The sequence below is a fragment of the Takifugu flavidus genome, chromosome 17 (genome assembly GCF_003711565.1).
Source record: "Takifugu flavidus isolate HTHZ2018 chromosome 17, ASM371156v2, whole genome shotgun sequence".
Lineage (NCBI taxonomy): Eukaryota > Metazoa > Chordata > Actinopteri > Tetraodontiformes > Tetraodontidae > Takifugu > Takifugu flavidus.
Window position 1 is genome coordinate 3,610,073 of NC_079536.1, and position 261,015 is coordinate 3,871,087.

Genomic DNA, 261,015 nt, shown 5'->3' on the forward strand with positions numbered 1-261,015 from the left:
CAGTGGGGTTAGCGGCTCCCGAAAGTATTTCATCAAAGAGGGGCAGGATCCTGGGGATTGAGATTCTGCCTGGAGGCAAGTAACCAATGGTCTCCCAAGAACATATTCCAGAGTCGGGTTTGCAGAGCCAAAGCACACATCAAACGCACCTCTGCAGCCAAAGCGATTCTGGTGGGGTAGGGGTGGAAAAAAAAACAGGGGGTTTGGGTCCTTTGGCGCCCCCTTTGAGCCCCAGGTCTCACCCCAATTAAGTAGGAACAGTTGTTTGTTGCCTGAGATCTACAGGCGGGGAGGTGTGATCACACATCAGCAGGAGCAGGAAAAGGAAAATGCCGAGCTCCCGTCCTCAACATCTGCATCTGCAACGAGAGAGAAAGGGCGAGCGTGATCTCACCCGGCGAACACGCGGACCTCAGCGTGGCCACGTATGTTACACGAGCAGTAGCAGTAAATCAATACTTGGCAGAATGTTGCGGAGGCATTTGGAATTTTGCCTTTAATTCTTCGCCGCTGGACAGATGTCACTGTGAAATGGATACGGCAGAATAAGCAGATTATATTCACACAGATGTGAGCGCTGGACCGGCTGCAGGACCGACACAAGGGTTCGCTCCACTTTAGAGCCACGAGGAGACTCAACTATAGTCTCCACATGAGTCCTCGCCTGTTGGTTTTGTCATATTCTGTAAACCTACTGTTATTATCACTTCTCTCCCCCCCTTATCTCCCCAGATCACCAGCAGATGGTGGACCCAAGTCCCTGTTCCAGGAGGAGGCTCTCCTCCTTCCTTCCTCAGTCCCTCCTGAGGCCTCAGTTGAGGACGGGTCTTCAGGCAGGTTACCCCACACCTACTTCTGTTTTCATGGGGCGGTTGATGACCACACTGTCCCTGGGCCTTCACCCAGGACCAATTTGAGACCCTACTCTCGGTTCCATTGGGGAACTCAACAAGGCACCATCTTAGGATCCCCTATGTTGTAACTATGATGTGGATGTACTTGTACATTCCCAACACTGACAGACCCCCCCCCCCCACCCCCACCCTATCCTTCCTCTGCCGGAGGTTGGGATGGCTTTAGTGCGTGAACAAGCGATAAGGCTCTCAATAGTTAGGAAAGTATATTTGCGCTTATTCTGACCCCGTCAGAAATAATAAACCCCAAACTACACTATATCCACTTGGCCTATTCAAACAATTTTCCCCATGACAGCATCCCGTTTCAGGGGTGGAGGGGTGGGGGTCATGTTGAATCCAAATGACGACATAATAAAACCAACGATGCCAGAACCCCCTTATCAGGCGGGATTAAAAGGGAATAATGAAACGGAGAGGGTTTAGAGCCTTGTGTGGTATGAAAATGATTATCTAATGGACTCCAACAGAAAGGCATGTTAATGCCGCTTTAAGGCGAGACCTTTCCCAGACTGTCTCCTGCCCCTGGCTCCTCCAAAGACTCCCTCCATCCCCACCACCCCCACCAGCTCTCCCCGTTCCTCTGTCTCCTCTTCCCTTAAGTTCAAACAATCGTTCAGCGCAGAAGTCATTATGCGGGCCGTCTATCTGAACGTGAGCATGGGACGGCGATAAATCCTCTCGTATTTCACACTTCTTCCCCGGTCTGATTGGAGCGTTTTGGCCTCTTAAATTTCCCACAAAAGCACTGGAGGCAGTTATCAATATTCATTTCTTCCCTCCATTGCAAAGAGATCATCGTTGGGTGGAGAATGTGGGTCACTCAAACAAAGTCAAAGTTTCTGAGTTTCCAGTTGGAACCATATCACCCCGGCTTATACTGGGCCTCTGGCGACTCCTCAATGCTGGAATTGTGCGCCTCGTCCCCCCGGTGGCTCTCCAAGACGTTCCAACAAGAGGACGGAGCAAATCTCTGACCTCAAACGAGTCCGGTCTGACCCCGCGCGAAATAAAGATTTCAGTCATGTGTGGACTTTGCTGTCAAACGCATGTTGTCAGTCATTTGTGCGTGTTGAAATGTATTGATTAACAATACCTCCGCTTCCGATCGATTGGAAAACTAAAACCATGGACCCTCCCCGGCCCAACCCTGAGTAGAGGGTCATCCCCAGCAGGTCCACTAGGACCTGAAAGAGCGTCTGACCAACGTCCATCCTCATGTGTGGAGAATTGTGGTTCCGAGCACACATCGCGAGCTCCCACAGGACACAGTTAAGAAAGAAAAACCAAAAGAAAAGCATCAATATTTCATCAAACTACTCTCTGCTGCTGGTCCAGATCAAAGCCTCCACTCCCACAGTCCTACAGGTAGAGATTGCTCTTTTGTTTCGACTCCTCAGGTAGAGCAGCGAGTCAGAGTCGGCCCATCCATCTCACTTTTTTCTCTGTCTGAAATGGAGGGGGGGGGGGTCATGTGGGGGTGGGAACATGTTCCAAAAAAGGCCGCAAATTGAACTTCTTGACCTCGCAGTTTGATTTATTTTTTTTGTCAGGTTGGTAGTGCCTTACCTGGTTAAAGACACACGAATAGCAAACGCCTTTGGTTAGCTTTAGCTAGAACATTATATAATCAGACTAATAACGTTATCGATGAGCTAACAGAAGCTAACATCAGGTGCCGTTCTAAGATATTACTAATTCCACAAATGAGGCTAGTCTTTAGGCTAACAGTGCTTGCAAACAAAGAATCTCATCAGCCTACGTTAGCAACTACCAGCTATTAAGAGCAGTTTTCTTAGAAACTGCATCAATCTTGAAGCACACGTCACCGGAAAGGAACTTCCTGGACAAAACAGTATAATAAATCCTGTCAAAATAAAACACCAATTCAATTTAAACCCTCCGTTGTCCTACAAAGGCCTTGACCTTTGACCTTTAGAAGACCAAAATAGAAATAATTAATATTCAGTGCGATTTACACGGAGCGATACCTCCAGGCTCACGGCGATCTATCATGGCTCCGTATTTTCCCATAACAGCGGCTGAAAATGTCCTCTTTTCAGCCCCCTGTTGTCGCCCTACATGCGTAAGCGCGTTCATCATCCTCGCCTCTCCGCTTACACTCTTTCCCCAACACGCTCATCATCAGCGTCAATCTGCCGCTGTCACTCGCAGCCGGACAGTGACTAACGACGCCCGCAGTCAGTCAAACACTTATCACCGCACAGGTAACAGGAAATGACTGACGTGAAATGGAAACGTCTCTCATTCTGTTGGGGCTGGGAGCTGAAGTGAAATATTAGCTGTGGGAGAGATGGCGGACGATAAGGGGATCCCAGTTTGGGCTGAAATTGTGGAGGTCCGAGTTCCATTACGTGTCTTTTTACGTGGGGGGAGGTGTAAAGATCTTCTTTTTCTCCTTTGAGAAAGGCTCACAGTCCCTTCAGACCGGTGTTTCCTATTGTACTTGTATTATCCTTAACATCGTTTCTGGGCGTTTATATTCTAATGATTTTATTTGTTGTCATACAAGTGTTGGAAGCTGAAAAGTCCAAAGAAGCGAACCAGGAACCCGACTGTTGATGTCAGCGGGTCACACGTGCTTTCTCCGCCTCCCCTATTACTCAGGCGCTCCCTGCCCTCCCGGCATCCCTCTCTTCCTTCCCTCACGCACATGTAGATAATTCCCCCTGTGCACAAAGATGGATGGGATGTCCCCAAACCACAGGTGCTGCTCTACTTGTGGTTCTTGAGCATTCTTCACCACACATTCCAGAGCTTTTCTTTGTTGTTTGGGGTTTTTTTTGGGGGGGGGGGGGGTTGTTAATCAATAAGATTTCTCTCCGGTGCTGATTAGTGTGCTGGGATAGCGACGGAATATTAGTGGTGCGCTCCATCCGCCTGTCCGCCCGCAGCTCTTGGGAATGGGACAACCTTCAGGAAGTGGAGACGGTTGCATCCGGGGGAGTTCCTGGAGATGAGCTGTCCCCCGCTCACGTTAACGGGGTCACTAGATGGCGCCAACATGTGTGTTTTGCTGCCAGCCTGCGCCACTGGCGAAAAACCGGGGAAGCTACGCCACCGTGTGGTAGCTGCTGGTAAGCAACCACAGTTCCACTGAAAGTTGCGCTGTAAAAAAGTACCCACAACAGTCAACACTTCTGGCTTTTTTTGGATTTCTTTTTATTAAAATAAAATATAATAATGATGATGGACACATTATTCAATTGTTTTCTCCATTTTCCCTTCACGATTAAAAGAAAAAGAAAATACAATCGCCTCTTCATCTTCCTTAATGTTCTGATTATCACAAATTCTACTTTTCTGCTTTCAATGGTATCAAATATGATATTTGTGTATAACAGCACCCTGAGGTGACTGCACAGGATAAACAGGTTTCCTATTTCTCACCCTGAAACAGCAACAAACACTTATGAAACCATTAACACCCCCCCCTCCCTCCTCAGAAGGACCACCTGTGGACCATTTATATCTTTCACACATCTCTGAATCGTCAGTTACACCAGAGAACCATTTCCTCCCTAAAATTTCTTAGTTTCAATGTGATTTTATAGAAAGAAAATTAGATGAAATTATAGAAAAATCACACAATTTCTCACAAAAATGAGGAGCCAAAAGAATTCTTTCATCGGCCGGTGATGTTCTATGTAGAGAGCAAAGGGATTCTGAGACCCTGCGGAGAAAGCAGAAGGTCGTTTCAGCAGCATTCTTTTGGGGATTGAATTGAATCCTGATTCATTTTCATCACAGAATGAGGTCAAAACATGCCAGCGGGAGGAACCACTTCATCTCCTGTGTATGTGACAGTCAGCTGCTGGAGATGGTTTAATCACATGTCGACACCTACTGCTGTTCCGAAAGTTAAACAGCATTTTGCAACAGTCACATTTCTTTCAGTTTCTCCTTTTTTAAAGGGGCATGACAAGATCTTCCTGCCACACTCGGCCTGAACTCGCGACATTAAACCCACTGGCCAGAACAATGGCCGCGTTGTTGGGAAAATACAATCCTCATGTCATTTATTCCATTTCAGCAGGCCTAGCTGTGGAATGTTTGATGTAAAATATTAAAATAAAGCATGCTGTCATTCAATTTCTCCATAATGAGGATGTTTTTATGCCCAGGCCCAGGTTGAATATGCCACCTTCAGACTGGTGAGAGATGTTGTGCACAGAAGTGGAAGTAAACGTGCAGGCAAACGCACATTCAACGCGTGCGCTGTGGCGCAGTGTATATCTGCACCCTTATGGGCACGACTCAGCCCATCTGTGCACGTTTGGATCCCCAAGGAAATCCTGAGCGAGGCCTCAGCAGAAGTGCGTTCTTCATCGCTTGGCTCAGGGTTTCCTGTCGTGAGAGAAGCGAGGGGAAATGAAAGAGTGTGGTCTCACCTGAATTCTGCAGGTAGGGTTCATTCGTCTGGGGCCGACCTCAGACGCCACAATAACATTCCAGGTTTACGCTTCAGTGGGCTAGATCTACTTCCTGCATCTGTTGTTTACACTGTTCTTTCTACGTCAGTCGACATAAGCTAGCAGGGGACATAAAATCCACTTTTCTGCTTTGATCTCCACTATGTTTGACCTGTGATGTGCTTTGATTTCCGCATTAGCTTTGCAGACCTTCTCTCTTCCTTCATCCTAATATTGAAACAATTTCGTTCGATCCCAGAAGCTTTCAGAGAAACTCTCACACAACCTTCCAGAGACCGGAAGTTCTCCTAATGGCCCCCGGTTGCTCGTGACTTTAGAATAATGGCTGTGATTCCTTGATGGTAAATGTCGTATCACTGTCATTAGTTCCACTGTTGAGATTTAGTAGCTCTTTAATGGAGATCGTGATTTTGCCCTTTGCATCTGTCATCGATTGCCAACTCAGAATGTGAGCTCAAAACAACCACAAGTCAAAGTTGTCGCCAACAGCAACTAAAGTGACACTGTTGTGTTTGCTTTCCGGGCCTGATTCACACGTATCTACAACTGCACGAGGGCACTGCACTGAGGATGAAAAGCAGGGTTTTAACAATGTAATGAACACAGTATGAGGACGGGGTCACGGTCATTCTCTTTTCGTGATTCCCATTCTCAGATTTTCTGATTTGTGTCAGGATATTTGTAGTGGTTTCTGTGTGTGATGAAACCATAATAATTACAAGCAAGACACCAGGCACCGTCCCACCAGTTTTAGTTTTGTATTGTGTCGCTTCCAACGGTAGCCTTCCCACTGCCGGCTCGTCTGCCACCTTGTCTCAACCGCAGCCGTCGTAAAGCCATTGCGGTGACTCTCTTTCACATCAGTCTCAATGGGCATCCGTTACCACTCACAGCGAAACCAATGAGTCAGCGTCAGAGCTCAACAGTCGCCGGTGTCGATGCCAACCTCAGACTGCCTCGTCAGACCGAAAAAACCTCCTTTGAATGTCGAGGCCAGACTTAAGCTGGCTTCCTACCACAAGATGCACGTTAGGCCGTTAACAACACTTCAATCACGCATCGATGGTTGCCCTGAAAAGCACCCGAAACTGTATTGATATGCACTGATATCCCCAGATCCTGTTGTGAGTGCATGTATAAAGAGAATTGCAACACTTGAACACTAATAAAACCATGTTTAATTGTTCTAATACTTATCAAAAAAGAAAAAACCCACACAATACAACATTAGCATACATAATCAAACAACAGAAAAATATAGTATTTACAGAACTCCACAGTTTATACAATGTCAGGGAAGTGTCAAATTCATTAAACTGTGACTGCTAAGAGTTTGTTGTTGTTGCTCTATGAGTTAAAAGTGAAAAGCATGAGGCGAAGCATGAGGATTCTGGGAAAATGGGCGTCTATATGGAAAGGGCGGGGGTAGTGTCCGTGTCCGACATGACTGAGGGACGTTTTGGGACAACTGGAGGCTTACTGTGCCCACCGTAGCCCAGCCTGCCGGCGCACCCCTTGGCTATCCTCAGGAGGTCCTGCCGGAACCGAACACCGATGAAGACATAGAGGAACGGGTTGAGGCAGGCGTGGGTGTACGCCAAGCTCTTGGCAACCTGCTCGACCACATTAAAGCCGCTGATGGTTTGGCAGTTGGTCAGCGTGGTGTTGGCTGCCTGCGTGGCCTCGAATATCAGCAGAGCGTTGAAGGGAAGCTGAGACAGGATGAACGCCAACACCACGGCGAAGATGACGCGCAGCGCCTTGTGCTTCTGGAAGCTCCTGGCCTGCAGCAGCGTGCGGATGATGAAGGAGTAGCAGAAGAACATGAACAACAATGGAAGACAGAAGCCCATGCAGATCTGAATGGATAGGACCAAGATCTTAGTCCGGTTGTCTTCGTTGTTCCAGTAGACCAGAGTGCAGAAGGACTGGTCTTTCAGGTCAGTCTTCACCTTGGCGAAGATGAACTCCGGCAGGGCCAGGAGGGCGGAGACCATCCAGACACCCAGGCAGATGAGTTTACTGCAGAACAACCTCTGCTTCTTCGTGTTTTGAGCCTTGGTCACCTGCACGATAGAGATGTAGCGGTCCACGCTGATGCAGGTGAGCAGCAGCATGCTGCTGAAGAAGTTGATCCTGTAGACGGCAGACACCATTTTACAGAGGGCCACGCCAAAGTCCCAGCCGCTGACGGCGTCCATGGCCCAGAAGGGCAGCGTGCTCAGGAAGAGGAGGTCGGCCACGGCCAGGTTCAGCAGGTACACGTCCGTCATGGTTTTTAGGCGGTTGCGCTCGGTGCTGTAGATCCAGACCACCAGCAGGTTCCCGACGGCGCCGAGGATGAAGATGATCCAGAAGAGAGGGGGTTCGTAATGGCTGCGAAAGGACCTGACCCAGCTCTTGTCACACATGCCCGAGTTCTCCGTCGGCCCAATATCATAGTCTTCGTCATAGTCAGACAGGTTCTGCGAGGAGATATGGAAAAAAGCACAATATGAAAAAAGACATTCAAAGAACAAAATGCTTTATTGGTGTCTTCACACTGGCAACCATTTAGGGAAAACCCTCCTTCGTAGCAGGAAGAAACCTTGAGCAGGGCCAGGGACAGAAATGGGATGGTTTGAAGGAGCAAATGTAAACACTGTGATTCAAACGAGGACACGGTTTCATGACATCAAATGCAGGTGGTGACGAGAAAGTTACCCAGAGAATGTTCAAAAAAAAATGGGGAGGTTTCAGGTGCAGGTGTTGTGTCTGCGCAAGCGAAAACCACAATACTGCACAACTTCCTGCAGTAACACGAGCCTGGATCGGGGGTGAGGAACCCAATCTGCGATCCTTAGGGGGGCCGCGAAAGGGGGGCCCGCAGCAGACCTCAGCACCCCAGACGCATCGGGTTTAGATGTAGGGTAGAGATAGGCGGTTGGGTGAGCCGTGCATGGAAAATGTGATGCTGTGCACAAAGCAGATGTTGGCTTTAGATAACGCGGCTGTACCTGGAGCGTTACGAACAACATCAGGTTTAACAAAGGTGGAGAGAGTAGCGGCTGTCTGGTTTTAACTTTCATTCTCACAATATCACGCGTGCATTAGCAGGGTTTTTTTTTTTTAACACGAGCAGTTTGTAGGTTTCAGATAATAACCCCCAATAATACTCACAGTTAAAGAATAATCCAGACTTGTTGTTGTCATAAAGGCTGCAAACGGCTCAACCATGATCGCTGAAAGACAAGAATGAATCAGTCACAGTTGAACTCGACAGCAAGCGAAACTTAAAGTGTGTTCCCCACAGTGCAGCTCTCACTTGCTGAGATGCAGAGACAGAGAATCACAACCTGGAGGTGCTTTACCAGCGCTAACCTGAATGCACTCATCTTTGCAGATTATATAGTTTCCCCCAAACCACACATCACGTGAAACTGCGCACGCAGCCCAAGTGCTGCACATGACCTGTTGAGCCACACTCCGCTCTGCCCGGCCGTCTGAAGCACAGGGGCGATGAATATTTCTTTTAGGGTGAACTAGAAGAAGTGAATCTTGTTGTCGAAATCCTCAGAAGTGTACTCAGCCAGGCACGACCGAAGTTCACCACAACTTGAGACCAGACGTCAAAGTTCCTTTTCTACCTTGGCCAAGGGGAGTCCCGCTCCGTTACAGCCACGCTTGCCTTCGCGCTGTCCTGGAGACTCACGCTCTCCCCCAGCATTGTCTCCTTTTATTACAATACAGGGAAGGTTACATAGCAGGAAGCGTATCTTAGTTACTTAGTTACATTTCTCACACAGGCGGGGGCGCGTTGCTCTTGTTTTAACTACACATTTTTACCACGGTACCATATCACACACACATCAGTGCTATTGGCCTGTAGTCACTCGGTGCCACAGGATGGGTCTTCTTCGGCACCGGGACCAGGCAGGATGTCTTCCAAAGCACTGGGATCCTCTGAAGATGAAGGCTCTGGTTGAACAGGTGCTGCAGTATTCCACACAGCTGCCTGGAGCAGCTCCTCAGCACTCGTGGGCTGATGCCGTCCGGTCCGGCAGCCTTTCTCTGGTTGAGCCTCTCCAGCTCTCTCCTCACCTGGCCAGACGTGAAGGATAGTCCTGTCGGGGGGATGGGTGACATGCTGGGATCCATGTAGGGTGTCAGCAGGGGGGAGGGGGAAGAAGTTGGCAGAGGTGTTAGGGGCTCTGGGAGGTGTGAAGGGGACCCCTTGTTATCCAGAGGAATATTGGGACAGCTGGGGGAGGGGGAGCTGGAATCAAACCTGTTGAAAAACTGGTTCAACTCATTAGCTTGGTCCACGTTCCCATCAGCTGAGCGTATTCCTTTCTTCTGGAAGCCAGGGATTGTCCTCATCCCACTCCAAACATCCCTGGTCTGGTTCCTCTCCAGTCTCTCCTCCAGCTTCTTCCTGTAGGCGTCCTTGCTCTCCTTCAGACTGCGTTTCAGTTCCTTCTGTACTCTCCTGAGCTCAGCCGGGTCCCCAGCAGTGAAGGCCGTCTTCTTCTTGTTCAAAAGGACCTTCAGGTCACTTGTCACCCATGGTTTGTGGTCTCCAGGGCATCCACCAACTGGTCTGCTGTCTGTGAACCACATGGTGGGTCTAAACTTGATTCCACTTCTTGTTTTGGTGGAGAAACAAGAACTTTCCGTGTTAAGAGGGAATACCAGAGTTCACTGGCACTGCCAGCAAAAGGGGAAATGGGTGGAATGACACAACGATCACATAGTTCACCAGGACAGCATAACAAAAACCCCCGCTGAGAAGAGCGGCTGGGTTTTAGACAACTGTGGTTGTACTGTAGGAATGTTGGGCCTCCGCTCTCTTCTCGCGGTCTCATTGCTCGATCTGATGCAACATTTTCCGTCTCGAGCACACGGCTCTGGACCTGCAGCCCACACAATGCCGGCTGTGTTTCTCAGTTTTAATCACAGTCGGTGCGATCGCATCTGTGTTCTTCTCCTGGGAACAGGCTGACGTAGAAAGTGTGAGAGCAAAAGGTTTCACTCGCAACGCTGACCACCAAATGTTGCTTCCTGACACCCGTGCAGCCGAGTCTCGGGTCGGCCACTCCCATGACAACCATCATCACACTAGGAACCCGGATAAGGATCACAAAAGAACCATGAACAGGGTGAGCAGAATAAATGCAAGAATTAACCACCCCCCCTTCAAGGGTGTCACTTTGAACACAACTACATCCAGTATTTCCAGGACGACAGTTGGTTGTAAATGTATCCAAAAATTAGCGCTAGAATTTAAACATTAAACTGAAAAAGTTGCAAACGTCACAGATGTCAGAAGGTTTAGTGAAGGCTAAAGGACCAGTCGGGGGAGGGGTGTCTTACGACACTGCTGAGCTGTGATTACTAAGGGTCGGCTGGCCTTTGACCTTACAACCCTCCAACTGTTAAAAATTGGTCTGCTTTCAGTCACCTAATCCACCAAAAGTACAGAAATTACATTTGTTGCCTCACTCAAATCTCATGCTTCACAGATAAAAGCCCAGATATGGTGAGACAGCGTAGCTAAAGTGGCTGTAATGTGCAAATCTGTTGATCTGAACACCAAGATGATGCATAATGAAAGAAACAAGTGCTTATGTTGGCCAAACATCTACTCAAGATCCAAGATATCTGCTGCATGCTAGCAAATCATTTTGACTGAAAAAAACACTTCACTGTGTGTACGTGATCAAAAATGTGATAATGAACATTCTACAGCAGTCTGACGATTCTTAAGCTAACTGCTCATCTCTATGAGAATACAATGCAAAAGGATTTTATCCAATTTTAAAACACATCAACAGGAGATTTTTTTTGTTGCTATGACAAATTTTAGCAAATCTTTAAGAGAAAGTCCACCAGGATTCTGGAAAAAATGTAACCACAACAAGTTGCTGTCGTGAAACTGAGAAAACCCCTTTGATGGCCCGTCATTTCACAGGAAAGTCATCTTTGATGTTGTTGAATTTATTAGCACTTTTTGTATCTCTCTTCCTCTAAGGTTCTTTGTAGCACTGACAGACACAAGTTACCACTTTCTGTTGGCTGTGATTTATTACTGCTCTGACATGTTACCCATCAGCATCCTCTTTGAAACAAGTTTTCCCACAATTGTGCACATTCTTTGTTTTGTTTTCACCTTGGGCATGTAAAGCACAGCAGGTCTTAAGTCAGGATGGTTTGTGGTCTCCAAGAGTTTCGCTGAAAACAACAGTGGTTGACGGTTGACTGGCTGGTGATCAGGGCAGAAGAAGAAAAACAAGCAGCGCTGCAGCCGAGCAAGTGATGAAAACGCCGGGACTCAGAACACGACCTCATTGGGCCATTTCTGTCCTGCTGAGAGTCAGGGTTCCTAGTTCTGCTGATTCTGGTGTTAAAACATACACTTATTGACCCTAATCCTCACTTAAGTACGTTCTCACATCGGGTCCCTAAACCATATTAAAGTATAAAGGTGAGTTTGGCGTCCCCTTGCGGCGCTCACTGAGAATGATTTAAATGTTTCACGTCCGTGCGTCTCTACAGTATATGAATAATGATCACCCCTTTTTTGTTCAAACCATTTATTACCTGATATTCGGCACAAAAACAAACAAAAGCACGTCTAGCTACAATTGTAGTACAGGACAGAAGTATCAGTACTCTACAAGAGCATCACGTCATCGCTGTGACCTTTATATTCAAATTTCAAGACAGAAATGTTCTAGAGCTTTATGGCGTCACACTAAAGCAAACTTTGCGCCACCTGATATGCAGCAGAAAGGATGAAATCTGGGTGGGAAACGCTGATTTGAATATTAAATTAAAACGGCGATGGATGGAAGCAAAGCTACGTAGCGAAACATCACACCTGGCGGATCGGACCGCGGGGCTTCGGGGACACGTGTCAACCAAAGAAATGAACAAGGCCTCTTCGAACCGGAGCGTGACAGTATTTGCATAGAACATGGAGTGAAGTATGACGGCGACTGCGCGTGAGTCCAGATGAGGAGAACAAAAGTATGTGTGAAGGTCGTCCTCCGTTAGCGTTGGCGTAATCTTCCCGCCCGATCGTCCTGCCGTCTTTGGCTCCCGCTCATTCATTCGGCTCGTATCTGAAACGCAAATGATATTTCTCTGTTAAAGAGCCGTTGACGATGGAGACGCCAAAGGTGAGGCCACCTCTGCAGCTGTTTCCTCAGTTCCTTGATCTGCTCGTTCTTCTTGGTCAGGATCTCCTTCATGTTGCGGTACGCCGCGGTCTGCTGGAACTTCTTCTCCAGCTCCTGGAGATGTGAACACATGAGGTGTGACTGGACAGCTGAAGTACCGGAGGAGGCTGATTCACGTGCCGGACCTTCTCTGCCAGCGCGAGCTGCTCCTGCACTCGCAGGAACTGGTGCTTGGATGAGACCAGGTTCTCCTGCAGGTCCTTCTGAGAAGCGGCGCTGGCGCTGAGACACCTTTCGTAATCTTCCTTCAGAGCTGCCACCGTGTTCTCCAGGCTGCTGATATCCTGAGCTTTAACGGACAACTGGAGGAGCCAACAAACCCAAAGAGGAGTCAGCTCCTCCATCATTACACTGCAGCTCAGGGATGGAAAATATATCTGCCAGCTTTCACATTACCGTATCTTCACCTTGGCCCTTCTGGAGGTCCTTCAGAGCTCTCTCAGCTCTGGTTTTCTCATCCAGTGCACTCATCGCCTACGAGAATCAGTCAGGCAAAGATTACCAGGGTATATAAGATGCTGTGTGCTTAAACAACTGGAGCCATTAGCCCTACCTGGGATTCTAAAGACCGTAGCCTGGCCTTCAGTTTATCATTTTCCTCCTGCAGTCTTGAGATCTCCTGCAGGAAGATGAAGACAAGGGTGTGAAGAGGGAGCAACCTTCCCTAATTAACCTCCATATGATTTAAAACGGCAGGTTTACCCTGTTAAGAAGTTCAGCCACTCCGGATTCATTCAGAGGGGCTAGTTTGGATTTGTTTGTCTCCTGGTTTATCTGGGAAAACATCACAGACCATAAATACCGGTTGAACCATAATTACTAGCATCCAGGTATAAATCCAGGAGAAAGAAGCACACTCTCACACATTTCAGCACCGTGAGCACCAGAAAGTGGTTTTCCACACAACACAGCAACACCTGCGTAGCTCACTGAGAAACCTGATGGATGGTGAATGACCCAACCCAAGCACAATTTAAGTTTCAGCTTGATTTGTTTTTTCTTCAACTGTGACCGTGCCGCGTACACCTTGAACCGCAGAGCCACGTGTGGAAACTCCTCACAACAGCGCTGCTGTCGTTGCACAGGCTGAGTGTGAAGGCGCTCGACATCTACACTCACCTTATCGGCGCTTTTAAAATCAGTCTTCTCAAATTCGGCCACTTGTTCCAGCAGTTCCCTGTAGAGTTGAAATAAAACAAGTAATTTTATTTCACGACTACATCGGATTTACTTTTTTTTTTTTATTAACAAAACCTCAGCATTAGAAATGAGAAAATAGCAGGTTAAAATGAAGGGAAGGTCAATATTTGTGAGGAGCGGTAAAGCGGATGTAGCCCGCTCATCTTTGCACATCATGTTGCTGTTTTTGCCATTTCAGTCAGGCAGCTAGGCGTCTGTAGCATGTGAAAATAACATGTGTTGTTCTGAATGGCAGTTTAGCACCAGCACTGATTAAAGCCTTGTGGTGAGCAGAACAGCTCCCCAGAAGGTTCAAATGTGGTTTTCAAAAGGCAGCAGAACACACGTAGGCTCAAACACGGGGCGTATTCCTCCCCTTTAAACGCCGCATCAGTCACGTACGTAGAGCGATGCAGAAGCGATATTTAGGGATCGCAGAACCACCCACTACATATGTGCAACAACAAACCCAAGAGCGCTGTATTCCGCCAAAGCGAAATGGCCCAGAGGTCAGGTGTTAACTGGAGTTCATGTGAAAACCAGAGAGACACGGTCTAAACCTGCTTTAGCACGTCACGCATCAAAAATGCAGAATTGTGCAAGTATTATTAGCCCTAAAGTCATGAAGGGAGGGTGTTGCTCAGCTTTCACTACTCTGTGTGACAATCGTCCCCTGAATATGTGGTTTGCAACTTGGTTGACGAGTGAAACCCTGGTTTCTAGAAGCCTCTGCAATTCTTTACATTCGCATAGTAGGCCATGGTTCTGCAATAACCTTTCTGACTGGTCGTTGACTGTCATATGGAGGAAGTGGAACAAAGTGGGGGTTTTTCTCCCCAATAAAACGAGGGTGTCTTCAGAGGTAGCAAGAGATAACCTGGTCATGTCTGTACCTGTATGTTCTAATCATGAATTATTAGGTAGTAATCTCGGTTGTTCTCACCTGTTCTCCAGCTCTGAAATGTCACTCTGCAGTCGAAGGTAAAACTTCTCCGCCTGAGAAAACAGCTGCCTGAGCAGGAGCACGTTGGTGTGGGCTGTGTTGATGAGCTCCATCTCCACCTCGTCGCGCACCACCGTCTGCAGCCCGTCCAACATTTCCCTCACTTCGTCCACAGTGAAAGTGTCCTCCACCAACCTTCAGAGAAAGGTGACACTGGTTGATCAAACGAAAGAGCCTCATTCTTCCCATTTAAATGAAGCTAAAACACACACACACACACACACACACACACACACACACACACACACACACACTCCAGTTACCTGCTTTCTTTGAGTTCCTCAAAACATGAATCAATAGTTTTTAGTCTCAAAATCCTCTTTGAACGAGCAAATCGCATGTAGTTGATGACTTCATTCTGGTGGTGTTCATTAAAGCCAAACTCAGCCTGCACAGAGACAATAAGACAAAGACTGTCAACAGCTTTGAAAGACGGAGGTGGAGATTGTTGGTGTAAATCTCCCTCGGGTGAGCTTAAAGGCTAACTTCAGGGCAATATTTAGCGGTATTATACCACAAGGCCTTTTTCAAAGCATAACAGACGTGCTACATGAAGCACAGGGATGCTAATAGCGCCACGTCCTCGCCTTGAGTGAAATGTTTAGGAAGCTAATGGTAAAGCAAACATGTAATGTTGTTCAACATCAACAGCAAGCGATAAGAACTTCTTACCATGACGGCTGTGTAGCTGCCGGTTATATCAATAACTTGGCTTCAAGACTGAGATCTTGGATAGGACAAAAACGGCTTATTCGGCCTGTTATTCACGCCACGCTGCGGAATGGCTACGGGATTAAGTGGGTAAAACTGCTGGAGTCGATGACAACGTTGATATCTAACCACCGTCAAATAGCTAAACACCGCTTGTATTAACGCTGTGAGATTATCTGACTGGTTAGCCTAGCTAGTAGCTAATGTTTGCCTCGCGAGTGCCTTGGTAACAGAGGAAAGCGTCATTGCCTTGGTTACCAGGGGTGCGTTCAAAGACGCATGTACGTGCATGAAGTACGTAAAATGGAACGTCAGGATTTGGCTTTGCACTTTCTCGCTTGTTTGGTTACCTTTTTAAAAATAATATATTTTTCCATGTACTTATAAATCTGTTTATTTGTTCGGTTACGTTTAGTTTTTACCGCGGTTTTAAAAAAAATGTTCTTTCATTTCCGGGTTTTATCTCGTTCAAGTCTTATCGTATGAGAAGAAACTAATTCGTAATATTTTTAAAGATATAAATCCAGATGAGGCAGTTTAAATCCTTCTGCAAACTGAGTGAATAAACGTTTAGCATCGTCACACGGGATGATAAAGTAGTTTGTAACAGAAGGCTTTTCTAAACTGTTCAGCTGTAGATGGCAGCAGTGTGTAAAAAATCACCAGAGAGATCTAAGTCAAAGTAGTATAAGGAAGGAGACAATGAGGGCCCCATTATCTTTATTTTCTTTGTTTTTTCCCCCACACTGAAAAGGTTCCATATTTTAACCAACAATAATGATGTTCACAACACTTTGCATTGCTTAAGCCACTGTGCAATCTAGTGATTCTTACTCCACAGTCTTTTCCATTCAGTTTCTTTGGAGTCAGTTGGTTTGTTTAACCTTATATGGATAAAATCAAGACCTCACAGAGATAATGAGACATTGTCTCCCTCTTCTTTATCTTTGTGTGACTCCATTTTCAAGATCTTTCTAAGTGAAGAGAAGGAAACTTATTTTCCTTGTCTGTGAGACTCTTGCTGTAATTAAATTAGACTAACTAGCAGCGCATGATTGGTCACCTAAATCAGATGCCTCATAACGTGACCATTCTGTCCCTTCTCTCCATCACCCTGTCCCGCTCAAACTCTCTGGGCAACTTCGGTCAGTCACCACAGCCAAGATGTTTCCTCTCTACCTTCAGTCACGGTGAGTCACTCACAATTAGATGCAAATACTTCACATTATACATTCTGACAGGTTTATGTGGTGGATTTATGTGAGAGACTACACTCATGTTGGACCTGTTGCTCTGCAATTGCCAGCGATTCCATGTATGTTAGTGTCACAGGTGTGTTGGTCCACAGGCAGGCCTTCTACACCTCTTTAGGTGGTACATCACAACTAACTACTTGTAAATTAATTTATAATCAGTATTTGGTTCACGTTGCAGCAATAAAGGTCATGGGAATCTCTTATTTGATTTGCATGGAGATGTATTGTGTTTGTACATGTGTCGGAAGGCTGTTTATATCCCCTCTACAACTGGAGTTTGAGTATTTGGTTTTGGGTTTAACAAATGCTGATTAGAAACTGAAGATTTTTGAGGCATGGGTGAAACGTTGAAAGATAGTATTGAGAAGGCTGCAAGATTATTTTTATTCTTTCAACCATGTGAGCTGTTTAAGCTTTAGCCCGGGTAGCTGTTGTGTTGAGGGACACTGACCCTAGAGGGCAGAATCGTCCTTCAACTGAACAAGGAGCCAGTTTTCACCAGAGATCAAATACATTCGCAGTTGCCTTTTTGACTCCTTTATCTGAAGTTTTAATTGAGAATGTGTGTTATTTTGTCATTTACATTTGCTCTTTCTAAACAATCTATCCCATTCAGGAAACTAAGGCTAAAAAAGGACCAACTAATAGATATTTAAAATAAATAGGTTGAATGTAAAGTCTTGATGTCAGTATCAACCAAGCCTTTCACAAATCACATATTTTGATCACTTTTTGTACAACCCTGCGTTTTAACAGTAACGAGGAATCTAAAATTGAAGTTTAGATTGACGTTTCGATCCTGCTGATATACAATAAACTGTTCCGGCGTCGGCTTCTACTTTATGCGTCAGTAAAAATGACAGAGCAGTGTGAGGAAACAACTGATCTGAGATCAGGTCCATGGGCGCTTCCGCTTCGGAACAAACCAATCAGCTGACAGCCGCATGACAGGCAGGGCTCACGCATGCGCAGTGGGTCATTTTTGGTTGCAGGAATATGGCTGCGTCCTGATCCCTGTTGGGGGACTACGGAGTAACTGAGCAGCTTCAGCACCAGAGTGGGGATAAACGTAAAGGTACCGACCGCACTCAGAGGAGTGTGGGGGCCGAGGAACGGCTAACAATAACACCCCGTAACGATTTCACAGGTAAATGCACCCGCTGCCGAATGCCACTGTCTTTAATGCATCCTCCCCGTGTTTGCTTGATTGAACCCCGCTGCTAACAAGCTAGCTGTCCCGTTAAACCACAGTGATAGGCTAGCTCGCTGGTGGCTAGCTCGCAGCTAATCTAGTATTAGCCTACCGCAGCCCCTTTTTTTCTCCATGCGATAACAGAAGTTGATAACAACATACGTTTAGGCGGTGTGCCGTTCTGTGAAAGAGGAACAGTTGCGTCGACGTTGCTAGCCGAGCTGTCCTGCTTATTTTTAGCCGTTTGCCGTGCAGGCCTGGTGCAATGAAGCCGTTTGGCTCAACGCTTTAAGGGCAGGTAACTTTAATGCCGCTTGGCGTGGGTTTATTTGCCAGCGAGGAGTCGGTGTCATAGTTAAACATTTGAAGTATGTTCGGTGGCTGCAGGCTGCAGTGCCTCTGTTCACAGGTAACGGTAGCTTGTTACATCTTGCAGGCAAGTAGCTCTTGAAATCCTCCATCTCCGCAGACCAAGTTCGGTGTGTTCCGGTGGGATTGCTTCATATAATAATTGACTAATAAAGGCAGTTGATTGCAACACGGTTTTACTCAAAATTCTCCCGAAGAGACACAAGACACAAGACTGACATTTGCCTACAGGCCAAAGCTGTATGATGATTTTGTTGGGGTGGTGTTTTTTTACTGTTGTTGATTTTGTTTTAACTATCTAATACTGTGTAATTCTGCTGTCCACGTATAATGCATGAATGGAAGTTATACAATAACCTGAGGTACCTGACTATGCAGATTTTAGTGTGGTCATGACATACAGTACTGCGCCCTGCATTCACAACTATGCAGCAGTTTTGCTGCTCTTCATTGTCTCAGAAAGAAACAGGCAATCCTGCTCTTTATCCAAACAGCCGTTCAAAACCAGGGTGAAAAAACCAATAGAAGAAGAGATGTTTGCACATTAGTCTTGTCACCTGTGGCTGGAGTCGTGTTGGTCGGCATCTCCTCTGGGTAACCTTTCAGCTGTGGCTCATTCGCTAACAGCTCTAAGGCAGCCCTATTGGTATGTTTTAAAGCATCACGGTACAGAAAATGCCCAGTAAGGTTGAGTTTTGTTAGCAATGAGTAGCTATGCTTTTTAAAAGTTATTTTTTATAGTCAGGACATCTGCCTGAAGCATGTGTGGTTTGCTCTGGGCCCAGGCTCCATTTACTCTGCTGCTCTTGTGTACCGGTATGTTTTCTTTCCTTCCAACACTGTCCAAAATAGACCATGAATAATTTGCTATTGATCTGCATACATACAGCCAGGAAGAAGTGCTGGGAGGGGTAATCACATGATGTGCTCCCAAAGTCTCCTTGGCCCCTTTTTTTGTTACACTCATTAAAGTATAAAATTCAGTGTAATGTAGCAAAAGTGCAGTCTTCTGCTGCATGGAAGACCACGTGTGCTACAGTTCCTGTAGCATTTGTGTGCCTTCTCTCAGATTTGACACATAAGTGAGGTTGCGTTGACTTCCTGAGATAGCCGGAACTGCATTCAGTGTTCAGTGTTATGAAACAATGTTGAATATTGCATTCCGCCATTATTGCTCAGGAGGAAGGAAAACTGGAGGCATGGTGTTTCTTTTTTCAGGATCCTGCCAGAATGCTGACACAGGTTTCTCAAGGCATTGTGCAGCTGCTTGTAAATTACTGCAATATGGTTGCAAGTCGTTTCTGTCAGTGACTCTTTTTTTTTTTACTACATTGTTTCTGTTCTGAATGCCTTTTTATGTTTGAACCAGCATCATCCTTGAATAATCCCACCCTGGCTGTGAGATCTGCCCCAAATGGACAACAAAGCCTTCAGATACAGTAAATCTGTTGTCCAGATTCTAAAGCTTTTAACTTTTTTTTTGTATTTCAATCATGTACTGGGCAACAACAAGTATTCCTGTTTATCTAAAGCAATCAATAGGCTGCCGGTTATGTGCCTGACCTTATTGACAGATGTCCGGCTGCAGTTTTTTCTCCGCGTTCAAACAGGAGAAATAATGATTTTTACGTTCCAAGTTAAACTGGAGGGCAGTAGACAGGAAGGTGTGTGTGTGCGCGTGTGTGCGTGTGTGAGAATATTGGAAGGCAGTTGTAATAAACAGGTCATGTGAGACTTTTATGCTGTATCTCACCGCTGATGTAATACTGACGTTGAAGAATCAGTCAGACATGGAGAGAGAGATAAGCTGCGCTTGGGCGTTGGGTGATTGTAAAGGTGTCACACTTTGAGCGTCAGAATGTTGAACGGTGGTGCGAAGTGTGCGTAGCACTACATTAGTGTGTGTGTTACATAAATTTTTACTTTTATTTTTTGTTCAGGTCCTGTGAAAAGATGAATGTCGTCAAAGAGAACAAAGACCTGGCCTGTTTCTACACGACCAAACACTCCTGGAGGGGAAAGTAAGACCCGCCTTATAGTTCTAAAGCTCCGTGCTAATATTCCAGAATTGGTGCTATTGTCTGTGGCTGGTCAGTGCGACAATAACCTCATTTTCCCTATCTTTCACAAGTCAGTCTGGGAACACTTCAGATTCCTGACTCATAACTTCCATTGTGCTGACTTCCTTATCTTGGCTTGGGATAACATGGAGGGGTCAGCATTTACTGGTCAGCTGTGTGTTACTGCTCTGTCATGTGATGTGTAGGAAATGTGAACATACACTGAAGTGTATGGTACCTGTAATGTGTCTACATGGTTGCTTTACATTCATTATGAATACTGGTGATCAGCAGCTCTCAAAGCTAAAAGATGGACACATGTTTGAACAGAGGCCAGCAGCATCATATTACCAGTACCTACTCTCTAATTCTATCTGACCCATTAAGGCCTGCCACAGGCTTGGTAACCTAAGTAGGCCTATACGGCATTAGCCACCATCACTGTCCACATCATCCTTCATCCTGGAAATGCTGCCTAAAGTATTCTGAATCAGATCTGAGGGCCGATGCATCTGTGGGTCCCTTCTGGGTGACAGAGTGTTCCGAGAGACTTCTCACTTCATCCTGTGCTTAACGTTACATCAGATTTAATTAATAAATATGGCTGCCTGAAGGCGATGTGTCTGTCTCTCCAGAGAATGACACAATCTGAGGTCATGAGACAGGTCGCATTTTATGTAACTGGTCTGCGATTGAGTCGCCCTGACACTGTGTCTCCTGGCACTTCACTCCGCACTAAAACACGCTCTAATTCAGCATCAGTGAATCCTCTTGAGCTGCCACGACAAGCGATCTTCATTATCAGTTCAACTGCTGATTAGGCAACAACAAATCCAGTTAACAAACTGGAACCAGTAAACATGTTTGGATTTGGAAATCTGACTGATCCCTCTCAATCAAACTCAGTGTGGAAGCTGCCAGCCTTCTGCTCCTCCTGTGCAATCACAGCTAATTGTCTCATTGGTTATTGAACGGACCGGCTTAGAAGCATCTGTTCAGACTGTGTACTCTGAATTGCTAATCACACCCCCAGGGTCTGATTCATATCACACTTTGAACTGTGTATCGTGATATAAATCCTGTCAACCCAAAGCTTAAAGAAACTCAGCTGTGAAGGAAGCCCCCCTGTAGACTTTAATCAGACCCATCTGTGATTAACCCCGTCATTTGAGCAAATAGGAAAAGCACTTCTGTCAGCGTGAGTGTTCAGGATGCACGTCTGACTCTTTTTTTAGGGTCATATTAGCTCTGTTCTCAGGAACAAAGAATATTCATGCAGCATACGTCAATAAATCAGGCATTTGGCAATTTGCCTCATTTTATAGTTCAAGAACTCATAGCAAGTGATGGGAAAGCTTAGAATGTACGCCAGAAGTTATTTTTTTAATTAAAATTGAAATGAGATACTCATTTCCAAGGGTTAATATGCAGAGGAGGTGTTTAATTAAATGCTATTCATTGTTCATCTTCCAATAGCATCTTTCCAGGAGAAAGTTTACTAACGGCTGTGCGAGAAAATGAATTAATTCCGTTTTGTTCGAGCCCAGTTAGGCCACAGCTATTATCACTAAGATCTCACAAAATGAAATGAATACAATTGCACAGTCTTGTAGTGGGTGAAGTCCGCACTAATAATGCAGCATTACTATAATTATGCTGGAGGATGGAGGCAGACGATGGTGCTTTGGGACAATCCTTTATTTCAGTCCTGCCTCAGGCTGCTGTCCATCCTGTCTCTTTGTGTTAGTGATGCCTTTTCTCAGTTTTCCTCCCTCGTTAGGACTCGCTGTAACTATCCACATCTAACGAGCACGTTCGAGAAGGACACGGGCCGAGTCAGCAGTTCAGCGTGTCGGATAGTGTTAAAAGAACATGCTGTTCACAGATGAACCCTCACACGTGTGTTTTTAATAGATATCACAACAATTGTGCAACCTTGTCTCTTAAATGTCCCATTTTGACTTAAAAAGCGAGACAAGAAATGCAAACCGCAACTGTCGGGGGGGGGGGGGACACAAGCTCCTCAGCTCAGCATAGCAAGGAAGTGGTTTGGCTTAGCAGAATTGTACATGCCTTTACTTCTACATGAGACATCCTCCATCTCATAGCAAAAACAGTGTCACACCTTCTTGTGGGTCTTGCTGACAGAGGGCCTTACGTCTGTTCCAGGTACAAGCGAGTCTTCTCAGTGGGGACGCACGGCATCACCACCTACAATCCTACCACACTAGAAGTAACAAATCAGGTCAGTAAGTGCACAGCTTTGCATTCATAAAGCTTTTCTACACTGTGGCTTAGAAAATGCTTGAAAGATCGCTGGGCTGCGTTCGCATCTTCATTTCATCAACGTTTTGTTTTCCAGTGGCCTTATGGAGACATCTGTGGAATCAGTCCAGTAGGAAAAGGTCAGGGAACAGAGTTCAACCTCACATTCCGCAGGGGCACGGGCAAGAGGTCGGAAACACTGAAATTCTCCACAGAGCATCGGACAGAGCTGCTCACAGAAGCACTGGTGAGACCAAAGCTGCCTCGTTTCACATTAAATTGGTCTTCTTATTAGAGTTGCTGTCAGACGCACTTTTATAGTTCTGTCATAGAAGCAGAAAAATATAAGGGATTATTATCTAATGTGTAATTTGACTTCTCTTTTTATTGTAAATATCAATATGATACTTTTTTTAAGCTAGTGTCCTCTATCTGCAGAGATTCAGAACAGAGTTTTCAGAAGGAAAGATAACAGGCAGAGTAAGTATGACCGTCCATCCAAGCTAAAATTCCAGTTTAGTGGGATTTCAATGTCATGTGACTAAAATGCTTTAACCTGTGTGTGCTGAACAGCGCTACAACTGCTTTAAGCACCACTGGAGTGACACGAGGAAGTCTGTGAGTTTGGAGGTGACGCCTGGTGGAATCGACCAGATCGACCCGCACACGAACCGGGTAGTTTGTTCCTACGACTATCGTAATGTCGAGGGATTCGTCGAGGTCTCCGATTACCAGGGAGGCTTCTGCATCCTCTATGGTGGCTTCAGCAGGCTGGTGTGCATTCACAACATTTTGTGTGTTTCTTTATGAGCAATATTCAAGTTTTTGTAACCTGTTGTCTCTCTCAGCATTTGTTTGCATCAGAGCACCGGGAGGAAATCATCCGCAGCGCCATTGAGCACGCCGGGAACTTCATTGGCATCACGCTACGGCTGAGGAAGGATCCCCTGACTTTTGAGGATTTTATGACCAACCGGTTGGGGAAGTACAGCGCAGACGAGAGCATCACATCACTGGCTGAGTTCGTGGTGCAGAAGATCACGCCTCGGCACCGGGTGAGAACTTACATTTTTAAAATATGCTGGTTTCAGAGGTTGAAAAAGTAAAAATATATGACTTTTCCTTGGTGACGGGTCTTTAGGAGCCCGTTAAACGTATACTGGCACTGACAGAGACGTGTCTAGTGGAGAGAGACCCGGCGTCCTACAATATCGTCACCCTCAAACCCTTTGGAGAGGTAAGCAACATCAGACTGTTAAACTACAGACTGAAAACCTCAGAAGCATTTTGTTCTCATTGTGTTTGGGTCTTTCACAGATTAAATGTTAATTGAACTGCTTGCCTCTGTTTTATTATGTATGAGCGACATTACTGCTCTGTGTAAAAGCTCTTTAGTATGTGTTACACGAATACACCCATCCCTTCTTGGTGCCGCCGGCAGGTTTTTGCTCTCATCTGTGATGCCGAGAACCCTCAAGTGTTTACGATTGAATTCATCAGAGGGCAAATCAGAAAGTTTTGCTCCACGGAAAGGTAAACAGCCTGATTTTACCGCCCTTCCAGATGTTTGCCTGTTTGGACCTGCTCTAATTTAAGAGTTGATTTACACCGGGTGCCTTTGTGTGTGCAGAGACTCACTCTTAGCCAGCCTTCTCGATGGAGTGCGTGCATCAGGGAACAGGGACGTGTGCGTCAAGATGGCCCCCACGCAGCGAGGTCAGAGATGGGGCCTGTTGAGCATGCCGGTGGATGAGGAGGTGGAAAGTTTACATCTCAAATTCCTCGCAGCGCCACCAAGTGAGTGCAAGATATTACTGTTTTGGTATCCACAATTTGATATTTGTTATTCCCAGAACAATCTTCAGATATCTAACAAGGGATTATTTAATAGCTGTAGATCTATTTTGTGTTTGCAAATCAGCATTTCAATCTGGGTGATATTGCAGGTGCATATCTGTGTCAGACTGGGACTGTAGGGTTGTAATATTTAACGGTGCCATCTTTTCTTAAACTCAGATGGAAATTTTGCCGATGCTGTCTTCAGATTCAATGCCAACATATCCTACAGTGGAGTGCTTCATGCAGTGACACAAGATGTGAGTGTGTCTGAGTCTTGTGTGATTTCCCATCCATCTGTTTTCCCGACTAGGTCTCACACTTATCCTCCCTCTTTCTCATTCTTCTCTCCAGGGTCTTTTTTCTGAGAACAAAGAGAAGCTCATCAACAATGCCATTCTGGCACTTTTGTCCCAGGAAGCTGAACTGCCTGCGCTTAATGCTGAGCTGGAGAGTCATTTCCAGGCTATTCGACGGTTGGTGGCCTCAAAGGCCGGCTTCCAGGCTTTTACCCAGCTACCCAAGTAAGAAGGCAGCAGTTATCTGTGTTCGTCTGATTTTCTCAAGGGTGAGCTGCTGGTTAACAGGCATGCTCTGTCATTCCAAGGTCTGGTCAAGGGCCTGGAGGCACAGATGCAACGTAAATATGAATCCATACATCTCAGTGTCCTCTCTTGCCTGTTTTTCATCCTTCAACTGCTAGCTTTTTCCCAGATTTATTCTTAGCTGTCTGTCGATCGTCCGTCTCCCTTCCGTTTTCATCGCAGGCTCTTCAAAATGCACTTAAGATAGTGGAGCTGTCTGCCTCGATTTGTCTTGACCTCCCTCTCCCTCTTATTTCTGTGCCTCCCTCTCTGTCCTGCTTTAGCTGCTTTGTCCATTCTACACTTAAGAGTATAAAACGAGTAATCTCTTGGGTCACTGAGATGTATGAGAGGAATTGTATTTACTGTTAAATATTTGTTTCTTTTAAGAAATGAGCCATAATTGGTTTATCTGTAAGATTCATTGCTTGTGTTGCTTGGTGTTTCCCTCACATACTCACCAGACACAAAGCACTATAAACACAAATGGCCCGTTTTTATTTGGTTTTTTTTAGATGGAAGCCTCTTTTATATTTCTTCTTTACAAAAACATCAGTGAAAGAAACAACAAGTCAATTCTGATGCAATGAATTCTTTGTGTATCCAAACCCAGACCTATTTTAAGTAATATGGTGTTTGTTTGCTTTATCTTGTCATGTTTTGTGCTTTCAAGTGGTGTCTTAAATGTCTGAATGTATCATTTTGTGTGCCAGGTTCAGGGAAAAGTTGGGAGTAAAGACGGTAAAAGCTTTAAAACGAAACAACAATGGTGTGACACATGCTGCTGTAGATATGCTCTGTGCCCTAATGTGTGTAAGTATGTCGAAATCAACCGAATGCACAAATCTGAATTTAAAATGCTTCTCTTTATGTGTTTTTATGTACTCTTATTGTTCCTTTGCAGCCAATGCACGACGATTATGACCTGAGGCAGGAGCAGCTGAACAAGGCCTCTCTGCTGTCGTCAAAGAAGTTCCTGGAAAACCTCCTTGAAAAATTCATCACCAATGTGGTAGATATATTTTTATATGTGTGTGTGTGTGTGTGTGTGGTGTGTGTGTGTGTGTTGTGTGTGTGTGTGTGTGTGTGTGTGTGTGTGTGTGTGTGTTGCAGTCTTCTGACTTCTAAATATGCGTTGAAAAGGTAATTTGTTAAATGAGTTATGTTCACGTGTAGAGTCTCACTTGTAGTTTTGTCTGTGTTTTAGGACCATGGAACAGGAGCTTTAGTCATCAGTTCTTTACTGGACTTCTTGACATTTGCACTGTGCGCCCCTTATAGTGAGACCACAGAGGGGCAGCAGTTCGACATGCTGCTGGAAATGGTTGCATCGAACGGCCGAACACTGTTCAAACTCTTCCAGGTGATTCATTACAGCCCTCCAGTGTGGTTGTGATAGTAACATCACATCAAGGTGTGAGTTCAGTAAACAGAAGTGTATTAAATTGTCCTTTTCTTTAGCATCCATCAATGGCAATAGTGAAGGGGGCAGGCTTGGTGATGAAGGCCATTATTGAGGTAAACTATAAACAATCATTGGTTTACAATCATTACATTAGTATTAACCTATTTCTCTGACTTCAGGAGGGAGACAAGGAAATCGCCACTAAAATGCAGGAGCTGGCTTTGAGTGAAGGGGCTCTTCCACGACACCTGCACACCTCTCTGTTCACCATCAGTGCTGACCAGCGGATGCTTACTAACAGGTCAAAGCCCCAAAAAAGTCACACACCACTACAGTTCTGCCTATACATCAGGAGTTATTGGCTTTACATTTGTCACGTGACTGGTTAATTATATGTTAGTTGTACGTAAATTAAAGAAGCCGCAGAACAAAATGCTCAATTACCAGGATTTCCATTTTCAGGCAGTTGAGTCGGCATCTTGTGGGTCTGTGGACAGCAGAGAACCCTGTTGCTATGAACCTCCTGAAGAGGATACTGGTAGGGTTAACAATGAGTTTGCTTTCAGACTTTCATACACATATTCGATGCCTGCTTAGAGCATCAGAGATGGAGCACTTGGTTACGAAGTGCAAAGCGAGGAAAAGGCTTCCCATTTTAATGTGTTTTGTGCCCTTTTAGCCAACAGGTCTGCTGGCCTATCTGGACAGCACTGACGCAGTCCCAGAGAAAGACATGGACAGAATGCACATTCGCGACAACTTGAAAATTGCCACGGTACCTGGTTAAACTTACATCACATCTGAGACAATGAGAACCCCCGCAAACAGCAGAACTCATGTAATAGTTGGGTTTGTTCTTGCTTTTTGCTTGTAAAAGGACCAGCTGAATCGAAATAAGGTGCCTGAGTGGCAACGGATCGCAGGCAAAGCAGCAAAAGAGGTGGAAAAGTTTGCCAAGGAGAAGGCTGATTTGGTGCTGATGCACTGGAGAGATAAAATGGGAATAGCTCAGAAAGAGGTGAGCGTTCTTGCTGACAGGAAGCTGGTATTTGAAATGATCTGCTGCTGCTCCTGCTGCTGCTGCTGCTTTAGTGCCCGTGTTTTTTATGCTGAACCGGGCAGTGCTGCAGAACCCCATCAGACAGAACAGCAGCCTACAGGGTCTTTACTTTTGCATTAAGCCGAGCAACAGATTTGATGCCAGAACTGGAATAAAAAACATTTAAAGATGCAAATGCTTGCGCTTTCTCTTCAGTACTTTCTCTATCCTCAATTTTGGTTTACGTAACCAAAACAAGCAATTTTCCATCAAAAATGCTTTTGTCTGGATGACAAGGTTGCACTCTGTGATGATGGACCCTGGGGGTATACTGGCTTACATATGTTCATGTTTGTGCCTAACCTTTAAAATGAAATTTATTTCAACGTCTACGTGCTCTTTTTTCTTTTCTGTCCTTTAACACTGAGTAATTCAAAACGCCTGCAATAACTATATTTTGATTGGCTTGCTTTTTGTGAATGTTCCCTTTTTAGATGCTCCAGCAATCCAGTAATAATAGATCAGAGTTTAGTCATAGTTCCAGTTAGTTTTATTGTTGTAGCAGTAGTAATGCATTTTAGTCCTATTCTCTTCTGTTGAATCTGAGGAACAATAATCTGTGTTGTTTCTGTCCCACCCTCCCCATGTCTTGTGTGATTTCTCTGCTGTGAAACAATGCAGCAGGACAGAAATAACCTGGTAAGTAGATTTGACCAGTGGGATCCATGCCTTCATTTCTTCCCGTACCCTGTCTCTTCACCTCGCCATCAGATGACATTGAATGAGTTTTTTGTTTGTTTATTCAGCCATATTATGGACAAGTAGACGGACAATGTAGAAAACTTGTACTACTCCAGATACTCATTTAATGCATTAGTAGGTATCACACTGTAATAATCGTCATGTGAGAACTTGAGCTCAGCCAAAATGCAGCGGTAGCTTCATATTTTCAGGTCAGAACACAATCTAATTCACACACAGCCAGAATCAAAGAACTCATTTAATGTCGGGATCCCATGTTGGTTTTGGGAAATCATACCTTTTCTGGTTTTTCCATGATGTTTTTTTTTATCTTCTTTTCATATTTGATATTCTTTGTTGCATTATTATACATACAAACTGCTTTCATTTTATTCCTTTATTGCCTCATCATTCATTCATCATTGACTTCATGCGTTCAGATGCTGCAAATACACTGTAGCTAATTGTCAGTGATGATGCTCTGATCTGAAAGCTTGCATTTGTTTTCAGAATCCAAACCAAAAGCCAGTCATCCTGAGGAAGAGGCGGCAAAGAATAAAGATTGAAGTCAACTGGGAGCTTTTTTATCATAAGTAAGTAATAAAAAATCCTTAGTTTAACAGCATCTTTTCATTCTGCATTCCTAATATGTCCTCCCATCTTCTCCAGATTCCAGCTGGACCACGCTCGGTCCAATCTCATCTGGAACCTGAAGACAAGGGAGGAACTGCGGGACGGCCTTGAAGGAGAGATGCGTGCCTTCAATGTGGATCGCGAGCTTGGCAGTGGAAACGTCATCTCCTGGAACCACCAGGAGTTTGAGGTTTATTTCACTGTCGGATATCTGCCTTACGGTTATCAGTTTATCAAGACGGTTTAAAAAGTAGCTTTGTGTTTATGCTGATGTTTGCAGGTGAGATACGAGTGCCTTTCGGATGAGATAAAGATCGGGGATTATTACCTGCGTCTGCTTCTGGAGGAGGATGAAAACGAAGAAACAAACGCCATCAAGAGATCGTGAGACTTACGCTACATCCATCATCTAAGTGCAGCTAATTTATCCTTCTGCACTCAAACCAAAATGTTCTTTGCCATTTCCCAGATATGAATTCTTCAATGAACTTTACCATCGTTTTCTGCTAACCCCCAAAGTTCACATGAAGTGCCTGTGCCTGCAGGCACTCACTATAGTTTATGGCAAATGCTTTGAAGAGATCGGCCCCTTTACAGACACTAAATATATAGTGGGAATGCTGGACAGAGTGAGTACCAAATGAACTTATATCATTATAGAAGGGTGAAGTAGTTTCATCATTTCATTAATCGTGACATCCAAACTCCTCCTCCATGATTAAAGTGCACAGACAAACTGGAACGAGACAGACTCATCCTCTTCCTCAACAAACTCATTCTGCACAAGGTAATTCTTTAAAATAATAATAATAATAATGCAGCAAAACCGCCTTTCCATCATTTTTTGGTGTCATCAATATTTTTACATCATTTACTTTCTAGAAAAATGTGAAGGAGATGATGGACTCTAACGGAGTACGCATATTGGTGGATCTGCTCACCTTAGCCCATCTGCATACTTCAAGAGCTACCGTGCCACTGCAGGTAAAGACGTCTCCATAGTAACAATAGTTAATCTGCTGATGATGTTGTTCACCTTTGTTCAACCTTGAACTGGCTGAAACCCGTAATGAATCTCCTGGGAGTGTCGACCTGAATGTTTGCATATTTCTGCAGAGTAATGTCCTGGAAGCATCTCCGGACATGAAAAGAGAAAGTGAAAAAGAGTGGTACTTTGGAAATGCTGATAAAGAAAGAAGAGGACCTTTTAGCTATGAGGAAGTACGCAATGAAGATCAGTCTTTCATGTTTACAGAAAATTGTTGTTTCAGCTCTCTAGATGACTCACGTCTTTGTTTCTGTCTTTAGATGCAGGAGTTTTGGAGCACAGGCGTCGTGACGGCGAAGACACGTTGCTGGGCTCAGGGTATGGATGGTTGGCGTCCTCTACAGGCCATCCCACAGCTAAAATGGTGCTTTTTGGCCACTGGACAAGCAGTAATGAACGAGTCAGACCTGGCTACACTCATCCTTAACATGCTCATCACCATGTGTTCCTACTACCCAAGCAGGTGGGCTGTCTGTCTGGAAAAAAATGTTAATTTATTTGTTTGAATGTGTGTGATGATGAATTTTGTCTGTTTTTTCAGGGATCCAGACAACGCAATTATCCGCCCTTTACCGAAGATCAAGAGGATGATCAGTGACAATGCTTGTCTCCCACATATTGTCCAGGTTATTGTGCTATTCTGGTGGTCTTTGTTGTAAACATTTATGCCGTTCTCACATTCAAACATTAACTAAATTTGTTTTGTTTTTTACCCATTGAAGCTACTGTTGACCTTTGACCCTATCCTGGTGGAAAAGGTAGCTAACCTGCTCTACCTGGTGATGCAGGACAACCCTAATCTGCAGCGCTTGTATTTAACAGGAGTATTCTTCTTCATCATGATGTACACAGGCTCCAACGTGCTGCCTGTTGCAAGGTGAAAGGGCATTTTGATCTGGAACTAACTCAAAAACTCAATCTAATAATACAGTAAATTAATGTGATCTCTGGTTTCTGTAGGTTCCTGAAGTACACACATCTCAAACAAGCCTTTAAGTCAGAGGAGGTAAAAAAGTTTTTTCTTTTCTTTTCTTTTCTTTTGTTTTTTTTTTTTTTATAAATGACGTGGTTGTATTTTACGAGCTTCTGTGAAAATACCACTTTACCTTTGTACCTCCTCTCCAGGCCAAAGGTCAGGACATTGTTCAGCGTAGTGTTCTCGGTCCAGTGTTGCCTGAAGCAATGGTGTGTTACTTGGAAAACTACGATGCTGAACGCATCTCTGAGATATTTCTTGGGGAGTTTGACACACCCGAGGCCATCTGGAGCAGTGAAATGAGGTACACGCGACCAGTTCTGCTCATTGTTCTACGAAATGGTCTGAAATTCAAAATGAAATTAATTATTTGTTCTGTTTTAGGCGGCTTATGATTGAAAAGATAGCTGCTCACGTTGCTGATTTTAGCCCCAGGCTGCAGAGCAACACACGGGCGCTCTACCAGTACTGCCCCATTCCTGTGATCAACTTCCCACAGCTGGACAATGAGCTGTTCTGCAACATCTACTACCTCAGACATCTGTGTGATGTCAGTCATTTCCCTGACTGGCCCATTAAAGACCCTGTACGTCTAATTTAAACAAATGCAAAGATTTATACCTGTTATAAAGTCTCCATTGTTTAAAATCGTCCTACACCTCTCCTGCAGGTGAAGCTGCTAAGAGACACTTTAGAAGCCTGGAAAAAGGAGGTTGAGAAAAAGCCTCCTTCAATGTCTGTAGATGATGCTTATGACGTCCTGAACCTTCCTAAAGGACAGGGGCAGTGAGTGCTCTTTATATTACATTCTTTTTGTGACTTTAATTATGTTTATTGATTTATTATTGATAATTGTATTTAAAATGAATGGACTGCAATTAATGGGCTTTCTTTTTTTTTTTCTTTTTTTTTTTAGACATGAGGAAAGTAAAATCAGGAAGGCTTATTTCAGACTGGCACAGAAATATCATCCTGACAAGAACCCCGAGGGCAGGGTAGGCTTGAGGATCCTCACTGGAACATTGCTACTGTCCATAAGGATTACACAGCCTGACATGTGAATTTATTGTGGATCTTTCAGGACATGTTTGAGAAAGTCAACAAGGCCTATGAGTTCCTTTGTACAAAGTCGACCAAAATCCTGGATGGTCCCGACCCAGAAAACATCATCCTTATCCTTAAAACTCAAAGCATCCTGTTCAATCGTCACAAACAAGGTAATCTTCATGGAGTTAACATGCTGTTCCCACACACTTATGACCAATATTACATTCCCAACCTCTTGTTTATCTTCAATCAGAACTGGAACCATACAAATACGCCGGTTATCCTATGCTAATCAAAACCATCACAATGGAAACGGAGGACAATCAGCTCTTCTCCAAAGCCTCCCCTCTTCTCCCAGCTGCTGTAGAATTAGCATTCCACACCGTCAACTGCTCGGCTCTGAATGCCGAGGAGCTGCGTCGGGACAATGGCATTGAGGTATGCCCGTGGCAGATTTAGAAAGAAATGACCCAAACTACACAAAACATTAACGATCCTTATGTGTTTCTTGATACATTCGATTGCGATCGATTGCTATTTTTTGTTCACTCAGGTGCTGTTGGAGGCTCTGTCTCGGTGTGTTGGCGTCTTAACTGCATCCAGCAAACCAGATGACATGGCTGTCCAGGTAATTATCAAAATCTGAGCAGTCTTCATATACAGATATTTTCTGTGCTACTTGTAGACGATTCCTTCTGTTTTTTTATAGGTGTGCGGGCACATCTGTAAATGCTACAGCGTAGCAGCGCAGTTTGAGGAGTGTAGAGAAAAGATCATTGAACTGCCTAATATCATCAGGGATCTTTGTCACATCCTGGTCTATGGAAAGGTGAGAATCATAATGTGTTAAACTGATTTAAACTTGTCTTTCGTCAGTAATTGTAAAGACATATATTAATGTTTATCTGCCGTAGATCTTTGTGCTATACTGTCCTCTTCTTCCTCTTAGGGTCTCCCGAAAACGGCCTCCGTGGCAGTCCAGTGTGTGAGCTCCTTCGCGGTGGATTTCTTCCTGCAGACCCATCTGTATCATGCCGGCGTGCTGTGGCACCTGCTCGCCAACCTCTTCAACTACGACTACACCCTGGAGGAGAGCGGCGTGCAGACAAGTCAGGACACAAATCAGCAAGAAGTGGCGAACCATCTGGCCAAACTCAGCTTATTAGCTCTCAGCCGTCTAGGAGGTTACAATCAGTCGCTGCCCAGTGCCGGCGGGAATAATCCCACATCAGAAATTAACGGTGTTGAGGAAACACTTCCAGAAAACCCAGCCATTCGCAAGAGCTTAGCAGCCATGCTGACTCCTTACATCGCAAGAAAGCTCGGAATGGCACCTCCCGCTGAGGTATGTTGTGCATGTGAATGCAAATTCACTGTGACACAAATAATCCCAGATTCCTAAGGAGAGTAAACACACTCTGCTCTGCATTTAGGTCTTGAAGCTGCTGAATTCCAACTCTGAGAACCCCTACTTGATCTGGAACAACAAAACAAGAACTGAGCTGCAGGAGTATCTGGAGACTCAGCAGGAGGGAAAGAACAGGGTAGGAATATCTTCTTCTGGGTGAAAACTACCTGCAGTTTATTGCTTTGCTGCCCAGGTCAATTGGAATTGGTATATCCTGTGTAAATTATAATTTAATCAAATGAATTAAACATGGATGCTTTTCTTGTTTTTTTTGTCTGTTAATAGGGAGAATCTGATAGCAGCTTTGGGGCAGAGTTTGTGTTCACTGATCACAGTAAAGAGCTGATCGTGGGTGAAATCTTTGTCAGAGTTTACAATGAGCAACCAACTTTTCCTCTTGAGGTGAGTCAAACATGACAGGCATTCCTGCCATTTTCCATATATTTTATTTGGAATGAATGAAGATTATATTCGAGATTTTTCTTGTCAAAAAGTCTTTTTCAACCTGCTTTCAGTTTCAAATAGTAAATGTTTTGTCATCCTATGTTCTTCCGTTCTTGCTTTTAGTATCCAAAAGCTTTTGCAGCTAGCCTTCTTGACTATGTGGGCTCGCAGGCCCAGTACCTCCACACTCTGCTGGCCATGAATCAAACCAACAAAGTGGAGTCCCAGGCACACGCCGAGAGGCTCCGTTTTGCTGAAATGGCTTTAGAGGCTCTCCGCAACGTCATCAAGAACAACCCCGGTGAGATTCTAACACTTCCTCCAGCTCTGCTCACCTTCTGGGAAGGTATTCGATTTTAACATGTTTATTTTAGAACGTTTGTTCTAAGTGATTTTTCCTTTCAGGTTCTGAGTCGGAGTGTATTGGCCATTTCAAACTGCTCTTCTCTTTGTTGCGGGTTCATGGAGCTGGCAGGGTTCAGCAGCTGGTGTTGGAGGTACATACATTTGATCTCCCATGTCATAACATAATTTTTATGCCCACGTATGCAGGTTATTGTTATTTTGATGTCCTCGCCAGGTTGTAAATACTGTGACTTCAAACCAAGAATGCGTCGGCAACATTGCTGATTCCCTGGTGTTGTCCAACCTGCTGTTACTGCTGCACTCACTCCCATCCAGTAAGACCACAACAGAAAATGTAAGCATTTCTGAAAAGATTCCAGTTGACTAATACCCTTTTTATTTAATGTAGGTCGTCAGTTGGTGCTGGAAACCTTGCACGCTTTGACTTCCAACACTAAGTTAGTCAAAGAGGCTATGGCCAAAGGTTCGTGCAGTTCTGTCGACATGTTTTTTTTTGTAAGATAAGGTCCCGTTTTTCTCAGAATTCTGAACAGAAGAATATCTTTGTTCCCCAGGTGCTCTGATCTATTTGCTAGATCTCTTCTGTAACTGCACCCATCCCCAGGTTCGCACACAGACAGCAGAGCTCTTCTCTAAGATGACATCAGACAAGCTAGTTGGACCAAAGGTCAGCAAAGATAAGGAGAAAAAAGGAGGTTTCCTCTCTTTGTTTCATCTTTCATCAGTTGTTTTCCCCAATAGGTACGTTTGACGCTGATGCGTTTCCTCCCCGGCGTGTTCATGGATGCCATGAGAGACAATGCAGAGGCAGCAGTGCACATATTTGAAGGGACGCACGAGAACCCAGAACTAATCTGGAATGACAACTCGAGGGAAAAAGTCTCCACTACTGTCCGAGAGATGATGCTCGAGTACGACCCAGTTTGATGCTCTGTTTTAAATCAGCTTATCAATATGAGCTTCAAGTGTCACTCTAAAAATACCTAAAATGGTGTTTTGGATTTTTTGATTTTCAGGCACTTTAAACAGCAGAAAGATAATCCTGATGTGAACTGGAGAGTAAGTGATTATTTACACAGCTTTGCATCAGAGCTCAGCATGTTATAGTTGACTCATTGTAATGATTACTTTTGGTTCAGGTTCCAGAGAACTTCACAGTAGCTTACGGTGCTGGACAGGATGAGCTTGAAGTCGGTGGAGTCTTCCTTCGCATCTTCATTGCTCAGCCTGGCTGGGTGCTGCGTAAACCTCGAGAGTTCCTGGTTTCCCTCCTGGAGACCGTGACTGAGCTGCTTGAGAAAAATAACCCCAATGTGAGCGTCCTGTTTGAGTTTGTTGTCACATTCCTCGCTCTTTTGTCTCACACCAATATTTTCCTCTTCCATCCTTTCCACTCTCCTGCAGGGTGAGGCTCTGGAGACGGTCACCACAGCAGCAGTTTGTCTGTTCAGCACCCAGAGCCAGTTGGCCGACCAGGTCCCTCCTCTTGGTCACCTGCCTCGGATCTTGGCAGCACTCAACCACAAGAACAACACTGTGCCCAAGAACTCCATCCGCCTGCTCCACGTGCTGTCAGACAATGAGGTGAGGAGCAGAACGTATGAGCAGGAAAAGGGTGTCTTGTCATTTTTCTTAAAAACAATTTTCAAAATCGTATTTTCTGTAGCTGTGTGTACGTTCCATGGCGTCTCTGGAGACCATTGGGCCCCTCATGGCGGGGATGAAATCTCGACCTGACATGGCTGGATTGGCCTGTGAAGCACTCAATCGCATGTTCCAAAAGGAGCAAACTGAACTTGTTGCTCAGGTAAAACCACACCCTTTAGCTTTAATGTTAGGTACACGTTCAAACAGTGATTGGTAATGTGCTAAACAGGCTCTGAAAGTGGACCTGGTTCCATACCTGCTGAAGCTTCTGGAAGGGGTCGGTCTGGAGACACAAGAAAACCCCTCAGCTATAAAGGCCCAGATCGTGAAAGCTCTGAAATCCATGACTCGCAGTTTACAGTTTGGAGAACAGGTTTGTGTGGTGTGAAAATACAGCAAGCAGAATGTTGAAGGCATTTATGAGATCACTGAATCATCTATTTGCAGGTGAATGAGATTCTAGCGAGGTCCTCGGTATGGAGTGCCTTCAAAGACCAGAAACACGACCTTTTCATCTCAGAGTCGCAGACTGCAGGCTACCTGACAGGTGAAGTTTTTAAGTGGTGTCACCTTGCTGAGACATTTTTCTATCACACAAAACTGTTGATTTTCTTCTGTAAGCATTAAACTGGTAAGTATTGACTGTCCTCCTCTGACTTGTTGTTCCTAACCTTTAATGCTATGGTTTGTCCTTTAAAAAACCTTGTGGCTGATGCCTCACTTGTACTCAAACCCAGTGATCCTCTCTTTCTACACGTCCTACCATTTCCTGGCTGTGCCCTTCCCTTTCTGTTTGCCCTCACATGTTCTCCTTAGGGGTTTCCACTCCTTCTCTCCTGGCTGCCAGCAGCCCCCTGCGAGGTGGTCTTTAGACTCCTAAGCTGGGCCCTCACAGCCCTCCTCTCACTTGCTCTGATGCAGGTAGACTCCCACCTGTTGTTTGACCTCTCTTTACTCCCATCTACTGTTCCATTCCCAGTGCTGCATCACCACTGTGCTGAAAGTAATGTTCTAACATCTTCATTTGCTCATCTATTTCTTCCTTTTTTTACATAGAGAGGATTAGGTTTACCGGTTTCAAATCCAAAAATGAGAAAACATAAATTATACATGGATATTTATGTAAAATAGAGTGATCCTCCATTACAACATTACTTTTTCCTATCATCCATCTTTGAACATTTTAAGCCATAACTGGGTCAAAACCAGTACCAATCACATCCATTCTTCTAGTGTCGAGCATCATTAACAGTCCAGTTTTCCCAGCACACCACAGATTTACAGAGTCGTCTCTTTCCTCCTGTCGCCTGTAGGTCCAGGAGTCGCAGGTTACCTTACAGCAGGAACTGGCACCACGGTAATCCCCAGCGTCCCTCCCCCCGTGGACGACAGCGGAGACCAAGGCTGACGGACACGCTCGCGCAAACACACAACTCAGGCACCCAGACTGCCCTGCAGCCCGACAGCCGCAGCTCAGAGAGGGATCTGTTCAGCTCCCAGTCAAGGGGAATGGAGAGAGAAAGACTGAGTAGGAAAAAAAGCAGGCTGTCATCCACCAAAATCTGTTCAACATCTCTTCCTGTATTCTCCTTCCTCTTAGAAACAACACTTGAGTCTTCATAAATGCTTTGAAATTGTTTTTTTTTAACAGATTTCTTTTGTTTCTGTGCTACTTTTCATGTTCCTTCCAGCAACACAGAAAATTTAACTTTTGTATGAATATATTTTTTACTTTACATTTTCTTTTTATAAGAAAGACATCAGAAGGCTTCGGCGCTGATTTGGTTTACGGTGTCTTCTGTTTTGTCTTGTTCCTGTTTTTTCCAAATCATAATAGGCTGCATTGTCCACTAAAACCTTCACAGAGGCCACATTTGTGCACTTGAACTATCCGTCTCACATTTACTACTCGGAGAAATTGATTCTCAAATCTGAAAGGAAAACATGTTGAAATAGGAAATCAGAAAATGTATTTTTCTGATCTTTCTGATTTGCTTGATCCACTCTTACATAGTTGTGCAATTGCTTTTCCAGTCTCTTATTCCAATCTTTTTATCTCAGAGTTCATTGTTTGCTCTCTTTGAAGGCTACCCTTTCTGCCTCACATTTTAAAACAGATTACCCTCCACCCCGCCCCCAGAATGCAAAAAGCACTAGAATATTTATAAGTGAATAATAACCAGTGGAAATGAGCTTTTGCTAAGACATGACGAATGACTCTGATTATGGATCTATGTGACAGACTAGTGCAATTTGTGAAATGTTCAATGTAATATTGCATATATAAACTTTCTATATTGAATGTACATTAAAAAATAAATCATTCGCACTTGTACATAAAGTTTTAAGAATAAAAGGGAACCCACAGTGTTCTTTTGTATCTGCATTTGTGTTTGGGGAGCAATTCATAATTTAAAAGGTAAAGACAAAACCAAAATATTTACATTTGCCGGCTATGTTATGTAACTTTATTTGTTAGAAGCTTTACATATTAAAAAGGTACTGGTGGGGAGGCTTTGTGCATATATTTTTTTAGTTTTGGAAAGCTGTTTAGCTTTGGAAAGCTTCTGGCTATTACTACTGAGTACTTTCAATCTTCTTTTGTCAAGCCAAGAAAACTCAAATGCTATATAGATACCACCTTTTATGAGTACCGATCTATATTTGCTGGATAAATTAAGACACAGAAAGATTAACAAAATTATAATTGAATAGTTGGACAAAGTATACCCCATTTAAAAAGGTTAATCAATCCACTTAAGTAATATATTAGTTACCTATTAATGCAATTTAAACGCTAATTAGATCATATATGAAGATTTAATGCATGATGAAAATGTATTTACTGCCGACGCTATATGTATACTTGCCGTATATATTTTTCTTTATTCCGGAACGTTTCGACTCTACAGATTCCACACGGATGCATTAGCCGGTAACACACGGAAGATACCTTCATATCAATGTTGGCGCGAATGAAAACAAAGCTGGTTTCGTCAACATATTTTAAATGTAAAGTTAAATGTGCATTTCTATATCAAAACTGTGTAGATTATAGTCTTCCTTGCAATAGGATCACTGACTGTCGTTAATTAATATCTTCTTGTTCCCGTTTTAGCTCATGTCAGCCAATCATACAGTTTATTTTAGGTATGTTTACGCCGAAGTCTGCGTAAAACATTTGGTTGTAAACCTTAATGTCTTTGGAATTTCTCGTGGGTATTGTGTTGTTTTTTGAGGTTATAATCCTTTTCGGAACTACGTACTCGACTGTAGCTTTTCAGTTATCTAACAGCCTGACTCAAAAGGAGGTAAGTAGCTATTTCAATATTTAGGGTAAATGGGTCTATTTTCGTGTGACAACGTATTATTGGACAAGCGTTTTAGCACTGAAGTTGTGACGATCACTGATAGTTGATAATGATCATTATTTTGCGCTGAGAGGGAAACAAATCCCATCATGGAAAACGAATCGCTTTTCCCTGGATCTTGTGCAACTGCAGGTTGATAATGCCCAGAGAAGACAGGGAAGGCTTCATTGTGAAGTTTGTCGAGAGCAAAGGACAAAAAACGGAGTATTCAGTCAAGGCTTATGAGGTATATCCTTAGCTACCGTGAAACATTGATGATGACAGTGTGTACAGGTTGTCTTATGTGTGTAATGTTTACACAGGCCATTTTGGAGCTACAGTCTGAAAAATACGTAAAAACTGTGGATGAGGATGCCATTTTACAGATGGACCAGAAGGACAAGGCTTTATATGTCTTCAGCAGCTTCACCAGCCCCGGATATCTGCACTGCAAAATGGTCTGACTCATTGAGCCCAATCAAAATTTTAGGGCCATTCAGAAAAGTAATTTCTCACTTTTTCCATATGATGTAGCTTGGTTGCCGAGTGGTCGGTCCGCTGGTGGTAGTGTTCTGCCTTCAGCAGCAGCATTGTGTTCCCAAAGCAGAGAAGCCTGTCTACAACATGGCCATGGCTGACGTCACAATTTCCTGCACAAGCTTGGATAAAGCAGCACGGGTTAGTGTGCACATACCCGTTCCTTTACAGATTTATTTATTTTTTTCAAATAGGTCAATAGGTAAGTAATCTTAGCCAAAACATGTAAACTCTGATGTCCGTGTCTCTGCAGGCAGAGGTGATGGATCTGGTGCAACTGATGGGGGGACGCGTCTATCTTGACCTAAATGTATCTGTTACACACCTAATAGCAGGAGAAGTCGGTAGCAAGAAATATCTAGTAGCTGCTAGCCTTGGAAAACCCATTCTGCTGCCTTCATGGGTGAAAGCCTGCTGGGAGAAATCTCAAGACAGGTAAACACTGTCACTCCATACTTGTGTACACTGAGAATATACTTTTTGTTACTTCCTATTAAAAACCTTTCTCTCTTCAGCCTTTTCAGGTACACTGATTTACCCGTTGAGGAATATCTGTGCCCTGTGTTGCGTGGCTGTACTGTTTGCGTGACAGGTCTCACCAGCACAGAGCGTAAAGATGTTCAGCGGCTCTGTGAGCAGCATGGCGCAAGCTACAGCGGTCAGCTCAAAATGAACGAGTGTACTCACCTCATCGTTAGTGACCCCACAGGCAAGGCACCAACTTTCAACATGTTGACAAAAATAATGTACCTAAAAACCACGTTTGAGCTATTGTTATTTAAAGTACTTATTTGTTTACAGGTCAGAAGTATGAGTGTGCCAAGAAGTGGAATGTGTACTGTGTATCTCTGCACTGGTTGTTTGACAGCATAGAGAAGGGATTTTGCCAAGATGAAAGCAGGTATACTGTGGAGCGTAATGCATCGAAATCCACCCGGCCACACACTTCCACGCCTACCGGTACCAACAAGGAAGGTGAGCTACAGAGCGTCAGCGCACTTGTATATCGCAGTTTTGATTTCTTCTTAATTCATTATTAGTTTGCGTATATTATAACAAAGAATTTACATTTCTATAAGGTCCGTCTCTTTTGGGCCTGAGCCACATCTCTGTTAATGCCAGCATGACAATCAACGACACAGCTCTCACGAACGGAACCATCAGCCGCCTCGAGATTCCCGATCCCATTGATAGTCTTGACCTTACTGTGTGCCCAGGTGATGATATCCTGGATGGCTGCAAGGTCAGTAAAGGAAAAGTCAATATCATGAAATGTAGAGTTTTCTTCCAGGAGTTGATTTACATTTGTTTTGTAGCTGTATCTGTGTGGCCTGCCCACAAAGAAGCTGGAGAAGCTGCGCCGCCTGGTGAACACCACAGGGGGACTTCGCTTTAACCAACCCAGTGAAGAGCTCACACACGTGGTCATGGGAGACCTGGATGAAGATATTAAGAACTTTGTCTCCAAAACAACACACAGGTCTGCTTTGCACAATGTCTTGATTCCTAATTAATCTAGTTTTTAGTTTTCCTCAGGATCCTTAAAGCAATTCTGCTTTATAATCTCAACAACTGGAACTTAAGTTATCTGTTTCATTTTGTCTTGATAAAGATTTTTCTTGAGGTTTTTTAATGATATTATGTCTGTATATTCTCTGCCAGACCCCATGTTGTAACAGTGCAGTGGCTTGTGGACTGTTTCACCAAAGGCTGTGTGCTCCCTGAAGATGGTTACCTCCACCCCGACTGCCTTCCACCTGCTCCAACTGCTTTGTCTGTTCCTGACCATCGTGCTTCAACCTCCAGACTCTCGGCTGCACCCCCAATGGCCAGCCTAAACACTCCGACGTATAACAAAGCAGAAGAGGACCTGCTATCTCAATACATGGATGATGAAACAACAGTAGGTAAGTGTCTGTTTACTCTGATTTGTGCAGGTAAATGTATTGTATATGCTGTTACCAGCCACAGCTATTCTTATTTAAATTTTCGCCTGCAGTTGACGCAGCGCCACCAGCAGGGGGCACTAACAGCCCAGGTCTCCAACCTGAGTCTGGACATAATCAGTCAGGAGGACCAGAACCAAATTCAACCTTGCCAGAGGGGAGCGAGGCAGGGCTGTTTTTTGGAAAACGCTTCCTTCTTGTGGGCTTTGGTGCTGAGGCCGATGCCCAGCTGTCTCTCCTGGTGATAGAAAATGGAGGCAGGGTGCTGACGGGCCAGACCCGAATGGTTGCAGACTATGCAGTGGTGCCCCTGTTGGGCTGCTCTGTGGAGGCCACAGTGGACGAGGTTGTCACTGACACCTGGCTGGTAAGAACATGAATGATAAACATTTATTTGAATAACTGCTAAGTATATTTCATGTATTTCCATTGTTAAAATAAGGATCTTGGAATAGAAATTAGGGATCGAGAAACTTCTAATACCTTTTTCAGGCCATGTGTGTTGAGAAGGAGAGTGTCCTGCAGTTGTCTTCCAACCCTTTGTTCACTCCGGTTCCTGTGATGGACGGGCGTTTTCCTCTCAAAAATTGCGTGCTGTCTGTCAGCCAGTTTACCGGAGCAGAGAGGGAATCCTTGGTGGAGCTAGCCAAATACCTCGGAGCTGAGTGTGTTTACGTTCCTATATTCTTTTCTTGTCACATACTCCCTCAAGTCCTGCCCTGTATAGTTATAAATCTTGTCCTCATCTCTTCTGACCTTTGTTTTCCTCTCTAACACAGGGTGCAGGATTACTTTGTGCGTTTGGCCAATCACAAGAAAGGCATGCTGGCCAGCACCCATCTGGTGTTGCAAAGCCCCGAAGGCACCAAGTACCAGGCTGCAAAGAAATGGGGCCTCCCTGCTGTCACCATGAGATGGATATTGGAGTCTGCTCGATCAGGCCAGAGGGCAACGGAGGAGCGTTTTCTGATTGACCTGCCACCATCACCAGGTTCCTGTAACATGTAATTAGTGATCCTTTTGAACATTTTAGGTCTTTTTTTCACCCTCTTTTTTTACTGTCAACAGAGAGGGAGGATGAGAGTTTTGTCGGTGGTTCTCAAAAGCCCCCCCTGTCTCCACCAGCGCGGGTGTCACCTGAGATCCCTCTTCTGGGTCCACAGAGTGGAAAAGCTGTCACTCCGCTGGATTTAGGCCGCTTCCAGAGCAAAGTGTTCCGTTCAGTGTTGGATGAGATGAAGCCAAAAGACAACATTGGAACCCTCCAGGAAACTGGTCGGAGGAACTCTCAACAGAAGGAAGCGTCGGTGCCGCTGGACACTCCCTCCCGTTTCCTCAGCAGAGACCAGCTTTTCAGACCCTCCTTTAATGTCAAGGTTTTGACCTAATGAGCGTCCACAGACTTGATTCATTTACTTTTTTTTTCTATAAATATAAGCAAAAGACTAATAGTGAACATATTAAACTGTGTAGGATGCACTTGGAGAACTGGACACTCCAGGAGGTGGATCAAAAACAGGACAGATGGTGGGGACGCCGCTGACTGACGTCATTCAGAGGAATCTAAAGGTGGCTTTGGCCAACAGCACAAGAAATACATCGGAAATGGAGGCCGTCTCTGCCAGCCCCCAACTACCCAAGACATCTGAGACTAAGGTGAGGTCAATTGTGGTACACCTCTTAATTATGGCAATCTTGACTTTTGATCTTAATCATCACTTTTTTTTAAGGAATTCTCCATTACCGCCACGCAACAGTGATTGAAACTGTCCATATTTTTGTTATTCAGGTCCCAGAAAAAGAATCTGGACCCTTGAAGGGCGTTGTGATCTGTGTTGGAAAGAAGCTGACCAAGATGCAGAGTGAGCTCAACGCTGTCGCTGCTTCACTCGGAGCCGACTTCAGGCAGGACTTTTGAGTCTATAACAAGAATATTCCGGTCAGCTCTGCCTTGAGAAACACAAACATGAGATTGACCCTATCTGCTTGGCTTTAGGTGGGTGTGTGATGATTCAGTGACCCACTACATCTACCAAGGACGAGCAGGGGACAACAGCCGGGAATACAAAGGAGTGAAGGAGAGAGGACTTCACGTGGTCTCTCAGTACTGGCTGCACGCTGTATGTGTCCATGTTATTGTGCAGATGGTGGAAGTGTTCAAGTTTGGAGCTAAGAGACGACATGTGTCTTGTTGTGCAGTGTGCTGAGGAACAGAGACACGTTCCAGAGTCTCTGTATCCATTTAACTACAATCCAAAAATGAGCCTGAACCTCAGCCAGGTACCCTGCAGCTCTCAGAAGTCTCCACCGTTGACCCGAACACAACGGAGGGAGACGGCCGAACGAAAGGCCAAGACGGTGGGTCCAGAGTGACGTGACTAAGCCTTTGCCACTCATCACTGAAGCTTGACTTCTTCTCATGTTTCAGTTGAATAATGGATAACAAAATGCTTTCTCGGGAACGCTGTGATGTTTTCATGTTTTTTATTAGTTTGAACCCGTGACCGCGGAGGATGGAGCAGCTGTACGCCGAGCAAGTGATGGAAGCAAAGAGGAGACGAGTGATGCTCAGGATAGAAGTGGTAGTTGTCGACCTCCATCATACACTAAACACTTGTCACGAGAGATGACAGCAGGTTATTTATGAACGTATTTATCCTCTCTCCTGACGATATGTCAGAGTCTCTAGCCATGAGAGAGAACCTGCAAAGGCAGCTCCAGGAGATCATGTCTGCCACCAAGCTGACGACAGGGAGGCGAGCCTCTGCCAGGCTCAGCAGGATGGGATCTGGAGGCGTTGACTCGGCCCCACACACACCCGACGTGAGCCGGGTCGGGCGGAATGGGAACAGGCGTACGCTGGAAGCTCTCAGGTATGGACTCATCATGAAGAAATGTGGCTACATCAGAATAAATCCACTAAATGTTAAGAATTTATAGCAAACAAGCTGCATTTTGGGATTAAACCCCACACCGTCCTGTCCACAGAGTTTCCAGAGAAGCAGCCATGGACATAAATACAGAGCCGTCCCAGAGTGAGCAAATAGTCTGGGATGATCCAACAGCGAGGGAGGAGCGGGCCAAGCTGGCTGATAACTTACAATGGCCTTCGAGCCCCTCGCAGAACTCTGAGCCCCTTCCACCTCCTCCCACCACGGAAACCTGCCCTCAGTTCAGGGACTCCATGACTGACTCAGAGCTGGTTGAGATGGGTAAGAGAGCCAGAACCTCGCACATCCGTCTTTAGTCCCACTTTATGCAGTTTTCCTTTAAAGCAGAGGTGCCCAAATCCTCAAGGGTCACCCAGTCCAGCTGGGATTTCTGTCTTACCAGGCAGAAAATGCTTTCCCGCAGAAAAATCTGATCCTAGTAGAGAGCCACATCAACCTGGTAGGACAGAAATGACCGATGGAGAATGAGAGACTGGATTTGGGTACCCCAGCTTTAAAGGCTCAAGTCGTAAATCTTCAGTGACCTTGTGTTTTTTCTCCAGCTGCTTGTGATGTTATTGACCAGCACATGGGCCAGAAATTCACAACACCCCCGACAAAAGAACAGGAAAATGACCTCCTCACTCCTGAGGCCCCCAGTATTGCCTTCCCCCTTGCAAATCCTCCAGTTGCCCCAGAGCCAGAGGTGAGGAGCAAAGACTTAAGAGACAATTGCCAGCATTTTCACACGTGCATTGTTTTTTATCTCCTAAAAGGAAGAAAAGCAGCCGCCCAGATTTCAGTTGTCCTCCCTCAGTCCTCAGGAACGCATCGATTACAGTCACCTCATAGAGCAGCTCGGTGAGTTGTCCACTTTTTTTTAAGGCAGTAATTTTGCTGCAGTGTAAAATAACATCCAAGGCCTGAAGTCGGTGCAGACGATCCCCGATGTCGGGAACTGAAGGGTTCTCTATTGTTTCCTCCTCTTCGATGCTGCCTCTCATAAAAAGATCTTAATGTTCTCAAACATAGATCTGGTTGTTGTGAAGCAACGCTGTCAGAGAGTCGTACTACGGATCCCTCACAATAAACCCTGCGTTAGTAAACATTTGCTCTCCTTGCTGTCGTCCTTTGTTGCTTTCCTTCCCCTCTAGGTGGCGTGGTTCTAGACAAGCAGTCTTTCGACCCGAGCTGCACCCACATTGTTGTCGGGACCCCGCTGCGAAACGAAAAGTATCTGGCAGCGATGGCAGCAGGAAAGTGGATCCTGCACCGCTCCTACCTGGAGGCCTGCCGCTCCGTGGGCCACTTCATTCAGGTTGGCCTCCGCACATCTGCTCGCAAAGGGACGGAACATTTCACGTCGAGCCGTGCGCGTATTCTGCGTTCGTGTTGCAGGAGGATGAATACGAGTGGGGCAGCAGCTCCATCCTCGATGCCCTGCCCTCCATCACCTCCCAGCAGAGAAGACTGGCGTCGGCTGCCATGCGCTGGCGGAGAACGCTGCGGGGAAGCAGCTCCGAGGACGAGGTAGGCGCAGACAAATGCCCAGATTACCCTTTCATCTCTGCGCTTGGCTGAGCTCCGGGTGTTGTCTGTTGTTTAGGGAGCGTTCAGTGGGTGGACAGTCATGCTGAACATCGACCACAGCAGGGAATCTGGATTCAGGCGCTTGCTGCAGTCGGGCGGGGCAAAGGTTCCAGCTGTTTTACCTATTGTGTCAGGTGGGGAACAGATATGCTGACAAATTCCAAGTTGTTACCTGGAATCTCTCCCCCCAGGTGCTGCCGAGTCCCTCCCCGTCGTTGTACAGGGAGGCCACTCACCTGTTTGCGGACTTCAGCCGGCTGAAGCCCGGAGACTTCAGAGTTGACGTGTCTGAGGCCGCCTCGCAAGGAGTCACGTGTTTGAAGCCAGAATACATCGCAGACTACCTCATGCAGGTCAGTGGAGCATCGCCGGGTCGAGGCGTTGAAAATATTCAGCCAGACTGCAGTCATTGACCTTTTGACCTTTGCGTGTCCGTTGGCCCAGGAGCCGACCCCGTCGATTCAGCTGTATTACCTGAGTGAAGCTCCCTCCGAAGAAAACCCAAACACGCCCTCGCGTAAGCGCAAAGCAGAGACGGACGACGCCAAACTCAAAAAGACACGTCGGAACTGAACTACATGAAATATTTAACATTCTCATTCTCGCAGCTGTGTAAATAAACAATAAATGATTTATTTTATCTCTTCAAAATGAAATAAATGCCACGCTTGTTTTGTCACTGTTCTGAAGGGGCTTTATAGTTGGCTGCTCTCTGGAGAGCTGTGATGGATGACATAATTAAGGTCGGCGAAAATGTCGAGTCACGGTTTGTAATTGAAGGCAGTTGCGCACTCTGACCTCTGGGGGGCAGCATAGTGTCACAGGTTTGGGTTGCACAAAGCACGGATTAAACTTGTGTTATTTCATTGACGTAACAGCGATTTGAATGTTTTGTGTTCTGAAAATTAAATGTATAACAGTTTCTGGCATGACTCGTCAATACACAGATGGTTCAGCCAAGAAATACATATAGTTCGATTTAAAATGGCTTGACTTTAATGCTTGGCTGGGTTTGAGACGTTTTTGGAAACGTTGGGAAGAACCACGTAAGTCCAGACTTTGTTTATCCCGTCCCGTCCATATGGACAGATAAGTGGTTTAAGCTGACGGCAGAGGGACCAGCTGACAGCGTCTCTACAGACGCACTCCTGACCTGCTGCAGAGACATGCGGGATTAGAGGAGGGCCGAGGGGGCCCCTAAGAGAGAACCCAAAAAACATGAATTGAGATTGCACAAGTTAGAATGATCATCTCTAAAGTCTGGTTTTAATATAGTCACAACCGGTGTGTCTGTGACGGTTCTCTCCCACTTTACAGGTGACGGTGACCTGGGTTACGACGTCACCTTCTGCCGTCATCCCGCCTCCTCCCCTCGTGCGGGCAAACTTAAATGTTTGACGGCAGCACAGTGCAATTATCCACAGGGAACGATCACGACGGCTCCCCGGGCTGGGAGGAAACTGCAGCAGGGCTCATTAAAATTCCCTGCCCGTGCCGTCTTTGGTGGGTGGCACCGGCGTCCTGCGCGCATCTTTAATTGCGCAGCGCGGAGCCGATCCACGAGTTTTAGCACCGGCGGACGCGCATCGCGCAGCTCACGGGCGGGGAGTTCGCGTCTGGTCGAAGCTGTCAGAGGAGGGAAGGTGGGCACAGAGTCCCGACGGTCCGGAAAAGGGAGTCGCCCCGAGTTGTCCCTCCTTCGCGGTCCTCTCTCGCGGTCTCCTCCCGGTTCCCGCGGTTGAGACATTTCTCCGTGGAGGCGGACGGCACGTGCGTCTGGACGGTGTGAAGTGTGACGCGGCAGCGGTGGGATTCCTCCTCTCTCGGATACGACAAGTACCCGACGTTGCGGCGCACCTGGTATAGGTGAGTGCACCGACCCCCCCCCCCCCACCTCGAACCAAACGTGCAATTTGTTGCCGTTGTGTTGTGTTGTGTTGTCAGCTCTGCAACCCATCCCGAGCATCTCTCGCGGGTGTCATGGAAAAGTTCTGGCAAACCGGAAGGTTCTACATCTAATTCGGGAATTGTTGGTAAAATCCCTTGTTATTTGTGCCAGCAGGAAAGTTTCAACAAATATTTGAGAAGCCGTAAATCTTTCAGTTTGAAGATCTCACCTGAGTGTCCTGTCGTGGTTTATTTTCTGGGGGGGGGGGACACTGCAGTTAGTTATAGAAACGCACTTCAAACCAAACACTCTATTCAAATGCGGAGCTGCGGCTTTGTCTCCGGGCTCAGCGGCTTCATGTATAACACAGTTTAAAGTGTCCCAATTGAACCTGCCGGCCGCTCTCTCCATTGTAAGAGGAATGTTTGCTTGCCGGTTCTCCACAGTAACCCCCATTCCTTTGTTCTAGGGGGACAATCCTCCAGTGCCATGTGGGTGCAGGGCTTGGGGGAGGGAGCGGGGTCACGGGGCGTACTGACATGTGTAGCTGACAGCTTCCTTGGGGCGAGCTGACACGCTGGGGTACCCTGAATGGGTCTCAGCGAGCCTATGAGACACTCATGAGGACATTCATTTGTTGGACTCGCCCGTCCAGCCCTCCAACAGGAATCGAGGCCCAAACATGTTGCGGTGCAGGTTCAGTTTGTCCCGTTTATTCTGAACCGCGTTGTACCGAACGTCCACCCCACTGCTGGAGTTTGTTGGGTTTGGATGTCCCATTTCAAATATTTTTACAGTGGCGCCAGCAGATGATGTCCACAGCTGCTCTCTTATCAGGAAGAGGTCCTCGCGGGGACATGAAACGCAGAGGGGAAGTATCGCTTCTCCTGTCCAGATCAACAGACCTCCCTTAAACAATCAAAGGGAGAAAATTCCAGGAAACGGGAAAAATCTGGCTCCCGATCTTCTCGGGGAGCCGATGGGAAAGCAGCGACGCGAGCGAGTGGGTTTGATGATTGTGAGTAAGCGTCCCTCATGACCGGTGGAGAGTGGTACGCTGGGAGCTGGAATGCAGCCCCCACGGGCCCCTCGTGGTGCACGAAACGTGCTCCGGACGGACTTTTGCACCTTGTTCCAGTAAGCGGCCGAAACAGGATTTCGTTTAAGCCAAGGGAGGGAAAAGCCAGAGTGCCCGGCTGCTTTTTTTAAAAATTATTTTATTATTTTCTGAACGCCGCGAAGGTTTACCGGAGGCCCTCGGCTGCATTCAGAATCACTTTAATTAAATCAGCAGGCGGGCTCATATTCAGGGACCACAGGGGAGCACACAGGTCGGAAAGCAAGCGAAAGCTGCTCTGTTTAGCGAAGGATAAATAAATAAATAAATACCCCCCCCCCCTCCACCCTCCACCCTTTTGAGTCACTTATGATCTTATCAGCTCAAGAGTGTCCCATAGGAGCAGAGGGAGGCGCAGCAGCAAGAAACACACCTCTCCCTTTCAGGTTGACATTTGAAAGCCATTGTGCTGAGTACAGGCCGATCAGAGGGGGCTCTGTTTGCCCACCAGGGGGGTAACAAAGTTAATAACAAACCATGTGGCGCTGCAGGTAACAGGAAGTCCTCAACCCCAACCTGCACTGACCCGCCCAGAGGCCACAGGAAAAGCAAACGGAGCAGGACGCGGGGGCACTGGTAATGAATGACCAACCATTATGATGATTAAAGGGGGGGGGGGGGGGGGGGGCGATAGGCACGGGGAGATAAGAGTTGTGGTGGCCATCGAAGCATGAGGTGTTTACAGGGGGAATTCCTGGCATTCCTCAGCTGCAGCCATGCCACTCTGATCTGCACCTCAGCCCTCTGATGGTCACCCTGTCCCTGAGGTAGCCTTCATTTCTTACGTAAGGTTATGTAAGGCGTGGACGCTAATCTCTTTAGCTTTTCCCGAGGGGCGGCGGCGTCCTGCAGTGGACCGTCACCTTTGAGCAGGTGCTCCGGGCTCCTCTCCTCGTCCAGAAAGGGGCACATGAGATTGGTTGGAGGCCCCAAATTCCCCACAGCAACAAAATGAACCGATTTTATGCAAAGCTAGGCGATACCGCGACTAAAAAGTGAAGCAAAAAACATGTTTTCCCCCCTATTGGTGTGTTTTTAGCTTCCAAATTCCACATTTAGACACAAATATAACGGCAGGTTGCGGAAAGTGAAACACGGGGACTCCTTGAGACGCACGTGATTTGTCTCTCGGGGCCACTCGTCACATTTTCTTAACTAGTGCAGATGACTGGGTCTAATAGGATTATGAGAAGGTCTGATGGAGGGAGAAACCTGGGGGGGGGGGGTCACAAGTTGCGCCGGTAAACCCTTCCTCGATTGACCCCCGGGGGGCAGGACAATGCCAGCAGGTGTGGGCCTGATGATTACGGGGGTTTTCAAGGCTGGGATCACCTACAGGGATTAATCAGAGTCTCTAATGGAAGGAAGGTTGTGACCCCAGCAGGAAAGAAATCACCACGGGCTCGCCCAGAAGTGCTGCTCTATCAAAGGAGCAGAGCCGCTCTCTAGTTTCCTTGGCAACAAGTTCAGTCTAGATGTCCTTTAGGTAGTTGACAACAAAAATCACAACTGGTGTGGCGATGAATACGCAGCATTTGCTTGTTTTTGTTGATCTCTGAGCTTTGGGGTGCATGTTTACCCCCCTGACTCTCACCATATGTCGGGGGGGCGTTGAACCCCCCCACGGTCGGTGCTGCACAGCCATTTAGTGTCCAGCATGTTCTTGGAGGGCTCTGAAGGGCCTGGAGAAAGACTCTGGAGCCTTCCTGTTGGGAGAAAACACCACTCGCCAACAACTGAAGACAAGTTCCTGTTTCCAGGCTGTTTGTGCATTTGCCAGCAGAGGAAATCTGGAGCTCTCGATTGCACGAAACCGCTGTTTACACTCTGGGTGCCGCCGCTGGTGCACATGGCTCATTTCATGGCTGCCGGCGAAGCCTTATTGATGGGCTGAGGAGAGTTCTCAGGAGGGTCACATGAGGTAAACGGGAGAATTTCCTTAGGCTGCGTGGGATCCCTGCCAGTTAGCGCCTAGCTTAGAAGAGCTACCAGTTCAGAATGGCACAAAATTTGGCATTTTATTTCAATTATCCTGTGGGAGAACTCCTTAAAATTTTAAACCATCATCCCTCATCAATCCTAATAACAGCAGCTTAGGCGGGTGTGCTTCCATCCTCCTCCAGTCTAAGAGATCGGTGCCCTCGGGGGGGCTCTCTTGTAATCTGAGACGTCGTAAATGCTGAACAGGATGCAGCGAGGCCACGGAAATTAATTTCCATACTCAGAGCGGCTCTTAAAATAAGGCAAAGATGACACAGCAGATTTTTGCCTAGCGTGAGTGTATCAATGTTGGCAGGAACGGTGCTAGCTTCGTCACCATGGAGACGATATGGGGAGGACACTGAGGGGAGAAGCATGACCACAAACCAGGCAGGCTGCAGTGATTTGTTACAACTTCATGGAACAGAAAAGCCGCCTTTAAAACGGACACAGCCCCAGTTTTGTCATCCACGGTTCGGAAGTCACCTCCGGAATCACCTCGGCAACTCGGCTAATCCCGGCATTTTAACCAGCACCCGGGAGTGATGCAGCGACGGACACCTGCGCATTCTCTCCCCTCAAGTTACCCGTTTGACATTTAACTGTGAGAGCTGTAAACACGCTCCTGGAATGCCATTGACATTCACTTTTGTCTGCTTTCGGAACACTCGGAACTCTCGGAAACTATGTGAGAAGCGTTAACAGGAAGCCGCTCAGCGAATTTGGCATTTCGCAGGTGAAAGAATCAGCAAATTTCAGCAACATTCATCCCAGTTGAAAGAAGAGACGCGACCTGTGGAAGTCTCCGTTGTGATTATAGTGGGTGGAGACCAAGATTCCCCGATGGCTCCCTGGAACGTCCTGATGAAATCATGTTTTCCATGTTGTGTTTTTTTCGGGAAGGGCGTCCCTGGTGCGGTTTATCGCTCAATCATCGCCTCCACGAAGCCCGCATGCTTCATCCCCAGCCAACCATTACCCGACGCAGCCCCGACAGTTGGCGTGAACGCGGGCGCCGTTGACGTCCTCATCGTAACCACGCTGTTTACCTACTCATTAATTCCGCCTTGAGTGACGGCGCAGGCTAACCAAAGCTTTCCACCCTCTGGTGATTAAGCACACGTTGAGACCCCCCCCCCCCCCCAGATAGCATTTTAAAAGTGCTCTGAGTTGCTGTCAGGGGGCGTCGTGAGCTAGCATTGATAATTAGCATGTTGAGTGGCTTCGCTGATTGCTTCATTATTCCTCCAAAAAGCACCAGTGAGGGCTGCCTGATGGATGTCGCACGAAGGTGCAGCAGCATCTACAAAACACCCCCCCACAGGGGAATTCGCACCCCCTTCACACAAACCTCTGGATGATCAATAACTGAGCATAAACTCATGAATCCTCTTCTGAGTTATGAAAGAGGTTTTTGTGTGATAGCAGGGCCGAATCACAGCCATTATCCTGTTTGGCTCGCAGCCGTTCGGCCCGAAGCGCCGCGCAATTATTTACTGAGGGATTGTTTTGGGATGCGTCGAGATATTAATGGCTGTTCCTCATTAATTGTTTATTTATCGGCGGTGATTAATCTGCGCCCTTGAAGTAGGAATTGTTTCCAATGTGGCGTTGTTATTCATTAAGAGCTTTCTAGTCTAACGATCATTGCTGTACAGTAAATGCAAATATCTATAGTGCAGGGAAACAATTGTTTTTATACAGGTGAAACTGAAAAGCTAGCTAGTAAATATATTAGATAAATATAATGAATCAATATATGATAGTGACTTCTGGAATTTTGTGGAGAGAAAATTAATCTAGCGCAGAATGCTAATATATATGTAACGCAGACCTAAATGCAGATTAATATATAAAATTACCTTTTTGTTACTAGGTAGCATGCTAAATGCTAAGGTGAACATGGTGAGCTCAAGTAACTTGATGGTTTTTGGTTTTTACCATTAGCATTTAATGCTAATTGTGTCCATCATGCTTCCTCAACGCCGGTTACTTGTGAACGTTTATCGGTGCTTCTAATCTGATGAAAATACGGGGACCTGCTGTGTTCTGGCTGCAGAATCTAATGGACGTCTAGCACCGAGCGGGACTCCCACCGGACTCTGTGAAATCTCACTTTGAAATGTCAACCCTGTCGGGTCCCCACATCCTCATATTTAGGTTAGCGCCAGCTTCCAACACTTCCGGAGCCAAAATCACCTCTTCTTCTCCACTTGTTGCTCTTCGATCTCCTCTGCAAAGAAGCCGCATCACCCAAAATCCTCTTTTGTGCTTTGTGCACCAATTTAGCCTCGATGTAATTGGCCTATTAGTGTGTTTAGAGAAACGAGCGACCTGTCTGCGTGGAAACTCCAGTTCTGTCCATATTTGCAGAGTGTCTCTGTCCTTGCCCCCCCTGCCTGAGTCTGACAAAGACGCCCTAATTGATGAGTGTCTGCGTACATCCAGACACACTCCCAGGACAAGCGGCTCTCCGAGTTAATCCGTCTCACAAATAGTGGGGGTAAGGTGGGGGAGGGAGGAGAGGAGAACAATACCGCGTCTCTCCCTCAGCCTCCGGACACGTGGTTATCAGCCGGCGGGAAATCTTTGGACCTTTTTGACGTTCTGTACGGATGTTGCTTCCCTGGTCCCTGGTCCCATCTGGCTCTTGGCTGCCTCTGTTGCACCACTCAAGGAAACGAGGTACAATACGCTCCCCCCACCTCCAGAAAAACATCCTTCCCCCACTACTCTCGGTTCCTGCCATTGTTGCTGTACAAGAGGCTGCGTCAGGAGGTATAATTAGGAATGTGTTGGGAACTTCCTGGACTGTAGAAAGTAAGTTTCTGGTCCATTGAGACAGACAGGAAGTCTACGGAGAGGCGCTGTAGCCGAGGCTTGCTGTGTCTTCCTCGTGGACATTCCTGGACGTGCTGAAGGGCCGTGTTTCCTGCGTTGCTCCCTTTGGGTTCACAGACGCCCTCCGCAACATTATCACATTGAATGTCTTCAGGAAAGACGATCTTGTCGTGGGGGGAAAAAACCCCCGTCAAAATGGCCGTGGAATTCAGCAGCAGCAGTTTGGGAACAAAAGTATTTCCCGTCATTATATTGAAACCCGACATTTCCTTTTTTGGAGGTTTCTTTCTTCGTGTGCCTTCGTTTCGCCCTGCAGGTCACCTGAAACGTGAGGGCGGGGCCATATTTGATCTGTCACCAGCAGACGTCTCACGTTCGCTAAGCTACGTTCAGACAGCAGGAGTCTGTGTCAGACCCGATACAATTGAATTTAAAGAGATAAGATCAAATTTGTGCGTCAAAACACAACCGGACAGTCTCCGTGGTTACCGTAGCAGCCATGCAGGCAAACGCGAAGCTGGAAGTGCGTGATTGTGCATTGTTGAGGACACATCATTTCACATTAACACAGCTGCTAAAATTCTCTTTGATCCTCATTGAATCGAATTAAATGCAGCTAGTTAGCATCTTAGCATCCTTCCTCTGATTGGATGTATTTAGTGCTGATTCAGCTAAGTCCCACCCTAGAACGGCCACTGACCAATCACATGCTAGCAACGGTAACAGAGATAGAAACACCTGCCAAGCTCTCACTTCAGGTTGTAACTATCACCCTCCCAAAACCAAAAAACACGACTGGAGAGATGTTGAATATGGATTAAACGATACGGAAGAACTCACTCGTCGGAATATTTCTCACCGAAAACGCTGAGACGTCCACGTTTACAGGAGTGAACCAGCGAAGAAAGCTTGCCAGGCCTAGCAACTGTAACCATGGGGGGGACTTAGCGAAGGGTCAATTAGCTTTTAGCAACACGCTACCGCGGTGCTTGAACATCTTTTTCTCCTTTCATCACATTTAAGCTCTTCAACCTGAACACAAATATAAATTTACGCCCTCGATTAGACTTTATTAGGACGCATCGATCACCAACGGTGTCGCTCAGCTGCGCCCGTGGATCAGGATCCCTCGCCGGCGCTCGTCTGGCGGTGCAGTTAACCATCACTGATGCCTGAGTCACTGTTTCCTCTGAGGACTGCGGCTGTGCTTAAGGACCGCCGGCTCCTCGCCGTCACAGGAGCTGCGGTGTGAAAGCACGCAGACAAATGGCTCTTCGCCGTTTAATGTTGCGGCGCTGCACATAAAGTCCCCCCCTCTTAGAGTTCGGGGCTCTTCTTTTCCCTGCTGGCCCTGAGAGGAGGTGCATGCCGGGAGGCCTGGTGTTAACAGAGATGCCCGGCGGACCGCGGGAGGATCGATGGCGGCTGACAGCAGCCGCGCCGCTGCTGCGTCATGCTATTTTTCTGTGGCGTCGGCTTGTCTGTTTGTCTCAATTTGAAACTTCTGGACAGGTGTCTGCTTTTATTGAATATATGGAGCTAAAAATAGCCCCCGCTTCACCAATCAGAGCGCAGAGGGCTGTGAGTGGCCAGGCCGCCCCGAGGGGACAGCTCGCCGTTTTAACCATAATTACACAGGATGGAGATCAAAATTCGTGTTGGAGAAAATCTCTTTGAATCTGTTATTATGAAAATGTCAGGATGTATTTTATCAGGAAGTTGTTTTCTTTTGACATTAATGCTTCACTCAAATTAGTCACCCAACCCTTAAGATGAGTAACGAATGTATAAATATATCTGGACTCATCATTAGCGTTTTTAAAAGTGCTGCGTGTCCAGGTGAGTCATTCAAACGCACCTCTCCCCAAAGGGCCAGTTGGGGGGGGCTCAGAGTCATTTTTGTGTAATTTCCCTCATTTTCCTAGTGGAGAAATGTTACTCTTGAGTCGCAGTATTTGCCTTTTTCCTTTCTCACCTTAAATTCGCTTGACAATGGAGACGACGTCCAAATTCCCCCCGGAGGGACGCGTCTCTTAGATCTTTGTTTATTGCTTCTTGGGACGTTTTGGAGGCAGCAGAGTCCTGATGTGTCGTCGCGGGACAGTGACATTGTATCGAACTGGCTTCAATTCCCAGTTTCCATAAGGAAATGTTCCCCTAGCTAGAGAGGCTTGCTGTTATTTGCTTACTGTATGAAAGTCGGGACATTCTTGTTTACTTTTTAGCTGAATTATTTTCCATATTTTTCCGTTTTTTTTAATTTCTCGTCTGCGAGACAGACGTCCTGGCACAGGCTGCTTCTTAGCTTCAAGGGAACGGCATAAAGGCGGCACAAAGACGGCGCCTGAAGCGGAGACGTGAGGAAGGGAGGAGGGAGATTCTGATCCGGATGAAAGCGTGAGGTGACATTAAAGAAGTGGGGAGCAAAGAGAGCCGGGAGACGGAGGAGAGGGCGGCCCCTGCAGCTCGGCGCCGCGTCGGGCCCCGCGTTTGAACTGCACGGTTCTTCCATCATCGCCAGCGGTCCTCGACAACCTGGCTGAAAATGTGAAGCAAAAAAATCAAATAAAAAAGGAACTCATTGAGTTGCTGTGGGAGTATCTGTCCAACAAGCCCTGATTAAGGAGGTCCGTTACTTCATCAAAGGCTTCCCAGCCCATTTTCCAGGTGTAAATTTAGCTTTTCGACAGCTCTTATGTGATTATGTGCTTGTTAGCCGCTGCGGTGGCCTCACGGAGCGGCGCCGGTTCGATAATCAATGTGACCGAGCTGTAGAGGCGGACTTTACATATCAATCTGTCTCTGGGCCCGACAGCTTCCAGGCGCACGCAGAGATGTAACGTTCTAGCTGCCAGATAGAAGCCAGAGATTGCTCCCTGATCAAAGGCGTGCTCCCCGGGGGCTTTCTGCATCGGAAAATTAGTATTTCGTGACCACCGGTCATCGTTTTGGCTAAATTTAGCCGAACTTCGCTTCTTGTGGAGGCTGCTGATCAGACAGCTCGTTTGGGACTCGTCCATCCTGTTCTGAGGTTTACTCAGCGGTTTAGATGCCACGAAGCGTCATCTGTTGCTCTCCGTCTCTCTCGGGAGGGAAAGAACGCTAATTTATCCGTCTCTGGCGCGTTACGCAAGTGTTTTGGAGCAGGTATGCAGGGATTGTGCGTTAGCATCCACCTCGTCGAGGGTGGGATCGATCGGAGCCAGGAATATCCTTGGGCCTGTTCTGAAAGACGCTGCTCGTGCTCAACACCCCCTTTTTGCTGTGTCTCTTCCTGCTTTGGTGTGAGTCCTGCGTGAAGAGGCCTCTGACGCTGTTCCGCCTCCTCCTCAGTCGTCCCTGAGTGCCGCTCTTTGGGAGTGGGTGTTATTCCGTCACTCGGCCTGAGAGCAACAGTGGGTTTTCGCTGTTGTCGGTGTGAGAGAGTGACGCTGAGATCTTCGAGGGGTTCTGGTTCTCAGAGCTCACCTGACGGACATCTCAATTCCTCCCCAATTTACAGCACTCTTACTTAGGAATTCCAACATTTTCCCCAGATTTGCAGGGAGGAATTGCAGGAATTTGTCCTCAGCAGCGACTCTAGCTGCTTTCCTGCCACCTTACAGGCGCTAAGTTGAATGTGCTCAAACATTTTTGAGATAAATCGCCTCCTGCTTCGAGGACGGAGCGCCAGCAGCCATCTGGAGCCACAGCTGGATGGAAAGCCTTAAAAACAATCTCCCTGGAAACCTTTTGTCGTGCTGCCATCACAAATTTATTCTGGTTGCGGCGTCTAATCAGGACCGGCTCTGACGCGCATCGTGACTGCACAATTAAGTCATCACAGCCTCCGAGTCCGTCCTGCGCCGCTGGAACTGGATCCCCCTCCCACTGAGGGGCAGAACGGTTTCGTAACGGAACAACCGCTAGCTGTAATCGCTAATCAGCTTCTCGGTTGCGCAAGAAGCCGCTGAGGCCCGGGCCGCTTTGCAAACGAGTCGATACAACGTCTGCAAGAGGTGCAGAGCTGCGGCTTCGCCGGCGTAGCGCACGTGGGCCCCAAATGTGCTGCCGCAGCACTCTCTGGGGGTGTTTGCTGATCGCCATCAGGAGGTAAATCCGCATCAGGGGTTGAAGCGGACGCCCTCTGTGTCGCCTTGTCCACTGGGTCACCCAGGGAGGGCGGAGCCTGTGGGCGGGGAACCGCTCACAGAGTCACAAGCTGCAGCCAGAATCTTCAGTTTTACTGGAACGACCAGAACCGCGAACCCACAGGCAGGAGTAACTGTGACCTTGGCACCGACGCAGAGTTTTAGAGGGGATCTCTTTTAGATGTCCCCCTCCCCACAACTTCTGGATCCATAGCCGTATTTGGAACCACGAAGCACCGTTCCTTTTATACAGTCCATTACGACACACGTCTCCGTGATGGAAGCTTACACACAGATTCAGAGTCCCAAGTCGTTTTAGCCCCAAGGTCCAGAAGTTCTATGGAAAGCCATTTGCTGTTCCCCGTTAGCGGGTGGAAGAACTCATGCTCGCTTAAACTATCGTGTTCCCCCAGCGGTTCATTGTCTTACTGGGAGGACTGGTGTGGTGAGGCGGTGGCGAGCGCTGCACGGCTGGTGTCAGCAGGTCGTTGAGATCTGCGCCCCTCCTTCCAGGAGCGTGAGAGCGCGCGGATGAAAACAAGCGTCGGTTGTGATTGCAGGTCCAGTTATCAGCTAATGGTGAGGACACAACAGTGTAGTTCAGTGTTGTTGTCAGCTCCCACCTCCACCCCTCCTTCCCCTCCACCTCCTCCTGCTCTATCATCATGGAAAAGCTCTCGGCAGCCACAGCTGCTGTACAGAACCGCAGAATAGAGGGAAGTCCAGAATTAAGGCCATTGTTGTGGTGACGGGGACCGCGGAGAGGGGGGGGGGGGTGGAGTGACGCCTTTATTTCTTCACGGCTGCTGTTGCCATGAAGGACCCTGCCTCGAGGGCCCGGCCCGGCCAAACACACCGAGACCTCAAACGGATTAATACAGGAGCTCTCCAGGTGCTTTTGTTCCTCCAAATCCAAATGTCAAAATTCTCCTCTGTTGGAGCCCCCCCAAAAAAATGTCTGTCTGAATCAATTCTAATGTAATTTTCTATTAGGGTTGCCATGGCGACGGCTGCCATCTGTGTGCCTTTCGGTTGCCATGCAGGTTTTTTTTTTTTCTTCTCCCTTTCCTCACCGCTGGGGAGCAAAGCTGCTACGTGCTTGAGTATTGTAGAAGAGAAGTAGGAGGCATCTGCTTGGAAGTAAAGAAAAGCATCGGAAAAGCTGTTTCGCTTCGGCTTTTGTGCCCACTGAAAAAAGACCCGAGGCTGTTAAGTGGCAACAGCAAGCAGAAGCTGCTTATCGTGTCTTTGTAGCTGTGCTTAGACGCCGCGGGTGCCTTATCTTTTACCTGCGCGTGAGTACACGGAGGACCTCGGCAGCCGTTTGTCGTGCGTCTCGGTGGTGACAAATACAAATTAAATAAGCCCCGCGACTGTCCCAGCCCCTCCACAAACCTTCCCTGAGCCTCACCTATCGGGCCCCGCAAATTAAGCAGCGTGTCCGCGAGGCCGTGTTGGTCTGGCAACGCTGACGAGGTGTAATTACCGCGGAGAGACTCCGCTGCTCTTCTCACGCCCGGTCGCTGAGCTCATTAGGCCAGGAACATGATGTAGGGTGAAAAGAGAGCAAAGCTGCCGTCGTACTGAGCCGCTCTCTCTCTCTCTGGCATCCCAGCGTTGCTATAGGATGGATGGAAGAAGGTTTTAGAGGTTAAAGGTCAATTTAACCCCGTAACTATTGAAACAGAGTCCACTTGATGGGCTCAGCAGCCCTCATGCTAATGCTCTGTACTTGCTAGTTGTCCAGATGAACAGATTCCCATTTGGACCTCAAATGTCAAGGTCGCTGTGACCTCAGCAGCAGTGGTGACTGGTTAAGTGTGTGTGTGTTCGGGCCCAGTGACACACACCACACGGCTCCGGGGCATTCCTACAAAAGAATCCAGACCCACAAATTTGCCTTTGTGGCCTTTTGTCGGCGAACATGAGGACACGAGTGACTCAGTCGTCCTAGCAGCTGCCTCTCAGCAGCCGCCATCTCAGAGCAGGCCATACTGGTCAGTGTCTGCTCTGTAACTGGTTTTACTGGCCAGCCAAGTGTTGATCATTTCTTGGTTATTGTTGAAGATTTGCGGCCTTTACTGGAATTACTGCGTGAGCGATGTGCTTCTCTAATTCTACCCAGGCGACAGAATGACGGTTGATCCAGCCTGGAACTCGACTCCGTAGGGGATTTTGACACCCCGGCATTGAGTTTAATCTCAACTCGCTTTCTCTCTTGTCTTCTCTCTCTCGACTAGAGAACCATGAGCACTGTGGAGGAGGAGCCGGACCACATGATACCATGAAGACAAGCCTGCAGGTCCTGCGCTGCCAGCTGCTGAGTGAGTAGACCCACAGCGGGAACGGGCGTATTAACAGGAAGTCCCGGGTGCACAGGAAGAGGGTATAAATTGTAGATGCAGAGTGAAACCAGACAGCAACTACAGTCTGATTACAAAAGATTGCAACATAAATATTAATCCCACTACCACTCTGACTACTAATTAGATATGAGCCACAGCCAGGCTGAAGCTAGCTCACCTGTAGCTTAGCATCAAGCCTGCAAATGGGGGGGATAAACAAGCTAGTTATGACTGTGCCTTAGTTAAAGCAGCCAATCGGGAACAGTGGAGGAGACTAAATAAAGGTGCGTGTTCTTATTATTGGGTCTAATCTGGGATAAGTGCCAGATTAACATCAGCACTAGCCACCTCCTTTTCTGTCTCACTTGCTGTGTGCTAGCATCCATGGCTAACTGGTTCCATTGTCAACTGGAATGATCTCTGATTGGCCAATTGTTGTACACCACTAAAAAAAGACAATCATATGCGCACACAAACCCGCACAGCAAATATTGTGCAGATATTGCTGAGTCATACCTCGGTTAACCAGCCTCCCTGTACTCTTGTACATGCATTTCTGGACTTCTTCTTCCTGTCGGATGCTCCACTGCTTGAAATTCAGGTGATGTATTAAAGCTCGTACAAACCTCTGGCAGGCCACCAGAATAGAGAATGTCACGTTAATACGGTACACGGGGGTCAGACGGGGACCCACCAGGCTCTTTGGCAGCTAGCTTAGCGGCACGATGGTATCTGGTTCTCGCCTCATCGGCGGCTCCCTCAGCAGCGATGAACTGGGTCTGAACCTGAAGTGTTTGAGGCTGAAGCAGAGGTGGAACAAGGTCGGGCTGCAGCGAGTTAAAGCTGCACGCTGGGTTTTATTTAGCCAGGTCTTGTTCTCAGTGCAGGCCTGACAGTGAGGACGGACACTTCTCTCCTTTATTTATTTATTTATTTTATTTTTTACAGTTTGCACAGATGAATAGCGCACTTGAAATCTCTGTCCCTGGGCAGAACCATTTCTCAGTTTTCTCTCCGGACCACCTAACAGATGTGCCTCGCTGTCCTCTAGCTGCAGGCAGAAAAATGACGCTGCTGGAAGAGGAGATGAACAGAGATGGATGATCCGGAGAAAATGAAGCACTTTCTTCTCGTTAGAGCTCCTTCTGAGCTGTTCTGAAAACCTGTGTAGAAAACCTGTTGCTCCTGTGGTTGGTCCACTCCCTCCGTCCTAGTTTGTGTTTTGAAATCATCCCGTTGTGGCTCAGTAGTGCTGATGGTTTAAGTCCTCCTTCCTTATTTTATTATCTTTGCTTAACAAAAGTTGTGGTTGCATCAGGTTTAAACCCTTAAAAGCTGTGTAGGTGTTGGAATTCTCCAGCCACCCGTTCCAGATTCCAGACAACTTCCTGTTTAGCGTTTCCCCTTCCTCTCAGATCCTGCGCCGCTGTCACAGTGGCTGCAGCTAACTCGTTATCCAAGTAAACACCATGGGAACACTTTGGCGCTCTCCTTTCAGAAATCAACCCCACTGGATTTTTCCGATAAACACGGCTGCGTTCAAAGCCGCTGAAACCCCACAAACAGTTGGAGGAGCATTCAAACAGGAAGCCATTATCCTGTTACGAAAGCGTTCCCTCTTATCTCGTGGCTCGCATCTGCCTATGCAACCCCTCCGCCCATGTAGGAGTCCTCCTGCCCCAGGAGGGTTCCAGCGGGCCACAGGACGTGCCCTATCTGTCTGTGGAACACACACTCTTCTCAGAACGCTACACAAACACACCCAGTGCCTGACAGAAGGAATTTATCTGGACACAATATTCAGTCGTTCCCTGTATATAAACAAACTTCTTTGCAGATGACTGTGTTCTATTTTGGGGAGCTGTAGCTGTGTAGCATTCCTTGGTACTATACAGGTAACACAGGTAACACGTTACTGGTACCGTTTGACCATTGTGGTCATTATAGTGGGTCCATTAAACATAAATCTGGATTATCGCAGCGCCGTCCAGGCCTGATAATTCAGCCTTACCAGCAACTTTTGGAGTCCTGCTTATTTTGTCTCTTTATATATTGATGGATTTGTTCATTTCAGACTGTAATTTGCCCATTTGAGGGATTATGTGTTCTCCAATTTGTGTCTGTCAGCGTTTATCCTCAAAAGCAGGATATGCATTCATGTCGGCATTAGATGGCAGCCAGCCGATCATCGGCTGATTAAAGGATTTGTCGGCATCCTGATAAGAATGTTGATAACGTCTTCTGCTTTTTGTCCGGGGAGATTTCATGGGAGCCCTCGGAGGTTTCGATCATTACTGCGGTTTGGCTGAGATTAGCATACCTAAAGCTAAGTATATGATATATGAGGTTAGCTGGGTTGTGAAATGATTGTCCATAATTACTGCTTCTGCATCAGTTGCTCGTGGCTTCTAAATGATAACGCGTGTTGATTATATTAGATTATGCAACAGCCATGCATCCGTTTCCGTGCTCGTTCATTTGCATCTCCAGCTCAGTATTTTTACCAGAGCGGGACAATATATTAAATTCGGACATATTTATCTGTCCACTTTGATTTCCTTTCCTTTTCAAACTAAACCCTCTTTTAAAGGTCCAGTGTGTGGTTATTTTTTTATTATTAGTTAGAAGATGAATATAACGTACAGATAATATAATATAATATAATTCTGTTTAATCGCCGACATATATATTTTGTTGCGGGTCCCCCTCTACGGCATGTTGCCCGAATGAGGAATAAGAAATGCAGAATGAGGAATAAACGTCTCAGGTTAAACACCTGTCAGTCCAGCTGAGGCTTGACTGAGGGATGACTTTGCAGGATGCATCTCAGGCCGTGTTTAATTTTGAAAAGTGTCGCTGCCCAGTGATGATGGGACGCCTGGATCCAACTTAGCCTCACAGGCAAATTATGGAAAGAGAGGATAACTATCCCTCCCTGCACGGTGGACCCTGTCAGTGTGACCAGGATGCTGGAATCAGGAGTGCTCAGTTCCCAGGACCCCCGGCGGTATCAGCGCAGGGCTTCAGTGATTGTTCCCGGTGCTCCGCACCTTTAAAAAAGATCCGCTTCAGCATGTTTTCAGCATTTGAATTGCTAACTTCCAGCACACAGTGTGAAATCTGCTAATGGAAAACAGGTTGACATCATTTATCAAGTGAACTGAATTCGGGCTGGTTTCACCGTGGGGGCGTTCATCTTCGTGATGTTAGCATGTCGGGGTGACAGGAAGGTGTGTGACACCAGTGCCAGCTTTATTTATAGTGTTTTCTATAGTCTTTTGGCTCTTTGGGGGATTTATTGTTTTTTTTAGGTAGGATGGGGAAAATGATCCAGCGTGTAACACCTTTCTTCAACCTGGCCCTTCTTCCTCTTACCTTTCCCATTTCCTCGTGTTCCTCCCAGCTCGCCGACTCAATAATGTATGTTCATAATGCTCGGTTCTCTTCGTGCACCTTTTCCATCATTTTCCCAGTTAATTCGCTCGCCGCCACCATTTCTCTGCTGCACGTTTCTGCAGGGGGGGGGGGGGGGGGCTCCATCTGCGTTCACTCTGCTCATGCAGTCACTCCATCAGCAAGACACCCGACCGCTGTGACAAATTACCCCCATTTACCTCGGTGTGCACGTGTAAAATACTCAGGTGTGGCCATACATGCAGCAGTATTACAGTAGCACCGCTGACCTCCTGCTTTTTACCTTCCCTTTGTTTCCTTTAAAATCAAAAGAATCTCGCAAAAGTTAGATCATTGTTGGCTCTTATTAGGCTGCAGCCACGTTAGCGCCGATCCCAAACTGCCTTTTTTTTATTTTATTATTATTATTTTAGATTTTTATAGACAATATACAAAAGAAGAAGACCTGAAGGCTGTCTCAATATGTCCAGGGACGCTCCGAGGAAGCACCAACGCTGATTTGTCCCGTTAACCCATCAATAAAATATGATTTGCCTAAACTGCAGCATCTGTGATGAATATTAATGTGCCAGAACATGTTTTTCATCACCAGGATGAATTGGGCTGTGTGGCGTTTTGTAAAGGTAGCTGTGGCGTCATGTTTTATTCAGAGGTGTCGGGTTGCCTGGTGACGACAGCTCGGTCTGATGCGGAGTTTTAGGTCGGATAGAAGTTGTAAACATGCCCACAGTTTTCCTTTTAAAACCAAATATGCAAATACGATACTGGATAATTTATGTGTTGATAAGTAGTTATGCTGAAGGCCTCTATTTTCTGCTTCAGCGTAGAAACGTTTGTAAATGACGACATTCTGGGTGGTTTTCAAACGGTTTTATCTCAGGTATTTAAGCTTTGACAGGCTGAGTTTGTCTGACTAACGTTTCTGTTGTAAACCAGGCGTGCCCGTGTCCGTAAGATTTGAGCCTGGAGTCTCGGGATTAGAGACGTGACGGGCTTGGTTACTGGCGGGACGAGCGTGGAGCATCTGTCCCGCCAGCCTGTGTGATTGAGACGGGAGCGAGATGATGAATGATTCAGAGGCCCACTTTAAACAGACTCTGCTCCCAGGTTCAACTTCAAGTCTTCAGTTGAGCGCAGACCACGAAGATTTCTGTGGCAAGAACCTCAATGTCGCCCTTTTCACCCATCTCTGACCTTCCAACGGGGTTTCAGCTAATCGGTGGTGTTTCACTCACTTTTTGACTTATTTTATGGGGGGGGCGCACACTGCTCTTCATTTAAAATATAATTGAGCGAAATCTGGCGACATCTAGTGGTTATAAATTGAATGAATGGCAGTTCGAGCCCCCTTATTCAGGAGTCTCAGAGAATCTATGGTGGCTGTGTTTTTTCCGCAACTGCCTCAAAAACTAGTTCAACTTCAGTGTGTTCAGAAACACTTTAATTCTCAGGAATTTCCGACCCTTTTGTACAACAGCTTTGAAATGACTGGTTTATGCTGGAATTACAGCCAGGGACACATATGTGCTGAATACATAAAAGCTGCCCAGTGGGAGCTCGGCTAATGTGCCGCTTTAGCTTTGTTTAACCGTGTCGATCAGGGGCGGAGGGAGGCAGCAAATTAATAACCCTCTTCACGTCCCTCCCCCGACGACGTTCCCGATGTCTGGATGTCATAATAGGAGCGCTACTCCCAGCAGGCGGCTGCCAGTGATTTGTCACTACCCAGACTCCTTCAGGGATTGTGGAGGAGAACGTGGACCTGTCAGGCTCTCCGAGAAGGATTTATCGCACTCTGATTCCACGACAGATATCTAATTTATTTGAGCCTGGAACGGGCGACGTTCGCCCGTAAATACTGGATGATCTGTCACAGAAAATGTCTAATTTCATTAAATTTAAAGTTAGCCGCCAGATTAAAGGAATCAGGGAATATCTCAGCTCTCCGGCTGCTCCACTAAGGCCCAATTACATTATTTGCATTTGTGGTTAGTTTAAGTTTTGCTGTTGCCATTAAAGTGTCACGATTGACACCTGAGTTCTCGGTGGCTCTATAGGACACTGGACACTGTGGGTCTGTTTCCTGCTCCTGCAGATTTTTGCTCCCACTAAAGCATCGTGGTGGAAGCCGGGTTGATCACAAATACATAATTACATTCCATATATTTTGGAGAGCCAGTTGTGTAAATTATCACATCAAAATTCAGTCCTGCCACCTAAAGTCATTATCTCTCTGCAGGTGTCCTAGCTTTCCTCGCACTGTCAGGACTGGTGACGTCAGCACAGGAGCTGCACATCAGCCAGACATCCCAGCATCCCGTCTCCATGGCAATCACCCAGAAGTCCACACCTCCCCCGAAGGACTGGCATCAGGAAGGCTCCAGCAGCGGGGAATGGTCTCCCAAAGGACGCGTTCTACCCCCGGATATCATCCTTCCGACCGTTGCCCTCCACCCTCGGGCTTTGCTTCACGGGCTCCAGACTTCCCGTTGGGGTAAAACACCGCAAGGGCTTAACTCGGCAACCGTCGCCACGAACCAGGCGTTCGTATCTGCCAGCACATTTCTCCCAAATAATGTGGAATCTAATACTAGAGGCGCCCTGGACTTGGGTGGATCTGGATCAGAGAGAGGAGAGGAGCTCTCAGGCCCTCACATAGAGCCTCAGATTATTGGCTCAGAGGACCCCCCCTCACGGAGCCAGCGAAAAGTTGATGATCCTCAGACTTCGTCTCTGTTCCACGATGCTGCACGGGGCCTGAGAGTCGGAGAGCGTGCCCACGGCACCGCACAACACGCCATCACTTTGAGGGAGGTGCGCAACGAACCCCCCACCGATGAACTGGTGACAGAGCAAAAGCAAGAGAGCTCGCCCACCGAGTCCAGCCTCAGCACACAGAACACAACGGCCATCAACGACTATTCCACACCAAATGACACCACCACCCCGGAGTTCCAGGTTGTCAAGGGTAACGCCACCGACGGGCTGGGGAGCGTGACTGCAGTCGGGGGTCTGCTGTCCAACAGCTCAATGGGGGAGGCTGATTTTCCCGGGAACAGCTCAGAACCGTCTTCAACAGCCAGCGGGAGCTTCCTGAACAGGCAGGTGCCCGCCACCACCCAGGACCCCTGGACGGCCGACAACAGTTCTGGCCACGCCATCGACCCCCCTCCTTCACGCATGACCATTTGTTTGAGCCGGATGGACATCGTATGGATCGTGCTGGCCATCAGTGTGCCCGTGTCCTCATGCTGTAAGTCAAATTCGAATATTGTTTCATCCGTCGGCCGGTTACAGCCTAACCCCCGTCTTCCTCTTCCTCTCTGCCTCCTTCAGCCGTGCTTTTGACGGTGTGCTGCATGAGGCGGAGGAAGAAGTCATCGAGCCAGGAGAACAACCTGAGCTACTGGAACAACGCCATCACCATGGACTATTTCAGCAGGCACGCCGTGGAGCTGCCCAGACAGATACACACCCTGGAGAGCGAGGTTGAGTAGATGTTTCAGCATCAGTCGTTGCTCTCGCCACTATTTACTATCAGGCTCCTGCATCTAGTCAATGGAAATGTCGATAGTACCAGATATAAACCTTTAATATACTCAGTAATAAAAAAGGTCCATTATTATGTTCAACTCCTGACAATTAATCCGGGAACATCATTCTAGCTCTGGAAAGAAAAAGTTTTATTCTCTGTATTCTCTGGCAGCCCGGTTCGTGCACTACACTGCCCTCTGGTGGACATCTGAATATTTAAAATTATTTTCGATATTTCTTAGGTCATTTTTCCTGTTCCTTTCTGTTTTTTGTGCTTTGATCAGAAACCCTCAATCACCATTTTACCATCTTCTTTCTTTCACTCCTCCCACTGCTCATGTTCCCTTTTCCTGCTGACTGGTGGGGGGGTGCAGCAGCATCAGGACAGGGACACTGAGGTTGGCTCATGTCTGGGATGCCCCTGGTGATTCCCAGGTGTTGTTTTTCCTTGATTTCTCCCTAGCGCAGTGCCCTTGTAGCTCCCTGGTACTCTCCATGAAGGAGAAACGATCCTGAACCTAAACTTGTAGTCTGATCTGATTTGCTCCCACTGAGGAAACACTTACAACACCTCCCTGTTCCAGCTGACCTTGTTGCCTGTATTTGTTCATGTGTCACCCTTTGCTTTGGCATCTTCCCCAGCATGTTCTACATCACCATCTTGCAGTTATAGATAATGATTTACAAACAGTAGAAGTAGGAATCCTCAGTCAGGCTCCTGCACTCATGTTTCGTGTGTGTGTTTTCGTTCTAGGACCAAGACACATGTCTACCCCCTAATGGCGACTACAGCAGCAGTAGCGTCGTCCTGGTTAACCCTTTCTGCCAGGAAACCCTGTTCATCAATAGAGACAAAGCTTCCATCTGAAGTTAGAGAAGTGCCGTTTCTTCTTACTTTACATGTGGTAAATCCTCAGAGACCCCGACTTTCCACCGAAGATAAAAAACAGCGAGTCAACAGAGAGACCAGTAACGCAAACAGACACTATTTACTATGAGGACGCTCCTGCATATTTTTATGATGTAGATTTTCTACAAATGGCTTGATTGTGATTTTAAAAAAAAGAAAAAAAAGAAAGGTTTTTATCGTCTTTATAAAACACAAATTCTATGTGGTTCTGTTCCTCTTTTCAGTGAGGTCACTGTGAAATCTGTTTCAGAGACACAAACATGCTATAAAAAATATCTGCTTTTATCCGTCAGTCTGCTTTTCCTTTAAAATAAACTCTAATATATTTTCAGCCTGTTGAACTTGAATATAGCGCCTATGAACTGGGGGAGGGGTGCAGAAAACCACGAGAGATCAGGGCTCATGTTTCGAAAGAAAGAAAGAAAGAAATTAAAAGTACTAAACCGGTTTTAACTCCCACTCATTAAATTGAATTCTGTATGATCAAATTGTGGGTATACACATTAGTTATTGAGCATGTGACACCCTGACACCTAACTGACAGATGTTTGCCTCAAAAACAAATGCATAATTCTGACAAGTTAAAACATTTGATCCTGTTACTGTTGATAGGAGAGGAAAGTGACAAAACTGCTCATTTCAGTCACGATGAAGACAATTTTATTACCTTTTAGATTTTAAGGTAATACAAGCCCAGATTTGAGTTTGGATGGACTCCCTCCCTCATGTGTCACCAGCTTCTTTGCAGAGGAACCACACAGTTGTCTTAATTCCTCATGTCAGCAGTTTACGTATGGCTGCTTGAAGGATGGATGGATGAATTCTAACACAAAAACTGAACCAAAAGTAACAACAACAAAAAAAAAACAAGGATTTGCACCAACATCAGCGGATTTTTCCCTGTTTTTGTGTCTGGCTGGCTGTGGTCACCAGTTATGTCCCAGATAATGGATTGTCTGCACTGTATCTTAGTCCGTGCAAATGACTTCCATTAGATTTGGACAGAAACGGTGACTGAGATGAGTAATGAACATTGACTGTGAGCACATAAATAGGTGATTTACTCCTTTTGTTCAAAGAATGAGTTTAATATTTTGGTAATTGATTCCGCGCCCCCTCTGTCGTATGCTTTCTGTTGTGCCGCTGCAGATTTCTCTATTAATTGTTGCCGCCTGTCTTGTTAAAAACTTCCTGCGATGTGAAATGTTCTGAAATTGCTGGTTCATCAGGAGGCGACGAGTTAATGCTCACAGGCGGGCTTCTCATTTTGCACGCTGAAAAGTGGATTAGCATTCAGTGGCACAGTGGAGCAATGTTCTATATGATGTATATTTTGTATTGTAGTACACACTGTAATTTTTACTGCTGAACAATAAAACAAAGGGGGGAAAAGAGTGACTGATTTATTTTCTGTATTTAGTTGTTTACGGTCATTTCTGTCTCCTAGTGCTCTCTGGATTGCACATTTCACATCAGTTTGTGTTTAATGTGTGACAGCAAAACATGTCATCAAAGATTTTTGATTAAATATTGAGGGTGTTTTTTGTAAATTTGCCACAGTTGATTGAACACAGTCAGGACAATTAGTTAAGAGACTAAAACATACACAAAGACACAAAAAACTATTACAAATAGTGCTAATAGTGTTAAACTGATAGGGGGAAACGAGATTGACAAGCACCTAAATCAGGGACTATGGATTGGTTTTTTTTAAAAATTGTAATGAAGTGTGTAATTTTTGTAACATCTTCCCAAAATATAATGCAAAGATAATTACGATGCCTGAAAACCCGGGAAGAATGAAATAAAGGTATGCATTATATTAACTTTTGGAATATGTAACGCTAAGAGAAAAATATATAAATTTAAGATATATGTCAAAATGACAGGTTTGCTGTTCTATTCTGGTGTATTTAATGTGTTTATTTTCATAATCACAAAATTTAGGGGAAAATGCTCGCTAATGGTCACGTGACACAATACTTCCGGTTCAGACCGGAACTTCCGGTTTATGGTGCAGATTCGTCAAGTAGCCTGTGCATGGCATGGTTGACAGGGTAGCTAAGGCTTCAGCCGGGGACCTTGGGTTGGCATCGCTATCAACCCGTAACAAAAGTAAAAACTGTCCGATTTAACGCGAACTCGACCGTTTCTGACAGTTGTTGTCGCTGTTCTTCTCCGCGATCGGATTTACACACTTGTCAGCGCCCGATTAAGCTAGCTAAACTTGTTAACGTCGCTTTTTGAAAATGGCGGATGTACCGACAGAGAAGTGTCTGGACGATTTCTTTGCCAAGCGGGATAAAAAGAAGAAGAAGGAAAAAGGAAAGGGCAAGGAGCCCGTCACCGGGCCCACGGTCCTTGTGAAAAAGAACAAGAAAGAGAAGGAAAAAACCACGAAAAGTGATAATCAGGACGCACAGTTAGAAAAGGTGAGGGCAGCGACGTTGTACGGTAACTTTTCCCCGTCGGTGTTGCTGAGACACCGTTGCCGTCAAACTGACCTCTTGTCATCGCCGATTTCCTTCACTAAAATCGCCCGCTTGTGTTTAAACTACTTAAACTTGAATATTTTCGCATGCAGACAAATCACACCGACTGCTAGCTAAATAGCATATGGTTCATTCTGGCACAGATTGTAACGGTTAGCCCAATTTTGACACGACACGCTTAAATTTAAATATCTGTGGCGTCATAATGGGATTGACACTAAAAGTGTGCGACGAATTTCATGTGCTCCCAAACTGACAGCGACCGATTTCGGCCTCCTAGAAGCTGTCATGTTTCTTTGAATCGTGGCTGACTAGGCCGAGCCGCCATTTGTCACCACTTATTATGAGCCGGTATCACGATGGTAAATCTGGTGGATGCAGTTTCATTCTTCTTTTATTAATTCTTCTTTTATTAACACTGTTAAATCAGAAAAATGACGTTTGGACCAATTTGTTGAGATACGTTTCTGCAGTCTTTTTTTTTTTTTTTTTTTAAGAAACCAGAAAATGTCCACCTGTGGTGCTCATGATTTTTGGTTTGGTTTATTTTACGCTGTTTATTTGTGCAAGGAGGATGAGGAGTGGAAAGAGTTTGAGCAAAGAGAAGTGGACTACAGCGGACTCCGACTACAGGCTTTGCAGATGAGGTGAGGAAAAAAGAGCTTTATCATTACGTGGCAGGAAAAACTAAAACCCTGCTGCAGATGTTGATGCCTTAATGTGCTGACTGGTCACACGTTTCTAGTGTCATTTCGTATTTTACAATAATTTCAGCAATCTGAAATTTAAATTCCACTGCAGGACATGTTTAAAACAGAGCAAATGTCAGTGATGCTGTTTAATTCTTGGAACTTTTTATATCTTCCATTGTGGTAGTTTTTGTAGATATGGAACCCACAACATGATTTGTGTTCACCTAAACTCTGCTGATGTCACGAAAACACACGAGAGAAGCTATTATTTTAATTGGAGTTTTATTCTTTATGGATGTTAGATTGATAAGAACCTGGTCATTTGAATTTGTGCTCCCAGTGACGACAAAGAGGAAGAGGAATATGAAAAGGAGGAAGTTGGTGAAGATGGAGAAATTGTTTTGGTCAGCGGAGACAAAGTTTTCAGCCCATGGAGCAAATCTGGGGCAGCGCCCCCTCCTGCTGCCCCTGTGGGTGAGTAAAATCAGCCTGAGCGCCTAACCATCGTTGACACTGACAAATGACAGCGAAAGGTACTTGTCGCATGTTTGGGTAGAGCTGATATTTTTGGTGTCCTTCCAGAGGAAGTTGAAGTGCCAGAGGCGAAAACTTCGGGCGTGTATCGCCCTCCAGGGGCTCGGCTGACCACGACCAAACGAGTCCACAACCAGGCACCTCCAGAGATCTTCAGTGACGCACAATTCCCGTCTCTGTCAGCCACCGCCAAACACGTGGAGACGCGCAAGTGAGTTCAGTGGGGATGCTAACCCGTGGTCAGGATGCTAACCCGTGGTCAGGATGCTAACCCGTGGTCAGGATGCTAACGCGTTGCTGGAGTTTAGCCTGATCGTGTCTGTGTTTTCAGGGACAGAGAAATGGAGAAAACCTTCGAGGTGGTAAAACACAGGAACCGTGGCAGAGAAGACACTAGTGGAGGATCTATGCAGCATTTGCAGCTCGACAACCAGTACGCCATCCTGGGGGACAAGTAGAGGCGCTCTTGTCCGTCCCCTGGCCCCTTCAGTACAGTCCGGCCCCTCAAAGAAAGCTGAATCTCAGCTGTGTTGACTGCAGTCCTGATCGAGCCCATGCTGCCACCATTAACAACATTAACACACACATACACGCCTCATACAGCAACACAGCCTCTGAATTGATCACATGACAAACATTTGGTCGGCGAAACTGAAGGACTGCACCTGAAAGAGGGATGTGTGGCGAAGGAAGAAGCAAAACACCCAAAAGTACAAATCTGCAGAAGTGGGCGGCGGCGGCTTGAACTCTGAGCGGCAGTTTTGTGGCGACTCTTTTCTCTGGACTTCAACTTGCTTTGGTAAAAGCCACCGAGGGTCAAAGACAACGAGATGCTTCTACAGACGTTTGTCTCAATATCTTTTTTTTTTTTTTTTTTTTTTTTGCAAGATCATTTGAACCCAGTCGCACTTGTTCTTTTTTTTTTTTTTAAAAAATAAAAAATTCCAAGCTGCGGTTGGAGGCTTTTGAGAGCTGGGCATTCTACCTCGGCAGTAGAGATGGTGAGGACGACGTGGACTTCCTGTTTGGTTTTTGCATTGTGGTGAACGGGCTGAACAGTGACCCTCCTCTCCCCTCACAAGCTGGCCATCGGGCTGTGTAATCCAGAACATCTGTTCTTCATCTCGCACGTCGATGATGCAACGCTCTGGAGGCAAAACGCTTGCTTGCGGTCCTCGTTTAGTTCTTTACAAAGTGGCCTTAATGATAGAAACTGCTGCGTCATCACCTGAACTCGTGCTTGTTTTCTCCCAGGCTGCTGCCTCTGGATCTCAAGACAAATGGGGAAAAAAACCAAAACCACAATAAAAGCATTTTCTGTCTGAGGTTGCATTGCCATGACTTAACCCCTTTCTCATTTAAAGTTTATTTTAATCCAATTTGTTGGCCACCAACTGTAGTTGGTAAAGTTGTCTGGTTCACCAAACATGAGGAATTGCTCACCTGCTTGCCCCAATCCAGATGGTGTCCTAAACAGTAACTCAAGTGTCACCCTGCAACTATTTCATGATGGTGAGTGAATCCACAGTTTTGTGTGAACTGCCCCTTTAGCTCCCAGAAAGTTACACCAACTGGATGAAACTTGTGCATGCAGATTGGATCAGATGTCTTTTATTACAGGTTATGTTTGGGGGGGTGAGAGCTGTCCCGTGGTTTGGGGGCAGTGATCCTGCCTGGGCTATCTGTGTAATGAGAGGAACCTAACAAATAAAGTGATCCTTGTGAATTGTTCTGTGGGTCTCCTTATCTCCATTGACCCCATGTGTTGGGCGGCCTGCCTGGGGGTTTGATCTGGCGGTTGTTGGGGCTGTGGTGCTACCCGCTGCGCCATGACACCAACCCACCCACCAGCCAGGGACACATCAAACCTTTTTCAGACACGCACCAGCACGGTTGTAATTTTTTTTTTTTAAAAAGACGTAAATACTCCAGTTAACGCGTTCCAAGTTGTTTCGCAGAACAGTTTTAAATGTGAAGTTTAGAGCACGTGAAGTAAAATTCCGGCAGTTCTTGTTGAGAACAAAACAAATATTAGTGACATACAAAGAAAACGCAGCAAAGACCAGCCGCAGTCTCTTTGATCGTGTCTTTGAGGGTGTCTTAATTGGTTATGAGGAAAAATAAAAAGGGTTTGCAGTGGATGTCCCAACTTCAAAATCCTTGCAGAACACAGTCGCCTGAACACCTGTAAACAATATATTTTTACGAAAGAAGTCCACATAGATGACACGAGAAACCGACAATGGGTAAATGATTACCGACTTCATCAAACCGACTGGTCCTGAGGATGGTTTGCACATACCTTCCCTTCTAAAGTGGGACTGAGGAGACCTAAAAGGCAGCTGTGTGCTTGATCCCGGTGACTGAATGAATGCACTCGATGACCTGTATTCAAAAAGGTTGCAGCTTAATAAGCCAACACTCGGGAAATTGCGTGTTGTCCACCTTTACATGAGGGATTCCCTACTTTCACATATAACTACACCCACTCGTCCCTTAAAATAGCGTATTGTCCCGTATTAAGACACTAAAAGATGCGTCCACAGTTGAACGGATAAGGAACGCACTTTGTTCTTTTGTTGTTTTTTTAGTAAATCCGTTTTGTGTGACTTTTACTATAATGAAACTGGCAGTTCTGACCGCTGCCGCTGACCAATGAGACACCGGTATGTTGCTGCGTCATCACTGTAGCCGCGAGAGTGCCGATGTGTCGACCAATAGAAAGCGCTGGTAGTGTTGCTAAGATACGCCTGTGACGCTACTTTCAGACACGCGGCTGACGCTTGACGTTTTTTTTAAAGCTTTACTTGAACAGAACTGTATTGTACGTTTTATTTAGAGCCATGTTAAAATGTTTTCCAGTACAAATAACGTTATACCGTCATACAACGACAACCTCTCGGACTCCATGACAAAAAAAAGCTCCGCGTTATTATTAAGGTTAAACTCACTTGAAATCGATCTAGAGAGCAAATAAAGAGGCTTCTTTGACCACACTCGTAGGGAACTGTAAACACTGTCAAAACGTGGTGATACTGACCTTTGGCTCTGGTGCAGTGGCTGGGCCCCGCACGGTTCGGAATGATCTTTTTACGAGGAGCAATGTGGAGGCAAACGTGGCTGTGTTGGCCCTCGTTACTGAAGCAGTCCTAACCCTAACGTAGCCAGTACGTTCCCGTTAAAAATGAAACGCAACCACGGTCTCTTCTGTTCTAGAGCTGGGACAGAATATCGGCACCTGTGTTTAATTCTTACCAACCAACAACGGAGCAATTTGCGTGTCCGGTTCTGGCCGACATTGCAAAACCGCCGCTGTTATAACATCAAAACACGCCCCCCCCTAAAATAGTAAAACTTAGACGAAAACCATAAGATATTATTTTTATCGTGCAGCATTAGCGAGAATAGATGGAGACATATATTGGCAAAAGTGGCGAGGTGACGTAAAAGGTCAACCGTAAAATGAGGCCGTATTAAGACACTGTTAAGACACGTATCGCCACCTAGTGTTGAGTACACGAGCCTGTCAGTTATTCGATTTACTCCGTTGCACGTAAACTGGGACATTACCAAATTTTGACGAGACGCCAAAAATTTTGAGTGTACGTACGTACTTACATACATTTATACATAACATACATACAACCGATTTTTTACTGCTGAATTACCCGAACTTCGCCACGATTAAGCCCCGCCTCTCGGGTGTCATAGGGGGCGGGGCTCCGCGAAGAGGAGGCCGGGTTATGCAAATTAACCCCGTCGTTACGTCACTACAGGAGCCGATTTATTCGTTTGCTTCCTCGTGTGAGCTGAAGGCTCAGGGACAGACAGACCAGAAAAATATGGGACTTTTAAATGAAAAGTAAAATTTATTATTCCTGAACCACAAAATAGACTTCTTTGGTTGTACAAATTCACTAGTTACAGTCTTGAATGAGCTCTAACCTTTGACCCTTCCCAACAACCTAACTGCGAGTAAAATCCCCTGAAAAGATTTGGAGACACGGTAATAAAACATAAAAACACACAGCAATAATGATGTAGTGAAACCCATCTGGAAAAATTACCTAATGCAAGATTTTCTTTAAAAAAAAGGAAATAAACTGCTGCAAAAGTTCAAACAAACTGAATTTCAGTCAGTGAGAATGTCATGAAAGCCCTACATTGAATTAGCCACTGCTACCATGTTCGGATTCTGCAAAGAAAAAAAACAACAGCAAATGCTTTTCAAACACGTTGCACTCCTCTTGGCTCTCCCCTTATTGAATTCACACATGCAGAGTGTGGCGACACGAAGCCCCCACACACCGACGACTCAGCTCCAACATTTCCTTTTCGGTATTTGTACATTATTCACACAATTCACAGAAATTAGTGATTTTCAATGCCGTCAGACTTAAATTAACCAGACAGAAAATACAACAAACAGGAAAAAAACACCCACTACCTTCACGTCGTGTGGAACGCAGCCAGGAAACCTTCGGATATAAAAACGATTCACATTGATTAAGTAATATAAACACCCTCAGCTGGGTATTTTAAGTACCGCCAAACCTGTGTGTGCTCGATATGGTCGACTGTTCCCAGTGTAATCATTGTCCACAAAGGGAATGTCCTGGAGCCATTAATGCCATTGATATGCACCTCCAATATCAAACTGATAATATAAAATGATATCCAGTTAATTAGGTCAAACTTTTATAAATCTAAACTGGATCAGTTAAAAGTGATAAAAGATATTCTTGAATTTGAGATATATCATTTTTTAAAGGAAATAAATTACTTAAAATTAGCTAACAATGAGTGGCAGTGCAAAAAAATGATATGGCAGAGAAAAAATATGTAATTTGTGACAGTGAAGGTAGCAGGCGTTCCCTCTTCCAATCAATATATACACTGGTCATGACATTTTACATTCTATTCACTGAAATCCTAAAAAATATCATTAGTAGAACTATGACCCCATGTTCTTTTCTTTATGCATGTTTCTTTAACAGCAAATTCTTTAGAGACGTAAGAATAAAATCATCCACCAACTTTTTTTTGTTTCTCTTTTTAAAAAATAGATTAGCTTCTGCTAAAACAAATGAAATTAGCATTCCTAGCTAACAGTGCTAGCTCTTCCTCACCCTTCACTGTCCAGCTGGCCGATACACAGACTAAAAAGGCTTGCAAGCCACAAAGAGTGTGTACACCATGACCCTCTGCAGTGGTTACATACGGGAGAGGAAACCTCGCTCTATTGACACTGTAGTGTTTGTGACTGTGGACCACCTGTGGATGCACCCGCAGATGTTGCACAGTGGCTTAAAAATGTGGTTTTTTTTCTATCCATTCTTTGGATTTCTTCTCCCAAGGTGAGGTGTTACGTGGGTACGGCGGTTTCCAGGCTGCGGCGGCCCTGCCTCAGTTTGCGCTTGTTGCTGTACAGTGCCATTTCCTCCAGGGCGGAGGTAGCAGGCGGTGCCGTCTGCATCTCGGCCTCTGGACTCGCAGCGCGCCCTGGGAATAATAATTCCAGTTAGAGGAAGACAACTTGTAACCATTGTGATTGGTTTAGTAAAAAGTAACAGTAGCATTTGGCTGACAAGAAAGAAGGTGGAGCCTCATTCACCAATATCTTCTTTTCATTGATCATACTAGTGAACAAAAAGAAACGTGCAAAAACCTAGAAATGCAGCATTGTAATGGGATGTTTTATTTCATCCACGACTCGCAGGATCGGTCTGCTGATGGACAAATGCGATATGTTGACCGTTTCCCCACAGAAATGTGAGGAATATTAAAAATAAAAAAATCAAGGGAATGAGAAACTCTTATTTCTTCGTTTTCTTTTGGTGAATGAGGCCACTGAAACCTGCGAGAGAAGCCCCCAACGAGCTGCTGCAGAGAAGCAGAAACCTGAAGCTGGCCGGGGCCAAGCGCTCACGGCGACGTCGCGTTTGGTTTCATGAGCAAACCAACAGCTTAGACGCTCACAGGAAACCTGGATAAATAGATCACGCTGATGCTGGCATGTCGACGGAATCACACGTTTCACACGTAAACGGATCGAAGTTAGTGCGAGATCACACAGACCATCCATCCTCCCCCTCAGCTAATGTTTCATGTGTTGGGCAACAGCAGGCAAAGCAGTGAGAAACAGTCAGTGGAACCCACAACAGTTTCCTACAGAAGAGGCAGGTTAGCTAACACACACACACACACACACACACACACACACACACACACACGGAATCCTACCAATTACAGCTGCTTATCCCAGGAAGTCACCTGAATCAAAGGGGATAAAATCCATTGAAGGAGTCACTTTCTCCTGCATTCAACTGGAGATTTTAAGCCACGTGCGGCTCATAGCGAGCATTTAGAGGGGGTGTAATATTCTGTTATCTGTTTTCAGTCTCCCATCACTCATAAACTGTTGATTGTGTGGCGCTCCGGTACTTACCCTGGCTGCTGGAGCCGTCGTCAATGAACTTCATGTCGTCGATTGTGTCAGGTGTCTGGAAAAAAGGCAGAGATGTTTAATAACTGAGCGGCAGAGTTCTTCCAGTATCCTGAATCGCACTGGAAGCCATCACCAGCGTGGCAGGCTGTGAGAGGACGTGCCAGCAGCCTAAACTGGTTTAGCAGACGCCACCAGAAAGGAACGTTTTTGTCCCAGCCACTACAGCCAGAGCGAATCTACCTCATTACTGCCCCAGGAGGTGTTAGGAAGGTTAGGTCAGGCCAGCTCCAGGGGTTTGTGTAAGAATGACCACAGGTAAAGAGAAGACGAGCAGCAGTTCATTTAGTCACCCTGATGCCAGCGTCACAGAGCCATTTCACCATCTTCTTGTCAGAATTTACCATATAGTTTTAACTACAGGTTCCTCGGGTCACATGACTTTACCTGTCATCAACTTGTCCCTTAAATATTAAACTTTACAGTTCACAGACAAGACAGTGAACGTAATTCAAGCACTCATAAACTTTAATAATACAAAACACGTTTCCACTGAAGACGGACGGCGATGCAAACTGCCATGAAGTCATTAAAGTCCGCTTAATAAAAGCTCTGATCAGTCCAGCACCATCTCCAGGGTTCCCCTGTGCCCCCACCGGGAGCTTCTAGAATCATAAAACCATAAGGCGACACATTTTTCTCCGCCTGTGACCCACCCAAAATGCAGATGAAGGTGAAGGCGAGAGTGTGTGACATCCCCCCCCCCGGAACAATTCTGGTTAGTGGGTTCACAAACACATTACTCTCTGAGATGTTAGCAGAGAGATCAATGGGTGTGAGTGGTGACCGTTTATGGAAAGCATGTTATTGACGTGGATAGATGCAGCCTGCATTCACTGGGCATGTGAGAGTTAGTGATGCGGACCAATGAAGAGAAGAGCAGGAAGTTCTGATCCATTATTGAGCCAAATCACATCTCCAGATGCACCGACGCCTCTTATTGACCGAGAAACTAGAGGGGAGAGGCAGCAGGGAAAGACAGGGGGAGGAGAAGGCCTGGGTCCGAGGAGCCGAGCATGCAGCCAATACCTGGATGTCGTATACTGGTTTGGAAGAAGGAATGGCTGCAAACTGTCGGTAGTCAAACTTCTTTGACGACAGGGACTAGAAGTATAGCAAACAGGGTTGAGCAGAAGTCAAGGAGGAGAAAAGAGGGTGGAGATACTACAGGAGAGGGAGAGGGGAAAGAAGGATGAGGGGATAGAAATAAAGAGGTGGGAAGCAGAGAGGCTGATGGTTGATTTAACAGCCGGCTGCGGCTGACAGGCCAGAGTGATGATGGGTAATATGGTGGATTAATGCCAGTGTGCTGTGAAGCAAATCCATTTTCTCCTCATCTTCCAGCATGTAAACCAGCAATCTTACTGGCTGCAGTTCTCAAATAAACCTCCCTGGATTAAGACCGTGTCAGTGTCAGCAGGATGCTTTAAATATTGATCAGAGCAAACACATCCTGAGTCCTGACAACAAAGGACAAGAGGAGAATCAGCCACACAAAATGGCTTTAAGATAGAGAGGAAACGTGCTTACCAGCCTCCCAGGAGAGGTGAGTCCTCGGGGACTGAGCTCTGTCGGAGCGACACAAGACATTTTGTTAAAACCTCACTAATGTTGGGGTGAAAAAGCGTTTCCATTAGGCAGATAGGGCTAGTAGGAAGGTAGCTGTGGAAACAATCATTTCAGGTTTGCCAGCGCGAATCCTCCTACCTTCCATTGGTGTAGGTGAGGGTGTGGGGGCAGGTGAGGGCGACTCCGTCAGCTGGTCGAGCGTGCCGCGTTTCTTGCCGTCCCGAGACTTTGCGATGACCATCTGAGCTTTCAGAGCGTCCTGCTCCAGAGACTTCATTCTACGAGAGGAGCAACGGCATCACATAACAGAGAACAACAGGGAGGCTAGAGTACGAAGACTAGCAGAGGCACTAAAGTGCTTTCACTACTGGTTTGGGTGCTCCTTGTCCTGGTTTGCTGTGACGACTGGTTTAAATTCCTTCAACAATTACGGTAAATGCATTCCAGGAAAAGGATTACCTACAGCGAGTAGGTTTACCCTCAACTCACAAATGATTTGCGAAGTGTGTTAGTACAAAGAAGAGTATGAAATCAAGGTGCAAGAAAGGACTGCAGAGAGGGGGAGACAAGGCAGAGAAGAGAGAAAGGGAGGAGCAGAAACAGCTGAAAACGGCAAAGACGTGCAGAAGCAAGACAGCAAAGGTGGTGGAAGCACTGTCACAACACTGCTGCAAGTGCTTGTTTGGACCTTTCTGAACTTTTAGCAAAGAAATATTCAATGCCAAAGCACCCTAGCACACCCCCATGATGCATTGCGTCTGGCCCTAGTTGCCGGGGCCGAGAAGCAGACCTGAGCTGGGAGGCTGCGGAGGAGGCAGAGGAGGTGGGGGCCTCGGACGTGCCCTGAGAAGCCCTCACCCGGGCCTGGTAGAGCCTCTTAGCCAGGTCCTGCTCATACTGTCTAACATCGTCCTCTAAGCCACAGGGCCTGAGCCCCATGAGGCCAGGGAGGGAGCGAAAGAGAGGAGCAGGGGCAGTGGTGATTGGTACAGCAGGATGAATGATGAGAGGAGGAGTGAAAATCAAATAGAGACAGAAAGAAGAGGAGAAAACCAAAAACACCAACACATTTAGGACATCCAGGAGCAAGAAGATACCATTTATAGACAGATTAATCACACACCCACGCATACAAGATGTTTTTATGGCATCAAAGTATGATTATTTTTTTAATCAGTCAGTCACTCTTTCAGTAAAGTGATGTCACGTTCACCTTGCCGCCCGCCACATGGCTCTCTTCTCAGCCTCTAGGGCTCGTTTCTCAGCGGGGGACAGGTCTTTGTCGGGGGCCACGGCCAGCTCGGGGCTCTGCATGCGGAGCCTTTCCTGGTGTCTTCGCTCCGCTTTGGCTGTGCGGATGGGAGCCGTTTCCCCGGAATACGCTGGGATCAGACTGGGGTAGAAAACAGAGAGCAGTGAGTTAAGTGAGAGTTACGCACACGAAAGGTAGCGAATTAAGGTTAATTACCCAGTCATGGAGTTGGGCCTCTGCTCCTGCCTGAAACTGTCCTCCAGTGAATTCCTCTGAGAGTCCCCTTTACTATCAACTGGAGAAGGCCTTTACAAACACACACATATATTAGCAGGAATAACAATAATAAAATAGTAAACTCAATTTAACTTCTTACCCAGAGCTGCCGCTGTATCTTTGTGGCGTTACATTATAGTGCTGAGATGGGGAGGAAATGGGCTCCACCTTGTACTCGACGCCATCCAGTAAGACTTTCCCAGAGGCCTTCATGTGTGCCACCTGCTTAGCCAGATCCTCCTCATCATCCTCCTCATCGTCTTCATCCAATAGGTACTCCCGCGCCCGCTGCTCAAACTTCCTCTCTGAGGGGAGATCAACGGACAGGTCTGGTTAGTGGAAAATGATATTCAGGGGGGAAAAAAAGATAAGGAAGACAGACCTTCTTCCTCTCTCATTTTCTTGAGGTCATCTTCGCCAACGAGGGACACTCGAGGTTTGGGTTTGTCGGGAGTCTGTTGCTTCACGTCAATCTCAAAGTACTTCTGACGGTCCTTGAAAGATCGCTGCTCTGGGCCGTCTTTCCCACTAGGAGAAGGACTCTGGACGATTCAAGGGCAGAACACAATCAGAAATTACACAGGGAGACTCAAACGAGATCAATATTTGTTGCTGAAAGCCAATTTTTCATTTGCCCAGAAGGAAATTTCATTGCAAAAACTACTAGAAGAGAAATGACTATGACACAACTGATTAAGAAGAAAAAAACAACAACTATCAGCCAAAAAACCCAAGCACCACTTAAAAGTAATGAAGCGACAATCACTTTATTATGGCAGCCTCCCACCACCGTTGCTCAAGCCAAGCACACAACCCAGACAGTAAAGGGCTGCTCTAAATGTGGTGGAGGCTACCTGTAGCTCCATGGAGGGCCTGGAGAATCGAGGCACTGCTGCAAGGTTCATGTATTCCTGACGAGGGGAAACCTTGCCAGGCAGTCCCTTACTGACATCTAAGTCCTCGTCAAAGACCTCGTTGTCAGGCTGAAAAGGCCACATTTGTTAGTCGCCATACCAGCCGTTGTGGTTTTTTTAAGGTTTTCAAGGACGCAATTAGAATGGCTTTAGACATCCAGAAATGTCAAAACTCACTGAATACCCTTTAATAACTGCATGATCTATGAAAGGGTAAGTTCTTGTGTGAAGGTTTGATCTTTAGCTTGACATTCTGTTATCTCTCTTTTTGTTTTGGTAGAAGCTTGTCTTACTTTAGCAAAACAAGCTAGAAATAAAAGGACTACCTTTGATATTACAATAAATACAATGCACAGCAGTGCTTAAATCCTTCAATATAATAATTTGTCATTAGTCTGATGATGTCACGGAAGTGGAACTCGTGGTCATGGCTGATACGTGGGCTTACCTCTGGGCTTGACTGCCTGTGGTGGAAGTTGTTCCTCACACCATAGAGATCCTGTAGATGATGGAGAACGTCAGAAAATGAGCACAGTCAGATATAGAACAAACACAAAGTTACAGACCAGGCAGGATATAAAAGTAATGCATAAGGGAGATGAAAATTAGTTCACGATGTTCACCATGGACAGAAGAATGACTCAACACCAAAGGGCCAAGATGGCACTTGAGGACAGGTTTAAAAATAAATAAATAAATAAATAAAAATAAAGAAAGAAAAGAAAAGAAAAGAAAGATGAGCGCATTCCACACGTCACAGCACATCACAAGCCCCCTCCGACATGGCGCTGCGAGCTCCAGTGAGGAAGGGGCAGGGTGAGACCATCCAATCATCACAGCATGCGTTTCAGGTTGTGACCCGGACACGGTCCAGGCATCACATCCTACCTGCGAAGGCTCCAGCACTGCCAGCGAGCGAGGCACGGCGGCAAACGCCTTGTATGCCTGCTTGACATTCATGGGGAACTCGACAGGCGAAGTGGGGGAAGGGGCGCGAGGCTGTAGGGAGGAGGGGGCGGGGTGGGGCATGGAGGGCGGGGTAGGTTCATGTGGTAAGTCGAGGAGGTGGGAAGAGTACAGACAGACAGTGAGTCGGACAGACAGAGAGAGAAATGGAGGAGAGGGTCGACTATGATAAAAACAGTATTGTTGAAGACTGGAGGAGAACAGGTGAGCAACATGGCGGCTGGTTTGGAGTGGCAGGAGTGGGATGAATGCCAAGAACAAACGGTAACAGCTGGAAGACCCGCGGCGATGACAGACCCGCCTAAGCTCCAGGGACCACATAGAATGAGATTATAGTTTCTTCGTTAAAGTTAAAAGTTGTCAAAGGATGGACTCCAGACAGCATTTCAGAAAACCGCAAATGTGACAAATAATGTCCAACTCAGGAGCTCTACGGGGTGGCTGCACGCTCCATTTACAGTTAACCAGCGTGCTGGAAGCCGATAGCAACAGCATGCTGATCAGCACTGATCATTTTAAAAACACCCCTCTTTATATCTTTGGCTCTCTTAAATAATTGTGCTCAATCTGCATCCCTGTTGAACTGCTCAGAGACATCTCCTGTGTGTTTTAGGGGGGCTGGTCGCTGACAGCCGGAGGCACGGAAACAAGAGTGGACGGAAAACAACACTATGTGGTGGTGAGGGGTCTTACAGAGGTCTGGGAGTTGAAGGGGGAGGGGCCATGCTGGAAAGGGTTGGGGCTGTGGCCGTCCGGGGTGGAGGGGGACGTTCCCTGACGCACACGTCCCACTGGCTGGATGGCCCCCGGTCGAGTCTGTGAGGGAGCAATGCAGTATTTTACAAAAATGACTTTCATCATTACTCCCTGCTAGCTTTAGAAAGAATGAGGACTCAAAATAAAGGAATGACAGTGGTGAAAAGGGATTTGCTCTCCCAGTGGGTGGATTTCAATAATTAAACCTATTGAGTTATTTTATGGACAGTGTGTTTAACATCCAAACACTCACTGATGAAAGTGTGTCATCCTTGGTAGTGGGGGTGGAAGTGTAATGAATGTTTGCCTGCAAAAGAAAGTGAAAACAAAAAGAATGAAAACTGAACAGAATGTGTTTATCTGCAGGATCTGCTGGAGTTGCAACCAGCCACAAATGTCAGCAGAGCTTTTCTGAGATGATGCCAGGCTGAACAAACAAATCCAACACCACCAGGAGCCTGTCTGATCACCAGCAGCCCCTCATAAAATAACATCTACGTTGTCCCATTATTGTCCTGAGCGAGAGTTCAAAGCCACCTCTTGTGAGTCGCATCATCATGAGCAATATATCAAAACCGACTTTATCTTTTAATGCACGTCCGGGTTTTACAGGGCAAAGCTCAGATACCCAGCGCGCTATGAAGAAGCAGTCACATGCTGGTCGGATTGCTGCAGACATGGCAGCTGCACCAGTTATTCATGATCAAATTTTACAGAGCTCAGAGCAGACAACACAGGTGCTTTGGAAAAACAGTCCAGGCCAAAGAAGAGGGCCAAAGGACCCACTTACGAAGCGGGTTTCCCTGGCTGCACACAGGGAGCTGTTGGAAGACTGATGACTGGGCTATGGGTGGGAGGACAGGATCAAAGGTCAAACTAAAAAATTAAGCCCAAGTGCCTCATGGACAAGGTGAATCAGAGTGAAAATATAGCATATATAAAGAGCGGATGTATAGGAGAAGAGTGCTGTGTGTAAAGGCTGCTCACCGGTTGGATTATGGGAGAGTAAGGCGCTTCCCTGATTGGGCTATCTGTCCTGGGGGAATCAGTGGAAGGTGCCTAAAAATGAGGACAAACAACAAAAAGACACATTGAATACAAAATAAATCAAACTGAGGGTTTCTCTGTTTCCTGGTGCGCTCTACAGGTCATTGATCCCTCGTGACTAATGGCTTGCTCTGCAGCTGTTGGAGTAAACATTCCGATCGATCCTCCTTGTGGAACACCACAAGCAAACTGCTCACAGCAAAAACATGCGCCAGCTTAGCTGGTTGTCACGCTGAAATTAATATGGGCAAACTGAACATATTTATAGCAAAGTAATTTCAACAGGCCAAAATCTGTTCAAATTATATCACAAGTCCCAGCATCCAAAGGTGACGTCACAAAACTTCTGTTCATGGATTGGGGCCAGAAAAGGAGGTAATATAAGGACAGAATATTGATATATTTGTTTGATGCAACAGAACTGGTATAAGGATGTAAATAACAGAGCCCTTTGAAGCGAGTCAAACATCAAACGCTTGTGCTCAGACACGCCATGCTGCCACCAAACCACACTCGGCCAGGCTGCTTGCCTTGCTGTACAACCAGGGCTGCAGCTGGCCTTGCTTCCCGTAGCCCACAGGAGGCCCGGACAGGATCTGCTCCCCAGACGGCCGACCCTTCCCTTTACGATTGGCCACCAAAAAAGGGTTCTCTTTGAAGCAGATGGGCTGAGAGTCTACCAGGCATTCTTCTTCCTCTTGAGCTGATGAATTAATGGTCGTTGATGAGCCAGCACTGTTTGTGAGGGAGTTCCAACTAGGGGAGAACTGGGTTCCTTGAAGATAATCTCCTTGATCGTTTGTGCGGGATTCGAGGTCCATGTGGCCGAGGGACTCTGTGCCATGTCCTACACTGAAGCCGAGAGGCTCTAAAGGAGGTCCATACTGGGGCTGTAAGGGAGCCTCCATGTGAGCAGCAGGACTTATGATTGTAGAAAACTGGACAGGATCAAAGAGGAGGACAGACAGTAAAGTTCCAAAATGACCACAGAGAGGACAACTTAAATACAATTCGAGTCTATTTCTATCAGCTTTGGAATTAATTCAGTTAACTGAGTTAATAAAACCTGTCCCCTGAATAATGTGCTATAAATGTTAGTCTTAGTCTGGGAAATATCATGTTTTAAGATAGTAAAATACCTGACAAACAAATGTGTAGTTGCTTGGGAAAAAAGAAATCAATACATTTCTTAAATGTGCCTGAATTTATAAAGGGCTATTGACTGCTGCTGGGCTCTCGACTGCCGCCCGAAATAACCACATTATCAGACCAGTGAGACACTGGACTTTAAATACAACATGGCTAAAAGTGACTGCACGTGGGCAAATATGCAATTATCTTTAAATGTACCCATGTAGCAAAAACCCAATACTGTAAAAGCAACCTTACAATTGTGAATTTACTGACGTGACCTTGACACGTCATCAAAAATACTCGGCCTAAGTATTAGTGAGTAGTAACTCTGCCCTCTTCGCGGTGACCAGGAGAGCTGGTAGTGCGATGAGGGTCAGTGGGATGGAATGTGAACGAGTGCCCTCTTGGCTCTGACACAGACTGTGAGGGACAGCTGGGCCTCTGGTGTGAGGCTGGTCTATCAGCACGCCAGCACACGACTAATGAAGCAGGGAAAAGGCTGCATGTTAAAATAAAAAGAACTGAATCGTTTCGAACAAAAGATTCTTACAAAGAATATAGTGGACCAGAAGAATTTAAATTTTTTTCCTGTGATCTTAGTTAACTCTCTACAGGTTAAAATATTCAAAGCTGAATCTTACGACGCCATTAAAGAACCAAATGAAAACAAGGTGTAAATAACTGCATTACTCCGGTGTCAAAAAAGTCTATACAGTTCTGAGACAATATGAATCGTGTCCCACATGCCAAGTGGCAAAGTGATCTTAACACTTAGCCGGAACAATTGCACGTCAATTCTGAGCCTCCGATGCAGTGAAGTAAGACTAAATGAAAACAGATGTAGCGACAAATCAAAGATAAAAGCAATAAAGCCAATACCTGAGGGGTGTTACACGACCGTGCTCTATGTCCAGTTAAACTTACTCTTCTGTGGTCTTTGGCAACTGAAATACATGCCTGCTACTCTCAGATGATGCCCTCCTCTCTGACACCCCACCCACCCCAGAGACTTCCCCCGATTCTGGGCCAGATGCAGGTTTAAAATATCTCAGAGGGTTTGAGGCAGGCAGCTGTTAGCACGCTCTGCGAGGACAGTGCCGGCTCTCTTTCAGTGTGTACACTTCTTTTTCAAGTCCCTTTTCATCTTCCTCTCCACTCTTCATCTCCATTGCTCTTTTCCCAAACATCTTGATTGATCCATTATCATATCTTTGTTTTCCACTGATCCAGATTATGTTCCATGGCCTCAGCTCACCACCGCCCGTGTCGTGTTTGGGATTACACACACGGAAGGAGGTCAACATTCTTGCTCCTGGAGGTCAATGCTGGGTAACAGGCTCCCAGGACATAAAAACAAGGGATTCCACGAGGAGATAATCTGAGCCACGAAGGCCATTTCCAAAAAGAACTGCATGTATTTACAACCATTTTGAAACAGGGTAAACAGAGGGAGGACCGATTTACCAAAAGACTTTTCCCTATTCTTTAGTAACAAAGAAAAAACCTCTTACCCTGTTAATTTTCTGCAGACTGCTGGTGGGCAGTGCCGCCAGTGTTTTGTAGTCAAGTTTTAGGGGTCCAGTGCTTATGTTCTGCACAGAAACGGACAAATAAATGGTTGGTTTATTGAAGGAGAGCAAAAAAAAACATTTTACAAAATGATTTTCAAAACATCATGTTCTGTCCTACTGCACTCTATAAAGCGGTTGTAGCTTGGTAATATTCACCCCCCACTGCTGCTGTAAATACAAATTAACTTATTCATGCTTTAAACTCCAAGATATAAATGCAGAAAAAGATTTAAATACAAAAAGAATTCAGAGTATATCCGTGTCGTGTTCTCAAACATACTGTACAGCTGTCAGCTGTTGATTTGAAAAGACAAGGGTGAAGGAACATGCTAATTGCTTATTTTTTACCTATTGTAGTCAAGTCAAAACAAGATTTGAAAAAAGGCTGTTCAACATTCGAGGGGATATTATGTTCCAAAAACACTGTCGATTAAGACGGAGTAACAGCTATGAGTAAGTGAGCTTCAGCTTCAAACAGCTTTAATTACTGCATTGAGAAAGAAGGAAGACGTTACTGATGTGTTTTGTGACCCATTTGCAGGCAGGAATGTCGTCAGGACACCTCCCTGGAAGAAGTATCTCACCTCGGTCTCCTCTTCTAGCTGGCGAGTGGCTTCCTCTCGCTCCAAACGCATACGCTCCTTCACCAAGAAAGGAAGGGGAGGAGGAAAGAGCAGGGAAGACACCCGACCACACAGCCACACAGTAATGTGATGAACAGTAGAGAGGGGAGGTACACAGAAGCAGAAATGAGTGTTTCAGGGGGTGCGATGTGGTGTAGAGGTGGAAAGATTTGATGATTTTTTTGTGTGTATCACACCAAACACATCAAAGATAATAAAAAAAAGATGAGAGAAAATGGGAAGAGAGAAAGAATAGAATCCACACAAGTTAAAAAGCAATCTATTCATTAGCTATGGGAGCAGAAAATGCATGCGAGGTAGGAATCCTGTCAAACACAATACTGACGCAGGCTGCAGAGGAGAAGCTCCATTCATTCCAGCACAGACCCACATGAGCCTGATGATTTCAAGGCTCAACTTTGAATCTTGTTTGGGGTTTTACTCAACGACTAACACCTGCAGTCCTTTACTGAGGTATAACCATCTTCCTCATAATCTGATAAGGCAACATTTTTTTCTTTCACTTACCACTTTCTCCATCTCTTCACGTTCCCACTGTGATGTTTCTCTCACCATTTCAGACTCCTGAAAAACATTTAGGATCCTTACAATTCGAGGCAATTCAGTTTCTATACGGTGAATTCGGGTTGGAATGTAATTTGCAGTCCGGTAACAATGGCGTTCCCCCAAAAGCTCATCTAGATTAAAAGAAAAACAACTGTGCTGGTGCTGTGGTGAAAAGATAGGCATGTGTAGTGTGTGGGGTTGGCATGAGTCAATCTCCATAGTTGTTGGAAACTCCACCTGCTGACACCAAACTGCTGTGGAAGCAGTGTTGCCAGCATGGAATTGCTGAACACACGCGTGATTCTCACCCGGACTTGACAACAAAGTCGCCGAACCGATCCCTGGTATGTGACTGAACTGCGTGTGGCGCTCCTGCTGTCATACATACCAACGCAATTCTCTTCCATTATTCATGGATTTTGCACTTTATCTGGGCCACTGAGTTCACACTATGCAAAGAATGAGTCATCATCTGATCCCACCTTCACTGACGAGTACTATAATTATTATTTTTAGAGTCTCATCCCATACCTTCTGCATAATGTCGATCTCTTCTGGACTCAGGTCACGGTCTATAGATGAGATACTCTCCATGCTGTTCTTACGGACGATGCCTGCTGCGAATGGGTTGGCAATGATGCCGGGAGAGGCCTGAACAACAAAAAGGGTTCTAATTCAAAAGAGATTCCAAACTGAGAGGAAAGAAAATCCTACCTCGGGCACTATTTTGAATTGAACCACCTATTATATAGAGTTACTGTAGGCACATATTGACTAGCTGCTTTTAAAAAGGTCTCCAGACCTCTATTACTGTGAATAAAACAGGTTTTGGACAAATTGAAGCTGCTGGCAATCTCTTACCTCTACAGAAGTGACCTTCTGTGGGTCAAAGCCATCACACACGAGCATGCTGAGAGAGTCTCCCACAGCCCGCAGCACTCGTACAGCCTCTGTGTGCGTCATTCCCAGCAGGCTGTGGTTATTCACCTCGAGGATCCGCATGCCCACCTGCAGACGGCCATCTCGTGCTGCTGCACCAGTTGAACTCACCTGTTTGAATATGGACAAAGTACATGTTATTGACAAAATGTGACATGATAATAATGTCTCCAGTTGCAAAGCTGCGTTAGACTGTTTAACTACCTTGGAGACGAAGACACCCTCATCTGTGGCATCAAAGGGGTTTCCTGCATGACCCTTTGCCCCACCACGAATACTAATGCCAAGTTTCTCCCCTGGCTGCTTCTGGATTACAACTTCCTGCAACAATACATGCACAGTTTGTCAATGTGACGCTACCTTTTGCATACTGTAACAACTGTAGAAGCCTGCTGCTGTTAGGGGTCTCACCTGCATGCCGGGTGGCGAAGGGTCCCTCCGTACTAGCATACGGATCTCCTGCTTATTAGCCAAAAGAGAGCGGACAGCTTCCTGATGGGTGGCATGACGCAGATCGATGGAATTTACTTCCAGTATTCGATCTCCGACACGCAGCCCACTTTGACTCGCAAGACCATGAGGAATCACCTGATGGTGAGATAAATCCTGAACAGTGAGATACAGGACAGGGCGAAAAGAAACAACTGAAAATAAGGAGTTCAAGAAGTTTTACCTTGGAGATGAAGACACCGGGCTCATTGACTCCAAATGGGTGACTGGCATGATCGCTGCCTCCCACAATACTCAGGCCTAGAGGGCCACCGGACTTTAGTAGCGTGACCTCCTGTTGGGGGTTCGAGGTAAAGAATGAATTGTGGTGAGAGAGTTTGAACAGTAGAATACTTGCACCTCAAGCCACAAGTTAATTATTAGCTCTCAATTAAAAAAAACCCAACATACTTCACGTACACAACCGGTATCTTTTTGACTGCTGATATTTGCACTACAGCACTTTCTTAACTGGACAGGACTAGAACTAACACAGCTAAACTCCATCCTTTAGCTCCTCTTTTTCTTTACTGGGGTCAATGGGTAAACTAGAAACTACAGAACTCTAAATTAGACTGAGCCTTCATACCATGCACCATCTTCTCTGGAACTGGACAGTATTAAAGCCAGAGAGGACAGAAATTGAGCAAGAATCAACAAAAATACCATAATTTTAGCACAGGTTAATAAAATGATGCAAGGCTCTTACCTCAATGGGATACTGATCCTCCATCTGGCCCAAGTGGTTTCCTTGAAGACCTTCTTCGTCCTGGTCTGGTGAATCGGAGGGTTCTGGGGGTGGAGGGGAATGGGCTCGCGCCCGAGATTGGCCAGGAGAGCCCATTGATGCTTTCGGATCTCGCTCCACCACGAGGGAGATGGTGGGGGAGGTGCCAGTAAGGAGTGCTACTGCCTGGTCATGCCTGGCCTCTGTCATGTCAACACCATTGATCTGGATTGACAGTAAAACCAACCATGGAAGGTATCAGCCTACCAGGACAGTCCCAATAATAACGGGAAACACTTCCCACCAGAACAATAAACATTTCAAAGTCACTCTTTTTCTCCTGATGTCACATCTCATCACTTGAAAAATAGAGGGTTTTGCAATGTAATTCACTAACGATTTCACTAACGCACCAACGTGAATACTGTTATTTGACAAAGAGCCCAACACCTTTTTTGGAGCAACAAGAAAAAGAAGAGGGAAAATGGGAGCAGAGGATAAAAGAAGGCTGCTGCAGGTACTTGAGATATGGAAGAGCTTCTCAGAGGGCTTCAAGCGAGCAAAGCCATTTCCAAATTTAGTGATTCACTGACTCAGACAAACCTTTTTGTTTTAACCCTTCTTGCCTTTGTTTCATTAAAACCAGAAGAAGAAGCCTTCAAATAAGTTGGATCTCAAGGGCACAAAGGCAAAAAGGATAGTCCAGGCAGGAATACCTCAAAAAGTATGATTTTTGATCAGTTTGCACAAACCTAACAATTGTTCAAGCTAAAGTGACAAGCAGAGGTCAGCACTGACCTAACAGTAACAGCTTTTACTGCTGGCTGATGTGCTGCTGCACCTGCTGTCATGGTAACACAGATATGCTGACCATGCCAGTAGGGAAGCAGTCACAGCCAACTCTACCCCAACACCATACCCACCTCCAAGCAGGTGAGAAGATGCAATTAAAGCATTACAGAACGTGCAGATGGAGAGAGCGTGAGAGGTTATGAATAGGAACAAAGGTCAAAAGAAACAGCCAGTATAAAGAGAAATACACAAAGAAAGGTTGGTTGATTCAGGGAGTTTTCAATCTGCATGAGTTGCAGTTCTTGGAAACTTTCACAGTGGTTATCAAACTTCCAGCTGGACTAAAATGAATTATTTTGTGAGGAAAAAGGTAAAAATTAGAAAAGACAGAAATATGTAACTCAGAACTAAAAAAAGAAAGGAAAGGAAAGCAAAGGCAAGCATGCAGTGGTAGGCCAGAAGATCGTGCAAAGATTATGTAGAAGCAATCCTGTACTCAACCTCTACAGAGGAGAAGCTCTGCATCAGAATTACTAGAGTTAGAACTTTAATTCTACGAGCAGCTTTTGTTTTTGGTGCATTTGGTGAGATGCTGGTTAATTACTTGCAGCCAGTACAGGAATTTAAATGCAAGTTTAAGTTAGTAAATCAATCTTAAATCAATACAGTGACGCTATAATTGAGTGATAGAGCAGACATAGGTAGATTTACAATAGAAGGCATTCACTCATAATGAAATACAAGTAGGGTTTCCTTTAAGATGAAGGAGGACCTGTCCTTTAGGTGCCAAAAAAATGGCAGAAATATCTGTTCCGGCAGTAAAACCTATTTAATGATTAAAACTTTACACCAAGAGAGTACCTCTGAAAATAAAAATGGCAAAAGTAATGAAGGTTTTCCCCTTCTCCCATCCAACCATCTTAAAGGAAACTGGTTAGCAGACTGGAAACTACAGATATGGGGTGGATGTAAAGTACTCACAGAAATCACCCTGTCCCCTACGCACAGTACACTGTCTCTGTGAGCTGCTCCACCTTCAGCAATACGTGAAATATAGATTCCCTAAAAGACAAGGATAAAAACATGGTTAATAGTTTCTATGATAATGTTTTGTTTTACCAATAACATTCTTTACTAAAGAGTAACATCTGATTTTAAACAGATACACCAACATACAATAAATACCCACAAGTTTCACACAATCTGTTTAAATACAGAGTGACTGCCTGCCTTACCAGAACTCTGCACTTCCTTCTCGAATAATTGACAAGATATCATGTCTGGTTCCACTTCAACAACCACAGTCTGACACACCGAAGGTTTAACCCCCTTTTTTTGCACTTGTGGAGCTGTGTGAGCTGCAATGCGTTACTCCGCTGACCCTAATATATGCCTCTTCCCATTTAGTTACAGCAGGCCTATCAGGTATCGGGTCTGGCTATTCATATCTCTGTCTCCTTGGAGATGACGGAACGCTGTGGCTGGAATGAGCCGAGCCTGATGCAGTTAATGGCCAACCTTCACGATGCCACTACCTACTCCGAAACTGTAGTCTGAATACCGGTAATTACATTTCCATTTTAGATTATCTCTCACCCTGCATTCTGGCAAAAGAATCCAATTACCACATGTGTACTGAGTGGAAACTGCCCACAACAGCAAAATTGTGTAAATTATCTGGGGATATTTTCCCAAAAAACATGTTGCAACTCAGTTTGTTGCACTAAGGCACAATTAGTTTGATTTTCTTTATAATTTTTGAAATAACTGCTCTATAATGACAGTGTTAGAAGTCTAACATACACACAAACACACAAAATAATATGAATTATTTGAAGATGGACTACGAAAAAACAGTCTGCTGAACATGAATCCTGAAATATTTGTTTTCCATGAGGTAATAAAATGGTGTTGCTGTCTCACCGTGTCTCCTGTACGGTAAGGTGTGGAGCCTTTGCCACCGGCGATGCTGAATCCAAGCCCCTTGTCATTTCGGATCAGGCAGGTGGTGAGTCGCTGCTGAGGTCCGCTGGTGGTTGGCTCCAGGTTGAAGGCGATGCCGCTGCTGCGCCTCTCCCGTGGGAAGTAGTCGTCTTCCGGCCTCAGCGGCGTGGTGGTGATGGCGTTCTCTGGTTCCACCATATGTTCACGTAGCACCGTCATAGAAACTGTCGCCCCGGAGCTTCGCAACGCTTCAACAGCTGTGTGGTGTTCTGCCTCATGGAGGTCCACACCATTCACCTGAGAAACAAACAAAATGTAACTGACCTTTAGAAACACTACTACCAAGCAGAAGTAATGGGGGGAAAAAAGGGTTAAGCAAAGGTTTACCTCCAGGAGTTTGTCTCCTACTTTCACCCCAGCTCTGGCTGCAGGACCCTCTGCAGATACCCTAGAGATGAAGATTCCCTGAACAAAGAAACACAAGAGTCCATGTGTCATCGGTCACTTCTAATCTCAAAACTGCCCAGTCAGCAGGTCTCACCTCATCATCTCCCTTGTAAGGTGTAGATCCTTTCCCACCAGCAATGCTGATGCCCAGGCCGCCTGTTTGTCGCTGAATGGTGATTGTGTGCTGCAAGATGGGGAGTGGGGATCAGGTCAGGTGGAGCGGGAGGCGGCCCCCAAAAGTTCATATTAACTTATTCTTATTTGATTTTAATGTAATAGTTTAATTTCTAGGTGACCTCCCTCTTTTATATAGACGATAGTGTCCCACTTCTCACAACAGCATTATGCTAAAATATGAATAAACAGCGGCTCAACTATAAAAAAAACATCTTTGTTCTTGGCATTTAAGACGTGCAAAACAGAGGAAAGATAACCGAAGGTTTTAAAATAAAAAGCCCAGCATTTGTTGTCTTTATAAAACAAAGCAGACTTACACTGGCAGAGACATATTATTAGCATCCTTAGCACAGTCAGCGTATGATTGTTTATGTTTAAATTTACGAATGAAATGGAAATTTCTTCATCCATTTTTCTGGTAAAATAAAAAATGGCAGCAAAGCATTGGTGGAAGATTGAACGGTGACTTGTTTTGTTAAAGTGTAAGATAATTTACTGCAGGACCACCCAGCAGAGAAAAAAAGGACCAAAACTACAGAAACGGAATAAGCACAGATGCAGTGTGGCAGAACAGAACAGTGCAAGTTTTGGCCAGAACTTTAGAAAAGCAATGTAGAATTTTACATATACTACAAAAAATAAATGAATCATAATTTCAACCTGTTGCAAACAAAGTTGAACATGTAACAATGGAGGAGATTCTCTAATTAGCGAGAAGATAGACTACAGAATTAAACTTGATTAACAGCTCCCACCTTTTCCTTGGAGAAATAAGTCAGTGCTGTACAACATAGAAAAGAAATGCTGCAGATGGAACCCTGAAGTTAAGAATAACAGCTCAAAACACCAGCAGAGCTTCGACAAGTGCACCACTGTTCATTTGAAGGAGGAAAAAGAAGAGTGCCTAATTTCTGCTAGTTGTTCTGCCACACTGGCCATTCCATGAATAAGATGTGGCTACAGGGTCCTTTATGACAGGATACAGGAAGTTTTGTGGGGGTATACTTCTTTGGCAAATCAGTGAATGAGTGAGACACAGAAGAGAAATAGGCCGACTGGGGAAAAAGTATGTACAGACCTCTTCCTCCTCAATTCGAGCAGGTTCAATCAGCAGATTATTGACTTGATCAAATGACACCCCCTGTTAGGACAGGAACCAGCGAGAAGCATGCAGATTAGTCAGGCCAAAAAAAAAAAACACAAGTATGCACACACACTCCACATCACCAACCAACCAAACCCAACACTTCAATGTCTGTTTCAGCATTCCGTGGAACACTGAAGTCGATGCCACACTCACACCCCAGCCACCAGAAGCAAATACAGGCAGAGACAGAAGAACAGGACCAAGGAGCTGAGCTTCAGCATAAAATACAGAGTGGAGACAGAGCGGACAGGACAAGGCAAAAGCTCCCAATGCAGAATAAGCCCAGCCTCCGCAACACAGAAATTCTGGGTCAAGATTAAAAACTAATATTATAATGAGGTCAAGATAACAAGCGATGTCTTTGTCTTTATGGGAAATTTAAAAATTGTCTGTCGTGCTGAGCTGCAATCTCTGTAAGCACAGAAACATCCTGAAAAATATCTTTATTTTGCACAAAAAAAGGCTCCTTGGCTCTCCAGCTCTGCCAGTATATGTTCTGCATGGTCCGAGATCATCAACAATCATACCCACATTCATTAACAGTTGATGTAGCTTTGGTGAGACGATGACAGTGATCATAGTGTTAAGAAGCTTCGTAAAATCATCAGGAGAAATCAACATTTTTCATTCACACTCCCCAAATTTGACACCCTTTTCTGATTCTAACAAGCGCTCGTGTGACATGTTACAAAAGCAGGATGCGAAAAATTATTATGCACTATTCATTTTGATCAAGAGAGAATAAGAGGTTAAAAGCTAAAATGGCCATGACTGCCCGAGGCAGGTGGGTACTGCAGCTGTTTGCGTGGATCAGATATTATTCTGATGCATTATTTATGTAAAAACACATTATTGATACCAGAACTGTGTCAGCATTTACAATAAAATCTGTGTTGTCTCCTATATCCGGCCTTTACCTTATAGATATAGTTCAACATGTGTACATGGTAATATTTTAGCCATTCTCCTTTTACCTTCACTTGACTGGAGTTAACCTGGAGCCTGCTGTCCCCAAGCTCCTCCATTCTGGGATGATGCAGTGGGGTGCTCTGATCATCGTCCTCCTCATCCTCTTCTTCACCAGCCCGTGTTGGGGAATTCAGGCCATCAGGACTGAATCCCTGCAGAAGAGCAGCCACGGTCTCGGGCTTAGGCAGCTTGGTAATCTTGAAGTGCTTCTTGTAGTGTGGTGTATCTTTTCTGATCAACCGTTGCTTCTCCATAGGAAAGGGCGGCTTCTCGTCCTCTTCGTCAGTCCTATCGCCATTTTCCCCACCCTCTTCTTCATCCTCGTCTCCTCCTCGAATGATTGGCTCTTCTGCAAAGTGCACAGTTGGCTGGAGAGGAGAGCTTAAGTTTATTAATGACAAAATTAACCTAAATTAAGCCGTTTGGAAATGCGAGCGGGCTGTTCTTTACAATCAAGTCAAAGTAACAATCACCTCAATGTATTCCACCTCCATCTCATCCAACTCTTCCTCATCCTGAGGAGAGTGGCCATCTACAAGGTCTTCCCTCTGAGTGTTTGGGGCAGCATTGAGCCTGTCCTCGTGCGAGGCGGCTGACAGTGTGCTATTGGAGACCTGGGAGTCGTGGCTCTGATTGGACAGGTCACTGAGCCGCTTCTCCTGGAGGGAAATGACAATGAAAAAGGGATCGCTGTTTAATCTCTGCGGGAACACATGTTTGTTATCACCACTAACTTAATAATGTACCTGTTGGTCTTCATTCTCATCTGCGCCATCAGCTCTGGATGTGTAAGCTTCATTTCTCCTCTCCTCAATGACCTTCTTCATCACTTTCAGTTCACTCGGATGTGGCGTGGCTCTTCGCTGAAGGCCCTGAAACAGAAAAAGGCAAATTAAAACCTTTAACCCAAACACAGTACACTACCAATGCCGATTAAATAATACAAGGAAATCTCACTCTGCGTTCTGCTGCTGCCTCGTCGTCCTCGTCCTCTCCTTTGGTCTCCTCCTGGAACTGAATCACTGACACTCTGTTCAGGTTACTGTCTGTCCAGCTGTCATCCACACTGCTCTGCAACAAGTTCTCTGTGGTAAACAGAAAAGAGAAATTACACCATAGTGAACTCTTATTTGTATTATCAAAGAATTAGCTACTGATGATGTCAACAGAGCTGCAGCAGAGTTTAAGACGCATGTATCCTGACCTAGACTTGGAGAGGGCTGCTGAGGAAGCAGATAGCAGGTCAACACTTTCTCTCCCGTACGTTCATCATCCTCTGTCTGGAATTTGAGCATTGGCTGTGACTGGTTCTCTGCCAGCCACATAGCCTTCAGGTTGAGGTTTGTCAGTGAAAAGGGCAGATTTTGTAATCTAGACAAATGAAGCAATTGGAGAATAATGTCAGCAATGTAACCGCAAAATATTGTTCAAACTTATACTACTTTAATGCTAACAAAGATTTACACTTAAATTGAGATATTTTCACGGAACAAGAAAGATTGTTTTGCCTTTTTATAAAATATGGATTACTTATATTAACGCTACCTGCAAAAAACGAAATGTTGCCAAGCCATAACAGACGTTACCTGTTTCCGGCCACATCCAGCACGTGTAGCTCAGTGGCATCTGCAAGCTCAGCGGGAAGTTTGCCCAAGCGGTTGTCTCTCAGTGAGAGGACATTGAGGCTGGAGCAGCCACCCAGCTCTTTGGGTACGCTGCTCAAACGGTTGCGGTCTACATTCAGATTGGTCAGTTTCTTTAGCTTGCCCAGCGATTGAGGAAGTGACTATCAGGAATAATGACAGAAAACCAAGTTTAACACAACAGCAGAATACCAATGGACAAAGTGATGTGTTTTTCATTCTTACCTGTAATAGGTTTTCTGTTAGGACAAGCTCTGTTAGGTTTTCACATTCTCCTATTGAATCAGTCAGATTAGTCATCCTGTTCTGGTCCACCTTCAAGATGGATAGCTGTTTCAGGGAGCCTGAACAGAGACACAAACACACAAACATGAGTTATACGCACTGAGAGCCAAAGCACAAACACGAGGCACTTGAAATAAAATACATTTATTTAAAATGTGAAGCGTTAAAACAGTCCAGGAAGGTCCAGGCTTTATTTTTCACTGTTGTTAAAATTCCAGTAGGGGGCAGTGCTGTTATTTGTTGGCAATTTCTAATACCTTACTTGCATCTGTCAGGGGTCTCACTTGAGCAAGTTCAACCCATTTAAATACATTTAAACACACAAAATATACAAGTTTAATCTATGAAAACACAATAAAAGTTTTTCTGGTCTGCTACAAACTACACTGATGTGGTGCTGTAACATTAGAGAACTGGAAGCATCAGCCTCGTAAACGCGTTCACGTTCTGGTTATTTTTATTCTGGCCCCGACTGTAGGTCTTACCTATGCTGTCTGGAACAAACTCCAGAAGGTTCTGTGTGAGCAGCAGGTCAGTGAGAGCCAAAAGGCCATTTAGCTCCGAGGGAAGCTCCTCCAGACGGTTTTCAGACACGTCCAGACACACCAGTCTCCGCAGGTTCCCTAGCTCCTACACACACACACACACACATACAGTTACAACTTAATTCTCTGACTTTAAGATTATGATTAATTTATATTTTTTTTTAAAAAACAAGTAGGAAGAAGTTAATTATTTGGTCTTACTTCTGGTAATGTAGATAACTGATTTCGGTCAAGCCAGAGTTCCCTCAGATTGGGGAGAGCACCAAGGGTGTCCGGCTGGGAAATTAAAATATAGGGTTTTTTTGTTATGACTGGGACATTAATAAGGAGAAACTGTTTTGACTTACCAAATCTTCCAGTTCATTACTGCCCAGATCCAGCTGTTCCAGTTTTACCAGGAAAGAGAGCGAGCTGAAATAAAAAGGAAGTGCAGGAGGTCACACAACTACGCACCGTAAAACAGCATAGAAGTGACAAATCATTCGTGCACGTGTGGCAACATATGCAAGGAATGCTCTTAAACCTGCGCCGCTGCACCCATTATTCCTTCCTTTTTTTACCCAACGACATAATTTGCAAGTAAGGAGCACAATCAAACCCTCAAACCTGACATTTCAAAATAAGAAAAATCAGTGGCATTTTGCAGTGGAGAGAGAGGAAACTCACGTGGGCAGAGACTTCAGCAGGTTCTCCCTGAGCTCCAACGTCACCAGGTTAGCTAAACTGCAAAAGGAGGGGTTCGAGTGAAAAGAGGGGTCGGAGTTGGCAGATTTCAACGGCAGAGTGGGGGAGGAAGGAGACACAGACACAGGTTGTTTTGTCAGATGGCAAGTCTGTTCATCTGCAGTCCCTGGCATGGTGAGGGGTCTCTTCCATCTGTCTGAGCAGAGCAATGGCCCAGAGCCCACAGGCCTCTCTCAGCCCACTGGGCAGTATTATTATTATATACTATGACTACAATCCTCTGAAAACCCGAGTATAAATACTCTTCATTATGTATAAGAATAATGTTTAGTCAGTAATCTCTGAAAATATTTCGGGGAGCAAAGCTGTCAAATGAAATTATGTCGTAAGCTGTTTTAATGCATACGTACTTTCCAATGTCATTGGGTAACGTCTGCAATGACACATCGTTGAGTGCCAAGTGAGCCAGCGTTCTGAGTTGAGTGAAGCCATCTGGCAATCTAAGCAAAACACAGGAGAAAAATTATGAACAGAGATTCTTGTTACACGATTAATAGGATCACTCCAGTCTCACACACTAATAAGGAACAGCTATTCAGTCGGGAGATCCTTATTTGATCAAAAATCACATGGACACCCGGGAATATGTTCATGATCTGTGCGTAACCGTGGCCTAAATAAACTGACTCAGTCAAGATGAAATGATTTTGTGTGCTGGGCAACTCACTGCCACCGTCATATGAGAAAGTAATAGAATTAGAAGACTTACTGATGCGCTATGTTTTAATTTCTCACTGCTCCATTAATGATGAACAGTTATGGTTTGTTTTTCTGGCACTTACCTGGATAGGGGGTTTCCACTGAAATCTGCAATCTCCAAAGCTCTGCAAAATTTAATGCTCTCGGGGATCTCAGGAATGTCTATGAGAGAAAAAAAGAAGGTGGGGGAGATGAGAATCAGCGCCATGGACACAGAGCACAGGAGCGTGGGTCACATTGCAGAAATGAATCATTTTAAGTTGTGTGCAATGGCAGCCAGATGGTCAGGAGTGGACCAGGAAAAACAAGAGACAAAGCAGAAACGGGGTTAAAGGGTAGCATTAAAGTCGTTCTTTTAAGCCAAGTAATAACAGAGATGAACATATTACAGCATCAAAGCACCAAGCGGAATTCATTTTCTCTTCAAGCTGAAATATGTACAGGATTGCGCAACTTATGGAATGTTATTATTAAAACACTGATATATATTTTTCAAACGGCTCATTATGGTGTGCATAGCAGACGAAATGTAACCAGCTGGCCTGACCAGGTAAATAACTCCTCCTGCTTGTTCCCACAGGTGCAGGTTAAGAAATCCCTACTGAGCTGAGCACGCTGTGACGCATATCTGGCTCAGCATCGTGCAGAAGGAGCTGGCCATGAGACGGATGAGGGGGCCTTTAAAGGCCACTGCACACAAAGTGCAACATAAGCCGCAGTGCTCCAGTGCAAAAGCACGTCAATCTCAGGGAAAGCACAGATTCAGCCAACAAAATCTTGCCATCATTTCAAGCAACACCTCACATTAAAGGGGATGTTCCATATTGTCATTGGTGTCCTGTGGGTAACGTGTGTGTCTGGGTACCATTTCTGGAGATGTCCAGCTCCACCAGCTGCATGAAATTGGCCACCTCGGGTGGGAGTCTCTGGATCTCATTGTCACTAAGGCCGAGCTTCCGGAGGTTCAGTAGTCTGAAGAAAGGCTGTAAAGACAGAAGATACAGAGTGTACAAAAGTCAATTCTCATTGCTACTGTCACAAAAGTTTTTAAGCACCTATTGAAATGTCAGAAATGAGTACAAGTGAGTTTAGACGCTGAGTATATTTCTCTTCTTGCTGAAACATCTGTAAAGTGATTAGCCAGCACATCCTGCATATTCAAGCGCTTCCCAAGAACAGGTTGTTAAAAGCATCCCATCATCAGATTCCTGAGCACTCTTCCTTAATACGCCAATGCAAAGCTAATAGCAAGGTTGTTGATAGCCAGACTGAGGAGAGTACTGTGGCAGCCGCTTTGCCAAATGCTTTCACAAGAGCCGGTTTGTTGGACATGACAGCATTCACAAACATTCCTCTGTGTATGCACTTGAGTATCTCTTAGTGTTAGAATGGACTGACAAGACAGGCTGGCAGGGAACAGCATGACTATCGGACCAAAAGCACTTATTAAAGCCTGAAATGGCGGATAGTTGTACAGGCCATAAAACGTTAATGTAGCGTTTTTAAATGCTCTCCCAAGAGGCCTTACTTAAAAGGCCTTTGTCAAAGAAATATAAAATCAAGTTCCAATGCCTCTGATTTGTAGACCATAAAACTGACAAACTTTATACGAGAGTGAGATGACTACAGTGCAGAATAATGCCCGATGAAGAAAAGCTGGTGTTTGTCTGGGTAGCAGGTGAAATGTATCAGATGACAGGAACAGGAAACAGGAGCTGCGCAGACATGTGACTAAAAGCAAAGCTGCTCAATGGGAGACAGCACTGCTGGTGGGAAGGGTGACAATAGATGAGTAGGAAGCAGATTAAAGAACAAGAACCTTCAATCAACCTATATTAAGCATTCTGTCCATTTTCTTAGACAAGAATTTTTTTCCTGCATGTTATATGAAGCACTCCATTGCATTCCTGTCTCAATGTCACACAGAGCTGGATCAATTGAGAGTGTAACGTAGGAGCAGTGGACTCCAGATCTGTCTCCCGAGCAGCACAACAAGTATCTTGCTGTATGTAAATAAAACAATGGAGACGCAGGAGTGTCGTGCAGGTCAAAAGGCCATTTGGAACAAGTGGGAGCCGTGGGATTTACTGAACTCCAAAAGTCTTTTCACTGTGAGCCACAGCAATCTGCTCAGTCTTTCATGCAGCTTTACGAAAATTGCTCTTCTGTGTGTGTGTGTGTGTGTGTGTGTGTGTGTGTGTGTGTGTGGAGTGTAATTAATGACACAGAGGTGGTATTGGGCAGTACTGCCAACAGGGGGCAGTGTGGCGTATACAGAGCACTAAGACAGAACACCTGTCTGGACACGTTTACAGCCCAATCTGATGATGAAAAAATCGTTTGGTTTTTGCATGATAGAGGTGGATAAAATTTGTATCCTCAAGCGGCTCTTTTCATTCTAAAAAATTGGAAACTTGGGCAGTTTTGGGTCTCATTTGACCAGTTAGATAGCTTGGCGGCATAGCCTCCAGAACATGATTCATTCTTAGATGTCATGCAGTCTTTGGTCAATGCCGTTAGTCAGCGTGTGTACAAACGCGCAAGTAAGCTTGTCTTCAGAGCCTGTCGAGAGCTTTTCCTATGGACGTTACCATGCATGTGTCAGGTCTTTCAACTATTAGGTTAACAAGCGTGGATATTTGTGCGACGTGCGTATTACCAAGGTTGGGTGTTTGTTTAAGAGTGTTTAAGATTATGTTTATGTGTGCAGAAAGAGGTTGTAAATTTACAGGGTGGAATGTTGATGTTTGGAGAGCATTCCTCACAGGAAGCACTAAAACATGACTGTGTGCATGCAGTGGAGTGCACGTTGCTGGTAGCAGTAATGCTCCGTGGTAGGTACAGTCTGGAGGGGTTTCACAGGGACAGCAGTGTTCCAGTCAAGTGACTCCATTTAGCTGGTAGGCTCCTTCCAATAATGCCATCAGACTACAGACAGTTTAGTGTGCATCAGACCAGAGAATTGTCGAGATTTGTCAAATACAAGTTTTTTTTAAAAATAGTTCATTTGCACACCACGGAAAGATTAAACTCTTAATCAATTCTTCCATCTTTAGCTAAAAATGCAGATTCAAACTTCAATAAACATCCATTCTTCCTATAAGCCCTGTTTTTATGTTTTACTCTGACATACTTCCTTTCCTCTTGGAGTGGAATTCCTATTCACACATTCCAAAGCCTCTTAATCTTGTGCCAAATCTACCCGGTCGGCCTAGCCTGCATGTCCCCTCCATTCCCAATATCAATTCCCTCACAATGAGTGCGCAGGGACACACACACACACACACAGGGTTAGGGGCTCACAAAGAGGGGAGAGAGGAGCACATGCTTTTGTGCTGGTCTGCACTATTCCAGCATCCGGGGGAAGAAAAAACAGGGGATTTGGTCGGCTGAGTATCTTGGTCTTTCAAGCCTGATTATTGCCTGTTCATTTCCATACACACTCATTGCTTTCATATAACCTCAATGGTATCAGTAAACTTCACGAAAAAATTCCCTTTTGCTTCCAAGGCAATATGTATAAACTCAAAATGATCAAACCTTATGCACAAGAATGACCCCCCTTCCTTTGCTCTACCTCTCTGGGTTCCCTCCTTTTTCCTCGGCAGAAGGACAAAGGCCAAGCAGGCAACCCCACATAGTGCTGTCCGTCAAAGGGCAGCTCTCACTGCAGCCCCCTGTGCGGACCAGCCTGGGATTCCTCTTTGTCTGAGAGGACACTTCGAAGGAGAGAGAGGGAGACAGCTAGAAATTGAAGGATGAACATTTGAAAGAGGGACAACAAAAGACAGGATTTACTGAGAAAGACAAGAAAGATGAGTGGGGAGAACACCGTGGAGAAGAAAGGCAAGGGTTTGAAAAGTAAAGAGCTGAGAGAAAGGAACTAGGGGAGGATTATTAATGAAGAATAAAGGCTAAAGAAGGGATTCCCACATTTGGAGGCTCTGCTAATGGATAAAGTGACCTCAGTCACTCACCATTCTAATCATTTTAACAAAGAGTAAATGTTGATATTTCCCCCCACTGACGATACAGTATGTACTGCAACCTCTGAGTCCCACCCAGATGTGTGGCAGCTGTGACATGATGCTCTGATGCCTTTAATTTACAGCAAGCTGTCAACACCTCCAGACTTAAATGCATAGGGATGATGTCCAGTGGACACAGCCCCCAGTGGGAATTTTACAAACAATTATTTAGATAGATTAGGTAACCAATTTTTAAAAAGAGAAAGAAGAAAAACACATTAGCTCAACAACGCAACCATCCACCCACAAGCTAATAAGCAACATCCCATTTCCTGTGGCATAACCCACCGTCTCCCACACACTGAGCAAAGGCAGCGTCCTTTTGTGAGGCGGAAACAGAGCTCAGAGACAGGAGGCTTTAATTGCTGCAGGGACTGAAAGCTCCAAAAAAAAGTCTGTTTTCCCGTTGTCACGCTGAGGTGTTGACAGTAGATTGATGAGAGATATTCAAATATAATTTACCAATATAAAAGGACAAAATAAAGGTGTCTGACTGGGCTGCGCCCATATCTGTGTGCATGTTAGCGTTTAAGTGGCTTCTTTAGTGGTAAGTTCATTATCTGGGGCCGAGACCTGCACAGGCCACACAGACAGCAAGGCGTGGCGAGCGGCTGGCGGCGAGCTAACTCCCATGTGCGTGCACCTGTGCTCGTGACTTTGATGTGTGCCGAGAGCAAACACAAAGAGCCGGCCTCGGAAACGTCTCTTCACCACTGCATATTACCAGTTTAACCACAGCAGCCATCCCAGTTCTGTCAATTAGAGGGTACGAGGAAATAAATGCTGTACATAACCACCGAAAACAAGATATTTTGGAATAATTCTGCCCTTATCAGTGCAGGCAAAGCTCCCATCGTGACAGATAAGAACAGTCAGGCCGTGTTTGATGAGTAAATGATGGTTGTCGAGTAGCTGAATGAGCACGACTCGTTGATGACTAAATGATGATATCCTGAAAAACAAGGAATATTATGCAGAGATAACAAGAACTGATGAGGAAAGGGAATAACTGAAAATAGATAGTCACTCACAGCATTTCTGAACCACCAGATGGTTAATCATCAACCATAATGGCAACAAACTTTGTCTCCATTTTGCAAACTGTGGCACTTCAGCGGAGCTCTGAAATGTGCGACTTGGATTTTTCAGTGTACCGATTCCTCTTTGACAACTTAATCATAATTTTCATGAGATTCTCTAACTCCCGAATACACACGACACGGGTTTGCAGTTGCGAAACACTATATTCCCCCCGTAAAATGGATAGTGCCGTTAATGCTTTGATGTGTGGTTAAGCACTCTGGAAAGAGGAAGGGCGACTGCTCGCTGCTGTAAAGCATTTTATAAATAGAACGCTAATCCCTCCGCTGTTTCCATATTGGTGGGCTAATCACTGCTTTGGTTACTAAAACTAAGTCAGTAATAACACACCACTAGTCCAGGGACACCATGTGCACCACTTTGTAAATATAAACAATGAAGGCGAGTTATTGAGGGAGTTAGCGCTCTGTTGTAGGCGAGATTTGCAACTCAAATCAGATTCAAAAGAGCTGATCTTCCCAGAACTCCGACTGACTAAACTCAAAGAAAACCAGGATGGACGGAATGATGAAGAGGAGCGTGCACACCTGTCTGGACACGTTTACAGCCCAATCTGATTATGAAAAAATCGTGGAGCGTGCTGCAGCCCTGCGAACGAAGGGTCCCGCTCGAAAGCAGGTGTAAATGCAACCTCCAACACCAAATCATTTCCATGGGGAGTTATCTTCGATGAACAAACGGCCTGAGATTGAGATTTTTCCATGACAGTCTCACAGAGAAGGAATGAATGACTTCAGAATCAGATCAAAAACTTTAAGGGAGGCTCTCCACCTCCCCGTTATTGCACGCTCTCCCACAAACATGACACAAATCCAGTAGCTCTATTGTTTATAGTCACAGAGGACGTTCCACTCTTTCCTGGATGGGATGGATCCGGTATGTGCTGCTTTTGGATGAACGGAGACGAACTAGTGCCGCAGACATAAACAAAAGTGGTGTTCAAAAGTCAGGTTATGTTGTTGAAAAAGGCCGTTTAATAAGGATTTCAAATGCCATCTTTACAGGTAAATAGAGCCTCATGGCTTGAAAATGTATTGAAAGTTGTGTATATCACAAGCCCACAAACACACTTGGTACAATCCGTGCATTGTGTGCACCGGGGCTGCGGCCCCCCTCCCAGGATCATGTGGCCCAGTGTCTATCGTTTTCCAGCAACGGTCAGGCATTCTCCTGCTGCTGCCAGCTCCACCGTCCTCTTTACATTTCTCTCTCAGGAATGTTCCCTGACCGCTTGAAACCGACGTGGAAAAGTACAACTAGGGACAGGCCATAGCCTGACTCCTTTCCCATGGAATTTTAAAGTCTGACTGACCAACAGAGGTTAATTTGTAGCGAGAGAGAGAAAAACATTTAGGAGGACATATTTAGAGGTGTATACGATTCCTCTGGAGTATAAAGGCAACAACTCAGTCATAACGTTCAAATTCGATTTTATTTCTCAGACCATGGTCACTTTTAAGGCTGGAAGACGAGACCAGATAATATTTGGCATTAATGGACTTTATGAATGGAGCTTATCTGAATCTGAAACTATCAGCTTCATTTGGATCCAACAAACCTGGACTGCATTAAAGCCCCCGATGTTATAAAAAGTATAAATTCCTATTTTAAAGCCCAAACTTTCAACTTTGCTTCTTTGTAATATATTTGGAGGCCAATAAAGGTACATTTGGATCAATGGATCAAGCACACTGTGTGTGTGTGTGTGTGTGTGTGTGTGTGTGTGTGTGTGTGTGTGGTGTGTGTGTGTGTGTGTGTGTGTGTGTGTTGTGTGTGTGTGTGTGGACCCCAGTGACAGGGAAGTCCCAGCTCATCTGGCATCTCTCCTTGACAACCCGGAGTAAATGCAACCACCTCCCAGCTCTGACGGTTCCATAACCTTGGAGACGAGTTCATTAATGTGCCCTTGGAACAAGGAAGCAGGAACCTCCTGGGTGGTATTTAGTCTGCTAGGAAAGTAAAAACTACATTTGTTGACTTCATACATGGCTGCATCTTTCCGACCCCCCCATTGCTTTATTCATTATTTCTTTTCCTTGTTGTGATTTTATACACATTGGTCCAGAAGTGTGCCCAGTGGTTAGCCTTAAGGCTAATCTTCTATGATGCTGCTACCTTAGATTACAAGACCCCGATAGTTTGTCATGGAGACACTATAATTACCTTCTGCACACCGTTCCCACATGACTCCAGAAGAGATTAACATCAGGAAGAACTCAAACACCAGCCCTAAGCCCACTGACAAACACGTGCTAATCCTTTATGGATATCTGTAAAATCCCTTTTCTAACATCATGGAGGTGCTTTGTGATCTCATAACTAATAATACACTAGAATATCTAAAAAAACACTGCTTTTTCAAGCACAGATAGCCCATTTTGTAATTTCTGCCTGTGTCCTTGATCATGATTATGCAGTCTGATTGGCAGCAAATGTCAGACACTATCATAGTTCACAGAGACCTGAAGACAGCTGTAAACCTGTCCATCAGTCCTGCTGCCGCCTGCAGACGTTTGTCCCCAGACACGCAAATGGCAGAGCTGATGCGAGTGAAATATGATCCTGGGGTCCAGGTGAATAATAGAAAATAAAAAAAGATTGTCCTGCGTTTGCAGAATTCGAGTCATGTGACGGAGCCCAAAGTTTATTTAGAGCAGTTCCAGAGTCAAAGTCAAGGTTTGGAACAAGAGCATGCTGATAATGGACACAGATAACAGCACATGTGGGAGTTATTCTCATGAAAACTGACAAATCTGACAAACGTCAAAGCTCCGTCAGCCTGTTTCTGCTAAATGCAGCTTATTCACTGGTACTGACGTGGAACCAACGCTCTCCGGGCCCTCTCGGCACTCCCATTTGTCCTTACAGTCTCAAAACGTCCTTTCCCTCTCTAAAATGATGTTTAACTGTCTTGAGAATTTAACTGAATTCAGAGAATTCAGTAGTCAGCATCTACTGTTTGAATAACTGAAAGGCCTGTGTGGGTTTCACCTAGAGGAATGTGAAATGACTTCAAGAGTGCGTGTGTGTGTGTGTGTGTGTGTGTGTGTGTGTGTGCAGGCAGTGCCTATCGGGAGGTAATGCAAACTCCTGGAGATTCCAGGCATGCCTGTGTTTCCTCTGAAGTCATGTGATGGAGAGCAAACACAGCTACGATGTGTTAATTACACAGTGCACAGAGGCTTCACACGAGATGAACTGCACCATTAGAGAGCTGGGCTCCGTATTTCAGCATTTTAGGGTGCTTGAGCCATTTTAAATCCACGGCCGCCCGGGCCTGCACCAGTTATTCCACTGGCATATCATTCCAGCTCAATGCAGGTTCCCATGTACAAAACACTATTTTCCCTCTAATTCCCGAGACTCTTCCTGTCCACAGTGCTCAAACTTGATCCTGTTGGGAATTCAGTTATAATTTATACCTAATAACAGGTAATGGCCATGAATTACAGCTGTCCATTTTCTCCAGGCCGTTACTGATTCTCTGGTTGCCCATCATCAGCGTGAGAATGTCAATTTCATGTGTGCACGCTGCTCTGCTGCTTGCAAAAGGCTCATGCTGTGTTAGAACGTTCACGCTTGTTGACAGAAAGACTGGCCTTCCGCAGCCCTATTAGGAACCTCAGTCATGTGGGACGGCGAATCCTGCACCATATTGTGTTTGCTTAGGAACCAGTTAATCAGCAGTTTGAGTCATTTAAAATCTTGTGTTTTCAATTCTGAAGAACGGTAAAATATTTCCACACAGGAGGTCCTGACCTACTTATATTTTTAGTGACAGAAACAATGTGTTGCCCTGGAGAATTCTTCCTACAATACCAGGCATACGGCCCCAGTGTTCTTTCTTCTGTTACGTAATCGTGTGGGTTGAAAGAACCAGTTCCAATGATTAATTCTTTCTGTCAGGACTTTTACCGTTGACCATCTCAACATCTTACTCATGCAGGAATTCATAAATACCACCGAGGAAGGCTTCTCTTTTTATACAAAATACGATGTCATGTAGTAAAATGACGACATGATGTGACTCTGCTTCTGTCCAACAAGAATGGGGTTGTTGGGCTAACACGGAGGTAAAGGCAGTGACCCGTTGCCTCACCGTGGGTCTTATTAGGGCCTGGCAGGGGTCCAGTTTCTGTGTGTGAGGGAGGTGTTTAACGGCGAAGAGTAGTCGACATCAACACACGTTTGACTTCGCCACAAGAAAGATGCCATTTTAGAGAAATCCCTGCCTTCACTCCCACATACTGTTTAGACTGTCCGATTTATTTTTGTCCACGCAAGTATAAAAGCATGTTTGCAAATGACGTTCGTCTGTTCCGAGTCACACTTTATAAACACTCTTTCCTGAAAGTTATTCCGCACGGCGCGAGAAGCGGCCAGGCCGACAGAGACAGTCCCGATAAGGAAGCCAGCAGAGATGCTCCACGCGCCGGCGCTCCGGCCACCGTCTCTCTCACTTTTTTGTTGACACCAAAGTCGAGATAAATAACGGGAAAGGCTGATAAGAAGTAGAACTGCGATGTAACAGGAAATCAGATCGCTGAAACAAAACATACAGATTTCTCTTAAAACAGGTTGTGACTGGACATCAAGTAGACTAAATAATTAACTAATGATTAACGAAAACAGGGCGTTCCACGGCTCGCCTGATTATCCCCACGTCCTCTTGGCGCTCCCAACTAACAGGAATCAACAAGAACAACACGGAGGACCACAAATCAGACCCGGTGTCTCCTCACCATCGGTTACAAATCACCAGAATGAATGGAACCCCCCCGATAATGATGTGAACAACCCAGAATATCGGCGATGTCTGAATGACCCGGCCTGGGCTGGCCGCGTGTGGCCTGCAGATAAAGGGCAATATTTATTCGTGGTCGGTTTAAGTGCCATCTTCGGTGACCTTTTCCCTCCCCACCGACACCACCACCCTGACAGATTAGCCTCAGAGGACCGCTTGTGTAAATAAAAGCAGGGGTCTTGGTCTCCAGCACGGCCCAACGGATCACAAACCACACCCTGGGATGAAAATGTGGCTCCATTAATGATTTCAAATGCCACACATTCACCCACTGTGGGGGTGTTTTCAGTGGCAACTGCTACGATCCAGACAACAAGCAGCTGCTGAGGTGGTTAGCCATTTCTCCCAGTGTTTGCAGATTGGGTTGTGGTTTACTTTTCCTTTCCTCCTGAGCATTTGATTGTATATATTTGAGCTGCGGTTCCAAAAAAAAAAAAAAGAAATATCTCGCCCGGGGTTATACAACTACATCCAAACAGGCTATCGCAGCGCTCCGGCAGGACAGGCAGCACCGCCAGCCTGGGAAATCACCAAAGGTTTAGCAGAATTCTCCAGTAAAACGTGCGTTAGCGCTGATGCCTCCACCTGAAAGAGCCCCAGCTTTCTCCCTTAATGTACCCCTGGACTAAAATGCAAACACCCCAACGCCATTCTCTCTCCCTCACACCCCTCCTTTTACTCCCGTCTCACCAGATTGGGGGGGGGGGGGGCAGGATGTGACACCAGCTGGTCGTCAGCTCAGACAAAGAAACCTGCTGAATGTGCTGTTGCATCAAAAAGAATCTGCCTCCGTGCTTTGCCGATTCTTCATGCTCTCAATGTTTCTGGGCCTCGTTTATGTTTCAGCAACTCCTTTTCTCTAAGGAAGGTGTTCAGCACCGTGAAAACACCCACACGAATCACCTCAGATCCATGTAATCTCCTAAATAGGAGCAACTCCGCCGTCAGAGTGGGGAGAGAGTGGGGTGAGAAAAGGCTGAACTGGAGGGAGGTGGGACACAAGCTATTTAGAATTAGACAATCATGAAATAATGGAAAGAAAATAAAGTTCTCAATGACCAAGTGCAAAGTGAAGTGGGATGCTTTTTTCTTTTCTTTTCTTTGTTTTTTAAACCCAGGGCTGAATACAGACAGGTCTTTTGATTCTTATCAGCACAATTTAGATGTGAAAAGCAGATCCCAGAGGAAACCACCCCTGAGACGCGCTGCAAGAAGAGGGGAGGGGGTCCAAACCGAGGTGCTGAGGGACATTTTCATGGCCGGATGAACCCCTAATCTGCCCTTTAACTGCAGATCTTTTATCACATATGCACAAACAGACAAACACAGGGGGGGGGGGGGGTTTGAACAATGCACCAGTCATTGTTTTTGCAGGCAAAAATACAAAAACGGCCCAACTTTACACGCTGCAGATAGCGGTGACAGGTTGGGACTTCTCCAGTTTCTGGGAATGTCTAAGATTGCAATTGTAGCTGCACAGGCCTACTGGCAAAGAACAGGGAGCGATATCCTGGAAACCTGTTTCACAAAGTCTGGTTGAGACACACCCATCAGGAGCTGGTTCCCTATTTCAACAAGAAAAAAGTCCAAACAAAGTACAACTCTAAAAAAACATTGTCTCCTGAAATGCTTTAGGGTGTAATTAGTCTTTAAAGTTATCATTTGAGAGAGAATATAGCAGCGGGCTAATGTGTACCGGGCCAAGGGTAATGTGGTGCACAGGAGCAGCCATGACACTGGATATTTGGGAAGGGGTGGAGGCAATCAGAGTTGTGAATGGGCCTCATTGTAGCCTGTCATGGGACTCGAGTACAGCTAAAAAGATAATTCCCTCTTCCTTAGGATGATATGCGGGGAAGGAATAGCTTCATCGGCACAACGGGAGGAGACTACAGATCACATAAGCGCATTTAACGGTGGTGCTCGTGACCAACACGTCACATACATTTTTGAGGACAAATTACAGACACTTGACGTTTTGATAAATGATGTTAGAGTCCTAGAATAGATCATAGATAAATTTGAGGAGAATCATCCAAGTGAGGCATTACCTTAACAACTGACCAAACAAATGCAAACGAGTCAGCGTTTCAGGTTTGGTTGCTCAGTCAAGTGGAGACTGGTGAGTCAGAGTAAACTTAAAAACACCAGGACGTCTAAATCTCCATCTGTTCAACGTCTTAAACCCCAACCAATGCGCTCTAGAACGACAGCGACAGCTTAGTTCTTTAGTTACCCGAGCAAACGTTTCATTAAGTGAAAGATGGGGATCGAAAACGAAGATTCAAACAAGTGGTCCTATTTTGACTCCTCTCATCCTTGACACGTCCCCTGTTTGTTCCACCAAGAGGAATGAAAATAGAACCATAATAGGTAGAAGCAAGTGGTCAAAGTGCAGCTGCTGGAGTGTGCGCCACATTAATGTGCGGTTGCTTTTGAGGAAATGCGTGTAAAGAAATTGTGTCTGGCTCTAGAAACTTGCAGAAGTGGAAATCAGTTTTACACCCTCCTTTTTTAGAGACGGTTCGGGAATATTCAAGTTGAGACGAGACTGGACGGATAGCCAACAATCGCTGCACGGATTTTTGGCTCAAGGCGGCAACGCCGTTCATCATACCGTCGATGTCACTGTTCAAACCTTATATGGGTCTGACCCCCCCCACACTGCGCCCCCACGGATGCCCCGTTGAGTCTACGTACTCGCCACCACCACGCAAGGCGACGTCCACGCGCTTTCATGTCAGCACGACAGAGATCGCCTCGCGTTAAATGACTCTGCAGAAAAAATAAGGACGTCACAGCATTTTGGAAACGGACTTGCGATAATCCGCCAGGTGTTTAAGTGGAGGCCTCATATATTCAGAAATAAAAACAAAGATGAACAAATTAAACTGATATAGGGTCCCACGCAGACATCCACTTCCAAATACGACCTTTAAGCATGCACGGAAATGTCTGTCATACTTTAAATGGTGTAAAGTCGGGCGGGTCTGCATTGCATTTCAATTCCAGGCGCGCCTCAGCGTACTGTGTCTGTGTCCGACCAGCCGGCGACAGCACCGTTGGAGGGCACATGTATTCCTAGCTGCTTTGTTCCGGGCCACACAACCTGCAGATACTGTTTGGAAGCTCCGTTTGTTCAGTCATGAGCGTGCAAAACAGTACAAGCGGTTTCTTATATCAGACACAAGGTGAATATTGATAACCGCAGCAACGCAAGACCACTTCCATGAACCAAGGAGGCAGAACCTGAGCAGGTGATGTAAAGCAAGCCGTTCCTGCTGCCAGGGCCACCTGGCAATAGTCGTCTCAAGGCACCGGTGATTATATGAGAGGGCCTGCTCACCTTTGGTAGCTCTTTGAGTTGGTTGGCATCAAGGAGTAGCTCTTCCAGGCTGCGACTGTAGCGGAATATCTCATCGGGGACAGTATGCAGGTTGCAATGTCGCTTGTCCACCGACTCGACGTGGCGGTTGCAGCGCCACAGAGGAATGCACTTCAGCATGTCCGGCCGCCGTGGGGGATGTGGTTGCCGGCGCTACTGAGATCTCCTCATCGGAGGATGAAGGTCAGGATCAGGGAGGGTGTTTTGGGGGGAGAGGGCCTCCTCGATGTCAAATCACTTGTTGTATTCTCGCGGCTAACAGGAACAGGAGGCCGAAATCCAATTAGAAACAAAATAATCCCCTGATCTTCGAGCGATATTCCCAGTTTCAATGCAGGCGTGCTTCAGTGTGGTCAGTCAGCTCCGTCTTCGCGTCATCAGCCCCGGAATTACCATTAGCATAAATGGGAACTCCCGCTTGGAAGAATATTCTGCAACTTTCCCCCCACTTATTCACAGTAATGAAGTAGCATTAGCTGGTTTCCTTACTACATCCACCACCATCCCCATACAAACACGACGCTCACCGGGGTTAGCCTAACAGCGTGCAGCCAGCGACCCAGTTATGTAGAAACATTGCTGGAAGTATGTATTACTTGAGTGGCGACCCTACGCTTCCACCAGTCAAAGGTAAACAATGACCTACCAGCATAAATCGGTTTACACAAACAGCGACGCGCGTCAGAAAAAAATTACCCGACTGTGGATGCGCAGGAACGTCCTCCTCCGCACCGGTTGTGTTGTTAGCGGGTTAGCTACCATTAGCTTTCATCGGCTAGTAGCTGACTGAACGCCTTTGTGGTCAGTTACCGTTAGCTGATACCAGTAAAGGGAAAGCTACGGAAACATCTTAGCGAGACGGATGTATATAACAGCAGCATCGCGACAGGCGTCAAAGTAACTCTCCCAGGGCTTCTGTTAAATGCGACATGACGCTAGGTAAAAAGCCAGCAACGAACAGGAGTTGGGGCAATCGCGTCGTATCCCTCCCCTTGTTGAACTGAGGGAGGCGGGATTGCTGTGGGCGGGGCCAATGTTGGAAGCGGAGCGCCTTGTTTCACAGCGACACCCAGCGGCGAGTGTTAGCAATTACACGATTACGAAACTTGTCTATGGTCGTACTATTCATACTTCTAAAATAAATGTCTAGTTTTCAGTCAGGTTTTATTGCTGGTCTCAATTTATATTTTAGCTCTCTCTAACTGGGTCGAGTATTTCTACAATAAAACGAGAAATCAAACATTTATTTTCAACCTTTAATTGTAGAAAGAAAAAAAGTGTTTACAGAACCTGGCAACTTTATGAAAAGAAAAAAGGAGGATAGAAGTGGGAAAAAACTTGAGGTCTTGGGGGAGAAAAAAAAAAAACCATTCTTACACAAAAAGAAGTCTTCACTAATCACAAAGCAATATCTGACAGTATTTTAACAAACTCCCCCAAATGCGTTGACAGAGATAACAGCTATTTAAAAAAATAAAAACAGTTACAGGTTTTGGAGGCCCACATCTGTAGTTGCAGGGATCTGTGGCTGAATGAATTGGGTTAGAGTAGTTATGGGAATGGGCGTTGGTCAGAAATCGGATGTTTTACGCAGAGAGGTCACTGCTGTTAAAACGGTCTTGATCGTACACCTCTGCCACGACTTTACGCCCACCGAACCAACGATCATTGAGAGCTTGGATAGCTTTGTTCATCTCTGAAGCGGCAGAAAACTCAACAAAGATTTTGACGATGATGTCTGCATCCTCCTCTTCTCCCTGCTTTTCTTGGTATATGATGACTCTGTTGACGGTGCCAAACTTGCCGCACTCCTCCGTCACCTCGCCCTCCAGGTCGTCGTCTATGTCCTCCGGACCAACCATGTTTCTGAGCACCATCACCGTTGACTGCGCAGGAGCAATGAGTAAGAGTCATTTTGGCAAAACAACAGGAGTCTATTTTAAACTACCAGAAAGCTCACCTCTGATTTTCTGAGAAGTTTCTGCATCACCATGTGTCTGGCGCTGCTCCCGGAGATGCTCATGTGCTCCTGGTCACTCAGCATCTCCTGCCCTGTGCCATCCTGGAGCGTTTCCTCCTTTTCTTCCTTCCTCTCCTGTTGGATGGCGGCGGCAACTTGGTTCGACGGGACCGGCGGCGTTGCAAGCACGGGGTTCACCAGACCGACCTGGGGAAGCACTGGTATGGGAGGCCGTACTGGAGTCACTCCTATCAAGAGGGCAGAAGTGGTTTCACACAACAGTAACCTTTGTCATAGCTGCTTAAAAACCCCGGGCAGTTTGAGCCGCCGATCCAAGCCTTCCATCAGACATACCTGTGATGACCCCGGGCGCCTGGGCAGCCATAACGGCCTGAGGTATTCCCATTTGCTGACCGAGAAGCTGGGGCGCAGCTAAAGCCCCTAAAACTGATGCACCAGCTACAGCCTCCTTAAGAGAGGGGGGGCCGAAGACATTAGGCAAGGGAAACACACAGAGCACAGCACAAGGCAGCACAGTCAACGATCACACAGCATGACACAGTGTCAACCTGGCCTACCTCTCATAAACAGCATAGATATTCATTTCAGTCATTATGACTGGGCAGATCTTTAGCTCTGCACCACGCTATTCAGTGCACAATTAAGTCTGTGGTTGGCGATACACTAGATTTACAAAGTATTTTACTATTTATGGCCTTCTCCCATACACCTCTAAACTATATGACCATTTTGTTTATGCTTCTGTTGTTTGTTCTACCTAGGTCTGGGTCATATTTACCTGTAAGGCCATTAAATCCCTTTGGAAGGGATTCATACTTGCCTGGGCCGTTATCTTAGCGGTAGCCGCCGCTGCAGCCACTGCTGCAGCTGGTGGCAGACCACCAGGAGTTGTGGGGGTCAGTAGGGGCATAGGCGGTGTCACTGCTTTGCCCACCCGCAGGTACTGACCCCCAAGGTCAAAGAGGTTCATAGAAGAGACAGCGTCCAATGCTGACTGAGGCTTTTCATATTCTGCAAGTGAATAGAACAACCATTAACGGCAGAGTGATGTGACACAGCGAGGGCGAGAGATTTGAGGAGCCCTCCAGCTCACCAATGAAGCCAAAGCCTCTATGTCGCCCTGAAGTGGGATCTCTGGCTAACATACAAGACTTGATCCGTCCAAAGGCCTCAAACACACTCTTGATGTCGTCGTCCGATAGGTCAGGGTGGACCGACGCCACGTATATCCGGTTAAAGGCACGTGCCTCCTCTGCCAGTTGGTCAATGATGGGTTGCGCCTGACCGATGTTACTTGGCCGCCCAACCTATAGCACAGATCAAACCAGCACCGCAACTGAATAAAGGGTTTGATGAACCAACCACGAACGCTCGCCCTCAAGACTTTCGAGGTCTAGCAGAGAGCCAACGCTTCACCTCCAATCCAAAGACGAGAGGCGAAACATCTTCCAGTTGACTCTCCGCTAAAGCTCGATAAATTACTGTGACCTGGAGATTCGCCAAGCTTCACGGACACCATTTGATCGGTGGCGACACTGGAAAATAAACGCCTCCTAGCTTCTTCCTTTTTCAAATAAGGAACCAAACTACCTATTCGACGCACTTTTACGATCTGTGCTAGAGATGGGGCAGCCAATTAACAACAACCAGGCGCAGTCCTTCATCAGCACCGCATGGTTACAGAGTGATGCAGTGCACCCGTTGGAATCCTGCTGGAGCTGGTCACTTAAGCAGCTTATGAAATCAAGGAAGCACAACGCACAAAACAGGAACACATTCACACAAATAAAAAGAAAAACGCACCTGGAATGAACAGACAGACAAGCAAAGAGGGAGAAATGAGTCAGTAAATGCAGGTAATGTCATAATGGCTCAAACCCCCTAATGAGCTCACAGTGTGTCTTTTCATTTATCCATGTGTTCATCATTTCTGGGTAACATACCTTAATGTTTCTCCCCCCTAACATGACTGAATTCATCTGCTCCAGTGCCAGCTGAGCAGCCTCTGGCACGTCATATTCTACAAAGGCAAACCCCTGCATGGCAGGACAAATTAGAAGGGACCAAACAAAATACACACAAGTTAAACTTTCCAACGTTTAATTGAGGGAAAGCAGAAACTGAATTTAAAAAAAAAAAAAGAAAGAAAGGAAAAAGATACGGACCTTGTGCTTCATTGTTACAGAATCCCAGGACATGTCAATGCTCTTGATGGGACCGAAGGGTGCAAAGGCCTGTCTGATGGTGTCCTCCCCGAGCTCGTAGTATATGGACCCCACATACACCCGACACATTATGGCTAGCGCGCGCTGTCTTTGGGCTGCCACCTGCCAAGTTGAGAAAATAACACATAAGCATTAGAAAGTAAACAAAAAGGAGAACACACAAAGATGAATGTATTTTCTACTGTGCTGTATTTCCTCAAAAAGAGTTGGAGGCCAATTCCAAGTAGGTGGTACTGGGATACTGTAATCAGTGCAAAAAACCCAATAAAACTTACTGTTGTATAATATTTGACGTACCCATTATAATTACAATATGGCCTCTAATCTGCAATAATTCAAAAGATACAGGGAGTGAAACACACTGATGTGATTGACATGCACAGCCCTCATAAGTATTTGGCTTCAGTAACTGACCTGTAGTCCAGGGATGCAAGTAAGGTAACAAAAGTAACCCAGGAGTTCAAACGAAATCCATACAAATTCTTGCTGAAAGCATTTCAAACTTTCTCCTCAAGTGTGAGAGGATTTTTAACCACCAAAAGTTGCTGTGTGTGTCTGATGCCTTCAAATCAATCTACTGGTTTCATTCTAAAGCCAACAGAGTATGCTAACACATGAGACTTATTGATGACATCATATAAAGTGGACTGGGTTATTCACAGAACACTTGACTTTGAGATGGCCGAAAAGATCCCTGTTACAACAGTTCTCTCATTTTGGTCCATTAAAGGGATTGCTATCCCTCTTTCATCCCATGCCGAGTAGTTTTGCTTTTAAAAATGAGCAAATGCATATTTTTCAAAGAGAAGTGACCTTTCTCATATGTATAAATCCTTCAAAAAAGGGCAAACTATCCAATTGTAAACAGGGCTGCACATTAAATAATGGTCACAGTTGTACCTCCCTTTGTTTAAACACTCATGATTCAGTCATACTGAAAACACGTGCATTTGCCACAGAATATATTGCAACCTGAAGCTGTACATGTACGATACACCTAATATACCAGTCAAAATATTTTAAATGTAATGTAACCAAGGACAAAATAATATGGAAAGAGCATCAAAGTAATAACAGCACCTTGATCCTAAAAACACAAGAGAAGATACTCTGATTATTGTATAGCAGACGACAAACCATTGCAATGACTGCTGACAAGCACGCCCGTCTTTATATTCAAAAAACACGAGAAATGCAGACGCTGGGGAAACGGGAAATAGACTATAAAACTGTCACCTTCTTTCCACGAGCAAATATTCTTCCACTGTAGCATTTACTGACAGTTTTATAAATCTTCCTGGCACCTAATTTATTCAACTGCCCAAAAAGTAACAGTGCAGCCCCACCAACCAAGAAAGAAAATGCTTCAAACATAAGGGATTACACACACGGTCACAAGTAGACTAAGAGAGGAGAGCCACGTTTTCTTACAAAATATGCATTTTGTAAGGTCAAAAGGCAAGGGTCGTTGCCAAAGCAACCAGTAAAAGAAGGGTAACAGTCCTTTCCATTGGGAATGCGCACAGAAGAAAATTTAATAATCTATTGACCGATTGTAAAGGTGAGAGAGGATCTCCAAAGCCCATTGTCACTGCTGCCATCTGAAAGACAGTAAAGATGAAAAAAGTGCTGAGAAGTAGGTGAAATAGTCTCTTAGCTTTGATTTTTTCAAAACTGTCAATGCTCATAGATAAAAGCGGTTATGCGAACACTATAACCTCTTAAACAGCACACATTTCAGCTTCCTCCCCTCTCTAGATAGCAAAATACCACAAACCAATACACATTAACAATTCCCCTTTAAAGTGCCAAGAATTAACATAGCCAAAGCCTTCACGATGATCTCCTCCATCTGAAAAAGAACAGAGGCAACAGAACGGGCACACAGTTGACACATTTTTTCCACAGCAAACTTCCAAATGGCCTGTAGCGCAACCAACAGTTGAGTCAAGAGACTTCAACATTACTAACGCGAGGAAAGACTACCGAGGAGTCAGAAGACAGGTGTATTACAGTTTTAGTATAACTGAGTCCCAAATATTCTTCACATCTCACCTGCAGGTTGGTGAGCTGCTGTTGCTGATGGGCAATGGTCTGCTTCACCAACACACTCTTAATACTTTGTTCCATGGCATACTTCTTTGCCTGGAAAATATAAACAAAGAGAATTTGGACCGATGAGTTAAGGCCCTATAATGTCAAAATATTTCGTTTTTTAAATGGTGGATTTGGACAGGTATGAAAGTGGCCCACCCTCTGTAGTGCCTCCTGCTGCTCCGGGGTGAGAGGCGGAAGGCCAAGCTTGGAGCCTGTGCCCTGTCCATTCTCCATCGTCAGAGCTTCACCACCCTGGAATCCCGAAACAACAAGGTTAATGTGTGGAAACACTGGACAGCTGCAAACAGTCCGCAACACCTGCCTCTATGCACATCAGGCCTAAAACTCTGCAAGATACAATCACAATCCTGTTTCGTCATAGAGAGCAATTTACGTTTAAATACGTAAGTAAATACAAATGATACAACCGGATTTGAACAATGTCTGGCCGGATGAACTCCTTACCTACGCAACTTGCTAAACGTTGGGTCCACCAATATGAGACGGTAAGCCCCCAAGGGGAAGTTGACTGGTGGGAAGGCTTTAAAAACTCAACAAATTCTAAGGGAAAATTAAAAATATGCCTTCAGGCTAACATTTAAAAACAATATGCAGGCAGGCAAGATTTAAGTTACACTGCAACACAGCCAATCTGCCGTCCCTATCGATTTAATTAGCTAACATTAGCGCGATGCACATGCATGCTAACGAAGGTGTTCGGCCGCAAATTTCGGTACTGGAGTACAATAAATTGGCCTGAATTTTGCATGGTGGACGAAGATTATCGTATATAAGGTCGTTGCAACTTGCCCTTAAATGCATTCCAAGTAGTGAAACTGAACAATTATTACAACAATCGCTTCTGCATAAACGAGGCCTGCTTTTCACGAGAACAACGGGTAGGATAGCAAGGAATGCTAACGATCGCTAGCTTAGCACTCTTTAGTCGGGCGCGTAAAGCATCTGTATCGGCCTACTAAAATATACTTAAACTTATTGAATACTAGCCTCTTACGTTTTACTGCCTCGATGCAGTAGTCATACAAAAACCAATGTAGCTGGAAAAAATCTTAATTTCTCTTAATCATCGCATTTATTTACCGCAGTCTCCGTTACCGCCATGAAGCACTCCTTGGAGAGGCCCGGATAGACGAAAGCTCGTGAGATTGTCGTTGTTTCAATGGATGGTATCGCGAGAGTTGACGTCACGCAAAAAAAGGCTGGCCATAATAAAGGATGGAGCAAAAATGCTTAATAATCAGGTTAATGCACGACCTGGTTACTAACTGTAGCTACGCCTGATCCATTTTATGCGAATAAACCCCCAAACCTACATTGACACAGAAACGCGGCTGTGCCGATGTAAGTCAGTGACCGCGATTAAGCGTCTCAAAAAGTACCGGAAAATGTCGACGGTACCCAAGAGTCTTAAGAATCTTAAAACACTTTACGTATTTATTTATTTATTTACTCCAAAATACGTTGCATTTCTAGTTGAATTAGAAAAGATCAAAAAACCAAATGATTTGAAACACGCCCAAGGTCACACATTATTTATTGTCATCTATTTAATTGCAGTAAGTACAATATTAAACAAAGGTTTTAAGTAGAACACATCCAGAGTTTCATTCAGACAGTTCACATGGGGGGAAGTAAGGTAACATAATGTTATGAATGGTTTGTTTTCATATTTGCAAAGTCTAAACATTCATGTTCATGGTCAGGCCCCTTTGGAACTGAACAGTGACTGAAAAAGGCATAATGCAGCTATGAATGGTTGCAGGCAATTAAGACATGCAGCTCTTAAGATGAAAGTAACAATGGCCATGTGTTTCATTGAAATTGTTATTAAATGTAAACCCCTTTTATTAACCACAAATATATACACCACATCTTGTGTGAAAGTCTGGGACCCCTGTCTTCACAGTCACACATACAAAGAGAGATTGAGACAGAATAAGAATCTAAAGTAATGACTGTACAGCAACAGAACTCTAAACTGTCACCTTACACATCCTGGCAAACAAGGTCGAGCCAAATGAACCTGAAAACAAATATGCTATAGCCATTTTTGATGTGTTGTTTAAAGGACAATTCTAATCTCTTATATAGTACCAAGACCATGTTTTTGAAAACGATCTGGCAGCGATAACATGCATTTTATTTTTATGTCCGTGGAGGCCACAGGGCAATCAAAGTTTAAACTGAGGGAACTGCAGCAGATTGGTCGAAAATGGGAAATATATGACAAGCAGCCCATGGTGGGAAGAACTGCTACTCATCTTGACCACTATACATTCTTGTCTCTTCTTTAACACCACTCTAGAAACATTTACAAAGTTATTCAAATGTTAAAAAATATCCATGGATGGTTTGATGAGGACCACAAAAATAAGTATAGCAATAATATTCATCAACAATATAGCATTTATTAACATGTATTAAAAGGATGATTTTCTCCTGATGTCCATCATTGGGCTATAATTTTATTTAACAAGATTCAAGTTATTTATTTTATTCTAATTTTTGAAGACAAATGGTAGCTCTTTTCTAAACTATTTACCTCAGAGCATAATTTCTTAGAACTGCAATACAGCTGCTAATTCATATTATTATAATTAAAACTAAAAGCTAGTGTGAATGTGTCAGCCTCTTCAACGGTCTAATCTGAATAAATGAAAATTCTAATTTCCACTTTTGGGTACGATGCCGGGAAATTTTGTCCAAAGTACATTGCCAAATCAGGCACTTTGCAAGTCTTTGGCTTTCAGTTTCACAAGGAAATCCCTTAAGAGCACTACAGGCAAAGAAAAATAGGCATCGCCTCACTTTTCATCAGTATATTGAAGGATGGTGTGTTGTACAAGTCGGGAAGAAAAGGCCTCTGACCCTAATCCAATGTGTGTTATTTGCAGGTCAAAGGCAGACAAAAAAAAGAATGTGCAAAGCCTCAAAGTTTCACAGTTAAACAGAAATAAATATGTGAAATGAATAAGCATCAACAGTGCATTCTGAACGGAATATTAAATCTGTAAAATAGCAATAAATCAATGGTTCCAACTCGTAGGAGCCAGCATATTCAGCGTAAATAAACCAAATGAAAGTTGTGTTCTGAATGAAAATGAGGCTCACGAGTCCCTCTGAAGAGATGGCTGCTGCGTTTGGAAGTAAGTATCACATCCGTTCTGAATAGTGGCATTATAAAAAACCCAAGCTGTCAAGATATTGTAAGGCATGGTGGCCCTTTTAGGCAGGCAGGGCGTCAGTCTTCCACTGCGCTGTGGGATCGCTGAGCTCAGCCACGATGCCTCCGGCTCTCCAAGCAGACGAGCGCTCAGTTCCTGCTCAGCTGAGGGGTTCCTCTTTTCCTCCTCGGATCATTTTCAGCCTCATCCCCCTATTTTGAAATCTCCCAGTTGGATCAGCTTTCATCACTCTTTCCATGATTCTGCCCGCTGCTCTCTTCCTGTATTGATCCACGCCATCAACAACGGGGCCCATCTTTCCAGGCAACCCCGTCTGGGCCAGACCCCCACTCAACTCATCACTGTGTGCTGCCGCTGGCAAACGCTCGAACTCTGTGTCGGCTTATTGCATCCTCCAGGAATCCTGCTACCTTCTCACTGTCCTCCTGCAAATGAAAAAAAAAACCCAAAACACGTTTACATCCCTCATAAAAAGTAAAATAAGACACTGCTGCTAAAAACAGCTTTTATATCTACCTCGTTTATGAAGGCGTAGTGCACAAGTTCGCTCGCGAGGTCTTTGGAGGTGTCAGCTGAAAGTGTTGGCATGAAATAATTCAGTTCCAGTACAATCATACCAATGAAGAAATTGTCTTTGTCTTTTCTTTTTTAATAAACTGCCTACCTGATGTGACCAAAAAAAATAAATACAATATTGGACAATGCCGTAAGAAACATGATCTGACAGTAAATGATTAAAGTAGTCGTGAACTAGCAGTTGGGAGTTAAAATTGCATTCTTACCCCTAATGGTAAGAACGCATGTGGCAAAACTGTCCTCAACCCAAAAAAGTGATTTATATTGCCAACAATGAAACTTTGTTTGTCCATTTCAGGCTTTTATAGAAACCTAGTGGAGTAACATGCTGGCATCCATGGAGGGAGACCTGAGTATCTTACTGTTAACAGGGCTAAGATATTTATGAATACTGTAGTGCTTGTGCTATATGTCACAATAAAAAAAGCATTAACTGGTTTTATAATACTATGTGGACCTATTAACAATGAAAAAAGCTACAAATGAAAACACATTAATATCTATTTAAGGTACTTCATTGAACGCATGGGGGGGTTGGTATATTAAAACACCATTGGTTAATAATTACGTTACTTTTTAAATCTCTTTTTGTTAATTGTTATTGCTGCCATTCAGGAATATCAGTTAGTCGTTGCTTACTTGGAAAGATGTCACAGCTCAGGTGCCTGTGTAGTTTGTCATCCATCTTCAGAAATAAAGACAGCTGGTGAGAGACCACAAAGGGAATTTAAATCAAACTGAATTGATGTTTAAATGGACATTGATAACAAACAAATCATGCATGTGCACCTTCAGTAATAAACAACCAAAAGGATTCCACTCTTTGACATATCTTAATCAGATAATCTCAGGCAAAAACATTAGAGATAAAATCTGAATCAGACTATGGAGATATGCAAACTTTTTTATGAATTTGGACAAACTGCAGGTTTAGTTTTTGTAAAATGCTTCATATTTTATTAGTACAGAAAGATTAATGTATAAATGATTAAACAAAATCATTAATAAACAGGTCAGCGGAAGCATTTTTACTTGAATAAGCAAAGTACCTGTAATATTTTGTGACTCACATGAGTTTTGGTCCCGTCTTCATTTGACTCCAAGTTACAGTGCATCTGAACAACCTACAACAGAAACAATTCTAGTATCAGAGCTGTGGCGTCATAACACATATTTAATGCAGCCAAAGTCAGTCCTTGCTTCTAACCTTCCGGGTTTCTGTCTCCTGGGGCTCCGGAGTTGGAGTCTTTACCATCTCAACCTGCTCCTGAGACAAGGACAGAGCTCGAGGGATGGGGTGAGGCCAGGATGAGGCAAAATTCATCAAGGGATAAATCCCATTCCTGGGGAGAAAAACATACATGAAAGGAATTTGGGTTTCTCATGATCGGATGCAAAATAGCAGTAATTTGCTTTTACTCACTTGACATCCTCCAGAAACTTGTCGAGCTCTAAGGGGGACACATGGGAATATCTGAAGGACAGGAGAAAAGACACAGAAGCAGTGAGCGAGTGTGATTTGTTGCATTTTGGTTGATTTGAAGCAGTTTGTGCCACAGTACTTGAGCTGAACTCCTTGTCTGTTTCTGTGTTTTATCTCAGCCATTACAGCATTGGGGTCGATAGACTTGGTTTTTTCTTCCACGCAATTTTCTGGAAGTAAATCTGTGCATGCAAACCGCATTAAATGTTAAATGCCTCTGAAAATATTGCCATAAAGGTCAACATTGTGTTGGTACCAGTAAGAAAGAGCGCCGGCATTGAAAGAGGAGCAATTGCTGCGCTATGCTCATCGGGTGGAGGTGAGAAACTCACACTGGTTGTTGATGAGGCAGTGGGCGGCGAGCAGTTTGAGGGAGTGGACCTCGAACAGCACTCGGTGGAACAGAAGGTCGTGAGCTGTTGGACGGATCTTGGCTTCATGGCGTAAACAGGACTGGGTGAACTCCTGCAGGGTGGTCAATATAAAATTATCACATCGTTCTGGATTTGATCAGTTACGCAAAATAAAACGATACGGATGGGTTAGAAGAGTCATGCAGAACAGTCATCCTTGTTGTGATGCTGCGTATCGAGGACGCAGGGTATTTTTGACACTCACTCTCATGAGAGGGTCTTCCAGAGAGTGACCTGCATTGACGATGGCCTCTTTGGATACGACGCTGTCTCCGTTGGCCTGGATCTCCAATACAGCCATCTGCAGTGAGCAAATCATACTGTGTCAGTGTGGAGATCACATGTAACACTTACAATTACAGATGGGAATCGCGCAATGGTTCTCTCACCTCGAGAGCACAGATGCCAAAGGAGAAAATGTCGATGGCATAATCATCTTCACCAGCTGGAAACAGAAAAAAGGTCAGGCAAATATTATTATATGTATAAAAGCTTAGGTTTAACTTCAGGATTAACACTTGCCTCCGAATTCTGGGGCAAAAAAGTGAAGATTCCGCTGTTCATCACGGTGTTGCCTCCCTTTGCCATGCACGCTCGCATCTGGAAACACTGATTAAAGATAAAACAAACCTAAGTAAGATGGAATATGTTAAATAATATATGCGCAAGCAGTAAAATGCTCTGTTTCTTACCATTAACGAACAGCCGATGCCACACTGTAGGAAGAAAAAAAAGAAAAGGATGCAAAATTGAGATATTTCAGCCACAGAGTGTGCGGCAAAAGCTGGTTGCAGTAACATAAAAATCCCAGCCGGGGGCAGACCTGAGCCGATTTTGATCAGGCCGTTGTGCTGAATAAAGATGGTGTCACAAGTTAGGTTGCCATGGATTATGGGCGGGTCACAAGAGTGCAGATAACTGCCAGAAAACAACAAACAATCTGGTAAAGTTCCTTGTTTAAAAAGAAGAAGTGAAAAACTATGAGGAAAAAAATCCATATAAAGGCCATACCTGAGGGCAGACAGAATCTGGGTGCACCATCTCTTCCAGGCCTAAAATATGAGACATTGTGCATTTTAAACTTGATATAGAATATTTTAAAAAAATCTGACAGACCAATTTTTTGTTACGTAATCTACAATCCTCTGGCGTATGGGTCAATGCAGTGAATGGGCTGCAGTACCCTGGATCGCCACCACAGACAGACAGACTGTGAACAAAGGCAGAAGCTGACCTTCACATTCATGGTCTTGTGATTTTTCTTTGTTTTTTTCAGAAATTGCTTTAGGCTGCCAGAGGACATGTATTCCGTGATGAAGATGACCTGTGAGGAAAGAGACAGAGGAGGACTTAGTGTGTTTTAAGAGTGTATAAAGAAGGAAAAAAGAAAAACATACACACCCGCGCCTGACTCTCCTTCATATCCAGCCAGTACTTGTGGAACTTGACAATGTTGGGGTGTTCAACCTGCATTAGATTCTCAAACATCTCCTTGATCTTCTCCTGCAAAGGCACACAGACATTATCACCCTTCAATGCTCCAACCTTAAAAGAAGCACAAAAGCCACGAGTAACAAGTAATGAACTAAACATTAAACATCTACAAATGCTTTATTGGTTTCCTTTTTTAGTGAAAAGCATTTTTGAAGACTTGGTATGATGTGTAAACTACAGCACAAATAACCAGCTGATATAATGCTCAGTGTCTTAGCACAAAACCAAAAGTACCTCCTGAGCTTTGAAGACCTTCTTGTCAGAGAAAAGAACCTCGTTCCAGACGACCTCCACCCCCTCCTCTGTGTCCATAGCTAGAGAGGCGCTTTCCACACCTGGAACATTACCTTGGCTGACCTGTAGGATGCAGACAGGACTTTATGGTCGCGATCAAACTGAAGTAGGATCCTCAAAGTCTGTTCCAACTGTTTGGTAACGAGTCACTGAGAGTATTGTACAGTTTAACACAGCTCTATTATCACAGGTGATAACATGAAACAAATGACCGATGAGGGGTTTACCTCAGCTTTTTCAAATCTTAGCACCTTTTCTTTTAATTTTCATTCAAGATCTCAGCTAAAATCTCCAAATAATCCTGTCAGGCAAAGCAACATCATTTAAAAATGATTTAGTGAGGCCTAACTTCTCTTCCAATGCCATTAAATCCATTTTTTCATCCTTTAGGGACTGACAAGGAGAACTCATGTAGAGATTATATCAGAAGTTTCAGCTGCAGAATGAGTGACAGAGACCAAAGAGGGGGATTAGCAGGAAACAGGGAGAAATGTGAAAGGGTGAGATTAAGAGGATGAATCATTAAATAGGAAATTCAGGAGGTAGCAGAGAATCTGTGGATCTCATACTGACATGTACTTTACTCAAGAGCAAATAAATAACCTTAAAAAGTCTTTGGTAAGGGAACCTGGAGACGGGGCAGAATCAACTATACATCAATACTGCTAAAGGCTAACATTGATAGGTTCTACAGGGCTGCAATTCTACGTCAACCTCAACTTAAAAATATCTTTCTGTATCCAAGGAGGAGGTTTAACCGAAGCAAACACTCCAGGGTCACGAATACGACAATCAGTCTCACCACAAAAGCTCCTATATATACATTTATACATAATCTGAGCGTCTGTCTTTGAGCTGATGTTTTTCTGCGAGGAGCCAGCCTCAGCCCACGTTTGTGGCTCTTCATTACGGAGCAAGCCTCAGGCAGTAAATGAGGCCGCCACTTTTCAGAAATATTATTGCCTCATTATTGGCAAGACAGAGCTGCCGCACAATCTCCGCTCTGCCGCTCTGACTGGCTGATAAGTGACAGAATTCCTTCACTTGAACGGCAAGCGGGATGGAAAAATGGTGTCGGAGGCCTCAGCTGCTGTTTATTTTCTCTAGATGTTGAGAAACACTCGGTCCCCAGTCCCAGACTTTGCTTCCCTGGGGTCCCGTGCTTGGTCATGGTAGCTTGAGACTTGTAAACAGCACACCAGATGCTGCGCAGTGATTGGCTGCTGCAAGGGCAGTGGGTTTACGCTGAGGAGAGAGACGTTAAAGGATCGTGTGTACCTGCTAAAACGGCTTCTAATGTTTGTCAACCTGATCCAAGACGGGTAAAAACACGTCTTAGACGCTCTTGTTGCATCACAACATAAAGGTGTCCTGTGCATTTATTGCCCTAATGGTCACTTTAATTATTTACTTACTCGGATGGTTTAGATCACGATTTCTCTCAATAAACACGGACACTATGAGAAGGTCTTTATAGCAGCCATATGTTATTAACTTGCAGCAGACCTTCAACACTGGGGAAATTTTAGTTCTCCAAAGCTGTGGGCATGTGGCTTCACTACTAATGTTGTAAGAAAATGCTGCTATTTGCAGCTTTAGTCCATTAATCCTTCTCAAAATAAACCACGAGTAGTGAGAAATCAAATGGAAACACAGAACCAAATAGACTTACGTCACATAATCAGGATGTGAAGCTATTGGACATTTCAAAATCTTTTGCACTTTAGTCCAAAATTGCAAGAAAATAAACATCTCAATATTTTGACTCTGCCTGGGGTCCCTGATCCATGGCGCAGCTGTATCCAGCAGGGGTGCTTCAGCAACATCATTTAAATGGAGAGGCATGAGGGTAGGACCTCTTAAAGGATCTAAAAGCAATAAAAGGGGCGCAATGAGTCAGCCACCGGGAGGATTATCAGTCCAAATTACAGCATGTCAGCGCCCTCGCTTCCATTCGTCCTCCTTCTGAGGAACGTCTTTGTCTGAGACAGCGTGGGGGTCCACAAATAGCTTTGTCTCCCACAGACCACCATCTCCGCTCACACCTCCACAATGAGACAACGTGACGCAGCACATTCATATTTAAAAAGCGGATTCTGTGCAGAGACTACACCCAGGTAATCTGCATTACACTGTAGTAGACGGCCACCTGGCAGCGCTGCATGGAAATGAGCCCACGCAGTGATTCAAAGAGTGCTATCAAAGACTAACAGGATGAAAGATTTGCAGAAAATGCAAATGCAGAGACTTTCCTGCAGCAGCGAGGGGGAAAGAAAGGTGCAACCACTGCAATTCAAACAGTCCTAAATATTCTGCTGCTGCTCCATATGCAAGCCCAGTTTCATTATAGAGTCCATCTGATATCATCATTAATAAGCACAACTGCGAGGAAGTTAAAGTTTGAATAGCAGGCTAACGTCCTACATGTGTGTAGACCCCAAAGTGGACTCATCATGAATCCAATCTGCTGTCAAAATAACAATAAGGCCTGACAAATTACCTCTAAATCAGGGGTGGGCAAATCCAGTCCTCGAGGGCCGTATCCAAGCCAGACTTTCTGTCCTACAGGTAAATACTTTCACCTGTGGTTTCATTTACCTTGGTGAAAGTGGTTTCTCTCTGGTAGGATGCAAAACCTGGCTGTAGGACAGAAAGTCTGGCTTGGATACGGCCCTCGATGCCCACCCCTGCTCTAAATGGTAGCTGATGTTGATGGCCACTGTCCAGGGTTAATGTGCTGACCTGACAGCGGTAAAATGGCTACGCCAAACTTACCTCTGCCCCAAGATCGGAGTCTGCACTCAGAGAGCAAACAGCATTCCGGTAAGAGGAGTAGGTATCGCAGCTCCAAGGCACTTACAGTGCAATAATGTTTCCAGCAGCCTTATAAAAATCGGAAATAAGGAGAAACGCTCTCCAACACTGAGTGAATCTGACTTTAAACAGGAGGCAGCTGAAGTAATAAATGACATGAACTCAATTTGGTGACTTGGAATTTTATTTCTAAAATTTGGAGTACCAGAGATACCTCCCATTACTGCAAGCTGGAGGTCCAGGAGCTTTGCTACGGGCACATTCTTCCCCTCTCCAACAGTTTCCATAACCTAGTTTCTCTCCAGGAGTCTATCGCTTCCATAAATCGAATGCGGGATATTACCACAGATAATAATGATGTATAACAGCTCACATGATGCTCTCAATTCTGGTATTTTTTACTTTAGCAGCATTTAAAATGGTTGAAACCTTTTAAGCTCCGCCCCTTCGGGGCTGAACTCTGACCCCCGACAGGAGCTGGATTATATTGCCTCTTCCACTGCATAATTATGAGAAAGGGTTTTTTTGATTTTTTTTATACGAATTATTTAAAAACTAAACGTGATTACATTGTCTAGAGAGCTATAACAATATAAAGCAGTTTAATTCACAATAATCACCTTTTCTCCAGATCTTGCTTTCTCAGGTGTTGTTAGCATAATATGCTGCACAAACATCCAGAAAGAAGCCAGATTTAGGAGCCACCCGCCTCCTCACACCAAGCATTTCCCATCAGGGCCCGGAGTTGCTGACCGTCTGCTGACCTTCACCAGCCACATGAGTCCGCCCCAACTCCCACAACCCCCCCCAAGGAAATCACATGTGTGGCACATAATCAGGTCAGGTCATCATCTGTGTGTGTGTCTGCTCAGCGGCGGGGGGGGGGGGGGGGGGGGGGGGTAACGTGATGGCAAAGGCCGTGACGAGTCGGCCAGGGGACAGTTAATGTGCGACTCAGCCGCCCACATTCCCGATCACAGCACAGACGGCTCCTGTTTGAAGACAATTTTTTCACATAAATTCAGCCCACGTCACAGCGCATTAATAAAGGTGCTCGGTTTTCATGGGATGGGGGGGGGGGGTTCACGCACTTTGGAAGGACATGGGAGGTCAAACAGGCAATGAGAGGAGCCATCAGCCTTCATCACATCTCGCTTATTCATTTTCTTGTTGAGTGGTTAAAGCTCCCCGCTATGAGGAATGTCGGACAGCGGGGCAGGTTATCAGAGCAGAGAGCTGCTGGGAAACAAACAAGGTGGAAATAAAATGACCTTTTCAGAGATTCTGTGGCCTGTTTGGTTGTAAAAACTTCCTACAGTGGCAATATTTGGCTTCAGCCTTGCTCAACTCCAGCTCCTTTTCACATAAATGTAGCAAGATAAGCACCGAGAGGCCTGTAAAACGATTACAAATTGCTTTTCTTTCCACAGAGTAGTAAGAAATTCAGAGTACAAAACCTTCTTTCAAAAACGTATTACCAAAGATTCAATAAAAATGCACCCGTAACGCAGTTTTGTCTTGTCAGATTAACACTCTCCAACTGACAAATGCTCCAAAACTAACAAACAAATGAAAACAATAGGTATGATTCACAAATCTTGACGCTCTCCTCTACTTTTAGAGGTGGTTGAACCAGTCTCCAGGAAACTGGGAGTGTCCAAAAAGGAACTAGATGCTCTGCACCATATAAACTTAATGAATTTTCAAAACAGGAACCTAGCAAACCATGGCAAACGTATCGACAAGCTAAATCAACAGCAGCGATAGATGAGTTTATGCGTCAGTACTTGTCATACCACTTGTATGTTCTGGAGCACCGCCATGCTAGGTTCCTACTGGTTGATACAACACCCAGTAAACTGTACCGGCAGGAAGCTCCTGCATCCGGTGAAATAAGTGAAATGTAGCTCATGCGCAGATCGCATAGGTCACCCCGCCGTCCACATGCTCATAAATCAACAACCAAGCTATCTGGGGGTGTGAGTCCGGCTGCAGTCAGACTTCTTCAGGCCGATTTCATTTGAGCTAAGTGAGTCCACCCATAATCTGACAACAGCAAACGGCTTTGAAGACAGAGAGCCTGGTAGCATAAATTATTCACGCCAATCAAGCAAGAAGTGTATTCTGATTTAGCTGCGCATGGAGACACAGTGTTTACTCAAGGGAGTGACCCTTCTGTACGCAGTGCTGCCATGCACATCCACAGTGAGTCCTTTAATGCTACCAGTATAACCAGTATGAGTTTCACATGATGCCACCACAATGGGGAAGAATTGTCCTGAAGGGACGCAGCGGCCAGACGTTACCTCAGACAAGGTAACGCGGATGGGCTGAGAACAAAACCCTGTGGCACACCACGAAATTTGGAAATAAAGCTAACGATATGAGCCATATACATATAGTTGGAGGTGCATCGAGATGTTTTAATTCAAAAAATGCTGAATATCCGTGCTTGTGGAATTCTTGTTCATTTTTAAAATGATTTAATTACATGTGGGAATGAGTGTGTTTGGCCCTGCGGCGAGGGCTCCCTTCCTCCTCCCACAAAAAGGAGCGAGGTTAACTAGCTCGACCCTCACACGTAGCGATGAATAAAGCGAGCAGACATCAGATCAAGATCCACCCTGGTCCAGATGGAATCCTACGGAGAAGCAATCTGCCGGTCGTAGCTTGATTTTGTTTTTGCAGGCACAAAGGCGCATAAAGCTGAAAGGTGCACGACGTAATCCTGCTTTTTCTTATGTCTTTAATCACAGGAGCCATACAACAGTAAATAACAGCGTTTCGAAGCCTTTTATGTGGTTTACGCTGCAGCAATGAGATCAGAAGGAAAAATCTGATCTGTTATCATTTATCTCTTGCGGGAGCGAAACACGGGTTAATTTATTTCAACGTCACTGTGAAACACTGCAGCGAATCTCAGCCATGTCCCGTTTCTCCAGCTCCCGCAGAGCCAGACGTTCATGCCGAGTCAGAAATCCCTGAATCAATCTTCTTTACTCTGGGGGAATCGATGAAAGACTTGGAGCTGCTTTGCACCACAATCCACGTCCATTTGGGAATTGGAGCGACGACATTAACACGTGTCTGCCTTCTGCCGGGTAAAAGGGTCTTTATTTTTGAAATTCGGGGGACGTCTCTGTCCAGTGGTGTCGCGTCCCAGTTTCTGACAGCTCTGACTCGAGTCCAGGGCGGCTGTTTTCCAAGAGCGATAAATCGAGTTATTATGGTGACGGGGAGGATTATCGTTTATGCCACGGTGCTGAGGAAAGTTTCTACTGTACTGGATGACAGGGAAATCTCCCAAAACTCCTAATGAAGGCAAACACCACAGTATTTATTAGCAGAGAGGGAGAAATAAGGGTTTATTAGATTCGTGGGGCTGTTCCATTCTTCATTATAACATGGAGCCCTGGCACAGAGAACGTCTATTAAAGAGGTTGGATCTGGGGCGGATTGTGGGCCCCCGATTCGCTGGGCCAAAGTTGAAACTGGCCATTATGCTGTGGGCCTCACCTCCACTATTTTAGCACCAAGGGGACGACTTTTGAATGTAGGAGAGGCTTTATAAATCGAGGGGGGCTTACTTTCATGCTTGGTCCAGTTCTTGGAATAGAAGTACAGTTTTAGACTGCGAGTTTGCCTCAAGCTGAAGACTGGGCCCCTTTCAGTTTCCTAAAAATTAGGAACAACTGACGTCCTTCAGCTGAGCAGATTATCAGGTTCTGACAAAGTCCACCTTCAGCAGGGTAAAGTCATGCTAGGAAATCCACACTGTCGCTCTTAACGCTGCTGCAAACCCAGCAAAGCTTTTGGTTTTTTGTTATCTGAGCTCCCACCCCCAACACACACACACAAACACACACACACACCCAGCAGAGATTCCAAACATCCAGTTTTCCAAGAGGCGTCTCCAGAACAAAGCTGTGCAACTGAGTCTCTGCCACAGCACCCAGCAACATTTAAAAGGTGCACTCAAGGCAGGATGCTAACCCAATATTGAACCAAAGAATGCACCTGGGGGGGGGGGGGGCAGAATGCATTTATGTGGTGTGTCTCACAGCTACTGTTGCCTTTATAGGCTTCAATTAGCCGAGTGTCTGATATTGAGCCTGCTAAAAAGCCCCACGTGGAGCAGATAAGGTGGACGGAAAAGGTTGTGTTGGTCATGGGGCATTTATTTTCCACAAAGGGATGGGAGGGGGGGGAGGAGGGTGCCAGGTATTATGCAGAACCGGGCCAGACAACCTGAGCCGGCTCTCCAGCGCGTGGTGAAACAAAAGCGTGCTGGCAGACGTGCGCGGAGGCTGCAGGCTGCTACGCTCTTGCCGTTACGTAACAATTCAGACAAAGCTCAATGGGAGTGAGTGTGAAGGCGCCATGTGTGCTCACAGGGTGGGAGGTCAGGGAGCGTGTGTTTGTCTGTGCGCCCCCACCCCCTCCCCAGCTACCTGGCCTTAGTTTCAGGACACATGTGTGTCGTCATCATATTAATATTTGCACATACAAAGAACAGCAAACACGCATCTGTTTCCTTTTATCGCAGTTCACGAGCTTCTTTAAATGAACGTGCGCGAGGAACTACCTGTTCCCACCCTAGAGCTCTCCGGCCCCTCGCGCTGGTGGCTGCAGATCCAGTCCACAAAGTTTCTGGACAGACTTGGGTGCGGTTCCCACCCAAACACGGCCCCTGCACAACAGTCACCTGCTCGGCCGTCTGTTGCCTGGGCTACACAGACAAGACAAGCACATGCAAATTTGGAATTCAAATGAGTTCACTTCTGCTGAAAAAGCAGACAGCGACGGAATGGAAGCGTTCATAGAAATCCGTATTTATTTTTATGGCTTGAACTGAACTGCAATCGCAGCATTTCGTCCGCTTCATCTTTAGGGACCGTGTGAAAATGATAGATTTATCGAACTTTGACGTTTTTGGGACTTTGCTTCGGGAGTAGAGGCTGTCTGTTGGCTTTAAGAGTCTTGTGAGCCCTGGTCATCGTGTTTGAACGCTCCCCTAAAAATCAATATTTGTACGGTCCCTAACAAGCCCTGCTAACAATACAAAACACAGCCCTGAGATAGGTTAAGAAAGCAAATATTGACCATTGCACATTTGACACCTTCCCTGGATGTTCCAACCTAAATCAGGACACGTTCTTTCATAAGATCCCTCGTTGCCACACCACTTTTGTGCATAGCTGACACATCAACAGAGATATTTAGCCTCGCACTGATAAGATCTGTCAGTGGTGAGGTTTTGAGGATTCAAGCCGCACTCTGAGATCAGCCGCAGATGTGTGTGTGTGTCTAACTTGATTGAAAAACGCCATGTTTATGGAGTCTTTACGCACCTGCGAGGAGGCCTGGCAACATTACGGTTTTAGGGCACATATTTTGCTCTTTGATCGCAGCCATTTATAACACTGGGGGAGATATGAGGAGGTGGAGGACTTTGGCCTTTAAGCAGGGGGTGGCTGGAATGCTAACATTCAACAACAATAACAATATTAACTGCTCCTTCCATGTATTTAAAGCCGTCAGTGAAGCCTTCGCACAGGCAGTAACAGGAACAACAGGAACTCGCCGCCCCGCCATTATAAAAACATTGGAAATTGATTTGGGCCTTTTCTGCTTCGAGTTAAAATCGTGCAAAGACATGAGGCAAACACAGCGCCAAAACGCCCGCAGTGGAGTAGCATCACGCGAAGCAGTTACTGCTCATAGATAACAATTGGCTGACTTTCTGGAATAAATAAAAGGCAGGAATATTAAAAAAAACAACTGTGTATCTGTTGACAGCTGGCGTCCACGCCGTGCGCCCCTGCGGATTTGTGTCACTTTCCAAATCTGCTCTGCACATTTCCAAATCACAGCTCCAGGAAACTGTGCCTTCACACATGTCGGTGGATATGTGCTCAACATGCCTGAGCGGGCGTAAGAGGCACTGGTGTCATGTGATATGAACCGCTGCCACAGCTCCATGACAGCCCACAGAGATGTCAGTCATTCCTAGAGGATTCCTTTTCATGTCAGCCTATGAAAAAAAAAAAAAAATGGGGTAGCTCCGTTTCTCACAGCTGGGAGTGGAAAATGCTGACAGATACCAGTCTGTGTATCCCGTCAGGTACGACACTCCCCCCCACGTGGATCACATTTCACCACTGGGTGACCGGCTCCCGCAAATCTTAGCGAATTTTTCAGCTTCTAACACAGAATCTTGCAGGATCACGACAAACGCTAACAAGCTGAGCACCAACTGTCCCGTGGGCAGTACAGCCAATGGATGCAAGCCCCCTTTCTTTGTGGTTAGACTTGTTCTCTTAGAAATACATTTCATTAATGTAAATATGCTCTACTGCTTCACTCCTACCAGACTGGATGGATAATACATGCATCGAAGGCTAGGGTTAGGTCACTGGTTAGCGGTTAGCCTTTCTGTGCAGATTTTGCATGTTCTCTCTGTGTCTGCAGTGTTCTCTATCTTCTCTGGTTTACACATCTCTATGTTCTATCTATAGAAGCACATGGGGCATAAGACCAGAAGGCTTTTGATTTTAGTTGATTATCTAGTATTCCTCCATTTAACCAGTTAGCATTAACAGTATCATTGGCTCCACTTATCGTACACTTACCTGATAATATAATTGATGCATTCATTTTTACATTTAAAAAAAAATAAAGCCTTAAACTTTATCCAGCATACTTAAAAAAAACACTTTGATTATGGGTTATTTCTTAGCCTTATTCAGCTTAATTCTTACAAGCTTGCCGTTTGTGCATGATCTTGAGCACAATTGGTCAACTTCATTAGACTGTCCTGTCCCAGTAAACAGGCACAGCAGGATTTATTGATTGACATCCACGCGACTCCCCTATAACTGAACGTGATACCTTCACTTCAGCTGGGACCTTTCCACAGTTGTCAGTTTAGCATTCGTGATGCTAATGATAGTAGGCAATCAGGACTGACTGACATGAAATTCCTCATCCTGTTTACGTGGAACCACAGTTCAGATAAGTGAAGCTTCTTTCTCCAGATGCTTTTTCAGCAGCTCAAACCATCATGTAGGTGCTCTGTAAGTGTTGTTTTGTATAAATAAGGCTCTTCCATGCAGCAGCGCCCGCGGATTAGTACCGTGTAATCATCGGAACGTACCAAGCTGCTTCTTTTTCACTTCACGTCTTGAAAATTACCGAGGGTGGCCGTCAACCTGTGTCAGCGAAAACGAGGCACCATTAACCCGGGCAATTCACTCCAAACACCCACAATGGTGGAGGGAACGCTGATAACGGCTCGGTTTGTGTCCTCCAGTGCAGCAATTTTGTTTAGCATGTTAGCAAACCGCAGCGGATTAAAATACCAGTTGAAGCAAAACAACTTTTGAGACAAAAAGAACCCAACCTTTTCTGAGATTTCATAATCGCACTCTAGGAACAGTGTAAAAGTTCTGGTCTCCTAAAATAGTTCCACGAGGCCCGTGTTGGCACAGCGGCTGCGAAAACAGGTGGATCAAAGCTGAGGTTTTCCTCCAGAGAAATCTGAGTTGATGTCATTCCGCACGGGTCAAGCTTCGAAACCGGCGGCCCTGCCAACACTGCCGGATTATTATGGGGTGTAAGTCATTAAGAAGATCTCCCCGACACAGGCAGCCCTTTTGAAAGCCAGCCACAAGCTGACCTTTGCTGATGAGGCGCGAGGACCTGCGCCAGAGGACACATTTATTCAGTTTAATGGCTCCTCTCTATGACCCCTGACACGGAGGTTTACTGTGTGCTGAGCCTCGCGGCGAGCTTGAGCCGATCACTTCCGACGAGAGCGTTGCCCAGGCTAAGACGACGGCCGCATCGGCTTAATGAAATCAAAGCATGCTAACTAATGCTAACTATATCGGACTTTCTGGACATGCAGGACATGACAACAACAAGCCAGACTACATTTTGAAAAAACATTAAAACCCCACAGTGTTCTAAAGCTGCGCGTGATGAACTTTTCATTACTTTGGGAGGCTGGAACCTTCCTCTTGTGAGGCAACAGTAACCACTGAACCACTCCAGTATTTTAACGGTGACAGCAGAGGTTGGTCACCCCACGAGAGGCAGAAAAGCACTTTCATTATGCTATTAACACGTCCCCAGCTCCCCGCAGAGAAGGCACAACCTGTCATATTCTACCTAAGGCGGCATAAATTAGTAGCAGGCCACACAAAAAAACATTTAACGCCCTGATTGTAGCATCAAACCTTCTCTTGAAGTGTAAAACTGAACTAGGATCCAGACCTGGGCAGTGATAATCCGTCATTGGCCTCACCGTCACCACCAGACACGAGTTATGACCACACGGTTACCATGGAGTCAGGTAGCTATGGGCTACGACATAGTTTAGCTTTTTTTTTAAATTTGCTGGCACTTTGAAATGAATTTAATCAGCTTCGCCTTCATCGCCAACATCTGGACGTACCTTTATAAATATAAGCGCTCTCTCTTCCACACAAACAAACCAACAACACTCGATGCTCAAATCCTCACATCATAAAGTCCAAACACTCGTCTGTTTGGTTTGGTTGTGGTCAGAATTATGATTTCTTTTTAAATGAACACAATATTCCTGCTCTGTTTACAATTCCTTCAATATTAAAAACCAAACGGCAGTTTCAGGTGCCAGCATGAATCATTCCTGGGGGACTTTTAATATTTCCATTATGTGAAGGCGCGGATGACTCAATCAAAGTCTACGTGCCACCAGTCAGAAACTACGAGCGTGTAACCCTCGCTGCTGGAGTGAAGGCTTCTGGGTAAATGATGACAGAAGCTCCCTCACTCCTGGCCAGCCACAGGAGTCAGTTTCATTCATTTATTGTGTGCTCTGGGACTTTAACCACAAAAAACACCACGCAGAAAGCTACTATTTCACATTTTCTCTGTAATTTAGAGAAAAAAAAGCAAAGCTGTAGCCAGCGGAGGTGAGAGGAATGAGCACATCTGAATGGATTTAACAGGTTTTCACACATTCAGCGCGTCCCTCCAGCACAGAAACCATGAAAACGCCGCACAGACGTGATCACATGACGGCGGACATGTTTATTTTCATGCTCAGTAGCAGAGAAAGAGCACCGAGGTCTCAGAAGAAGCTGCGTGTGTTCTCGAGATAACCTTCCACTCATATCAGAAGGCTTTATCTGAGGCTGAAGTGGAGGCGACTCCCTCTGTTTCACCCCTGATGGACTTCAGACGTCTGCCCCCTTCTCTCCCAGAAGAATATTTTGTGTTCTAACAATGAAGTAAACTTTGGCCTCGCACATGCCGTGAGCTGCTGTCTTCAGGGAAGAAAAATGGGATTAGAAGAAAGCGTCAAGCAGGACCAGGATATGATCAATAAAGCTGGGATTGATAGGGACCGGGATGGATCGGTGGATCTACAGATGACGCTCCTCGTATCTTGACAGTAGCATCATTAGATAAACGGATTATAATCATGGCCCGCTCCTGAGCCGGTGCAAATCAGATTAGTGGAAGAATTGAGGATTAATCTGCACTTCCTTTGATTATCTATTACTCTTGACAACTCCAGTTCCAGCTAACTGGATATACTCACACTCTTTTGGTATTTCGTGCTGGAAGCTAACACACATAAGCTAAAATGCAACAACAGGGTCTCGGGATCCTATTCTGCATCTTACAAAGTTCTACATTCACTGGCCCCGTTATACTGGGACAGAGGTCAGGCAGACCAGTAATGGTAAAGCAGGATTTAACTGGTTGGAATTGCTCAGAGAGGACAAATGGACTGGTCGCAGAGGCCAAATAGGCTGTTCTAATAGAACAGAAAGGCTAGGTAGGACAATAGAGGGGTGATGGACTGGTTAGAGCGGGACAAAAAGCCTGAACAGACTGGCTATAGTGGGACAGACAAACAAAATGGACTGGTCTGGTGGGGTAAGGTGACTGGGAATCAATAACTCTACAGGCTTACTAATACTGGAGTGGCCTCCGGGTAAAGAAACGGTGTTTTTACTGGATTCCACCCATCAGACAGCATCAGCATGTGAGCCTGGGTCTGAGGATCGGTGACATCACGCCGGGCCGGAGTAATAGCCCGTGTCTGGCTCGGGAGTTGCGCAACAGAGTGTCCAGCGGGACCAAAAAGGGCAACTTCAGTCAGTCTCTTAATTACACACACACACACACACACACACACACACACACACACACACACACACACACACACACACACACACACACACACACACACACACACACACTAACCTGCTCCTTCCGCTTCTGCCAGCGGCCACACGGGCTCTCCTCCAAGATTTCGCTCTCATCCTCACTTTCCTCTTCCTTCCCCTCCGACCCCGATTTTCTCTCCGGGACAGACATCGTCATCTTCAGGCTGTGAGTTACGGTTAAAATCCCCCCCTCCCACACACACACACACACACAGCAGGACCCTCGGCTCCGTCAGGGCCGTCTGCGGTGGCTCAGACGAGGCGAGCGGCGCCGCTTGTGTGCGCAGAGAGCAGATTCACGCCGCCCGACCACACCAGCCGCCTTCAGCCCTCCTCTGGTGCTCAAAACATCTTGCAGATGAAAACAGGGTGATCGAGTGAAACCAAACGAGCAGCCCAGACACTCCTCAGCCTGGGAGAAGAACCACACCTCCCTCAGATAAAACGCAGCGCGCACGTTGCCGGATCCCTGCACGGACTGAACAGGCTCGAAGAATACATCCCAGACTCGGTGCGTCCAGCGGGCTGCACGAACAAATACAGCTATTTATAGATACATGGAGAGTTTTATTGCTGTCTTTTTGGCACCACGACCGCGGCAGAAGCGCGGCCGACGCGTCAGTGAGCTCGGAGGGCTGTTTCAGGGCAGAGATCCCTCTTATCCACCGTCTTCTTGCTGGGTCTGAAGCCTGGAGCCGTGGGCTCCAACCAGGCGAGCGGGGACGGCGCACAGAGGGGATGGAGCACCGTAATGTCCGCTGTGTGCGCGCACCACATATTTAAAAATGGAGGCGGAGGAAAGCCAGCTGGTTGTGGCAAAATATACGGTGCAAAAATGGGTGTCGATGCACAATGAGCCGTAGGCCAACATGTGCTCCGAGGTGACTCTTTTCCACCGTAATTAAAGAAGAAATCCGCTTTCAGCCAGGACAATTTGGACAAGAATCAAATTAATTCAGAAATGTAATGACTTTCTCTGATGGAATGTGCAATCACGTAGCTCGTGTTTTATTTAAAGCACACGTTTCTAACTAAATTCAGTGGATTCGATCTTGATTTGCGCCTCAGTACCACTTTCCTTTCCGGTTGTTGGGTTTTCGTGCAGCAGCATAAACACTCAGAAAGAACAATAATGTGCCTTCAAACTCCAAAGACTGCAACGTCACTGCCATGCGAGTGGACCAGAACCGAGCTGGAGAACCTCCTGTCTCATTCAAATGTCAGCAAAGGGCACATTTTGGGAGCATAACAAGGATCTATTCTGGTGTCAGGTTTTAGAATATCAGATTCTGAGACTTCTAATCAGAATATTTTTCTAACGAGCCTTCAAAATAACCTTCGAGATAATCCAGTAAATGTCTAGTACCCGGTTTACAAACCGGCATGTTGAATTTGAACATGTAGCGCCACCTAGTGGTTGTTTGATCGAAGTACCCGTGGAGTGTTTTTTTTTAAATCCATAGATCCGTCCATCTCCTTCTAATGAGGGCCCAGCGGTCCGAGTAAGGACGCAGACAGACCTCCCTCTTCCTGGAAACCTCCTCCAGCTCTTCAGGGAAGATTCCAAGGCTTTCCCAGGCCAGCCGAGTCACATTGCCTTTCCTGTGCGTCCGAGATCTTCCCCGCGGTCTCCTCCCGATGGGACATGCCTGAAAAACACCTCTCAAGGGAGGTTTCCAGGGGGCATCCGATACAGTTGCCCAAGCCAAATCAGCTGGCTTGTTCATGACCTAAAGTTCAACATCCAGGTACCTGAGGAATTCAGGATGGATCTCATGTACCGCCGCTGCCCTTCCACTGAGGAGCTTCCCAACTACCTCAACTATGAATGAATCAACCTCTGACTCCTCATCCTCTGCTTCCTCTAAGCAAGGCATGTCGGTGGGATTGAGGAGAGCCTCAAAATACCCCCGTTTCCTCTGTGAATAGTGTTGGTAGGGCACTGTTTCTCTCTACTGAGGTGCCTCCATGGCCTCCCCGAACTTCTTCCAGACCCAATTTTTGCCTCTGGGACTGCACGTATGGCCTGCCAGTACCAGAAAGGAGTCTCCCAAGCCAACCAAGCTTCATAGGACCCCTTTTGGGCTTCCTTTACTGCACCCAGTGTCCACCACTGGGTCCAGGGAGATGAAGACCTCCCTGACAGAAGGTTCTACCAGATGTTCCCAACAGACCCACACAATACGTTTGGGTCTGCCAGTTCTCTCCAGCAGATCCGACTTACCACCAGCTGGTGATCAGTCAGCGCCTCTTTTCATCCTGAGTGTCCAAGACATGACGGGATCAATAAAACGATCATTATACCTCCGGACTGTACGTGGAAGCCCTTGACGCTCTTTACAATCACACTTGGAGACACATTCAGAGTTTTTGCTATTTTCCAGACTGGCTCAGTCATTGAAGGATGTCAGGGTTCATGCTTAGATCAGAGTCAGTTTATTCAGCCCAAACCCAAAAACCAGGCAGGTAAATGATCTGGTCAGGCAGGAATAACATGACGGGAGCATCAGACTTCAAACTAAAACAGGAGGTAACAAGAATAAAACCCTGTAGAACGGACACTTAACATTACTTGGTCGTGACAACGCAAAGCTAAAAAACCTTCAAAAGGTTTCTTTTTTTTTTACTGCAACTTCTCAGGAACTCTCTGGACAGATATAGTAAAGCAGTTTCACTTGAACATATGACTGGAACCTTCCCTGAATACTTTTGGTTTTGTCGGAGATAACAAAGATCACAAGTTTTTGATCAACAATACACTCACCTTGGGAAAGTTTCACATACACAAATGCAAATAAATGAAGGCAAATCCTGAAATGACACATTTTACAATGACTTTCACTGCTTACAAAAAAGGCCGTCAAAACATGCAACTGTATATTTGAAATGTAAAACTCGTATTGACAAATTTGAACTACAGAGTAAGCTCGAGCAGATGTCCTTTTTGTATTTTATTTGGGTGTCTTGTTCAATATTTTATAATGCTGATTGTGATACTGCCATATTTTAGATTTTTATATTGATGTTTTCTTTTCTTCTTGGAGCATTTCACAGACTTTAAGACCTCTAAAGAAAAGTCTATGAAATTCAAATGCACAGGTTGAGCAACATAATTACGGGTCTTATGTGGGCGTTCCTAAAGTTGTCGCTTTAGGGTTTGAGGTGAATTATTGGGAGGTAATTGAGCAACCCAGCAGGTCTAACGAGTCCCTCGATGAGAACTGCACCAGAAGAAGAAAGAAATGCTCTTTTTGCTTCCACAGCTTTATCTTAAATCACAACTTTAACAGCAGAATTTAAACTACAAAACTGCATCCACACAAGCAAAAGACTGTAAATTTGCATATATGGTGTTTTTGCCTCCTCTTGCTTCTCTGGCCAGACAGGGGGGGGGGGGGGGGCTCTTAAAAAGGGAGTTTTTCCTCCTGTTGTTGGGGTTCAGGCTCTGGGTTTCTCTGAAGCACCTGAAAACCTTTTGATTGTATCACAAGATATATAAATAGAGACATAAATGAAAACTGAATCAAAGCAGTAAATATCAACATAATAACAGGTCTGAGTGAGTGATATAAAATATTGTTCAATATGAAATCATTTTGGATGATTAAACAAATGGACTTTTACTTGTGTAGAATTTAAAATATTCAATATGTCCCACCAGAGGACAGTATTTATAGTCACAATCATTCACCCTTTTTTTAAAGAAACAAATCCTTAGAATCAGTGTAGGTGCAGTTTTGTAGTTCAACTTCTGTTGGTAAATTTGTGATTTAAGAAAAATATGTGGAAGCAAAAAAAGCATTTCTTTATTTTTTGGTAGGTTGGTTCTCATCGGGGGACTTGTCAGACCTGCTGAACTTTCGACTGAAGTGACTTCTTCGGTAGCTGGAACACCCTCACAAGTGCCTTAAATGTCGCTCTACCTGTGCGTTTGAAGTTTTTAAAGCTTTTAAAGTCTGTGAAATGCCCTGAGAGGAAAAAGAACATCCTGATTGAAATGTCACGCTAACAGACGACAGATCTCACAAAACAAGTATGAAGCTTTTGTAGAAATCATCCTGAAATGTTGCTTCTGAAAGTCTGATTTTCTTGTTTTGAGGCAGCATCAGTCTTTAGTGTCATAAATAAATCTGTACAAACACAACACGGCGGGGGGTAGTTGGCTATTGTGACTGTGTGACTGCAGGAGATCTGCTACTCAGCTTATAGTTCACTAAAAACCTGATCCATGTTCACGTAATGTTGGACTGTTGTGATTACAAGATTTAAAAAACTGTGCTGGAATTAAGTACAAGCATTGAAAATGAGATCAGAATCGATGCATATTTCAGAGATGATCAAATATTGTTATTTCAGCAGTAAAATCTTTATATCAACTAAATGTACCATGAATGGCCAAAGTAAAATGAACTAGACAATTCTGCATAATTTGTGAGGGTGTGCCTCACGCTGCCTCTGTTGCCTCTTGCCCCCCCCACCAAGCCAATTGCGTGCATGTTGTGCAGCCTCAGCACCTGCACAATGCCTTGGCAGCACCCCCCCATCCCCCCACCTAGATACCGCTTGACGCGGTCCAATATTATCGAGGCTGGGCTTGTTAGAACCACAGGACGGTGTTGATGTTGTCCAACAGTGTGAAAGAGTCCTGATGCTGCCCCTTTAAATGTCTCTGGTCACACTGGAGCTCCGGGAGGAGACTCCTGACCGGTGAGACCGTTGATGAAGATGCCAAAACATGTCAGGCATGCTGCAAATAAGTTACCTACCTGTCTGACAAGAACTAGCAGTTTCTTCATACCGAATGTACTTATACTTTAGTTCGTTAATGCCCTTTAAAACCTGGGCAACATTCCAAACCATTTCTTAACCTTCCCATCATCAACGTGTTCCTCCAGTTTTGGACTATAAAAGAGGTTCGAGCAGCCCTGACTTCACTCATCCTCCTCCTTCTGCTTGCAGTCTGGTTTGGGTGCTACACTAAAGCTACGTGAGTATTTTCCACTTCTCCCATTGTCTTTAACTAGGAAATCTTTGATGCTGATGTGAGTTTGTCTCCTACTGAGCAAGAACCATCGAGGGTTGCAAAATGAAGCTGGACATTGTCCCACATCCCACTTTTCCTGTGAATTTGTAACGGTTTCTGTTGAGCGTGACACAATAATCCTTTTGTGCTGCAGAACCATGTCCATCAATGTCTTAGAGAAAGGCTCTGAGCTCAAGAGGGGAGACTCTGTGTTATCCAAAAACAGCCAGTGGATTGCTCTCTTTCAGGTGAATCACTAACACCTCTGTCAAAGACACCAATAAATGCTACTTACAAAATAAAGTGACACGAGATGACACATTTTCCTTCTGCCTGCAGCATGACGGTAACTTTGTCGTCTACCGCACTGAGCCCGTGTGGGCTTCAGACACTTCCGGCATGGATCCAACCCGCCTGTGCATGCAAGGAGACTGCAACCTGGTCATGTACAATGATGAGGAAAAGCCCCGCTGGCACACAAACAGCGCCAAAGGCAGCTGCAACACCTGTGTCCTTTCACTTACCGATGAAGGGAAGCTGGTGCTGGAGAAGGATGGCCAGGAGATTTGGAACTCCGACTATGATCATGGCATGAAGTGATGCATTTGAAAGCCAAACTCTCATCACTGGGTGTTTCCAACCCTGTCCTGTAAACTGGGTTCAAATAAAAGAAATGTTTCACCAGTTCACAAATGAGTCTTTGTCTCTGTGAAGTAACTTAAAACTCAGCAAAAGGTGTGATGAGCTACAGGTTAATGTTAATGGCGCTGAAATCCCCTCATTTACCCTGTTATTACAACTTTCATGTCAATTTCATCTGAATCAGTTGTCATGTCTTTCCATTCATTGAAAATATGTGTAATTTCTTCCACTGCTGAACACTGAATTGGGATTTCTCACTATGAAGTTATCATTCCAATCCTCATTTAACAATAGATCAGTAATTTCTGGCCAAACATTTGTGGAAAAAATTATTTAAGCTGCCATATTATGTTATCCATTTTAATACTGTTATCAATGAAATGTTGCACATTCTGCTGTATACATGGTCAATTGGGCATGTTTCTCTTGGTCAAACAACAATGGAGTGCAGAGGAGATGGCGTCCTCTGTGGAGCGGTGTAGTGTCGGTGCAGTTTTGTAGTTCAACTTCTGTTGGTAAATTTGTGATTTAAGAAAAATATGTGGAAGCAAAAAGAGCATTTCTTTATTTTTTGGTAGGTTGGTTCTCATCGGGGGACTTGTCAGACCTGCTGAACTTTCGACTGAAGTGACTTCTTCGGTAGCTGGAACACCCTCACAAGTGCCTTAAATGTCGCTCTACCTGTGCATTTGAAGTTTTTAAAGCTTTTAAAGTCTGTGAAATGCCCTGAGAGAAAAAAGAACATTTTGATTGAAATGTCAAGCTGACAGACGACAGATCTCACAAAACAAGTATGAAGCTTTTGTCGAAATCATCCTGAAATGTTGCTTCTGAAAGTCTGATTTTCTTGTTTTGAGGCAGCATCAGTCTTTAGTGTGATAAATGAATCTGTACAAACACAACACGGCGGGGGGTCGTTGGCTATTGTGACTGTGTGACTGCAGGAGATCTGCTACTCAGCTTATAGTTCACTAAAAACCTGATCCATGTTCACGTAATGTTGGACTGTTACAAGAATTACAAGAATTAAAAAACTGCACTGGAATTAAGTACAAGCATTGAAAATGAGATCAGAATCAATGCATATTTCAGAGATGATCAAATATTGTTTTTTCAGCAGTAAAATCTTTATATAAACTAACAATATGAGACTAGGAATATAAAAATATCAGTAAATCAATGTCATATTTGACTAATATACTGGGTATATATACGCATATGAGATTTAAACATTTAATAAGCTTTCTGCTCTTTGTTAAGTGGACAGTCACACAAAAGGAATATAAGCATAAATACATTACGTACATTACTTTATTACTTGTTCCTATTCTCATGTTATTGTTATAACACTAGGAATAAATAATGAGGACAGATTCTGGATCAGCACCATGGAGTAAACTAAATGTACCATGAATTAAAAAGTCAGTGTGTGTGTGTGTGTGTGTGTGTGTGTGTGTGTGTGTGTGTATGTATGTGTGTGTGTTTGCAGGTTTAATTCTTAATGAATACTAGTATATTTAGCTGGTTAGGGTTAGTGTTAAAGAGTCCTGATGATGCCCCTCCAAATGAGGAGGAGGAGACTCCAGACTGGTGAGACCGCTGATGAAGACCACAGAACATGTCAGGCATGTTGCAAACAAACTGCCACGTGTCTGACCCCTTTCAGCTAGTTATGCTGCACATGAATGTGTTTTTGCTTTAGTTGCTTCATGCACTTTTAAATCTGGTCAACATTCCACAGCATTTCTTACCCTCCCCTCATTAACGTGTTCGTCCAGTTTTGGACTATAAAAGAGGTTCTAGCAGCCCTGACTTCACTCATCCTCCTCCTTCTGCTTGCAGTCTGGTTTGGGTGCTACACTAAAGCTACGTGAGTATTTTCCACTTCTCCCATTGTCTTTAATGAGGAAATCTTTGATGCTGATGTGAGTTTGTCTCCTACTGAGCAAGAACCATCGAGGGTTGCAAAATGAAGCTGGACATTGTCCCACATCCCACTTTTCCTGTGAATTTGTAACGGTTTCTGTTGAGCGTGACACAATAATCCTTTTCTGCTGCAGAACCATGTCCGTCACAGTCTTAGCGAAAAATGGTAAGCTCAGGGCTGGAGACTCCGTGTCATCCAAAAACGAACTTTACCGAGCTGTCATGCAGGTGAATCACTAACACCTTTGTCAAAGACAGCAATAAATGCTACTTACAAAATCAAGTGACACAAGATGACACATTTTCCTTCTGCCTGCAGGATGATGGTAACTTTGTCGTCTACAAAGGCGATGAAGTCATGTGGGCAGCAGGCACCCACGGCAGGGGTGCAAACCGCATTGTCTTGCACGAGTACGGCAACATGACCATGTACAGGGCTGATAGCCGGCCCTGCTGGTCAACACGTTTCCCCGATGATATTTCCAACACCTGTGCCCTTTTACTGACCGATGAAGGGAAGCTGGTGCTGGAGAAGGATGGCCAGGAGGTTTGGAACTCCGATCAACCCATAGATTGTTGAGTTTGAAAGCCAAACTCTCATCACTGGGCGTTTCCAACCCTGTCCTGTAAACTGGGTTCAAATAAAAGAAATGTTTCACCAGTTCACAAATGAGTCTTTGTCTCTGCAACTTAAAACCCAGCTAAAACATAAGAAGTCCCACTCAGATCAAAAATCTCTTTTACAAGAGCGTCCTGGCCGAGGTCACAGCAATGCATCCGTCAAAAACATCATGCGGCTCAGTATTAACGACGCAAAGCCAACCTTTCCAAATATATCTGCGGAATTCTGAATCAAACTAAAGACAATATCGGGAAATACTGCAAATAATATATGGAGCCAACTGACGCACACATCGATGACTGCCGGACAAGAACCCTGGAGTTTTGGGTCCAACATGCGCATCACACAGATCTGAACAGAGGTCTGACCATATTGAATACGCTGCCTGTTGCAGACCAAGCAGCTGCACCTTCTGAGAATCCCACATAATAGAGTCTAGGATTGAAGATACTTAGCAATGCAAAGCCAAACACAAGACTGTTTCATCCCTTTTTAACTCAAATGCAATTGACCACCAGCTATGCTGTTAATTATGGCTGTTTTCTTAAGAAAAAAAAAAAAAAGATGATGGAGGACTTGATTATCAGCTCAAAATCAAATAATCTATCATTCGTCTTCAGATATTGTTCCTGAAAGTCCCATTCTGTTGTTGGTATGCAGTGTCAGTCTTCAGGGACAGAACGACTCTACATCTTAAAGATCAGACAATAGACACAGAAACAATAGTTATTGTGAGCGATTACTGAATTTAAACGACAGATATGCTTTTTAAAAATCTAATTATTGGTTAATTAAAAAAAAAAAAAAAAAGGTTGGGCGCGCTCGAAGCGGCGCGCTGTCCAGCAGACGGCGCCATGGATGACCATTTTTTTCCTCCGTGCCAACAGGTCTTGATCTGGTCAAGAACCATGTCCAAAGATGTCTTGGAGAGAGGTTCTGAGCTCCGACGGGGAGACTATCTGATGGCGAAGAACGCAGAGTGGAAGGCTGTCTTTCAGGTAAATTTCAGGTGCAACACCTCCATCCAATAGATACTTACAAAATCAAGTTACACAAACAAACTTTCTTTCTGCCTGCAGCATGATGCTAACTTTGTCATCTATGGCTGGAAGCCCGTGTGGGCTTCAGACACTTACGGCATGGATCAAACCCGCCTGTGCATGCAGGAAGACTGCAACCTGGTCATGTACAATGATGAGGACAAGCCCCGCTGGCACACAAACACCGCCAAAGGCAGCTGCAACACCTGTGTCCTTTCACTGACCGATGAGGGGAAGCTGGTGCTGGAGAAGGATGGCCAGGCGATCATGGCATGAAGTGAAATAAAAGAAATGTTTCACCAGTTCACAAATGAGTCTTTGTCTCTGTGAAGTAACTTAAAACTCAGTGAAAACAATGAAAAATACGATTGTTTGCAACAAATGACAACCCAAGCACCTCACGTGACTGTTCAGTTATTGTCATGCCGTTACCCAGGACCACCTAATTAATGGTCACAGTGCATGCGTGCATGTCAGGCCCTGCAACATCCCCTGCATCTGAAATAAGATTCAGATTCCTCACCCTTCTTTCGCCGCCTGCATATTGAGCAACCACCAACGTTCAGTTAGCAAGGTTTGCTTGAAGGCATCGGGGTTAGTGTCGCTAACATTAATGTTTGCTTGAGGGAAATGAAAGTGCCAGCAGAGCACAGGAGAGGTCGCGCTAACAAAACAGACCTGAAAACTGTTACACAACTTCTTCTTGGTATGAAAAGCTCACGGAGATTAACCAGACATGAACACTTTTACCAAAGTTAATTATTTCTCAATAAGGTCACCACCAGTTTATGTTGATAACCTTCATTAGAGGGTGGAGGGTGTGTTTGGAACTGGTATTTGGAAACGGTACCAACATGCACTTGGTGTGGTTAACATTTATGCACGCAAGAACACGCCTTGCATGCCGTTGGATGTCGATATTTTCCACGAATCCTGGCACAAACAAGTAACACCAAAATAAATAGTCTCATGTGAAGCCAGTAAAACAGTATAAAATCATGACTCTGTCATGGTTGTGCAAGAGTGAGCGCCCGGTCATCACCCAGCGTTGATGGCCATAGGTGAGGACTAAGACGTAGATCGACCGGTTAATCGAGAGCCTTGCGTTCCGGCTCAGCTCCTTCTTCACCACGACGGATCGGTTAAGCGCCCGCATCACTGCTGACGCCGCTCCAATCTGCCTGTCGATCTCACGTTCCATCCTACCCTCACTCGTGAACAAGATCCCGAGATACTTGAACTCCTCCACCTGGGGCAGGACCTCCTCCCCAACCCGGAGAAGGCACTCTATCTTTTTCCGAGTGAGGACCATGGACTCTGACTTGGAGGTGCTGATCCGCATCCCTGCCACTTCACACTCGGTCGCGAACCGTCCCAGCATTTGTTGGAGGTCCCTGTTCGATGGCGCCAGAAGAACTACGTCATCCGCAAAAAGCAGCGACGAGATCTTCCGCCCACTGAACTCGACACCCTCCACTCCCCGGCTGCGCCTAGAAATTCTGTCCATCCAAAAGTTATGAACAGAACCGGTGACAAAGGGCAGCCCTGGCGGAGTCCAACCCTCACTGGGAACGAGTCCGACTTACAACCGGCTATCCGGACCAAGCTCCTGCTCCTTTGGTACAGGGACTGGATGGTCCTTATCAAGGGACCTTCCACCCCATACTCCCGGAGCACCCCCCACAGGATGCTCCTGGGGACCCGGTCATAAGCTTTTTCACAAAACACATGTGGACTGGTTGGGCAAACTCCCAACTCCCCTCAAGCAAATGAAAACCCCAAACAGCAGTGGAGCAGCAAATCAGTACAGCTATTAATCACTCGGATGCAACTTATAATAGCTCATGGATTTACTCTATTAAATGGTGGGAAACGAGACCTGACACCTGTGCAGAGTTGGAGTGATCCATTTACAATATAGGGGTGATTTGGAACTCTCAATGTCAGCCCAAACAAGGGGATTATGCCAAAGTGACAGCATATCCTGCATAAAACTGCAAATTTTCATCCGACACATCGTACCAAGATTGTTGATTTTAATATCAGTCCTTAAGTTGAGCTCTGTAGCGCCCCCTCGTGGTCAGTACCGTAAACAGAGGTCTGACCATATTGAATACGCTGCCTGTTGCAGACCAAGCAGCTGCACCTTCTGAGAATCCCACATAATAGAGTCCAGGATTGAAGATACTTAGCAATGCAAAGCCAAACACAAGACTGTTTCATCCCTTTTTAACTCAAATGCAATTGACCACCAGCTATGCTGTTAATTATGGCTGTTTTCTTAAAGAAAAAAAAAAATGATGGAGGACTTGATTATCAGCTCAAAATCGAATAATCCATCATTCGTCTTCAGATATTGTTCCTGAAAGTCCAATTCTGTTGTTGGGATGCAGTGTCAGTCTTCTTCAGGGACAGAACGACTCTACATCTTAAAGATCAGACAATAGACACAGAAACAATAGTTATTGTGAGCGATTACTGAATTGAAACGACAGGTATGCTTTTTAATAATCTAATTATTGGTTAATTAAAAAAAAAAAAAAACAGGTTGGGAGTGCTCGAAGCGGCGCGCTGTCCAGCAGATGGCGCCATGGATGACCATTTTTTTCCTCCGCGCCAACAGGTCTTCATCTGGTCAACGTTCCAAAACATTTCTGGACCCTCCCTTCTGTCTCGTGCGCCTCCCCTCATTAACAAACCCCTTCCTTCTCTCGGTATAAAAGAGGTTCGAGCAGCCCTGACTTCACTCATCCTCCTCCTTCTGCTTGCAGTCTGGTTTGGGTGCTACACTAAAGCTACGTGAGTATTTTCCACTTCTCCCATTGTCTTTAACGAGGAAATCTTTGATGCTGATGTGAGTTTGTCTCCTACTGAGCAAGAACCATCGAGGGTTGCAAAATGAAGCTGGACATTGTCCCACATCCCACTTTTCCTGGGAATTTGCTTTCTGTTGAGCGTGACACAATAATCCTTTTGTGCTGCAGAACCATGTCCGTCACAGTCTTGAAGAATGGCTCTGAGCTCAAGAGGGGAGACTCTGTGTTATCCAAAAACAGCCAGTGGATTGCTCTCTTTCAGGTGAATCACTAACACCTCTGTCAAAGACACCAATAAATGCTACTTACAAAATAAAGTGACACGAGATGACACAATTTCCTTCTGCCTGCAGCATGACGGTAACTTTGTCGTCTACCGCACTGAGCCCGTGTGGGCTTCAGACACTTCCGGCATGGATCCAACCCGCCTGTGCATGCAAGGAGACTGCAACCTGGTCATGTACAATGATGAGGACAAGGCCCGCTGGCACACAAACACCTCCAAAGGCAGCTGCAACACCTGTGTCCTTTCACTGACCAATGAAGGGAAGCTGGTGCTGGAGAAGGATGGCCAGGAGATTTGGAACTCTGACCGCGATCATGGCATGAAGTGATGCATTTGAAAGCCAAACTCTCATCACTGGGCGTTTCCAACCCTGTCCTGTAAACTGGGTTCAAATAAAAGAAATGTTTCACCAGTTCACAAATGAGTCTTTGTCTCTGTGAAGTAACTTAAAACTCAGCAAAAGGTGTGATGAGCTACAGGTTAATGTTAATGGCGCTGAAATCCCCTCATTTACCCTGTTATTACAACTTTCATGTCAATTTCATCTGAATCAGTTGTCATGTCTTTCCATTCATTGAAAATATGTGTAATTTCTTCCACTGCTGAACATTGAATTGGGATTTCTCACTATGAAGTTATCATTCCAATCCTCATTTAACAATAGATCAGTAATTTCTGGCCAAACATTTGTGGAAAAAATTATTTAAGCTGCCATATTATGTTATCCATTTTAATACTGTTATCAATGAAATGTTGCACATTCTGCTGTATACATGGTCAATTGGGCATGTTTCTCTTGGTCAAACAACAATGGAGTGCAGAGGAGATGGCGTCCTCTGTGGAGCGGAGTAGTGTCGGTGCAGTTTTGTAGTTCAACTTCTGTTGGTAAATTTGTGATTTAAGAAAAATATGTGGAAGCAAAAAGAGCATTTCTTTATTTTTTGGGAGGTTGTTCACCAGTTCACAAATGAGTCTTTGTCTCTGCAACTTAAAACCCAGCTAAAACATAAGAAGTCCCACTCAGATCAAAAATCTCTTTTACAAGAGCGTCCTGGCCGAGGTCACAGCAATGCATCCGTCAAAAACATCATGCGGCTCAGTATTAACAACGCAAAGCCAACCTTTCCAAATATATCTGCGGAATTCTGAATCAAACTAAAGACAATATCGGGAAATACTGCAAATAATATATGGAGCCAACTGACGCACACATCGATGACTGCCGGACAAGAACCCTGGAGTTTTGGGTCCAACATGCGCATCACACAGATCTGAACAGAGGTCTGACCATATTGAATACGCTGCCTGTTGCAGACCAAGCAGCTGCACCTTCTGAGAATCCCACATAATTGAGTCCAGGGTTGAAGATACTTAGCAATGCAAAGCCAAACACAAGACTGTTTCATCCCTTTTTAACTCAAATGCAATTGACCACCACCTATGCTGTTAATTATGGCTGTTTTCTAAGAAGAAAAAAAAAAGATGATGGAGGACTTGATTATCAGCTCAAAATCGAATAATCCATCATTCGTCTTCAGATATTGTTCTGAAAGTCCCATTCTGTTGTTGGTATGCAGTGTCAGTCTTCAGGGACAGAACGACTCTACATCTTAAAGATCAGACAATAGACACAGAAACAATAGTTATTGTGAGCAATTACTGAATTGAAACGACAGATATGCTTTTTAAAAATCTAATTATTGGTTAATTAAAAAAAAAAAAAAAAAAGGTTGGGCGCGCTCGAAGCGGCGCGCTGTCCAGCAGACGGCGCCATGGATGACCATTTTTTTCCTCCGTGCCAACAGGTCTTGATCTGGTCAAGAACCATGTCCAAAGATGTCTTGGAGAGAGGTTCTGAGCTCCGACGGGAGAGACTATCTGATGGCGAAGAACGCAGAGTGGAAGGCTGTCTTTCAGGTAAATTTCAGGTGCAACACCTCCATCCAATAGATACTTACAAAATCAAGTTACACAAACAAACTTTCTTTCTGCCTGCAGCATGATGCTAACTTTGTCATCTATGGCTGGAAGCCCGTGTGGGCTTCAGACACTTACGGCATGGATCAAACCCGCCTGTGCATGCAAGAAGACTGCAACCTGGTCATGTACAATGATGAGGACAAGCCCCGCTGGCACACAAACACCGCCAAAGCAGCAGCTGCAACACCTGTGTCCTTACACTGACCGATGAAGGGAAGCTGGTGCTGGAGAAGGATGGCCAGGCGATCATGGCATGAAGTGAAATAAAAGAAATGTTTCACCAGTTCACAAATGAGTCTTTGTCTCTGTGAAGTAACTTAAAACTCAGTGAAAACAATGAAAAATACGATTGTTTGCAACAAATGACAACCCAAGCACCTCACGTGACTGTTCAGTTATTGTCATGCCGTTACCCAGGACCACCTAATTAATGGTCACAGTGCATGCGTGCATGTCAGGCCCTGCAACATCCCCTGCATCTGAAATAAGATTCAGCTCACCCTTCTTTCGCCGCCTGCATATTGAGCAACCACCAACGTTCAGTTAGCAAGGTTTGCTTGAAGGCATCGGGGTTAGTGTCGCTAACATTAATGTTTGCTTGAGGGAAATGAAAGTGCCAGCAGAGCACAGGAGAGGTCGCGCTAACAAAACAGACCTGAAAACTGTTACACAACTTCTTCTTGGTATGAAAAGCTCACGGAGATTAACCAGACATGAACACTTTTACCAAAGTTAATTATTTCTCAATAAGGTCACCACCAGTTTATGTTGATAACCTTCATTAGAGGGTGGAGGGTGTGTTTGGAACTGGTATTTGGAAACGGTACCAACATGCACTTGATGTGGTTAACATTTATGCACGCAAGAACACGCCTTGCATGCCGTTGGATGTCGATATTTTCCACGAATCCTGGCACAAACAAGTAACACCAAAATAAATAGTCTCATGTGAAGCCAGTAAAACAGGATAAAATCATGACTCTGTCATGGTTGTGCAAGAGAGAGCGCCCGGTCATCACCCAGCGTTGATGGCCATAGGTGAGGACTAAGACGTAGATCGACCGGTTAATCGAGAGCCTTGCCTTCCGGCTCAGCTCCTTCTTCACCACGACGGATCGGTTAAGCGCCCGCATCACTGCTGACGCCGCTCCGATCTGCCTGTCGATCTCCCATTCCATCCTACCCTCACTCGTGAACAAGATCCCGAGATACTTGAACTCCTCCACCTGGAGCAGGACCTCCTCCCCAACCCGGAGAAGGCACTCTATCTTTTTCCGAGCGAGGACCATGGACTCTGACTTGGAGGTGCTGATCCGCATCCCTGCCACTTCACACTCGGTCGCGAACCGTCCCAGCATTTGTTGGAGGTCCCTGTTCGATGGCGCCAGAAGAACTACGTCATCCGCAAAAAGCAGCGACGAGATCTTCCGCCCACTGAACTCGACACCCTCCACTCCCCGGCTGCGCCTAGAAATTCTGTCCATAAAAGTTATGAACAGAACCGGTGACAAAGGGCAGCCCTGGCGGAGTCCAACCCTCACTGGGAACGAGTCCGACTTACAACCGGCTATCCGGACCAAGCTCCTGCTCCTTTGGTACAGGGACTGGATGGTCCTTATCAAGGGACCTTCCACCCCATACTCCCGGAGCACCCCCCACAGGATGCTCCTGGGGACCCGGTCATAAGCCTTTTCCAAGTCCACAAAACACATGTGGACTGGTTGGGCAAACTCCCAACTCCCCTCAAGCAAATGAAAACCCCAAACAGCAGTGGAGCAGCAAATCACTACAGCTATTAATCACTCGGATGCAACTTATAATAGCTCATGGATTTACTCTATTAAATGGTGGGAAACGAGACCTGACACCTGCGCAGAGTTGGAGTGATCCATTTACAATATAGGGGTGATTTGGAACTCTCAATGTCAGCCCAAACAAGGGGATTATGCCAAAGTGACAGCATATCCTGCATAAAACTGCAAATTTTCATCCGACACATCGTACCAAGATTGTTGATTTTAATATTAGTCCTTAAGTTGAGCTCTGTAGCGCCCCCTCGTGGTCAGTACCATAAACAGAGGTCTGACCATATTGAATACGCTGCCTGTTGCAGACCAAGCAGCTGCACCTTCTGAGAATCCCACATAATAGAGTCTAGGATTGAAGATACTTAGCAATGCAAAGCCAAACACAAGACTGTTTCATCCCTTTTTAACTCAAATGCAATTGACCACCAGCCATGCTGTTAATTATGGCTGTTTTCTTAAAGAAAAAAAAAAAATGATGGAGGACTTGATTATCAGCTCAAAATCGAATAATCCATCATTCGTCTTCAGATATTGTTCCTGAAAGTCCAATTCTGTTGTTGGTATGCAGTGTCAGTCTTCAGGGACAGAACGACTCTACATCTTAAAGATCAGACAATAGACACAGAAACAATAGTTATTGTGAGCAATTACTGAATTGAAACGACAGATATGCTTTTTAAAAATCTAATTATTGGTTAATAAAAAAAAAAAAAAAAAAAGGTTGGGCGCGCTCGAAGCGGCGCGCTGTCCAGCAGACGGCGCCATGGATGACCATTTTTTTCCTCCGTGCCAACAGGTCTTGATCTGGTCAAGAACCATGTCCAAAGATGTCTTGGAGAGAGGTTCTGAGCTCCATCGGGGAGACTATCTGATGGCGAAGAACGCAGAGTGGAAGGCTGTCTTTCAGGTAAATTTCAGGTGCAACACCTCCATCCAATAGATACTTACAAAATCAAGTTACACAAACAAACTTTCTTTCTGCCTGCAGCATGATGCTAACTTTGTCATCTATGGCTGGAAGCCCGTGTGGGCTTCAGACACTTACGGCATGGATCAAACCCGCCTGTGCATGCAAGAAGACTGCAACCTGGTCATGTACAATGATGAGGACAAGCCCCGCTGGCACACAAACACCGCCAAAGGCAGCTGCAACACCTGTGTCCTTTCACTGACCGATGAAGGGAAGCTGGTGCTGGAGAAGGATGGCCAGGAGATTTGGAACTCTGGCCGCGATCATGGCATGAAGTGAAATAAAAGAAATGTTTCACCAGTTCACAAATGAGTCTTTGTCTCTGTGAAGTAACTTAAAACTCAGTGAAAACAATGAAAAATACGATTGTTTGCAACAAATGACAACCCAAGCACCTCACGTGACTGTTCAGTTATTGTCATGCCGTTACCCAGGACCACCTAATTAATGGTCACAGTGCATGCGTGCATGTCAGGCCCTGCAACATCCCCTGCATCTGAAATAAGATTCAGCTCACCCTTCTTTCGCCGCCTGCATATTGAGCAACCACCAACGTTCAGTTAGCAAGGTTTGCTTGAAGGCATCGGGGTTAGTGTCGCTAACATTAATGTTTGCTTGAGGGAAATGAAAGTGCCAGCAGAGCACAGGAGAGGTCGCGCTAACAAAACAGACCTGAAAACTGTTACACAACTTCTTCTTGGTATGAAAAGCTCACGGAGATTAACCAGACATGAACACTTTTACCAAAGTTAATTATTTCTCAATAAGGTCACCACCAGTTTATGTTGATAACCTTCATTAGAGGGTGGAGGGTGTGTTTGGAACTGGTATTTGGAAACGGTACCAACATGCACTTGGTGTGGTTAACATTTATGCACGCAAGAACACGCCTTGCATGCCGTTGGATGTCGATATTTTCCACGAATCCTGGCACAAACAAGTAACACCAAAATAAATAGTCTCATGTGAAGCCAGTAAAACAGTATAAAATCATGACTCTGTCATGGTTGTGCAAGAGTGAGCGCCCGGTCATCACCCAGCGTTGATGGCCATAGGTGAGGACTAAGACGTAGATCGACCGGTTAATCGAGAGCCTTGCCTTCCGGCTCAGCTCCTTCTTCACCACGACGGATCGGTTAAGCACCCGCATCACTGCTGACGCCGCTCCGATCTGCCTGTCGATCTCCCGTTCCATCCTACCCTCACTCGTGAACAAGATCCCGAGATACTTGAACTCCTCCACCTGGGGCAGGACCTCCTCCCCAACCCGGAGAAGGCACTCTATCTTTTTCCGAGCGAGGACCATGGACTCTGACTTGGAGGTGCTGATCCGCATCCCTGCCACTTCACACTCGGTCGCGAACCGTCCCAGCATTTGTTGGAGGTCCCTGTTCGATGGCGCCAGAAGAACTACGTCATCCGCAAAAAGCAGCGACGAGATCTTCCGCCCACTGAACTCGACACCCTCCACTCCCCGGCTGCGCCTAGAAATTCTGTCCATAAAAGTTATGAACAGAACCGGTGACAAAGGGCAGCCCTGGCGGAGTCCAACCCTCACTGGGAACGAGTCCGACTTACAACCGGCTATCCGGACCAAGCTCCTGCTCCTTTGGTACAGGGACTGGATGGTCCTTATCAAGGGACCTTCCACCCCATACTCCCGGAGCACCCCCCACAGGATGCTCCTGGGGACCCGGTCATAAGCCTTTTCCAAGTCCACAAAACACATGTGGACTGGTTGGGCAAACTCCCAACTCCCCTCAAGCAAATGAAAACCCCAAACAGCAGTGGAGCAGCAAATCACTACAGCTATTAATCACTCGGATGCAACTTATAATAGCTCATGGATTTACTCTATTAAATGGTGGGAAATGAGACCTGACACCTGTGCAGAGTTGGAGTGATCCATTTACAATATAGGGGTGATTTGGAACTCTCAATGTCAGCCCAAACAAGGGGATTATGCCAAAGTGACAGCATATCCTGCATAAAACTGCAAATTTTCATCCGACACATCGTACCAAGATTGTTGATTTTAATATTAGTCCTTAAATTGAGCTCTGTAGCGCCCCCTCGTGGTCAGTACCATAAACAGAGGTCTGACCATATTGAATACGCTGCCTGTTGCAGACCAAGCAGCTGCACCTTCTGAGAATCCACATAATAGAGTCCAGGGTTGAAGATACTTAGCAATGCAAAGCCAAACACAAGACTGTTTCATCCCTTTTTAACTCTCAATGCAATTGACCACCAGCCATGCTGTTAATTATGGCTGTTTTCTTAAAGAAAAAAAAAAGATGATGGAGGACTTGATTATCAGCTCAAAATCGAATAATCCATCATTCGTCTTCAGATATTGTTCCTGAAAGTCCAATTCTGTTGTTGGTATGCAGTGTCAGTCTTCAGGGACAGAACGACTCTACATCTTAAAGATCAGACAATAGACACAGAAACAATAGTTATTGTGAGCGATTACTGAATTGAAACGACAGATATGCTTTTTAAAAATCTAATTATTGGTTAATTAAAAAAAAAAAAAAAAAGGTTGGGCGCGCTCGAAGCGGCGCGCTGTCCAGCAGACGGCGCCATGGATGACCATTTTTTTCCTCCGTGCCAACAGGTCTTGATCTGGTCAAGAACCATGTCCAAAGATGTCTTGGAGAGAGGTTCTGAGCTCCGACGGGGAGACTATCTGATGGCGAAGAACGCAGAGTGGAAGGCTGTCTTTCAGGTAAATTTCAGGTGCAACACCTCCATCCAATAGATACTTACAAAATCAAGTTACACAAACAAACTTTCTTTCTGCCTGCAGCATGATGCTAACTTTGTCATCTATGGCTGGAAGCCCGTGTGGGCTTCAGACACTTACGGCATGGATCAAACCCGCCTGTGCATGCAAGAAGACTGCAACCTGGTCATGTACAATGATGAGGACAAGCCCCGCTGGCACACAAACACCGCCAAAGGCAGCTGCAACACCTGTGTCCTTTCACTGACCGATGAAGGGAAGCTGGTGCTGGAGAAGGATGGCCAGGAGATTTGGAACTCTGGCCGCGATCATGGCATGAAGTGAAATAAAAGAAATGTTTCACCAGTTCACAAATGAGTCTTTGTCTCTGTGAAGTAACTTAAAACTCAGTGAAAACAATGAAAAATACGATTGTTTGCAACAAATGACAACCCAAGCACCTCACGTGACTGTTCAGTTATTGTCATGCCGTTACCCAGGACCACCTAATTAATGGTCACAGTGCATGCGTGCATGTCAGGCCCTGCAACATCCCCTGCATCTGAAATAAGATTCAGCTCACCCTTCTTTCGCCGCCTGCATATTGAGCAACCACCAACGTTCAGTTAGCAAGGTTTGCTTGAGGGCATCGGGGTTAGTGTCGCTAACATTAATGTTTGCTTGAGGGAAATGAAAGTGCCAGCAGAGCACAGGAGAGGTCGCGCTAACAAAACAGACCTGAAAACTGTTACACAACTTCTTCTTGGTATGAAAAGCTCACGGAGATTAACCAGACATGAACACTTTTACCAAAGTTAATTATTTCTCAATAAGGTCACCACCAGTTTATGTTGATAACCTTCATTAGAGGGTGGAGGGGGTGTTTGGAACTGGTATTTGGAAACGGTACCAACATGCACTTGGTGTGGTTAACATTTATGCACGCAAGAACACGCCTTGCATGCCGTTGGATGTCGATATTTTCCACGAATCCTGGCACAAACAAGTAACACCAAAATAAATAGTCTCATGTGAAGCCAGTAAAACAGTATAAAATCATGACTCTGTCATGGTTGTGCAAGAGTGAGCGCCCGGTCATCACCCAGCGTTGATGGCCATAGGTGAGGACTAAGACGTAGATCGACCGGTTAATCGAGAGCCTTGCGTTCCGGCTCAGCTCCTTCTTCACCACGACGGATCGGTTAAGCGCCCGCATCACTGCTGACGCCGCTCCGATCTGCCTGTCGATCTCACGTTCCATCCTACCCTCACTCGTGAACAAGATCCCGAGATACTTGAACTCCTCCACCTGGGGCAGGACCTCCTCCCCACCCGGAGAAGGCACTCTATCTTTTTCCGAGCGAGGACCATGGACTCTGACTTGGAGGTGCTGATCCGCATCCCTGCCACTTCACACTCGGTCGCGAACCGTCCCAGCATTTGTTGGAGGTCCCTGTTCGATGGCGCCAGAAGAACTACGTCATCCGCAAAAAGCAGCGACGAGATCTTCCGCCCACTGAACTCGACACCCTCCACTCCCCGGCTGCGCCTAGAAATTCTGTCCATAAAAGTTATGAACAGAACCGGTGACAAAGGGCAGCCCTGGCGGAGTCCAACCCTCACTGGGAACGAGTCCGACTTACAACCGGCTATCCGGACCAAGCTCCTGCTCTTTGGTACAGGGACTGGATGGTCCTTATCAAGGGACCTTCCACCCCATACTCCCGGAGCACCCCCCACAGGATGCTCCTGGGGACCCGGTCATAAGCCTTTTCACAAAACACATGTGGACTGGTTGGGCAAACTCCCAACTCCCCTCAAGCAAATGAAAACCCCAAACAGCAGTGGAGCAGCAAATCAGTACAGCTATTAATCACTCGGATGCAACTTATAATAGCTCATGGATTTACTCTATTAAATGGCGGGAAACAAGACCTGACACCTGTGCAGAGTTGGAGTGATCCATTTACAATATAGGGGTGATTTGGAGCTCACAATGTCAGCCCAAACAAGGGGATTATGCCAAAGTGACAGCATATCCTGCATAAAACTGCAAATTTTCATCCGACACATCGTACCAAGATTGTTGATTTTAATATCAGTCCTTAAATTGAGCTTTGTAGCGCCCCCTCGTGGTCAGTACCGTAAACAGAGGTCTGACCATATTGAATACGTATCTTAAAGATCAGACAGTGGGCTTCAGACACTTCCGGCATGGATCCAACCCGCCTGTGCATGCAAGAAGACTGCAACCTGGTCATGTACAATGATGAGGACAAGCCCCGCTGGCACACAAACAGCGCCAAAGGCAGCTGCAACACCTGTGTCCTTTCACTGACCAATGAAGGGAAGCTGGTGCTGGAGAAGGATGGCCAGGAGATTTGGAACTCCGACCGCGATCATGGCATGAAGTGATGCATTTGAAAGCCAAACTCTCATCACTGGGCGTTTCCAACCCTGTCCTGTAAACTGGGTTCAAATAAAAGAAATGTTTCACCAGTTCACAAATGAGTCTTTGTCTCTGTGAAGTAACTTAAAACTCTCAGTGAAAACAATGAAAAATACGATTGTTTGCAACAAATGACAACCCAAGCACCACACGTGACTGTTCAGTCATTTTCATGCCGTTACCCAGGACCACCTAAACACAGTGCGTGCGTGCATGTCAGGCCCTGCAACATCCCCTGCATCTGACATAGGATTCAGCTCACCCTTCTTTCTCCGCCTGCATATTGAGCAACCACCAACGTTCAGTTAGCAAGGTTTGCTTGAGGGCATCGGGGTCAGTGTCGCTAACATTAATGTTTGCTTGAGGGAAATGAAAGTGCCAGCAGATCACAGGAGAGGTCGCGCTAACAAAACAAACCTGAAAAGTGTTACACAACTTCTTCTTGGTATGAAAAGCTCACAGAGATTAACCAGACATGAACACTTTTACCAAAGTTAATCATCAAAACATAACAATCTTTTAACATTCATCCCAAGGAGATACTGAGCCAGCGCCTTCGGCTTGTTCTGCCAGTGTTCTGCAGCTAAGCCTGACTATAATGTCTGTGACTATAATCAACAAAGGAGGTCACAACTTGTCAGAACTTATTTTGAGTCTTCTCAGCAAATATAGTTGGCAGGAAAACTCTGTGTGGCTTTTGTAGTTTGAGCAGACGTTGGAAGGGACTAAAGATGACTTGAATGAACAAGCTTTTTGTTCCTTTGCCTCAATAAGGTCACCACCAGCTTCGTCTTTGCACCGTGCAGCAAATAGACTTGCTGTTGCACAAGAAAAAAATCATGTGCAAAAAATGTCATTGCTCATGTTGATAACCTTCATTAGAGGGTGGAGGGTGTGTGCAGAAGGGGCCATGGGAACTGGTATTTGGAAACGGTACCAACATGCACTTGGTGTGGTTAACATTTATGCATGCAAGAACACGCCTTGCATCCCGTTGGATGTCGTTATTTTCCACGAATCCTGGCACAAACAAGTAACACCAAAATAAATTGTCTCATGTGAAGCCAGTAAAACAGGATAAAACCATGAATCTGTCATGGTTGTGCAAGAGTGAGCGCCCACGGCGGTGATGTGCAGGAATCAGCACTTCTCTAGTTCTCAGTCAGAAACGAAGAGCAGGTCAACGGGGTAGAAAGAACAGGGAGGAATTACAAATGTAGCTACCATAAAAGGATGGGGGGGTATTTTTCCTCGTAGTCAGCTGTAAACAGTTAAAACCTCTGTGGCTAAAACAACATCCCCACACTGCAGTCCTACACCCCCCCCCCCCCCCCCCCCCACCCCCCTCCATTCCCATCTAGTTTATTAATTAATGTAGCAAGCTGACCTGCATGTAACCATGCACGTGGAGCACACTGGTGGATTCTGTAAATCAGACTCACACAGCACATCAAGCTATGCAGAGCAGTTTACTAAACTTAAAGATCCACAAATGATTGTAATTATGCATTTATATGTGTGTGGTCATACGGCTGTCTGCACGGCAGGAAGCCTTTCCGTCGAAGCAGCAGCGCTATTCAAAGTGTCAGGTTCTGTACCACATGTTTCTATTGCTAAACCGCTTAAGAAAAGATGGCAAGACTTGGGATGTGACGTAAAACACTGGAGCAGCCTGCCCTATAGGCCTAAGGGTGAGGTTGATTTTAATGATCAGTTCCAGGTGTGGCGCATTCCCCTTAAAACATGGTTGCTGACACATCCAGCAACGCACCTCACAGACCAGAGTTCATGAGAAGAAAACATCTTCCTCACGCAGGAGGAAGAGGAGAAGCTGAAAGAGCTTCCCGCTGAATTATGGTCGGAAGGACCTGCAGATGTAGGTCTTATAAAAGGAGCAGAACCTGTAAAAATAATTCCTAAATCAGATTATAGACCATTTCAGAGACAATATCCCCTTAAGACTGACGCACAGGAGGGTATTGTTCCGATATTTAACTCACTGCTTAAAGCAGGAGTCATCAGAGAGTGTCCTGAGTCTCCTGTAAATACACCCTATTTCCAGTAAGGAAGTCACCACCATCTACCGGCTGGCGGATGGTGCAAGACCTGCAAGCTGTGAACGCTGCAGTGGTCCCTAGGTCTCCCTTAGTCGCAGATCCATACACTCTGCTGAATGACTTAAACCCTGAACATCAGTGGTACACGGTGATCGATGTATCCAATGCATTTTTCTCTGTACCAGTACATCCAGACAGCCAGTTTTGGTTTGCGTTTACGTTTCAAGGACGAAGGTACACCTGCACAAGGTTACCTCAGGGCTACTGTGAGAGTCCCACAATCTTCTCTCAGGTAATGATGTCATCATTAGCTAAGTTTAAACCTCCTGTGGAAGTCAAATCCTCGTCTACGTGGATGACATCCTCATGGCGTCAAAAACAGAGGGAGATTGTTGGTCAGACACGCTAGCATTGCTACACTGGCTAGCCGCTCAAGGCCATAGATTAAGCAAAAGCAAACTGCAGCTGGTGAAGCAGGAAGTGATTTATCTGGGCCATGTTTTGACACATAATGGAAGAGCTATTCTTGAGTCGAGGAAAACAGCAGTACTTGATGCTCCAAAACCAAAAACAAAGAAGCAGATGATGTCATTCTTAGGACTAGTGAATTTTTGCAGATCATGGATCTTAGATTATGCGAAAATAACTGCCCCTTTACAAGCATTGATGTATGATAATCCCTTAGCAATGACTGATGTGTTAACATGGACTTCCGAAACTGAAGAAGCATTTATGTACATAAAACAGGCCCTTGTAAGTGCTGGAGTGTTAAAGCTGCCAGACTATCAGAAGCCTTTTGAGCAGGTTGTGGATTGCAAGGGTGACTTTATGACTTCAGTTTTGTTGCAGAAGCACGGAGATAAGAGGCAGCCAGTGGCCTACTACTCCCACAAGCTAGATCCCGTAGCTTGTGCACTCCCGCCATGCGTTAAAGCAGTGGTGGCAGCGTCTGAGGCAGTAAAAGCCTCCGCAGGAGTGGTGCTATATCATGAGCTAACTTTGCTAGTTCCACATGCAGTGTCAATACTGCTGCTACAAAGTAAGATGGCGTTCCTGTCGCCCGCACGTCATCTTTCCTGCATGGCAGTGTTGCTGTCTCAGCCGAATCTGACGATTCGTCGCTGCACGACCTTAAACCCAGCGACGCTGCTACCCACCGCAGAAGAGGGACACCCAGCACAACTGCCTGGATGAGGTCTCCATTACGGTCCTGCCGCGACCAGATCTTAGTGATGTCGCGTTGACTACAGGACAGACACTCTTTGTGGATGGATCATCGAGAAAGGATGACTGTGGACGCACTAGAACTGCCTATGCAGTAGTTACAGCAACCGAGGTGGTGGAGGCGAAACCACTTCCCTCTTCCTATTCTGCTCAAGCTGCAGAACTCGTCGCACTCACACGTGCCTGTGAACTAAGCAAAGGACAAGATGTTACCATTTATACAGATAGTCAATATGCTTTTTCCACGCTGTTTGTGTTTGCTCAACAATGGAATTTGAGAGGGATGAAAACTTCGACGGGCAAACCGGTCATGCATGCAGAACTGTTAAAAAAGTTATTAGCTGCAATACAGCAGCCACGTAAAATAGCTGTATGTCGTTACAATACGTTAGAGGCAACAGCCGCAACCCGCTTAGCCAACCTGTACCGGTCAGCTGCTTCCGAGACCCACAGACCAGCCATGACCTGTAGGCCTCTTTCTTCAGCTGCAGTCGATGTTGTGTATTTACATTTCTTGACAGTATGTGTTATTTCTTCCACTGATGTGAGGAACATTGAACTGGGATTTCTCACTATGAGGTCATCATTCCAGTAATCGATGGATCAGGATTTTTTGGTCAAACATTTATGTAAAAAACTATTAAAGCTGCCATGCATGTTTTCCTTCATAAGACTGTTATCGCTGCACGTATATACATATACATGCTCAATTGGGCACGTTTCTTTTGATGCAAACAATTGAAAAGTGCAAACGGCCCAAAGACGCCCGAGTTTTAAGTTTGTCCTACAGGACACAAACAAAAATAATGTCCTACTGAACTGACTTTTTTGTGTTGGCCTGATTTTATCTAGAGCCACTGAACCAGCTTTCCCTCGCACCCGATACGCCATTTTCTCTCCACCTTTGGGACTATAAAATAGAGGGAAGGAGCCTCCCTTACTTCACTCCCTTGTCTCCTCTTGGTCTGACCAGGGTGCAGCAGTCAAGCCTGTGAGTATTCATTCAGTTCTGATAGGTAACTTACACACAGCAACAGAAATGAATGTATAGATACAAAATATGCCTTGAAATATTCTAAAAAAAACTCTTGCATACCCTCAGAAATTATGATTTTGTTATGGAGGGTGCACAAAAAGGTGATAAGTGTGTGTGTGTGTGTGTGTGTGGTTGTGTGTGTGTGTATATATATATATAAATTATATATGCAGAATTATGAGCAGGAAGATCATCTCAAAAGGTGAGAAGCTCCTCAAAGGAGACTGCCTTGTATCCGAAAATGGAAATTGGAAAGTGATTTTCCAGGTGAGCCCAACTGTTGTGGAGAGTTAAATTGTAGAGTGCAGGTGAGAACAGGTAGAATGACCTTTGCCTTCTTCACTACAGCACGACGGCAACTTTGTCATCTATGGCTGGGGTGCCAAGTGGGCGTCAAACACTTACAAATCAGATGCAACGCGCCTGTGCATGCAAGAAGACTGCAACCTGGTCATGTACAATGATGATAACAAGCCCCGCTGGCACACAAGCACACACAGTCCAGGCAGCTTGACGTGTTCTCTTACCCTGACCAACGAGGGCAGACTGGAACTGCAGAAAGACGGCAAAATGATTTGGAGCTCCGATGTCGACCATGGTTCTAAATAATGCTTTTCAAACATCCGAAGTTCCTGATGAACTGGGATCAAATAAAAGAAAATTAAAACAGCATTCAATATCTGGTCTTTGTATTTATTAATAATTATTATTATTAGATTTGTATTGTAACAGATGCTATATAAAGACACTGACTAGTCCTCGGCCCCCTTACCTTCTCTTCCTGTACATCCTCAGGACTTAGGGCGAAACCCTCCGTGCATGGTGAGGAGCTTCCTTGTCTTGATGTCAGTGGCTTGTATCTCTTCCAGTGGCCAGGGTATTATGCCAGCAGGGTATCTGATTACTGGCAGGGCATAGGTGTTTAAGACCTGGATCATTCAGCTAACCTTTCAAGATCTGCCTTTATCTCTGTACATATTTGGCTGTGGCTGACCTCCTAGCTGCCTCCTCATGGTTACCATTTGCCTGCGGGATCCCCAGGTTAATGAGGTGAATCAGGGAGTCAATGTCACGCTCTATCTTGACATACAGCTTGATATATATAGTATATAGTATACAGTGATCCCTCGTTTATCGCGGGAGTTGCGTTCCAAAAATAACACGCGAAAAGTGAAATCCGTGAAGTAGTCAGCTTTTTTTTTTTTATTATTTTACAATGCAATACTGAACTATAGAATGAAACCAAAAATCAAACCTGTTTTAAAGCCCAACATTTGTTTAAAACAATAATTTTAATCTAGTAATACAAGGTTGGAAACATTGTCACTCGCGTATTTCAGTCCCAGCTGAGCCTCTGCGTCCTGACTCCGCTCCGCTGTAGCGTCTGTTTCTACTGAAGGCGCAGGAGTCTTTCTCCGAGAGAAGAACATTGTTATGGGGTAGTTGTTGGCGCTCTTTCTTTTTCTGAGCAAGAAGATTTAACGGATATGCCACCTTCGATTATATTTGAGAACTGCAATGAACGACTCGCAAAAAAAAAATCCGTGAAGCAGCGAAGCCGTGAAAGATGAACGCGATATAGCGAGGGATCACTGTATAGTTTATATATATATATATATATAACACACACCAAACACACATACACACACAGTATATACATACACACACAGTATATACAGTGTGTGTGTATATATATATATACTGTATATGGCTGGAAAAGTCATGTGGCCTGCAGGTGATTCAGTTCGTCACATCGCAGTCAGGTGTATGTTGACAGCAGAGGATTTTCTTTTCTTAGAATTAGACTGTTGGACCTTCAGGGTGTTAAAATGATAGCGTATTTGTGGCTTAGCTCCACTTTTATTTTTATTTATTTATTTATTTTATGTGTTGTGTCTCATGTCTGCCCACTTATGCAGCGTCTGCTCGGTCAGAGGCCGTTTCGGGCGTAACAAGATGCAGAATCGCAATCAGAGCTACCGATTTTAGACGCCGGCAACTAACACTTCACTGCCCTCTCGTGGCAAAGATGGCAATTGTTCCTATGAATTATTGAACACCCGTATCTACCCTCTAGTGGCAACACTAAGACATTACAACCACTCAAAACAACCCTGCGACGCGCCGTGTTTTAGGGAATTTAACACAACATTTTTGAAGGTTGATCAGAGGAATAAAGAATAGTATATACGGACATTACTTTAATAATGACGTTTAACTGAACATTTTACCGTTTCGACAAAACAATAACTGAAAACGCGTTTATTTAAAAGTCATTTAAACTACGGTACTATAACATCACAAGAAGCCAAATGATTTGATTGTCTTTTAGAAAAGAAATGATGGCTGGGGGGCAGCGATTCGTAGTCCTGTGCAGAAAGTGAGCTGCTTTGGCATCATGCAGTGAGTTGCTCCACGTGTTGCTTCAGCCGACTTTCACAGCCAAAAGTGTTGGAGCTCCGCTGTTGTAGCTCATTTTTCTGCAATGTTCTGTCCTACTGCTCCTCATGCCCTGCGATGGGACAGTAAACAGGATGGGATGGGGGGGGGGGGGGGGGGGGGGCATAAGTGGATTTGTGTCGTTACATTCACATTGTAAACAAAGATCTAACAAATACCGGTGTGAGTCTTGGTTTTTGGATGCAGTGCACATATGGCTTTGGGTTGGCCTCCATCACAGCAGATCGCGCAGTCCATCAGCGGCTGTCAAGTCATAAACACACAAACAAGTATGAAATGTGCCCTTTGTATTTGTAAATGCCAGTCGAGCTCCACGGTGCTGGGCAGTGAGCACAGGGCCCACTACAGGACGTCGGGCCCTCAGGCCACCTTCATGAAGTCTGTTCCTGATTGTTTGGGTAGAGTCATTCACACCAGTGGCCCTCTGGAGGTCATTCTGTAGGGTACGAGCAGTGCTCAGCCTGTTCCGCCTTGCACAAAGGAGCAGGTATCGGTCCTGCTGAGGGGTTGAGGACCTTCTACGGCCCTGTCCAGCTCTCCGAGAATAACCACCAGTCTCCTGAAATCTACTCCATGTTCTGGAGATTGTGCTGGGAGACACATTAAACCTTCTTGCTGCAGCACGTGTGGATGTGCCATCCTGGAGAAGTTGGACAACCTGTGCAACTTCTGTAGGGTTAAGGAATCGCCTCATACTGCCAGTAGAGATAATTACGCAAGCCAAAATCAGCACGAGTGGAAAACCAGCCAAAAAAGATCAAGAGGGAGAAACTTGAAATGACCTCCACATGTAAAACCAGTCCTGTTTTGAGGGTTTTCTAATTGTTGCCACTGAAGTGCACCAGTTGTTAATTCCATGAACACCAATACAGCTGAAATTGATTAACGAGGCCCTCAGCTGCTTAACCAACCAGAAAATTATCAGACAGGTTTAATTCAATTCATGCCAGGCCCAATAAAAAAAGTGTTCCTTTCATTTTTGTGAGCAGTGTAGTTTATTAATTAATGTCGCAGACAGTGGCAGCTCAGGCTGTTGGGAGCTGGGCTGAGAAACGGCGGGTTCTTGGTTCAAGCCTCAGTGTGGACAAAACATCAAACTTGTTCTGGTAGGAGGGGAAGATGACAGAACGCCTGCCGAGGTACCCTTGAGCAAGGTACCAGACCCACCAATGCTCACATAAGGCGCTGTGATGAACTGGCATCACCCATATGTGTGCCCTCCCCATGGCCCCCAAAAGGGATAAAGCAGTGAAGGAGACAAGATATTTAAAATTGCGTTAAAGGCAGGCTTTTTTATAAATCAACAACTTTCATATCAGTTTCAACTGAATCAGTCGATGTTTCATTTCGTTTCGTTTTGTTTCGTTTTCTGCCGCTTATCCGGATCCGGGTCGCGGGGGCAGCAGCTTCAGGAGGGATGCCCAGACAGCCCTCTCCCCGGCCACTTCCATCAGCTCTTCCGGGGGAACCCCCAGCCGTTCCCAAGCCAGGCGAGAGATGGGAACGAGTCCGACTTACAACCGGCTATCCGGACCAAGCTCCTGCTCCTTTGGTACAGGGACTGGATGGTCCTTATCAAGGGACCTTCCACCCCATACTCCCGGAGCACCCCCCACAGGATGCTCCTGGGGACCCGGTCATAAGCTTTTTCACAAAACACATGTGGACTGGTTGGGCAAACTCCCAACTCCCCTCAAGCAAATGAAAACCCCAAACAGCAGTGGAGCAGCAAATCAGTACAGCTATTAATCACTCGGATGCAACTTATAATAGCTCATGGATTTACTCTATTAAATGGCGGGAAACGAGACCTGACACCTGTGCAGAGTTGGAGTGATCCATTTACAATATAGGGGTGATTTGGAGCTCTCAATGTCAGCCCAAACAAGGGGATTATGCCAAAGTGACAGCATATCCTGCATAAAACTGCAAATTTTCATCCGACACATCGTACCAAGATTGTTGATTTTAATATTAATCCTTAAATTGAGTTCTGTAGCGCCCCCTCGTGGTCAGTACCGTAAACAGAGGTCTGACCATATTGAATACGCTGCCTGTTGCAGACCAAGCAGCTGCACCTTCTGAGAATCCCACATAATAGAGTCCAGGATTGAAGATACTTAGCAATGCAAAGCCAAACACAAGACTGTTTCATCCCTTTTTAACTCAAATGCAATTGACCAGCAGCTATGCTGTTAATTATGGCTGTTTTCTTAAAGAAAAAAAAAGATGATGGAGGACTTGATTATCAGCTCAAAATCGAATAATCCATCATTCGTCTTCAGATATTGTTCCTGAAAGTCCCATTCTGTTGTTGGTATGCAGTGTCAGTCTTCAGGGACAGAACGACTCTACATCTTAAAGATCAGACAATAGACACAGAAACAATAGTTATTGTGAGCGATTACTGAATTGAAACGACAGATATGCTTTTTAAAAATGTAATTATTGGTTAATTTAAAAAAAAAAACAGGATGGGAGTGCTCAAAGCGGCGCGCTGTCCAGCAGATGGCGCCATGGATGACCATTTTTTTTCCTCCGCGCCAACAGGTCTTGATCTGGTCAACGTTCCAAAACATTTCTGGCCCCTCCCTTCTGTCTCATGCGCCTCCACTCATTAACATAAACCCCTCCCTTCTCTCGGCACCTCCACTTTTGGACTATAAAAAGAGTTTTAGAACTCCTGACTGCACTCCCTTTCGTCTGCTTGCAGTCCGTTTTGGCTGCTACACTCAAGCTTGTGAGTATTTTCTACTTGTTCCACCATCGTTGCACATGACCATGAAAGGACTGATGCTGGTGGTTGAACAAATGGTGAACAAATGAAGCTGAATTCATCCTGATTCTTGAGTATAATGCAATAACCTCTTGTCTTGCAGAACCATGTCCAAAGATGTCTTGGAGAGAGGTTCTGAACTCCAACGGGGAGACTATCTGATGGCGAAGAACACAGAGTGGAAGGCTGTCTTTCAGGTAAATTTCAGGTGCAACACCTCCATCCAATAGATACTTACAAAATCAAGTTACACAAACAAACTTTCTTTCTGCCTGCAGCATGATGCTAACTTTGTCATCTATGAGGAGAAAAAAAGAGATGATGGAGGACTTGATTATCAGCTCAAAATCGAATAATCCATCATTCGTCTTCAGATATTGTTCCTGAAAGTCCAATTCTGTTGTTGGTATGCAGTGTCAGTCTTCAGGGACCATTTGCATGCTAATGATCTGGGTGGTCACCTGAGAGTCGTTAGCAGGGTCGTTGGTCGGGTCGTTCACCTAGTTTCTGTTGAGGTGTCTCCCCTTTGTCTGCTGGGTCACATGGTGATGAGTCACTGGGTCTCCTGGAATGGTGTGAATGTTTGTTTTGCTGTTGGAAGGAGTGGAGGACTGCATTGTATGTGGGTGATAGGAAGTGCCTCAGGCCACCACCTCCAAGGATGGTTTCTCCAATTTAACATGGATAGCTTCCTTGACCCCCCTTTCAAACCAGCGGTCTTCTCTGGCCAGTATCCTTACTTGGCTGTCCTCGAAGGAAGTGGAAGTGGACTGCTGAATCCTGACCCGAAGAGGTGGCACATCTGTGTTGTGCCATTCTTCTGTGGAGAGGTTGTTTGGTTTCCCCAATGTACAGTTCCTTGCATTTCTCCTGGCACTGTACAGCATAAACAACATTACTTTGTTTGGGTCTTGGTGTCTTGTCCTTTGGGTGTACTAACCTCTGTCTGAGAGTGTTGCTGGGTTTGAAATGAACCGGTATGTCGTGTTTCTGGAGGATCCTCCTAAACTTCTCCGAGACTCCAGACAGGTAGGGGATGGAAACGCTGTGGCGTCTGTTTCTCTCCTCCTCTCCTTTGCTGAGGTCTCGCTTTCTTGAGGTTTTGGTGAAGGCCCAGTCTGGGTAGCCACATGTTTTGAGAGCTGTCTTAATGTGGTCCTGTTCCTTCTTTCTGCCTTGGGATGTGGTGGGTATTTCTCTGGCCCGGTGTTGGAGAGTTCTGATCACTCCCAACTTGTGTTCCAGTGGGTGGTGAGAGTCAAACTGGAGGTACTGGTCGGTATGTGTAGGTTTTCTGTAGACTTCGATGGTGAGATTTCTGTCCTCAGTGATCTTGACTGCGCAGTCCAGAAAGGCCAGACTGTTTCCTTTTACATCTTCCCGGGTGAATTTTACATGCTCGTCTGTTTTGTTGAGGTGATCGGAGAACGCTTCCAATTCTTGTGTTTGAATTTTGACCCAGGTGTCATCCACATACCTGAACCAGTGGCTTGGCGCAGTTCCTGTGAAGGATGTCAGGGCCTGGGATTCCACCTTCTCCATGTATAGATTGGCAACTATATGGGATACTGGTGAGCCCATGGCACAGCCATGTTTCTGCCTGTAGAAGCCTTCTCTGTACTGGAAATAGGTGGTGTTCAAACACAGGTCCAGCATGGTGCAGATTTGGGCCGGTGTTAAGGTTGTTCTTTCTGTAAGATTCTTGTCCAATAGAAGGTGCTTGTGGATGGTGTCTATGGCGCTGGCGGTGGGGATGCACGTGAAGAGTGATGTGACATCATAAGATACCATAGTCTCTTCTGGAAGTAGTGTTAGTCCAACGACTTTTTGAGCAAAGTCTTGGGAGTTTTTGATGTGGTGTGGGGTGTTGCCAACCATGGGCGACAAGATGGAGGCCAAGTATTTGGAAATGTTGTAGGTTACAGAATTGATGCTGCTTACTATGGGTCTGAGAGGGGTCTCTGGTTTGTGGATCTTGGGCAATCCATAAATGCAAGGGATGGTTTCTCCTGGATATAGACGGTAGTATTGTGGTCTGTCAATGGCTTTATCCTTTTCCAGTTTCTGTAGTAAGTCTACCACCTTCTTGTATGAGCTTGTGGGGTCCCGCTTGAGTTTCTCATATGTGGTGGTATCTGTCAGGAGACTGAGTATTTTGGTGTCATAGTCAGTGGTATTGAGTACGACCGTGCACCTACCTTTGTCAGCTGGTAAGATGGTGATGTTCTTGTCCTTGGCTAAGGATGCAATGGCTCTTTTTTCCTGATTCGTGATATTGGAGGTGGGGGGTTTTGCACTAGCAAGAGCGGCTGTTACCTTGAGTCTAATCTGTTCTGCTTCTGCTTCCGGGAGTTTGTTGTTTCTGATGGCAGTCTCAGTGGCTGTGATGAGTTCGACAGTTGGTACCTCTTCAGGGGTGACTGAAAAATTCAAACCTTTGGACAGCACTTCCTCCTCGGTTTGTGTGAGCTCCCTGTCTAATAGGTTTTTTACCCATTTCTCCCGTTGTGAGTCAGACAGGGATGTGTCATGGTTGGAGAAGGGGTTGGTTCCGCTGGGGTTGTGTTTTGCCAGTAGGGTGGTGAATTTTCAGATCTGACGTTCCTTGGTCCTGGTGTGTTGGGTGTACTGAGTCCTGGAAACGAGTTTGGCTATTTCTTCCATTACTTCAGAGGGGAGCAGTAGGTGTAGTTCCTCCCTTCTTTTGTCTAACTTAGCTTCCAGGGTGTTTATGGTAAAGTGGATTTGTCTGATCCTTTCATTGAGTAAGCGTTTTTCCGTCATGTGAAGAATTACCTGGGCTCTGTGTCCTTTTACTGTTGATCTGATGCGTAGACAGGTGGGAGTCATCTTCTGCTGTCGACATCTGAGGTTGTAGCGGAGGTGGTTCTTAAAGTCCGCTAACTTCTTGGCTGTTTTCTCAAGCTCTCGCACCAACCGAAGGGTATCTTTCCCAAAATGTGATGCAAGATGTCTGTGTAAATTCTCAGTCATCCAGGTCATTGTATCCAAGGTAGTTTTCTCTGTCAACTGGACTGGGTTTCTTCTCTTGAAGACGTTTCGCCTTCTATCCAGAAGGCTTCTTCAGTTCTGAAATCGCTGGGGAGAGAGCTTGAAAATATATAGCCCCTGTGGACCATTTGCATGCTAATGATCTGGGTGGTCACCTGAGAGTCGTTAGCAGGGTCGTTGGTCGGGTCGTTCACCTAGTTTCTGTTGAGGTGTCTCCCCTTTGTCTGCTGGGTCACATGGTGATGAGTCACTGGGTCTCCTGGAATGGTGTGAATGTTTGTTTTGCTGCTGTCCAGATCATTAGCATGCAAATGGTCCACAGGGGCTATATATTTTCAAGCTCTCTCCCCAGCGATTTCAGAACTGAAGAAGCCTTCTGGATAGAAGGCGAAACGTCTTCAAGAGAAGAAACCCAGTCCAGTTGACAGAGAAAACTACCTTGGAAACGACAGGTATGCTTTTTAAAAATCTAATTATTGGTTAATTTAAAAAAAAAAAAAAAAACAGGTCGGGAGTGTTTGAAGCGGCGCGCTGTCCAGCAGATGGCGCCATGGATGACCATTTTTTTCCTCCGCGCCAACAGGTCTTGATCTGGTCAACGTTCTAAAACATTTCTGGCCCCTCCCTTCTGTCTCATGCACCTCCCCTCATTAACAAACCCCTTCCTTCTCTAGGTATAAAAGAGGTTCGAGCAGCCCTGACTTCACTCATCATCCTCCTTCTGCTTGCAGTCTGGTTTGGGTGCTACACTAAAGCTACGTGAGTATTTTCCACTTCTCCCATTGTCTTTAATGAGGAAATCTTTGATGCTGATGTGAGTTTGTCTCCTACTGAGCAAGAACCATCGAGGGTTGCAAAATGAAGCTGGACATTGTCCCACATCCCACTTTTCCTGTGAATTTGTAACGCTTTCTGTTGAGCGTGACACAATAATCCTTTTCTGCTGCAGAACCATGTCCGTCACAGTCTTGGAGAATGGCTCTGAGCTCAAGAGGGGAGACTCTGTGTTATCCAAAAACAGCAAGTGGATTGCTCTCTTTCAGGTGAATCACTAACACCTCTGTCAAAGACAGCAATAAATGCTACTTACAAAATCAAGTGACACGAGATGACACATTTTCCTTCTGCCTGCAGCATGACGGTAACTTTGTTGTCTACCGCACTGAGCCCGTGTGGGCTTCAGACACTCACGGCATGGATCCAACCCGCCTGTGCATGCAAGAAGACTGCAACCTGGTCATGTACAATGATGAGGAAAAGCCCCGCTGGCACACAAACACCTCCAAAGGCGGCCGCAACACCTGTGTCCTTTCACTGACTGACGAAGGGAAGCTGGTGCTGAAGAAGGATGGCCAGCAGCTCTGGAACTCCGATCGCGATCATGGCATGAAGTGATGCATTTGAAAGCCAAACTCTCATCACTGGGCGTTTCCAACCCTGTCCTGTAAACTGGGTTCAAATAAAAGAAATGTTTCACCAGTTCACAAATGAGTCTTTGTCTCTGTGAAGTAACTTAAAACTCAGTGAAAACAATGAAAAATACGATTGTTTGCAACAAATGACCCAAGCACCACACGTGAATGTTCAGTCATTTTCATGCCGTTACCCAGGACCACCTAAACACAGTGCGGATAAAACCATGAATCTGTCATGGTTGTCCAAGAGTGAGTGCCCACGGCGGTGACGTGCAGGAATCAGCACTTCCCTAGTTCTCAGTCAGAAACGAAGAGCAGGTCAACCGGGTAGAAAGAACAGGGTGGAATTACAAATGTAGCTACCATAAAAGGATGGGGGGGTATTTTTCCTCGTAGTCAGCTGTAAACAGTTAAAACCTCTGTGGCTAAAACAACATCCCCACACTGCAGTCCTACCCCCCCCCCCCATCCATCCCATTCTAGTTTATTAATTAATGTAGCATTAATTAATGTCGCAGACAGTGGCAGCTCAGGCTGTTGGGAGCTGGGCTGAGAAACGTCGGGTTCTTGGTTCAAGCCTCAGTGCGGACAAAACATCAAACTTGTTCTGGTAGGAGGGGAAGATGACAGAACGCCTGCCGAGGTACCCTTGAGCAAGGTACCAGACCCACCAATGCTCACATAAGGCGCTGTGATGAACTCCATTCAAATATATAAAAACTGATAAATAAAGTGCAAACATGGGCAACCAACATTCCACAAAAGGTGCTGAATTCGAAATCCCAGCATCATGTAAACACATGGAAGACAAATATCCAGGTTCATGCTCATATGTTCAGCTGTGGATGACTAAGTTCGATTGGGATGGTAACTTAGACAGGCCATGCAATATTATAAAATTAAAAGAAGATTTAATAGAATATGGCAAGAAATGGGGCACTGTTAGAGGAGATTGGGTCCCAGTGGATCCAGCCACTCAACAACCATGGCAGCCTGGCAGCCAAGAACTAAATGACAGACTTGACAGACTGTACGAGCGCATGCAAACTACTTTTACCAGACGAGCTGACTACAGCGCCATTACGGCCACAAGACAAAAGACCGATGAAAGTTTTGAAGACTATAGTATGAGAATGAAAGATGTGTTCCGGAAAAATAGTGGAATTCCGTATGCGGAAGAACCAGAAGGTCCCTACCAACAGCAGTTAAAGCAAGCTATACATGGGGGATCAAAATCAGAGATAAAAACCTGGGTAGAGAGACAGTTAGTTGATTTCGGAACTTGTAACCTAGGCCGCTATGAACAACATGCTATGCATGCTGAAAGACAATGCCAAAAAAGTAAGAATCAGTTAACAGGCATGTTTTTCAATGCCAATCCTTTCCCAAGCCGAGGCCGAGGCCGAGGGCGAGGCCGAGGCCGAGGGCGTGGGCGAGGCGGAAGGGGAGGAGGAGGCAATTCCCGTGAAAAAGATCAGTGTCATTATTGTAAAAATTATGGACACTGGGAACGTGATTGTAGAAAGAAACAACGTGACCAGAGATACAATAGAGGTTCTATTGTATCTTGAGGTACAGGTTCTAATACACCTCAACAATGACTAGAACTGGAGAAAGATGTCACAAAAATCACACTTAAAGCTCCTTTTGTGATCTCCACCACATGTCCCGTAAATCTATTAGGAAGAGATCTTATCTCTCAGCTTCAGTTGATGATTCGTACCACAGCCGAAGGAATGTGGTCTGTAGATAGAATGGTTAATCTGTGGGTAAGGGAAGGAGGGACGTGCAGTAAATACTGGTCACTCAACATTCCTGAAAAACAGCCCCCTCCATTCTCTGACCCAATCAGTATGTTATATGGTAAAGCTCTGTCATACTTACAGCCCGAAGCCCAGCTCCACAATCAAGCTGACCTGCATGTAACCATGCACGTGGAGCGCACTGGTGGATTCTGTAAATCAGACTCACACGGCACATCAAGCTATGCAGAGCAGTTTACTAAACTTAAAGATCCACAAATGATTGTAATTATGCATTTATATGTGTGTGGTCAGACAGCTGTCTGCACGGCAGGAAGCCTTTCCGTCGAAGCAGCAGCGCTATTCAAAGTGTCAGGTTCTGTACCACATGTTTCTATTGCTAAACCGCTTAAGAAAAGATGGCAAGACTTGGGATGTGACGTAAAACACTGGAGCAGCCTGCCCTATAGGCCTAAGGGTGAGGTTGATTTTAATGATCAGTTCCAGGTGTGGCGTATTCCCCTTAAAACATGGTTGCTGACACATCCAGCAACACATCTCACAGACCAGAGTTCATGAGAAGAAAACATCTTCCTCACACAGGAGGAAGAGGAGAAGCTGAAAGAGCTTCCCCCTGAATTATGGTCGGAAGGACCTGCAGATGTAGGTCTTATAAAAGGAGCAGAACCTGTAAAAATAATCCCTAAATCAGATTATAGACCATTTCAGAGGCAATATCCCCTTAAGACTGATGCACAGGAGGGTATTGTTCCGATATTTAACTCACTGCTTAAAGCAGGAGTCATCAGAGAGTGTCCTGAGTCTCCTGTAAATACACCCCTATTTCCAGTAAGGAAGGCATCACCATCTACCGGCTGGCGGATGGTGCAAGACCTGCAAGCTGTGAACGCTGCAGTGGTCCCTAGGTCTCCTTTAGTCGCAGATCCATACACTCTGCTAAATGACTTAAACGATGTATCCAATGCATTTTTCTCTGTACCAGTACATCCAGACAGCCAGTTTTGGTTTGCATTTACGTTTCAAGGACGGAGGTACACCTGGACAAGGTTACCTCAGGGCTACTGTGAGAGTCCCACAATCTTCTCTCAGGTAATGATGTCATCATTAGCTAAGTTTAAACCTCCTGTGGAAGTCAAATCCTCGTCTACGTGGATGACATCCTCATGGCGTCAAAAACAGAGGGAGATTGTTGGTCAGACACGCTAGCATTGCTACACTGGCCAGCCTCACAAGGCCATAAATTAAGCAAAAGCAAACTGCAACTGGTGAAGCAGGAAGTGGTTTATCTGGGCCATGTTTTGACACATAATGGAAGAGCTATTCTTGAGTCGAGGAAAACAGCAGTACTTGATGCTCCAAAACCAAAAACAAAGAAGCAGATGATGTCATTCTTAGGACTAGTGAATTTTTGCAGATCATGGATCTTAGATTATGCGAAAATAACTGCCCCTTTACAAGCATTGATGTATGATAATCCCTTAGCAATGACTGATGTGTTAACATGGACTTCCGAAACTGAAGAAGCATTTATGTACATAAAACAGGCCCTTGTAAGTGCTGGAGTGTTAAAGCTGCCAGACTATCAGAAGCCTTTTGAGCAGGTTGTGGATTGCAAGGGTGACTTTATGACTTCAGTTTTGTTGCAGAAGCACGGAGATAAGAGGCAGCCAGTGGCCTACTACTCCCACAAGCTAGATCCCGTAGCTTGTGCACTCCCGCCATGCGTTAAAGCAGTTGTGGCAGCATCTGAGGCAGTAAAAGCCTCCGCAGGAGTGGTGCTATATCATGAGCTAACTTTGCTAGTTCCACATGCAGTGTCAATACTGCTGCTACAAAGTAAGATAGCGTTCCTGTCGCCCGCACGTCATCTTTCCTGTATGGCAGTGTTGCTGTCTCAGCCGAATCTGACGATTCGTCGCTGCACGACCTTAAACCCAGCGACGCTGCTACCCACCGCAGAAGAGGGACACCAGCACAACTGCCTGGATGAGGTCTCCATTACGGTCCTGCCGCGACCAGATCTTAGTGATGTCGCGTTGACTACAGGACAGACACTCTTTGTGGATGGATCATCGAGAAAGGATGACTGTGGACGTACTAGAACTGCCTATGCAGTAGTTACAGCAACCGAGGTGGTGGAGGCGAAACCACTTCCCTCTTCCTATTCTGCTCAAGCTGCAGAACTCGTCGCACTCACACGTGCCTGTGAACTAAGTGTGAACTAAGTGAATTAAGTTCGTACACCCCAAGTCACCATCATTGGCTGCGAACACTGAGCTGTACTGGTCCAGCAAAGACCGAACACTGGCTTGTTCCAGCTCAGTTAAGGCTGAAAGGTCCCATGACCCTATCCTATCAAGTACGGATGGGACGGCGGACTGGGAGGCCAATGTGGCTGTGGTCAACCCCACCTCAGTTATCCCTGCAGGCAAACTGACAACTTGAGCGGCATTCACAACACCAAGTCTGACCCGGGGGTAAAGGAGAACACCTGCTTCTCCAACGTTGACAACTGGTACCCACACAGTGCCACGGACAACCCTTAGCAGGCATGGTGAAGCCAACAGCCCAGCTGGCAAACCTGACTGGGGGGGCTCAAACAAAACGCTCTGACCCGAAAACTGTTCAGAACAGGTGGCAGCGACCAGCTTCATCACCCCACCAGGTATCGCTTCCTGTACATCCTCAGGACTTAGGGCGAAACCCTCCGTGCATGGTGAGGAGCTTCCTTGTCTTGATGTCAGTGGCTTGTATCTCTTCCAGTGGCCAGGGTATTATGCCAGCAGGGTATCTGATTACTGGCAGGGCATAGGTGTTTAAGACCTGGATCTTATTCTTGTCATTCAGCTAACTTTTCAGGATCTGCCTTTATCTCTGTACATATTTGGCTGTGGCTGAACTCCTAGCTGCCTCCTCATGGTTACCATTTGCCTGCGGGATCCCCAGGTATTTGTAACTGTCTTTCACATCTGTGGTGTTCCCTTCAGGTAGGTCAACCCCATCAGTTGTGATCAACTTTCCTCTTCTAAATATCCTTCGCCCACACTTATCTAGTGAATGACATCCCGATGTCTTTGCTGTATATATATATATATATACATATATATGCTGTACATATATATATATATATATATATATACTGTATATGGCTGGAAAAAGCATGTGGCCTGCAGGTGATTCAGTTCGTCACATCGCAGTCAGGTGTATGTTGACAACAGAGGATTTTCTTTTCTTAGAATTAGACTGTTGGACCTTCAGGGTGTTAAAATGATAGCGTATTTGTTGCTTAGCTCCACTTTTATTTTTATTTATTTATTTATTTTATGTGTTGTGTCTCATGTCTGCCCACTTATGCAGCGTCTGCTCGGTCAGAGGCCGTTTCGGGCGTAACAAGATGCAGAATCGCAATCAGAGCGACCGATTTTAGACGCTTAGACGTTTTGAAATCACAAACGAGGAAAAACAGGCGACCGGAAGCGGAAATCCAGTTCTTCATCTACGTCTATGACATCAGTCCGAATTTTACTGCGAAACTAACACTTCACTGCCCTCTCGTGGCAAAGATGGCAATTGTTCCTATGAATTATTGAACACCCGTATCTACCCTCTAGTGGCAACACTAAGACATTACAATCACTCAAAACAACTGCGACGCGCCGTGTTTTAGGGAATTTAACGCAACATTTTTGAAGGTTGATCAGAGGAATAAAGAATAGTATATACGGACATTACTTTAATAATGACGTTTAACTGAACATTTTACCGTTTCGACAAAACAATAACTGAAAACGCGTTTATTTAAAAGTCATTTAAACTACGGTACTATAACATCACAAGAAGCCAAATGATTTTATTGTCTTTTAGAAAAGAAATGATGGCTGGGGGGCAGCGATTCGTAGTCCTGTGCAGAAAGTGAGCTGCTTTGGCATCATGCAGTGAGTTGCTCCACGTGTTGCTTCAGTCGACTTTCAGAGCCAAAAGTGTTGGAGCTCCGCTGTTGTAGCTCATTTTTCTGCAATGATCTGTCCTACTGGTCCTCATGCCCTGCGATGGGACAGTAAACAGGATGGGATGGGGGGGGGCATAAGTGGATTTGTGTCGTTACATTCACATTGTAAACAAAGATCTAACAAATACCGGTGTGAGTCTTGGTTTTTGGATGCAGTGCACATATGGCTTTGGGTTGGCCTCCATCACATTGTTCGCTGTTTTGTAGCAGATCGCGCAGTCCATCAACGGCTGTCAAGTCATAAACACACAAACAAGTATGAAATGTGGCCTTTTTATTTTGCCTACGGTTGAATGCGTCTGTCTTACCCTGTCGTTCCTGAAGGCACACGCCTCAGGGTTCGACTCTTCTGTTCCTTTGGCGCACCACGTTGGCTTCAGGTAAAAATGGTGGTAGAGGTAACTCACACCAAAACCAGACTGTGACAGAGCAGAGAGTTTAGAAATGTGGTTGAAGAGTCAGTGAAAAAATAGGCCTAACGAGTGAAAGAAGTGTAAAAAATAACCCCAAAAAAACCCATGGTGATTCAGATTCAAATACCAACCCGATTGTGCACCAAGACCGTTAAATAAACTGTCAGTAACGCTAATTAGTGAACCTTTGTCTCCCCCTGGTGGTTGACTGCAGTAAGGCAAGCGCCTCCACCGTTCACCCAATAGTGCCTAAATGAAAGTTGTTAGTGGTGATTTTAACATATTTTTTATCTTAAAACTTTGCTGTCTTGAAAGTTAAGATTGTTGCTATGACACTGACAAGTGTTTTGCAGCACTCCTGGTCAAGAGCAGTGGGAACGTGGTTGTTTTTTGTCCTTCATCTGCACCTTCCAGCCAAGGAAAACATCATCAAAAGTTTGCTCTTTTTTTTTTTAGAAAAGGAAACAATCTCTTGCTGAGAACATGAAGCAACTTGAAGATTGCATCTGGGCCAAAGCAGAGCTGAAAACAAGTCTGAGCAAATCCCTGAAGGCAGCACAGATTTGCCAGAACTTTAGAACTAAAGAGAACAACATCAATCTGAGCCTCAGTGGCATCTTTAGATCCAATAAGAACCCCCACGGACATTTAATAACATCCCTTTATTTAGACAAATCTTTTATGATGATTTTACCTCAATTTCTGACTTTTCCAGACTTCTCAAGAAGCGGAAATGGTGATGGACCCCAGTGTGAGAGTTCAGCTGCTCCAGAGTCAGATTCACGCCGTTCCTGTAGCTCTCGGGCAGGCGAGCGTAGGCGTCCTGGGCCCTGACGAGGGACAGCACAGACCCGACACAGAGCAGCAACAGCAGCCCGGCAGCCATGGCTTCAACAAGTTTGTGTGGCTGAGTGAGTGAGTGTGAGTTAATAGAAGCTCCCTTCAGATGGTCGACTCCCTCCTCTCAGTGCTCGACACATCCTGTTATGGCTTTATCGATGTGCCAATACATGTTTACAGATCTCAGAGTTCCCGTAAGACTATGAAAGCGAAAGCAGACTGTTAATCCAGATGGAAGCGATCCAAATAAACATCTCCAGTTCCGGGACGGGGATAAAGGTCAGCCGTTAACCCACGGATTAATGAATTCATCTGAGTCTCTTGGCTACAGAGCCAGGAATGTGGGTCACTTGGAGGAACTCTTTCTTTCTTTTGTGTGTGTTTAATGGGCTGTGTAATGAAACAAGTTTAACACCTAATGAAACCGACTGAGCAGTGAGTCACAAAGAGGTTTTAACCGAAGCTGAAAATGGAGAAGGTCTCGGAGAGGCGCATTACTCATTTATTTATATGAAACTGTGCATGTACAAACTGTTATTACAGTGGGAATAACAAGAATGTGTTGCTAGGAAAAACAGTTTAGCTACAGTAATAATCAGCTTCAAGCCACTAAAGCTAATACATTTAGCAAGAAAAACTGTGAGAGGGGCTCCAAACGGTCACGCGTCTTCATTTCCTGTGGAGGCCAGCAGAGTGGTGTCTCCGCTGCTGTAACTCAGCTGGTTGCAGTGTTTTACCCTGGTGTCCTTCATTTCCTGGAATCACAACAGCAAAAAGGTCAACCAAAAGGTCGTTGCCGATCCCCAGAGGCTGACCTCTGCAGCTGTGGCCCGTTAATGGGGGGGACATTTCACTCAGGAACACTCGGGGGTTAACCAAAACTTCAAACGAGGCACAGGAGCAATGGTTGCCCCTGGCAACTTGAGCTGATTCTCACAGATTGGACTCTCGGTGAATCCCAGATAAAAGCCCCACACTGGAGTTAAAAAACAGGAAGTCATGTGGGCAAGTTGACAAACGGTCAACAGGCAGAGGAGGGGACGAACCTGCGTCAGCGCCGTTTTGTGGATGCAGTGGACGTAGGGTTTGGGCTGCGGCTCAATCTCCCCCCTCAGGGTTTTGTAACACACGGTGCAGTCGATCAGCGGCTGCACCAACACACACAAAGAGGAGAGTGCGAGTTCCAGCAGGAGTTCCGTCCAGACATGCCTGCAGATGGACACACACTCACCCTGTCGTTCCTGTGGCGGCACCCCGAGACGTCCGCCGTCCCTTTGGGACAATTGGTGGGTTTGAGGTAGAAGTGGTGGTAGATGAAGGCCACGCCGAATCCAGCCTGCAAGAGAGAGGACAGCCTGTAGTGCCCGAGGGCTCTTGAGCAGAACCGTCGGCCTGCGGACCGTACCTGGACGTCCGACGTCGACAGGCTCCTGAGGAAGACTAGATATTGTTGGATGGCGGCGTGAGAGTGGAGCTTCTCCAGGGCCAGGTCCACCCCTCCCTTCAGGGACGGGGACAGTTGGCTGTAAGGGTTCGTCTGGGTCTCAGAGGGCAGCAGCGCTCCAACGCTGATCATCATCATCATCATCATCATCAGCAGCAGCAGCAGCAGTGGTGGTGGTGGTGCTGCCATCTTCTCCTCTGGCTCTGAAAGACTGCCTGGACTGGAGAGACGACCCCCCTTCCCCCTTCCCCCTTCCCCCCTGCCACACGCACACGCACACACACACGCACACACACACTCCAACCCGCCTTCCTCATTTCCTGTGAGGAAACAGCTGCAGCTCTCATTAGGACTCTAAGCAGGAGTGGAAAAATTTCTAATACTGATCCTAAAGCTCAAGTGTGAAAGTTTCCCTTTTTTTAAAAAAAAAAAAACAAGGAACATAAAACAGGAAGATTAGAACCTCTGAGAGTTACTTAAATATGCTATAACCTGTTGAGCTGTCATGTTTCTACAGTAGCCCAGAATGGACATAAAGGCTTTATTTTTATCAACACGTATTGTCAGCCATTACTTTTGAGGTTGGAATCTTCTAAATTGGAAGTTTGATGGCTGCCTCCAATGTGGAACCTCCTGGAATATTTCATTTGTCCCACCAACTAATGGACCCACCAACTACATGCACCCCCCCTTCAACACTCTGGAAAAGCTGGCGGGGTTAAGAAGTCTTCTTCTCAACTGCTAGATGGCGCCAAATCTCACAGCAGAACTTTGCATCGGCCCATCGGACATCTGGGTGAACGATCGCTTTAGCGCCGCCGAACAGAGCAGGAAGAGGCAGGATAAATAGAAAATAACCTTTAATTTCATAGAATATCTCAGATATGAATGTACAAGGGAACATTTGCAACAGTCTGACTTCATATTGCTATCGAAGGGGAACACGTCACATCAGCGATTTCATGACAAACGTTTGGCAGACACAGACAAATCCACAGGAACAAAGAATCACAACCGCTTCCTGTAAATACCTCCTCCATTTTCCCCACAGTGACGAACCAGTCAAATGTGCGACATACTCTGAATAAATCTCCCAAATAAGAGCAAAAATGCCTCCCATCTCTGCAAAAATAATGATATTTCATCTCCGAGCTTCTCAAAAGTGCAAATCTGCTGTAACATTTGTAGCTGATCACTTCGTGGTCCCACAGGCACTTGAGATTTTGTGACACCAAACCAGGCACAGGATCACAAATGACGTTAACGGGGAAGGTGGCGTCTCCGGTGGACGCCCTAGTGTGACAGAGGCTTTATCCGATCCATGTAGCGCCATACAAAACAACGACATACACACATGGATTTGTAAAGTGGCTCTTCTGGGTCACGCGTGGATGTTGAGATTGTCCCACAGCTCGGGCGTACGTTTTGGTCGACCATGTTCACAGTGCGTGTGTCCTAGCTGATGATGAGTTATGACATTATGGTGAAAGTAGGAATGTTAATGCGGGCTAGCGGCAAGGTTACTGATGGAAGGTGGCGTGGACAACACACACACCACACATTTGGCACGAGACACAAACTCCACGCTGTCAGTGGCATGTTAGCTAACATTTACGTTCAATTGTGATATTTCTACTTTTGATTACTAAATTATGATGAGCAACATTATACAGTGGCATTAGTTTTACAGGAAAATGCTTTTTTATGTTAGATTTTTAGTCAAAGGTCGGCGGCAGCTCCCCCTGCTGGCGGTTTTATTCCACTGCAGAACCAGCCGACTGGATTCTAACTATTCTGCTTGATTGAAAAACAAAGATAAAGATTAGGAATTACAAGACAAAAATTAATCATGGACATTGATTTAAGAAGCACACTAATGCAACAACTGTGTTCATGGGAGGACGATAATAGGATAAAATCATCATAAAATACAGTCATTGTTGAGATTTGGTGCCTTTAAAAAAGTGCTACAAGCTTGAGGAGGTGGGTAAAGTGATCTGTTGCCTAAAATAAGACAGCATAAGAAAACAAACACCTCTCACTATTCTTCATAAGGCGCATGGTGAGCGACAGAACACACACACACACACAAAAAAAAGCAACGACTTAGCGTGTAGATATAAAAGATCCCATATATCCTCCACATATTCAATGTGAATCAGGATAAACTTTCAGGGCTAAAAATCTACCGTGTTTGCAAATGCGTCTTCTCGTCCGTTCGTGCCTTTAAGGCTCAAGATACCATGATTTCATTTCTCCTGTCCCCTGAAATATGTGGTTAAAAAAGTAAATATGAACGTTTGATGTGGATTTCCTTTCTGACAATCTGATAAAAACAGCTACATTCTGACCAAAGTAACGACCGACAGGACCCCCAACAAGCTGTGTGTGTCATGTGCAAGTGTTTTGACTTGGCAGGAGACCTCGAGGGCTCACTGTAGGTTACACAGGCATGCGCATCTCCGAGTACTCGTCTTGACACTCGCGCTCATCAAACTTTGGCTCCGCGTCGTCTGCATCGAGCTGTGGGATGGAGAGGAGGGCATCAGGATGAACAGGTTCTCCGTTTTGCTTTGGACATATTGAGATTTCACAGGTTTAAAAGCTGCCATGTTGCGCCCCCTGGTGGGTGACTTACGCATGCCATCTCTCTGGCTGTGAAGATGCGGGGCAGCAGGAACATTTTTACAGGAACGGTGAGAATGAGGACGAATGGAAAAGCTAGAGACGCCTGAGTGGACATGACGGCCCACAGGACGGCCAGACACACCACCTGGATGCAGGTGAACATGTGCATCCGCAGCGTGCGCACCTGGAGGAGCAGCGTCTCAGTCAGTCATTAACATCGGGGACAGCGAATGCTATCATTCACGGGTTCTCATACCTTGCGTACGTAGGAGTGATCTGGGTGATACTTTGGAGGCATCAGCAGTAGCATCATCCGCTCCGTTAGCTGGATGCCGTTGAGGGACATCACACCCATGTACAGGAAGATGCCGAACAACACTGCCAGGGGGATCTGACGCAGCAGGTCGCCAATGACGATAGACAAACCTGCAGAGAGCGGGCAAGATTTAAAATGGAGATCTGTACAACTGGGTCATCGGAGACCGCTTCGTCCAACACCCACCAACCAAGATGGACACCAGCAGCCCGGTGACCCGCTGCTCTTTCACCTCCTGGATGCGAGGCTTGTCTCCGGGGGCGACGGCCTTGCTCATGACGGTGAGGGCGTTGACGTGGGTCACCGAACGGACGGTCGCAGCGGCCATCCACGGCAGGCCGAAGACAGCCGAGGTGCCGCCCAGGACCACGATCAGCAGCAGGTCCAGATGGAAACCGGAACCCTTCACCAGCATCCGCTCCTTCTTACTCACAATCAGACTACAACAGAAAATCCACGGTCAATATAAAGAGCAGAGGAGTGGATTGAGGCGGACGATGATCCAGCATGAACTCACGTGGTGATCTGAGTCTCCATGAAGATGAGGATGAAGACCAGCAGAGCCGGTAAACAGCAGGCGAACATCATCCAGATGGGGAAGTTGCCGTCTGAGCCCAGAGGGTTGATGAGCCAGCCGCGTTTGGCAGGAGTCGTCACGGAGAAGCCTCTGGGAACACTGAGTTTCTGCAGAGAGGACGACGGCGCAGGTGATGACAGCACTGAAGGTGAAGGTCAAATGAGCGCTTGAGTGAGGAGATCCCAGTCTTACCTGAATGAAGGTGTCGCTGAGGTTGTAAGCCACCAGGACCATGATGAGGATTGCAATCGGAACACCAAAATCTCCAATTACCCTGCGCAACTAGAACACACAGGGTGCACAAATGGGTGTGTTTACAACCGTACCGGACAGAAGGCGACATTAATGTGGCGGGTAATGTGTCCCCGCTCACCCTTCCAGGAAAGAACGCGCTGTTTTTGAACTTGCGCAGGTAGAAAGCGATAAAAAAGGTTCCGGCCATGAGAACCAGCGACAGCAGCGCGGTGTTGGGCTCGCCGAGGGTCGTCACCGCCGCGGGCTGGGTGCCGTTGTTCAGCAGGGACGTGACATTCTCCACCGTGACGTTCCCGTCCGTGCCGTTGTCCACGGAGCAGCGCTTCAACGGATGCTCCTTGAAAATCTGACAACACACACACACACACACACCACATTCACCCCGTTAGCTTTCACAACCGTCAGCGCCCTAAAAAACTAGCAAACTGCCCCAAAATCACAAGCTTGGATAAGACTTCAACGTTTAATCCTTCTCATTTTCAAGAGCGATCAATCTCAAAAGAGTTCTGATCCACTGGTTACAAAAACAGAATGATTCAAACCCTGAGGGTTGAAGCCTGTCCAAAGATTAGTCTGCTCGGTTTAGCGTCAGGGGCGAGAACCTGCAGACTGCCAACGAAAACATTTTCGTAACCAAGAGCTGTTATTTCAAGTCTCAGGTGTACCCTGCCGAGCTTGATGAAGGTTTCGCAGATGAAGATGAGGGAGATGAGGAAGGAGAAGATCTCCTGGGTGAAGCGGGAAACGAAGCGGACCAGGAAGCTCCCCTCGAAGGCCACCGTCAGGGTCACGATGATGATGAGCCAGAACCCGATCCAGACTCGGCCCGTCAGGTACTCCATATTGTTTGCTTTGCAGAACTGGTGAGAAAAATAGTCCATGATCAGCCAATAAAACATTAAGATGAAGAAAAACAGTCTGAATAAGTAAAAAAACCAAATGGTTACGGTAGCAGGTTGAGGTCAGCACAGGTGCCAATGTCTGCACCTCTTTAAGTTGCAACTTTATTGGCATTTTTCTGGTCATTTTTTTTTGTTTCATTAAATAAAACTTACACTGTAAAAGGCTTCTTCAAAAACCAGCAGGGGTCCTGAGAAGCCCACAATAAGTAACGGCTGTGCACCGAGCAAGCAGAAGATGACCCCCTGCACCGCTGTTGACACGATCAGCTCGGAAACACCAATTAGCCCGTCCGTCTTCTCGCCTAGAAACAGAGAGACGCCTTCAACAGCTGCTCAAATGATGTTGACACGTGACCCTGCAGTAACCCGACGCCTGTTCTCCACGTGTGCGTCTCACCTAGCAGCCCCCCGAACGTTATGGCCGGCGAAAGAGCGGCAAAGTAGATGAAGATGACGGCAGCCATGCACTGGCTGTTCAGGGCGTCCTTGAAGTCGCTCAGGTACTTCGGGTAACGCCGCCGCACATCACGAACGAGTCCGCCGAACGGGCGTCTGGTGCGCTCCAAAGGATCGTCCGACTTCTTCAAGGGTGTGAGGAGGGCTTCTGCCAAACAAAAGAGAAGATTAGTAATTCAAATCCCAGGAAGTTGTCGTTGAAACCCTGATGAGGAGACGCGGACCTTTATCTTTCAGGCTTTTGGGCTCCTTGGCCAAGAGTTTGACCTCCAGCTCCTCCCTCTTGCGCAGCATTTCCCTCTGAAAGCGCGCCACGGAGCGCAGCAGCTCGTCGCCCCCCACCTCTGAGGGCGGCAGCACGATGCTGCAGTCCAGGAAGCTGTTGATGGCATTCAGAAGGTCGTGCCTGTCGTCGGCCAGGTAGGCCGCCTCATGGAATCGCTGGCGAGGCAAAAGAAAAATACTTCTGTTGAAAATTTGTTTTCAAAATCGCAAATAATAACCAAGTAAGACGTTTGCCCACCTTGTCGGACATGAGTGTGGAGATGGAGCGTCCGATCTGGTGGTAGTCCATGCTGGAGTTGGGAGGACCCAGCAGGACAAAGAGGAATCGGACTGGCACGGGAACTTCCAGAACGGACTCCAGCTCCACCGCCTCCTGCAGCCGCACAAACGCCATGGTGGGCTGCTCCAGGAAGTCCACGCAGCCTGGAGGGAGGAGGGACACAGACACGCAGTGAAATAATTATTACTGATAATGCCTGAAGTGATAACAAGAGACAACTGACCCACGAGGACCACAGTAGCTTCAGCGTTTTCAGGAATCTTCTCCAGCAGCTTCAGCTCATGTTTGGATTTGGATCGATGCATCCCAGAGACCACCGCCGGCTCCTTCTGCTGCTGGGCGGACATTCGCACATTCACACACCGAGCGCAAACACTCCAAACACAGAGGTTCGAAAGCCTCACCTGCACGTCGTTCTTTTCCATGTCGACGTGTATGTCCGTCTCCCCCACGGCGTGGCCGCCGCCCATGAGCGGGTCGGTCACCGATGGCTCCGGCTGGTGGGCGTGGTTGGCGTTGTGGTGGTGGGTTACCAGGCTGCCCAGGCTGGCCGCTGAGATGTTCCTGGGAAAATGACTACTGTGCTCCTTTTCATCGCTCGGGTGACTAGGGGAGGCAGGGAGAGGCAGAGAGAGGGTGAGGAGGAGGAAGAGAGGCAGCGACCAGGCGTAAAGCCATCTAGTAGCGGGAAGCGTTCGTGGAAGCGGGAGTGAATACAGACACTTGCTCATTTATTCAAAAAGAGGAAGTGAGAACAAAACAACAATAATGACCGTCTGCCTGCAATATTTGGGGTGACGTCTGCACAGTGGCGAAGCGGGGACGAGGTGTCCAGTTTCTGCACACACCATCACCTTCCGCCTCGTGCGAGAGGCTCTGCTGTCAATCATATTCTTTGAGCCTCTTATAATGGTGTCGGTTAACAAATCAAAACTGATGGGAAAATAGCAGAAATAAACAGGCAGAGGTGGAAATGATACTTTAGCCTTTAATGTGGCGTGCAGGATTATCCGGCACACTGTTGGAAACAGTTGGGATACTTTTTCTTTGATTTGTTGCAGATTCCGTATAGAGACGCTGTGAAATTCCTTTGCAGACATCGCTGATGTGTGTGGTCACCTGTGTTTCAGCAGCAGGGCTCTTAGGACGTTGGCCCGATCCTCGGCTTTGATCTGGTCAGAGATGATCATCTGCTCCACCACCTGGTGGGCGATGCCAGGCAGGGTCTTCTGGTCCAGGTCCAACAGTACCGCACCTGTGGTGAAACACAGACCTCAGAGCTCGGCTTCACACCAAACGTGGGTCCAGCCCAGCAGGAGCAAGACTCCGTTACCATGTGAGATGGTTTTGCGCAGCTCCAACAAACTGCGGAAGGACAGTGAGGCCACGTGAGGTTTCCCCCAACGGTCGGTCTCCTCCTCAACATCTTCCTCAAACTTGATCCATCGGGCCGTCTCCTTCCACTGCAGCTCTTGGTTCTTGTCCATCGTCAGCTCATTCAGCTCCACAAACACCTGAAAATGACGTTGGGAACCATCAGGAGCGCGCAGGGGCGAGGAGCAGGAGAACATTCACCATGCTCACCAAAGAGTTGAATTCATTGCAAAACCTTTCCATGTTAGTGCCCAAAACCCAAATTTGAGCATTTCAAAACACGAAACACTGCAATAAAAACTCCAGTCTGTCAGCATCAGATATCAGGTTATTAGAAAAAACTCCATGCTGGTCAGTGGGAGGCCAAAATCAGGCAGGAGCCCGTTCCTTATGAACCCGTGGCCAAAGTCTACACCTGCTGCATGCCCGTGAAGTCACACTCCAACCGCCTGGGCTCACCTCCTTGTACTGGGCCATGTGACTGGAGCCCAAATCCAGCAGGAAGCCTTCAGGCCGAGAGGCGGAGCGGTACAGAATCACCGGTAAGGGCTGGGGGAGCGAGACGGCGCAGGACAGGATTCAAACACCGGGGACGCGAGCCTACAGGTAACTCTTTCACCTGACAGGGGCTCTTGGGGGGGTGTTAATAAAACATAGCGTTCCCTCTCTCAGCAGCTCCCAGTGTCTGGTTACCGAAGCTCCTCTCCCCCTTTTTTCCTTTCCACGCATGAAAGAAAAGGACTCATTCATTCATTTTTAATTGTCCCATCCACAAAGGAGAGCCGGGGCGAGGCAACATTTGAGAGGGGCACGGAAGGAAAACACCTCTGAGGATTTGCTACGATTTGTGAAGGGCAGGAAAAGTTCAAGGCTCATTATGTCGCGGGACTGTTACTTTTTATATTTAGGATTGAATTTAGCTGAATGACAGATAATGAAAGAATACAGCTGTTTACATCTACTGGGAATTCTTCTAAACCCAGAAAGTGCACATTTAAAATGAAGATACAGAAACGGCCATTTGGTTTTCACCTCATGTGGGGTCCGGTCCTGCTTCCGGGCGCGGGTGGTGGGTTCTTTGTGGTCCTTGCCGATGTGTACAATTTGTCCCTTGGTGCTCTTTCTGACCAGGTGTCTGCGCACGCCAGGAACATCTTCAAAACGGTGGCCTGGAGGCGCAGAAATGGAGGAAATTAAATGACTTGAACGAGCCGCAGAATATAGATTTCTTCAGGCTCGCAGCTCCGGACAAATAACTAATAACAGTAAAAAGAAAACAAAAAAGTCAATATAAAAGAACCTCCCTGATCCTATTGGCACAATAAGAGGTCGGAAAAATACAGCTATTAAAAAAGCTCACCAAAATCCAATAAAACCTGAAATCCTACCTTTACCAGAGCTTCTTTCCTGTCCCGCTGTGAAACAAACTGTGAGGATTTCACGGCTCGTCATCAATGTTTCAGCATCGTACCGTTACAACAAAGCGTCTCAAAGTATTCTATCGACTCGCTCCCCGAGCGGCTTTAGCGGCGTGCAGCTCCCGAAGCACTGGCGAGGATTTGCGGTGGGCGTAGGGTGAGCGCTGGCACGGCCGCCCGACTCCCCCTCGCTGATCAAATCTGCGCCGCCCGACGTGTGCAACTTTTGACATGTTTGGAAAAAGTTGCCACTTGGTGACCGGAGCCTGACCCCGCGGGGTCCCCGCACCTATCAGAAAGCATCAGCGAGCGGAGGCGCTAATTCGCTCAGGTCAGACAAAAGGGGAAGAAGAGTGATCTAATAATTCCTGTTGTTGAGCAGCAGCCAGAGGCAGAGACACTTTCCCAGGATGATTTTACAGGAAGATAAAAGAATGATGAACCTTTTGGGAGACTCAACTTGGTGTCACTAAGCTCCATAATGACCAAATACTCAATCTGAACAAAGTCAAGACGGAAAACTCCATCCGCAGCTTTTAATTTTAGCCTTCGGGTCCACTTAACTCTTCCCCTTGTTTCATTCCACTAATGATTAAAAGGTTGTGAACCGAGCTTCAGCTTTCACAATTAGCCACCATGTTGGCTCGGGCCCGAGTCCAGGGCCCTCAGCTGACAGCAGGAACGGCTAATTTAATAATGCAAGCCTGTCCGCCGCGCTCTCTGCCGAGGAGTCGGCTCCCTGACGTAAATCTCTCTGGCCGTGAAAACGACCCCACGCTGGGGCCGGGGCTGAAAACATCACAGGGCAGCGGGGAGCCGACTGCAACGAAGGCCGGAATTGCTTTGGGACCATTGCCCTCGCTCCGATCTTTCTGAAGGAATTTGGCCATCCGCAAATCTGAGGCTTCATTAGCGCTGCTGCTTAATCACGCAGAACAATTGAGAGGTGATTAAGAAGCCAGCTGTAAAGTGTAAAACCAAAGCAGCTCTGGCGCATGGCCATGACAAGAGAGTTTCACTGGCAAACCATCTGAAAACATAAAAGAACGTTACGTATTACAGAAACAAGGCAAATACACTAAAGTAGCTCTTTTGCAGCCTTTAAGCTCAGTGAGGTATTGATGTAGAAATTCAAACATATGCTAGTCATCACAGTTTTCCCCTGATAATGTCAAAAAGTTGGTACAGTGCCCGAATGTATGTGTGCGTCACCTTCCAGGACTACAGATGAAAGTTAGAAAAACCCTAAACTACATCAGAAATAAGCCCAAAGTGAAGCTGGTGTAGATGAGTAAACCGTTTTAACCTGAGCTCAGCTCACTCTTCAGCTACACTCACTCTTGATGCCGTCCAGGTCGGCGGACGCCAGCGTTTGAGCCTCGGTCTCGTCCGTGGGGATCCGCTGGTACTTGGCCTGCTCGGCGCCCGTCATGTTGCCTGTGCGCCTCCGCTCTTGCAGGTCGTAGCTGCGGGACGAGACCCGGGTGAGCGGCGGATGTTCGGCTGGCACCAGCTGAGGGGCGGAGCTGGAGGCCTCCGGTGAGGTCGATTTGCTAGATAGATACAGAAAAATTGGTCAAGAGTATCAGAATAAAGGTCAGATCTGTGCAGCGAGGAGGAAGGTGCACTTGCAGATGAGCTCCCATACAAAGTGAACATATAAATGTCAAGCTGGGGGGAAGGGGGGGGCTGCTCAGGTGCCCATAGCAACAGAAGAATTATGGGTCTCTATTAGTCGGGGCCATCTGAGGGTGCTCAGCAGGCCCACTGCTGACACATGGCAACATATGCTGTGCACCTTCGCTGACCAGTCACGCTCTCATACAGCTCCATCATTTGCATCGTGGCTACAACAGACGCGACGCTGTAGTGAAGTATGATGAGAAGTGAAAACGGAGGAGCCTACTCTGTGGAGGACGCGTCTCCCTCCCCGGACTGGGATGCAATATCCTGCTCGCAGGCCGAGTGGGCACTCCCTCTGCCACGTTTGACCACGCGGTCGTCATCGGAGAGAAAGAACTGGAGAGAAGATGGAGTAAAAAGTTTGTTCACTGAAGAAATGAGTTTCCAACTGGACGTACATATGCAGTATAGTGCAGGTGGAGTGTATTTAGGGAAAAATGGAGGTAGAATTGCAGGAAATATATCTGATAAAGCCGATAGGGGACCACTTTCAGCAACCTTGCTTCAAACGAAGCAAACATGCATAAAAACTCCCCTATTCTCTTCCATCTGCTTTTGAAACCAATTACCTCCACATCTCTGGGTCTGTCTGACTCAGAGGGGGAAGACGGTGCGTCAGTCACCTCCTCCTCCTCTTCTTCCTCCTCTTCCTCCTCTCCCTCCTCCACGGGGCTGCTGGGAGCAGCATGGCTGCTTTTGTGATGTTTGTCCTTCCTCCGCTTCTTCCTGCCCTTCTTCCCGCGGCCCTCAGAGGGCAGCTTGGACAGGGGGCGGTGGATGTGGTGGGAGGAGTGACGGTGGTCTGCAGAGACAGCCAATCAGAAGGCTCCCCAGGCGTGTGCCTCAGGAGAAGACCAGCGCGTACTCACACTCGATGTCCTCCTCATGGTAGTTGTGCAGCTGCTCATCAGGTACTGCGGCAGCAGGGCTGAGGATCTGCTGGAAGCGCTGGACACCCAAAGCCTTGTTCAGGTCGCCATCGTCTTCCTCGTCACGGCGCGCGGTCCCCTGTAGCGATGAGACGGCGGGCGCATCTGGCTGTAACAAAAGATAGCGTGAACATACTTTTTTACAAGTCCTTGTGTTGAAGAATACACACCGATCAATACAACAACCAGGAAATTAAAACAAAAAGGGAAGAACTGCCTCGTGTGGAGTTTGGAAAGTTGACTTATAAGCACCACTAGAGGGCGCTCTGGTTCCTTAAAAACTGTCCAGTGTCACATGACAGTCTACACGCGTGAAATTTAGCCTTGTATAGGAAACACCAGCCATGTGCATCGATCAGATACTCTTTTTCCACGATCATGTGGGTGATAAGAAATATGTTTTCTTGCAGCAGGACGCTGGGCCCCTGCTGCTCTCCGCTCTGCCGGCGGGATGTTGTCTTAAGGATTATCTGGGGCACCGCAGCAAGTGGATCAGCTATGGCTAACAGGATCGTGCTGCAGCCACCTCACAGCAGAGAAAATGTTGCCATGGCTACTGCCCCGAGGCCTCCGATCCTGCCGCGGACCCTTCCTGTGACACGACTCAGGCCACAGGTCATCTGATGCTCCCTGACGTGATTCTCAGGACACCTAACGTGTCAGTCACATATTAGGTTTTCTCCATTACTGCAGGAAGCAGCAGAAAGCCTAGTTTTTAGCATCTCGCCCGCTAAAACATGGATTATCTTGCTTCTAAAGTCAGTCTTTCACGGAGGTTCAACAACAAATATTGAACATGAGGGGCTGGGGCCCTTTTGCACATGTCTGACATGTCGGCTTACACATACTTCCCCAACTAAAAGAAACTTACTGAGGAAAAACTGAATGTTGTATCTGGGATGCACAAATGTACCAAAACACTGAGTGTGCAGAAAGAAAAAGTGGCAGAACTGCCAACAAAAACCAGTGGAATTCTGAATGAAACAGATAAACTGGCCAGTAATTCCACTCAGTACTGGGTTTACACGCATCATGTAGGTGTGACAAACACCATTATTCAGCAAGAGCAAAGCAAATTAACTTAGAACTCGAGTTATCACACACAGAACAAGGATTAATGGTAGTTATTCGTTTATAAAGACACGATTCGGCTGATTCGACATACTTCAAGGGTATTTCAACTAAATTTGACCCGTCCTTGACCTTGAACCCTTAGGTGACCTGTGATGTTGCTGGGACAGGCTGTATAATACAGTAATAACGGAGGCTTTACGCTCCCTTCAGACTGCTGGGAGAACAAAAAAAACAACCATTAAAAGAGGAGCAAAATTTAGTGCGCCGACATTTAATTTACAAATACAAAAACCAGATGTGCTGTTACATTATCCAGCAGTTTATTTTTCCACTGCTCGTGCTCATATCGCGGCTTCGCTATGGGGGCAAAGTGCGAGGGATTCTCAAACAGGCGAGAAAACTGAAAACGATGCGCAAAGAGCAACCTGAGGGGAGTCGAGGAGAGGTTTCCTACTGTACTGTCCTCATTTATGGTGGTTTCAGGAGACCAGGGCTGGGAAAACCTGAGTTTGACCCCCTCCATTATGACGCATAAAATGAGAGATCTTTGATGTACAAGCCATAGCTGTAGATGATCACAGTCTGAGGGACGATAAATGGAATAAAGTTGATAAATTTACCGACACATTAGCCCATTTCTTAAGTTGGATACCAATGTGAAGATTGAAGCAGCAATGTACTGTACACATATAAAATCAGTGAGAATGCTAAAGGCGTAGCATGTGTGTAAAGTCATATATAGGAAGGACGACATGAGTCATCAGACCATAAAATGCATGTAAAACGTCACGTCCTGGTAGGGAAGATTCTTTTCACGGCATCCGTGGCTTCAGATAACACAAGTTTGCAGTTCAGATTATTAACTGATAAACTGCCTCTTAAAACTGGGCTGTCCCCAGGAGGCGACAAAAGTAAAGAATGAGCAAGATAATGTTACCTTCAAGTGTCGTGCGTGAGAAGGGCGACTATTTTAAATTTAATGACTCACAATTGGGGGAACAGCTGTCCCCCCCAAGAGTCACTGATATGGTTGTCCTATAATGTCAAAGTTCAGGAGGAGGGCCACACAACGCTCCGTGCTGTGGTCTGGGCTAGAGGTGGACGACCTTGGGGGGGGGGGGGGTGGTGAAAGACAACAATCCATTCATCTCTGCAGCGCTTGTCATATTGAGAAGACAATTCTGGAACGACTGTCAAATGAAGTCAACTGCACTTTTAAAACCGTTGGTCTCAGACGGTCCCTCAGCTTTGCAGCCTACCACCGGAATCTACCCGTCACGCACGTGCACGCACACCTAAGGTGGTTTTTTTTTTTTTTAACTGTGTGACCTCTCTGACTGTCCAAAGGTAACAAAATCTACTCCTCACTGATTATTCATATCAAGTTTAACCTCTGCAGAGAGACAGCTCAGCAGTTCTGATGCTAAGCTAACCATGACTCCATCAGTTGCTTTCATTTTGAATTAGCCGTCACCCCACCATGGAAGATAATACAGTAACTGTCCATTGGCAGCACTCACGCGCGCGTGTGTTCATGTGTGTGTTTCAAATCAACAGATGGCGAAGGCAGACGGTCCTCCAGCCAATAACCATATAGTCGCCGCTCAGCGACACGAGTGTTTAAATAGCAAATCATCCCCAGCAGCTGCCCCTGGTATTAAATAAAATAACAGTTCACACTCAGATTGGTTACATGTCAGGATTAAAACACGCTGAGTTTTCCAGGACAGCATCCAGGACTCTGAAATTAAAATGATGAATCTCTCATCTGCAGAGTTTTTGAATATAAAAAAGGACTAAAGTTTATGGTAAAGCCCGTTTGTCCATCCAGGCAGAGACGTGGCTGGGCGACGTGATGCATTGATTTTGCTATAAACCTCTGAGGTAGTGGCTGGTGTTGGCCGAGACAGTAAATTAAGTGAGCCTTTGTGTACAACATTTATCTCATTAGCCTTTTATCTCTCGCCGGAGCCATTTAGCTCCTATCAAAGCGAAACTATTTGGCATCTACTTCCAAAACAGCTTCCAATGAACTCGGAATTCAGAAGCCGTTTCCGCTGAAAGACCAACCGTCTACCGCTTCCAGCTAACTGGCAGATGACCTCTGACCTTTGAGCAAAAAGAAACCGTTGTAAACAGCAGCACAGCGGGTTGATTATATTAATGTAAATTGAGGTCGAAAGGCCGAAATTCTCATATCCTCGCTGCCCAATTCAGGAACGAGCATGACCACTGATGCTAACGCTTAACCTTACGCAGTAATAAATACCCAACTTGACTGAATATTAGCCAGCTGGAGCTTGTGCCGAGGAGGAACCCTAGAGGCTCCATAGGTTGTGAAAACACGTTTCCAATGTGTTCGTTGACTAGAGTGGGATTAGATATCCGAGAGGAACCGAGGGCGAACGAGGATTTGAACCCTCGTGTTAGGCGCTCACCTTAAATGCATACAGATAGTCCATGAAATCACACGCCGGCGTGCGGCTGCGGCGGGATATTTGCCTTTCCAAATTCACAAGCCAAAGGTCACAGGAAAAATAGTTCCCATTTTAGTCCGTTTCAGTCAAACGTGGCTGATCAGAGCAAGGAGCCCGTTAAACAAAAAAAAAAAGAAAAGTCAGACGGGATTATTTAAACTCTCTCGCAAACAGGCATAAAGCTCGAGATAATGATTAACCTCCTGTAGTCGGAGTCAAGAGAAGAGCCAATGAGAGCTCAGATGCCGTCACACAGCAAACAGCTTTATCTTCTGATAACTTCTCGGTCACTATGCTTCCTACTGGCAAACCTCATTACGGACCAGCGCGTCTGGCCCACAATCTATGGTTATTAACCGCCTTCCTGCCTATAAATAAAGTCACGTTTACGCACCGTTAAGCCCAACTAACAAGACTTTGGAGATAAAATGTGATTGTTTTATTTTTTTTTAAAGGAGTATTCCAGGGAAAGGCAGGAGCCGTGAGCGCTCCTCGTCTGGGACTACAGAGAAGTTAAAGGACGTGAGAAAAACTGCATTTCTCATAATTCATGGAATTCAATTTTTGGAGAGGATGCCTAAAAATATTGGCCTCCTCAAGCTCGGGATATTTTCTGCTGCATTTTAATCATTCGGAGATGAACGTTTTAGATCCAGGAATTTGGCTCTTGTTGGCTGCTGAACCCCCCATCCCCCCCGGGCCACACGTTCGCCATACGTTTTGTTTACATTCCTTTTTTATTTTTTTTTAACTGGTGGTCGGTTGATTCGGAAAGGAAGGGGAAGGAAACTGGGACGTGCTATTCCTCCACAAACGTTCCGGAGAGGGAGTTCACGCAGCGTTAATCCAGCACAGATAATACGAAGCAAATGGGGCCGTACAGACGTCAGCTAGCATCATCCACGTGAACCGTGCGGTCTGGTTTCATCACGCCGTGGACAATCCCGGGTTTTTTCCCCCAGACTTACACTGTGAATTCCCGATGCCAATGTGGGTTTAGTAGCGTTGGGGCTGCTCATGGCTCCACGGTGGGGGTCCCTGCTGGGGATGACCTGGTGAGCAGGGTTTTGGAACGCTGTTGCTTTAGCCCTTCTCTTTCTCACTGGGACTCAGACAGCTTTTGGGCAGCATAACCTGGAGACAAACATCAGACACACGGAGGTCGGAAATCTGGTCGGACTGCTTCAGCTGATAAATGAACTCATCTGTGCGGGATGAAGGGGACTGAATAAGACCCCTTTTTTAATAATGTTGAGCAAAGCAGCTGGATAACGATGCTAAGCACATTTAAGTAAACATATATTGGTTCTGCTGGAGCCAAATAAACCAGGTTTTTGCTGAAATACTAGGCTGATGTGTGTGTTTAACAGTCGTGAACGGCGTTAATGAAGCAACTGGAAAATTCAGGATTTCCTGGAAAGGCCTTTAATCACCTTTGACCCACCACATTCATCTGAAAGTCTTTATGATGATGTGTGAAGTAATTAAAAGGTTCCATCGTCCTTAAGGGGAAATATATAAGAAAACGTTTCCACCGACGGCCGTTGCTCCACTGCTTACAGTGCTTGGCTGCAGCCGTTGAAGGTCATTAACAAAGATAAGAGCCAGATAGTAACGAGGGCTGCCGTGCAGAGGACCCTCGACGCCAGGCGGCACGTGACTCCCGCTAACCTCGACCTCCTCGTTCAGCCTGGAGACACGCAATCAAAGCGCCTAAAAATACTGCTTCGATTAAACTAAAATGCATCGTTTCTCAACCACCCACGTAACAGGAGCCCAGCTGGCTTTGGCTGCAGGGCTAATCTGAAACCCCTGATAAAGCATGACAGATGTGTCGGGGGGGTCAGATTTATTGTGGATTGTTGATATGACTGAACACACATATTCTGTATAAACAAATAGCACCGAGAGCCCTGTGATGACAATATCATCTTCTTTGGGCGTCCCAGCTGCTGTTGGGCAACACATAGCATCAGGGTTGTGCAATCGTGCAGTTTTAGGAACCCGCATAGGAAGCCTGACATCATCTGAAGTGGTCTTAATTTTGACATTTTACCAGCATAACCTTTGTGAGCTTCTGAAGCTGACGACCTTCTGGATTCAAGTCACAGACGATTGTGTGATCTGAAAGTTTGTGAATGCTTTTAGCAAAAAATCTAGATAAACCCGGGAAAGGTCCAGTCATGGTCCTCGGCGAGGCCGTGCTGGACCTAGAGCTACTGGACTGAGCGGACGTCACAGAGCCACCCGGCAGACCAAATGTGACTCAGCCATGGTGGTAATCACATGACCACAGCTAAATTATAATTTGGCATCTGGATTAAAACTGCGTCGTCCGGTGAGTAAGATGGAACGAGTTTGATGACGACTTGCTCCATAAACCCTGAAGTGATGGAAAAGAGGAGCACGAGCAACATAGACGTCCTGGAAGATGCTCACCAACTATTTCCAAACTCACCCATCACTTCCAAAACGGATGGAATATTTAGAGATTTCCACTTGTCTCATGCAGCTCACTATTTGAGAAAAAATGGCCTTGGTGGAGGAAGTTGGTATGAAAACAGGAAGTAGACAACGGCTTCTTTCTGAAGGCCTTTCTCGGGGACCTGGAAACGTCTCCAGGCTGACATGGGTGTACAGAAAAACAACACCTCAACATCCGCCTCGTGTCACCATTATTTGGGAGTTTTAAAGGCCTGACAAACGTCTTCGTGGTGGAGAAAACGGGAAGCCTTCTGCGTCACAGTTCAGTGACTTGACGATATATTATTTTAGACAGATTACTTAAGGTTAACCCGCAGGTCAAATTTTATTGCGCGTACTATCGCAGACTCGTCAGCTGACAGTTAGCTTACAACGCTAGCTGGTGTAAATGCCATTTTAGAATTTAAAATATTGAAACAATGATGAAAAAGCGTTTAAAATATTCACCAGCACAAATGTATGACATTTAGCACTAAATGGGACACTTAAGCACAAACAAGTGCGATGATTTAAGCACACGAGACGAAACAGGGAGTAAAATTGGGAAGGTGGAGGAGGGCTGCGTACAGCACAAGCAGTTCCTTGATTTCTCTGACATTCCTGTTTCCTGCCACCTCTTTTAGCATCAGCGTCAGTGTCAGGTCACCGCGCAACAATGTCAACGTTTACAGAACGTCATTCGTTTTTATTTGGTCTTAATTTTTTTTTTAATTAATTAAATACGCTCGATCATCTGGAGCCACACTTTAAATATAGTCCAAGGTTTTCAAAATAGAATCCAACAATAACAGTAAATCAAAGCATTTAACCAATGCTATGTTGTATTTAAATGTCGAGTCATGTGAAATTAAATGTCAAATTGGACCACTTTTAAGTGCAGATTCACTGTAAGGATAAACTTTCAGTATAAGTTGATCTTCCATCTTAACAATGTCATCATGTGACCTTTGAGGGTTGGAAAAAGACCAAGATTTCTTCAGCTCAATACCACAAACTCTCCCTAAATGTGAGTGATTGAGGAACAGGTGAGGGCAGATTATAACGTGGAAAAACAATCGACACAGGAAATTAAATGCAAAGAGATTCAAAGGGTTAACGTTAGCTTAAGGTTATAATAAATGAATGAAACCAACTTAAAGCTCGTTATACATTTCCAGTTGGTTGTATACATTATCAAATATAAACATAATTAAAGCTGCCGACGAAAATGATTTAAAAAAACCCCCACAACTAAATATTTAAATCAGTGGAGACGTTTAGGAGGCTTTTGTGCTGTAAAATAGAGGAGTCGTCTGTGCAGAGGCAGCATATTGAATCAATTCAACTGGACAGCACGAAAAAATTCAATGTCAGTTTGAAAGGAACACGCCAAACGTGCATTAACCCGAGACACCGTGACTGAATCCTACCTTTGTGTGCTTACAGCAGAGAAGCCAGCGCAGACATCCTAGAGCAATCGTCAACTCTGCCGTGAAGAGAGACCCGGGGCTGGTCAGAGAGCAGGACGGAGGTAAATAGAGAGAAAAGCAAAGACAAGGAGACAAAAAAAAAAGGGGTTAGAGACACAGACGAGGATCAGGCGCAGCCTCGAGTGGAGCCGAGCGCTCTCTCAGACCAGCGTGCGTGGACTGATAGCAGCAGCCTTCCTCCTCTGGATTATGTTTCCTCTTCCAGCCTGCTGACAAGTAGCCATGTGACTAAGGGATCCATTCAACACTGAGTCAGATGCCGCTGCTCAGACGAGCAAATCGATCTCACACACACACACACACACACACACACACACACACACACACACACACACCACACACACACACACACACACACCACACACACACACACACACACACACACACACACACACACCACACACACACACACACACACACACACACCTGACCCTCACTGAATGTGGATATTCAACCCGCTTTGAACAAATAATCACAGAAACTTCACTTATTACGTTTGAAAGGAAGAGCTTGCACAGAAATTAATCATTACTCTTATCTGCAGAAAAAGCCGAGTATGGGGTTCTCTAAACATGAATAAAACAGCTTTTATTTGTGAAAAGGGAATTGCTTCCGTTGACGTTCGGGAAGTGAAACAGAGATTACCAAATTACAAAATCTCTTCTCATTCTGTCATTTTACATTTTTATCTTCGTGCAGTTTGAAAGGCAGCCAAATGGCAAAAGTGTGAGATTTGGCGACGCCTAGTGGCGAGAATATAGACAGCTACAGGTTTCACAACCACTGCTGGCTGCAGTCATCACAAAGATAAGAATATCCAAATATTTTCTGTTTTACTCATTACAAAAAATAAATTGCCACAGAAGGGTGGCTAAGAATAGCACTTTTAGGCACTTTAAGTGAGGAAAACAAAATAAATGCACTATTCCACACCCTGCAAATGTCGAGCCTACCATGTGTGCATAGAGCTGCTTATATTGTTAAATGCTAGTGATTGCAGTCATGAGGGTTAAAAAAAAAATAAAAAGGAAAATGTCAAGAAAAGGATAATAATAGAGTACAGCAACAACCTGACCTACTACATAATCGATGCCAGTTAATCTGTAATTTCAGAATAGCACAGGCCGTGAGTCACCACAGACAAGACTTCTTTAGAAGGTAGGAAACCTTGACGTGTCATGATGTCGGATGTTGCATCACACCCAGGAGGTGCAGGATGTTGAATCATTGATGAATTTCTCAAAAAATAGAAAATTGCAGCAATGACACGATACCGCCTATAACTTCACACACTCCCCATTTAGCAACAACATAAATAAATAAAAATGCTTGGGTGAAATCAGCCTTAATATGATTAACACCGCCTAAAGCCAGAAAAGCCACTGGATTACGTTCTCCAGCACACAGGGACCAGTCCTGTGATCTAAACAAGTCGCTTGCCGACCATCAAGCGCTGCATTCCACATCAGCTTATGGGCCTTGGAGCTAAAGAAAACCTCGGGAGGTTGCCCCAGCAAGCGTGTGTACGAGGTAAAATTGTTTGTCCCCAGCTCTGTGACCTCACCATGGAGTCACGTGGACGTCCTGCAGGAGGGGAACAAAAATTCAACCCATGAGCAGCTAAAATTGTGGCCCGCTTGAGTCTGGGGCTTTCCTCCGTCCCAAGTGTGCTGATAATAGCATTATGCACAGGAGGTCAAGCATATAAAGAGCTGCAACTTTGTGCACACAAGCCCGGAAGGGCGATTAAAACTTTGTTCCAAGACGACTACGCACTGCGATAAAGCTTGTGTCCCCAGCTCGGAACCTGCACAGAATAGCAACGCAGCTCCCATCGCCGCCATTTCAGGGCTCTCGTTTGATTGTCCTGTGCACGTCCTGAAATAAAACCACCTGACATAAATATATCTAGGGCAGAAGTCAAAACATGTTTCCCCTTATGTCCGAAATGACAAGACAAACGTGTAATTTTTTCATGACAACATCCCGCCTCCGGTTTTCCTCGCTTTTACACAACGTGTAAACACGACTGAGAAATTCTCCCTCCGGTTTCCTGCGATTCTTCTCTCCCGTACGCCTCAAGAGAGCTTGCAACACCATATTTAGGAGCGTTTGGGGAAAAAAAAAAAAAAAGAAGAAAGAAGTGGAGCCCAAAGACAGTATTTACCTTATGGAGAAGAGTGTATCATCTGTCAACAGGTGACAATAACTTTTCCAAAGCTCTAAAAAGTCCCCACCGCCCAGGGCTCTTCCCCAACTGTGCAGCTACTGGCCTGGATGTAGCGTTAGCGTTAGCGCTGACAGCTGGCCTGTTTATACATCTCGATGGGGATTTGGCAGTGGTGTTATGTAGATTGCTGCTGTGGCCTCCAAGTCTTTCAGGCTAGAATAGCTCAGCAGTCCAGTCACCAGGACACGTCTGAACTCTTGCTGCACGCAGGACTCTGCTCCTCGCAGTCTGACCTCGCCTAGCATAATCTGTGGAAGACTTCCAATATCCCAGCTAACAGCTGCAGTCCATGCTAACCCGGTTACAGTGGTTGCTCTCGCAATTCCTGCCTATTATCATCAACCCCCAAAAAAGCAACCCCCGCTCAGACACTTTGACAGCTTAAAGCCAGCTAGGTTGTGAATACGCATCTCAGTTAGCATAAAAAGTGCCAATATCACACCTGAGGGATGTGGTTTCGTCAAAGTTTTTAGCTGGGATCCGTAGGACAGTTAGCTTAAAATGCTAAACTCCACTCAGGATCCAAGGAGATCATCAAGGAGATTTGTAACTGAAGAATTATCATGTTCAAATAGGCTATAGAGCTTGTTGGTGATTTCAAAACGTAGCGGACGTGGACTGGAAGCAAATATGACTTTGATTCACCTTCACCCAGCAGCGAGTCCCATCCAGGGTGTGGCAATATCCCGTCAACACCGTCGCATCCCAGGGTTGCTCCAAAAGAAAAGCCAGTTTCTCACACAAGCACCGTAATTGTGCACTTATAATTACTGTCTTTATCCCCATGAGACACAGGCTGGGAGGGGATATAAAATATCGCCTGGACTCCCACAACCCAAACAAAGACCTGATCTCACACCAGACTCAAACACAACTCGGCCATTTACCAATTTCCTGGGAAACGACGTAATGTGATTACATTTGTTGGCAGACGGATTTAAACCTACACCCTCATGGGAAAAAGGGCGACAAAGGAGGAGGGTGCAAAGATGCTCGTTGACTTCGGCCTCCAGACCCATGTGGGTTCAAAGTAGCAGGAACTTCAATATTAGAAGAATCTGCTCAGAGGAGCTGAGAAAACATGGTTCCGAGGAACCCATTATCCACCTCTTCATTGTCGTCTGCATGACCAGGCAATTCCAGCACGGAATGTGGACACGCTCGGCTCAACGCTTCCACGTTTATTAAAAAGTTCCCCTCGGCGAAACACCGCCGCCAGTTTACAGAAGCTCGGTGAACAATTAAAAGATGCATTTAAAATCTCAGGTTTGACTGAGTCACACCTGCTATAATAAGACGGCAGGTCCGTTCTAGGATTACAATGAGCTTGCATTTCCACCTTCAACAAGGTCAGACGCTCCGAGACGAAATGTTCCGTCTCCGAAAGGTTTGGGGAGAAACGAAACCACATTACGATCTCCTCAGACGACCCAGAGAGCCGCACAAAGACCATACTGCCGAGTCAGCAGAGAGGGAACATCCTTCCTCTATCCTGCCAAAGGTCACGGGACGCGGTGGATGGGACCACGGCTCCCGACCTTGAGTACGGAACGCCGGGATGACTCTGAATTAATCAGGTGTGAAGGATAACTTCTGCAGAATCGACAAAAGCAGAGGAAGAGGAAGAGCGGTTGATTAAAACTAAATGTTGCTGCAGTTTGCATCACCCTGTTTGCGCCAGATATTTTAAAGTGTTTCAAGCATAAATAACTTTATTTTAACCTAACCTTGTAGCTACATGGATCCCTCTGTATATATTACACTTGTAAAAGCTTAAGATAAGAGTCCTTTTCTGCAGTGTGTTGGTGTAAACAGCCATCTTGTGTTGCTGCAGCTGCTCCGTTGTCATTAAAGAGATCACAGAGTTTAACTTTCATTTATTTCGGCAATAACAGCCTCTTTTCATCGTGTCACGTACAGAAACCTGAAGCGCGTCACGCAGCTATCCACGGAGGCAACAGTGGCTTATGAGTTAATTAAAGCCAAACACTCCTTCCCCGCATCGCCAAATCGACCACGCACGCTCATCCAGCCCGCAACGTGACAGGCTGTCATGATACGCCTGCAGTCAGGGAGGATGAGGAACACCTCCAGCAGGCTTCCAACGCTTAAAGCCTTCAAACCGCAGGTCTCAGACTTCCATTACCTGCTTATCAGCCCGGGGAACAAAGCGACCCCCCCTCCCAAGACACCCGTGTGCATGTGTGGCAGTTTGGCTGTCAATGTCGCTTCCCTTCACTGGAAAATGAGTTTACGCTCGAGAGCAATTCAGGACGACCCAAAATGTCACAAAGCAGATAAAGTTAATTCATCTTTAGGTTAAGAAGAACATGTAAAATGTGTCTCATTTAATCGCCGGTGTCCGCTACTCACCACAAACTCTCGCTGAATGACTTGCTCATTCAACCGGTGTCAAATTTTAAGATTTATATACGCCCACTTCCGTGAGTGGTACCTAATTTAAACCACTTGGAAAAAAATAAAACGTGCCTTCCCCGTAATTGACCGGCAACTCCATCGGCAGAAACATTTGAAATCACGCTAAAATATAAAAATATAGATTTAGAGCGCTGTGAAGATATTACCATTCAAATCGTCTTTCGGACGAAGTTCCATGCTTTTATTTTGGTGTCACGATTGACACACATCCGGACGTGCGTCATCATTTAGGTTAGCTTGTTGCGATGTTGACCACGCTGAAATTGTTGCGCCTGCGTCATAGTTGAATCATATGAGGGTGTCTTTCCGTTATGATCGCCCGAGAACGTGACAGAGAAAAAAAATCCCATAATCCTAAACATTTAAAACGCATATAAACAGCTACGCATGGTGTTGAAACACATATGCTGAAATGCGGCACTAGCTTAGCTGTGTTTCCTTGGAAACCGACAGCGTTAGTTTTAATGCTGGATTTCAACATACTTATTTTATGTCGCAAGCCTGGATACCTTTAATCTCTATTCCTTGTTTGAGTTTTTTTTACGTTCGTATGAGATGTATTTGTGTCGGATTTTATTCCCAATTCTACATAAACAAGGTACAGGTCGCAAATTTCACAAAATTAAATTAACACAGCGACCCCTACCGGTGGCTTCAGGCCACTGACACTTAAAGGGTTCACCTGTTAAACTCGTGAAAATACACCTAGAAATTCACTGTCTTTATTTATTTTATTACTTTATTTATTTACTTTATTACTTTAGTTTTTCCCTTTCTTCAGCCCAAGCACTAAAGTGCGATTATAACATACTAAGTCATAATTAATTTTAAAGGATGATTAATAAATGACTGTTTGACACAATTTGTGCCGCATTCCAATTATTTAACCATAAATTTAATTCTATTGAAGAAACTGGGCCATCCTCGGGGTTTTATCATAGGCTGCTCCATTCCAGGAATCTGAAAGCAAAAGGGGGAGAGGTCAGTGTTGCTAGCATAGCAGGCTGCACACTGGATCCGGCCAGAAAGTCAACTTAGTTGCTAACAAACATTCATTCAATTTTCTTTCTCATATTGTTATTTGAACAGCAGCATGAGTTCCGCCGAATCTCCGGTAAGTCGGTGTTTACCGTGCTTCCTTTGTGGGGACGCTGTACTTTTACGTGTTTTTTTTTTTTTTTTGCGCGTTAGCCGCATTAGCTTCATCCGTCATCGTCGGCTACTGTGATGCTAACGCTGTTTGTTGACAAGCCTCCCTATAACGGGCACAACATTCGGGGAGTTAGCCGGTGCTTTGCTGCCCATCTGTTGTGCAGGATGGCTTAAATTCACCGACTTCCCTCTGACGCACTTATTTTGTCATCATTTGGATTAAATAAGTTTGTCGGCCAATATTAGTTTAAGTGAGTTTAAAGGGTGATATATTGATCATAAGCAGTCCGGTATAACATTAGCTAGCATAAAATACCAACATCAAGGCAGAGTTATACAAAAAAACCAAACAAACGCGACACTGGCGTGATCATTACAGCAATGAACTGTAACCAACTCGACGTGTCCTGAAGATGTCACATAATCTAGTGTCAGTTAACCCCTGTTTTCTCAATGGTTGATGCCCCTTTGTTTCCAGACTATCGGGGAATTATTCCTCGTGCTTGGGGAAATGGGGTTCACAGAGGAGCAGATCCAGGCAGCTGTACAGGCGGGCCATTTTTCGGTTGCAGATGCAACTGAATGGTGAGTCTTCCTGCACTGAAGCCCAAGGACCCTGCTCCTCATCTGTTAACCTAACGTGTCTCCCTTCATCAGGCTCCTGCAGGGTCAGTATCCCCGCCACAGGCTGGTCAAGCAGCCGTCGCAGCCCTCCGAGACAGCGTTTTCTGCGTTCAACCCGCCGAAGCACTCTCAGAGCACCTCGGACACACACACAGGTGTTTACAACAAGTCCTGTACCCACTATGGCAACTGCAAATGCTTGATTAGATTCACAGCTGCCGTTGTATGTTTCAGCAGAGCCCTCCTCGTTGGTTCTGAGACCGTCGCAGTCATGCAGCCCGTCCTCTGACCCGTCCCCTGTCGAGTCCCGCATCAAGCAGGACAAGAGCGAGTTTGAAGAGCAGGAGAGACAACGCGTCACTCAGGAAGCCCGAGCAGAGAAACGACAGAAGAAAAAGGTGGGAAAGCCCGACAGTGTTTCTGTGTGGGTGGACTCTGAACAGATCAGACTCAGATCCTTGTTCTGGTGCTTCAGGAGCGGGAGTTGGTGCTGAAGCGGATAGCTGAGGATCGGAAGAGCCAGCAGGAGAAGCTGCGGACCGGCGCCGCCACGGAGACGTCTCCTCCTTGTGGTGAAGAGCAGAAGCTTGGAGGGAAGATCCAGACCAACGTGGACAACAACTGCCTCCTCATGGTGAAGCCCCGAAGAATCAAAACGCACAAACTTGATTCGTTACACCTAAAGTTTGTGTTTTTACTGCAGATTCGGCTGCCGTCCGGCGAGTCCATGCGCGAGCGCTTCCCCGCCGACGCGCCGCTGAGCAGCGTTGTGGAGCACATAGCCGGGCGCCACCCCTCCCTGTCTTCCTTTTCCCTTGTCCAGGGTTTCCCCCGGAAGCGCTTCGGAGAGACGGAGCTCACGTGCTCGCTGCGCTCTCTCGGCCTCACGCCTAATGCGGCGCTGTGTATTCAGACCACTCCTCCAGAGACGCCCCAGGACGCTCAGAGCCCTGCAGACCCCCTGTCGGCGGGGGGGGGCGCCCCGTCTCCATGTGATGTGTCTCCGCAGCCATGTATCCCTGTCCCGGAGGGGGCCGAAGGGCAGGAACCCATGGTGCCTCCTCCACTGCCTAACCAGCTGTGGGAAGAGGCAGTGAATTACGCTGGGATACCTGGAGCTGGCCGCTCACTCTTTGGGTTGTCCCACTTCTGGGGTAAGTCCCCACAACAAGAGCAAGACCCGATTTAGAGATTTAAAGCTCATCCGAATTATTCTGCGCTGTGGTGCTGTTGAACAGGACCAGGTCAGAGGTTGGTCCCCGGTAATGTTGACGAAGGTGCCGCTGTCGAGGAGGAGCAAGAGGAGGAACCGCCTGACGTGCTCAACGGTATGTCAGACGGCCCTCGCCATCCACCATACAGAACAGGGTCAGAACCGCTGCCCCCACCCTCCCGTGGGGAGTACTTAGTGGATCAGCCAATCGTATTCACCCGCTCTAAGCATGTGGTTGTGATCTCTGGCTCTCAGCTCTGGAATCGTACCAGAGTCCAAAGCTTTTTCCCGAGAGAGCAGCTGTGATGGCGTGTGGAGGGGTTTTCCTTTTCTCACCGGTTATTCTCACAGGAATGCCGCGGTTGCCGTTCTTCCCAGAGAACTGGGTCCGAGGAGAGATGGAGCCCAGGCACCACTGGCCCGAGCAAGGCAACAGACTCCGGTGGGTGACTTGAAGGGGAAAGCTCCCAGAAGGATATTTAAACTAAAGAGTTGTTCATTTCAGGGAGGCTCCAGAAGAGGACGCCGTAGAGGTGGAAGATGCGGGAGGTCCGGCGGCACCTGTAGCCGCAGGTCTGGCTGCGGTGGAGCGCCTCCAAAGGGCTGCGCACCAAGAACACCCACCTACCTCCCAGGGACAACCCTCACCCCCCAAAAGACCCTTCAAGACCCCCAGTCTGCCGTCGTTATGTGCCTTGGCCACGCGCGCAACCCTGCAGCTAATGAGCGGTGAGAGAACGCGATTTGTTGGCACAAATCCGCCGCCGCTTTGTCCCCTCACAGCTGTTCCTCTGCCCCCACAGCTCCCAGCATGCAGTACAGCAGCAGTCTGGCGGGCCTCACCCCGGAGCTGGTGGAGCTTCTGCTCAACCACATGTCTCGCGAGAGGCTCCTCCGCCCGCGCACCCTGGAGCTCTTCTTCGGCTGCCCTCTGCAGAAGTTTGTCCTGAACTGCTACCCTTACTCCACCAACGAGCTGCTGCGCCAGTTGCGGGCCTTCACGGCGCTCAAACACCTGAGTCTGGTCAACTCGCCTCTCATCACGGGTAAATCTGGTTCAAGGCTTCTCTACATTTGCTGTGTCGGGCATTTTTCGCTCATTTTGCCGTTATCGCCGCCGGTTCCGTCCAGATTCTGGGCTGTCGGTTCTGTCCAGTTTGGTCAGACTCCAGTATCTCAACCTGGCCTCATGTAGCAAACTCACAGACTCCTGCCTGCAGCATATTACAGGTCAGTTTTATGTAATCGTCGCTGTACGTGCAGAAATGCTGGTCCAGATCTAAGCTGCTGGGTCAAATCCTCAGATTTAGTGAAATCTTTTTCCCGTGTCTGCAAGGTTTAAAGAGCCTGTGCTTCCTGTCGCTGGACCAGACCAAAGTGACGGACGCAGGGATGGTGCTGTACCTCCATTCGGCGCCGTCCTGCCTCTCCCAGCTCAGCCTGAACCAGACGGCGGTGACCGAGGCCACGCTGGTCGTCCTGCCCAGCTGTGCGCCTCAGCTGCGGCTCCTCAGCATCAAGCAGACGAAGGTACGATCCACGTTTAGATTCAGACCGCACAGCGGCCCTCATGACGTCGCTCTGTCAGGTCAGAGACGTGGCGGCTCTGGCGGGACTGTCCGGCCTGCAGACTCTCAACCTGGACGGGACGGACGTGTCAGAAAGCGGCCTGGAGCACCTCGCCTCCCACCCGCTTCTGTCTTCTCTCAGTTTAGCAGGAATCTCTGTGGTGGACGGAAACCAAGCCCTGCAGATCATCTCAGGTGCGCCACCAGCGTTCGTTCAGCCCCCCCGTCCCCCCTTGCGTTTTGTGAAATGAAAAAACGAGCTCTTGTTTCCCTCTCAGGTTTAAACTTGACACAGCTGACCCTCCCTGGACGCCGCTCCGTGACTGATGGCGGCTTGTCGTTCCTCTCTCGGCTGACTCTGCTCACCGAGCTGGACCTGACCGACTACACGCAGGTCACAGACCAGGGGGTGGCCCAGCTGGCCTCCATGAGAAGGTCGCCCTCGTGCTTTTGATCTCTCCGCCGCGTCAGCCGCAGGAGTGCTTACGCCAGCGTTGTCCCCGCAGGTTGAAAAAGCTGTCGCTTAGCAACACCCAGGTGACAGACGCGGGACTTCCACCTCTGAGGGGCCTCCAGGAGCTGCAGGAGCTCTGCCTGGACCGAACAGCCGTCACGAGCCGGGGCGTGGCCGACCTCATCACGGGCCTGCCGCACCTGCAGGTTAGGTTACATGTGAGGAGGGAGTTGGTGCTGATCCAGGGTAGATTGAGCCCAAAAAAACACAGTATAATTCAGCCAGTCAGGAGACGCTCTCTGTTCTGTAGGTGCTGGGGTTGGCCTGCACCCAGGTGGGGGACACGGTGGTGAGGAAAGGTCTGCTGCGCTGCAGTCAGCTGGTTAAACTCAACCTCAGCCGCACGCGCATCACTGACAACGGTGAGACCGACGTTCGGACCCGCCGATGCCAGCACAGCTGGGCTGCTTTAGGCTCACCCTCTCCCTTTCCCCCGCAGGCCTGAAGTTCTTAAAACGCATGCACCTGGCTCACGTGAATCTGGACGGCACCGGCGTGAGCTTGGCGGGCGTCACGGACCTCCTGACCCTCACGAACATCAGCAGCATTCGCGCCAGTAACACTCGCAGCATCCCGCTGGACGAAGTCTCGGACGAGGAGTGGGAGAGCCAGTGAGCGCTTAGCGGGACACCTGCACACTTCTCTTCTATAATGCACTGTCAAAACCACAGCTAACTTCTCAATCAGGCACCGAGCTTAAACCTTTAATAGGACCCTTGAAGATGGGATGTAAAGTTTACATGCCATCGATCTATACAGTTCCTCAGTGTCTGGAAAACTCATGATTCCAAGCTTTAAAATAGAGTCCAGTAACAGCATGTCTTTGCTAACGCTGATGATATGAACTAAGTATTAACTAATCAACCAAATGTGGTGGGTTATGTTTGAGCGGGAGGTTAGAGGTGCAGGTTTTATTAGTTGGGGAGGAGGGATGTCACTTTAGTTCTTCTGGAGGGGGTTCTGCTGCAGGCTTATTCTTGGCATCAAATCATCCTGGATGCACTCTTTAATTTTAGTCACTTTAGTTTGGTGCATAAATTTCTTTTTTTAGCCCCTCCCCACTCCACAAACCAGATGGATAAAGTCACAAGCCACAATCTGAGGAGTTTACAAAGATGTCAGGTTTATTTTCAGCAACAGCTCGATTTGTGATACAGGTATTGTATTACTTTGATTTTAAATAAAGTTTTAAATCTGTGTGGTGTTTAATGTTTTTATTCAGACAAACTCTTTATTGCATTTCCACAGTTAAAGGCTGAATTTTTAATACACAAATTAAAGAGACAACTTTTAAATATCAAAATATGACCTAAAAGCTGCTGTGGATGTGGGATAAAACACGGAAAAATATAAGCATTTCCTATGTGAATCCTTGAGGTGAATCAGCCAATCAGAGAGCAGCCTTATTTGTAAAGAAGTGGGGGGGGGGGAGACGAGCGTTGAGGCGCCGTTTAACTAAAATGGAAAACACAGTACGACATGAACGGGAGGCGTCCGATAAGATGCATAATCGAGTCTACTCGGGACAGTTCCCGCTTCGCCTCTGGGAACGAGCAGGTCGAATCCGTGCTGCGGGATAAAGGAGTGCCTCAGAGTTTGCTCAGACGTTGTGAGTCTGCTTTTCAATTTTACACTTCAAGTGCTCCTTGTAGGCCAAGATGTCCCTCTTCCACTTTGTGATGGTTTGATTCTCGCACACCCAGATCTCTTGAGCCACCTGTAAGGACGAAACACTTTAAACAGCTGGTCTTAAAAGAAAAAGAAACCCTTCATCCTTCCCGACCGTCCATACCTGCTGAATTAACCTGAAGTCGTGGCTAACGAGCATCACGCCGCCGTCAAAGTCATTGATGGCGTCAGCCAGCGCGTCGATGGTCTCAATATCCAAGTGATTGGTGGGCTCGTCCAGGAACAGCATGTGAGGGTTCTGCCACGCCAGCCAGGCAAAACACACCCGACACTTCTGCCCATCCGACAGGTTCTTGATTGGACTGACCTGGAGGACAATGATGAGGTCAATACACTCCTGAAAGACATGTCCTCCATGTCCGAGCTCTCCGCTGTCCTACCTGCTGTTTCCCAGTCAGGCCGTAGCGGCCGATGATCTTCCTCATCTCCTCCTTCTCTTTGATTTCGGGGAAACATTTCATCATGTACTCCAGAGGAGACAGGTCCAGCTCCAGTTGCTCCGTCAGATGTTGGTGATATCTGCCGATCTTGACGTGCGAATGTTTGCGGATCATCCCGTCACTGGGCAGGAGCTACAACGGGAAGGAAAAAATTAAACACCGGCCTGGTCGCGGAGAGACGATCCAAACATGTGGTGCTCACCTCTCCCATCAGCAGCTTTAGCAGGGTGGACTTGCCTGCTCCATTCGGTCCCACCAGAGCCACTCTTGTATCCAAGTCGATACCAAACTCCAGGTTTTTATATATGACTGGCTGGACAGAGTATCAGGAGACGATTAAGCTAATTTATTAGCTGCTAATCGAGGATCTGAGGAACCGCGCTCACAATACTCACCGTGTTATCACTGTACCGGAAGCTCACGTTCTGAACCATGATAACAGGGGGAGGAATCTTCCCACAGGGAGGAAAACAAAATGACAGGGTCTGGAGGAGAGGCCGGTTTAAGTTCAAAGTTCATGTTGGGTCTGAAAATTGCCTCAATGCACCTGTCCACCCACCTTGTCATTCACAACTTTCTCAGTCAAGCCAGACGCCACCATCTTCTGCAGCGTCTTCTCTTTGCTCTGTGCCTGTCGTGCCAGCTTTGCAGAGCCGTGACCAAACCGCGCTATGTAATTCTAGAACAACAACAACAGAGCCGGGATAAATGCAAGACACTCACAAAATTAATGAGCAACGCTGAACAAAATGTGCCATGTGTGAAGATAATTGTGTGAAGATAATACATCATTTACCTTCATATGTGCTATCTGGTCCTGTTCCCAGTTGAAGCGCTTCATCTGGTTCTCTTCCAGCTCCAATCTAGTCTTCACATACTGGTCATAGTTACCCTGGAGGCAGATTTACACAGTCATGCTGAAGGCTGGCACAGAGAATAACCCGCTTCCTGAATTAGCAATATGCTATTTATGATGTCACTTTAAGGCACCAGCAGTAGTTTAGCGACGTGTTCTCACCGTGTAGTATTTCAGTTTTCTCTGATGAAGGTGGATGATGTTGGTGCAGACACCGTTCAGGAAGTCTTGAGAGTGCGAGATCAACACCAGGATTCGCTTGAACCTGGAGCAGGATGGAGCGCGATGAGCGACACGCGCCCGACGTTTCGGCTCATCAAGCGATAAAGCAGAACCTGAACTTACGACTTGAGCTCCTCTTCCAGCCACACGCAAGCATCCAGGTCCAAATGGTTGGTCGGCTCATCGAGTAACAGCATGAACGGCTTGATGAAGAGGGCTCTGATGGAAGGAGGGACGCGGTCATTTCAAAAAACGACTTTCTTCCAGTAAGTGATCGGGAATATCGATGTGCACACGTTACCTGGCCAGAGCAACGCGCATCCTCCACCCTCCGCTGAAGTCCTTCAGCTTCTTCTGCTGCATTGCAGCGGTGAAACCCAAACCGTGGAGGATCCGAGAGGCTCTCATCTCTGCTTTGTCTGCATCCAGCTCCTCCAGACGCTCGTAAAGCTCCATCAGCTTCTCACATTCAGCTTCAATTTAAACCAAAACACACAACTTTAATGACTTTTTCATCACTTTGGGGTTTCGGAGAACACTTCCCATCTACATAAACGGTTACAGGTTACTCACAGTCCTCATGGGCAAGTCTCTCCGTCTCTTTCTCCAGCTTTATCCTCTCTTCATCCACATCCATCACGCACTGAAGAGCCGTTTTGTCGCTGGGCGCCATCTCCCGGGTTAAGTGGTAAATGTCGATGTGCTCTGGGATAGGAATCTCACGATACCCGATGGCCGACAGGAGCATAGACTTCCCTGACAGATTGAAAACAAAGCACGTTTAACCACTACTCCCTCACGATCTGCTGCTATAAGCAACGAGTACAACAGACCGTTTACCTGTGCCGTTGAGGCCGATGAGCCCATAACGTCTGCCTGAGTTGAGCTCCAGGCTGGTGTCTACTAGAAGCTCTTGGCCATGAAATGTCAGCGACAGGCTGCTAATATGGACGTCCGTGCTGTTGGGGTGGGACGCAAGAACACCAGTGACCGCCCGCGCTTCGGTTTTGGCCAGTTCCACCTCATCCAGCTCCTTGGTCAGACTGGCGACACCTGTGAACACAGGATCACGTTAGTCATTGGAGACTGGCCCGTCAGCTCCAGCCTGATGGAGGCCTCCTCTCACCATTGCTGTCAGCTCCATTCTGCTGAGGCTCTGCTTGCTCGGCTTCCCCATTCAACTCCTCGGGCTTCTTCGTGCGCTGGCGAGCTTTAGCAGCCTCCTTCTTCTTCGCCGCCTTCTTCTTAGCCAAATCGGATGGCATGGTGTACCAAGCAAAACCTTTACTGAGTATTTGCTGTAATGCGATTGGCAAACGATAAAGGGAATGAAACACACAGAAAACAGGAAAATCCTCGACAGTACATGGAGTACAGAATAAGCGGTTGACGCGCTACGAGAGCCGAAAAGATGCCGGTAACGCAAGTAACGGCTGCTATTTAACTCAAAACAGTTTCACCAAGGGATCGACTTTCTGATTAAATGTTTCCTCTTGTGTAAGCTCTGCCAGATGCGACAGCTTCGGAGTTGCCTACAACCACCCGGTACGCACGTTGTGCCGCTCACGACTGAGCCCGATAGCCCAGCTGTTGCTAACAGAAGCGCACGTTGCTAACACGGCAAACGCCGGCTTGACACCTTAGATAAAAGCAGCTACTTATACCTTTCAAGAGTATTAGCAAACGGCGTACACATGATTGTTGTTTGGGAAGATTTTTATGATCAAACCATTGACTGCGTTCCCAATCTGACGAAGCAAAAATGCTACCTTGCAGACTACCGGTAACTTACCAATGGCAGGCCCATGCCGCTAAAGCTAACTCGAAGGCCCGATTAGATCAGAAAACAACTAATTCCGAATTTGACGAATATTTTTCCCAAACTACAGCTATAGTTACATGAACCTGTGGTCGTCATCGACCCAAGCCACGTCTGTCAGAGACAAAACTGGTTACATTTACCTTGAAAACGAGTTCCTACTCTCGGGAGCACACCGACGACTCGTGCCCACTTTTCGCCGGGTGAATGTAGCCGAGCAGCGGACCGCCAGACGGACCATATATGGTCAAGGGGGCGGGGAACCTAAACGCCCCGCCCCTTCTCGTGGGACTGCAGCAAAAACGTTACTTCATTCTTGAGAATAATAGTTTTAATATTTAAAAAAAATCGATAAACCAATATAAATAGGACGGTTGCTCATGAGCATGGCAGCTCGCTAAAATGTAATACTAAAACAGTGAGCCCACGTAAAAAACAAAACAGGTGGTATTTTAATAAAACGAACTAAAGGCTTTGTAAATGTGTTTCAATGTCAACGTGGAATGAAATGGAACCGATGTGCGCGGATGGTGCTGGTTACCGCGGCGTTCGTGTTGTTTCCGGACCGAGTATCGGGAGTCAGCCCGGAGCTGATGCTGCAGCGCGGTCAGGGGTGATGGGTGTCCGCAGGCGGGGGGCGAGCGTTCCTTCCCCCGCGTAGGCTTCAGTTTTTGGAGGAAGTCAAGAATCTAAAGAAAATGGATGACGCGTGGACGGATTTTTCACGCTTCCGATGGCGATAGCGGCGTGTTTTTGTTGTCCCCCCCCCCCCCACCACCTCGACCTTTACGGCTGCGACAAGAACGCGAGCGAGTCGCCCAACTCCGCGTTGGTGTAAAGGAATCACGGTGCGAAAAATGTGCACGAAAGCCCCGGACGGGTCGTTAGCTCGCTAGCTCAGCCTTCGACGTCTCCCCCCGCAGCTCAATTTCGGAGGCGACATTCCCGTCCCGACACTCTTTCACTTCGACTTTTTCCAGGAATGACTATTTAGGTTGGCATCATCCCAAATGTCCGCGTTTAAAGCGCCGTTTCGAGCACTTCCTCCCTCAGTTAGCCGACTTTAGTGGCGGCTGTTAGCGCCAGGGCTAACCGAAATTAGTGAGGCTAATCGAAAGGTTTGCTGAAATGGGAACATGATGTGTTTGTTGTCTGGGATGACACGGACTGAGGCTGGCGTCTCCCGGCTACTTTCTACAACAAAAAGACGGAAAGTACTTTTCTGACCTCTTCGGGTATGGTGTTTATGAATTAACGTTGCTTTTATTTGCATAATTAGTCGCCCCCAAAGGTAGGTTTCCCCTTAAACGTTAGCCGAGCATCTGGACGCCTGACACTATGTGACCTTGAAGATAATCGAATTATTTCAGGACAGAAAGCGATTTTTTCCCCCCCCTCTGGAAAGGACCCAGCACAAAAAAGCTCCAGCAACTGGAGCTGATAACTTCCAGACATGCGCCTTTCCTCCTTTTTGGCCGTGTTCAGGCCTGCGTTGCCCCTCATCCTCGGGCTGTCATTGGGATGTAGTCTGAGCCTTTTGATGGTCTCCTGGACCCAAGGGGAGGCCGATGACGGGTGTGGAGACGACCCGGGCGACGGGAGACTCTTTCTGGTTGGAAGAGATTCCCAGAGAGAGTCTAGGGACCAGGCTGGAGAGGAGGACTTCCAGCCACGTATCGTTCCCTACCACAAAGACCCGAATAAACCCCACAAGAAGGTCCTCAGGTAAGTCTGGAAGTCAAATCATTCAATATCGCTCTTTGAATTAAACAGAAAATCTTGTCTAAACAGCTTTACAGTGATTTTTTTTTTGCCTTGAGGGTATGTAGAGTCACAATGAGATTCTGTTCTCTGCTCTTTCAGTCACCGTCATGTAAAGTCTGAGCTTCATGTGTGTTTTTTTTTTCTTCTTTTCTTTACGCTCCCCAAGAACAAGGTACATTCACACAGAACTGGGAATCCGGGAGCGGCTCCTGGTGGGCGTCCTGACCTCCCGGGCGACCCTCAACACGCTGGCTGTGGCGGTGAACCGTACGGTCGCCCACCATTTCCACCGCACCTTCTTCTTCACGGGGCTGCGCAGCCCCAAAGTGCCTCACGGCATGAGCGTGGTGGCGCACGGCGACGACCGTCCCGTCTGGCTGATGTACGAGACGGTGCGCCACCTCCATCAGCACTACGCCTCGGACTACGATTGGTTCCTTCTCGCCCAGGACGACACCTACATGCAGGCGGACCGCCTGTCGGAGCTGGTGGGCCACCTCGGCACAGGCCAGGATCTGTACATGGGCAGAGCGGAGGAGTTTATTGGCGGCGAGGAGAAAGCGCGCTACTGCCACGGCGGCTACGGCTACTTGCTGTCCCGCAGCCTGCTGGCCCGTCTGCAGCCCCACCTGGACACCTGCCGCAACGACATCCTCAGCGTGCGGCCCGACGAGTGGCTCGGCCGCTGCATCATCGACTACCTGGGTCTCAGCTGCGTGGAGGTGCACCAGGTAAGCCCGTTAGAACGTCCCGCCACGGGATGACGCGCTTGACGGTTTTTACGAAGATCCCTCCCTCTTTCCGCCAGGGGATGAACTACCGGTACTTTGAGCTCGGGAAGAACGCCGATCCCCAGCGCGAGGACAGCCTGCAGTTCCGGAACGCCTTCACCGTCCACCCGGTGTCGGACCCCAACCTCATGTACCGCCTGCACAAGCGTTTCAGCCAGATTGAGCTGGAATTAACGTACCTGCACATTCAGCAGCTGCAGGTTCGTTAGCTCGCTCTGCGCCGCCTCAGCCGCACTCTCTGTTAGCGAAACACAGCTGATTTTCTCTCCACCGCACCCACTTCTTTTGTTTCGAAGCCAGGGCGGAATTTTTAGGCTGACGCAATAATAAACCTGAGAGCAGCCCCAGGAACCCTATTTCCCAACTAGCATTAGCCGCTAATGAGGCTTTAGCGTTGCTCTGCACCTGACAGATTTATTGTTTCGCTCAACAGACGCAGATCAACAACCTGAGCGAGCTGACGCCCGAGGGCAAAGCCGGAGTCACGTGGCCCGTCGGCATCAACTCCCCGTTCAAGCCGAGAACTCGCTTCGAGGTGATAAACTGGGAATACTTCACGGAAGAGCACATCTACTCCTGCGTCGACGGCTCGCCCAAGTGCGAGATGAGGGGCGCCGACCGCGCGGACGTCGACGCCGTGTTGGAGATCGCGGTGGAGCGCCTGAACGAGCGCTACCAGCCGCAGCTCCGCTTCACCAAGCGGCGTCTGCTCAACGGTTACAGGCGCTTCGACCCCACCCGCGGCATGGAGTACGTGCTGGACCTGGCGCTGGAGGCGTACACCCAGAAGGACCACAGCCAAGTCATCGCCAAGCGCGTGAACCTGCTGCGCCCTCTGAGCGCCGTGGAGATCATCCCCATGCCGTACGTGACGGAGGCCACCCGGGTGCAGGTCATCCTCCCCGTCACCGCCCAGGACCAGGACTTTGTCGGCAACTTCCTGGATATGTACGTGATGAACACCTTGGACGCCCGCGACAACGTCCTGCTCACGTTCCTGTTCATCTACGACCCGTTCGACGCGCAGCGCGTCAGTCAGACCGACGTGTTCGCGGGCATCAAGGCCATGATCGGAGAGGTGGAGAAGCGCTACGGGGACGTGAAGATCCCCTGGATCAGCGTGAAGACGGAGGTGCCCTCGCAGGTCAAGCTGATGGACATCATCTCCAAGAAGCACCCGGTGGACACGCTTTTCTTCCTGGCGAGCGTGTGGACGGAGGTCAACGCCGACTTCCTGAACCGCTGCAGGATGAACACCATCAGCAACTGGCAGGTCTTCTTCCCCATCCACTTCCAGGAGTTCAGCCCCGCCGTCATGTACCGGGACCAGCAGCCCTCGGCCGCCTCGTCCGCCTTCGCCTCCGAGTCGCTGCGGGACGGCCGCTTCGACCGCCACGTGTTTGACGAGGCCTGCTTCTACAACGCCGACTACATGACGGCGAGGACCAAGATGGCGGCCGACCTCTTGGACAACGAGGAGCTCCTGGAGAGCATGGACGTGTACGACATATTTGTGCGGTACTCGGGGCTGCACGTCTTCAGGGCCGTGGAGCCGGCTCTGATCCAGAAGTACGTGAGACGGACCTGCAACCCCCGCTTCAGCGAGGACGTCTACCACCGCTGCGTCCTCAGTAACCTACAGGGGCTGGGCTCGCGCTCCCACCTGGCCATGGCGCTCTTTGAGCAGGAGCAGGCCAACAGCACTTAGAGGCGGCGGGGATTAAAACCCCCTCACGTCTGGACACTGTGAGTCAGACGGGCGTCGCCTGAATGTGGACCTCTCGTGTCCTGCGTCCTCACTGGAGCAGCCACGGACACTCGAGCTGAGAGTCTTGAGTTAGGGGAAGGACGTCTGTAATGGCGAACGATTCTTCTGCGTCGAAGCCGCTAAAACCAGCAGGCGGCTTTTCTTTAATATATGTATTTTTTAAGCAATTAAAGTGTTATTTCTGTTTCCTCTCATTCTCTGGAAGACAGCAAAATGTTTCCCCTGGAGGCCAGGGACAGTCTGCCCCAGACCGCCCCGCCCCATCTCCTCACCGTAAATCTAGGGCTTTTTTTTTTGCTCCACCCTGTCCTGGGCCTCCCGGGGCTTCTGGCAGCTTTTCTCCACGTGTTTGCCTCCGGGGCGGTTTGGCCAGCCCGGGTCCATCTCTGCGTGGGCGGCTCACCTCCAACCACGCAGGACCGTCCTCCTCCGCCACCGAGACCTCTCCCGTGAGCTCAGAGGAGACGGGGCCAGTGAAAGAGCCTCTTTTAAGGGCTTAAAGACGGCGGGGAAACGGCCTTCACCTGCTGACGTGAACAATGACGCGCCTGTCTGAGGAAATATCTGGAGCTGGGGCGCTAAGTCAACACAGATGCACAGGGGGAGGCTTGTTCCTTTATACTGCTCATAAACCGAAGAACAACTTTAATTAAAGCTTTAATATGAATAAACCGCTGGAGAATGTTGCAGGTTTGGGCTAAGACGAGGAGACGTATTAAAACAGTTTATGTGCCTGGTAAATAAAGTCTGAACGTGCAGCCGCTGCAGCTGTGTGTGCGACGTCCATGTTATTCTCCCGTCACGCGCGAGGCGACGCTTGAATTCCCTTCATCTGCAGAGCTTCACGCCACAACGGCGTCTAATCTAATTACTGAACTGATTTTCTTCTTACCTTGATTTCTGTTCTTCTAACTGGTGAATTTAAAGCACTCGTGAATGCTAATCAAAGCCTGACACATGATTGACACCTAAAAGGAATGTTAAATGGAGACTGTTTAAAGATGTGGAAAGAAAGACACTTTAAAGACGATGGCATTTACAAACTTTGGCAAGCGCTTCTTTATTTACATCCAGGCTGTCCTGCAGTGTCACGGCTGTTTCCCCCCCATTTCTAAAAATCCAGTTTGAGTACTTCAGGAGTCTGGATCCCTTTTCTTCCCAGTTGGTGCCGCTCGGACTGTTTTCACGCACGTCCTCAACAGCTGTCGGGACGACGCGGCTCCCGCTCTCCTCCGCCAGGGGGCGCCAGAGAGCCGGCGACAACAGCCACACAAAGACGTTTCTCCAGGTCAGAGACAGGACTACAAGACACTACCTTTGACTACATTTCTGCTCTAAGGAGTGCAGTTCTCATAACTTAATAACAAAAATCAAACACAGCTCAGAAAAGTAAACACACACCTACAGTTAGTTGCTGGTAGGGCATATCATTTTTGGCAAAAAAGTTTCCAGAAGGCATTCGCTTTTGCTCGTCACAGACACCGGCCTGCTTTGCCAGGTTGATATATACGTATATATACACACACGCCGTCTGTCGGATGCATGGATGAACATCCGTGAAGCATGCATAGGTCGTGGTGAATCATCCAATCGGCGCACAGTGCAAATCAATGGTGGAAAGAGTGTGTGTCCATTCGATGACATATACAAAGAAGCTGAGCGTGAGAGGAGATGGATGCAGGATGTTTCATGGGTGGAAAGCAAGGGAGCCGTTTTCATTGTTGCAGCTTCCAGCTCCCACGACGGTCAGGGGACGGACCTAAAATAAACCGCCCCGTCCCGAGACACGGAGGAACATTCCTGCCCCGCCGAATCCCCCTCAAAACAAACGCACGCAGTCCGCCGTGTACTGTACAGCCCCCCCTCTTTAAGGGGCAAAAACATATTTACATTCACATCTGAATTCAAACCAATCCTCCTTCGTATGGTATAAAAAGCGGAAAAAAAGTAGACGCAGTCCTGCAGATCTGGGGTCAGACGGTCGCAAAAGCTCAACTTTGGAAGGGAATTTTCTCTGAAATGACACAAAACGTTCCAATTTTCCTTCCACTTCCTCTTAAACCCAGATGAGATCTCTTGTGCCCACTTTTTAAAAAAAAAAAAAAATCATTTCCTTCTTGTGGCAGCCTTTGGTAACACCTTCAGCACATCTCAGAACACACAAGGAAGAGAAAGTGAGCGATTCCAGGAAAAATCCCAACAGCTACAGGCAAATTTATCACCTTTTAGGGAAGAAAATTGGATTGTTGCTATAAAAAGACACAAAGGTTTAATGTTGCGATGGTGTAATTAATACTGTTGTGAGAAATGTAGTAAAAACGGGACGCTAATCTCGCCTTTGCTGGTGTCAGATATCACTGAAAAACGAAGAAAAAAGAACCCCACAACTATTCTGATCCGAGAGTCCAGTGTGACGCAGCAAAATCTTTGAGATGAGTGTGTGTGTGTGTTAGCAGCCAGTTTTTTGTCGTACTGTTGGAGATATTTACAGAGTAAAGAGTAGCAGGTGGAAGAAATGGTGATGGCGATGAGGCGGCGGCGCCCCCTGACCTCCAAACACACTCAGACGCACAGGTACGGTGGGGCGCGGGGGGTCTGGGTTCATGTGGTGCGCACGGCTAAGGCCTGTTCCAGCTCCTGCCTCCTCTGCTGAATCTGTCAGTGGATCAGTCAAATTAGGACGGGACCGGTTCTAGAGATCGGGAGACGGACGATTGCATCCTCACCTTGCAGTAGAAATAGCGGCTGACGGCCTCCTGGGACCAGGGCTCGTGATAAAACGCCGCCCTCCTCTCCTCTTCGGGGTTCCCCACCACGTCTGTCATTAACTACAGCCAAGGAGAGGGCGGAGCCATTAATGACAGGACCTAATCACCATCCATCCATCACCGGCTCCACACGGAGCCAATCAAACCCATGACCTGCTTGCTAATTAGTAGTAAGGAGGTCGGTACTGAACCTTGAGGTCTCGGCTCTGGGATTTCAGCCAGTCCTGGATGTAGCCCTTGGGATCTCTGGAGAAACTGAGCATGAAGTCCCTCTGGATCTTCAGCTGGTTGATGGACTCGATGGTCTCGTGGATCTGAGAAAACAGCGCCGTTACATGAACTTTAAAAACTGGCAGCTTGGCGTTCCGCAGGGCAGCTCGCTCGCCACCCTAAAGTTGTCGGGTCAGAGGTGAGCTCACCTTGTTGTCCAGCGAGGCGATTTCCTGCTGGTTGGCGGTGGAGAGGAGGAAGCTGCTCATTTGGCTCTTCAGGGGGTCCTCCACCTCCACATCGATGTCGTAGCAGGCCGTCTTCTTGTGGTCGTTGGGGTCCACGCTAACGCCGTCAACAGCGCGTCAGTGAAACGCAGACAGGAAGTCACTTCAGAGAAAGTCTGCGAGGGGAGTTTACCTGATAATGTGGTTGATGACGATGGGGTCGGGGGGCAGGAGGAGGTTGGTGAGACGCTGAGGGATCTCGGAGAACTTCAGGCGAGGGCAGTCGAAAATCTATGCACACAAAATAAGCTGAAGTCAGCGTCCCTGAACGTCCTCTGGGGGCTCCAGGTGTGACGTACCTGCTGGAAGTACTTATCACAGTTGATGTACTCCTTGTCGTGCGAGTCCTGCAGCTTGTTGGTTTTGATGTACTGCCAGAGGGCCTGGATGATGCAGGAGCGGGTCTGGGTGTGAATGCCCAGCAGGCGAGCCAGGCGGGGGTCCAGCTTGAACTGGGGGGGCTGCGGAGACGAGGCAATCGGGTCAGGAGCCTCATGGCGTCCGGTGATTTCAGCGCTATCGGTAGCGGCTCACCTGGTAGTCCAGCATCAGCAGCAGAGTGCAGCGCACGCTAACGTCTCCGGGACGCTTCACCTGGAAGCCGTCCGTCTCCTGCGTGGTGGGCGTGCGGTGCCACTGCGGCCAGAAACCCAATTGGCTGGTTATTCTCTTCATCATCATCATCATCATCATCATCATCGCTGGCTTTTCTCTGTTTTGTGCTGACTAGCATGCTAACGGTGTGAGCGCCTCTGAAGTCTGACAGACAATTTCATCTCCTTTGAGGAAATTAGAGCCTTTAACGATGGTTTTTGGGTTATATCCTCCACATAAACAGCCGGGGGAAATTGTGAATTCTTTTTTTTCTTCTTCAACCATTGTGGATAAACACTCAAAATCTAGAGGCCACATATTCACGCTCTGTTCTGAGCTAAAGATTTCCAATTGAGCCTGTCTGTATCTCGCAGCCTTGATGCTGGCCTCAAGTGCCACATCTGCGGTGGAAGGGGGGAGTGAATAGTTTTTAAATGTACCCACACAGAGTGTACCAAGACACCGAGATAGCAGAAGGTTAACCGCGCGGCTCCCCTGCTGAATGGTGCGATAATCGAGCTCGCGCTATCCTCCGGCAGAAAAAACAACCCCCCCACCCCTATTAACATTCAGTGTTTCAACCTTCACGTTCGTGTTATTGGAAGCTGAAAAGAAAAAGCATTTAAGAAATGTCTTTGGTGCAGATTGATTGCTCTCAATTGCCAACATGGAGTAATATTTTACATCCAATCAGCGGCTCAACCTGTAAAGCGCTGACAAAAAGGGCTCTTTTGAAAGGACCTCGTTTAGGACCAAACACTCCAACGCCTCGCTAAAATACCCTCTTAAAAGGCGGAATGTTGAGAATTCATAATGTTTACCGCAAAAGTCTTAAAGTGGATTTTATTTTTTACTGCAAAGGCACAAAGGGAAGGAGCCTAATTAAACATTTTCCGCGCTGGCACTTATTTTCCGACTACATTCACCTTGGAATGCAGAAATTTTATTCTACTTTGGATTCACGCCATCCATCCATCCCATGCAAATACAGCTGTGTTGCACAGGAGGCACGTTGAGGCTTTTCTGCTTGTGCTGCACTTCCTTCAGCTCATTCTAGAACTTCTATAGCGTGTTAGCATGTAGCTTTTGTGTGGACAAAGTGAAGCAGCTACAGCTGAAGACCAACGGTTGTGAAATGATGAAATGATGAATGGGATGTTCTGTTTGCACTGACCTCCACCAGGTGGTTGTCCGGCCCGTAGAGGTCTTTGTCCAGCTCGATCACCAGGCTCTTAAAAAAGGAAGAAAACTTCTTCTTCTGCTTCCCTGGCTGTGAAAGACACGCAGTCGGCCGCTACATTAACGGCCTCAAACAAGCACAAGCTTCTTCTCTCAGAGCAACGCTACTCAAAAAGCCACAAGAGGCCGCGTGAGATCATGCAGCGAGACGTTCTCAGAGTCCACTTCCTGTGAGCTCCACCAGAAATATTTGTGGTTTGTGAGACTTCAATGGCTCCTCCAGCTGCGAGACATCACCAGGAACGTCGGAACCCTTTTTATTTTTTTTATTTTTAAAGCTAACGCTGCAAAACTTTCTGGGATCTGGTCTCCGCGGCATCGGTCGTCCGCGTTCCGGGTCGGGCCAACAACAACGCGGAAAGATTATGATCTCAGCTGTCAGCTCGCTCGCTCGCTCGCTGCCGATAAAAAGGGACTCACGTCATCCAGTAACTTTCCCTCCACTCGCAGTTCCCATGAGGCAATGCTGCCGTCTGAGTCATCGGCGTCAGGTCTGGCCGGGTTGAAGGTGTTGGAAATGTAGAGCCTCAGTTTTCGCTTTTGCTGCTGACACGAGGGCATAGAGAGATCACGGGAGTTAACAGCAGGAGGGGCGGGAGAGAGGGCGCCGTTAGCCGCGCCCGGCCCGCTTTGCTCGCTACCTTCATCGGCCTCTTCAGCGCCTCCTGGATGTCCACGCGTTTGCGCATTATGGTCTGGTCCAGTTTACGCTCGAACGCCAGCAGGTCCATGTAGGCCTGGGACTCCGGGACCAGCTCGCGGATCTGTTCACACGGGAGACCGTCGGAGGTTTGAAGACACAGCAGGATGCCGCTTTTCTCCACAATTTATCTGTGACTTTCTCTAAAAAGACATTATCGATCCGCCATCCCTTGAAGCCGCTCCGGCTTATCTCAAGGACATTTGGTCCCAACGCATCGAGAGCTTTGTCCTCAACCTGGCGTCCTTCTCGTGCGTTCAAAGGGGGCGCGGATGGACAAAGACGCGTGTCCTTTGTTGTTGAAACTTCCTTCCAAAACTCCTCGCTATGCTAATGCTATCCTGCTAAACCTGGGCCTCTTGTGATGTACGGACGGTGCGATCCCTTAATACGGCGGTCCCAGGGGACGCCAGGGAGCATCAGCCGTGCCCACCTCTCCCTAATTCTTTCATGCGTCCTCCTCAACGGCTGCCTCCATTGTTCCCTATCGCTCCGTCACTACCTCCATCTCGCCGTCTTTCACCAGGCCGAGGTGCCGGGCGGACAGAGTGGGGGAGACATTCCTGATCCCTGAGTCATTATTGTGGAGTGGCGCCCAAAGCCGTGCCTACCGCTATCTCTCTGTCTGGGATATGCCTGGGATAAGACCTCGGCCAAGACGCTCGCAGTTTCCAGACCTTTTCCAGGACCTTTCCAGGACGCGGGCCTGGAAATCTGCAACCATTATTCACAACCTAAGAAAGCCTCCCGTTTGCACCCCTCCATCGTCATCGACCGGCCCTCCGCACCTTCTAAGAAGCCTTGACTTCAAACACACACACACAACCAAGATCTCTGTGTCCTGCACACAAAAATAACACACAGACAAAGAGAAAAGAGAACAACAAAGGTAAAAAATATGCAGCCTCACCCTTTGCGGAAGAATCTTGTCTGCCATTTTCCTTCTCTTTGCACTAGAGAGGGAGAGAGAAAGAGAGAGAAAGAGGAAAAAGAGAGCATGTTACTATGGTGACTGATAGCGTAGCACCCAGGCCATCTGCTAAAATGCTGGGCCATATCCAGCACCCCAGCATCCCAGCTGTGTGTGTGTGTGTGTGTGTGTGTGTGTGTGTGTGTGTGTGTGTGAGCTCATGACTTGGTGTAAAATGCAGCCGTTCACCTTCAAAGCGAGTGAATCCTTTAAAGTGCCACGCCGCACGCCTTTAGCGTGACATATATTCACTGCACGCGCACACACATGCACACGCACACGCACTCTGCAGCGTCCGTGTTGGCGACAGGGTGGTGTTTTGGGGTTTTTTCTGGAAGGCAGAGTCTGAGTGGATCGGGTGTTTTCATTCATGAATTTCTGGCATTTCCTGTTGTGTGAGGCACCAAAAGTAACATTTTCTTTTAAAATCTCACACGTGGCCAAATACAAAGTTGGGCCAAAGGAACCGAAACCACCGTTTGCATGAATTTTGGGGCCGTGCATGCAGGTTTGTTGGTTCTTGTGGCGTGTTCCTGGGGAGCACTACGCTAAAGAATAAAACCAAGCGCTGGAGTCGGGATAGCAGCTGCCCTAGTCAGTTAGCTTAGCTTAGCACCTGGGGAACAGCTAGCTATGGGTAGAAAACTCTCTATCTCACCTTTTCCCCCCATTTCAAGTAATCCAAGTTGAAACAGACCCTCCATCACAAGTCTCCGCTAGTTCAAACGGCCTTAAAAGGCCTTTGATGCCAGAATCTACCAGACAACGCTCCCATCATGCCATGCTCCAGTCCAGATCATGCACCACTACAGGTCAGGGGTCAGCGTCTGCCGGGTGCTTGCCTCAGGCTAACAAACGCCAGGGTAAGAAAATGGACATGCAGCAGAATAAACTCCTACTTTGATCCAAGCGTGGGATCTGACTGTGGCTCTCTCATGTCCATCTGCCTCGCCGGCATCTCGCTGGCTCCGGGGTATCCGACCGTCTTCCTAGGAATCGGTGAGGGATTCGAGGGTTGTCCGGTTAGACACAAACATACACTCGCTCAGAGGTAGCATGTCAGCGGGGGAACACGTGGTGGTGCTGGCTGCTGGTGTGTGTGTTGCGTTCAGGGGTCAGTACAAACTCTGCACAGTGTCAACAAACACCCAGAGAGGTGTGAAAGGAGGTTCGGCCGAAGTGGCTCGGTCTCACGCGCCGGGACGGCATCTGTCCGCCCGGGTTTGAGGCTCAGACGCGGGTCGACGTTTGACACGCCTGTCGATGTGCTCGTGGATCAATGGCGCCGCAGGTTCAGGGAAGAGGAGATAGAGGTCCAGGGAGCGCGCGTATTGATCTTTCCAACGAGCCCACCTGCCGCACGCCGCTCTCCTGATCTACATCGGCGCTCTGTGTGGATCTGAATGTGCCTGGAATGCTGATGTTCAGATCTTTTCTGCTGCCTAATCAGATAGCAGACGGATCAATGGTGCAACAACCACGCAGGAACAGCTCTGAACCCCGGGTGACCACGGAATAACCACCAGCCCGAGCAACGGCGGCGTGTCCCACGCTCTCCGCCCTGTTCTCAGCGCCACGCAGCTAACACCAGCTGTGGCTCCACGCCCCACAATGGGACCGAGGTGCACCCAAACGCATCATCCCGCAGCGAGGACGAGCGCAGCGCTAATGAAGCTGGATTATAGCTCATCCCAATTATTGCTACAATAATCCGCCTTGCGAGGCGAGAAAGTGGACAAGGTTGGTTTGTTGGCGCCGATGTCGGCGGCGAGGCGCGGCGCGGCGCTGCGGAGGAAACGGTTTAGCCGCTGTAATCGTTTCACGCTGGCGTTCGTTTTATTTGGGAGAGATTACTCGAGCAGGCGGCGTCTGTCGGCGCTAGCTGTTTGAAGTGATCCCGCCGCATCCCAGGGTGGCCAAGAGGGAAGAGATGAGGAAAAGTGGGTGATGGAAGAGGAGCGGTGGGTTAAAAAGAGAGAGAAACAGCCAGAGAGCACAGAAAAAAACAAAATGGAGGATGAAGAGATACACAGAAGACGTGGTTTCACCTCTCATCTCCGCTTTTCACCATTAGCATCGTTAGCGTTAGCATTACGTAGTATCTTCTGCCTTTCTGTCAGAGGTTTTTACTGTTTAAGTTCAACAGAAAACCTACATAATGCAAATCTAAGTCAAATCTGGAGTAGTAATAAACACTGTGGTCCATCTCTTCATACGTTCCGTACGTATGAATCATGACCCTGTTTGGTTTGGGGCTCGGCGCCAGTAAGAACTTTATATTAGCAGTTGCATTTGAAGCGGAACCGCGGCTGCATGATCTCAGCAGGTTTTCCACAGGCGCGCCGTGCGTCCACACTCACTTCCTGGCCCGGTTCTGGACGGTCTGTTGCTGCTGCTGCTGCTGCTGCTGCTGCTGCTGGACCTGCTGGGAGGGCGCGGGCCTCTTACGGCTGGCCTCTATCACCGGGGTGGGCAGGCCGGGCCGGACCGCCGGGCTGCCTCCGTACGGCGGGCCAGGGGGGCCCATCGGAGCGCCCTGGTGGGGCATCCTCGCTCCGGACGGCATTCCAGGACGCTGAGGGGTGAGAAGACAGGTTAAGTGAATATATTTTTATCCAAACAGTGCATCTATAAATACAACAAAGGAGCCAGATCAGATGTAGCGTCGACGTGAGGAGATCTGAGCCGCAGCAGTGAGTGAGGAACGGATCCAAAAACATCAGGTGTGACGGCGGAAAAGCTCCCTCGCACCCTCCTCCGAAGGAACGCAAACAGTCCCGCGCTGACATCTGGGAACAACTGGAGCGCCCTCACCTGCGCCTGTCACTCCCATGGCAACAGCTGGCTCCCTGCACCGTGGATCGGCTCAGACTAAACTCTGGCACACGAGGCAGAACCGGCCCGTTTAACAGCAATAAACATGTTAAATAATGTGCAGTGTGTGCGAAAAAAGCTGCACGACGGTGGTCAGCGCCATCGTCCCAAATACTGTATCCCATGATGCTTCAGGAGCCGCGAGCTGCTTGGCATCGCTAACGTTAACACGAGAACTTTGTCAAACCCTCTCCAGCTGTGAGGGTTCATATGCATGATAACTGGTCCTGTTGAGCCATTTTCTCTGAATTTTTGATACTTTTAGTTGAATTTAAGCAACGTCCTTGGCGTGCGAAGTAGCAAAGTCGTCTTTAGCCACTTTTCAGATGAAAATCCCTTTTATTCATGTCACAGTGCAACAAAAGCGCAACCAGGTGACGGCTTTTATTCCCGCTGGTGAGCTTTCAGAAGGCGATCGCTAAAATGCTAATGCTAACGGGGTTTCAGGAACCCATAAGAGTGGGTAGATAGTGAAATGATCCAAAAATACAAAAGTCCGTTTCTGAGCTCCAATAAAAATAAACCCTCCAAAGACGCGTCCTGTCTCCTTCTTCACGCCGCCTCGGTAGCATCCAAACCCTCTTTTATTGGATATTTCATTCATTCGAGCTGCCAAAACATTGAATAAATAAAGATGAAATAAAGTGACCTTTCCTAACCGGCAGAGCGCTGATGAAATGCTCCGCGAATGTTGAATGTTTGGAGCAGAAGGACGGACGGAGAATTAAAAATGTTTCACAGCCGCGCACGTGAGCGCACGTTTTGCTTTCCCTGCGCGAGTCGACGAGCACGAGGCCTGATCTTTAGACTGTCGGCAAACAGGCGTGGACGCGCCTTTGAAAACAAACAAAGAGGAAAGTAATAAAACACCAGCGTGGGCTCGGTGGGGGGGGTTAGGGGGGTTAGGGGGTGGGGGGCGAACCTGTTCGGGTTCAATAACGCGACGGGGCCTGACAGAACGAGGTCAGCGTCTTTGGTGCCCTTTGAAATGGTGACCGAGTGGAGCCTGCGTGATAAGCCCGAGCAGGCGGCGCTGTCACTCCAGCCGGCTGTTTGGTCGGCGGTGAGGGGGAGGGGGTGTTCAGAAGAGGATAAGGAAACATATGGTGGGGGGGGGGGCAAGATGGGCACCTTATGGAGACTTAAGGGCCGCTTCATTCCTGAGCGTTTGTGTTACCGTGGATGTTTGTGATGGACTCTGAAACCCTCCCAAAGACAGTGAGTGGATCATCGGACCTGCTGAACTGGTTCCAGTCCTCTGACCCGAGCCAGGAATCACATCTGCCGTGTGGACGGATATCTGAGAAGTGTGCTGGCATCTCCAGAGGGATTTGGAGCGGTCAAATTTAACCCAGACGCCACCACGCTGTCGCAGGACCGCGACCGGAGGCCTGAAACCCGCGACTGGGTGAAGACGGGGTTCCTAGCGTAAAGTTGCCGGATGATTCTTGTTCCGCTCACACAGAGAGACTAATCAAATATGTTCCTTTCCATAAACGCTGACTTCTGGAATGTCTTTTCATTCTGATCCAACATTCCAGAAAATTTCAACCTGTTCGACGAGCATCGAGCCATCATTTACGTAGCCCATCGATGTTCTTCTGTCTTAACTAAATCAAACCGACACTGATGCTAAATGCTAAAATTGTCCCTCAAATTGACTCACTGACGACTAAATCATGTATAGAAATGTTTTGCTAACTAATTACTACATATTTTATTGTTTTTGTTGGCGCCGCCGTAGTGTCATGCTACTACATGATGTCATCAAGCTGCGTCTTTTCCTCCTTTTGGAACTAGGAGCCCCCTAGTGGCCGGAGGAACGAGTTGCACATGTAAAATCAGCAGCAACACAAAGTTCTAAAGCTACACAGACCAGTGCGTTTTGTTGTACTTTAGTTTATCACCCCCCCCCCACACACACACACACACACACACACACTGCTGGAAGGTTGGTGTCAACACCCTCGGCTAACTCCACACAAATGCAGGAACACACACAACCCCAGAAACGCAACAGGAGGGAGGTAGGAGACAGATAACGAGAAATAACATCAGCCGAGCCACGAACCTCGGCTACCGGACGCCGCCAAGACCGCCAGAACGCCACGACCTTCTAGGACCACGCCGGCGCTCACGCCAGCACGCCTCCGTCTGTTCGCCAGCACGTTCGCATCGATAAACGCGCATCGTCTCCCCCATCCCGCGCCAAGATACCGAGATTTTTCCGCCTCTGCGGGACGCGGAGCGAAAAAACCCGCGGCAGCTTACGCAATGGGACGTTCTCCAGGGGAGGGGGGGGGGGGGGCGTTTGACAAAATATGCAGAGGGAAATATTTGGCTTGGAGCAGCCAGAGCTTCATCAAGGTTAATTGGCCTGTCGAGAGGACGCGGTCGGCTCCACCATCCATCACCTGCCCCATTGTTTCCTAAAGTCTGCCTCTGTGAGGAAGGACGGCCTCCTGCCAAGAGACGGTGCCTCTTCATCACCTGGAGAGGTGGGGGCAGCGCTTCGGTCTGCTGCACCGTCCTGAACTCTGGCGAGGTGACACCAGCCGGGCGGGTTCGGCTTTTGCTAATATTATTAGAATAAAGTGCCGATTCATGTTTCTGCGCAGACCTTTGGGGCGTCACGGACCACAACGTTCCAGGTTTGGGGGTCGTTTCTTCGGATTCCTTTGATTTCAAAATATGAAAGAAAATGAGAGCAAATGTTGAAATAATTCAGCTCATTATGTGTTAATTTATGGAGAAAATAAAGTCCCGCGTAGCGTCAGAAGATGAGCGTTTCAACTCACTTCCTTTCTATTTTTCTTTTTTTTAAAATGAGGAAACAAAAATATCCATAAACGCAAAACATCAAAGCAATCTTGAGGCTCCGGACCCTCTTTTAACTGGTCACAAAGAAGATACGCAGTGGAATATCAATGGAGAATTGACAGATGACTCAATAGTTCACACTGGGGCCATGAGACAAAGTAAAACTTTATGGATAGAAAAGGGAGAGACTTTTCCATCCTCGGCATCTGCCCGCTGATTCATCCCGCCCGTGTCCTGGCGTGTAAAAGCCCAGAGTGGGAGGAGCAGGCTAACAGTTGCCTAACCTCTAACCGTGAGCGACACTTGACGTGACATTTCATGCTAGCTGCACATGAATGGGCTGATTGTTCTGCGTGATTTCCAGGATTGGCCATCTGCCTCGGCCGCGTCCGCGCTACTACGTCCGTGCGCCCCCGTGACCTTTCGGGATCAGACCCCTCCGCCGAGCGCCGCCTGGGAGGTTGCCCGTGCTGTCGGGCTCGTCATGTTTGTCCCGCAGGAGCTCCTGCGTTAGCCGAACGGGGAGCTGGCCGCTTCTCCGCCTGTCAGAAACCGTCTCCATCCTTTCTGCAGCTACATCCCATCAACGCCGCCCCGCTTCCCGTCCTCTCGCCCCATCCTCCTCTGCCAGGCTGGGATCCAGGAGGCTGGAAATAACCTTCACATGGCTCAGCGCTACCCAGCTCTCCCTCGCACACCGACAGCACGCCGCTGCCGCCGCCGCCGCCGCCGCTGCTGCACTGACTCACGCACTAACACACGCACGCGCGCACACGCACAGATGCATGCCAGAGCCCTTCACGGGAATGACGGACAGCGCCACTCACCACTCCATGGACCAGGAACTCAAACAGTTTGCTCTTGGTGGCTTTCCTGGCTCCCCCCGCCGTCTCCTCCGTAGCCATTTGCTCAGTCCCCTCCGTTCACCCGGCTGTGTCTCCCCTCTCCTTCTTTTGTCTTTCCCTCTCCCTCCTGTTCCCCTCCCCTGCTCCACTTTCCTTCTCTTTGTGCTCTCCTTTTCAGCACTGCCTGTCCCTGGCTCTCCTTCTCCCTCTCCCTCTTTTGAACGTGAAGCAGCCCCGCCGAGTCCCTCGCTGTGTCTAGCTCACTTTTTAGTTGAGCCGGATTTCAGGAGCCCGGCACGTCGCTCGGAGGTGGGGACGGCGGAGGGGGTGGCGGCGGTGCGCTGGGGGTCTGTCAGGGGGGATTCGGCCAGCCCACCCCGACGCTCCCCCGCACAGCTGTTGCATTCCATTGGAAGATAAGGGCACGGCGAGGCTGCTGTTTGGTCTGAACGGGGGCTGGGAAGGTTACAGCCAGTCAGCCATTCCTCTGCTGCTGCAGCTTCCCCCTCGCTGACCAACCCAGAGGCCACGGTCAGCACACACAGAGCTGCAAGTCCTCCGCTCATTCTCAAAAAAAAAAAAGAAAAAGGAAAAAAATAGGACATCGTGCTCTTAAAGGGAAAGTGCTGCATATCATTAACATGCACTTACGTCCCAGTATATTACATCTGTTACCATATTACTACATTTTTTTCTGATATACTGTAAATATGGGATGTATATCAGACACATCAGATCAACGGGATCAGTACAACAAATATTACTGATATATGTTATCTTATTAACACAGATCTAATCATTTGTCTGTTTTCTTGCCTATTTTTTTCTTTAGTATTGTTAAATGATGAAGGAGAGCAAACCAGGTCCTTGGCCAGGACATTAAAGGCCCCACATAACAGCTAATATCAAGGATTAAATCATTCAATCTGAAAATCAGGGCGACGCAGTGTCACGTCAGCCATGTGATGACGAAGGCGACGATGGCAAAGATGGCGTGGTTTCCTCAATGGGAAGCCTCAGAAGTGTCACAACAACGCTCCAAAGAGGAGCAGGCCATGTCAGGAGCACCTCCATTTCCTGTGCCGTCCTCGTCAGAGTGCATTCACAGGTTAGCAATACTTCCTGCACCCCCCTCCCATGGCTTTCACCTTTCACCCACTAGCCGGTACAGAGGCTGCACTCAGGCTGGGGCAAATAAGCCTGGGAGTGTGTGTGTGTGTGTGTGTTGTGTGTGTGTGTGGTGTGTGTGTGTGTGGGGTGGGGGGAGTGGACCAGTGAAGCGTCGGTCACTTCACACATAAAATTTCAATCAGGCTGTTTTCCAAACATTTATTCATAAAATGCAGAAACCTGAATTGTACGGGGGTGAAAGAGTCCAGGCAGTGTGTGTGTGTGGTGGTGTGTGTGTGTGTGTGTGTGTGTGCGGCCATTTTAAGTTGAAATATGATCAAATGCAAGCTTGAGATTCGTGCTCCACCGACTCGTCTCCTCCCAGCATCAGATCATGAGAGTGAAATATTCATGAGGTTATTTGAATGACAAAGGAGGTGAAGAGGGCCAGATTCAAGAGGAGGGCCCGACCGGTGGACACGCGACGGCATATTGTCACTTTTTATTGTCCCCTCGTCCTCAAAAGCGTCGAGCCAAGTGCCAGAATAAAAGGCAAAAGCCAACAGCTCCGTGGCCTAAATCACAATCAGCACAACATTCTGACAAGTTTAAATATGGGGTGAGGGATGAGGAAAGGTGGCGTCGCCAGGACAGCTGGTAAGTGGGTCTAGAGACCCTTCAGGTCAGGGGTCGCGACCTTCAGGAGGACATGGTAGAGCCTCAGAAGTAACCGGCGCAGTAACAGGTCTGCACAGTGCAGAGACGTGCAGAAATTCAGCACCTAATTGCGATTATTGGAATTGAATGATTGGTTCATTTAAAGCTGGCTTATTGGCTGGCGCTCCTGCTGAAGTGTGGCTCGGTGGCGCCACCTGCTGTTACAATGAAGAAACTGCCTCCGTCTTCATTTGGGTAGGGAAGGAATCACGAAATAAACCTGTGAGTGATAAATCCCTCGCACTCTCTTCCCTCAACATTTTCCTCCCCGCTCGAACCCGGCAGCAGCGGCCGCCCTCGCTGGCACCGCGTGAGAGTAACCTTGTGTTGCGTAACGTATGACGAAAAGGCTTTACGTGTATTAATCACATGGCTATTTTCCCTCAAGGTCAACCTGGCCAATCCACCCCCCCTCTGATTCTGAGACTGCGCCCCGGCCCCCGTTTCTTCAGCGACAGCGTGCTCTTTCAAGGATAACAAAGAGATCCAGCTACTCGGTCGATGAGAAAGGGAGCGCCGTGGTGCAGGAGTACTCCCTGCTGGACCCCCACAGTCGCCCTTACCAAAGCCAGTCAGTCTCACCAAATGGTGAGGCCCCCAATGTGTAGCAGCCAGGGGGGGCAGATGGGGGCTGACAGGGGCTAAAGGAGCGCCAGCAGTATTACTGATGACCAACAGAGGGAGCAGTCAGGCATGAGGGGTAGGAAGGAGGGGTGGGGGGGTTTAAGGAGGGGCCCACCATCAGGATGCAGTTAGATAAATGGATGTTGATGACAAGGTTAAGTTTAACTGCACTGCTCATGTTAACACGCTAATTAGTCTCCCTTAATTTAATGGTTTAACCTGAATTGATTGAGGTTTTGAAGCCTTCCATTCCCGACCCGACCACAAGAGGGAAGCAATGAGCTCACAGCCTGGTTTTATATTACAAAGAATAAAACAATATAAATAACAAGTACATGATTAAAACGGAAACAGCTGTTTAAAATCATACCAATATGCAGGAATGTAAACATAAGTCAATAAAGATCCAGGTTTGAATGATCTATTCTCACAAACTGAATCTGGTAAACATTGAGATTTGGTGCATATCATAACCGCAGGTATTTTTTGTTCACCTAGGTGTAACATATTAATACACACAAGGCAGGTCCCCCTCCACGGGTGCTAAAACTAGCTTGGCCATGTGGCTACAGTAGCCCAGAATGGACAAAAACATCTCAATACCAACTCAGGCCTTTGCAGTGTGAAGATTGACCTCATTTGCAATATAAATGCTACTTTTCTCCAGCATGTGGATGCATTCGAGGGGGCCACCAAGTCACAGACACTGCATCTTTAGATTGGCTTTGAAGTTAGCACCTGTAACTGTAAATCACCCAAATGTCTCCCAGTGTGTTTAAAGAGACAAGACCAGCGTTAAACCGTGAATGACGGGGACGAGCAATCCAAAGAATGGTTTTGCCTGGTTTTCCCTCGATATAAAAATGCTGATGCGTGACTTCCAGCTCCCAGAGGCAGCGTTTACATACCAGAGGCCTGGAACCTGCCCTCGTGCACGTCACTGTAGAAGACAGATGGGGTACACTGCAGGGAAGGACTGTACCGAGGGTACGGCTCCCTCCCGTGGCTGGGCCCCCTCCTTTGCTCCCCTTTCTCTTTCTTAAGAGCTGCACACAAAACGCAGCTCAATGGCTCCAGAAACGCCCGAGTGGCCGTCAGCCGCCATCAAAGCCAAATTAGAGCCGCACCTTCTCCGAGGGGGATTAACGGCTGAGAAGCACATCTCCTGGCGGGTCTCATGCAGCCCGGCATTGGTAATGAGGGGCAATAATAGAGCATCTGCTGATATTCTGCTACCAAGGTGATTTGGCACAAAAAACAGTGAGGAGGTCACACAAAGGCGCCAGCCTGAAAGGAGGCCGAGGCTCCGCGCTGGATTTTCTGGCCCGGTTTGGGACAAAGCTCCCTCGTCGAGGTGAGAAAAGACCCCGCAAGCCCTGGAACAAAGCCCCAGGCTTTACCTGCTGCGGGCATTTCCTGTTTGCTGTAACTATGACAACCGGGTAATATGTCCCCTGCCCAAAGCCAACAGCCAATGAGGTGACGGCAACTGCAGCGGTTTCAAAAGTGGAGCAGGAGCCCGTTCTGGAGCTTAAAGGGATTTTTTCTTCCTCCGGGCCGGGAGGCAATAATTCCAAAAATTCCAACTGCCATATAAAACACACACTGGCAGATTATTCCCTTCCTCTGGCCCGGATCTTTCAACACGACTCTGCCTGCGCGGGACGGGAGAGAAGAGGCGACAGAACGAGGCCAGGCCCGGAATGTGCTGGGCTGAGGCTGAGAGAGTCCAAATGGGTCGGGGAGATAACCCTCAAACCCGACCACTCCACACGCCAAAATAGAAGCACTCAGGAAAGATATTCATCAATAGGAATGAGCATCAGGGCGCCCGCTCCACTTTTCTGATCAGACGTACACATATTTCCTAAATATGAGCAGAAATCTTATATTAACCTCCCCTTTCTGTCATTTACGAAGCCCAACTAGACAATAATATATTCAAAAGAACAGATCCAGATTCTGGGAAATGTCTATAATAAACTGGGATGTGAATTAGCCCTGACGCTAACATGCTAGCTGAGGAGCGGAGCAACGTGGCGATTGGGTTGACAAACAGACTGGGAACCACTGAAGCCTAATGAGCTTGAAGTAGCATCACAACTCCAACACCTGGATAAAAGAAACACACTTTTGTGGATGAAACTGAGAAATAAATGACAGCGCAGCGGCGTTCCTGTAAGCTTTTCAGTTTCCGCCATTCCACAAGCACATTCCTGCCAGCCAAGAGAAACACAAAGGGAAGTGCCCATTGTCCAATTATCCGCGCAAAAAAACGGCACACACCGAGGCCGAGAGAGAGTTTCGGCGCTGGTGCTGCGATTGGAGGAATTTATATGTGTAATACAAATGATCAGAGCCTCAGCCGAGGTGGAGCGGCGGCGAGGAAAAGACGGATCGATGGAAACCCGTGAGCCGCTGCAAAACATGGATTGACCTTGATGAGGCTCCCAAACTAAATTTCAAACATGACTGAACACAGTGACCGCTGTGTGTGTGTGTGTGCACCCGTGCATGCACGTGCGCTCCTGTGCAGCTTTCCTTAAAAAGCCTGGTCAAGCACCCAGCAGACTGTAAAAGGAGCTGATCCTCTCATCAGGAGCCGCGACGCTACCTTGCATACTAATGTTCTCCCTTTCTTTCTATGGGAATATCTGCGCCAGGAGCTGGGTCAGGGAAGACTAAAACTTTCCATTTTTGTCCCATTTCTTCCCACAGAGAGGGACACTCCACCTACATCGCTGACAACACACACTTTTATGTAAAAAGGCATCAAAAGCAAACATCTCAGCATTCATAAAATGCCTTGAAAGCTTCATTTACAGCGTGAATGTTGTTACACAGAGCGGGTTTCCATTGTGTGGTAATGCTGAAGTATGTCCTTTGTACAGGAAAACGTGGTTCGACTGACAAAATATATGGAAAATGGCTTTTTTTTTGCAGATCATTAGCATTATGAAACCTTTGCTTGCAGCCAAAAACATCAGTTTTATCACGTTAGTGCATCAAACCAAAAAAGAAAGGGAGGAAGTGTGGAAAATAATTCTAACACGATCACGATAATAAATATGTAGTTTAGCCCTCCCAAACTTTCCCATGATTTTGAGAGGGTGGTGCAATAATAAGATATGTTGAAAGTAAAACAAATGTTTGCTAAAATTAGCTATTGTCTTATTAGCTTAGCATGGCTAAACTATTGGAAAGGGATGAAAGACCTAAATTGACTCAGAAGAAAAGCAGCATAACCCTAAAATCAAAATTACATCTCATATTTTGTTGTTTTGGTCCTGAAAAATAATAGTAATAGAAATTATAATAACCAGTGCACGTGGATAATGATAGAAATTTAACACATTTGTGTTAGTATGAAAACAAACAAGAAACAACAATATCATCACAGGCAAATTACATAACTTGTTTGTATGACATGCTAAGAAATTGTTTATTAATTTATGACAAATTAAAATTAAATGAATTAGTGTATGCTAACAAGGTGAAACTAGATCCAGTAGCCTAGTTTTAAACGCAAATGGGACAGCAAATAACGCAGCACCTAACTGCAGTAATAAATAATAAATAAAAACAAAGACTGGGTGATTATTGGTACAAGAATAGAAAAGAAATGTAATGGGTGAGTTGGTGCAGCTCTTCTCATATAATTAGCCTAACTGGCTAATGGCGTACTCCTAAAATGGATGACGCAGTGATCGCCCCCTGGTGGTCAGCTGCAATACATAAATTCTCCTACAAAATATTTTCCAAAAAGCACAAGATAATATAGCCAACAAATAAAATTAGAGCATTTCATGAAATCGGGGCTGAGCATTTCAGACAGCAATAAACTAAAATTAAGCTAATTTCGGGTAATTAGCACGTAGCAATTAGCAGCATTTGCTTGTTGGGGTGGGAAACAATCGCTTTTAGCTCAACTATACGATCAAAAATGTCCCATCACCTAATTATTTCAAACGTGCCCTCCTGTGTATGTTTCTCTCAGGTGGAATTAAGAAGTTTTGATGATCAAAACACTGATAATTGCGCAAATCGCTGAACCGGACTGAGCCGCGCTGCATGCTGGGACTCGGAGCCGGGCTCCAACTCTCAGCGGGGAAGCAAAAATGTCAAAACTGCGCAGTCTTTAGGCCCCTGGAAACGGCCAACGTGCAGAATGGGCTCCAGCGGAGGTGATTATGTTGCAGCTGGAATGTGAAAATTTGATTTTCCTTTGGCTCAGCACATTAACTGCGTGCGCCACCCCCCGAATGCCTCCCCTGCTCCCGTGCGAGCCCCAACTACCGGATCCAAAACTTTTCCTCCGAGATTAAACCCGCACTTGCATAATTACGGGCAGCCGACGCGGGGCACCGTGGCCCCCCGTCCAGGCAGGGCGGGTGGGGAGAGGTGACGGACGCTGAAGGGGCACCGCGGACGGTCGGACGGACGGATGGCCGGTGCTGCGCACCCTCGGCCGGGCTCCGCACCCTCGGCCGGGCTCCGCTGCGCTCCCCCGCCCCCGGGCATCGCTCCTCAAGTGTCTGTCTGTTTCCTACACGAGTCAAGGTTAACAAGCCGCGCTGGTGTCTGCCTGCGTCGGCTGGAAAACGGGGAGGGGTGGAGGTGGAGGGAGGTGAGGCGCAGCAACTATACAGTGATGCAGACACGAGTAGCCTCCAGCCCCCCTTAAATATTCCCAACCACGTCCCACTCCCTGCTGCGGATTCTCTAATAAATACATTGTGCACCGTGCGCGCTGGAACATTTCATAAAAAAAAAAAGGAAAAGAAAAACCCATCACAATAATCCAGATTAATGCGCATTAATCCGGGCGCCGGCAGCAATCAAAGAAATATGTAAAGAACAGTTCAAATGGTGGCTGCGGCGCGCACAAGTGATGTGGAATCAAACAAACGTGCTAACGGAGGTAGCAGAAGCATCCATACCTTTCTCTCCATCACTGGGCGCTCTCTGAAGCTACTCAACAACCGCGACTGGGGGGACTGTGTGGCTCCGCGGAGGGCTCCGCTCCTTCGTGGAGGTGGCGGGCGCAGCTTCCCCGGCACTCCTCAACTTCTTCGCGGCTTCGCAGACAGCGGCGTCTCCCTCTCACTTCCCCATCACCGGACAGCTAAGGCGAATTATTAGCAGTGGCCTGTGAGACGCCGAGCCGGGGATGGAGCGAGAGCCACGATTGGTGAAGGCTGGTTGGGGAGAGCGGGGGCGCAGGCGCGGTGCGCCTCCGCCGGAGAGCCGAGCCATGAAGAGCCAGCAGCCAAAGGGAGCGTCAGCAAATTACCCCGATCACTGCTTTGGAACGAAAAATGGCAAACGGACCACTTCAGAGTGCGTAGACGCTGAAAAATGGTCGCCATCGTTTGAATGTACTGTTTAGGATTTTTCTGGAGAGAGATATAAGGGGGGTGGGTACATTTAAGCAAGTTGTAAACGTCAAAATGTGGAAGCAAATTTTGTAATTTGATATTGTAATCACGGCTCAGGCGGCAAATTTATTTATTTATTTTTTAAAAAAGTTTTCTGTTCATTCATTCAAAGGACGATTTTGCGTTTTCCCTCAAAATTTAAATTCCATCCGACTAATGGGATAAATTTACTGCCTATTGTTCTCTCTCTGACCCCTAAACATTATTTTCCAGATTCTTTAAGCTTTTCTATTTAATGACTTCCAATTTTTGCTTCCTTAAACCTCTTTTCCCCATTAAAACCTTTATTTATTCAGTCATTTTAAACATCTCTGAGGCTCTAGAGGACCACTAGTTCCAGATGGGACTGATGTGACCATATTGGAATTAAATACAATACTTCACCACCTTCACTGAGCAAAATCTGCCTTTATTATTGGATGTTTTAAAACCGATACTCATGTACTCTTTTTTTTTTTTAATTGTATGCAGACTTTATTTCAATTTAAGACTGAGGGGAAAAAAGCAACAAAGAAACTGTCTAAATGTGGACTAGTGCTGGGTGAGCAGGAGGCGTATGGGAGCGCTGGCGGCTCCAGTATTGATCAATATTTATGACTCAGATATGACTCATGAATTTGTGGTTGGGTCACGTGATCAGCGTGTGCAGCCAACTCCAGGCTGCCTCTGCAGCAGCCCCGATGCTGCCGCTGAGATGTTGAAAGAAAAAAAAAAGATTAAAGCAAAGTTAAACATGTTTCATTCATTTGATTAGGACTCTGAAGGAACTCTGATCAACGCGGCGTCTTCTGGCAGATGCAGGCGGCGGCGTGCGTTTCCTTTAATCCTGAACATCAAAATAATCGATCTCCGGCTCCTCCTTCACCATCTTGGCCCAGGTGCCTCCACTGGCTGTCCTGAGAGAACAGGGAAAGAAATTCAGTTACAGATTAAAGGACGAGAGGGGGAAAAGCCCCCGTTTATGCCATAAACATGTCAGCCACCGCGGAACCAAAACAGGAAGTGACATTGTTCTCCCCGAGAAGAAAAGGAACCCCTGGAAAGAAGGAGAGTGGTGGGCTTGGAGATAAAGCTCGAGCGAACGGAGGTGACAACGGTGGAAACGCAGTTCTTACTTGCTGCTGTGCTGTTTGATATGAGCGATTGGGGGCGGCGCCCTCGCCGCCGTCTCTCGCTCGATCACCGACGTCAGGGTCGTTTTGGGACAGGCCGCCTTCCCCCTGACGACAAGTCAGCAGTTAGATCTCCGGCCTTGTGCCACATGCACGGCCTTAGCTCGGGTCTTACTTGTGGGCCGTGAGGACCACGTTGCGTTTGGGCTCGCTGTCGTAGCTGACGCTCTCCACGCCGTAGACTTCGGCCAGCTCGTGGACGATCTTGCGGTGTTCTCTGTTCATGGGGGGAAAGCAGTGGCTCTTCTTTGGCTGCTTTCCCTGTAATTCACATCCAACACGGTGAGCCAGCTCCTAAACTAGACGCTAGCATATCCAATAGTTCCGTAGATAAGAATTGATATCATTTAGATTATTTTAGATGCAGTTTGTTTCCTCCGATGGATGCACGAGCTGCCACGGGGCTTCAAAAATAGCTGAAAAACCAACAACTGGGTCATAAAAATAATAAAATAGTGAGTCTGGGGCCATACATTATGCAGAAAGATGTGCTGAACTTTTTTTTAATGATGTGTGCACCACCACACTGACTTGTAAGACATTTTTAATGATTCCCTGGAAATCATTAATTATTCAACTGTATCCCAACCTTATATGTAACCTGGTGGTCTGGGAGGAACAAATATCACCAATTACATATTACAGATAAATGAACAATAAGAAATGTTCAGAAAACAAAATAACATATTTGCTCGTATTCGTTACGCCTCAATTCCCCAGATAACCACTAGAGGGAGCATCTCACCTTATTAGTCAGTTCAACAAGATTCTTGATCTCTTCTTCCACCTCTGCTACAAACTTCAAATCTTTTCTAAAAAGACAGCAGAAAGATTGGTTACAAAAGCAGTTCCTAAAATGGCGGTTGATAACAGACACAACACAGCACGAATCTATAAATACTGACCTGGCATCCTCCTTGAGGCTGTTGCTGTAAACGGAAGCAGAGCGGCCGCTGTTGAAGGGCTCCGAGGACGGATCGATCTGCAGCGCCTCCGCCAAGCGCCTGTTTCTCTCCAGAGTGGCGCACTCCTCATCACATTCCAGCCTGAGAAAACCATCTAGTCCTTAGCAGCAAAATGGCGCCGCTTGAGACCTGAATTAAATAGAAAAAAAATATCCAACCTGGCCTGATTTATCTCCTTTTTAGTGAGGAGTGGGCCGATGTCCATGGAGTCGCCGAGCTGCATGTCTGACAGTTTGCTCGCCATGGAGATGGCTGCGTACCTGCCAGAGAGAGAGGACAGCTTCATCCAGAGAAAATGTCTCTTTTCTCATTCTGGTTGCTGTCGCACTGACCTCTGATAGGTGTTGGCTGCCTCTGTGCAGACCACCAGCTCTTTTCTTCGACCGCAGTCGCACTGCAAACTCACCTAGGCAACGTGACATCGCACAATCGTGAGAGTTCACCAGAGCTCAGTCGTCATGAGGCTGAAAATAAACTACCTTGGCGGAGCAGGGGGTGCCTGGGCAGCTGCTGCCTCTGTGGCAGGGGGCGCAACACGGGTGACCACAGTCTGGACGTGGCAGCGTGCACGGCTGCAGGCAGCCGCCGTCCGTCGAGCACTCCCCCCGGTGGCAGATGCGTCGGCAGCGGTGCATCTCGCAGGGCAACGCTTTGTTACAAACCAGGCCGCAAGAGATGTCCTGCAGGTGGCACGGGATGTTGCTGCGTTTCTGTCAAACAGAGGGCTTTTCTTTAATGGCGAGGATTTCAACAACGCCATCAGTCGGGGCAGGAAGGGCTACCTCGTGCTTTCCCATGCACCACTTCTCAGTGAGGAAGGTGCAGGGGGGGCACTTCTCTTCACTGTGGCAGTTGTGGAACACTGGAATCAAACACGGGTATTAGCGGGACGTCAGTGGCGCTCGTAACGGGTGCAACGTTCACTCACCCGGGTGGTCACACTCGTGTCTTCTGGTGCACATGTTTTTGCACTCGGGGGGTTTGGTGCCGCAGTCGATGGGGGGGTACAGGACAGTGAGGCCACAGTGACACGCCAGCTCATCGAAACCTACAGGAATCAGAGAGCCGTAGCTGCTGTGACCGCTGCTCTGGCGTCACAGACTGGCATTAACCAGCATACTCACTGGACTGCCAGCAGGGGGCGCAGTTGCCACGGTGACAGGGCTCCTGGCAGCGGTGGAGGCCGCAGTTGAGTTTGTAGCCGCAGATCATGAGGCATTTGTGTTCAAGATTCTGGACAAAACAGCTTTTATTTACAAAGATAACTACGTGACCGTGTTTTGGAGTATTGCGTATAAATACTCACGACGCAGCACAGCTCACCGCACTTGTGGCGGCCGCAGGAGCGTTTCTTACTGCAGCGTTTCTCGCACGCGAACACCAGCTCTTCTGCAAGGATAAAGAATCAGCTGTGACAAAGGACACAAAGCAGATGGACGTTGGCCTCAGGTTCCACAATCTCACCTTCTGCTTGGATCGTCTCGCACGGCACCTCCTGGAAAAAGGAAAACGATCCCCGATCAATAACCAATTAAAGCGGCGCTGAACCCAGCTCAGCGGGTCAGCGGGTAGCTCTCACACCTACCTTGGTCTTGAAGCCACATCTGCACCTGACGGTAGAGGTCAGGGAGCAGGGACCGCAGCGTCCCTCGTGGCACATCTTCTCACACAGATGGATCGTGTCTGAAACAACACACGTTCTAACAATTCCGACCTTTACAAAGAGCACAAACGCACCGCCAGGAAAACGCTACGCACCGCTGGAACCGCAGGCCAGGGGTGTGTTGCACGTCTTCCCACAGGAGGGGATGGGATCGACACAGCTCTTTCGCTCGGGGTAGCCCAGCTCCAGCAGCTTGGCTAGCGGAGTCTGACCGCAGGGACACGTCTTCACCATGCTTGGCGTGAGCGGGCAGGGCTGACAGAGGCCAGGGTGGCACTGCTGCTGGCACCGGTGGGCTCCGCATTTTAACATCCTGCGTAGAGCGGCATCAAAATTAGAGAGCGGCCAGGCAGTCAGATCAGAGCTTCGCCCTTCATGCTCACCTTTCGCACTGTTTTCCGCAGGAAAAATGGCCGGAACCATCGAATCCCTCTTTATCCGTCCCGCACGGAGCTTCACGGTGGCTACAGCCACAATAACACACTGAAAACAGAAATAAAGACGAACAATAACGACCAATCCTCTGTTATTTTCCAACAGTTCTGCTGCGCGGTACTCACCCTGTTGCACCTGCAGTTGGCACGGCTGACAGGCGCCGCCGTGACACACTGAGCGCAGGCGTGCTCGCCACAGTTCAGCTGGGCGCCGCATGCTTCCTGACAGCGGAGCAACGTACCCTGGCCGCAGCGCGTCGGCTGACTGCAAAAAAACCCCCCCCCGAAACGCTCTCTTGACGCTCACGCCTGAGGTTGATCGCAGTGATCTGATGGAATCTGTCCTACCTGATCTTCCCACAGACGCAGGATTTGGTGACAAAGGCGGGACACTGTGGACAAGGCCCAGGATGACATAAACTGAGGAGACACAAAGCCAAAATGGCATTTACAAGATCATTTCATGCACTTGATGGCGTATATTGCTTGTGGCTCACATGTTACAGGGGTGCCTGCAGTCCACGCCGCTCCGTTTCTTGCCGCACATGTTCCCGCAGCTGTGCGGAATCTCGCTGCGCTGCCACTCAGGATTCGTCACTTTCCCTGCGATCCAAAGAAAGAGCTGATGAATTTGACTTTAAGGCGATCCCTCATTGCCATGTGAGTAGGGGAGGGTGCTCTGACCGCAGAAGCAGGTGTATGAGGTCGGATGTTTCAGGGCGACGTTCTGGCAGGCGGGACAACGCCAGCCTTCGGGTGAGTCTGAGAAAGACAGATTTTTACATGAACAGACATTTCCACAGCCACCTCGGCGTGGTGCAGCGTCAGCACACCGTCTGCCTGGGAGGCCGGTGAACGGGCCCACTTCTTGATGCAGTTCAGGTGGAAGACGTGGAAACAGCTCTGGCAGCTCCAAACGGGGGCCACGAGCCGGATGACGTCGCAGCAAACCATGCACTCGTACTTCTCCTCAGACAGCTGCTCGATCAAACACCCTGCCAGATAAGTACACCCAGATCGTCTGTAACGGCGCCTTAGGTCGATTCCCAGTGTACTGTGACAGTTGTGGTTATTACTTAGGTTTAATCTCACCTGTCTGTGTTTCCTTGCTCTCTGGCATCTTGTCCCACTTCCTCTGGCTTGATCTGTGGTTCTCCTGGTGTGTTCTTCTCCTACCTCTGGCCTGAGGTGTGTGTCTTCCTGAGCCGTGTCCAGCCTCTGAGGCGCCGTCCAGAGGTACTCTAAGCTCAGTCTGCTCCTTGGACATGCTCTTTGAGCCTGTACCTGGTGCTTTAGGAGGTTTGATTGGACCTTGTCGTTTCTTTGCCCCACGTTGAAAGTCTGGACCTGTCTTACCCGTCTGAGCTCTTTGGGCGTCTTCTTCTGCATCACCTAACTTTGGACCCCCATCTTTAGCATTGTTCTCTTTTTCACAGTGGTGCTGTCTTCTATGCTCCTGGTTAAACTTCCTGGGCTTCTTAGCTTCAGAATCCTGCTCCTCACTGGTTTGTTCTAAACTGTTTTCTTCATTTCTTCGCCAGCTAGCACTATCTGGTCCAACCCTTGGAGGCAGACCTGCATTAGAGGCCCAATCAACTTGGTTGTTACCAGTGTATCTACCAAAGTCTCCTCCAGGCCTCTGCCTTGAGACAGGGCCACCAAAATGTCCCTCTCTCCTCCCTCTTCCTCTGCCCCTGCCTCCCTGCCTGGCTCCAGCATTTCCTTGATAGGGCGGCTGATGTTCATAAGAAACATAGTTCGAAACATCTTGTCTAAATGGGGGTTTGAAGTCCTGATTAAAGTGACCATATTGTGATGAGGAACTGTTGCTACTCAAGCTTCTGTCATTGCCATTTCTGTTTCGACCTCTTCTGGATCTGTTCTGATGTGAGATTTGATGCGGCGCTTCACCTACACTAAAGTCAAGAGGGTCTGTGAAGACAGAAACAAAACATTAATGCATGTAAATATCTTTAACATTGGGGAGAAACTCTTTAATGAACTACAATATTATAACACGTGTAACTAATACAATAAAGAAGAAATAGACTGATAGACAACTGATTATATAATCATACATATACACACATTAACAGCAGTTCAATTAGTAGTTGGTTATTACATGTGGAAAAGTTTGTAATACATATCTTTGCGCACGTTATGTGTTTTTGTGTGTGACAGTTAGCTGTCAAATTTCATTGTCACGTGTTTTGCCAAGTACAGGCGGCAGTGCGTGTGCTCGCCCACCTGAGCTAATGTTATCCAACCTTTGGAGCTAATCCAGCTAACAAATGCTACATCTAGTTACATACGAAAAGTTTCGCTACTGCTAATGACAATCAGATTTAAAGTTAAATGGAAGCCGTTGCAGCATGCCAATTAACTATACAGGTCTAATCACTTCCTTAACATCGTAAAAGAGAGAACTTACATTCAGTGGTAGAATTTCCTGACAGAATAGATGTTTGCCTACCTGCGCTCCCCTCGGCCATTTAATATGGAGTCAAAAGAAAGGTTTTAGCGAGATGACAATCGAATCCAAATACTCCACAGCAAAAACACTTCCTGATTCGTGTTCTGGCCGTTTAAATTTAGGTCTAAATCCTTACAATTCAACAAAAGAGCCTCCTTCAACTCAGTTCTCTAAATTAGCTTGAGCTTGAGGCTAGCCCGGGCTGCGGTGACGGACAGACCGGAAGTTCCTGATGCAAAGCTGACGAAATTAAAACAGGGCACTTCCGGTCTGTCACGTGAATTATTCCAATAACTACGATTGAACCTAAAGTAATTTATGCTTACATATATGTAACCATTATTACAAAATATATGTTATCATATATTTGAAGACCGCAAAACAACCGCATGAATCATAAGGAAATGCTTGAAATATCAAATATTGAATGGCCACGGGGTGGCGCTAGATGATGGCAACAGAGATAGCGGCTTTATAAAAATTGGTTCAAATGGGAAAAACAATCACGTATCTCCCTAAAATACTCAAGTATTCTTCCCATCTAAATGCATTTTTGTTAACGAACATCGTAGTGTTTAACGTCTGCGACGTCCGTAGATATGCCAGACTATTGTTTAATTGACGTCAAACAATGTGTTTTAGGGCAACAAACAAGCAGGGATTTACTGTAAATGCGCGCTATACAGGAACAAAGCGCAACTGCTAACCTTTTTGCCATTAAATGCTGCTAAAATGTGGTATATTGAACACGTATCGTTTCCCTGAAACACAAGCCAACCGGTCACCATTGTTTTTTTTACGGTAACAGTCAGCTGCGAGACGAAACGAAGTCAAAACAACCACACCAAGCCAATCACTAAAACATCTGTTCCCTTTTTGTGCTAATGTTAGCCGGAGAAAATGAAATGTAACGACTGCTAACGGACAGCAGATTGCGCGTGCGCAGAATGGCTCCACGGCCCCGTCGAACGGGCGAGATGGGTGGGAGTGTCCTAAATCAAGTTGCCCGAAATGACGACGAACACTAGCGATAGCGCTTTCACAATAAAGGTTTTGTTAAGTGAAAATAAACTGATCCGGTCGTCAAAACGCCAATTGAACGTGATCTTTTAAAATTTAAAGAGGGCCCTAAACAAGTTATTGAACTGTATCTGAGCAGAATTGTATTGATCTTGGTGGTTTTTGCAAGCTCAATCGTTCGTCAGTGAGTTTTGTTTTGACAGGTCACCGGAGATCACATCCCTTCTTCCGGCTTACTTGACCAGTAGCTCAGAAGCTCCAGCGCGGCCGAGGAGAGCGAAGCAGTGAATGTGTCTGCGGCAGCGTTTAGCTCTAAAAAACCCAAACCACGGCTGAACGACGTCGGACCAAATCCCGGTGCAGTTCGACGCCACCGCGGCAGATCCCGGACTATGCGAAATCCTCCACCGAGGCTGGTAACTGCGGGCTGTTTTGACGACTAGCGGCTTATTGAACATCTGTAGAGCATAATGAGGGCATCCGCTATTCTGAACGGTGGTTTTTCCTCCGACGTGTAGTCAGGCGCAGGGTGACACTATTTATAAATGCGTCGCTCTTAGACATCTGCCGACGGAAAAGACGCACCGAAGGGGACGCAGCCCGCAGAAATTTCGACAATTCCCTCCTCCCATGGCCTCTGGGGAATAGTGAAGTCATTAGAGGAGCCACCGGGAAAGAAGACACGTACCGAGCATTTCGATAGTTTCTGCGGGGAAAAGCGGCTCTTCCTCCCATCGGGGCTCCAGTCTCCAGCTGCCTTCCCTCCGCTTTCTAGTCTTTCATGGTTTTGTCTTTCTGAGCATTCATCGCAAACCCTTCCGTGGGCACCCCCCCCCCCTGCCGTTGAAGGATGCCGGATCAAATATCGGTGTCCGAGTTCCTCTCGGAGACGACAGAGGATTACAATTCCCCGACCACGTCCAGCTTCACCACCCGGATGCAGAGCTGCAGGAACACGGTGAACGTGTTGGAGGAGGTAAGGCCGACGCATGGATGCGTGCATGCGTGCGTGCATGCGCAGGATTCACAAAAAGACCCAGAGCTGAGTTTACAATACAAAAAAAATGAATATTGGGGTTCTTATATTTACATTTGGCAAAGCCAAACATGCATCCATCCCCGTATAAAATGGGGATTTTTGATTTTATTTTACCCCTCCATCCGCTCATCATTACTCATTGCATAATTCTGCTGCCCATCTGCCCCAGAGGGATGGAAATATCTCCACCTGTTGAGTCACCTTCGTGGTCCTGGTGCATAATTAGGTCTAGCTCACTATCTTTTGTGCGGGCCTTGCGTGTCTAAATGTGCGGCTCTTTCTGCCCGGATATGTAGAGTAGTAATATGGCTCTGGGAGAGTGTAGGCTGCAGGAGGATGTGCACTTAGGCCTGCAGCTCTCTGTGTTCTCTATTACATAACTCGCAGCTTCAGAACATGCTGCCAGGCTGTTGCAGTGTGTGTGTGTGTGTGTACGCGCGCGTGTGTGTGTGTGGAGAATAAAAAGAGGAAAATGCTCCTCAAATCCCACCAGTCAGAGCTGCAAAGATCGGGATTTTTCTTTTAAGGTGAAGTCAATGGGAGCAGAAATGCAGCCACCCAGAGTCACTGTGTGGCACCGTGTCACGGCTGATCATGTTGTGGGGGCTGTAATCGGACCAGGCAGGTGTGTGTGTGTGTGTGTGTGTGTGTGTTTCCCACCCCCATTCAGCACTGGCATCCTTCCTGCGATGATTAAATGGAGCGTCAAACAGGGGAGTGCACACCTTCAGCGTGGTCCCGTCCTAAATGAGCTCATTCTCACTTTTGGGCCACGTGAATGACTCCAAACCCGCAGGATTGATTGGTGTAACCCGCTCTGATCCTGTAGATCTCTGCAGATTAAATGTAAACATGGTGTTTGAGCTTGTCAGAGCTCCCGTTGGAGCCATCCATCACTTCTGGTGTCATTAATAACAGAAAACCTACCAACAGAGGATCGAGCCTGCGCTCGCTCCTCATCCGGAGAGCAGTTTGTGTCTGCAACGATGGGGGAAGAAAGAAAAAAAAAACCCCAGCATCATGAATCACCTCTTTGGCCCCGTTCCTCCGAGCCGAGAGAGACTGCAGCGGCGCAAACGAAAAACATCTGTTAGGGAGGGCCGCCATGTGCGCGGGGCTTCGGTAGCTGCTCTGGAATCCTTTTCTGCAGAGATCACATGACCGGGGAGACCAACATGGCGGCACCAGGGAGTTTCTGACATTACCGTGGCCCTGAAATGTTCCAAAGAGGATAAATCCCACCGGTTACTCAAACTGGGATCCACCCATGAGCAGCAGGCCGGGCTAAAGCTGGGGAAACCGCTAGATTAGTGTCTGTTTTATACCGCGCTTGATCCGCGTGTGGGCGAGTAAGAGCTCGCTCCCATCGTTCATTGAGCAAAACCCCCCACAGAATGACTGTCGACGCTGCCCAGAGGAATTAACTGTCTGGTATTCAGACGGTCATCTGTTTCCTGTGGGCGTCGCCAAGGTAACAGGTAACCGGTACGGTTCCTGCTGTAACTGTCAGGGGCCGTTTGACCCACGGGAGAACCGGTCAAAGGTGCGAGTGTGTGAGGACACGCAAGCGTCCGGGGCTCGTCCGTCCCTTCGTGGCAGGGCTCAGGAAAGCGTTTAATCTCGCATGAGTGCCGAAATATGAACAACAATGAACCGCAAGATGAAGCGATAACGACTTAAAATAAGCTTCCTGAACCGCCGCGGTGGCTGCAGGCGCAGGAGATCAGGGCTTTGTGTGTGTGTGTGCGTGCGTGCGTGTGGGTTTGCACGCTGGAAATGTGTCGTCGCGTCTGGGTTTTATTTTGGTGTCACCTCCGGCGCTCGCCTCTTATTGTTGCGGGGCTTAGTCACCGCGTTTCCCAGCTCAACAGCCGTGTGGACAAAGCTGTTTTGGGCCATTTGTGTTGTCTTTTGGTTTGTCCGTTCAAATAATGGTGGGACACCTTGGAACCGGGTGTCCAACAGCAATAATCCAAATGTTTTTTACTCTAGTTTTTTTGTTGCAGGTTGACGTAATCCGGCGTCTTAGTCTGGAGCTCAGCGTTGACAATGACCTCTGATTTGACCCTCTGGCCATTTTTAAGACCAAAACACTGGCGGTAGTTCGCTCAGCAGGATTTAGCTTCATGTTAGCAAGCGTTAGCTCATTCTTTACACTCAGAGATGCTTTGTTTTGTCCAAGCAGTGATGCCTGGGCAGTCAGGGGAAGAAAACTGGGATTTCAACCGCTAGCAAGTCTCCTTGGATGAGGAGAAACGGTGGTTACTGTCAGTATTTCTTTTATTTTCTTTTATTTCTTTACTGCAGGTCTCCAGCATCTGTGGCTAGAGTCGTCTCACAACGAGCATGAGGAAAAGTGTAATAATCCACCCAAACCTGCAGCCTGTAGCACGTTAATCCATTAAAGGTCTTTTCATGTAGCAAACGGCACGTGAGGTTTTGACAAAAGGTCAAAGGTCATTATTCTAGACCCTCCTTTCTCAGGTTTTCTCTAATACAGGTTAAAATTAGCAGCAGCAGGTGCTTGTCATCCCCCAGGGGGGCCGGGATTGTCTCCCTCTCTCCCCCACAGATGGCACTTTGCGTCACCGGGTTTGCTTTGCTAAAGCACACAGAGCCGGAGCAGCGATACAAGGGAAACCCTCAGCGCTCCGGCATTCCTTTGAGCGTGCCTCTCGCTCCGCATCACATGGGCTGCAGCAGAAAAATGTTGACTTTTCACAGTCATTCTATTCAAGCGTGGTTGGGCTTGACCTAAAAGGCAGCAGCCCTTCACAGTTTACAGAACCGCCCATTCACTCGCAGCAGCCTGGGATGCTTCAGCTAGCTGGGTTCTTCCTGTAAATGCACAAAATACGGCGCTGATCTTGTTTCTGTTACAAGATTTCAGCTGTTAAACCAGTTAATAACACGATTAAACCCATTCGACAGTGTTGTTTCCTTTCAGATGAGATTAAATCTCTCCTGGTGTTAGCGGTTTGTACTTCTGTAAGCTAACGCAATGGCCTTTTTAGGGGTCCATACTGTTCCTCCTGTGGGTTGCTATGGCGATATGTCCTGTGTTTAACATGAATTGCGTAATCCTTGAGTTCGTAATCCAGACCTGCTCCGTGCAGCGTCATTTAAAGAAGATTTTCTGATTTTGCCGATTGCTTTTGGCGCAACGGAAAACTCGTGACGAGATCCCAAACTTGGTGGACAGAAGGGCCGCTGTGAGATCCCCACGGCCTCCAGCTGTTGGTCAGAGAGACGACATGTTGTCATGTGAGGCCTCGTCATGTGAGCGAGTCATCTGTAGCGCTTCCCTCCCGTCATGTGCGCGGAGGATTTTCGCCCTCGGATTTTAGGGGAATGCTTTTGGATCCGACAGGCTAAAAAAAACCCATGAATTATTCAGAACGGGGAAGCAGACGAGGCGCATTTCATGGGGCCTGGCTTTGCATAACAAAAGCGAGCGCTGGCTATTTAAGAAGCACAGCTGTGTCGAGTTCAATTATTGAAGTTGCGCCTTTTGTTTCCATATTTGTCCCCCGCGTCGCCGAAATGCGGCGAATGGGCTCGTTAAGCAGGCGATGTTGTAAAATTAGCGTCGGTCGACGTCTGTTTACGCCAGAAGCGGCATCGAGACGAGCGGAGAAGCGTTTAAACATTGGCGGTAAACGTGGCGGGCTTCAGGCGGCTGTAGACGTGACGGAGGATGAAAAGAAAACCACAGAAGAAGACCATTAACCTGCCGCTGCCGATGAGGTCTGGGATAAAAGAGCATCTGAGCAGAGGTGTCCCTCCTAATCTCCCCCTAAAAACATGAACAGAGCGCTAAGCCATTTTCTAATTTGCCCCCCGCGGCGGGAGGAGAGGTGCCGCCACTGCTTGTTTGTGGCCTCGTTTGCTGTCGGCGGCTGAAATCTGATAATCGGACCGCAGGGCCGCAGCTGTTGTCCTACCTTCCTGCCGCAGCTGCACTGCGTATAGCATCAATGGCCGTTAGCCGCCGGCGGATTAGCCCCTGGCCCAGACGCTGATCCCCGCGCTGTTCCCGCGGAATTAGGTGAAGAAGAGCGGGGCCGCTGTTGGCATCTGTCTGCGGCTCTGCTCTCCCGTGTGAACGGCGTCGGGAGGTTTTTCATCGCCAACATCCCGTTTAATCCGCGGCGGACGCATACCATCAGTGGCTCAGGCACGCGGGCGCTTGCTATCACGTTTTTGTAGGTCAACTGATGAGGCGGTTTAAACAGCCGCCAGGTGGGTGGTCACCAACAGGGCTAAATATGTCTGCTTCGTGACAATTAAACCATCCCAGGGTTGTCGCGGCGACCGTCGCCGCCTCACGTGGCGTCCTCTGATGACTGTTGATGTCTCGCTGTGGCCTGAGGGGCAAACAGAGCATCCCCGTCCGCGCTTTGATGCCGTTTGGCCCGGAGAATGCGTTCGCCACGGCCCAGTGGCTGATGCAGCTTTCCAGTGTTGTGGTTTGATACTACTGTGACCAGAGAGGGCCATGTGACCACGGAGGGCGGTCAAACCCGGAGGCAGCAGCCATCAGAAACGACCGTTGATACGGTGCGCGTATTAAAAAGGCGCATTAGCCGCGGTTATAGCTGCGGTTGGGTGTCACAGTCGAGCCTCATTTCTATTTGTTCAGATGTCTGGACGTCCAAATGGCGCGTGGGAGTGAATACACCTGTGGGTTTGGAATAGTTGCTGCGTCACCCAGCCGGAGCGTGAAATCCGAGAGGGTTCTGCAGGGAAAAAACTTCAAGGAATGCAGCAAAGCCCTCCGCGGAGGCTCATGACCGAGCGGTGTGCAGGAATGCTGTTCAGTGGCTCAGAGGAATCGTTCTGACGGCGCGTCTTATCAGCAAAGATAAACCGTCACAGGAGGCTGCTTTTAACAAGCTAATCAATGCCACGCGTAAGATAATGCTCGTACTTGTTAGCTTTGTCTTATATCGTGTTAGAAATGGTCAATATTCAAATACAGTGTTTTGTTCTTTCAATGTTTAAAGCAGATGCAGCCAAAAAGAGCTTTGTTCCTTATTCCAGCTTTGATGTATAGCCCCAAAGTTGCTCTCATCTCCATTTCAAACACCTCTCACCTTGTTGAGGTTTTTGTGGACGGAACATTTCGCGTTCTCGTCTCAAACTGGGGCCTGAGAACTAGCAGAACGCCGTGAGGATGGCGAGCGTGGCGTTTGTTAGCTGTGAAGCTCAGCAGAGGCGGCAGCTGTGTGGGCGGGATGCTGAAAGCGAGCGCTTCCTCGGTGAGGAAAGCCGCTGCATGATGTGTGAACGTAGCACCAGCGAGTGCACGGCTAGCTGCCCGTGTCACTTCCTGGACCGAGCGTCCAAACATCTGCAGCGTCGCACTCGCACAGAAAACAGCTCGTGTTTCTCTCTGACTAGCTGGGCTAATGGCGGTGGCGGAGAACGCCGTCCACCCACCCGTCGTGGAGGCTAATGCATTAGCCGCTCATGTTTGCAACATGCCGAGTAGATGTTTCATCCTAAATGTAAACTGATGGTGCACACGGGGGCGGGAAGGCGACGCAAATGCAAACCCTGCTGGAAAGTCTGCTTCAAACAATAACACAGGCAGATGCGGACGTGGTGACGCTAAGCTAGTCCTGCTGTTGAATTAGGCCTGCTTGTGTTCCCAGTAGTTATTGATCAGATTTACTGATTTCCTCTGCTGGGATGAATGTATCTGTAGCATACACTTTAGGAGATAAAAGCATCCAGTAAGGCTAGTTTTGATTGGCTAACAGGGCGAACAGACCCCCCCCCCCAAGTCCAAAAAAACCCTTTTTTTCCCTATCAGAACCAGATGCTGATTGATCCTTATCAACTTTGACCCCTCACTTGTCACATTTGCTGTTTCAGTTACACTCCATCAGTCATGCGGTCATGCTAACACACCTCCAAGCCAAAACCAAAGCCACGGGCAGTCCATCATTCCCACCCTCCCTCCTTCGCGTGTGTGTGTTTGTGTGTTTGTGTGTGAGAAATAGGTTGTCTGACCTCAGCTGCTTTTGGAAATGTTACATCCTCTCATTTTTCCCATTCCACTTGGAGAGCTGTCGGCCTCTCCGGCTGCCGGCCCAGTTAAAGGGATGTGCGCTTGTTCCCTGCCAATGAAAATGGCTCCCCGCCCTTCCTGCTTGAGTCATGCCACATAGACTCAACACACACACACACACACACACACACACACACACACACACACACAGACAGATGCATTGCCTCCGTGACATTTCATTTTGGCTGTAATAAAAGCCAGACTGGGGCAACACGTGTCCACAGATGAGCTGTTTGTTGAGCGGACGTTTGTATGTGTGAAAACTGGACATTTCTTTTCCTCAGTAGATGTTCTCCTGGATCCCAGGAAGCCCTTTGATCGTTGTTGCCTTTCCTGTTCCTCTTCAGTTCAACCCTAACCCTTGGAAATAATTAGCATATTAGCGATTCGGAGAATCCGGGTGACCACATGTCTGCTTGGTGAAGAGGAAGCTCTGCCATAAGACCTCGCTTGTGTCCCAATTGATGTCTCACAGCTTCCCATTATTTCCACTCTGAGCTGATGATAGGGAGAGGAGGAGGAGAGCGAGTTCAGGGGGGGGCGCGGAGTGACAGTGCAGGAATGTGGAGAAGAGCTCTGCCACCGCAGCGTGTTTGCTCTTCAGCTGTCAGCAGGGAGCAGTTGGTGTCATTAGACGAAGTGCTGACGACCCGGGACCGAGGCCCGGACGCTTCCTGCTTCCTGTCAAAGGACGGCTGCAGGGGAAGCGGCAGGGCTGCGGAGGGGGGATAAGGCCTCGGGCAGGAAGCGTGAAGCTGAGACGGCCTCCAGCCGCTCATGCCCAGTCACTCCAACCACCAATTATCCGCTGAGGCCTCGACCTCCTGGGCATGACTGAGTGATTGTGTGGTTCCTTCCTTGAACCAGGAAGTCTGTCTCCATTGACCCACGGGCCACATGTTTGGGAGCTATTTTTGTTTTTAAGTACAAGGTTATAATAAAGTTTACACAGCCAGAAAGCAGAAAAATGTCTTTATATTTTTACATCGCTTTGTTTCGCGTCAGACTAAATCGTCTCACGGAACCAGGCGCCGTTCTCAGGCCGCCACCCTTCAATTTGGCCCTTGACCCCCTCGGAAAGCACTCTGACGCCAGCATGGCGACTTTAGCAGCACAAACGGCTCCTCCTCTCGGTCGCCACCCTGAATTATCCCCCGTTCTATCGTTCTTTTCCACCCCGCGCCATGAAATGGATCCTCCATGCCCATCACCTGATGTCCGTGTGGAGAGACGAGCGGCCGCAGATGTTCCGCTGGCGTTGCTACACTTGCTAATCCCCTGTAGTTGGAGCTTGCTGCTGGTATCTGGCAGATAGAAACACTCCTTGGACTCCGTTCAGTCAGTTTTGCCCTTTTTAGAGAGCAGAGGTTGGACGCATTCTTGCCTGTTGCCAAGGGTTTGCAAAGAATCAACAGCTCATTTATTTTATTTTTTTTCTCTCCCTCTCCTGGAAAGTTTCTACATCCAAATTACCACAGCTGGCCAGCGTAGAAATACTTTTCCTTCCTCACAGATATAATAAAGCTTTGACATTTGGGCTAATGTACAGAGTTTAACCGAGTTGTTCATGGTGCAGCTAAATATTTAATTACAAGCGCAAACAGAGGGGATTATGGGTGACCTCTGGGTGGTGACACGCTCACCACCAGAGCCACAAGAGT

The 261,015-nt window shown here is 46.8% G+C and overlaps 23 protein-coding genes, 2 long non-coding RNA genes and 1 pseudogene across 71 annotated transcripts in view; 15 read left to right on the plus strand and 11 right to left on the minus strand.

The window, feature by feature from the left end:
* Window positions 1-6,523: 6,523 nt before the first annotated feature.
* On the minus strand, window positions 6,524-9,013 carry ccr9b (chemokine (C-C motif) receptor 9b). Of its 3 annotated transcripts, none has more exons than XM_057013333.1 (3): window positions 8,995-9,013; window positions 8,528-8,589; window positions 6,524-7,833 (listed from the first exon to the last, which is right to left on the minus strand). In XM_057013333.1, the coding sequence occupies exons 2-3, from the start codon at window positions 8,582-8,584 to the stop codon at window positions 6,775-6,777; spliced, it is 1,116 nt and encodes a 371-aa protein (XP_056869313.1). In that variant the 5' UTR covers window positions 8,585-8,589; window positions 8,995-9,013; the 3' UTR covers window positions 6,524-6,774. The 3 variants fall into 3 exon arrangements, with proteins under 3 accessions (XP_056869313.1, XP_056869312.1, XP_056869314.1); XM_057013332.1 differs by lacking the exon at window positions 8,995-9,013 and adding an exon at window positions 8,673-8,937; XM_057013334.1 differs by lacking the exons at window positions 8,528-8,589; window positions 8,995-9,013 and adding an exon at window positions 8,072-8,491.
* Window positions 9,014-11,907: 2,894 nt separating this feature from the next.
* lztfl1 (leucine zipper transcription factor-like 1) lies at window positions 11,908-15,744 on the minus strand. Its single transcript, XM_057013335.1, has 10 exons — window positions 15,443-15,744; window positions 15,034-15,158; window positions 14,711-14,905; window positions 13,708-13,765; window positions 13,291-13,362; window positions 13,142-13,207; window positions 12,985-13,062; window positions 12,714-12,890; window positions 12,539-12,642; window positions 11,908-12,471 (listed from the first exon to the last, which is right to left on the minus strand). Exons 1-10 carry the CDS (start codon window positions 15,443-15,445, stop codon window positions 12,453-12,455), a joined length of 897 nt encoding a protein of 298 aa, XP_056869315.1. The 5' UTR covers window positions 15,446-15,744; the 3' UTR covers window positions 11,908-12,452.
* An 886-nt stretch (window positions 15,745-16,630) lies between these two features.
* LOC130513571 (dnaJ homolog subfamily C member 13-like) lies at window positions 16,631-38,167 on the plus strand. 4 transcript variants are annotated; one of them, XM_057012341.1, is made up of 57 exons: window positions 16,631-16,671; window positions 20,239-20,319; window positions 22,528-22,603; window positions 22,721-22,870; window positions 23,062-23,103; window positions 23,197-23,397; window positions 23,472-23,678; window positions 23,765-23,860; window positions 24,065-24,156; window positions 24,254-24,420; window positions 24,640-24,719; window positions 24,814-24,983; window positions 25,067-25,099; window positions 25,757-25,856; window positions 25,948-26,055; window positions 26,251-26,406; window positions 26,505-26,561; window positions 26,628-26,749; window positions 26,911-26,986; window positions 27,128-27,223; window positions 27,326-27,466; window positions 28,169-28,186; window positions 28,739-28,821; window positions 28,898-29,051; window positions 29,142-29,245; window positions 29,331-29,490; window positions 29,586-29,648; window positions 29,744-29,845; window positions 29,978-30,082; window positions 30,170-30,372; window positions 30,451-30,535; window positions 30,632-30,786; window positions 30,870-30,915; window positions 31,035-31,189; window positions 31,270-31,471; window positions 31,556-31,671; window positions 31,802-31,880; window positions 31,967-32,102; window positions 32,186-32,370; window positions 32,486-32,560; window positions 32,642-32,761; window positions 32,882-33,277; window positions 33,366-33,476; window positions 33,626-33,742; window positions 33,908-34,085; window positions 34,190-34,281; window positions 34,365-34,464; window positions 34,539-34,613; window positions 34,705-34,817; window positions 34,892-35,061; window positions 35,167-35,209; window positions 35,290-35,463; window positions 35,555-35,734; window positions 35,817-35,957; window positions 36,027-36,170; window positions 36,245-36,344; window positions 37,111-38,167. In XM_057012341.1, exons 1-57 carry the CDS (start codon window positions 16,646-16,648, stop codon window positions 37,203-37,205), a joined length of 6,852 nt encoding a protein of 2,283 aa, XP_056868321.1. In that variant the 5' UTR covers window positions 16,631-16,645; the 3' UTR covers window positions 37,206-38,167. The 4 variants fall into 4 exon arrangements, with proteins under 4 accessions (XP_056868321.1, XP_056868322.1, XP_056868323.1 ...); XM_057012342.1 differs by lacking the exon at window positions 16,631-16,671 and adding an exon at window positions 17,682-17,884; XM_057012343.1 differs by lacking the exon at window positions 16,631-16,671 and adding an exon at window positions 18,153-18,227.
* A 547-nt stretch (window positions 38,168-38,714) lies between these two features.
* On the plus strand, window positions 38,715-47,072 carry topbp1 (DNA topoisomerase II binding protein 1). Its single transcript, XM_057012344.1, has 28 exons — window positions 38,715-38,809; window positions 39,301-39,394; window positions 39,471-39,605; window positions 39,682-39,825; window positions 39,938-40,119; window positions 40,200-40,393; window positions 40,486-40,659; window positions 40,764-40,927; window positions 41,001-41,164; window positions 41,347-41,591; window positions 41,684-41,997; window positions 42,123-42,295; window positions 42,410-42,621; window positions 42,699-43,006; window positions 43,104-43,286; window positions 43,420-43,535; window positions 43,627-43,750; window positions 43,830-43,988; window positions 44,122-44,212; window positions 44,311-44,503; window positions 44,619-44,842; window positions 45,124-45,266; window positions 45,337-45,421; window positions 45,715-45,878; window positions 45,959-46,090; window positions 46,167-46,256; window positions 46,342-46,503; window positions 46,595-47,072. Coding segments are annotated over exons 1-28 (4,500 nt in total). The 5' UTR covers window positions 38,715-38,807; the 3' UTR covers window positions 46,724-47,072.
* A 479-nt stretch (window positions 47,073-47,551) lies between these two features.
* tmem108 (transmembrane protein 108) lies at window positions 47,552-69,704 on the plus strand. Of its 2 annotated transcripts, none has more exons than XM_057012346.1 (5): window positions 47,552-48,016; window positions 60,347-60,430; window positions 66,105-67,118; window positions 67,202-67,353; window positions 68,154-69,704. In XM_057012346.1, the coding sequence occupies exons 2-5, from the start codon at window positions 60,391-60,393 to the stop codon at window positions 68,265-68,267; spliced, it is 1,320 nt and encodes a 439-aa protein (XP_056868326.1). In that variant the 5' UTR covers window positions 47,552-48,016; window positions 60,347-60,390; the 3' UTR covers window positions 68,268-69,704. The 2 variants fall into 2 exon arrangements, with proteins under 2 accessions (XP_056868326.1, XP_056868325.1); XM_057012345.1 differs by lacking the exon at window positions 47,552-48,016 and adding an exon at window positions 53,736-53,820.
* Window positions 69,705-70,310: 606 nt separating this feature from the next.
* On the plus strand, window positions 70,311-73,753 carry cdv3 (carnitine deficiency-associated gene expressed in ventricle 3). 2 transcript variants are annotated; one of them, XM_057013228.1, is made up of 5 exons: window positions 70,311-70,741; window positions 71,372-71,448; window positions 71,834-71,967; window positions 72,076-72,238; window positions 72,359-73,753. In XM_057013228.1, the coding sequence occupies exons 1-5, from the start codon at window positions 70,559-70,561 to the stop codon at window positions 72,483-72,485; spliced, it is 684 nt and encodes a 227-aa protein (XP_056869208.1). In that variant the 5' UTR covers window positions 70,311-70,558; the 3' UTR covers window positions 72,486-73,753. The 2 variants fall into 2 exon arrangements, with proteins under 2 accessions (XP_056869208.1, XP_056869209.1); XM_057013229.1 differs by having other exon boundaries at window positions 70,312-70,741; window positions 71,375-71,448.
* LOC130513938 (uncharacterized) lies at window positions 71,678-75,685 on the minus strand. The gene is made up of 2 exons (XR_008946868.1): window positions 75,068-75,685; window positions 71,678-74,412 (listed from the first exon to the last, which is right to left on the minus strand). It is a non-coding gene; the product is annotated as an uncharacterized LOC130513938 (long non-coding RNA).
* A 188-nt stretch (window positions 75,686-75,873) lies between these two features.
* scrib (scribble planar cell polarity protein) lies at window positions 75,874-115,064 on the minus strand. 9 transcript variants are annotated; one of them, XM_057012636.1, is made up of 46 exons: window positions 114,034-115,064; window positions 101,620-101,737; window positions 100,838-100,916; window positions 100,406-100,495; window positions 99,978-100,034; window positions 99,659-99,722; window positions 99,513-99,587; window positions 99,252-99,396; window positions 98,707-98,825; window positions 98,425-98,624; window positions 98,043-98,209; window positions 97,796-97,923; window positions 97,585-97,710; window positions 97,312-97,497; window positions 96,844-97,206; window positions 95,801-95,863; window positions 94,640-94,729; window positions 94,486-94,563; window positions 94,078-94,395; window positions 93,136-93,216; window positions 91,345-91,587; window positions 90,820-90,930; window positions 90,558-90,734; window positions 90,351-90,467; window positions 90,069-90,257; window positions 89,739-89,858; window positions 89,169-89,225; window positions 88,602-88,658; window positions 87,958-88,038; window positions 85,253-85,324; window positions 85,056-85,109; window positions 84,519-84,572; window positions 84,203-84,325; window positions 83,432-83,542; window positions 82,992-83,042; window positions 82,484-82,612; window positions 82,012-82,171; window positions 81,730-81,934; window positions 81,570-81,659; window positions 81,315-81,494; window positions 80,892-81,029; window positions 80,240-80,379; window positions 80,063-80,100; window positions 79,562-79,636; window positions 78,476-78,530; window positions 75,874-77,529 (listed from the first exon to the last, which is right to left on the minus strand). In XM_057012636.1, exons 1-46 carry the CDS (start codon window positions 114,190-114,192, stop codon window positions 77,393-77,395), a joined length of 5,670 nt encoding a protein of 1,889 aa, XP_056868616.1. In that variant the 5' UTR covers window positions 114,193-115,064; the 3' UTR covers window positions 75,874-77,392. The 9 variants fall into 9 exon arrangements, with proteins under 9 accessions (XP_056868616.1, XP_056868618.1, XP_056868617.1 ...); XM_057012638.1 differs by lacking the exon at window positions 88,602-88,658; XM_057012637.1 differs by lacking the exon at window positions 85,056-85,109.
* A 250-nt stretch (window positions 115,065-115,314) lies between these two features.
* LOC130513575 (poly(U)-binding-splicing factor PUF60-like) lies at window positions 115,315-121,603 on the minus strand. 9 transcript variants are annotated; one of them, XM_057012349.1, is made up of 12 exons: window positions 121,477-121,603; window positions 120,841-120,936; window positions 120,532-120,627; window positions 120,334-120,423; window positions 119,829-119,879; window positions 118,219-118,380; window positions 117,997-118,089; window positions 117,147-117,360; window positions 116,832-117,064; window positions 116,387-116,501; window positions 116,033-116,280; window positions 115,315-115,958 (listed from the first exon to the last, which is right to left on the minus strand). In XM_057012349.1, exons 3-12 carry the CDS (start codon window positions 120,607-120,609, stop codon window positions 115,659-115,661), a joined length of 1,584 nt encoding a protein of 527 aa, XP_056868329.1. In that variant the 5' UTR covers window positions 120,610-120,627; window positions 120,841-120,936; window positions 121,477-121,603; the 3' UTR covers window positions 115,315-115,658. The 9 variants fall into 9 exon arrangements, with proteins under 9 accessions (XP_056868329.1, XP_056868330.1, XP_056868334.1 ...); XM_057012350.1 differs by having other exon boundaries at window positions 121,391-121,522; XM_057012354.1 differs by lacking the exon at window positions 119,829-119,879 and having other exon boundaries at window positions 121,477-121,602.
* A 310-nt stretch (window positions 121,604-121,913) lies between these two features.
* LOC130513576 (nuclear receptor-binding protein 2-like) lies at window positions 121,914-141,589 on the minus strand. Of its 2 annotated transcripts, none has more exons than XM_057012357.1 (18): window positions 140,919-141,589; window positions 127,782-127,904; window positions 127,455-127,556; window positions 127,288-127,377; window positions 127,065-127,105; window positions 126,877-126,971; window positions 126,746-126,769; window positions 126,576-126,662; window positions 126,443-126,498; window positions 126,259-126,354; window positions 125,973-126,105; window positions 125,720-125,822; window positions 125,581-125,631; window positions 125,365-125,500; window positions 125,207-125,281; window positions 124,797-124,860; window positions 124,098-124,153; window positions 121,914-124,006 (listed from the first exon to the last, which is right to left on the minus strand). In XM_057012357.1, exons 1-18 carry the CDS (start codon window positions 141,036-141,038, stop codon window positions 123,920-123,922), a joined length of 1,539 nt encoding a protein of 512 aa, XP_056868337.1. In that variant the 5' UTR covers window positions 141,039-141,589; the 3' UTR covers window positions 121,914-123,919. The 2 variants fall into 2 exon arrangements, with proteins under 2 accessions (XP_056868337.1, XP_056868339.1); XM_057012359.1 differs by having other exon boundaries at window positions 125,228-125,281; window positions 140,919-141,588.
* A 4,138-nt stretch (window positions 141,590-145,727) lies between these two features.
* LOC130513577 (B-type lectin plumieribetin-like) lies at window positions 145,728-146,597 on the plus strand. Its single transcript, XM_057012360.1, has 3 exons — window positions 145,728-145,868; window positions 146,059-146,152; window positions 146,244-146,597. Exons 2-3 carry the CDS (start codon window positions 146,063-146,065, stop codon window positions 146,502-146,504), a joined length of 351 nt encoding a protein of 116 aa, XP_056868340.1. The 5' UTR covers window positions 145,728-145,868; window positions 146,059-146,062; the 3' UTR covers window positions 146,505-146,597.
* Window positions 146,598-148,610: 2,013 nt separating this feature from the next.
* LOC130514247 (B-type lectin plumieribetin-like) lies at window positions 148,611-149,052 on the plus strand. Its single transcript, XM_057013735.1, has 2 exons — window positions 148,611-148,700; window positions 148,792-149,052. Exons 1-2 carry the CDS (start codon window positions 148,611-148,613, stop codon window positions 149,050-149,052), a joined length of 351 nt encoding a protein of 116 aa, XP_056869715.1.
* Window positions 149,053-149,940: 888 nt separating this feature from the next.
* LOC130514248 (B-type lectin plumieribetin-like) lies at window positions 149,941-150,410 on the plus strand. Its single transcript, XM_057013736.1, has 2 exons — window positions 149,941-150,092; window positions 150,174-150,410. Exons 1-2 carry the CDS (start codon window positions 149,949-149,951, stop codon window positions 150,408-150,410), a joined length of 381 nt encoding a protein of 126 aa, XP_056869716.1. The 5' UTR covers window positions 149,941-149,948.
* Window positions 150,411-152,709: 2,299 nt separating this feature from the next.
* Window positions 152,710-153,657, plus strand: LOC130513578 (B-type lectin plumieribetin-like). The gene is made up of 3 exons (XM_057012361.1): window positions 152,710-152,933; window positions 153,119-153,212; window positions 153,304-153,657. The coding sequence occupies exons 1-3, from the start codon at window positions 152,725-152,727 to the stop codon at window positions 153,562-153,564; spliced, it is 564 nt and encodes a 187-aa protein (XP_056868341.1). The 5' UTR covers window positions 152,710-152,724; the 3' UTR covers window positions 153,565-153,657.
* A 1,405-nt stretch (window positions 153,658-155,062) lies between these two features.
* LOC130514249 (B-type lectin plumieribetin-like) lies at window positions 155,063-155,473 on the plus strand (annotated as a pseudogene).
* Window positions 155,474-157,779: 2,306 nt separating this feature from the next.
* On the plus strand, window positions 157,780-158,303 carry LOC130514127 (B-type lectin plumieribetin-like). The gene is made up of 2 exons (XM_057013502.1): window positions 157,780-157,931; window positions 158,013-158,303. Exons 1-2 carry the CDS (start codon window positions 157,788-157,790, stop codon window positions 158,271-158,273), a joined length of 405 nt encoding a protein of 134 aa, XP_056869482.1. The 5' UTR covers window positions 157,780-157,787; the 3' UTR covers window positions 158,274-158,303.
* A 2,270-nt stretch (window positions 158,304-160,573) lies between these two features.
* On the plus strand, window positions 160,574-161,097 carry LOC130513799 (B-type lectin plumieribetin-like). The gene is made up of 2 exons (XM_057012856.1): window positions 160,574-160,725; window positions 160,807-161,097. The coding sequence occupies exons 1-2, from the start codon at window positions 160,582-160,584 to the stop codon at window positions 161,065-161,067; spliced, it is 405 nt and encodes a 134-aa protein (XP_056868836.1). The 5' UTR covers window positions 160,574-160,581; the 3' UTR covers window positions 161,068-161,097.
* An 11,431-nt stretch (window positions 161,098-172,528) lies between these two features.
* On the plus strand, window positions 172,529-177,224 carry LOC130513654 (B-type lectin plumieribetin-like). Of its 3 annotated transcripts, none has more exons than XM_057012541.1 (3): window positions 172,529-172,688; window positions 172,828-172,921; window positions 176,871-177,224. In XM_057012541.1, the coding sequence occupies exons 2-3, from the start codon at window positions 172,832-172,834 to the stop codon at window positions 177,129-177,131; spliced, it is 351 nt and encodes a 116-aa protein (XP_056868521.1). In that variant the 5' UTR covers window positions 172,529-172,688; window positions 172,828-172,831; the 3' UTR covers window positions 177,132-177,224. The 3 variants fall into 3 exon arrangements, with proteins under 3 accessions (XP_056868521.1, XP_056868523.1, XP_056868520.1); XM_057012543.1 differs by having other exon boundaries at window positions 176,904-177,224; XM_057012540.1 differs by lacking the exons at window positions 172,529-172,688; window positions 172,828-172,921 and adding exons at window positions 176,357-176,495; window positions 176,686-176,779.
* A 9,239-nt stretch (window positions 177,225-186,463) lies between these two features.
* On the minus strand, window positions 186,464-208,849 carry slc4a2b (solute carrier family 4 member 2b). Of its 6 annotated transcripts, XM_057012535.1 has the most exons (24): window positions 208,831-208,849; window positions 204,168-204,246; window positions 201,243-201,408; window positions 196,664-196,832; window positions 196,364-196,596; window positions 196,018-196,130; window positions 195,450-195,664; window positions 193,726-193,862; window positions 192,653-192,833; window positions 192,439-192,574; window positions 191,724-191,925; window positions 191,543-191,654; window positions 191,278-191,462; window positions 190,979-191,195; window positions 190,696-190,902; window positions 190,452-190,600; window positions 190,062-190,256; window positions 189,515-189,742; window positions 189,334-189,423; window positions 189,082-189,248; window positions 188,751-189,004; window positions 188,505-188,674; window positions 188,259-188,432; window positions 186,464-188,143 (listed from the first exon to the last, which is right to left on the minus strand). In XM_057012535.1, exons 3-24 carry the CDS (start codon window positions 201,291-201,293, stop codon window positions 188,063-188,065), a joined length of 3,666 nt encoding a protein of 1,221 aa, XP_056868515.1. In that variant the 5' UTR covers window positions 201,294-201,408; window positions 204,168-204,246; window positions 208,831-208,849; the 3' UTR covers window positions 186,464-188,062. The 6 variants fall into 6 exon arrangements, 5 of the variants coding, with proteins under 5 accessions (XP_056868515.1, XP_056868518.1, XP_056868514.1 ...); XM_057012538.1 differs by lacking the exon at window positions 208,831-208,849 and having other exon boundaries at window positions 191,543-191,648; window positions 204,168-204,437; XM_057012534.1 differs by lacking the exon at window positions 208,831-208,849 and having other exon boundaries at window positions 204,168-204,437.
* A 759-nt stretch (window positions 208,850-209,608) lies between these two features.
* On the minus strand, window positions 209,609-210,506 carry LOC130513881 (uncharacterized). Its single transcript, XR_008946851.1, has 2 exons — window positions 210,027-210,506; window positions 209,609-209,856 (listed from the first exon to the last, which is right to left on the minus strand). It is a non-coding gene; the product is annotated as an uncharacterized LOC130513881 (long non-coding RNA).
* On the plus strand, window positions 209,853-215,164 carry si:ch73-173p19.1 (uncharacterized). The gene is made up of 17 exons (XM_057013081.1): window positions 209,853-210,010; window positions 210,527-210,633; window positions 210,706-210,827; window positions 210,910-211,070; window positions 211,148-211,306; window positions 211,376-211,826; window positions 211,911-212,000; window positions 212,237-212,327; window positions 212,391-212,614; window positions 212,689-212,931; window positions 213,017-213,115; window positions 213,222-213,415; window positions 213,474-213,648; window positions 213,732-213,888; window positions 213,960-214,113; window positions 214,218-214,329; window positions 214,407-215,164. Exons 1-17 carry the CDS (start codon window positions 209,990-209,992, stop codon window positions 214,580-214,582), a joined length of 2,736 nt encoding a protein of 911 aa, XP_056869061.1. The 5' UTR covers window positions 209,853-209,989; the 3' UTR covers window positions 214,583-215,164.
* LOC130513877 (ATP-binding cassette sub-family F member 2) lies at window positions 215,070-219,295 on the minus strand. The gene is made up of 14 exons (XM_057013083.1): window positions 219,137-219,295; window positions 218,301-218,472; window positions 218,015-218,227; window positions 217,748-217,930; window positions 217,476-217,647; window positions 217,298-217,393; window positions 217,115-217,217; window positions 216,893-216,988; window positions 216,656-216,775; window positions 216,492-216,581; window positions 216,299-216,409; window positions 216,037-216,228; window positions 215,760-215,963; window positions 215,070-215,684 (listed from the first exon to the last, which is right to left on the minus strand). Exons 2-14 carry the CDS (start codon window positions 218,437-218,439, stop codon window positions 215,568-215,570), a joined length of 1,836 nt encoding a protein of 611 aa, XP_056869063.1. The 5' UTR covers window positions 218,440-218,472; window positions 219,137-219,295; the 3' UTR covers window positions 215,070-215,567.
* Window positions 219,296-219,517: 222 nt separating this feature from the next.
* On the plus strand, window positions 219,518-224,083 carry chpf2 (chondroitin polymerizing factor 2). The gene is made up of 4 exons (XM_057013082.1): window positions 219,518-220,718; window positions 220,924-221,488; window positions 221,566-221,748; window positions 221,982-224,083. Exons 1-4 carry the CDS (start codon window positions 220,447-220,449, stop codon window positions 223,254-223,256), a joined length of 2,295 nt encoding a protein of 764 aa, XP_056869062.1. The 5' UTR covers window positions 219,518-220,446; the 3' UTR covers window positions 223,257-224,083.
* Window positions 224,084-224,348: 265 nt separating this feature from the next.
* On the minus strand, window positions 224,349-244,336 carry LOC130513878 (SWI/SNF-related matrix-associated actin-dependent regulator of chromatin subfamily D member 3). 6 transcript variants are annotated; one of them, XM_057013086.1, is made up of 14 exons: window positions 244,015-244,336; window positions 232,445-232,659; window positions 230,984-231,073; window positions 230,025-230,067; window positions 229,056-229,178; window positions 228,835-228,960; window positions 228,350-228,445; window positions 227,116-227,217; window positions 226,881-227,042; window positions 226,715-226,812; window positions 226,504-226,639; window positions 226,276-226,398; window positions 226,043-226,144; window positions 224,349-225,971 (listed from the first exon to the last, which is right to left on the minus strand). In XM_057013086.1, the coding sequence occupies exons 1-14, from the start codon at window positions 244,024-244,026 to the stop codon at window positions 225,918-225,920; spliced, it is 1,482 nt and encodes a 493-aa protein (XP_056869066.1). In that variant the 5' UTR covers window positions 244,027-244,336; the 3' UTR covers window positions 224,349-225,917. The 6 variants fall into 6 exon arrangements, with proteins under 6 accessions (XP_056869066.1, XP_056869065.1, XP_056869064.1 ...); XM_057013085.1 differs by lacking the exon at window positions 244,015-244,336 and adding an exon at window positions 236,606-237,178 and having other exon boundaries at window positions 228,835-228,957; XM_057013084.1 differs by lacking the exon at window positions 244,015-244,336 and adding an exon at window positions 236,606-237,177.
* Window positions 244,337-244,900: 564 nt separating this feature from the next.
* nfx1 (nuclear transcription factor, X-box binding 1) lies at window positions 244,901-251,459 on the minus strand. Its single transcript, XM_057013080.1, is given in 24 exon segments — window positions 244,901-245,408; window positions 245,628-245,732; window positions 245,800-245,945; window positions 246,430-246,496; window positions 246,590-246,730; window positions 246,808-246,909; window positions 246,982-247,055; window positions 247,129-247,359; window positions 247,432-247,511; window positions 247,578-247,697; window positions 247,774-247,882; window positions 247,956-248,038; window positions 248,114-248,144; window positions 248,235-248,332; window positions 248,408-248,625; window positions 248,696-248,795; window positions 248,873-248,920; window positions 248,923-249,011; window positions 249,095-249,166; window positions 249,244-249,349; window positions 249,431-249,508; window positions 249,580-249,741; window positions 249,839-250,678; window positions 251,220-251,459. Coding segments are annotated over 24 exon segments (3,195 nt in total). The 5' UTR covers window positions 251,239-251,459; the 3' UTR covers window positions 244,901-245,332.
* Window positions 251,460-252,479: 1,020 nt separating this feature from the next.
* The window catches only part of asap1b (ArfGAP with SH3 domain, ankyrin repeat and PH domain 1b), a 30,332-nt gene continuing 21,796 nt past the window's right edge, over window positions 252,480-261,015 (plus strand). For 9 of the 11 annotated variants that reach the window (XM_057013071.1, XM_057013072.1, XM_057013068.1 and 6 more), the window contains exon 1: window positions 252,483-253,215. In XM_057013071.1, coding sequence (XP_056869051.1) covers window positions 253,090-253,215 — 126 coding nt within the window. In that variant the 5' untranslated portion in view covers window positions 252,483-253,089. Of the gene's footprint in view, window positions 253,216-261,015 lie in introns of all 11 variants that reach the window. The other 2 variants (XM_057013077.1, XM_057013069.1) reach the window with 2 other exon arrangements.

Bases quoted from the DNA above. Each gene is read 5' to 3' on its own strand.
- ccr9b (XM_057013332.1), bottom strand. From the start codon at position 8,742: ATGAGTGCATTCAGGTTAGCGCTGGTAAAGCACCTCCAGGTTGTGATT. The intron at 8,590-8,672 runs GTGAGAGCTGCA...CTTGTCTTTCAG, and splicing joins CTGTCTCTGCATCTCAGCAA to CGATCATGGTTGAGCCGTTT. The intron at 7,834-8,527 runs GTGAGTATTATT...ATCTCCTCGCAG, and splicing joins GTCTGGATTATTCTTTAACT to AACCTGTCTGACTATGACGA.
- lztfl1 (XM_057013335.1), bottom strand. The intron at 14,906-15,033 runs GTAACTGGAGTG...CTTTCTCTGAAG, and splicing joins GAGGAACTCAAAGAAAGCAG to GTTGGTGGAGGACACTTTCA. The intron at 13,766-14,710 runs GTGAGAACAACC...TCAACTCTACAG, and splicing joins ATTTCAGAGCTGGAGAACAG to GGAACTGCTGGAACAAGTGG.
- LOC130513571 (XM_057012341.1), top strand. From the start codon at position 16,646: ATGTTTCCTCTCTACCTTCAGTCACG. The intron at 31,881-31,966 runs GTAGGCTTGAGG...TGGATCTTTCAG, and splicing joins ACAAGAACCCCGAGGGCAGG to GACATGTTTGAGAAAGTCAA. The intron at 33,477-33,625 runs GTAGGAATATCT...GTCTGTTAATAG, and splicing joins AGCAGGAGGGAAAGAACAGG to GGAGAATCTGATAGCAGCTT.
- topbp1 (XM_057012344.1), top strand. The intron at 42,296-42,409 runs GTGTGTTTACGT...TCTCTAACACAG, and splicing joins GCCAAATACCTCGGAGCTGA to GGTGCAGGATTACTTTGTGC. The intron at 45,267-45,336 runs GTGAGGAGCAAA...ATCTCCTAAAAG, and splicing joins CAGTTGCCCCAGAGCCAGAG to GAAGAAAAGCAGCCGCCCAG.
- tmem108 (XM_057012345.1), top strand. From the start codon at position 53,751: ATGTTGCTTCCCTGGTCCCTGGTCCCATCTGGCTCTTGGCTGCCTCTG. The intron at 60,431-66,104 runs GTGAGTAGACCC...ATCTCTCTGCAG, and splicing joins CCTGCGCTGCCAGCTGCTGA to GTGTCCTAGCTTTCCTCGCA. The intron at 67,119-67,201 runs GTAAGTCAAATT...TGCCTCCTTCAG, and splicing joins TGTGCCCGTGTCCTCATGCT to CCGTGCTTTTGACGGTGTGC.
- cdv3 (XM_057013228.1), top strand. From the start codon at position 70,559: ATGGCGGATGTACCGACAGAGAAGTGTCTGGACGATTTCTTTGCCAAG. The intron at 71,449-71,833 runs GTGAGGAAAAAA...TTGTGCTCCCAG, and splicing joins CTACAGGCTTTGCAGATGAG to TGACGACAAAGAGGAAGAGG. The intron at 71,968-72,075 runs GTGAGTAAAATC...GTGTCCTTCCAG, and splicing joins CCCTCCTGCTGCCCCTGTGG to AGGAAGTTGAAGTGCCAGAG.
- scrib (XM_057012636.1), bottom strand. From the start codon at position 114,192: ATGCTGAAGTGCATTCCTCTGTGGCGCTGCAACCGCCACGTCGAGTCG. The intron at 90,258-90,350 runs GTAGTTAAACAG...ATATTCAAACAG, and splicing joins AGGGTGTCTTCGTCTCCAAG to GTGAGTTCAACTGGTGCAGC. The intron at 88,039-88,601 runs GTGAGATACTTC...GTTTCTGTGCAG, and splicing joins AGCTAGAAGAGGAGACCGAG to AACATAAGCACTGGACCCCT.
- LOC130513575 (XM_057012347.1), bottom strand. From the start codon at position 121,497: ATGGCGGTAACGGAGACTGCG. The intron at 117,361-117,996 runs GTATGTTACCCA...TCTGTGCTATAG, and splicing joins TAGGGGGGAGAAACATTAAG to GTTGGGCGGCCAAGTAACAT. The intron at 116,502-116,831 runs GTAAATATGACC...CCCTCTCTTAAG, and splicing joins GGGATTTAATGGCCTTACAG to GAGGCTGTAGCTGGTGCATC.
- LOC130513576 (XM_057012357.1), bottom strand. From the start codon at position 141,038: ATGACGATGTCTGTCCCGGAGAGAAAATCGGGGTCGGAGGGGAAGGAA. The intron at 125,823-125,972 runs GTGAGTTTCTCA...TTGCATGCACAG, and splicing joins CTGCCTCATCAACAACCAGT to ATTTACTTCCAGAAAATTGC. The intron at 124,007-124,097 runs GTAGATATAAAA...TTTCATTTGCAG, and splicing joins ACTACGCCTTCATAAACGAG to GAGGACAGTGAGAAGGTAGC.
- LOC130513577 (XM_057012360.1), top strand. From the start codon at position 146,063: ATGTCCATCAATGTCTTAGAGAAAGGCTCTGAGCTCAAGAGGGGAGAC. The intron at 146,153-146,243 runs GTGAATCACTAA...TTCTGCCTGCAG, and splicing joins AGTGGATTGCTCTCTTTCAG to CATGACGGTAACTTTGTCGT.
- LOC130514247 (XM_057013735.1), top strand. From the start codon at position 148,611: ATGTCCGTCACAGTCTTAGCGAAAAATGGTAAGCTCAGGGCTGGAGAC. The intron at 148,701-148,791 runs GTGAATCACTAA...TTCTGCCTGCAG, and splicing joins TTTACCGAGCTGTCATGCAG to GATGATGGTAACTTTGTCGT.
- LOC130514248 (XM_057013736.1), top strand. From the start codon at position 149,949: ATGGATGACCATTTTTTTCCTCCGTGCCAACAGGTCTTGATCTGGTCA. The intron at 150,093-150,173 runs GTAAATTTCAGG...TTCTGCCTGCAG, and splicing joins AGTGGAAGGCTGTCTTTCAG to CATGATGCTAACTTTGTCAT.
- LOC130513578 (XM_057012361.1), top strand. From the start codon at position 152,725: ATGGATGACCATTTTTTTCCTCCGCGCCAACAGGTCTTCATCTGGTCA. The intron at 152,934-153,118 runs GTGAGTATTTTC...TTTGTGCTGCAG, and splicing joins GGGTGCTACACTAAAGCTAC to AACCATGTCCGTCACAGTCT. The intron at 153,213-153,303 runs GTGAATCACTAA...TTCTGCCTGCAG, and splicing joins AGTGGATTGCTCTCTTTCAG to CATGACGGTAACTTTGTCGT.
- LOC130514127 (XM_057013502.1), top strand. From the start codon at position 157,788: ATGGATGACCATTTTTTTCCTCCGTGCCAACAGGTCTTGATCTGGTCA. The intron at 157,932-158,012 runs GTAAATTTCAGG...TTCTGCCTGCAG, and splicing joins AGTGGAAGGCTGTCTTTCAG to CATGATGCTAACTTTGTCAT.
- LOC130513799 (XM_057012856.1), top strand. From the start codon at position 160,582: ATGGATGACCATTTTTTTCCTCCGTGCCAACAGGTCTTGATCTGGTCA. The intron at 160,726-160,806 runs GTAAATTTCAGG...TTCTGCCTGCAG, and splicing joins AGTGGAAGGCTGTCTTTCAG to CATGATGCTAACTTTGTCAT.
- LOC130513654 (XM_057012541.1), top strand. From the start codon at position 172,832: ATGTCCAAAGATGTCTTGGAGAGAGGTTCTGAACTCCAACGGGGAGAC. The intron at 172,922-176,870 runs GTAAATTTCAGG...TTCTGCCTGCAG, and splicing joins AGTGGAAGGCTGTCTTTCAG to CATGACGGTAACTTTGTTGT.
- slc4a2b (XM_057012535.1), bottom strand. From the start codon at position 201,293: ATGAGCAGCCCCAACGCTACTAAACCCACATTGGCATCGGGAATTCAC. The intron at 193,863-195,449 runs GTGAGTGTAGCT...CTGCGCCTCCAG, and splicing joins CGACCTGGACGGCATCAAGA to GCCACCGTTTTGAAGATGTT. The intron at 191,196-191,277 runs GTGGGCAAACGT...TTGCCTCGCCAG, and splicing joins CCACACTCATGTCCGACAAG to CGATTCCATGAGGCGGCCTA.
- si:ch73-173p19.1 (XM_057013081.1), top strand. From the start codon at position 209,990: ATGAGTTCCGCCGAATCTCCG. The intron at 211,827-211,910 runs GTAAGTCCCCAC...GCTGTTGAACAG, and splicing joins TGGGTTGTCCCACTTCTGGG to GACCAGGTCAGAGGTTGGTC. The intron at 213,889-213,959 runs GTCGCCCTCGTG...TTGTCCCCGCAG, and splicing joins CAGCTGGCCTCCATGAGAAG to GTTGAAAAAGCTGTCGCTTA.
- LOC130513877 (XM_057013083.1), bottom strand. From the start codon at position 218,439: ATGCCATCCGATTTGGCTAAGAAGAAGGCGGCGAAGAAGAAGGAGGCT. The intron at 216,989-217,114 runs GTGAGAACACGT...ATCTGCCTCCAG, and splicing joins GAAAACTGAAATACTACACG to GGTAACTATGACCAGTATGT. The intron at 216,410-216,491 runs GTGAGTATTGTG...TACTCTGTCCAG, and splicing joins TCCGGTACAGTGATAACACG to CCAGTCATATATAAAAACCT.
- chpf2 (XM_057013082.1), top strand. From the start codon at position 220,447: ATGCGCCTTTCCTCCTTTTTGGCCGTGTTCAGGCCTGCGTTGCCCCTC. The intron at 220,719-220,923 runs GTAAGTCTGGAA...ACGCTCCCCAAG, and splicing joins CCCCACAAGAAGGTCCTCAG to AACAAGGTACATTCACACAG. The intron at 221,749-221,981 runs GTTCGTTAGCTC...TTCGCTCAACAG, and splicing joins TGCACATTCAGCAGCTGCAG to ACGCAGATCAACAACCTGAG.
- LOC130513878 (XM_057013084.1), bottom strand. From the start codon at position 236,683: ATGGCTACGGAGGAGACGGCGGGGGGAGCCAGGAAAGCCACCAAGAGC. The intron at 231,074-232,444 runs GTGAGTGTGGAC...ACCGATTCCTAG, and splicing joins GTCCAGAACCGGGCCAGGAA to GAAGACGGTCGGATACCCCG. The intron at 228,446-228,834 runs GTGAGTCCCTTT...TGTCTTTCACAG, and splicing joins AGGGAAAGTTACTGGATGAC to CCAGGGAAGCAGAAGAAGAA.